The sequence below is a fragment of the Lonchura striata genome, chromosome 13 (genome assembly GCF_046129695.1).
Source record: "Lonchura striata isolate bLonStr1 chromosome 13, bLonStr1.mat, whole genome shotgun sequence".
In the NCBI taxonomy this organism is placed as follows: Eukaryota; Metazoa; Chordata; class Aves; order Passeriformes; family Estrildidae; genus Lonchura; species Lonchura striata.
The window spans coordinates 15360542-15611818 of NC_134615.1; the positions used below are offsets into that span (position 1 = coordinate 15360542).

The 251277-nt window shown below is 45.6% G+C and overlaps 6 protein-coding genes across 9 annotated transcripts; 3 read left to right on the forward strand and 3 right to left on the reverse strand.

Moving 5' to 3' along the window:
- The first annotated feature begins 29865 nt into the window (after window positions 1-29865).
- On the forward strand, window positions 29866-169770 carry GNAO1 (G protein subunit alpha o1). Of its 2 annotated transcripts, none has more exons than XM_021535225.2 (8): window positions 29866-30184; window positions 30264-30306; window positions 78278-78419; window positions 122184-122344; window positions 143872-144000; window positions 144703-144832; window positions 152903-153056; window positions 156951-163210. In XM_021535225.2, the coding sequence occupies exons 1-8, from the start codon at window positions 30067-30069 to the stop codon at window positions 157136-157138; spliced, it is 1065 nt and encodes a 354-aa protein (XP_021390900.1). In that variant the 5' UTR covers window positions 29866-30066; the 3' UTR covers window positions 157139-163210. The 2 variants fall into 2 exon arrangements, with proteins under 2 accessions (XP_021390900.1, XP_021390899.1); XM_021535224.3 differs by lacking the exons at window positions 152903-153056; window positions 156951-163210 and adding exons at window positions 165979-166132; window positions 167815-169770 and having other exon boundaries at window positions 29944-30184.
- Window positions 169771-170892: 1122 nt separating this feature from the next.
- On the reverse strand, window positions 170893-199622 carry AMFR (autocrine motility factor receptor). 2 transcript variants are annotated; one of them, XM_021535222.3, is made up of 14 exons: window positions 199542-199622; window positions 197233-197325; window positions 195402-195566; window positions 193494-193646; window positions 190210-190250; window positions 188373-188505; window positions 187732-187865; window positions 185990-186100; window positions 182954-183144; window positions 181231-181334; window positions 179176-179310; window positions 178442-178525; window positions 173856-174040; window positions 170893-172411 (listed from the first exon to the last, which is right to left on the reverse strand). In XM_021535222.3, exons 1-14 carry the CDS (start codon window positions 199563-199565, stop codon window positions 172267-172269), a joined length of 1698 nt encoding a protein of 565 aa, XP_021390897.2. In that variant the 5' UTR covers window positions 199566-199622; the 3' UTR covers window positions 170893-172266. The 2 variants fall into 2 exon arrangements, with proteins under 2 accessions (XP_021390897.2, XP_021390895.2); XM_021535220.3 differs by lacking the exon at window positions 199542-199622 and adding an exon at window positions 198732-199041.
- A 999-nt stretch (window positions 199623-200621) lies between these two features.
- NUDT21 (nudix hydrolase 21) lies at window positions 200622-207876 on the reverse strand. The gene is made up of 7 exons (XM_021535219.3): window positions 207648-207876; window positions 205318-205518; window positions 204142-204205; window positions 203392-203481; window positions 202657-202732; window positions 202148-202262; window positions 200622-200914 (listed from the first exon to the last, which is right to left on the reverse strand). The coding sequence occupies exons 1-7, from the start codon at window positions 207761-207763 to the stop codon at window positions 200893-200895; spliced, it is 684 nt and encodes a 227-aa protein (XP_021390894.2). The 5' UTR covers window positions 207764-207876; the 3' UTR covers window positions 200622-200892.
- A 907-nt stretch (window positions 207877-208783) lies between these two features.
- Window positions 208784-215764, forward strand: OGFOD1 (2-oxoglutarate and iron dependent oxygenase domain containing 1). 2 transcript variants are annotated; one of them, XR_013340758.1, is made up of 11 exons: window positions 208784-209218; window positions 209614-209730; window positions 210529-210620; window positions 211626-211751; window positions 212088-212201; window positions 212518-212597; window positions 212729-213024; window positions 213802-213924; window positions 214466-214597; window positions 214720-214778; window positions 215291-215314. XR_013340758.1 is itself a non-coding variant. In XM_021535217.3 (10 exons), the coding sequence occupies exons 1-10, from the start codon at window positions 209074-209076 to the stop codon at window positions 215450-215452; spliced, it is 1314 nt and encodes a 437-aa protein (XP_021390892.2). In that variant the 5' UTR covers window positions 208785-209073; the 3' UTR covers window positions 215453-215764. The 2 variants fall into 2 exon arrangements, 1 of the variants encoding a protein (XP_021390892.2); XM_021535217.3 differs by lacking the exon at window positions 214466-214597 and having other exon boundaries at window positions 208785-209218; window positions 215291-215764.
- A 3836-nt stretch (window positions 215765-219600) lies between these two features.
- On the reverse strand, window positions 219601-238601 carry BBS2 (Bardet-Biedl syndrome 2). The gene is made up of 17 exons (XM_021535216.2): window positions 238387-238601; window positions 236838-237065; window positions 236326-236451; window positions 235995-236057; window positions 233430-233507; window positions 231204-231308; window positions 230276-230362; window positions 228371-228506; window positions 226365-226504; window positions 225460-225604; window positions 224721-224892; window positions 223557-223686; window positions 222814-222945; window positions 222153-222290; window positions 221610-221722; window positions 220777-220925; window positions 219601-220083 (listed from the first exon to the last, which is right to left on the reverse strand). Exons 1-17 carry the CDS (start codon window positions 238501-238503, stop codon window positions 219977-219979), a joined length of 2166 nt encoding a protein of 721 aa, XP_021390891.1. The 5' UTR covers window positions 238504-238601; the 3' UTR covers window positions 219601-219976.
- An 8943-nt stretch (window positions 238602-247544) lies between these two features.
- Window positions 247545-248910, forward strand: LOC110473024 (metallothionein-1). The gene is made up of 3 exons (XM_021535255.3): window positions 247545-247677; window positions 248009-248074; window positions 248644-248910. The coding sequence occupies exons 1-3, from the start codon at window positions 247647-247649 to the stop codon at window positions 248736-248738; spliced, it is 192 nt and encodes a 63-aa protein (XP_021390930.1). The 5' UTR covers window positions 247545-247646; the 3' UTR covers window positions 248739-248910.
- Window positions 248911-251277: the final 2367 nt, after the last annotated feature.

A 251277-nucleotide genomic window follows, 5' to 3' on the forward strand; every position in this document is an offset into this window, starting at 1 on the left:
CAATTCATTCCACACTCGGGACATTTTGTTTGGTTTTAATATTTAATTGAGGCAAGGTAATTTTGTGACCAAAGGTCAGTTCAAAGCCAACATTTGCAGTGCTTCACTTGGAAAATGGTGAAACAAAATGCTTTGATACTTAATAAAGTCTTGTTACTGGTTTTGCTGACACTCTGTGCTAAAGCATCAGTGTGAGAATCCCCCACACCAGGGCTGCCTCTTCCTTCTCTTCTGGATGCAGGAGAGGCCAAGGCAGCTCCACTGGAGGTGCCAGCATTGCCTGCATCCAGATGGTGCATTAGGTCTGCAGGAGCAGGTTTACACCATATTAAACCTCCTAAAATGCATCTTTGATCCCCAAAGCCCAGTTGCTGCCATCTGAGCCCTTTAGTAACATCCATGGGGAGAATTAATTTCAAACCACCGGGGGAAAAAATTGTAACACTTACTTTCAATGTAGTCTCCAAAATATTTTCCTCAGTGATTTCTGTATTTTAATTTGACAAGCTGATGATGTGAAGAACATCTCCACTCCGTGCTGGCTATTCCCTGCCTCGGCCTCTTGCTCTGCATGCTGGAATCAGAGGTTCCCCTTCCCAGTTCAGAGCAGAGCATGATGCTTCATGACACTTTTTCTGCACCTTTTCTTATTTAAACACAAGGATTTTCCCCTCAGCAGGTTTTTGTTCTGAACTGAGCTCTCAAGCTGAGTGTGCCCGGCGAGGGACCGAGTCAGACCACAATCATGGCAGAGGGCAGTGTGTGAGGGCAATGTCCTTGGCTGGCTCTGAGGCTTGGTGGGGTGCTCAGTGCTCCATGCAGCACCCAGCCCTCCAGTGGTGTCCAGCTGCCTCCACCGTGTCCGTCCTCCCACTGCCTGACACAGTCTCCTTCCCATCATATATCCAGTTGCCTAAAGTAGCCACTCACCGGAAAAAAGATGACATTTTAGAGGTAATTAATATCCAGGGAATATATATCTCTGCTTCCTATGCTTGTACATTTGTAATCTGAGTCTCTCCACTCTCTTCTCCCTCCTCTGCAATGCCCTCTGGGGAGAGCTGAGCTGAAGAGGGATGTAGGGGTGCCTTGCCCCTCTGAGCCCAGCCCTGTGGCTTAGACCCCATGGACCCTCCTGGGTCCATCTTTGCTGGGAAAGGACTGACCTCGAAATCAGCTGAAGGCCACGGGCAGCATCCTGGGGAGAGCTGCCTTTCACCTCCCTCTGGCTCAGTTTTCCCTGGGAATCCGTGCCCTTGCATTAAATCTGAAAGGCATTGCAAGGACTGGGCCAGGATTGGCTGAGAAACCCCAAAATGGTCAGGAGATTTTGTTTCCATTTAATGAGCCAAGCAGTTCTGCTTTACCTCCAAAGGCAAAACATGGCTCTGCTTTCCTCCACAAGTGATGCCGGGGAGGTGCCCGGGCACCACGTGTCGCTCACACTGCCTTGAACCACGTGCATCTCCCTCCACCCGTTTCACTACTCCTCATCTGCTCAAAAAGGGTGATGTTTTGGGCAGGGGGCCCACCTAACATCACCAGTGCCATGTGCTGTTCATAGCCTAGAATGATTTTTCACCCTGAACTCAAAGAAACTCACCAGGAGGTAGAACAAGCACAGCCAGAAGCATCTGCAATCACCTCTATCCATGTCATATCCCTCAATCCCCTCTCCTATTTAACTGTCAGACACCCAAGTTTGTGTTTACAGCTGGTGGAAACCTGGAGATGGAAACTACAGTCCAGGAGCAATGGTATGCTGGGAATCAGGCCAGCAAAGGCTGAGGTGGTCAAAACCCAAAATGCTCCCAGCATCCCCAGGTGGAGGGCAGAAGGAACACAGAAATTCTGTTGCTCATCTCCATTGAGCATGAGAGCTACACTGTGGTCAGTTTTCACAAAACAAGTAAGGCCCGTTCCAACAAAGCCAACAATGGGCAACGAGGGCACTCAGCTGCTACAGAGGGAAATGGTGTGGAGGTGCTTCTGAAGAAGGAAGCAGAGTGTGAAGATGAGCTCTGTTCTGCAGCTGAATGCATTGCCAAGCTGGGTGCAGTTATTGGTCCTCGCACAGGATGAGGAGATCCCCGGAAAGGCAGCACTGCTGAGCAAAGCAGCTGGACACACACAGCTTCTCCCTCTCCACACAGCCTGGCCAGCCCAGTGGTGTGTGACACGGCTGCTGCCATCACTCACCTGGTGGAAGTGCTGCCTCTGCACCGACAGATAATTTAACACCAGCACAGCCCCTCTGCTCCCCATTGCAACCTTGAAGAGCATCCTCAGCTGGCGCCCTCCTTCCTAGCAGGCACCGGCAGGTGTTGGAGCTGGTACCACTCCCTGCAGGCAGCTTTTCCACTGGGAATCAGCAATCCTGAGCACTAGGAGGATCAAGTTCCAGGAAACAGAGCAAGGGGGATGTCCAGCCTGTGGGGCCAGGAGAAGCCTGGGTTTGGAAGGAAGGCTGGGGAAGCAGAAAGATCCCTGGTCTACGGGTCACAATACCTGGGACCTCCTCCTTGTGATTTGCTTTCTGGCTTTAGGATGTGATGCACCCATTGTAGCGTGTCTGTGTGCTGCTCTCTGGCCATCCAGGACAGTCACAGGCTCACCTCAGGTGACTCACAGTGCTTCAAAGTCAGATTTTGACTCCCAAGCCCTACAGTCCCTTGTAAAGCGTGCAGCCAGAAGGGAGCCCCAGGCAACAAAAGGTACATTAGGCACCCTAGCACACCTCTGCATTTGGATGAGATGATTCACACTGCTTCCCTCCTGGGATGATAAAATAAGCCCAGAGTGACTCATCCCAGCTGTGGCCCCAGCTTTCAGCTGTGGGCATAGAGGGACAGGGTCCCTTTGGACCAAATCCTGCTTCCCTCTCTCCTGCACCAATCCAAGCTGCCTTCTGTGAGAGCTGCTCAGCCACAACACCTCACAGCAGAAACAAAACAGGAAAAATCCTCACCACCCTGCCTGGGGCAGAGCAGTGCATTAGCTGCTACATCTCTTGGGCCACTCTGTCATGGGCAGCTCAAAGTCATAAGAGTTGGGACAATGCATCTCCTAGAGGTGAGTGTCCCACTGCACTGGGGCTGATAGGACCATCCAGGACATGGTTTTTTCTGCCTGCTACACAGAATGAATCTGGCAGTATCTGGCCTGGAGATGCTGTTCTCCATTGGCCACACAGGGAAAGCTAGAATGCAATTTAATGAAATATTAAAACCCAAGCAGAGGTGGATCCTTTGCGTCTTTAGAGGATGGCAAAACAGAGGCACCATAAAAATCCCATTAAGCAGCCTTATTTCTCCTTCTTGATACCCCAGAAAGGCTGTCTCAGCTCCATTCCAATCATAGCCAGGGCCTGAGAACCCTAGGGATGTGTCAGGGTTTCCCTCCACTTCTCACATCATGTCCTGACTTCTCTGCTGGAGCCCCATGGGACAGCCCTGCAATTCCCCGGCAGGGAATCAGCCCCAGGTGAAGAGCACTTTGCAATGACAGCCCTCTCCCTCCAGGGCAGCAGCAAAGGCAGCACAGCACCAGGGCACCCCCACGAGCACGACCCCTGTGCTCCACGGGGGTTCATCCTAAAGCAGGTTCACATGTCCCCTCTGCCCTACGACCCCCACTCTGGCACCCAAGTGGGGACCAGAGGTCACCCTGCAGTCCACTCTGCATCACTGGTGGCTCCTCTCTGGAAGTACATCGTGTGCTGCGTTTCCATGGAAACCAGCATCGCACACATGCCAGCGTGGCTGGGCAGCTCCCAACCCTGGGAGATGCCGCTGTCAATCTCTGTGGGTGTCTTTTCCTCCCTCCCTGGCTCTGGCATCACTCCCTGTGGTATTTCCTGGCCTGTTGTAGCAGTGAGGAGCAGTGGGGCAGGGAGAAATCCCTCTGCTCGGTACTGCTCGGATGGTGGGCACACAGCTCGTGCCCTCAGCATGCCTTACCCTCTGCAGGCTGTGGTTGCAGGTGGCACATGAAAATGTCCAGCTCCTGGCCTGGGAGGAGATGCAGGAGACGCAAGAGATGCAGGAGATGCATTCCTGGCAGAGGAATGAGATGCACACACAAGAATTTTCCTTATTGTAGCTTGCTGCCCCTGGGACTCAAATTTCTGGCAAATAATCACAGCCCTGCTATTCTTACCCCACCCTTCTCTTCCCCATTGACATCTTAAGTACAGCTCCGTGCTGCTTGTCCCAGGCTGCTCTTTAAGCACCGCTGCAGAGTCTCGGCTGCCTGAGGAGGGACGCGTGCTCCCGGCAGCTCAGGGAGAGGCTGTGCCGGCTCTCCTCCATCGAGTACTGCAGGGGGGATTGGATTCCTCCGTGGAGCCAGGCTGCTGGAGGAGCAAAGGTGTGTTCCCATGGTGCCAGGCTTGTGGCAGTGTGCAGAGCTCTTTTCATCACTGTTCAACTTCTTTCCTCCAGGATCTAGAAGCCCTGTTGGTCCCCAGCATTATTAAACCTTTTATGAAGCAGAAATTCTGACAGATATGCAGTTTATCAGAATAATCTTCCCCATGTTTCAAGGCACATTGCTCTGGCCACTCTCCTCCACTATTCACAAATACCTCTGCAAATGCAGCATCTGTCCCCTTCCCTAGGCTATGACACCTGCCAGACAAAAACTACCACTGAAAAGGGAATTCTTGCCCTTGCGCCTTTCTAGCAGTGATGTAAACCCTGCTCACAGCTGTCAGGAGATGCTGATCCAGTTTCCACCAAGGGAGCAACAAGACAAGCACTCTACTGGTAAATACAGCCCCCAAAAGGGAGGAAAGATAACCACAGCCCACAGCCAACAGCCACCAGAGCTGCAGTGATCCTTGGCAGTGATCTGGGGCAGAGTTAGCATCCATATCAATGTTGATAAGGACTTTTAAACCCTCCTGCAAATCACAAAACCACAAAATGTTTGGGGTTGGAAGGAACCTTAAAGCTCATCTCGTTCCAATTCCTTTGCCATGGTCAGGAACAACTTTCCCTGGACCAGGCTGCTCAAAGCCCCATCCAGCCTGGTCTCAGACTTCCAGGGGTGGGGCAGCCACAGCCTGTCCACTACGTATCCTGTGGGTATTCCCTGGGTAAGAGTTATGCATAGGGGAAACATCTGAACTCAAGAAAGGGCATGAAAAAGAAGGCCAGAATGCTTTCAAAAGGAGATATTGTTTCCAGCTAGATTTAACTGTGGACCTGATTTCATCTTCAATTGAAATCACAAGGTGACGGTAGGGTTTGCAGTAAAGTATCGCTTTTAGACAATGTTGAACATATTTACACCTGATACAAGGCAGATAATTTTTATTTGGTTTGCCCATTTCTTGACTGGTGAAAGAATTTGGAGACATCTCTAGTCCTGACACACAGTATTTCATACCCTGGATGTTCCCACATCACATCCTGACTGGCAGACAGCATCACCTGGACTTGCCCTGTTGGGCACGGCTGCCCCATAAACCCCAGCACCCCGCTGGTTAAGCAGGTGCTTATCCCTCGGCATGTGGCTAATTCTATCGACTGGAATAAAACCTGGACAAGTCCCCTTCTTAAGAACACAGCCAAGTGCTAGTTTCCTCCAGCAGGATCTTGAAAATACTCTGTTTACAAAGGCAAAAGTTGACTTTAAATTTTTAAGGCAGCCTTGAACTTTACAAGCTCCTGAAATCCAGCCCTTCCGCATTTCTTCACTGCTGTCTTTGCTTTCTGGTTGCATATGATGCAGCAATGATGCCACGTCCTTGTCCCCACAAACACTGAACCTTGTATTTATTGCCCGAAAATTGCTATGCAATGCAAATAACTCCATTTCCGCATGGATGGAGCTCATTTTCAATGCACGGGGCAGAGGATTAGGAACAGCCTTCAACGTTCGCAACAGCTCTGCGCCAAGTGGGAATAAAAGTTTCGTACCAAATTAGAAACACGGCTCCCATTCCTGCCTGCAGATTTGTGGTCTGTGAATACAGCTAAAATGAATTAAAAAAAAAAAAAAAAGGCAGCTTGGCAAGCACTCAGTCCCTTTGAATGAATTTGCTTTGACCAACCGCACGAGGTTTCCACATTTGTAGCCTCGCCAAAATAATGTTCCATGCATGGTCAGGGAGGCCAAGTCCCAGGGGGCAGCAGGGGAGCCCCTGAGTAGCAGGAATGATACAGCCCCTGGAGAAAAGGTGGATACTGTGATTTGCTAGTGTGTACAAACTACCTGGGCATGCTCAGCTGGCCATGTCAGTGGGGAGCACGCTGCACACTGGTGTTTTCTGGCGTTCCCTGCCGCTCCCTCACGAGTCTATCCATATGTGTCAGCTCTTCTGGTTTATACGTGGATGGCTGACTCCATTTCTGAAGCAGTAGGATGCTAATCTATAATCAATGCTCTGGAAACCCAATGCTCTGGGATCTTATCTTAATGCACTGATTGCAATATACTCCTGAGTGATTCCTCTATTTGAACAGCGCTAGTCAAAACACTTCACATCTTGAATTTCATTGGGTGGATATCACTAATGAACTTACTTCTGCATTTTACATAGTTCACAAATCGTCATCTGAAGGGTGAAGGGAATCAGAATGTCTTCTCTGCAACCTGCAGTGAGAGAAAAGGGAAGAGCTCTGCCAAATAAATGATTAATTTCCCAGTCTAGGTACTTGCGTTAAGATCTGAAGAAGCCACTTCCACATGGAATTCTCCAATTGCTGGATGAGAGCAGTCAGTGATGTCTTGCCAGAGTAAGCAATGTCTTGGGGCTGGCACTGTCCAGGCAAGTTGACCCTCTTGCTGGGGACACCTTAATGCCACTGGTTTTGAGGGAAGCAGCACCTGTCCTTAACCTTAAGTAAAAATCCCCCCTTCCATATATACCCTGAAAGCCAGAAACCCCAATCTCATGCCAAGTTAAAGAGACAGGAAAGAGAAACAAGTGAGCATTATGTCTCTCTGCAGGGTAAATATATATTTTATTGACACCAGCAAAATGCCAAAGTCTACCGATGGGCTACGTGTGTTGTTGAAAGAGTAATTATCCCATTGAGTTTCCAGCTCTTGATGACGCAGAGGATAAACAGAAGTTTCCTGTTTGGAGCTTCATAAACACCCTGAGTAGATAAACACTCATAAGCAAGAGGTTTTGGATGGGGAGGAGATGGGCAGCAATCCTCTTTTATGAGAAATGAGATTGGAAAATGGTAATCTCCTAAAAGGGCATGGCTGGTGGGCTGATAAACAGAGCTCCTGGTTATTACGGTGATGAGCTCTATAGAAAAGTATAATCCCAGCCCAACTGTTCAGGAGATCGCTCTTCCCCCCTCTCCCAAATCATCACATTAGGCTGATAGGAGAAAATAAATGAGATTTCTTTGTGCCAGGTTGTATAACGCCATTGAACAGAAGCATCCAGCTTTGTACTTTTATCTGGGGACATGGGTGACTTCCTGCCCTGGATCAGGGAGAAGATCCTCAATCTCCCTGCATGCAGCTCATGTCCTTTGGTCCCTGCTTTCCCTGAGAGACTGCTCCACCATGCAGCAGCAACCACAGCTCTCTCTTTTTCTGGGGTCCATTTCCAGCAGGAGCTCAGGCTGGGGCAGCTGCACACTCAGGGCTGGGGCACTGCTTCCTTCCTGCCTCCCACCAGCAGCACTGCCACCAGAGCAGCCTCACCAAGAGGAACCACATCCCTGCTCACTGCACTGTGCGGAGGGAGGGGCATCAGGGGAAGCCCAAAACACAGCTCAAGGATGAAAATCCACAGGTTATGGAATGTTTTTTCCACAGGTCTTTTTATAGGGCTGCAGAGGAAGGCTTTGCATGCTGGTTCATACAGAAACCCTCTCCTCACTGCCAAAACTGCAGACTGGGGCCAAATTAAAGACAAAGGACAAAATGCCATTTGATGTATTTTTGTTTTGTTTTAAAATGGGGAGGGGGGGGGGGGGGGGAAGGCCACGTAAAAGCTGTCAGCAGCACGACAGAGACAGGATAATGACTACCCAGAAAGCCATAGGAGCATCACAGACCCACAGCACCAGCCACATCAAAGAAATCTAAACAGTCCCAAGTTACATCAGCCAAGCAGCAAATCAAAGCAAAGGGACAAGCTCCCGGTTCTGGGAACATACTCGCAGTTTTTCCTCCAACCCTTTGCAAACAAAGAGCTTTCTGCCGTTTGTTGGGAAGCTTGTAGGGTTTGTGCTAATGCAAGTGGAGTCAGAGGGATGGCAAGCAAAGGGCAAATGCAGGCACTTCAGGGAAGTGAAGTTTTTAGGAAATAGTTTTAAACGCAGAGAATAACAAACAGACCTCAAGCATTTGTGGCATTTTTTTTTTTAATGTATTTTGCATGAAATGGAAAACTACAACAACAAGCAATATATACAGTAACAATAAACAGTGCGAGGATACAACAAAAAGAGGATTATAATTTCAAATCGGTGTGCCCTGCATACGCAGTGCTTCCAGTGCTGGGGAGCAGAGCTGCCCTTATTTCTGCTGTCTGCAAAGCTGGGGATAAAAGATGTCAAACTACAGATAAAAGTGAGCGTGCAAGGATAATGATAAGGTAAAAAGATGAAAAAGAGGTTTCATACAGCTAAACCCATGATTCACATTCACGCATCAGGCTCTAAAAATAATTCTAAAAATCATGTTTGAAAAAAAAAGTTTTTCCTTTTTTCCCCTGTACCCCACTTGAACAACTTTCTACTTTGGACTGTGGGATGGATGTAGGTATTTAGGTTCCTCATTGACATCCAAGCAGCAGGAAGATGGGATGGTTTTGAGGTTCCCTGTGCCAGAACTGGGTCTGGCTGAGCTCCTGGCTGGGAGAGCATGATGCAGGGCCATCATCTGCTCGGGGGGTAATCAAACACTCAGGAAGGTGGAAAGAGTGGGCAGGACTCACTCTGGACTTCAGAAAGCTTTTGATGCCTCAGCAGATGAAAGCCTTGCTACAGGGGTAGTAAAATAGGATTGGAAAAGAGCAATTCTTGGAAAGATAAAAAAGCTGAAAACAAGAGTGAGGATATCAAAGGCTGTGGGGATCTCACAGCCTTCTGCATGCCAGCAGAAGATCTCTGCCGTGGGTCCTGTGGGCCACAGGACTGTGCTGGCTCCTTTGGAAATCAGCAGGCACAGTAGCAATGAAGTTGGCAGCATGGGTTTGTAACCATGGGAAAAACCTCAACAGGGCTCCAAACCCTGAAAAACAGCATCTGAGGGCTTCAGGGATATTGTGCACCACATAAAGAGCTTCAGCATCCTTTTTCTCCCCTCTCCTACTTTGCTTGGAAGTATCAATCCCTGCTCCCGCTACCTCTAGCAGAGTATGCCAAGGGGCATCAGGAGATATCCCTTGCAGGGAGCCAGGAACAAGGAGTGATCCCCACAGAACCCTGTCCCCCAAAGGACTGCAAGACATTCTTACTAAGAAAGATCAACAAGTTTCAACCCACCAGTTTGATGTAACTCAAACACAGTTTGGCTGGCTAGGGTAGTGGTTGAGAAAAGTAAAATTCCACATTTTCTGCCCTTGCCAAACTTTTCCACAAGTTTTGAGCCTGCCACAAGCCCAGCACCAACACGAGCTGAGGCAGAGCCTGTGCACGCAGCTGCCCCATGGCCAGCACTAGGAAGAGCAGCCACAGTTCCCAAAATAAACCTCCCCCATCCCTCCCCTCTCTGAGGCCATGAAGAGGCCCTGAGGGCTCTGGTTTGCTCTGTCCCATTCCTGCTCTTCCTCTCAGAGTCCATCTGAGGACACAGGAGGTGATGCTCCTGGCTGCTCCTGAGAGCCCTGCAAGGCCCGGCCAGGGCCAGTGCTGGGCCATGGGGTGAGGCAGCCGTGGAGCTCAGCTGCTGCTCCTGCCCTGCTCCTTCAAAAAGCAACAAAGCTTTTAAAAAACATCTAACTTGAGGAGAGTTGTATTTCAAGGATGCTTCATGCAAAAAAAAAAAAAAAAAGTCCTTGAAATCTTGCTCAGTCCATGGCGTTGTGCCGGAGGCTTTCGCACAGATGCTGAAACCTGTCCTCCTGTTTTTGCGGGGATGTGCTGCTGTGAGGACAGCTGGGCAGCCTGGGGTGGGTCTGTGTGTCTGCACCACCCTGCACACTTGGCTGTTTATTGTTCTGTCAAATCTGACATGGGAATCATTCCCTCTTCCACTGTAATATAGCTTGTTCTGGGGAAAACCTCCCAGTTTTAACATATTCTGATTTGGGGGGATTTTGGACTAAGTCCTGGCTGTACACAGTGCTGTATAAAAATGAAGGGAAGAAGCTGATTTTGCCTCTTGCAACTGTGATACAAGATGGAAGCAGAATACAGACAGGGACTGCATGGGACCATATCTCCTAATTTAGAACAAGAAATAGAGTTTTTGCTCCTGCTGGGATCTGGCAGACAGCAAGCCAGGGCTCAAATCCCCTCATATTCCCTCTTGTCATGCAGGAACTCACAGTTTCAGGGACTGAGTAAATCCCAGAACAAGCAACAGTCCTTCCTTGGTGCACAGTGCAGCAATAACAATACCCAGGGCTTCCTTCCCAAGGGAGCTGGGATGCTTCACTAATTGAGAATTTCAAGGATCTCTGAAATCAGCAGCTGGAAGATGCTCTAGAAATACAGAACTGTTTTATTTTTAGAATGGAAATACAATAAAATCTCTCCCCCTGTTTTCTGAAAAGGGCTTTCTTGAAGTATGGAAAGGCCAGCTGGACTACCTTAGTGAAACTGTAGTGCAGCTGGAGGAGAGGGAGGGGTAGGTGAGAAAACACAGAAAAAGAAACCCAAGGTGAGATGAACAAAGGCAGATAATTTTTTTAAGGAAAAAAAAAAAAAACAAAACAGAAGGCCATGAGTCAGCCTGGATTAGTGAAGCGGTTTTTTCCAGGTGAGTGACAGCAGGAGGAGCTGAACCTCCCTGAGTGTCCCTGCACTACACAGCACACACACTGGCATTGCTGCAGCAGGGACAGCCACTGAGCTATGGCCAAGCAGTTTGCCAGCCCTGCCAGAGCCCAGGAGCTTGCTGTGAGCAGCTGAGTTAGGAGGGCTTTGCTGAAGACAGGTCTTGAAAGTCATTTCAAGGTAATGTGGTCAGAACAGGCACCTTTAATAAAATGGGCCTCCAAGAGATGCAGCTCTGTCCTGGATGGAGGGGTTATCCCAAGCCTTGCTCAGACCCAGCCTTCACCCCGTCCTCCACAAGGCCATGTCTTCCCTGGAAGCTCTGCTACCTCCAAAAGCCTCTAGGAATGAATATTTATCCAAATAATCCACTTCTGCTCCTCATTTCCACTGACCAATTGCATTCTCTTTCCAGGATATAATTCAGCTCTGGTTTATTCAAAGAGTGCTGAAAGGAAGCAACACAAAGAAGAAACATAAATGGGCTGAACAAATGAAGCACAAATGAGATCTCTTTGGCCTTGGGAAAGGTACAATTCCTTTTGCATATGGGACTGAATGACTGTCAGGACATATTTTAATGGGACTAAAACTATTTTCTGTAAATCTGAGGTTAAGCAAAGCTTAGGTGCCAAACAATGAGCTAGACTGTGTTCTGCATAAAACCTCTACCAGCTGGACCGAGCCAGATTTCATCCATCATTTATTCAGCATATTTCAAGTAATTTCTGTTTATCTCTCCATTTCCATAACACATAAAAGCCTTTGAAGAACATTTTCTCCTAAACACCCATTTCTACATAATCAGAGCCTAAAACCAGGGAGTTGTCAAGGTGAGACACTTTGGTCAGGACATCCTAACAGGCTTCTCCCAGATGTTGCCACAACTTCATTTGTCATTTGAGGATTAGTTTCAGAAGGTGGTGGTGGATTTTGAGTGCCCAATGGATCTAAGGATTGGAAGAGGAGAGTCAGGGAGAGAGCCTCTCTCCTACAAAGGCAGGAGATCTCTCCCCTCCTCTGTAGCCTTACTTCTCCTTGGAAATGGCTGCTGTGGCATGATGGAGAAGGAGATAAGCTGAAAATGGGGTGAAGTGGCACTTGGGAGCATAATCCTTCATTCCCCAGCCAGGATGGGTCCCTCACCAGTGCTGGACCAGGGAGGAAGGAAGCATGGCCAAACAATGAGCTCCAGGAAGTGGCAGCAGCCAAAAACGAGGCCCTGAATCAGCAAACCAAGAGGCTGAACCCTGAACTCCCCTTGAGCTACTGCCCTGTGCTGAGCTGGGGGAGGGTTCTCATGGGAGATGTGCCCTCTGCATCCAGCATGAGGGGGAAAGGGTCCTGCACATCATTCTGAGGGACCAGGTCCCACCCTCAGTCATAGGGCAAGTGGGGCATGTTGTGACCTCGAGGCTGAGGTTTTAGATCTGAGGCAGATGGGAAGAAAATGGCTTTTCAATACAGTCAGACCTGAGCAAGTTGGTACAGAAATAGGTGTCTTGACTCTAATGTCAGTGTTTACCTCCTGTCCTGGTTTTCCATCCATGCAGCCTTCAGTGGTTCACTGACTTGCACAAACACCATCTCCCTCCAGGACTTTCCCAAAGTTCCCTTTTTTTAATGTTCATTTAGCTGCCAGAGTGTGCAGGAGAGCCCTGTGCTGGGACACAGCACTGGGACCTGGTCCTCTGCCAAATACGGCACACGACACACATCTCACCCTGACCCACGTGCTGATGTGGGAACCAGCTAAAACATAAATAAATAATCATTTACTACTAAACTGTCACTGAATTATTCCTTTTCCCTCTCTTCTTGTACTTGGTATCTGCTCAGTTACTAAGTGATCTGGTAGTTGGCCTCATGTAACAAATAGAGGAGCTTCTGCTCTTTATTAAGTACCTAAACTGTTACTCCATTGCAACATACTGCCCCATGTGCTGGGAGCCCTGTGGTGTTCCCAGGCTGCTGGGTCACAGCTTCCCCTCCTCGAGGGCTGTGGGATGGCCCGAGCACCCCTGGGTGCTGTTGAAGGGGGTTTGGAGTGTGGGATGCTGAGAGAAGATGGGGACAAAGACACTTGACATCACCTGCTGCCATTGATCTGCAGTGCACAAGCACCCACCCTCTGACAGCTTGCCAGGAGAGGAGAAAAGCCAAGCTTCTGTGCTGCCAGCCAACACCCTCTTTCCTCTGTAAGCCACCTTACAAAAGCCATTTGCTATATTAATATGACAGCCCAGTCTCCTTCCAGTGCACCTTTTCTACTCCCCTGCCCCAAAAGGCAGAGGCTGGGTCTAGATGAACGCTGCCTTTGGGGAGCTTCCCCTCCCAGCCCTGGCACTGCAGAGCCCTGCTCATCCAGGGCTGCAGATTATGGGACAGAGCCCATCCTGCTAAGCCCACTCCAGTGCTCACCACTGGGCCCCTGAATTGTTTATCTCCAACAGGCAGAAACAGTATTTTTCTATCCTATGAATTTTCCCAGCAGATTCATGTAACTCATTCTCTGCTTGCCCAGGCTGGATTTCCAGAAGGAAGGAAGTCTCATTCTCAGTGAGAGTAATCAAGCACCTCCCTGGCAGAGGCAAGAAGTGACTGTTCACATGGTGAAGCATCATGCCAGCTCCATGTCAGCAGAGCTGCCTCCCCAGCTCCCTCCAGCCACCCACCCACAATGTTGTTCACATTAAGGCACAAGAGGCCAGAGACAAACCAGCCTTGGTGCCAACCCAGTGGTGACCAGGCCTGGCTGGGACAGTGTGAAGTTACTGCCTCTCCAATGGAGGACTTCCTCACCCCCTTCCAACGTGAAGCCTGTCCCCAGCTTGCCCCCAGCACTGACAGACACAGAGCTGAAATGCAGCATTAATTACAGTGATAAGCAACAAGGTCCTAAAGCAGCTTTTAGGTCCTTGCAGTGATCTAAAAGAGTCAGAGACAGGAGAGGCTGGAAGAAGACAGCGCTAAGGAGATGAGGATTCAGGAGACCTGCAAGCAAAATACAGCTGCAGCTTAGAGGCTGCAAGAGAAAATGTAGGGCAATGATTATAGAGTCAAAGCAACTTGAACATTGATCAAAAGTACAGAGAAAGCAGCAGGGAGATGGGGAAATAATAGAAACTTTAATTCAGGATCCTACCTTCCAGTGCAATAAATATTAATGGAATAAGCTGGAGAAAGGGGAGGCCTCTTTGAGAAAGCAATAGCAGAAACACTGAGATTGATTTCCCATCAAAAAATGTTTGACAAAGTAAAATAATTAAGGGCTGAGAAATGAAACCTAATTTTAGGAGGGTGATAGGCAGGATAAATGGATTTCCAAAGAACCAACAATCAAAGCTTTTGAGCTCACTTCAAGCCCACCAATTCTGGTTTAAATGAAAGTTCCCAGCATGACAGCAGGCAGTGCCCTTCAAGCACTCTCTGTCCCAGGGGTTTCTCCTGCCATTCCAGAACCAAACAAAACATGTTTTTACCCTCAAGGTTTTGTAGGGTAAGGCCATAAAACTTGGACCCATCTACAGAAATCACTTGCACTCCATAAAATGAGCCACTTCCACACATTGACACTACACCACCTCCCTTCCCACAGTGCTCACACAGGCCACTGGAAATTATTCCTGTTCACCACCAGTTCCTCTGGCAGAGGAGGAACCTACAGATGCTGCTTCTTAGCTCAGCACAGATCATACATATATTCTCAATAAAAAAATTGCCCCCATCATACAAGCCTGAGGACTGTCACTCTTCCAATTACTTTGGGCAGTTTGTGTCCAATTTACACAATATGTACAATTTGGTCTTGAAGGCACCACTGAACATGGCACTGGATGTTTCTCTTTCAGAGAAGTTCGTTGCCTGTCAAAAATTTCCTCCTGTTGATTCTCTGTGAGGCTGAGAGGGGAAACTGGGAGGTTTCTGCCTAGTTGTGTGGTTGATGATGTATCCTGTGAGGGACTTCAGGGGAATTTTACTGTCATCAATAACACTGAAGTGGTGAGTTCATGCAGGGCCTCAGGCCGATATTTTACTCCAATAAAGACTAGCTATTGCTTGGTATCTTCAGCTTCCCAAGGTCTGGAGATCACCAGTCTTCCACTGCCAGGAGCAGACCCCTCCTCTCAGTAGCCCTGATGGTCCTTCAATGAGCCAGAAAGCAAATCTCCTTCATCACTCCACTGCCCACCCCATCCAAACCTTGCTGAGCAGTCATTGCTGCACCACACACTGTGAGAGGAACTCATCAAAGCAGCCTTTTAATTGGTAGAGTAACAACTTGGATGTACAAAAATGCCAGAGAAATTTGCATGACTAATTAAATAATTAAACACAGCCTGACAACTGAGGAACACAATCACACATCCGAAAATCAAAACCACCTCTTAAGCTTTGGAAGAAATAAGGGATTCACTGCCCTGCATGTCCTGTTAACAAGAGTTGGTGATGGGTTGTGCCTTTTTGATTACAGACCAAGCAGAAGCAACAGCATCCCCGTTCTCTGATGAAGCCTTTGATCCCTGTCTAAAGAATTGCTGAATCCTGGGCTCAAGCAAGTGGCTGCAGTGGAAAAGCAGCACTGAATCTGACCATGCTGCTGATGCTGCTGTAGCAGAGACTGAATGCTGCAGGCAGCTCTGTGAAGACTCTGGGTAGGGTCTGCTAGCCCAGCCTTCCAGCACTGGAGAGGCTGCAAACCACAATGCTGGTCAGCCTTGGAGTGCTGGAAACCTGGTCAGGGAAAGGTCATACTTCTGTCTCAGCTCACACGTGCTTCTCAAATTTAACTCCAGCCTTCAGCAAAAGCCAATCCCTCTCCCTCTAGCCACACCTATCAGACCTAAAGGGTTAAACAATGTTGTTTTCCAGCAAGGAGAATGCAAACTATCCCTTGCTTTTCCCCAGTTACAATATGAATATGGAGATAGTCAGAATTGCATGGGCTAAAGGAGAATTTGAAAATATTATTTCTCCATTACAATTCAAGCCTTGATTTTGTAACCTTAGAGAGCAGAGTCCCTGAGATTCTACTGGGCTGTGGCAGGATGCCTGAGCTGACAACACTGTGACCTGACAGAAGCCAGAATCTGACATGCTTTAATTCTTCAAGAAAAAACAGCATCAACATGGGTTTGAGGAAGGAGGGAGATGAGATGGGAAATCCAGCCCTAATGGAAAGGCCTGGGATGTTGCCAATATTTTACATTCTTCATGACACAGTTTGCTTCTGGCTCCATTGCCTGATGTGATTAGTCCAACAAAAAATTGGCCACTGCCTCCCCAGCCCAGTGCTGTCCAGATGCTTCTTGCCTCATTCTCTGCCCACAGCCAGAATCCCTGCAGTCACCAGAAGCCCTGCAAGTCCCCAGGGACCCATCCAGGAAGTACATTATTCCTTTCCCCTGCATTTGGTGATATTATCTGGAACAGCACTGGCACGATTTCAGTCCAGATCTTACTGACACAGATACCAAGGGGAAAAAAGGAAAAAACATTCTTAGAGGAAATGAAAAGGTCTAACATGTAGTTTAGTCCCAGACTAGATCTGCAAAATGCTTGTACATTACAGCATAGCCTCTCTGGCCACTTAAAGAGCAAAGAAATTCCTCCCCACCCTCAGCTCCTCACAAACCTGGCACCAGGTTCATAGAAACTTTTTCTGAGTCACCATGGGACAACAAGTGCAAAACCTCTATACAACCAACCTTGCATATGTTTCCACCTTGTTTATGTAAAGTGATTAGTGATAAACTCATAAAATCTGGGGTGTGAACCAAAATAACTGGATGAGACCATCCCAGGGATCCACTGGAGCAGCTGTACTGTGCATACCAAAGGTAGAGCAGCTCCTTTCCACTGAAAGCTGAGAATCAAGCCACAGAACCACACTGATTTCTCCCAAACCATCTTCCCTGGGCTGGTTGAGGAATGCCAAGTGCCAAGACTGAGCCCACTGCGCTGCTCTGGGAGCTGAGGTTTGCATGGCCAGGGTGATCCAAAGCAAGAATAGATCCTCCAAATGGCAGTGCTGCTATAAGCAGGGATGCTGTCCTGGCTTGCCTCTTCGTTAGCTGTGCAAATAATTTCTGAGCAGCAGAAGTGTAAGGAAATAGATGAGAAGCATATGAGAGGATATATTTCTCTAATTTACTCAAGTCACTGAGAAGCACCAGGGCAATTTTTAAAAACTGCTCACTGCTTGGGAGGTTAAACTCTGTTAGTTTCTAAAAAAATTTATTATTTCTGGCTGTAATTACAAATCTGAGTAAGAGACTATCTAGAAAAGCAGATCCATTTAGCCTCTGTAGTAGAAGTGTATTGGGGACTCAGAGCACATACTGGGGACCCAGAGGAACAGCGTTACTGTGCTATCCATAATTCAGACCTTTCCCAGATATCCAAGCCCACAAGTCAAAAAATGCAAAAAACTATCCAGAATCTGGCCCAGAGAAACAAGTTTCCTTCATATGCACAGCACTGGCACAAGAAGAATTCTTGTTTGCGGAATACTTGTGAAAAACACTGCTCATTTTTCATGTCTCTGAGCAATTTCATAAAGTTGGCCTCAGAAGCCCATGTTGCAAAAAGCAGGACCCTTTCAGGCAGGCAGAATTCCCTGATGCAGGCTCAAGCAATACCCTGCCTTCAGCCTTTATTGCATCATTTTGTTGATTTGCAAAGCTGATAAACACAGACCCATCCTCAGGCTCCTGCGTAGTTTAACCATTTGTCACATCAGTGCTGTCAGAGCTGGGATGGGCTAAGGATACAGGGACGTGTAAAGAAGAGTTACAGCCACATAAGGTGATGATTGCTACGTTAATAATTAGCACCTGTTGCCATCAGAGCTTGTAAGCAAGAGAGGAAAATGCTGTGCCAGCATCTCCATTGGGTTTGTGGCTGATCATTGGATCCAGCTTCCCACCACCTGGAGGGACTAGTGAAGGCTCTTGGAGCCATTGAAAATTGGGAGCTCAGAGCAGGGCTTGCACATCTGGCAATAGGAACTCCATCATTTTCCTTGTCAAATGAATCCTAGAGAATTTGCTTAGACCTAATCCACAAACCTATTTTGAAAAACAGAGAAAAAGACCGCAACACAATGAAACCTCATGTCTCTTGTACTGGAAAAGCACTTTACTCCCAAAACGTAGATCTAAACATAGCCTGCACTGGCTCCTGAAGAAAACCTCCCTCAGCTGATTCACCAACTGATGTGCACATTTGCTTGTATGAGAAAAAGCATTTTTCAGACTGTCACACACTTGTGAGGGATTTTCAGCACTGGAAGTTACCCTGCCTAAGAGATGGACTCCAGGACACAGTTATGCTCCTGCCACTTCAGGGGATGATGTTTTTCCCCAGCTCCTTGATAAACTCTGTTCTGCCACCACATGACACAGCTCGGATGCTGAGCTGGGCAGACTTTTCCAGGGGCCCAGGCACACGCTGGCCACATCCCCCTGCTGCCTGACTAAAGAGAGGAGATGAATAGCAACACTCCTGTCATGGCCCTCTCTGGCATTTCAACAAGCACCTAATTAATATCTCACTGAATCTTGGAAAAAATGCTCTGCAGTTGCCTTCACTAACTGCAATCCTCTTCTATCTTGGTGGTCTCCTGACCAGATCCAGCTGTGAAGGTGCTGCTCCCCTGCAGCCAGCCCTGTCCTCAGCACCTCTTCCCTCTGCCAACGGAGCAGCGCCAGGCAGGAGGTTTGCAGAGAAACCAGGAGTTCCAAAGCGTAATCCTGAACAGATGGCAGCTGTAGCCATGCAGCCTCAGAAGGGCACTTTTAAAAGTAAATAGCAACAAATGTTTTGGTGTGTAATGCGTTGAAATCTTGATCTCACACAGAGCTTATTTTCTTTTTTTTTTTTTTTTTCCTCTCCCAGCAGTGGCAAATGGCTGAGGACAAATGCTGTTGAAAAGAATGGAGAAAGAAAAACCTCAATCAATTAAATGTTTTAGAAACAATTGTGTTTCAAAATCAACAAGAAGAATTCATGAAAATCAATCCTAATTCAAGAGGGCTGTACTGATTTGTTCATCTTTCCCTTTCCCTGCCTAAGCAACCAAAGCAATAAAAATGATAGCTCCATCTCGGGCAAGGAAGCAATTGAAACTTCAAAAACATTCAGCATCAGCTGATGAAGCTTGATGCAGTCTCCATGGCCTGAAAGCTAAATATTCTGCAAGAGAAGCAATGTACCAGGCAGATGAGTGGGAGTTTCAGATAACTCCTACCCCTTCAGCTTGTTTCTCTCAATAAAGCCAAGCAAACCAAGGTAAGATTGTCCTGTCACAGGGGAAAAGCAAAAGTGTTTGTATCAGCAAAGGCACTGCACAGACTGAAGCTGCCTCAGTTGCTCTTTGCCAGTAGGAAACAGCAGCTCCACTCTCACATTGTGCCCACCCAGGGCAGCCACCACAGGGACATCAACAGGGAAAATACCCTGGCAAGAAAAAATAGAACTTGAAAAGCAGATCCTGATGCACCTTCCTGAAGTGCCACAGCCATGGGAACATGGGCAGCATGCCACAAACCTGCAGCTCTTCATCTCATCATACCAAGTGGTCCCAGAAGAAACACCTCTTGGGAAACCCAGAGAGGAGGCCTTGGGCACCTCCTGCTCTCTAGATCTGTCCCCAAAGCAGTGTCACTTGAGAAAAAGCATTTTTCAGGCTGTCACACTGGCATGGAGGGTGGCTGGGGGATTGCTACAAAGTGTGTTGACATTGCTCCAAATAATGGCTGTTTTTCCAGAATCTCCCACTCAAACATAGGATGGAACAAGACATCCCCCTGTCAGGATCTGCTCTGCTCTAAGTTGAAACCACATAAACGTAATTCTTGCAGCACCCAGCCTTGTGCAAATAAACCGTGTCCAACCACCTTCAGAGAGCTTCCTGGCAGTGCAGAGAGCAAGCAAAGCCTGAGCTGGGCACCCACACCCACAGGCTCACGTCACCTCACCTTGGCATCACCAACAGCAGCTACTGAGTTTTGTCTTGAGACAGGCAAATGCAGACTCGAGTGTGGGTTAAAAGGTATTTGGAAGACAAAACTTCCTCATCAGCAAGGACATGCTCCCAAAGGAGGGTTTCTCTTTAACAGGCACCGACATCACCCTGTGTCATTGCATGGCAAGATCTGAAATAGTTACTCACAGTGGAGACTGTTTATCTGTGACTCACAGATATCTTCCCAGCTACCCCCATGCTCTCTAAAAAGGAGAAGGAACTTGAGCAAGAAAAAAGCCCTGGGAATAGCAGTGTGGAATGAAATGAGGAAAGACAGTTAAGAGAGAGGGAGAAAAAAATCTGGAGACAAAACATCACTGAAAGAAAAGAGGATATTTAAAGCATGGTCTCGAGAAGACTTTCAGACACCTGAGATTTTTACAGATTCAGATTTTCTTCAGTTAAATCTTTTTCACTTCTTTCTATAAAGTAATGAACTTTGTTAGACTTCCATCTGCCCCATACAATCACAAAAATTATTCAGACACACTTCATCATTCCTCCTATGTGTCTAGTGAAACAAGATGGAGATTTTAGGAGGGAGAGAGTAGGGACCTACATGTCCTGCTATGGTCATAAGCCAAGGAACTTAGGTACCACTTGGTAACTCTCTATATACTTAAGGATTCAGTGCCCTGTTCTGTTCCCTGCAATGTTCCCTGTTACTGCAACTTGAGCAAATGCTTGGGGACTTGGGATGTATTTATCCATAGCACTGTAAAAGAAATTGTTAAAAGGATTTTCACAAATCAGCCGCTTTCCAGATGGCACCCAGGATTTGGGGTCCTCTCCTCTTTGTGACCCTCCTGGTAGTAATGCACAGCCTAATTTCCTTTTTGTCTTATATTGCACAGGAAAACACACTGCAGTTTCAGTGTGGCTAAGCAGAGACCAGGACCTGAGAGAAAGGCATGAGGCTGAAGTTCTTACATGGAAAGAGAAAACAGGCAGAGATTTGTGCTTTACCAGCCCCTGCCTTGGACCAGCCCAGCAACACAAGTATGTGTTTGTGCTGCTGTTCAGTGCTGTCATCACCCAGCAACCAGGGAAGCCACTTGCTCATCAGAGAAGGCTCAGAACTGTGACCAAGTACCCCAAGAACCTTTCCTGGGCTCCTCCTGGAATGGTGTGATCAAGGGGTGCACCACTGTGCAGCCTTACCATGATTTGATTATTCCAAAAATCCTCTGGCTCGTCTGGGCACACAGGAATGGAGGGTGAGCCCAGCAACTCACTCACCCAGCAGCCCAGCCACACTGCAAGCAGATTTTTCTTTCCTCAAAAATATCCATTATATATCTTCATTTAGCTGAGATTCAATGAGACTGATTTCCTATTGAGTTGGTTAGGAGATTAAAACTGTATTTATTCCCAAGCCAGCCAGCCAGTATGACCCATTTACTACAATGGATAGAGGAAATAAATTACCTCCCTACTTTTTTTATGTCAAAACTGCCCAGGATATATCCTCATTTCCTTGCTGGACTTTGGTTTGATTATTTTGTAATCACATGCTAAAGTAGACAGTGTGAGGGAGGCAGATTTTATTTGCTTGATAACACTTGTAGTGCTGAGCTGCCAGAGACCCCTCCTGAACCATCCTCCTCCTGCCAGGAGTACAGGTGGCATTCCAAAATGTGCCTCTCATGTTCAGCTTGTGCAGGTCAGGGCTGTCCTGGGACAGAAGAGGTCTACAGCTGTCACATGAACCACCAAACCCTTTACAACCACTGATTAGCATCAGGAAGAAAAAAATAACTGCTAAGAACCTTTCTTTCTTAGCAAAAACACATTTTAATTCTATCTTGGCATCAGCCTGTTGAAGGCAGTAGGCTTATATACAGCCAGAATTTTCTCTCTTCTAAACAACTCCCAGCTCTGCACACAGGGCAAGTCCTACCACATTCATCTTCAGTACTTAAAAACCCTTCTCACTGACCTACTTTGTTCTTCATATCAAGTAAAGAAAAGAAGAGAGGACAGAAAGAAATACCATCCTTATGTGTATGCTAATGTGTCATCTGCTTTTTCCAAAGGTTTAAAAAAAATCAACAAGATATTAAAAACTTATACTTACATATCTGTTCATACCAAAAAAGAACACCAAACTATCAGACTACCTATGTCTCATGTCACCTCCTGCTGAAAGGTGGAGTAGGATGGGTGTTCAAAAATCTAGTGTAATTGTTTCCCAGCAGTAAATGAGGTGAAGAAAAGAAAACAACATTCCACGAATTTGAGAAAGCAAGAGGCAGCCAGCTTAATATTGATGTGAACTATCAATGCAGGTTGCCAGAGATCCCAGCACACAAACCTCCTGGACACTGTTTTGTTAGGAGATCAGGGAACTCAGCAGTACATTTGAAAAACCCTTCTTCAGTCACAGAATAAGCATTTTCAGCCAATTTTTGGATCTTCTGGTCCAGGCAACAATGAAATATATCTGAGACAAGCTGGACTACTACAGAAATTGGATTCTTCATGCTATGACAATGCATTTCTCAACATTTTAGTCATTAATGTAGAAGTCTCTTGAGCTGGCCAGATGCTCAGTTTCTGACATCGCTGAAGTCAAGGGGAGTTTCACTGCTGCCTGGTGAAGCCATGAGAAAGCACCAACAGCAGCTCCCAGGACGATACCCTGCTCTTGGCAATTTTCATGGTATTTGCTGGCCACAGCCAAACTCAGTGGGCAAGGATGGCACACCACAGCAGACTGCCCAGCCCAACCTCCTTGGTTCTCTCCAAGGCCAGTGGAGGCTGCACTAGGAGGGGTAGAGCACTGCAGCCTCTCCTCCTGCACTCATGCTCCTGACAGTCTGTCACCTGGGGACAGCTTTAGCCAGAGGCAGTAATTTTCTGTATTTAATAACCTTTGATGGATCTTTTCTACAGGACTGTTTTCTTCTGCTTTTTGAACCTGGATCAGGTTTAGTATCCAGCCAATATTTTGATATTAAGTGAATGCACTGATCCTCCAAATAGAGAGTTTGCTTCAGGTACTGTTTCATTCTTGCCCGAGATGTCATTTCCTCCAACATGACCTTCTCAGAATACCACTGCCTGTTTTGCAGGTGCAGAATTTGCTCTCCCACATCCCCTCCCTGTGAAAGCAAGTCCTTGTCTTAGGGCATTGTGAGGGATGCTCACGAAGGTTAGCTTCAGCCAAGGACAGCCAGCCTGTAGGCTGTCTTCAAAATCAGAGGTGAGATGATTCCTGTTATTCATCCTCCAGAGGAGTGTCTCTTTTCCCCCACTGATTACAGCCTCTGTCAGCTAAAGCCAGCTTTTTTGAATCACATCATACTTAGAATCAGGAAGCACTACATAACATTGAAACAACATTTGGTAGAGCCGATGCTTCTTCCAATATTTTAACAGATATTTCTGATATAAAAACAATGATAATTCTGTTTAAAAATTTTTGTATTTGGAGCTAGCTTCTGAGAGCTGTGAATCTTATAAGTATACAATGATATTTTCAGAGACTGAATTAGCATTCCTCAATAAGATCACTCATCAGGATTACTTGTGTGCATAAGAGCTGCAAGGTTTCTGGATAGCATTTGTATAAAAACAGGAATGCCCCTGAAGTGCTGTAAATGGAGCTGCTTTAATTTTCTATCCAAGTCTTGCATCTGATGACAGTATCTGAATGAAATGACACTTGTGTGCAATCAGTTGTATGTCTGAGCTTGAATGCTTAATGCAGAAGGTTAAGCTCAGTTTCACCAAGACCAAGCAATGACTGATTTTCCTACATAGAGTAATCAAGACCTTGCCTCTAACCAGCACTCCTGAATTGTGGCTGGAATAATTTGATTCCTACTAAATCATCACCCTTGATGTTGTGAAAATAGGAATAGTAAAGGGCTGACGGATCCTTGTTGTCATCAAAATTCCAAGCCAGGGACAGCTTCTCTGTCTCATTTTTGGCACCATTTCACCCTTGCCTGAAGGACAATAGTGCATAGCTTCAGTTTTGTGGCTTTGTTACTGGTGCACCTGCTGAATTACACATGCTGTTACATGTTTCTTACTGGGGAAAGTGGATAGATGTCTGCTTCTTCCCCGCTTTCAGTCCTGTTCCATTAGATTCTCCCATCACCATCAAAGGATGAATATCTGCACTATCATACAGGCAGAAACTGGATCAGCTGAAGGGGCAGAAAATATCCCATCATTATGTAAACCTGTCCCCAGCAATGAAAATACCCTTGAGGGAATCTGTACTGATTTCCTCTCAATGATCAGCAGCAAAAGAGTTAATAATTTCACTTCTGATTTTTTTTGTAGGCCTACCAGTCTTTTAACCACCATGTGTGCCTGAAACACTAGAAAATGGAAAACATTGACACTGCAAAGATTCCTTAGAGCTGGGAGCTGAAAGTTATTGCAGAAAAAAAGAGAGAAGCTCACACCACATTAAGGGCTATTGACAAGTTCCTTCTCACTTTGGGAAATCATAACTTGGGACCCACTGCAAACTTAGGTAATGTCCTGTTTCAGGCCACACAATACATTTCTTTTAACAATGTGTAGTATAATTCTCTACTTTTATAATTAAAAAAACTTCATCGTGCAGGAACTGATTTGGATCCTCAGGAAATCATTGGTTTGAACCACAGTACTGAGCAGTGCTTTCATTCAGCTGCTGCCTTCTGGGACTGGTAGACAAACCAGCCCCAGGACCTCCTCCAGCCCTGGTACATGCAGTTCTCCTCAGCTTCCCCTGCAGATCTTCCCTCTGGCATTTGTTACTTTCCTCAGAATACATCCCGTTCTTCTCTCTGTGGCATGACAGACCTGAACAGAAAACTTTCTAAGGTTAGTTCCAAGTACTTTGAAGACAAGCTGTTGTATCTCTCTGCCATGCAAATGTGTTAGCCCCATAAGCCCTAGCCCAAAAACTTCCTCCGATTTCAAGACAGGAACTGTCAGTGACTCCCAGGTAGTTATCATTGTTCATCCAGACAGGCATGAAAAACAACAAAAGTAGGTTTTTCTGCATTTCTCTAGACTTCATCAAGCTGTCCAACTTATTTCTTGACACCATATTCTTATCAACAGATAACTTTTTTTTTTTTACTCTTGGTGTCTCATTCTTGTCTTGTAGCCAATTTTCCACACAATAAATCCATTTTAGACCATGTCTTCCCTTAATACTCATCTCTACTTCTCCAAATTGTGAGTCAAATTCTAAGGTGCTTCCTCATTTGATTTGCTGGAGTAGAACATATTTGTGGGGTATGGAGTGAGTAAGAGTGAAGTAAGGATATTTGCAATTTAACCTAGTATCTGTGCATTTCATTAATCCTTCCTCCATCAACCACTTAACCTTTATGGGCGTTCTTATTGCATCTCATTGTATTGATTTCTGTCCATTTCTCCAATTTAGTGAGATCATGCAGTATTTTAAACCTGTCTTCCACTGCATAACTAGGTTTAGCTGGGGGGTAATTGACATCAATTTAAAGAATGAAAAATTAAGCTGAATATCTGGGCAAAACTTCCTAATGGTGAGATCTGCTAGAATGTATCTCTATCTCTCCGTGGGATTGGTGGCTGTTCCATTAGCATGTGCATTAAAACCACACCAAAGGAATACAAGATTATAGATTGGACAGAACAACCCTGAAGTAGGAGGTGAAAGATGAGCTGCAAAGCTTTGCAGCTTTCCTCCTATGGTCACATCATTCTGAGCTTGCCCCACTCCCTCCTCATACCATCCACCAGTTCTCTGAGGATGTGCTGATCCTGCAATATCAACTAATTATGGGGATGGAACCTATGTGGTATTCCCTCCAATACTATTGCAATCTCTGTGGTGGTGGTAGGAGTGTCGTGGTAGCTATGAGACTTTCTCATGGCCCATGGAACAGTTTTCTCACCCCTCTTTACTACCTCCTGGCAAGCTGTGGGAACAAACATTTCAGTAAGATCTGTTGTGATAAGAAAATAAGTCATGTTTTACACTAGAAGAGGGTAGATTTAAATTAGATATAAGGAAGAAATGTTTGATTTTGAGGGGGGTGAAACACTGCAGGTTCCCAGAGAGGTGATGAATGCTCCATTCCTGGAAACATTCAATGCAGGACTGGGGAGGGCTCTGAGAAACATGGCCCAGTTGGATCTTTCCCTGTTCACTGCAGAGGGGTTGGACTAGATGCCTTTGAAAGGTCCCTTCCACCCCAAACTGTTCTGTGATTCCAGGAAGAAAGGCAGAGCACTCTACAAACCCTTGAGCTGGGTAGCAGAGCCCACGATGGTGATGTGTTCTGGAAGGCTCATCCCTCCCCAGTCTGGAAGCAGCCAGGATAAAACAACACACATGAGATCATAAAGTTGTCATCTACCCCACATTACCACTTTGGCACAGTCTTTTTCAATGGCATCCATCAGTTCTGTTACCATCCTTCACTTCTTAAAGAAATGACTATCTGATTAACTTTCCTAGCACAATGTTTGAAAACTGGTTGCAGAAAGAAGCTGGGTTTGGTGAGGCACAGATCAGATACAAGAGAATAAAGACTTTTGCTTAAAATACACTGCTGACTCTTAAGTTTGGGAGAGAGCAGTCTGAGCAGAAACAAGCGAGTTCTTTATGTATCTTGATGAAATACTTTAATTGCAGGGATAGCCAGAAAGAAAGTGCCTCCTCTCCACCTTTAATGGAGAGGTTCTCTCATTTTCAAAGGGGGAAAAAAAGAAGCCTATTTTCATTTGAAGTTGTTACTACCAGCAACCACTTTTTATTAAAAGAGGAGTCCTGTCAGCTCCTGAAAAATGGAAACATCTTTTTCAGCAACAAAACCCAATATATTTATCTCAAAAGCCAAGTAGGCTGGAATGCATTTTGTTTGGTGGAGGAGGCAACCTTTTTTCTTTCATGTTCTTGAAATTCATCTGCCATGAATAAGCAGATTTTTTAAAAAAATTAAATTTCCCTCTAAGAAAATTTTGAAAGAAACATTTCCACCAGCTCTGCTCAGTTAGCAGCAGGAAAAAAAGTGGCTTAGAAATGGCTCAATTTCACAGCTGCTCCCCTGAATTTTTCTGAGAGCTGAGAGAGCAAGGAGAAGACTTGCCAATTTCTGATTTTCCCTTAAGAAAGAAATTAGCAGATTATTGTGTAGCAATGGGGATGATCATGGGACAAAGGGATGACTGCAGACTCCACACTGGTCAAGAAGAAGAGAAATAATTTTCTCCATGGCAGGAGACCCAGGCTACAAATTTGTCAGATAACGAGTAGCCGGAGGCTGATATAAAAGACTAATTCTCTTAGTAAAACCCTTGGAGAGTTTCCCAATATGAGACCAAGGCTGGCAAGCTGCTGGAGGAAATGGGAAGAAAATGCAGCTATCTCATGAGGACGCTGCCTCTGGATTTCTTCGTTGTGTTTTTTCTATACAGGACTTTTTGTAATTCCCTCTAGCTAGAACCATTGAAATGAAACTTATTGATTGAAATTCTGATCCCATTGATTTTACACATGAGATTTGTGCGAATATGAAAGAGCAGGAACTGCTCTGTAACCACACCCATCTCCATTTATTCCCTGCTGAAGACATGCTGTAGGTTTGCTTGTCCATCTCAGTTCCCTGAGCTTCCAGAAATAAATTACCCAAAATTCAAATATATTGTACCTATTAGCTCACAAATGTATAGTAGAATACACTAAATTACCTTTTGCTTTCTTTTATCTGCTTTTCTTTCATACCCCCTCTTTACCTCGTTACCCACATCCTGTTTTTCCCTTTTGTTTCAGAGGTCAGGAGGGAAAATGGGAAGAGCATGTTCTGTGAGGAAGAAGAAATGGGAAACAGCACTGGGAGGAGATGATGGTTGCCTGGAAGGAAAGTGCCTGTGACTTCATGCTTAGAATACTCTAAGTGCTATTAGAAATTACATTTCTACCCCTAAGGAAATAGTCCTGGATATGGGATCTGGTGAACTCAGGACAGCAGGTGAGATGCTCACAGAGGAGGCAGCGATCAGGTCCCAAGTGGAAAACGCACACAGTGTAAGGACATGGTCACCCACACCCAACAGCACAAACAGCAGCCCCCTGCCTTCCCCGAGGCCTGTGGGGCAGCCCTGCATTTCCTTCCCACAGCACAGCGATGTTCCTGTCAAGCCTCCTGTAGCTGGGTGCTTTTTGGCAGAGAGGTGGAGTGGCTTTTGGGGGCAAAATCAGCAGCCTCAGCATTCACATCTACTGAACAACCACACCTCCCTTTGCAGATTTCTTGTGTACTGAAATGGTGGGTGTCCTTTCCATGGATCAGGTAGCAAACCTTGATTATCTTAATTTTAGTTTGATGCATTTTACCTTGCTGTGCTCAACACTTCTTTCCTCTCTATATCTTTTTATAGCTAGATTGTCACATATCAATCAATGTTATGGATTAAAGTTGAGTATATTTTAACTTGTCTGGGCCTGTAGGAAAGCATTTTAAACAAAGTTCTATTTATTTTATTTTCCTTGTCGACAGTTGTTTTCTTCTCTCTTTTCCATCCTTGTGAAATGGCAAAACCTGCCAGGAAAATGGTGGGACTTTAATTCACTAGAATTCTTAAATCACTGTTAGATGTCATGGAATAGATATGAAAAGAAGGCAGGTCATCTGCTGAGGTCTGTGACCACACTGCAACACAAAAAACCCAAACCTTCCGTTAATTACACTGATGGAAAACATAATCCAACATGGTGGTGAAACCTGATGCTTTGCATGGAGCATGTAAACGATTCACATTGCAAGTGTTCACATTGCCTGAGCCGTGAGGAGCTCCCAAAGGGCTCCTTGCAGGTCAGGTCACAAACACAGCACTGTGGGGTGGGGGCAGGCACAGGGTGTGGGTGCAGGAGCTGTGGGGGATGCTCAGGGCACGTGGGGAGCCAGGGTTCCCACAGTGGCCGGGGCAGTGCCCAGGGGAGCCCAGTGCCCCCGTACACACACCGCTGTCACATCCCCAAGCACTCAGCTCTGCGCTGCCGGGCCAGACCACAGAACTGTGGGATGGCCTGAGACACAAGAGACCTGCAAGGATCACCGAGTCCAACTCCTAGCCCTACCTGAACAGGGGCTGATGATGTCCTAGAGCAGGACATTCCCAAGAGTTCCACCTGAGAGCCTTGAGGCTTCTTGAAATCCGTCAGGCTTAGTGCTGTGATCACTGCCCTGGGGAGTTCCAGTGCTCAAGCTCGCTCTGGGTAAGAACCTTTCCCTAATATCCAACCTAATTCCCCCCCCGGCATGACTCCAGCCGCTCCCTCGGCTCCTGTCACAGCAAGAAGAGATCGGTGCTGCCCCTGCACGGCCCCTCCCGAGGAAGCTGCAGCCCACGATGAGCTCTGCCCTCAATCTCCTCTCCAAGTGCCCTCGGCCGCTCCTCGTATGGCTTCCCCTTTAGACCCTCCACCTAGGCAGACCCCAGCTCGGAGTCACCGGGCCGGGGGGCAGCAGCCCAAGCCGCGGAGCGTCCCTCCCGGGGAAAGGCGCGGGAGCCCGGGGCGAGGGGCCGGGCACCGGGGCCGCGCCCCCGCCCGTGCAGAGCGGGCGGCCGCTGCCCGCGGGCCCGGGCGGGGCGGGCCCGAGCATGCGCGAGCCGCGCGCGTCACGGGCGAGGCCGGCGGGAGCGCGCAGCCCGGCGCGCCCCCGCGCTCCCTCCTGCCGCCCGCCCGCCGCCGCTCCCGCGCCTCCATTCGGCTCCGCCGCCGCCCGCCGAGGAGGGGACAGCGACAGTCGGGAGCACGGGAGAGGGACGCGCCCTCCCCCGCCGCCAACCCGCTTCCTCCTCCTTCTCCTCCACCTCCTCCCCCGCCTCCGCCTCCGCCTCCCGGCCGGGAAGAGCTCGCCGTGCCCGCTGCAGCCCCGCTGGATGCACTGAGCGCTCGGGCGCGGGGAGAGAGGGGCAAGAGGGAGCCGGGAGCCCCGCCGCGGAGGCGCTGCGCTACCCGGAGCCTCACGGCCATTTGCTTTAATTCTTTTATTGCCCCCCGGCCGCCGCCTCCTCTCTGTCCGCGGGAGCCAGCCGAGGCGGCGGGGGCTGCATCCCCCCTCCCCCCCCTTTTTTTTTTTTAATTTTTTTTTTTTTTTAATTTTCATCGCCGCCATGGGATGTACCCTGAGTGCTGAGGAAAGAGCCGCCCTGGAGCGGAGCAAGGCCATCGAGAAGAACCTGAAGGAGGACGGGATCAGCGCGGCCAAAGACGTGAAACTACTCCTGCTCGGTGAGAACCCGCCGGTCCCCCCATCGCCCCCCTCCTCCTCTTTCCCCGCGCTTATCCCACCTCATCTCTCTTCCAACAGGAGCCGGAGAGTCGGGGAAAAGCACCATCGTGAAGCAAATGAAGTAAGTCCCGCGGGGGGAGCGAGCGAGCGGCGGTGCGGGGCGGGAGAGCGGGGCGGGGGCTCGCGGAGGTGAGCGAGGGCCGCGGGCGCCATGTTTACCTGAGGGGACCGCGCAGGCAGCGCGGCGGGGCCGCCGCCGCGCCCGGCGCTGTCCAGGGCCCGCTGGTGCTGAAGCGGCGCCCCGCGGCCTCGCCCCCGGCGGCGGTGCGGGGAGGCCGGCAGCCCACCTTCCCCCTCGGCGCAGATGTCCCCGTGCAGCCAACCGCTGTCACTTCTGCTTAATGTCGGGGTGTTATCTGCCGGCTCTGCGGATTGAAACCAAGGCTCTCTGTCGCTGAAAGCCCCTTTTATCGAGCTTGTACCTTCTTCTTTTAATTAATGAACGACGAGCTTGGCCACTCATTCAAATCTCTTCTGCTCTGGGATCCGAGTCTCCCTGTGGTACTCGGCGCTGCTCCTCGCTGGGGCTTCCCACACCCTTTTTCTGTGTTTAATTAGATATAACCGTGTAATAAACAACAGTGAAAAGCCCCACCGCACGGTCCCTTACAAGCATCCCCGTGGCTCGTGTAAATGCACCCCGTAGGAAAGCAGGTGCGGAGAAGGCTGATGGAGGTGGAGGTACACTCGTGGTGCGACTATTCTCCCCCCATCCATTTTTTTTTTTTTTCAAAAATTAAAATACAATTAAATATCCCGTCCTCCCACCGCTACAAACATGACGGGCTGGTTGGAGGCGGGCGCCATCACGGAACGAGCCTGGGCGCTGGTTCAGGGTCTGGATTTCAGCTGGGAGCGGTTGCCGCTTTGCGATGCTGGTGGTTGCGGAGAGATCTGTGGCTGGGAGGGCCCCCCCTCCCGGGACCGGGATTGCTTAGCGAGGGGAAGAGGCTGAGAGATGGGTGTGGATGGGGCGCGGGGAGCGGGGTGCGGGTCCCGGCGCGGGGCTCCGGGGCCGCGCGGGCCGACGGGCGGGTCCCGGCGCGGCGTTCAGCGGCTGGAGCTGGACAGCGCCCGCGGGGCCCCTCGGCACCGCGCTCCGCTGCCTCCGGAGGGGCCGCGGAGAAGCCAAAGGGGCCCCCGAACCAGCAAAGCGGCCCGTGCCCCTCGCAAGCTGCAGCCCTGAGCTCCCGTAGCCGCCCCGCCTGTGCGTGTGTGTGTGAGCGTGTGTGTGAATGCGTGTGTGTGAGTGTGTGCCTGTGTGTGAGAGAGTGAGAGTGTGCGCGTGTGTGTGTGAATGTGGGTGTGCATGTGCGCGTGCATGTGCGTGCACCACTGGGGCAGATCTGGGCCTTCAGCCCAGCTCCTCTCCAGGCAGGGTGGCTTAGCGGGTGACCTGGATATTTCTGTATCAACTCCGTGGCCGCTGTGCCCACCCCTCGGGGGTTCAATGAAACCATCATCCCCGCCTGAGGCAATGCTTTTCCCAAGGCGCTGCGGGGCTGGGAGGTCTCACTGTGAGGAGATTTGCCTCCAGTGCACAGTGGTATCCGTGGCTTTCCCCACTGACGTTTGTGTACCCTACTTCTGTAGAGGCTCTCATTGTCTCCTTTTACTGTTTGAAAGAGGGCTTTTCCCCCATAGTTCGATTTGGATCTGGGGTGGGGTAGGTTTGATTTGCTCTTGTTTGTGTGCAGAACGTGGATGAGGAGACATGTCGCTGCAGATGAACACCAATAAATAATTTAATCTCTAGGAATTGCTTCTGCAGAAGCATGCTGGAATGGCAGGTGATGGGTTTTGGTTAAAGGGAGAGGCTGTGGGAACTACAACAGCACAATGCACATGTAGAGCCCATAGGCAGGAGGGCAGGCAGTGACCACACTGGCTACACAAAAAGCCTACAATCTTGTTTTCCAAAGAGCAGAGCTCTTGTTTTTTGAAGCAAATCATATCAAGATAATAACCTGTTTGTTGGACTAGATTGGTATATTGAGGACTGAATTATACCCGTTTTGTGGATGTATATATATATATATGTATATATATGTATATATATACATGCATTTCATTACAACTACTCAAAGTAAGGCATGCTAGGCTTGCAGCTTTGTACCTAATATGAAAACGTCAAGGAAGCTGCTATGGTGGATGGGCTTCTAGTGTGGGAAATGGGGAGGCATCTGTGAGTGTGGAAACTCCAGTGAAGTGTGTGGAGGCTGGGGTGGGGACAGCGGTGTTGCTATGAGCACGGCAGCAGCATCTGGAGAGAACCGCGCAGCCGCGGGCGCCAGGGAGAGCGATGTGCGGGGAACAACGAGGGGAAACCAACATTGCTAAAAATTAATTCAAATATAATGTAGGCATTAGCATTTCACCTGGTCAAGCTCCATTAGACAGCCTTGCTGAGAACCTAATGAATTCTTAATAAAGATTAAATCGCATGTTCATTAGATTTTGATGAAAGAGTGCTATTTTTTTTTTAATACTGTATTATTGGTGTGCTTCTAGATAATAAATCTCATCCTCATGAATGGCTGAAGCAGCTTTACACTTGGATATTGCCTTGAAAACAAGCACAGGAATCTATAGACAGATTGGGGAATGTTAAGACAAAGGAACAGAGAGCAGACATTGTTACATAGGAATAGAAGAGGTTACACACTGCCCAGTTAATCCTTGAAATGTTAGATAGCAGGAGCAGAAGTAGAAATTACAGTAATTTGAGAGTGTAGCCAGGATGTAGATAAGGATTTGTAAATGTAATTCAGGATTTTTTGAGTGAAATATTTGAAGATACCTTTTAGCTGGTGAGTGGGGGGGTTACCGAGCAAAAAAAGAGGTACTGGTGAATGACAGAGAGATGGAACTGGAGTCTGGAATCTACATCTCAAACAGTGGCAGCACAGGCTAGGAAAGACACTTTTCTTACCACTCATGGTTGTTTTGACACCCTTCAGCCTTGCACTTTGACTACTCCACCTTGGCTGATTAATTTTGCCCTATTTTTTCACAACCAGTTTTTTCACAGCAATCCAGATACTTTTACCCATGCCTCAAAATGAAGGGTCAGAGCCAAGCTAGTCAGAGGAACAATTCTGAAAGGCATGGTTGTGCCATGCAAGCCAATGAGACTCCAGAGTGTGCCACAGCATTCAGAATCAGGCTGCGTCCAGATTCTGTTTTCATTCAGCCAAATCTAAAAACCATCTGTAACCAAGCAAAGCTGGGGCTTTCCATTAAAATCCAAGCTAGAAGGTGAGAGTTACTGGACAAGAGAAATTAATCTGCTCACACCACCCTATCTCAGTAAATTAATGATGTAGGAGTACAGTGGATGTTAACATTTTTTAGATCTTATCTAGTCAAGTAAATGTCGAGCATATGCAGAATTTGGAATTTACAATAGTCTTTTCTGGAATACCTGGATTGTAGCATGAAATCGAGACTGATGTTATTCTAGGATATTTTTGTGGATTCTTAAAACTCTGATGAATATGCTTGTTCATCAAAAGCCCCAGCAGAGCAGGACACTGAGCATATCTCCATCTCTTACTGCTTCGCAGGACACTTAAATCCCTGCAACGATCCAGTGGTGAGCAGGGTTGGATGCTCAGGTGGGGACACCATCCGCTGCCATCAGCACAAGGCTTCCAGGGAATTCAGTGTTTAATCGTGCTTACGCAGAGAGGCTGAGTTAGCTGGCATGGCTTCAAAAACAAGGTCCTGCCACCTACTCAGCAGCCACCGTTCTCGTTGGTGAGCCAGGGCAACATTTCACCTTCCCAAACGAGGGGATAGCAATAGGTGTGGCATTCCAGAGGAGATGTGGCTTTCTCTGGTAACAGGAAAAATCTTGTGGCGTGGGTTTTGGTTTTGGATTTTGCTTTTGCAGAAGCAGCAGCTTCTGTCCCCTGCTGAGCTGGGCGCAGAGAACTGGGTCCAGCTAGCTTTCACAAGATGCCAGAGCTTCCAGCCCTGCATGTCCTCGAGAGCAGCTATGTGCCTCTTCACCAGAAGTGTTGGCAGTAACTCAGTTGACAGGTTTCTCTGCTGTGCCAGTCATTTTTACAAAATGTTTTTTATGTTAAATATGAGAAGGATGGAAATATACAATCAGGAGAAAAATACACTAGTGTACAGTGTTTATCTTCAAATATCTATATCTTCTCCCCAACAGCCATCAGTCCCAACAGCCGACTGATATATTGTTCTAACCTTTTTCAAAAAGCCCCTCAAAACAGCCTCAGGTTCTACTTGCTCTCTATGTAACCAAATTACTTATAATCTAATGAACTTCTTCAGTGAGAAGCAATCCCCACCCACTGGTTTTACAGCAATTTGATGCCAAATGCCATTGAAATGAAATGATGTGTTGTGAACACCCACTTCAGTGCTCTTTGCTGCGTGTCTGTGTCTCAAATCCATAGTGATTTCACACTTGCAGCCCCTTCCCCCAGGAATACTTCACCCCACAGGGGCTAACAGCGCAGAGTTGTTTTGCCTCTGCAGCATCTTCCCAGGGACAGGGCTGCAAACTGTGTCTTCATGGTCTGTCCCACTCCCCAGCACAGCTCTTCTGCCCTCTGGCACTGGGTGCACAGCCCCACTTGGCTCTGCTTCCATCTGGGAACTGTTTGATCGTGGTGTGAGCTGGCATCCCAGAGGCACGAATCTCACTAGAGCACCAGGTCAGGCTGAGCCATCCTCATTCTTGTCTCCTGCTATTTTCCAGGATTTCTGTGATTTAAAGCCCAAAGTAGGGCAGTGGCAGGCTGCACCTGGGCAGCATTTGAGCTGGGTTTCAATAAGCAGAGGAAAGAGCTGCAGCCTTCCTGATGAAGTTGTGTCATTCTCCCAAGACCTGCCCCAGCACACTCTGCCATGGGTGTGGATTTGGCACCGTGCCTGTGGCACATGGACCCTGACAGGAAGGAGGCTCTGGTTGGGCTGTTTTGGCAGTGGAACCTGCAGTGAAAGCAGTACCAATCTGCCTGCTGGGGCAGCTCTGGGATGTTGGGATGGCAGCTGGGCAGTGCACTGCTCACCGTAGCAAGGCAGGATCTCCTGCCGGGGTATCAGAGATCATCCCAGTGGAGGCTACTGTAGGAGGGGGCTCTCCCCTCACAGCAACTTCTTTCCCCACCTCCACAGATGCTTTCTTGCATCTCTGGGTGCTGTTGGTGTCATGTTCTACATTTTGCAGTGGCACAACACAGAGAGATTGCCCCTGAAACAGGCAAGAAGAAGAGCTTGGAACAAAGGAGAGTAAGGCTGTTCATTGCGGCTTGTAGTTGCAAATGGTAATCATGTTTTCAGCATTTATTTCCTTCCTCTTGGATTTTTAATTGTGCCAAAACATTAACAACCATAGTTCCTTCTTTTATATTTAAGGTTCTTGTTATTAGACTGAGAGAGATTTCGGAGAAAAGCAGTAACAATGTTAGGAGGCAAGATGGAATACATTTAGGATTTGTGTTTTTTCTTTTTCCTTGACAGTTTTTAATTTGTTTCTTGTTTTAGGGACTCATAAAAGTAAAAATATCTTTCAGTGACAACAGTGAACTGCATAGCTTCTCCTCTTCCAACCCAGTTTTAAAACGTTAAAAGAAATTTGCCTGTCATATTCTGACATGACACATCTAGTCCTGTTGGAAATGTTTTAGCAATCTAATGAGATGAAAGCAGTTGTTTTAATGAGCTCAGAAGAAAGAGACAAATCTGCTGCACAAATGTAACCAGGGATCTGTTTTGTTTTATGGCTTGGCTAACCCAGAGGTTGCAAGAGACATTAGACTGACAAATGAATTAGGTAACAAATTAAAGAAGGTTGTGGTTTTCCTCTTCAGTCTGTCCTTTCCCATTTGTCTGGAATACAACTTCATACCTGATGTGAGTTCTCCAGAGTGCTTACCTGAGGAATATGGGGATGATAATCAAAATGGGTGAAGAATGAAAAAGAGACAAATAATGGAGGTCAGGGCACGGTGTTGACTCTTCTGTTTGGTCTGGTCAAGAGAAAAGTGAAATTAAAAAGGGCTTCACTGATGGCCAAGGCAGAAGCAGGTTGTTGGAGAGTAAGAGCAGTCAGGAGTGTCTCACATACTCATAATGATCTCGTTTTCTTCAGTCCCCTTTCAGAGTCACAGCCTGCTTCTGCAAGGATCAAGCTCCCATGGTTTCTCCTGGATCTGCAGGATACAAAATCACAAATGAGTGTTGAAGCCAGAAAGCATGATGCAAGTGCAGGGTCCAAGAGTTCAGTTTTACAAACTCTTGCTCAGATAGTGAGGAAGGCAAAAATCTTTTCCAGTGAGGCAGCAGCCATACACAGTGCACAGACAGCCCCATCCTCTACACTCTGAAGTCCATGGTTACACCCTGACTGCAGCTGAGTGTGAAAGATGGGATTTGGTCCTTTATTTATTACATTGGTTTAAAGACGAGTTCCAGCAGGTGAGAATTGCCAAAACCTCAAATTCAAGTGGCCAGGATGTTTAGGAGTCTAGTTCCTTTTCCTGGTGCTATTGCAAATCTGGTATTTGGGGATTTGTGTAGAGCCTGAAATTATTTCTGTGGAGCCTGGACTCACTTGATGACTGGATCAGTTCTGGTTTCAGGTGGTCTTTGCTTGAATGTGTATTTTGTTTTTGAAAGAAAACTTCCAGCTCTCCTCACTTCAGAGAAAAGTTAAAAAATAAATTACCTTATTCTAGCCTGAGTACTCAAAAACTGAGTATTCCCAAAATGAAGGTGAGGAAACCAAATACATCTCAATTGCTTGATTACTTTTGAAGCCTGATACCTTTTAGCATTGGTGATATTGAAACCAGCAGCCTCACTTATTTCAAGTCAATTTGAGTGCTACTGACCCCAAATCCTCTCTTTGAGCTCACTGGACTTTGGGCCAAGTTCTTCCTACACTGAAGATGATAATCTGTTCAATCTGTAGGTTTTATGAGATGTGATGAATTTCAGATGTTGGTGGGATACTAGATGTTGCTAAGTTTCATTCACAAAACCAAAGCCAGGAAATAAAAGTATCTGGAAGGCATTGTCACATTAAACCTACAGCCCTTTTTCTTGCCTTGATTTTTTTTTTCTTTTATTCATAGAGGGAAATACTAATGATTTTCTAATGCTGAAGAAATGCTCTGCCTAATGTAAAAATCCCCCATAACCATTAATTTACTCATTCTCATTTTATTTTTAAGACCATTCAGGAAAATGACAGATGTAAGGGAGGTTGGAGGATTACAGTCCTGATTATAAGATCTCTTAAGAATCTGCCTGAAATCAGAAAAGGCAAAAGACTGAAAAATGTTACTGAGTAACACAAAGCAAAGGAACTGATGGTTTTCTAGTGCTGGGAAAAGAAGAAGAAAAAAAAAATTTAATCCAAGACTCAATTATTGTGTACTTACTGTGATATTAGAATAAAACTCTTGATGGAGGCATTTCTTAACTTACAAACAAATTTCTTTCTGTCCCCAGCTTTCACATTGAGAAAGAACTGAGGAATGCCCTCAGAAGGGAGCTCAGGAAACTGTGTAGTAAGCTGACATCACACCTATTTTCTAATTGCTAATCAATAAAGTTTTTAACATTGAAAGGGAAGGACTGGCAGAGATGGAATTACTTTGTTTTTCTTTATTCTTGGGCATGTTCTGCTTTACTTGGTCACCAAAAATTATTTCAGTTCATCAGCAAGCCTTTCATCTGAGTATAAAATCTGTAAACTTAAAGGAGCTGGAATACACCAGCTTTCAAGGGAGACAAGAGGGATGGGTAACACAGGGTCCTCTTGCAATTAGTCCTGAGTGTGGACCATAGCTGTTAATAATCCCCCTCTCCCCATCAGGCCCATCTGTGGGGTCTTGTGTCCTCAGGAGCCAAAGACAATTTCTCATCTGTTCTATTTGTTACAGGATAATTTGTGCAGTCTTTCAGCAAAAGTTCTGCTGGTTCATTGCAAGAGTTGCTTATGGGAAAAGGTTGGGAGATGCTGATCCTAGTAAGTGCTTTGAGGTGTGATCTCTGACAGAGCCCAGAACTCTTGACTGACTGTTTAGGATTGAGGTGTTCCAGGAAAACTGGGAGCAGGTTTCAGCAGAAGCAGGATCCAATACAGGTAGGAAATATAGGATTTGATAACAAGGAAAGGGATTGTATTTTCTTTGGCATGTGTCAGGCTACATAGTGTAGAAATGGGGAGATCCATGTTTCCACTGGGAGGCCATGAGGGATGTGTTCAGTTGAGTGGTTCAGCAGCCTTTCACTTGTCCAAGAGAAATATTCCTCTTTAGAGAATTCGTTACCCCAGTCTTACACCTTGGCAGGGAGGATGGCAATGGACATTTTGTCTCTGTGCACGTCCCTCCTCTGAAACATAATCCCCCAAGTGTTTAAAACAGTCTGAAAGACAGAGCAGTGACTCATGCTTTGAGATTCCAGCAACTTCAGACTTGTATTAAATTCTCTTGTCTACAAGAGCATAATCAACAGCAACTTGTACACACCATAACAGTCTGGTAGAAGACTTGGAGTATTTCTGCATCAGCTGGAAATCATTACAGAAGGGAATAAGATGAAAATGGCCTCTATTGAGGAAAATATCACTTAAACGATAAAAATGTGTACTACCTCCTAGCAGAATTGGGTGGTTTATTCTCACTCTCTTAGAGCTGATTGGAGTTAGTAGCTCCAGTTTTAAGTCATTAAGTAAAAGTGTATAGGAAAGGCTAAGTGCAAAAAATGGACATTAAGCAGAATTATATAGATACCAAATGAGAAGTTTTGTAGGTGGATTTCTAGAGCTGTTGTGTGTGCTATCTAAGAGTGATATGGAGATGTTTCCCCACTGCCAGTACACTTCTCCTTATTTATTACAGCTGGACCTTGCTATAATCCAGATCCCGCCTTTAAAGCAGAGGGAGAATATCTCATTTTGATGTCTTGCAATGAAATAGTCCCATGCATACATTTCTGGAGGAATTTTGTGTGGAACTGGTGCAGACCAGCTCTGGGTCTCTCCAAAATCCATGTTGAGATCTTAAAATTACTTCCAGGGCACCACAATGTGGATCTGCATGCCCTAATTTCAGACTGCAATAGCTAAGGCTATGTTAATTTGTCATCCTCTCCTGTGCTTCTAAATGGTTGGCATGGCAGGGCACGTGCTCCTCCACAGCATGAAGGTTTCTGCTCAGCTTCATCCACAGGAGAGAAATACCATCCTCATAATGAGTTTTAAATGTAACACAATCAGCTTGGCTTCTTAAGTAGTGCAGAACTGAGTATTTGATTCAGTGCATTTTGAGAATCTGTTTTTATTTACTCACAGCCTCTTTACATCCATAAGCAATGTGAAAGGGTGTTACAGCAGGGGTGGTTATAGAGTGGTTTAGCTTGTTGAAAATAAACCAGCTCTCTCCACTGGCCAAGGAGAGCTCTCACTACAGTGCCCTTGGGAGAATGAGAAATCAATCAGTCATTGCCAAGCTGGTGCACTGATGCCCAGGTGATAGATGCTCCTTCCCAAGGTTAGGTGGGGACCCCGTCTCAAATCTTGTAAGTTCTAAAATGGGCAGATTTGTATCATTGGAATATCTGTATCACCACAGACACTGCAGAGCCTTTATCATCACATTTTGTCAGGAACACCAGCACAAATCACTGGGATTAAAGAAAATTGTCAGGATGAACATACACCTTAGAAAGTCATCATAGTGTTCATTAATCAGCAGTCACTCTTTAGTAATTAATTATTTAGCCAAATTGGAAAAAATTTTCCACATGAATGAGGAGATGTTTACTTAATAAAGCAGAAAGCTCCTAGAAGCATGCCCTTGTTTTCCTCAATTTAGCGGATGATAAATTTATATCCTCCTGCTTTTACAGCTCAGGAAAAAAGCCACGGTGCTCTATCAACTTGTTGCTGTTGGTTTCTGTCCAGCCAGTTCTTCAACTGGAAACCTGATGCTGCTCAGTGTGTGCATTTAAGATGTTTGAATGGTAGATACATGAGCTGATGGTCATGGTCTGTTATCTCTCTGCGTGCCCTGAGCCCTTGTGAAACACTGAACAGGAGAGTGTGGTGCCAAATCCCAGCTCCAGGGTTGGCGTTTCTCCAGCACTGACTGATGGCATCACGGTCACATTAGAAAAGAGGAAGGGCCCCCAATACCTCCATCCTGGCAAAAGCCTTGTGCTCAATAAGAATTCCCTTGGAAGCGTGTTGCTGGGACCAGGCAGATCTTATCTCTGCAGTGAGCTGGGATGTGCAGGACAGAAGAAAGCCAGTGTTGGCACTGGGGAATCCAGGTTCTGATAGCAAATCAAAATCTTGGTATCTTCTGTGGTGATTGTGTTGTCTGTTCAGTGTCTTTCAGCACAGCTAATTATTAAAAGCATTCAACAACAACAAATGTGAAGAGGAAAGAAACACTAAGAGAGCTCATAAATGGTAAAAAGACAGTGATTAGTAATTTTAATATGGTTCAGTAAATAATTCAGAATCCAGCCTTTATTTTTCTATGTAAGTTTTTATTTATGTACTACTTATGTTTACTGATACTTTCAATAAATCTCTTTATTTTAAATTCATATTTAGCTGAACAAATTATAGATCTTTTTCCTACATGACAGAGCATGAAAATTATTACACGGGTATTTTTAGTTCTGATCAGTGAGATCAAATAGTACTAATTTCCCCATCTGTGATCAAACAAATAGGTGAGGCCTTCTGGCATAAATAGGTACACAGTATACAGGATTAAATTTAAATTCTGATTTTATTTACTACTACTTCATGGTCTTTAAAATAGGTTTTTGGAGTTTCCAGTAAAAAATTGGAAAAAAAGTTCTTACAAAGTGTCTAGAACAATGATACAAACCCAGCTGAAGTGGTGTATTTAAATTCTGAAGTCACTGGATAAATATACTGAGATTTTTAAAATAACCAGGATCATCACATTTTTAGTGGCTCCCTCACTAACTTAGGTGCACACTGGTGCAGCACAGAGCCTGTCTGAAGCTCTCAGACACATCCTGCTCAGTCTGTTCTCCAGGAGAATCCTCCTCACTCAGCAGATCCTCCTGAAGACTCACTCTGTGCTTAACTCTCCGCTGTGGGTTTCCAGCAGCCCCGCAGCTGTGTGAGGACTGTACAGCTCAGCACTGCTGCACTGAGGCCACAGGATTTACAGGGCTTCCAAATTAGAGCTGCACCTAATCTGCATGTGATTAAGTTTAGGAGGTAGCTCACGTTTCATTCATGCTCAGACCCCAAACCCCAGAACAAGTGAGTTTTCCAATACTGTGCACATCAACATCAACGGGGTTGAACAGAATTGGGTTAACACCTGAGCCTTGCTGAAGACCACATCATTTCTGCTTGTGCTGATTGCCACCCACTTTTAATCCCACTCTGTGTATCTAACCATTGTCCAAATATCATTCTGTTTCTTACTCCTTTTGGAAAACAAAAGATCAGGGGAAAAAATTATTCTTGTGTTGTGGGCTTTTTCCTGGCACATGCATTTCTCTTTTGCCACAGGAGCTCTCAGGTACCAGCTTTCAAATTTATTTCAGTTACAGTTCTTTGCCATATTACTTGTATAAGGAGAAGGAAAATAACACTGGTTTTAGGAAGAGCAGGTTTAATTGTAGCTCTAGACAGGGACCTCTACCCCAAGTTATTCAATGATTTTATGATGAGAAAATCCAAATTATTCTTCTTACTCAGTGTTCCTAATGGCAATGTTGACTAAAGATTTACCTCTCCAAGTGGAAACCAGAAGAACAGTGTTGCACTTAGCAGAATTTACCCTGCAAGTGCATAAAAAGCCAGGCTTCGCTGGGACTGTTTGGTTATCATTCCTAAATGCCCTTCACACCACTTTGGTTTGTTTCTTTGCTTCTGCGTGTTGTCTTCTTAGATTTATTCCATACTGCATTTTACTTGCAGCCTTCTGAAATCCTAAGCTAGGGTTTGACTAACATCTTGTTTTGTTGGCGATGTCTGTCCCTGCCAGCTGTGGTGATATTGTAGCACTTGTATGGTGATATATGGCAGTGCAGTGAACCAGACTGGGGTACTGATATGAGTTAACGTAACTCAAAAAAATATCCCAAAAACCCAGAAAGAAATGTCTGTCAAATGCTCCCTTAAGGCAGCCATGTACTGAAGGTTGAGATGTGGGCTTGTATTAAAGGATTCAGTCACTCCTGACTAGTTCTGTGTGCCAGGGCTTAATTTTTGAGGGTAAATCGGTCACATTCAAGATTGAAAAGCAGTTTCTAAGTTCTTCTGTACCTTTAGGCATTTAAATGATGGGTGGTTTTTTTTTCCCAAACCAGCCTTATTTGCTCTATGAGTTCTTGTAAAAGAAATGCAAATCTCTTACTGGCTTGAAATTTCTGTGTTGTTTAAATTTCCTGTGATGCATAACACAATGAAAAGGCAAGTGCAGCCATTTGTTGCTGTTTCACTGTATTTAGACCATCTTTCATGCTTCTAGAGGTCAAATCCATTTAATCTGGTTATGCTATTTCAATCACATTTACATTTTTAATGCAAAGCTCAAGTTCGCTTCACACTAGAATGATCGCTCTGGTTTTGTAACAAGCTTTAGTCGTCCTGGGCTTTGGAGATTTCTCTCTTCTATTTTCCCTCAGCCTTAGACACAGTCTTTGTAATTTATAAGGTAACTTTCCCTCTTGAGGTGCCAAAATGTTACAGAATCCTGATTACAGGAGTGCTGGACAACAGTTTCAAATTGTATGTTACTGGGAGCAAATTTTGAAGCCTGCATTAAAAGCCTGTCATTGATGTGTTTACCCTAACCGTGGTATTCAGGGTGGTTTTCATAGATCACTGCTGCCTTTTAAAAGGAGATACAGAATTGCATCTTCACCCATCTCCCATTTAGACAGCGAGCTACCCCAGTGCTCTTCCGGCCTCACAAGGGCTCACCAATTCACAGCTTCATTAGGACACCCTTTGTGCTCTTACTGTAAATAAACCAGGCTAGAAAGTCTTCCTTGTGAAAGATATTTGTGACATTCATAGCTTCTCAAAAGCTCCAGAAAGAAGCTGCCCTATCCCTTCCCTCTGTAAGTTTTGTATTTCCTCTTTTCCTTATGAGAAGGCTTTTCACTTAAACACCTTTTTCCCCAATAGAAGATGCTATATGTTAAGGAACTTAGGAAAAACTAAGAAAGTACACCAGGCTGTTTAGCATTCTTTGAAGCCCCACTTGCTTCTGAATTTGAACAATTCACTGCTCCCATTGCCTTTTGCAGTAGTAACATGCTGGCTTCAACCGTGTTCCTGCATTATCCCCTAAGGACATAGAAAATAAGGCCCTAAATGCTTGCTTTGTTTACTTGCTACATCACTTACAAACATGCAGGAGAGAAATGGCCAGCCTGGCAGATGTTTAACACCACCAGGCAAGACAAGAACTTAGTGCAGATAGTGAAAAAGAGGCTGAGAGGGACAGAGCTTAATCTTTTGAAGAAAGAGTCAAACAAGCAATCATGATCACATTCAGGCTCTGGATAACAAAACAAGGTTGTTTGCTAAGCAGTCATCCAGAAGACTGACAGCAGCTTGATACAACAATGCCTGGACTGGACACCAACATCTTTATGTGAACCTTGCTCAAAGCAAGTGCCAAGAGTAAGAGGATCAGAGCTGTCAGAGCTATTAAGAAGGGCAAAAGCTGGCAGCAAAAATGGCAACCCCCCCATTCACATTGTAGGATGTGACCATAAGAGATTGTCAACAAGAAACATTCTAGCAAGCTCTCTTTTCATGGTAAGACTCAAAGACTAACTTCCTAAATGAGGCTGAAGAAGCAGGACTCAAAACTCTACAAGCTAAAAGATATAATGATAGAATGTGCTTTTCCTTTTTAAAATACATCCTTCCATAACCAACATCAAAACACAGGGGAAAAGGAGAGAAACTGTTTCAAGTTCAGTTACAAGCAAGCTTTCTTTAATTTCTGATTTATTCTCTCCTAGAAGACCTCCTTAATACATATTACTGTGAGTAGTGCTCCTCACTGTAAGTGGAGAGACACTGAACCATTTGCCCAAAGCCCCTGCAGTAAATATCCACCAGCAGTGTGACGAGTGTAAAAATAAATGCAAGCGTACAGAGGTACAGAAGCAGATCTTATATCCAGTTGCAAACTCACACTTAATTATTAATGACCGAAGTGCTGTAGTTTTGCACTAAGTAGCAAAACATACCCTGAATATCTCTCAGGTTATGTCAGATTGACAGAGCATCAGTGCCAAAGACAATGTCAACTTTTCAGTGATGGATCAAGTACCGTGAGAGCAAGAAAGGTGAATATTCAAATGAGAATCTCGGTTTCCTCTGATAATGAGCCAGGAATTCCACATTCAAGAACTCATTGATGGAAGTTGTCCTTGTCATAGACAAAACAGTAAACAACTTCAGAATAATGAATTACAAGCAGAAATTATACTAGTGAGTGATGGAGTAGATCATGGAAAGGTCATTTTGTCCATCTCTGTCCTAATGCAGATTTCTGTTGGATTATATATTCCTCAGTGTTCTGCATGGTTTACTCGTAAACGACTTAAAAACACGAGTATTTAAATTGTTATATGAATTGTGTATCACTCAACTGCAGATAGTTTTTGCATTAAAGAACTTTCTCCAATGGACTGATAATTTTGTCTGAAATTTTCTTTTGCTTCTTTTAATCACTTCTCTGCACAGAAGAGCTTTTATCACTTTCAGCTGGAGTAGTAAGTATGACTGGTGAATCTCTGTGAGGAACTGTATCTTTTCTAGCCTTTGTACCCGAGTTTGGATGGAGAAGTTGGTATGTTTTCCTGTACTGAAGATTTCCAGTGTGAGAGAGACCATCCTCAACCACAGACAGGAACTGTTTAGTCTCCTCAATGAAAGGAAGTGGTTGGAGGAAGCGATACCAGTTCAAGTGGGAGATTTCACAGGTTACATCTCAGATCCCTCCTAGTGAATTTGTCTACTAAAGCAGGCTCAAAGCTGAAAGAAAGATTATGCTGATGGCAAACAAATCAGAAATGGAGAGGTTGTGGCTAGACTGTGTTTGGAATGCTGGCCTGCCAAGAGCTGAGGGCAATTTTTGGGGAATCTAGAGGAAAAATCTTGAAATAACTTTTTAATGCTACTGCAAAGTCCTGTTTAGCTATGCTGACCCAGCAAAACAGAGGCTGTAAACCCAGACACAGCTTTTTGTCCACTGCAGTGACACCTGCATCGCTCTGCAGCCTCCATGTCTTATCATATGTCTTTGAGAGGGCAGTGGATTTAATAAAGAGACTGGTCTTTCTGAAAAGCAGACTTCAGCTTCACAGAACAAGCACTGGTGTCATTTGGGCATCTTGGTGCCATTCTAAAAGTAGAAGATGCCCAAGAACTCATATCTGCAGCTGGTGCTTGCCAGAAATGCTTGTAGGATCTATATGGATGAGTGGAGAAAAGGGGGGAAAGGGGGGGGAAAGGCCTTGCAGGGGAAACAACTGAAGAGATACAAATGAAAATTCAATTAAACAGAAGAGAAGGAAAATTCAAAGTAGCATTGACACCCTGCTCAAGGCTGCTGATGCATCTTGATTTCATCTCTAAACCTAGTGACTGAAGGCGACAGTGAAGAAAATAAATTACCTCCCTGAAAGGAGCTGAATTAGATGACCAGAAAGATGAAAACCTTCAAATACAGATACTCCTTTATGATATGCCCAGGGCTTGTAACAAATTCAGCCATCACAATAGATCTTGGCCTTGTAACCACTCCAAAGCTTGTCCAATGTATGAGGGTTTTTGTGTGGGTTTTTTGTTTGTTATTTGGTTTGGTTTTTGGAATTTTTTAGATTTTTTTTAAGGTCGTAGTTTATTTGCCTAGTGGAAGACTTGAAATAGACAATAAATGTAATCCCCTGTTGCCTTCCATCTTTTGTAACCATCAGAATGATGTTAATTGAACATATTAAATCCAGAATTGTGGCATTTTGCACTCATTTTACTTTCTGTGCTCAGTTATGCTGGTGTGGGATATAGAAAGTGCTCAATTGTGGTTGTTCTGGTTGCTACTGGTTTCCTGGTTTGTGGGAGAAGTGTCCAAATGCTCAGTGTCATAAGCTGTTTCAGCAGAGCAGCTGAATGTTCTTTTCTCTTTTAACATAAACTGCCATTCCTTCAGAATGTGGTCGTCATCAATTTATTTCAGCTTTATTTTGCTCTTTGCCAGCTGTGTGAGGAGCATGTTCAATATAACCAGTCATTCCAATATCTTAATTTCTCCCCTAAGTATTTGCTTCTTTCGGGTTGTCACCACAATCCTATTTAAAAGCCTGCTAATAGTAATTGAAAGCCATTTTAAGCTTGCATGTAGTATCAGAGTTTGAGAAATAATAGTTAGCTATGACAGATACTAGGAAGCTAAACAACAGCCAAGGCTACCACGCTTTTGGAAACCTATATTGCTAAAAGAAACTCATGGATCTAGAATCCACCGAAATGAACATGAATCTTCCCAAGGACTTCAGTGGGATTCTGATCAGTTCTGAGAGCAAAGTGTGACCAGCAGTGGCCAGATGGAGGTTAGGCACAAAATATCCAGGAGCTCTGCCTTTGCAAAGAGGGCTCCTGGGACTTCAGCCTGTCTTTAAGATGATAGTTACCGATCCTTCTACAGAAAGCAAAGGGCAATCGAAGTGAAAGGGTGCTAGCTGGGTTGGACTAAGCAGCGTTTAAACCAAGTAGTCCTCTCCACTACTTGGAAAAGGGTACCAGCTTTGTTGGGAAGGAGGAGTCAGCTGATCCTATCTGTTCAATTCCTCGTTCTTAATTATTTTGGCTCATACCATCTATGTGCTAAGTCAGTCTCAATGAATGGCATTTGAAACATCCCAATCAAAGTCATTACATTATCACATTCAGGCCAGGCTTTAAGTAAAAGAGATTTGGCTTGTTCTTTACATTGCTTGGCCCCTTTCCCAAATCTACAGCCATTATAACAGAGGATTATCTGCACTGGAGGTTTTCTTCATTTCCATTAGGAGAAAAATTTCATTCAGTGAAGCAAGGGCAGCCTGAGATGGCAGGAGGAGATTGGCTCCATGCTGACGCCTTTGTTATCTGCTGAGCAGAGCCTGACACCCCCTGATACTGCCGGGGCCTTGGTGAGGGGCTGTTATTTATTTCAGTGTGTAGAACACATTGTTTTCTGAAAGGGAGGAGAATCAGCCCTTTATGAGCAGGAGTCACTGGACAGCATAGTCACCAAGCTGTAGGAGCTGGGGTTTGTTGATATAGTTGGTTTTCAGCAAGCGCCTTTGTTGGGCTTATCTTTTCTTTTAGTCTTCATCTCTTTGGTGGTGTTTAAGGTGGATCTAGACTCCCGCTGTCTTTCCCAACCTCTCTGCCTTTTCTAACACAAAAAAACAGGGATAGGGACAGACTCAAATTTTTCAAGCTTACAGATCTCCACAAGGCCCCTTCCCTGAGATTCATATCTTCTTATCTAGAGACCATCTGTCCTGCCATGGGTTGCCTTAGTTCAAGAGGTTCCTCCAGTCAGTTTGCAGACCATGAATGACCCTACTGCACTGATAGGCATTGCTTGCTGGTTTTCAAGACTGCACTACACCCTTACAAAAAGGGCTGCTGCTTGCTGGTTGACAGCAAAGCAGTTTGACCTCTGCATCACAAGTCCTTGTGACAACCCCTGTGACATGTTTGCATTCAGGTGGAAGCCAGCTGGTGTAGTGTCCTCACGTCTTCCTACAGTTAGACACTGCACACATAGGGTGTGATCTCCATCTGAGAGATGCCATATGAATAAAAGACAAACTTCTGGAACCCTTTGGGGCAGTGACCAGTCTCCACTGAATTCACTTAAGAGTCAAGAAAACTAGGCATTTGGTTTTGGCATTAAACACTGGACCAGCAGCAGTGTAGGTATGGGAACCAGGAGGGTTTTTCTCAGAGGTGTCACGGAAGAATTAACCTAGCTTTGCATGACACATTCATCATGCAATCATCCCAACCTGGGCCACAAGGAGTGTTCTTCAGGGGCTTGATCTTCCCAGAAAAGTCTTGGAAATATAAATCAAGAAGTGAATGAAGAGACATAAGTATCAGACTCTGCTCTGGACCAGTGGCTTGTAGGGCAGTTCCTCCAAGACACAAGGCCATAAGGGAAGAACTTTCTTTCTTGACAGATAAACAGACAGCTGGTTCCAAGAGCAGTAGCCCTCTACGTGCAACCACTGCCATTCTCCATGCTGCCTCATATCCTTGCTGCAAGGCTCTAGGTGCAGCTGGTCTGCAGATCAGCCCTCAGGACCAATGTGCCCTGCAAGCCTGCACCACACTTCAGCATAGGGTCTGGCATGTGCGCAAGACTAAATTCAGGTTGCTATCTTGTTAGGGTGGCTGCTAAGGTAGAGTCAGAGGGCCAGGAGTCACCAACCAGTTCACCAAGTATTCTGAGGTCTTCAGCTAGGAATAAATTTTAGCATGAAGAGAAGAATGCATAAGCATGAGATGACTTTTAATTATCTTTTTTTATCCTAGAAACACATCAACAGTAAAGCTGAAGGGGCAGTTGCCATAAGGAACAGCAGCAAAATGCCACTTGCTGCCCAAGATGGAAGTGTGACTTCAAACCCAAAATGAGAGAACTTACAACTGTAGATTTGTGTTAAGATAACTGATTCAGAGCTTGATGTCTTTGGGAACCTAGTAGATAAATATTTTGTGTCAGAGATAGCCAAACCAATTTAATCTGATATTGAACTTTCCATTTCCAGTTGATTTCTTACATTATGAATCTTTGAAGTAAATCTGTTTGTGGGTGCTGCAAAATGTGGAGAAACAGCTCTTATCAGCTGGTTTTTCAATGCCTGCACAGAACAAACTGGTAATGGCCTGGTCTGCTCCCACCTAGCTGACATGTGGGGGTTCTGGACTTTGGTCAGTCCAGGAACAGGAAGGGAAGTCTGTCCCAAAGGGTAGAAGTGCACAGTCCTGCATGCAGGAGTCTGCTGCACACCTGCAAATGCAATCAGGCTGTGCAAGAACATATTCCACAGTCTAGGAAGCCCAGGTTGGAGTGCAGTAGCTCAGCAAATTCATGAAGTACCAAGGCAGATTTTATCCAATGGTGATGTTTGATTATTTGTTGGTTTTGCTCTGATCAAATTTGCTTTGTTGCTGTAATAGTAAACATGGTACATGTGAAGCTCAGGGCCATGAGCCTGTATAAAGGGATAAGATAATGGCTGTTGCTTGAGCCTTTTACTGTCTTTGTAGTTAGAACAGTTATTGGAAGGCACTAATCCCTTTCTGCTGATTATTGACTTTTGAATGAATCCTCATACACTCTCCAGCAGCAAAACTTGTGGGTTTTCAGGCTCACTAAAGCTCAATAGAACCAAGACCTTGTCATTTATTTTCACTGTTACTATTATTTTTCTATTTCAAAGCAGAGTTTTCTGCTGCGAATTTCCTACTGTTTCATCACAAAAGCAAGCAAGGGAAATTGTTATTTTTCATCCCGAAGCTTTTGTCCTTTTTACTTTTATAATCCACGTGAGGCGACTTTGCTGGTCATTAGCCGAGTCAGTAAAGCGAGCTTTCTTTGTTGGGCGATAGCAGGGAAACATCAAGTGTCTGGTTCCATGGTAGCAATTTGCTCTTGAAATAAAGCAAGCGTTGATAAGTTGCTACCCTCAGCTATATTTGTCCTAGTAAATAAACATCATTAGGATTTGAGCACAAATACAAGTTGTTTTGCTGTGTTTAACTATTCTGAGATTGTGTTGGGCTAACAAAATTTCCTCTGCATCAGACAGACTTGTTCCATCGCACGCTTGTTTTGCTGATGATGTGTTTCTGCACACCTAGACAGGGATGTATTTTTTAACATATTGATCAGCAGAGCAAATATGCCTGGAATGCATCCCATTAATATAAAGCAGGCAGTACATGCTTTTGATGGGCTTGCTTTTTAGAGGCTAAAGGTTTCTAGCAGTGGAATAATTTGCCTTTGCAATGCCTGGGAATGGTGGATTTGCTTAGAGGGTGCTGTGGTGTGCCAGCACTGGTCACACAGGGGACATCACACCCTCAGTGCCTGCACTGCCAAGCCAGCTGAAGGGCAGCAATTGATACGTGCTGGCTTACGCTGGCCAGAAAAAGCTCTTTAGGATTTGTTATTGGGATAAAATTAGGTTTTTCAGGCTACTGATAAAAATGGTCATTAACCCTTTGTCAATGGCCTGTTCAGCTTCAAAGTGAAATTGCTCACTTGAACCTCACAAAATCAGGATTGTGCTTCTTCCCTGACAGGCAGCAGGACCCAAAACAAAACAAAGCAGCAGCAGGAGACCAAGTGAAACACAACACTGACATTTGTTCCACTTGGAGCAGTGGAGCCACCGCTAATTTGGGCTGGAAGATTGGAGCACGTGGCAAGAGATGGTTTGATGGTTTCAGTAAATAAACATATTGGGTCAGTCTGTAGTTGCAGGTGCCACACATTCTACAGTGAGGTGAATCACAGCAGAAATAGGCCAATTCCACCGCTTTGCTATCACAAAATTTTCCATAGTCTTTTCTAGAAAATTCAAAGGGGTTGCACAGTTTCCAGGCCCAATCCTAACATTTCATGGGGCTTCCAGCTGCTTTGACATGCTGCAGGATTTGCAGTGTCCATCACTTTCTCTGCCCACTTAAACAAACACATATCCATACTCCACAAGTTGGCTGCCCCACCTGCTGCACACCTGAGACCTGGAGAAAATCCTTTTCTTCACACTTCTGATTAGTAGTAATTAGATTAGGGAAGTTCACAGTGACGGAGGAAGGCTCTCGTCCATGAAGAACCACCCAGTAGAAGTTAGTAAGGGATCAATCAGCTCTATTACATTGATTTGCCAGAGCTGTAACCTGAGCAAGATCCTATCATGCTAGGAAGTCTACATCAGAGGTGATGCCTGATGCAGAGAGGTGTGCTCTCACTGATTCTCCCTGCTCTTTTGAAACCTCTCAATCAGTCAAATCATGCCTTGAGCATTGGAAATGGTGAGTTTCTTCTTCAGTGAGTTCTGCCTCAAAAGTGAGCACCAGTTTGGTTCCTCAGGGATGCCTGTCCCCAAGAGATGGAACAGGGACGGTTTTTCTCCTCCACCACACCTTGTATAATTAGTCTAGCAGCTCAGTTCCTTTGAGGCTCCACCAGATTTGCTAAAATTGGCCAAGAAACTGAAACATTACTGAAACAGAAGCAGCAGAATCATGCAGGAGTACATGGGTTACCATGCAGCAGGTGGTGCATGGAGAAAGAGCAGACTGAGAATGCTTCAGCAGGGCTATCACCCAGGTTTCCTAAACCACTGGACAGACATTAAACCTAATTATTCTTAGGCAAGTAGACATACTAAAGCCACTCTGAAATCATTCTTCACTGAAGCTTTCTTTTTTTACAAGGAAAACTAATTCTGGGCTTATTAACAAGTTTCAATAAATAGAATCACACTGATGAACAGACACTGCTAATTGCCTTCTGTAAGATAGCTGGGGAAGTAGAAACCAGGAGCTGAATCTCCAGGCACACAGCCCCCTTCTTAGCGCCTCCCCCTCCGTCTCCCTGAAAAACAACAGAAAAGCTCATATCCCTCTTCTGGCAGGGATCAATTATGTACTGCTTTTAGCAGAGTTTCAGTATATTATTCTCCAATTGAGGCCAAATTCATAAGTGAAGGTGAAGATGCATGTCAGAAGGAAATTGGTCAGAAAATGGCTGTTGGGTAGGCGTGAGTAGCACAGCACAGTGTAACTCACAACACTTTGGTACTCAGTGGCAAGGCAAAATTGGTTTAAGTGAGAATAACTTACACAGATTTGGGGTGGGGGTGGATGTAAAAGTACAAACTCTGAAAACGGCCTTTTTCTGAGAGGAGAAAAAAAGGAGAGGCCAGGAAGGGATCTGCTTGTGGTGAGAAGTGGGTACCAGCCACCAGGAACAAAGGGCCCTGTTTGCAGGATGTGCCCTGAGGAAAATGCAAATTTCTTCTAGTCTCCCAGAGCTTCCTCTTTTTCCCTGTGTCCTGGGAGCCACCCACCCTGCCAGCCCTGTGCCCAAGCAGAGTGCAGAAGGATTCTTGAGGTTTGTTGATTAAAACAAAGCCACCAGCGAAGCTGGAGGTGACTGGCAGCCCCCAGCCCATGCAATTTGGGTTTGTAGTTTCCTAAGAAAGGAAGGGTTCTGTTCAGTGATGATTGCTTTGGGGTAAAGGAAAAAGAATTGCTGTAGTGACAGGAAAACGCAGAGCTTATGTTTTGCGTAGATGACTTATTAGGTCAGAGCTGGAACATGCTTTGATTTGTATTCCTGATGATTGTACACGGGCTCTAATTGGCCAAAGAAGCAAGGGATCTTTGTAGTTTAATGAGGAAAATACTGTGTAATGTGATGATTATTTTCTAATCAAAAAGCAGAGGAAGAGAATGGGAAAGAAAACCTGTGTGTGAATACAGACTGTAATTTTAATTAATATTTGCTTGTGCTAATCAGTTTCTCTGTTCTGCAACCAGCTGTTAGCCCTAAATGTGGCCTAATGTTATATAAATATTATAGAAATTAATATTTAATATTATTTTATGCTTAATATTATAGAAATATTTCCTTTCTATGCTAAGCATTTTGTCTATGCATACTTTTTACTCACATGTATGAGCTCATTTAAGCCAACAGGACTGGCAATATTCTATGGATAAATGAGAATAACCCATCCAGAGCATTTTTCTTAGTGAATCTCAAAGCATGTCCCTGATGAAGCAAGTGCCATTGCTTCCTTTTACAAGTGGAAAAACTGGGGTAGGAAAAAGTTGAGGGACTGGCTTGTGCACCTGGCAGCGTGTTGGCCAAGCCAGAGTTCAAACCCAGAGGGTCTCTCATCCCCTCCTTCTTCCACATCCTAATCACTACTCCAAAATATGTCACCTCTCAACAGGCTCAAGGTACATGCTTATGTCTTCCCACTCAGTGCCTCTGGGAGAGGGGTTGTGTAACTCTCCACCAGTGGCCCTTTTGCCCCACAGAAAAGCAGAGCTGATTGCAAAGGTGAGTCTATGGAGGAGGGAGTAAGATGCCTGTCACACCACTCTATTTTAAACAAAGCAGTAGTAAAAAGCCAGTGATCCCTGTAGCATTTGATAGAACAGGTTGGTGCTTCTCTGAGTTGGAAGGATTGTTTGTCATGGCCACTTATGTTCACACTTATGTTCTTTGCTACCTTTGAGTCTTGGTGGAAATGGTTCTGATTCACTGAGTTTCCACGCTGCATAGTGCTGTGACACTGTGCTGGCCTGAGATCCTCCTAGCTGGTTACCTGCTGGATTTTGAGTAACAAAAACATCCCAGTCCCTCTTTAAAGCATACTCTAAGTAAATATTATTTTAAATGAAGAATAAATAGGGTTGGTCATCTTTAAAAAATAAAGGATTATTCATTTCAATTTGACAGCCAACATTTTGGAGCAGTTAGGGAACATAACTGGACTTCTAGTGCAATAAATAATTGTGGATAATTATCAATTTTAACTCAGTGATTTGTTTCTTTAAAAAAATGCTAATGCAAAGCTTCTGTAGCTCTGCTCTCATAATTTCAGTTGACTATGCTCAAAAGTCACAGCAAGGTTCCCACTCCTTCTTGCAAGCCTTATGATACCTCCTGAATTTTCCTTAAAAACCCCTGGAGGCAAATGAATTTGTGAAACATCAATTCTAGAGCTTGGGGTTTTTTTTAAATCTCATCCTCCGTAGCAGCATAGAAGTTGACAGTGGACCCGAAAACCTTAAAAAGAAAGAATTATGTGTGTTCATCATACTTTAATATAAGAGATTTGAGAAATGAAATTCTTATATGCTTTAGAGCAGCAATTTCATATGAGTCATCTCTTTAAACACCTGAAAATCTGAAAAACATCTCATAATCAAGATTTTTTTCTGACTTGTGTACATACCATAGCCAGTGACCATGGTGGTCTGGTTGTTATGTGTCATCCTGCTCTGAAAGTATTTTGCCTGGCACTGCTATGTGTCCTGGGAAGAAGGGCTCTGGTTATCCTGCTCAAGGCAAGAGATCTCTCTTTCTGACACTTCACCCTCTTGGTGTGGAAGGTGCAGAATTAATTTTTGACCCTAAAAATCAGTGGCCCAGAGTCTTCACCCCCTCCAGGAACAGAGCTGCTGTATAAACATGCACCATTTGCAGGGGATGTTTTTTGAAATTGCTCTTTCAGAGTATGACTTCTTCCATGTAGCCCTTAAATTGCTAAAGTGGGAGTCATGCTTGCCAAATAAACCCTGTTTTAAAAATGAAAGGAGGGGAAGGGGAGAAACTTCATCCCCTTTGCTGTTATTTCAAAGAGAGCATTCCCTCTGTGAGGCAGAGCCAGGGCCGGGATCGCTCCGCTGACAGAACGGGGCCAAGGGCCCCCTGCGTTCTGTGCAACAACGAGGCATTTTCCATCTGAAACTGCAGAAGTGTTAATTATCCGGATTGGGCAATAGCAGGAGCTGTTTATTGAGGCTCGCTGCTTTCCCTCCCGAGCAGGCTCTGGATCCCCAGTGGAACCATTCATCAGCACTCTGACAATGACAGTCCGCTGCAGGGCTTTCAGAGCACAACAAGGATTTCCTCACAGCTCCGAGCGACCGGAGCTGGCTCCCGGTATAGTACGGATCTGACAAAGGCAAAAGGAAAGAGAGTCACTTGCTAACACGTCTTTCTCTTTCTGTACTGTATTTCTTTCTCTCTCCTTCTCATAGCACTTCACACAAGATAGAGAAGTGGTGTTGTTTGCATTTTACAGAGGGGAAAACAAGGCCCAGAAGGGGAAAGCAAATTGTACAAACTTTTTCAGCCAGTGATGGTCAGAACAAGGAGCAGGAGCACTAGCCAAGTCCTAATTCCTTGGCAGAGCCATGCATTCATCCAGCTGTACTGAAAGCCACTGTATTTCCATGCACTTGCACTGTGAGATATAGGCTCTAAAGGAAATACAGGGGGTAATGCAAATTTTTACACCCCTGTGTCATCATCTGTCAAGCTTCTACTTTCCACTTCCTTCACTATGTCATGTACTGTAGGAACAGGCTGCACATGCCAGTACAGTGTACTTTGGGCACCATGCATATTCATACCAACCAGGCTCCAGTTTCACTTTGCACAGGCTTTTCTCCAAGCAATTTTTGCTGATATTGTTACAAAATATTTTAATTAATCAGGAATTTTAATTAATTGTACCCTGCTGAAAATGCCAAGACAAAGGCAGCAATACATGGAGACAGTTGCTCAGGTCAGAGTGGCCCATCTTTGGTTAGCTGTGTTTTCTCTGAGATCATGCAGCGTGATTACAGACACAGGCACAGGGAAAACTGGATTCTGAATGGCATTTTAAAGGCTTAGAGAAATAGCGTGGTGCTTTTACCAAGTCAGGAAGCCTGTATTGAAGCTCTGACAGTGACACTGAGCTGGCATACTGCAAACGGGAAAGCTGCATCCCAAAAGGATTACAATGGCCTTTTTTCTAGTCCTCTAACTGTTTCAAACAATCATTTCATCGAAGCACTTCAAATGTTCTGTGTTTTTATAAAGCTGAAAATCAGGTCGTTTCTACACCGATTTCACATGCAGGGAATGAATTAGCACAGCTGCTTATTTCCACCTTTTGCTGAGCCCCTTCCTGGGAACATGTACACCTTGCAATGTTACTGCTGACAGAGACCCCCTTCTTGTTCAAAATGTTTAGAAAAGCAAATAATCACATTCTGGTCTTGTTACTTGTCATTTTGCTACAATGCCCAGTGAATTGCAGCACATTTTGTACTGAGATAATTGGAGTTCATTTGTCCAGTGATATGCAGGCCTGGACTGGCACTCAGTACACAAACCGATTCACCTTTCTGAGCCTAAATGTAATTTTTTACCCTCTTAAGATGGTTTCATACCTTGGTACATGGTCTAGACTACCCCCAGCATGCCATGAATAATAGATCTCAAAAATCTGTAAAAGCTTTATTTATTTAAACCACTAAATATTTAGAATTTGTTCATATCATTGGCATATTTACCTTCCTTCCCCTGCAATAAAAGGTCTCCAAAGGATTTCCATGTTGTAAACCCTCCCTGAGCAGTATTTACACCATGTTGTTTGTTTAAGGCCCACAAGTGAAGCAAACAGGATTTCACCCTTGGTGACTGCAGCCTTACCTCTTTCTGGAGAACCAGTGGGATAGGTTGCATTTTTCATCATAGAAGCTCCTCTTTAGAAAGCTAATGACAAAGCCATGTGGTGAAAACCCCTGGAAATGTGTCTTTGCTCACAAAACCATTTAATTCCCCCATTTTCTTCTAAATGCTGCCATGGGTCTCATGTGAACTAGTGCAGAGCATGGAGATTGGGGCTCTGCTCATGTCTTTTCCACAGACTCTCTGCTGCTTTCACCATTTCCCCTCAGCACATGCTGGAGAGCAAGTCCACCTGCACAGGGAGCTGTGCCCTCTGCAATGTGGCAGCCTTTGCAGGCTGGTCTCAGGCCTAGGGATAAGCTATTCGACAGTGTAGCCATAAGCAGGTGTGAGACTCGCTGTAGAGCAGAGGGAACCAGTGAGAGGGGAGGAACCCCATCTCAGGGATTTCTTCTCTTCCTCTACAATAATTTTGTTTTCTCCTGAGCTCTGTGTTTGCTCATGGAGCTGGCCGGGTCAACTTTATCCCTGGCTATGTCTGAGAGCTTTGAGATGGACTTCAACAGGAGCAGGACCACAACCATTTTATTGCACTGAGATTATTCCTTCTCTGCTGTTACTGATGTAAATCCACAGAGCTCCACGGATCTCAGCAGCTCTGCTTTGGAGGGTGAAAGCAAGGATGGCCACGTGCTATAGCCTGGGGCTGATGGCTTACTCAAATTGATGAGCTCTTTGTGAAGATAGCTCTAAGTGACTCAGCTTTCAGTCTGTTTAGACCAACTTCATGGACTGAGGTGGAAATCGAGCCTCAGTTACTTCTCATCCCGCAGGTTATGCCTGGAAAGGTACACCTTGCCTGTGCACATTTATTGTCATAAGTGGTACCTTAGTGTCCAACCCCCCCTGGCTCGGGACTGCTCAGTTAATAATTTCTATCATCTGAAGGCAAAGCTGGGCACCTCAGGGTTTTACTGTGCTGACAGATTATTGTCCCGTTTCTGCAGACCACAGTTACTGCCTGGTACGCTTAGCTGAGCCCATTCCTCCCAACACAGCCCAGGTGACAGGTTCTACACCACGGGAGGAGAGGAACCTTTGTGTGTTACGCAGGCACAGGCAGCGGCTGAGGCTGAGCTCACTCAGCCTCCTCCTCCACCGTGTGCCACCGATCCAGGCAGAGAGGGAGCCGATTGTGTGTCAGCAACGGGATCCCTAGGAAAAGGTGTCTAACTGCAGGATTACGAGAGAAATTGCTGTGCTAAGCACTGAATATCTCTTGGCTCTGCAGATTTTTAACTTGGTGGTGGAGACGTAGGGGTGAGGCTGGGGCTGGGACTGTGATGAGAAAGCGAGCAGGCAATTTGCCCAGGACAATGGGCACACGGAACAACCCTTAGCAGGTTCCTGCTCCCCTTTCCAAGCAGGTACTTTAAATGACAATCGTGTTTAACATGCTGTTAGACCACAGGACTCTTACCTTCCGCGGGGAGCACCAAGGGGAAATGCAAAGGATTTCCTTTGAAAAAGGAATGTCGTCGACACTAGGAGCTCAGTCCTGAAGAGCTGAGGAGAGGAAAGGAGACACCATGTTCTTGTTACAGGATCTGTCAGAGGTGCAGAGGAGGGAGACAAGAGGCTGGTTTAGGGTAGTGCAGACTGCAGATGTTCATGCACTGGCTGTGGGAGATAAGGAGAAGCATAAGCAGGAAACCAATTTCCCTGTGATCACCTCTTCTACCCGGCAGCCGAGCAAGCTGCAAGAACAGACTGCAAGGCTGGTGCTCAAGGTACCCCTTAGTCTTATACTTCTGGGGTTCCTGAGGCACAGAGCTCTTTTTTCTAAGGGAAATGTTTTATATGTCCTGGGAATTCATGCTGTGTGAACACAGTTCTTGCATTACACAAGGAAAAGATGATAACTTGATTTTTCTATGGTCACTTTTCCCCAGTGGACTCTCCAGTCATTGTCTCTTATTTTATTTTCTCAATTTTCTTGGATTTTTGTAAACAATTGGTTTTGTTATTTTTTCCCTGTACTTGATTTTTTTTCTCCTTTAAAACCATTTTTCTAGACATTTTGGGGCTTCTAGTATGTTTCCTTCTGAAGAGATTTTTTTTTTTTCCTCCTTTCTTCCCCCCATCCTGTTTTCTTTAGCCCCAGGTTTTTGCAGCTCTTACAGTTTTGTTATCCTCTCCCAGCCTTCCAGCCTTCCCGGGAGGGGGCTGGAGCATACATCCCACTTGCTTTCCAAATGTTGACAAGAGTGTTTTGGAGGATGAGTGACTGACAGACAAACACCAGCCCCAAATACTCTGAATGCTCTGTTACTAATAGCTTTATTCTTGTCAACACCGTAAGCAAAATAACCCTTGAAAGGGATAGGCCATATTTTTAGCCAACCTTAAACTCAGCTTCTAAAAAATAACTTTATGTTCAGCTGTCTGTCTCATTTCTTGGCTCTGTGTTCCCCAATCAGATATTTAGAGGATGGCTTTTCATGTTGGGGATGCATAATTATACTCTTGCAAATTAGACTCTTAGTTTTCTTCAGGCACATGGCAGTGCCACAGAAGTGGGGCTCTGAGGCTGACCCACAGCTTGTAGCTGAGTAGGATGTAGAAGGCAGGAGATGCTCATCTGGGACTTTGCTTCATATTTGGTCCCATGGCTTGAACTTGCACAAAGGGACCAAACTGGGTGAAGTTTGAACCCAACCAAAACTAGTTGCTAACAGAGTGTCCGGGTTTCTCCACCACCTGCAGTCACCACCAAATTTAAAGCTTGACTGTTAAAGTATATCTTGAAGGAGTTAACATTTAAAACAGCTTAGGGAAGATAAATAAGGACGTTTCTGTGCTGGCCTTGGATATGCCTGACCTTGCCTTCCTCCTCTCCTATTGGTTTTAGGACAAGCCAGATTAAGGAGTGATCTCTTTCAAACAGTCTTCAGTTTGTTAAGCTTGTAAACAACAGCAAGGGTGGAAACCATTGCAAGATGGATAAAGCTTAGAAACGCTGGATTTCCTTGTGACGTGCTGTAAGGAATGTGTGCTAGTTAACAAGGCTAATTCATTTTGCGGGAGCTCCTTTCCTGATGCTCCATGCATTTCCTTTTCCAGGCAGGTGCCTGAGATCCCCTGTTGTTTGCCAAGGCCACCACAGCCTTCAAAACATGGGCCTCTGTGGGACATTACTGGAAGCAAGGAGGGGAACCTACCTCTGGGAGAAGAGACAGGGACTTGGTCTCTGTGGTCTGAGCCTGGCTGTGAAAGCTCAGCATTGTTCCCCCAGCCAGGCACCCCACACTACCTGCCCTTGGATGAGCTGAGCTCCAAGCAGTGCTTTGACACCCAGCCAAGCTGAGAGCATTTTAGTTTGGCTCTAGTCTGTCTTCGTGCAGCACTTGGTGTCAACACATCCCTTGCTGAAGCGGGGCAGGATCAGAGGCAGCGCGCTCAGCAAGGGTTTTGTTCTCACTACTCTTTTAGGCTGGAAAGAAGCCAGGGATCATCTGGGTAGGAGAGGCTGGTTTGTTGCTGATCAGTTCAGGATTTCTTTTTTTTCTCTGCTCCCTCACAAGGGATACAAACCAAAGAGACTTTTGCAGTGGCAGCATTAGAGGCTGCTGTGTTTGAAGTGCTCTCATTCATTTGTAAGGGATGACTTGTTTAAGGCAAAACAGCTCAGAAGCAATCATTGGGATAGAAGTGGAAAGGTACACCTTTTTCTTTTATGGATTATCCATGAAGAGTACAGGGGGAGAAAGCAAGACCACTAATTTGGAAAAACCAAGAGGGATTATGGAACTGAGTGTTGCTGAACCTGAACTTGGTAGTGAGATATGCCATCAAAAATTATCAAGCAGCCTAGAAACAATACCTTGTAAGGCATGGAGTTGAGCATAGAGTGAGTGTACAGTGGATTTGTAAGTACCCACACTGTTTTTATGTGCTTTCAAACAGTGCTATTTAGTGTTCCCATTCATGTTTGGTGTGGTAGTATAAAAAGAGTCCAACTCAGAATAAGATATAGCTCAGAAATACTGGAGAAGTGCTGCAAGTGTTTCTGTGGACAGCAGGAGAAACAGTGCTGCTGAAACAGCACAGGAAAATCAATGAAATAAAACTCAGAAGCAAATATAAAGGTGCTGCATTTAAGAGGGAGAGACTACATTGTTCCAGACTGCAACTGTACTTCATCCAAGTTAAGCCAAGTTCTTATGTGAGAACAGTCTGTACCGAGCAGGTGCCATGTGAAAATAGACTCAACGCTTCGGAGCCAAGAGCTCAAATCTAGGTGAATATAGCAAAGGAAACCCACCCTCATTAATTATGGGAACTATACCATTCCCTCTCTGTGAAATACCCCTGAGCCACAGTTCTGTACAGGCATGGAACAGAGCAGACACCCTTTCCCAAGCATACTCTGCTTTAAGATGCCACAGCTGCACATCCACTCAGGAGGAGAATGGCAAGCCATGTCTACTGCTTATAGACAGACTGCTGGGAAGGCTTTGCTCTACAACCTAAGAGGCATCTTTTCTGCTAGCAAGGCTTTTGCTGTTCTTTTGACAGTTTCAGCTGGATATGGAAAATCCAGCCCAGCTGCAGACTTTAAGACATTGTTTTAGGACAAGACCTGTCAGGAGGAATGAGGCATTTTGATGGCGAGTCACTTAGGCGGTGACTGTCACATGTGCACAGGAGAGGCTATGTTTGCCTTTGTGCCTGCTGTCCTTTCTGTATCTGAAAAAAACAGGAGCCAGTGCAGTGTTTTCCTTTGGCCATTCAGCATTGAGTGTACCAATAATAGCACAGTCACATAGTCAGAGTTTAGGGGAAGGGACTGTGTCCTCTTCCCAAGGGACGTGGCCCTAGGACACCGGGGATGGTGCTGCTACTCACATAATGAACAGAATGTGATTGTCCTTAGCACTTTTCCCCAGTTCCCTTTGCTCTTGGCATAAAGCTTTGGTGCCCCTGGTACCTCTGTGTGGCATGGGAATGTAAATGTAAAAGGCAGATCAGAATTCATATGCAAAACTTCTTCTAGTTTAAAAGGAAAGGTCAGAACAAGTTTCTTTAACCTTCAAGAGAGCTATGGGGTGAGGGACAGCCAGGTTCTTCTCCTGTTTATTTCTATTTCAGCCCTAGCCCCTGATAGTCACTGTGCCTAGTTGGAATCCAGCCCTGCAGAATTAAGACAACTTTCTTCCCACAAATCAAGGAGAGGCTGAAGAAACGCACTTGGAGGACAGTGTGAGATGCTTTTGGGCTTCGCAGGTTATATAGGTTATGTGATGTAATTGATTGCATTGCAAGGAGTGCCTTAGGAAGCCCCATCACTCTTAAATTTTGCAGTGAACAAACCCCACATATGGCCACAAAAATACACATTGTCCTGTTTCATGGGACACCTGTCCTGTTTGTAGCACATGCCTGAGAACAGACATGTTTCCCTGACCAATAAAGAAAAGGAAGTTATATTGGAGGATGGTAGGGCAAATTTCTGTGCTAAAACTTAACTGACATCCATGCTGCAGACCCCCAGCCAAATTCTTGGCTAAAGAACTGCCAGGTTGAGCAAATGTATGGAACCAAGTTTGTATGCAGGTGTGAATGAGCATGAGACCTCAGAAGCCAAATGATGAAAGTTTACCCAATCAGAGACTTTGGCCACGGCATTTCTTCAGTGGATTTTAACTCACCACAGTTTTTGTTTTGTTTTTGTTTGTTTTTTTTAATTTTTCTGACCACTTTCATGTTTAGGCCCTATTTTCTGTATATCTTGCATCTGCTCCCTCGCCGTGTTTTTTTCTTGAGCATTTTTTAAGCCTGCTGCAAATCCAACAGCCCTCAAGTTCATGCTGAACTTCTGAACCTACCCTGTTAAAGTGGGTGCTTAATCAGGGAGGACAAGTCAAGCCAGCTCTAATTCTGATGATAGCAATTGTGCTTTTGGAAAATAATTGACAAATATTCTGCATTTAGACAAAGCTTGTCTAAGGGAGAGAGAACGTTTGTATTCTGCAACCCTGGTCTGCAGAGAGCCTGTGTTCAAGTAGGACATTTTAATAACATCCTTCATAGACAAGTGTTTTGCTTGGAAGCCTTTTTTCCTCCCTCCACTCAGACAATTGTCAGAGAAGGGACTCACAGGGAACAAAATGGAATTACATCTATTCAGAAAATTAGAACAGCCTGCATTTCTTTCTTTCTGTGCTGAATTCATTACTAGGGGGCTATAATCTGCATTTTTTTGCCTGAAGCACACTCCCACTCTTACCTCTTCACAGCAATGCTGCTATTCTCACAGATAAACAGGTCCTCCCTGAATGGATTATAGCTTTCAGGCAAAGGCAGGCAGATGACAAGGGAAAAACAAACAAATGCATTCCCAGGGCCTGATCCAACTCTTCAGAAAGAAACTAGAGACCTCGCAGATTTCAGGAGAGTTTCTATCCAGCACTTACCAACCCCTTTGCTGATGACTAATTGCACAGGGCCCAGGAAACGTGTGTAGTGAGGGCTCGGCGTTAAGTACGTTGTGTCTTTCCATCATCTGGCAGGTAGCTCCGGGGATGGAGCCCATGGTGCCCCCACAGCTGCGCTGCCGGCCGGGTCCCATGGAGCTTTCCATGTGACACGATTCCTTCTGCAGCCGCAGGTTTGCCAGGTTTTATGAAGCTGTGAGTTCCTGGGTGACTGATAAAATGAAGGATCCAAATTGCCGAAGGCAGTTCCTGAAGGGAGTGGGGTGGCAAGAGGCGACGCTAAATGAGCCGAGATTGACATTAATATTCACGCTTCGAGAAAAGGAGAGCGAGTAAAATAAGGAAATGAGGGGCAATTGAAAGAAAAATAAGCCAGAAATGTGTGTGTTGAGTTAGGAAGACACTAGGGATGGGGACAAGAGAGATCTGAATTGAACGATCAGGAAACCTAGTTGGTTTTGAGGTGGAAATAGTCCTCTGAGATGACTGTGTTCCCCCAGCCCTGGTGGGGGGCCTGTCTGCCTTCTGCTCCCGCTCCAATGGAGCTGCTGTGTCACTCCTGTGCTGTTGGGACATCCTTCCATCCTGGCTGTTTAGCCAGCCAGGTTCTTTTTATTTCTCCCACTCAATTCTTGTGTGCTGCTGCAGCCGAGGACCAGTGCTTTCAGTAGTAATAGGCTCACTATTGCTTTGAATTAGGAGGTCTTTTATCAGCCCACTGTTCCTGTAATTTACCGTGGTTTAGAGTGATAATGAGGATTTGGGTATGTAAAGAAACCCTAAAGTACACATGGAAAGCAACACAAGGGAGTGCTACTCTGAGCCTTGGGCATTAGTGACTATGAATGGGTGAGTGAGTGCTTAGCACAGGAAACCAAAACAGGAGAGACAAAAGGCACACATAATCTTCCTGGGCTGGGAAATGCTGTTTATCTTATTTGTTTAAATGACTGGAGAACAGAAAGCTATTCTTTCCTTTTGTTGCTCAGTAGCTGTGTTACAGTTTGGCCTTAGCTGTGCACAGTTGCTTGCAAGATTTTGGCAAGGAAGCCTTCCTGGGCTGGTCCTGTGGGACTGTGAGGTGGTCCCGGGAGTCCTGGAACCGTGGGCATGAGTCCAACGCCCCACCACAGAAACCAAAAGAATGGAAAGACTCATTTCAGTCTTATGTCTGTAAGAACCACAACTGAAAAACAAGGGGAGGGGAAGTTCTTTAAGATTGATGTTATTTTTGGGTAAAAAATCTGAAATGCTTTCTTGTCAGGGATGGTTTGCAGCAGCAAATGTAAACTGTGGTCACAGATACTCCTGCCAGTGGATACGCACCCTTTGAACGGGCAGTGGCATAAAAAATTGCACGTGCAAGTGGGGTTGGAAGCACACTGGTTTGCTACCAGATTCCACAGCAGTGCAAATCGTTTGTAACATTCTTGGTACTCAATTAGTGCTCCCATCTATAATTTCAGAAGCCTCATTCTAAGCCGGGGGGAGGAAACACATCAGGCCTGTTATTTCTGCTGGCAACACTGGTACTAAAAATAACTGTGTGAATGACATTGTGGAAGCTGTTTTTTGAGATTGTCAATACATACATTTTGACTGGACAGCAAGAATTATTTCTAAGGTATTAATTGTGTTATGATATGGATTATTATTCCTGGAGAATAGGCGAAAGCCTCATTGCCCAGAATCCTCTAAAGGAAGGATTTAGGAATGAAGAGGAGGGAACAATCTCGTATCATGCCCTGATATTCTGAGGGATTTGGGGGTCCCTGACAGCTCTCAGTGAAGAAGAGCAAGAGAAGTTTCACTTCCATCAGCTGGATGAAATAGCCTCAAGGCCAGTCTGTTTCCTGGGGCTTTCTCAGGAGACCTTTGACCCCGTCTCAGGCTCTTGTTTGGGCATTAGTTGGAATAAATGTGATTTACAGCTCTCCAGTTCCCAAGTGTGACAATCCTTCCCAAAGTGGGGATGGACGCGTCCCTGCCTTCCCCAGCCGTGCCAGGGCAGCAGCAGCATTCAGCGTGAGTTATTCCATTTAACGTTGTCAATTGATTGGTTAATGAGCCACTTGTGTGCCGAAGGTTACTCAGCACTATTGCCTCTGCTCATAGATTAGGTGCTGCTTTTTATCATGCATATTTCCCCATATTCTGTAGGTTGTTAATCTATTATATGGATATTAGTAAGCCACAATCACCCTGTTTAAAGGGAACACTGTCAGGGCTATTAGATACTAAATCATCACTTCCTTACCTATGTTTCCTAAGTTTAGATCATTGTCGTGTTTGTTTTCTTTTCTTCCTGCCTACATCCCCCAAAGGGTAGAGGTGCTCCCAGCTCATCTCCCCAAACCAACAGTAGTAAAGCTGGGAGCAGTTCCTTTTTATGGGGTAATGGGTGAGAGGAGGAAAACCTGGTCAGAGAGGGAAGGGAAGGTCTATGCTGTTTGGAAAACTTGAAAGCTTTGAGAAACAAATGAGTTGTCCAAGCTTTCCTAGATGGATTTTGGAAAAACAGAAGTGTACACCATCAAAATGGCTCATCATCCAAATACCAGCAGTGCGCCTACTACGTGGGTGGGAAGAGAGAGTCAAAGAAATCCATGCTCATTAAACCTCAGCCTCTCTGAATCTAATCAAACCTCTCCAGAAGGCAGTAATCTTTTACACTGGAGACATTAAAATAATACTAGAGATAAGCTTAACTCTGATGATCAGATGTGGAATAAATTTATTACGATGCAGATTTACCATATCTAGCTGGATGCTTTATAAGACGGTTCAAACAGTCACTTTGAACTGCCTTGCATCTTCTCAGGTACTCTTGGGAGAGACTTACAGGCAAATTTGCAAATTGAATCAATAAGGAATTTTTCAATTGAAGATGAGGACACGGGGGATGACAAAGACTGATGAAAGCAGTAGGAGGAATATTCTCATGTTCTGAGGTGTTTGCAGCAACGGTCGCTTCCCAGCATAATGGGCAAACACATTTACACATCTGTTTAAACGTGTCTCCGCTCTCAGTTATGGTGTCTCCTGGAAAGCCAGTGGGGGCTGAAGCAGAATGAGTCTGTACACCCAGGGGCAGTGCTTGCCCCGTGGCATCTGCTGCCTCTGCGGGGTCTGGAGGCCAGCAGGCAGTGCGGCCACAGGAGGGACTGGGGAAGAGGTGCTGGCTCTGATGGTTGGATGGTGTCCCCAGAGGATCACTTGCCGGCAGCCTCTGCCTTGGTTCTTGGTAGTGCAGTGCTCCTGGGGCTCCCATTAACAAAGAATGAGCCTGGGAAGGAGAGCTTAAGTGCTGGCCTGGCTCTAAGCCAGGCTTTCAGATGCAAGAGTGTCTGGCCAGGGTACCCCAGTTATTTGATTCTTGATCACTCCTTTCTCTGCTGGCAGGAGCTGCTGTGCCAAGAGCTGACATGAAACTCTAGGAAAGTGCAGGGACCCATGTCTTACCCAGAGAGGGTGTGAGAAGTGTGCCTGGGGCACAAGGAGTTCCGTAGATCCCACCAAGGGTGGCTGATCACACAGGGATGCAGGGGAACTGGTGTGCTCTGTGCCAGTGGCCAGCCCTTGCTCTGCTGATTTTATAGGAATTCTCCTGGTTAGAGCTCTGTCCTTCTCACTGGGAGGTCACAGGACAGCACTTGGATCTGGTTACAAACTGCCAGCTCACTCTGCAGAGCAAGGACAAATAATTATTTGTGGTCCTTTGGCAGTGGGTACATTCATTGTGGCATATGTCTGTGTTCTTCTACTGAGGAAGAACCAGAGCAGGTGCTCTGTGCCAGGAAATGCCATGAGACACTGAGGATGCCCAAGGTCTTAAAATTCTCTTTCAAACAGTATTGTGTTGGAATAGGTTGGCTGAAAAGCCTGGAAAAACACTGGAAAAAACTGTTCCTTCATCTTTCTCACAGCAGTTTTAGGTGGGAGACTCAGAGCTGAGGTGGGGCCTTCCCTCATTGCTACAGGTAAGGTGTGTCTGGAGGCATGTGCTGAGTGAGAGCAGCCAAGGCTTTGTCCCCCCACCAGTATTTTCTGAACATCAGCTGCATCTGAGAATCACTGAAGGGTTATTTGAAGCCTTGAGGCAGGTGTCAGGGAAAAGCTGTAAAAGCTGTGCTTTTGTCTTCCTTTCAGATAACCTGTTCTCTGAGTACAAGTGTAGAAGTTATGATTCAAATATATCCAAATGCATGTAATTAACCACAAGTGCAACATATCTTCCTGCTGTGAAATCTTATTAGCAGTGTGGGCAGAATCCTAAAATACTGTATCTGCCAGGTTTCAGCTCAAAGTCTTCAGCTTGGAAAGCCTCAGTGAGCAGACCTGAGCAGGCAGGCTGGGAAAGCTCAGTGCCATGACCTGGCATTACTGAGCACAGGAGCCCAAAGCAAGATCTCACCACCTCTGTTTGGGGAGGTGCCTACCCCTGCTGTATCAGAGCCATGCTTCAGCTGCAGGCAGATTTCCATGGGGCTCCAGTAAACACAGATAGCAGAAACTTTGCAGCCCCAAGAAATAGCATGGTTAAACAGGCAAGACTTGGGTTTCTGCTGCCTGCAGCAGCCAGAGTGACAGAGGCCAAACTGCTATTCCTCCACCCAGGACTTGTATCTCATCTACACCAGATATCCTCATTTTGACTGCAAAAGTTTCCATTGATGGAGGATCCATTGCAGTCGTCAGGGATTTTTCCCAGCAGACAGATACTCTCCCTCAGCCTGTGCTCTGTGGGGTGTGGTGTGGTGCTTGATTACATCCTCCAACAGAAAGACAGCACATTGCAGAGCTGGGAACACCATGACTCAAAAATCTCTGAGCTGAGATTAGTGGAGGCTAATGTCAGCTTGGCAGCACACCCAGGGGCTTGTGGCAAGCACACGCTCAGAGATGGAGCCCCTGAGCTGTAATCGTGCCAGAGAAGATGGACAGGATACAAGGAATGGCATAATCACTCTTTCCAGAATTGATTCCTTCTCAGCTTAACATGTTGAAACATCAAAAGTACTGAAAAACCCCCATCTGCCACCAGATCTAATCAAACACATCAATTATTGCTTCAGAAAGACGGTTGCTGCTAGATTTGATATCCCAAAAAAGCAAAGCTGCTTTAAAGCATCTTTTTATTTTAGCTGAGTGTTTTCATGACAGCACACAATTCCTAATGAGCACTAATACAACTAGGACACACAGAAAAATATGTCAGCTGTGCAAAGATCGGCTCTAGACACAGAAGAGGAATTCTGAATCCCAGTGGATTTCAGTGGAACGAGGGGCTTTGGAAGCCAGGCTTTGCATTAGGACAGGTACCAGGTACATTCTACCAAAGCTTTCCTTTGTATTCATTCCTAATGTCTGGGTAAAATACACAGGGTTGGTCTTCTTATGGTGGGTTTTGGCAGTGGTAGGGGATTGTGAGGATGAAACAAACACATAGGGCAATGAAGAGAATGTGCATGCCTCTTGTTTCCTCTGTTGTCCACTGAATATTTGGTTATGGAGAGCAACATCTGAAAAGGTTTTGAAAGGCAAAGTCACCTTGCAGCTATCAAAACACTTCAGATGAGGCAGATGGGAAACCAAAAATATTATTTAGGTTTGGGCAGTAAAACTGACATTGAACCCATTTGCTTCGTTTTTCAGGCTTTGATGATAGTTAATGACAGCTTACAGAAGTTGTAAGTGATCTAAAAAAGCCATAAAAAGCTGCTTTGTGTCCTTGTTCAGGGGATGAATTTAACAAAACCATTATGGGGCTTTAAAACACTATTTTGACTTTCTAGAACCAGCTGTGGGATGATCCAGCTGCAGTTGGATCTCCCTTGCATCTAAGAGAACATTTAAGAGGATTAATCCAAATAATTTTAATTCAACAAAATGACCTTATGTAACATTACCGAGGAATTAATGAGAATTCCCTCATGTGGGTCATCACCAGCCCGGTGGATTTTTTTCCCTGGGGGATCTCATTGGTCTCAGGCAGAGAGTGGGCAAAGTAGATTGACTATGTAGCACATTGCATGGGATGAGATGATAAGTCACTTGGAGTAGGAACACTTTTTCCTTCACTGAATTAATATTTGGGAATGCACAACAAAGAATGCAGCTGTCAGCCTCCTCTGGTGCTATCTGAAACCCTTTTGGCTCCAAGGCTTTTTCCACAGAAAAATGCAATATCATCTAATGCAAATGCTGCTGCAGGAATCCATGTAGTCCAGCTGTCTTTTTTTAATCGAAAAAAGTCCTGATCTAATTGTTTTTGACTGTGTTTCTTTGCTGTTCTTACTGAGCTGAGCAGGATGCATATTAAAACTAATTAGGTGCATGTAGGGTATTCAATATTTGATCTTAATATTAAAGGCCCCAGGAGAGGGTACATTATCAAAGTTAACCGACTGCAAATTCTAGTAAAACCAAACTATGCCAGTGGCCTGACATTGCATAAAACCCAAGTCTGCGCTGCTCCCAGCATTGTGCAGGACATGGGGGTTGGGGCCAGCCTCTGCCTGCACCCTGCTTCCATCCTTTGCTTCCCATCTGGGCAGATCTGCTTCTCAGGAGCAGAAAAAACTGATTTGGAGCAGGAAAAAGAGGGTCTATGTGTGGTTTCTGTTTTAGCTGGTATGATGGGTTTTTCTTCTCCTGACCACAGCCCTACAGTGCCATCCCCTATCTGTGCTGTAGGGGAAGGGTCTGAGGTTTGGACTGGGGACTGAGCCAGGCCCTGAATCCCTGCAGTTCCTGCTGGGAGTCAGATCCTGTGCCTGGTACATCAGCGTACCTTCCCCAGCTAGCCCATAGCCTAGCCCTCACCAGAACCAGCAGCTCCCAAGAAAGGAGGAGCTCATTTATGGCCATTAAAACCTGGGAGCAGGATAGTGTGCATCTGGGTACCAGAAGTCCTCTGGGGATCAGTGGCCAGAAATCTCTGCAGGAAAAAACTTGTTAGGTTCCTCAGGTGGGTTAAAGCACTGGTATGGTTGATTGTGCACAATTAGGCTTGGTGTGGGCAATGCTTACTGTGCAGGGTAACCATGGGACAAGAGGAAATGGCCTCAAGTTGAACCTGGAGAGGTTTAGATTGGATATTCAGAGGAATTGAAGGGGTTGTCAAGCACTGGAACAGGCTGCCCAGGGAAGTGGCAGTCTCCATCCCTGGATGCATTTAAATGATGTGTAGATGTAGATGTGACACTTAGGGACCTGGTTTATTGGTGGAGTTGGCAGTGCTAGGGTAAGGGTTGAATTTGATGGTCTTTGAGGTATTTTCCAACCTAAATAATTCTGATTTTCCTGACTTTGTAATGTTACATTTCAAAGGATGACTACATCCCTATTGTGTTGGGTGGAGTACTAGCACAGTAACTGGCTTTGCTCTGCCTGCCCAGCTTTGCCATCTTTTGAAATATCAGAACTGGTGTCTTTCATTCATCAACACTAATTAATTACTTTCAAGTTGCAGGAGACTGTTTACACTCTTGAAATTGTTTTACACACACACTTAAAAACAAAATATTTCACTCCACTGCTTCCTGTTGAAAATGTAAATGCTGAAACAATCCTCACACTGCAGAGATGGGAAGGTCATTGGTGCATCCCAAATGTGGGGTGCCAAAGTCAAGCCAACACCCCAGTCCAGTGAATGACACTTAGCAGGAACCTCAGCATGCAGTCCAAGGAATCATCTCTCATCTCAGCTGCAGCATTCAAGCAAAGCAGGGATCACCACTCAAGATAGCCCAAAGCCAAAATTAGGCATTGATGTAGAACTCAATTAAAAATAATAATAATAATAATAATAATTAAAAGAAAACTAAGAGCTAACTTCCAAACAGCCACAGGGCTGCAGGGACATGGCACCATGTTGAGAGTGCTGTACATGTTCCTAGTTTAGGGCTATACTAAACTGAAAGTGATGAGTATTCTGCAAATATTTTATGCACCTGAAAACAATCTGAAATCAAAAGTTTTGGGGAAGATGCAATATCTGACTCTTGTGTGTCTGGAAGCTAATATTGTTGGCTCAATAGCCACTTGTCTACAGACAAAAATAAGATGGTAGCAGTGTTGATTCTGAGCAGACACAAGAAAGTTTTTTACAGCATCATCTTCAAGCTTTTTGGCCAGCAGTTAAGGTGCAGCAGCACATGGTTAACTTTCAAGAGCTGCCATGAAGGCATCAGAGGGACTTACAGGCATTAGGCACAAACTGAATGCCTTAGAGGAGCAAGAGTGCTCCTGCCTTGTACAGGTCTGTGAAACTTCTGCAATTGATTTGGCTAAGCTCAGCCATTTCCAGGGCTGTAGATTTTGGCAGCATTTCAATCGCCTGATGGATTTGCTTATTTTTTAACATGAACCATCTGGTTAGTTAGAATAATATCTTTGCATGCAAGAAATACTTTGGTGGTAAGAATTCAGTTTTGAGTGACCCAAAAGTATTTCCTCCAGAAAGGAGATTTTCCCCAGCTGGGTGTCTATCACAGGGCTTCATCAGTATTTCTTGGACCAGTGGTAAAAGTCCAGGTTGAAAAAATTATGCTTTTTTAAAATGAGTTCCATTTGCAGTTTTTAGATGACCCTGGCTAAGGAAGTTGTTTTTCTTTTTTTTTAAAAAAGGCATGTAGGCAAACAGTCATCTTAATTTCATCTTGGAGAATTTCTTGTGGGAATAGGATGTACAACATGGCATTCTAGCACAGCTGGGGGGAAGAAGAATGAGAGTTTAGAGAGATTTGCACCCTGTCACGGAGGTCTGAGCTGTGCCTTTGCAGTCTTTGAACACAAGGTCATGGGCATCTGCGTTGATTTAGTTTAACATAATCCAGGAGTTTTTAATCGCATTTCAGGCTATTAAATGAGTGAGAAGAGAATCACTGGAATTTAGCTTCATAACTCCCCTGTAAACAAAGTTTTTAACCTCATATCAAGATAAAAATAAATTTAAAGTAGCTGATTAGCAGGAGATTTTCCATCAGAATTTGATCATCCTCCTCTCTACATATTAAAGTCAGATTTTTGTGCTGTTTTTCCCCATTTGAAAACAAAGATTGCAGAGTTTTCTTCAGAATTAGATTTTTTCTTTTGACTCAAGCTCTTCCCAGCCCCTCCAGAATAATCTGCCTGATTCTGGGTAGGAGACAGGGAAGATTATTTTTGGAAGAAAAAAGGGTGAAGAAGGGAGCGGATAAAAATCAGAAAAGTTTGCTGAGCAAAAAATATATTTTGTGATGTGTGTTTGTTCCAAGATTCCCCATCTAAAATCCACCTTGGATCAGCCTATACCCGAAACATGAACGTACTGATGGGACTCAATAGCCTGAGCAAAAATGTGTCTGTGGACAAATTCTCTGTAATTCTGTCGTGCCACGTCCCTTCTGCCATGGCACTCCCTTTTACACCAGCATCATCTCACACGTTTTGCATTGTCCCACAGTGTCCTGTGGACCTGGAACACTGCACAGACCTGAGCTTTCCTGCAGGGAAGGAGATGCTGCTGAGTTGCTCAGAGCACCCAGGCTGGGGGGAAGCTGCGGGTGCCACACAGGGTGGTGCCACTGCCAGCCCAACCAGCTCGGTGCCCCAGAGCCCTGGGAGCTGGAATTCATTGCCAAGGCAAAGGACTCTGTAGGAAAGTTGTGCAATGACTTTTCAATGCCTTAATTTGTCCAGGTGAAGGTGAGGAACATGTCTGCTTTTATAGGAACTGGACCATTCATTTGTAAGGTGTTTGCTTGCGATACACTTTGAGTGTAATAATCTCCTGGTGATTTCTTGCCTGGTTTTATTCAAACAAATCACTGTAATTGTAGGGATGTGCATCGATATGGGAAAACTTCATTCAGCTGGAAACATCTTGCTGATTGAAAGTAAATCATCTTAGGTAAAACAGAAACAGTATGGGTTTTATTTTCTCTGGTAGGCAGTTGGAAGTTTATAAGTATGTCTTTCACAGTGATGCACTCAGTTTGAAGCCACACAAAGGTCTCTGAATTTTTCAGGAAATATTTCAGAGGCATTGGCTTGAGGTTTTGGAGTGATGACAAAAGGCAGGAGATGAGACAAGGCTGTGTCAGTTGAGGCATGAGAACCTGCATGTGAAGCTGTGAAAAGGATGAAGGCTGCTGAGCACTGGAAGCAAGAGGGGGTGTCCACAAATCTCCACTGCTAAGCATGCCATTCCCTCCTTCTGGCACAGAAAGGACAAGTTTAGGAAGGCTAAATGCCTTCAGGCCAGCCATGTTTAAGGAAATTCTTTGTACATACTTATAGGCGCCATCTCAGAAATACAAACACTTCTCTTGAGAGCTCTTAGGGGGCAGGTGAGGCACCAGAAGACAGAGAAAAAATGTAAACATGGTGCCTCTCTCTAAATATAGAGGAAGAAAAGAGGAGTAAGAATTATAGACCAGTCAACTTCTAGAAGCTTTCAAGAGAATTGAACTATCAATCATGTAATTTGCAACCACCTAGGAGATAAAAAGGGAGATGAGTGACATACAGCATGGATCATACAAAATTAGGCATGTTAAACTAGTCTAATTTGATTTCTCAGCAGAAGTAGGAGAGCAATAGTTGGTGCCATATCTAGATTTTGGGAAGGATTTGTCAGAGTCTCACTGGATTTTTAAAAAGTGACCTGGAAAAATAGTGCAGATAAACCAACTACAGGTCTTACACAAAAATGGGTGAGTAGCACAACTCATTCCCAAAGTAAACAGTTATCAGTGGCTTATGGTCAGAGCAGAGGACTCTGTCAGCCAGGAATCCGCTGGGGTCTGTGTCAATTTCCTTCTAAATTTTCATCAGTGAAAAATGGATGGAAATATATCATTACTTACCCCTGGCAATGCTATGGAGCTGGGAGATGTGCTTCAGCACATCAGAGGATAAACTTTACAGCTTCAAATGATCTTGGCAGACTTGAGATGTGAGGACTGGGTCTAGTCTGGGACATTGTGCCTCAAAGAAGAAGAGGAGGACCTGCTTGAGAAGGTGTAGGGAAGTGTCAGTGTGTTGACTAAAGCTGGCTCAGGTTGGAAGGGCTGGAAGGAAAGCACCAGAATAGCTTGGCTGGGACTGATGTATGGGAATGATGATGACTGTAGCTTCTGCTCCAGGAAGCTTTCAGGGTGACAGACAGGGATTTCCCTCAGGAGTGACCTGGGCAAAGTGGCTCCCTGGTGGATCAGCCCCCAGCTGAGCTCCAGCCCCGGAGCTGCCGTGGGCTTTGTTCAGAGCCGCTGCTCCACAGCCGCGCGTCCGCAGGGACGGGCGGCAGAATCATCTCTGCCTTTGCCTTCTTTGCAGTTGTTGCGTAGTGAAAGGCTGAAGGCACGTAAGTGCTTTGTTGAACGGAAGCCAAAGCAAGCTGCTACGCAGAATGCACCCCCTGTTTCCAAGTATTTCATTTATTTTGTAATTAAGCAATAATTGCTGAGGCACTGGGCACTTCTTCAGGATTAACGACTTGCTGGGGGATGGCAGAAGATCTGATCTGCGGTGCAACCATTTTCTCCAGCAAATACCTGCTTGTTGCTGCCGTTCTGAAATGAGAACAACAACACGACCTGCCAATATATGGGTTTTGCTGTTAGCAGCTGAGGGATGAGGAGCAGGCATTAATGGGTACCTTAAGCAATCAGGCTGCTTCAGTTGTCTCTCACCATTCCATTCAGAGCACAGAGTTTTATTAGTCACTTGGTGAATGAAATGGCTTTTTAATTGCTCAGAATCACTTTTTAAACTTACAGCACTTTCTCCCCCCCTCTACAGCCCCTAGGGATCCTCTTAAATCCCTTTTCTTCCTTTGCCCTGGAGAGAACCAGTTCTAGTGTGGCAAGGTGGAACCTGCCTGCAGCAGTTTCCTTTGTAATTCAGACACTGGGAAAAATATATGCCATTTAGAAAACTAAGGATTCACATTTTTGGCGCTGAAAACCCTCTGCTCCCATAATTTGGAGGTCAATTAAGGAGTAGCCTACCCTGCCTAAACCTGTAAAGATTTTACAGTCTTGGCATGCTGCTCACTTCTGTTAGTTCCTACACCTGTGTGTTTTTAATGGTCGAGCTCACCACAGCACACAAACCTCGCTGCTTCTTGTGTTCTGTAGCATCAGGAGCTGGCTCAAGCCATGTCCTATAGCAAGGTACCTCCCAGGAGTAGTGTTAGAGCTTTAAATATCCTCTAGACAGTAAAGCACAACAGCAGGCGAGAAGAAAGGTGTATCCCAAACAGGCGAGTGGCAGCATGAACGTTTCCAAGGGACTATGGAAAAAGCTGCTACAGGATTGGAGCCATCAGATTGCCAAGGCAAGCAAATGGAGAAACATTTGTGAAAAGCATATAGGACAATAAACCAGTTCACAGTGTCCTAGCAGGCTTTGGAACAGGAGTCAGGGGGGATTGGCTCACTCAAATATTAGATAATGTGCTCACTGCACAATTTATTAATCCATAGGTACTTCTGACAGCAAAACTTCCATACTGGCATCCACAGTGCTGCTTTCAGTGTCCATGGCTGCCTTCTAGAAAGATTTCACACAGGAACAGTTGGGGTGTTTTTTCTCTGCCCCCTCTCAAAGTACCAGTTTTACTTCTGTTTGAATGACAGCAGTGTTGTTGCCCAGCCTCAGTGTGTTCACTGAGGGATCCCAGAGCCACTGCCCATCCCTCAATTCTGCTCCTTTGGCACAAGGAGCCCTGTTACTCCATAGGGAACTTACTGCCTTGGAGTATTTAGAAGTGAAAATGTCAGTAACCAACTTCATGGCACAAAGCTAAAAATGGTTTAAACTGTGAGGAAGACCAGAAACCAAAGCTCACCTCTTTTCCCATGCAGCTGTTCAGCTCTCTTTGTGCCTTATGAATTCGAGTTGAGGCATGTCAGTACAAGCCAGAAACAAATCCAGCCCAAGCTGTAGGCATCACTCCCATCTCCTCCATCCTGACCAACAGCTGGACTAAACAAATTTCAGCAGCATCCTCTTGAGGCCATTACACTGTCCCTTGTGCCTGTCCTCACCCTTTCTTTTCCCCCTCTTATGTTGCCTTTCCTTAGTTGCCCAAAACCCAGCATTTAATTTTGCTTGCCCCAAAATCCAGCCATGAGCCAACCATCCAGAAAAAAAATGAATTATTCTTGGCAATGCTTTCATGAACTGCCTGCCTGCCCCCCAGGGACCCCTGCTCTGCTGTGCTTTGTGCTGTCATGCCCAGAGCTGGGAGGAAGTGCTGCTGTACAGTCTCTCTTTAATTCAAACAGAATTGATGCAGATCCTTTTGCCTTGTGCCACCCATAACTCTTTGTGTTCACTGCTCCTTTTGACAAAGAAACACATTTCCCAGAAGTTCAGCAACTTGTCTGAGTAACAGTAAATGATCCATGAGATCCAGTGCTGATACATGCATGGCTCTGCTGCCCCACCTCCTTCCCATCATTCCAATGCTTCTGTTCCAAACCTCACCACAATCACTGGATTCAAAGGAAATAAACGTACAAGATCTGCTGATGCCCATAGCTCCATCAAAATCAAAACAAGCTATCAAAAATTTTTGGGCAAATTGTCAAGTCTGGATTTACTAGGTCAGAAAGGTTTTCATCCACCCCTGTTCTCCTCAGCTTAGGTGAGGGGAACCAGCAGCCCCCTTTCCAGCACACCAGCACCACTTGCCTTTGCCAGAGGGTACCCAAGCAAGGGGCTCTGCCCAGTTTTTCAGATCAGTAGCTTAAAATTATCCTGTTCACAAATTGATTTGAATTATTGTCCATCTGAGGTTGTCTTTGCTTGTAGTCATGTTTTCCCAGGACTCAGGGGTTGTTGAGCAGCTCCTCCCAAGAGCCAAGTGTTCAGTGTTGAGTAAGCAAAGGTTGAGGTGGGGACAGCAGAGACTCAGTCACTTGTGTTAGAAAACCTTTCTGTGAGCTTCCCATCCAGGGAAGGAGATCTCTGTTTTGGTCAGCATGTTTCGACCAGCCTTGTTCTTTGTGTAGTCATGTGTTAATAACACTGGGCTGGCATCCAGCCCCATTCTCCATCTCAGCACTGTATCTATTGCAAGCTCACAGTGTGATCTAGTGCTCCCTCTCTCCCAGGGGATGCCAGCACTTATCAGGACTTTTGATGTTGTGTATATGATTTAGAAAAAAAAAAAAAGGAATCAAAAATCCTGTTACAGAAAGGGTACTAGGTTTTATTAGAGACCAGATTTGCTACTGAAGGACCCTCTGTTGTCCAGTGACATCTGAGGATGAACAAACAAGGATTTCATTTTAGCTAAGCAGATCATCCTCTCTTCCAACATTTAAGACATAACTTAGGTCTTCAGTGGGAAGAATTATTGTCAAACACAATTAGTTCTGCAAATCCTAGTTGTTTTTTGAGACACATCCAGATGTAGTTCTGGAGTTACTTAGAGATGAATAAATTATAGGGGCCAGTCTTCTGACCTAAGCAAGGGACTGCAATAACTTGCTTCCTCAAATAGTTCCTTTGCATAGTTTAATAGAGACCAATGCACAGAGCATCCAGTGCACAGAGCCGATAGGGTTGTGGGTCACATTCCTGTCTTGCTTGGGAAGGGATAACATAACATGCCTTGAAGCAAAAAAAAATCTCAGCAATTATTCTAAAGGAGAGAGAAGGAGGGAGGAGGAAGTGTGGAGGGTATTGAAGTGCTTCATAACTAAGACGCTTTCCCTCTGTGCCTGAGTCCCCATGTGTACAGGGGTATTTCAACTCTGGTTCCTTTTGTAAGGTACCCCAGAAGTTAGTACTACTAAAATGACTAGACAAGAACTAGAGGGTTTCTATCACTTGTTCCAGTGGTTAAGATCTGATCTGAGTGTCATTTGTCCACATTGAACATATTTCCATAGACCTTCACTAGGAAGGTAATGTAGGACCTGGAAATCTCCCCCCTGTGACTGCTGAGCATGCGAACACAAGGTGCTCCAGGCTTCAGCATTTGCAGTTCATTCGGGAAGGAGGTACCATGTGCTCCAACTGTGCACAAAACCTTCTTGATAGAGAGCAAAAGGGATGCTAATTCCAGCACTGGGCTCAGACACACTACTGGTGAACAATCAGAAAGGTTTAAAAAGAAATGCTGACTATATTAAGTGAATCAAGCTAGCAGATGTGCTCTTCAGAAGAGCACAGCTGTCTTTTAAATGTCTCTCCCACTGAAATTACATTCTTAAGAGTTTTTTATCCTTTGCATTTTCTTCAGGATCATCCATGAGGATGGCTTCTCGGGAGAAGATGTGAAGCAGTACAAGCCAGTGGTCTACAGCAACACCATACAGTCACTGGCAGCTATTGTCCGTGCCATGGATACCTTGGGCATTGAGTACGGCGATAAGGAACGACGGGTAAGTTCAAACCAGCACTGCAGACTCCAGGCCATGACCAGGAGGCATTTGCACAACCTCAATGCCTTGGAGGGATAAGGAGGGAGGGGAGATTTACATCACTGTTGTATGCCTCCTGCACATGCATTTTGTACAACAGACACACAATTGCATGCGATGTGCCATTTGTACACTTACGCTGGGAAGTGTAGCCCTGGGGACCACTGTGTCACAAAAGCCACAATCTCTCATGCCCTGGCTCTAGTCAGGCCAGGGAAGAAAAATAATCTGTTATCTAGGGACAGCCTAGACAGATCTACTGATAGATTTGAGAAAACAGTGAGAACATGTGTCCTGTCTCCTGTGCATGTGCTGGACACAGAGTCTTCATGGACTGATGAATCAGGGAGAAGTCTTGCTGCCATTGAAAGCCCTTCCACCAGCCTGCTAATGTAGGAAAGCTTTTAGGATTGACTTCACTGGGGCTTGACTGGCTTCTGCTCACACATCCCCCATTTCAGTGTACCCAAACAGCAATTGTGCTTGCAAAGAAGGGGATGTATTACTTCAGCGAGGTTGGTATGGACAGGCTCTTAGGCAGCAGCACTGGCATCTGTCTTATCAGAACAACTATGTGATCCTTGGCAGCCTTCTTGTACCACACACCTAGGCCAGCCTGTCCTTTTACAGTTGCTAGTCTGTGATTACTTTCACCAGCTCCCTATTTTTAAACAGTGGCTCCTCTGTGAGGTGCCTCTGCCAGCCTCTGCCTTGCATTTCTGGTTCAGACCAAGCCCACACAGAGGAACTCAGAACCCTAGAGTGGAGTCAAACCACCCTTTTTGCATGCTGCAATCCCAGAGAAGGTAAAACTAATTGATTTCACTGGAAATAAAATAATTTCAAATTAAAGATCTGGTAAAGGCAAAGTCCTATATATCAGTGAGTTTGTCATGACTATTTTTGGGTCGCTATCAAATGACAGATGTACAACATACTCCAAACTCCTTATCTGAGTGTTGATAATAAAAGCATTCACTAGAAGGCATGCCAAAATCCTGCTGTGGTATTACTGTATGAGAAGGTACCTTATTTCTCCCAATCACAAAGAGGTACTTTGATTTCTTTGCATCTAGGGATTTTCCCGTAGAACTCTAAATCCTGGAGACATTTCCATCCCAAACGTGGAGATGATACCATAATGGAGTTCTTGTGAGCTTGCCGAGAACTAATGCTGATGGCTTTCAAACAGAATACATTAATCTGTTGATTACTCAGTGACTCAGCTCTCAGCAAGGCAACGAATCTCGCTCAGCTAAAACCTATGCCTAGGAAAACAGAAACAAGTCATTCTCCATGTCTGATAAATAGTCTGTGGCTGACAGCTTTAAAATGTAAATTTTTTTTTTAAACACCTGAAGTCCTAATTTGAGGAGGTAAAACTCATCACTGCTTTAGTGCCAGGCCTGGCACAGTACAGGGCGTGGAGGAGGAGAGCTGTTATCAGGACTGCCAGGAACGAGAGGTGGAGTATTGAGCTGAACAAAATGTTGTGTCCATTCATATTCCCATGGAAAAGATGCCAAATGTTCCTAGGGTTGTACAATAACTCAGGCCTGAGAGGAGCTCAGGAGATGTTGAGCCCAACCCCTGCTCAGGTAAAGTCTAAGGTCAAACCAGGTTGCTCAGGGCTCTACCCAGCTGAGTCTGAAATCATTCAAGGATGGAGACTTCACACCCTCTTTGGGCAGCCTGCTCCACTGCTCTTAAAGTCCCCGTGATGAAAAAGTTTCTCTTGTGTCTAGCGTGAACCACTGTTGTTTCAATTTATGCTTTATGGCAGTAGAGATCTGGTATTATGCTTTGCAAAGTAAAAAGTAAGTTTGATTAAGTTCTCCCCAGCCTTATTTCCCCTAAGATGTAGTTCTGGAGGAATTACTCCTGTCTTACAATGGTGTCATGCTGAATGTGTGAGACAAGCCTGCTACAAACAACTATTAACCAAACCACTGTCTGGGAGGGTGGTTCAGTGTATCTGTTCCCTTCACAGATGGCAGAAATATTCCTTCATCCAGCAGCAGACAAAGGAAAAGGAAACCAAGGGGAAAAGGGAAACTAAGGGAAGGAAACCAAGTCTCTCAGGCTGTGATCTTCCACATGCTCCTTTCTCTTAGGCTCAGAAAGTTGCTGGTATTAGTATGAAATAGTATTTATTTTAATCTTACAAAGAAGCACATGGCTTCTGCTGCCCTGCTTTTGTTATTAATGCACAGCTGCTAAAAAAGAGGCCATTAAACAGACGATTTGTTGAGTATTATGCTACATAGTTCATCCCTTTTCAGGCAAAGCTTTTCTATTTTAAAAGTCATTCCTTAGCCAAGGGTTTCCAATGTAAATCTTTTAGTGGGGGATTTTCCCCTACTCATCAGTTAAGCCCCCAAGAGAAAGGAGCTCAGGAAGGGGAGCCAAGGCTGTGGCTGCTCCAGCCTGATTCAGCAGTAGGGAAGGAGGGGGCTTGGGCTTAGGACAGATTTTCCCCAGAGACCACTTGGCTATTACTGCTTCCCCCATCCCACTTTCCGGGAGATGGATCTGCACCTGTATCCCTTACAAATGGTACCTCGACCATGATCAACGCAAAAAAAAAACCCTCCCCTACTTAATAAATGCATGTTGTTATGCAGAACAGAAAATAACTAAATCTTCTCACTGTTCTTATTTTTCTCCTGGCCATAATTGTACCACCAGTATTTAGTCTAATAGAATGAAAAGAATGAGGGAAGACTAAACCCCTTTGCTTTTAGCAGTCAAAGTAAGATCAGTGTAGGAAATAGGACCTAAAAAGAGAAATCACAAAATGCATATGCTCCAGGTCTCACTGACCCTCTCTGCTGATAAGGACTTGTCCTAGGTTGGGAACAAAACAGCCTATGTGTCAGATTTCACTTTTATGTGTGCTCCTTGTCCAGGGCAGCAGGTTTTCTTGCAGTTTTGCCCAGCTCTCAAAAGGTTCATGGCCTGTGGGCAGCACCCAGGTTTCATAACCTTCAGCACGGGAGGCAGGAGCACATCCTGCCAGCTCACAGCACATTGTCACTGTGCACAGCATGGAAGGCCAGGCTGAAACTCCAGAAAAGCTGTGCAAGTGCAAAGTCACCAAGCCTTCACGTGTTACGAGAGGGCGGGCAGAAAAGGAGGCAGGAGCCAGCTGCAGGAGAAGTGACATCTGTGGGTGTTTCTCATCTCCAGAGCTACCACTGCCCTGGGTCTGGATCCCTGACAGGACAAGGGGTTACACACAGGAAGAGAGGCAGAAGATTAGCCTTGCCTGCCTACTCAGGACTCTCCAGCTGGTCTGTAGGGCACTACTCAGTCCTTACCTTGATAATCAGATTAACAGGCAGGAAAGAGTCAGTCTGTAATATGTAGCATGTGGATTAAATGGTCCTCTAAAGTGCAAATGTATTAATAAAACAAGCTCCTCACTGATTCCATTTCAGTGTACTCAGGCAGAGGAAATGGGAAATGGAGGTTTGAAACCAGGAATCTAGAAGTCAGTCCAAGTGTTTGGAAAGGATCAAGCAGGAAGGGCAGGGTAAGGATGGATTTTCATATCTCTGTTTGAAAATCTAGTTCTGAAGTCTGGCTTCAGAAACCCCAGCCAGAAGAAGCATAAGGTCTCTTCCTCTGTGGGTTAATGCTGACCCCAGAACCTGCTTGGAAATGCAGACTTGCAATCCCACTTTGGTGAAATGCCAGAGCTGCAGCCAGGATCAGGGGCCTGGGGAGGTGTCTTCAGGTTGGATTGGTCTCAGGCTGCAATGGACATCCTGGCCTGTGCAGGCTGGTATGAAAGCAGCTGTAGAACATACTCATATTTTCATAAATCAAACAGAAACAGGCTGGAATTGTTCAGAAAGTACTCAACAGAGAATGCAAATATCACTTGCATGGCCCCGATCCAAGTGTCTGAGGCGAGAGGTCACAGGTTTAGCACTTTAGGGGTCCAGAGGTGCCAGGCAGTGATCTTCACATCAAACTTTTTCCCAATGTGAGTCTGGACATGTCTCTGCTTCAGCTATGAAAGGAAAAACTAAAAAGCTGCTGAAGTGTTAAAATATTTTGATTGGTATGTTTTTTCTTTCGGACTTTGTAGCAAAATGTGTCTGTGGTGACCTTCTGCTGTGTACGGTCTGCAACTCCTGAACTGTGAGCCACACAAAGATGTGCTAGGACATTTTAAAATACTGGCTAGTAGCCTTGACAAAAACCTTTCTGTAGTGTAATTGAAGAGCTTGAATTCTTGGGCTTGTGCTGCTTGACTGAGGATGTAGCCAGTCCTTGCTGGTCTGCTGTTGTAAGTGGTGGGAATTTAGGGCTGCTTTGTAGAAGAGCAGGATGGAGTGGAAGAAAAGGGAAAATAGAATAAAGAGGTGGCACTAGATGTGCCATTTTTCATCTGGTGTCAGCATTTGTCCAGATATGCAGCTGCAGACAATGTCTTCTTGCAATAGTCACAGCTCACATATAATCGTATTTGCTGTACCATATCAGACCCAGTACAAATCCCAAGTAACAGTCCAGGACAAATATTTCAGCCTGCCCTTCATAAAGGTCTGTCACTTTTCCATTAAGACTGCAGCCATCTTTCTCACTCATCTCCCTCTTGGTCCTTCTACAAGGCACATTTTTTGTGTTTCTGAGGGGTGGGGAACAAATAAAGGGCAGGGCATTTCTTGAGAGGTGGGAAACAAGAAACAGAGAGGAAAACACTTGTTATTGTCACAGCCTGCCTTGTTGCCAGGGAGATGGTTGGCTCATTCAAGAAATGCTTGTGGTTGCTGGCCAAGATGGCCAATGTATTTGGAATCTTTGCTGCAAAATGAGGGTGTGGGAGAAAGAGGGAGACAGTAAAGAACAAGGGAAAGCCCAGAGTAAGCTCTGCCTGCGTGGTCACAGGGCATGACCCACATGCTTCACAGCACCACCTCTGGAGTCTCTCTAAACAAAGCAGCAGTTTCTACATTCTACTAATATATTTTCTTCCTTTGAAAACCCTTTGAGCCCCTGAAAATACAAGATCTTTCCTAATAAATGATAGCACTAAATTAACAGCAGAGCACAAAGGTAGTTTATGATAGCACTTTGTGCCAGCTGAAAGAGTTTGGAATGGTCTACTTCCATGCCTTTGCTCTGCCTCTTAGGGAGAGTCAAACTCTGTCATAATCAGAAGGGATCCAGCCAAGTCAGCTGAGACCTGTGGCTGGACCTGGGAGACCTTACTTTGCAGCAGCAGCAGCAGTAGCACAGCCTGGCTCTGTGCTCCTGCAGACCTGAAGTCGTGACCATCAAGTCTATAACCTACAGTGATCTTCACATGGCAAAAAAGGTCCCCCAGAATCAGGGTCTGCTTTGCTGTACTCATGCTGCTAATAAAGATAGTGATCAGAAATGAGAAAAAACTACTGGAGTCATGGCTACAAACACATCATGGCCAGAAAATGTAGTAGTAATAGTAGAAACAGCTGGATGCTTTAGGCAAGCAACTGAACTGCATGGCCAGTGCTGCACCAGAGGCTGCACCAGTAACCTTTCTTTCAGCAGAAGACTGTTAATCACTCACAAGAGCTCTAAGATGCCAAACTTCCCCAGGGTGGCCCAATGTACCAGTTTTAGTTAAACTCCCTAAAGAATGAAAGAGACCTCTTGAAATGGATCCAAAGGGAGGCAGGGGAGAGTGGGCGGCAGTCGCGTAGCACGTTGGAAACGCGTGTCGTGTGGAAGGCGGCTCGCTGGAAGGTGCCACCTTGCTGAGCATTGATGTGCCAGCTTGATGTTTTTCACATTGGTCCTGTTTCAGGATGATATCCATGGTGTTGGCATGGCAACCCTCACTCCAAAGTAAACACTGGATCTGCTTTTTGGGTTCTCCTGGACACAGATGGTGAATGGGCAGCAGTCAGGATGGAATAGAAGTTCACCTGGTCTTCCAGTTCCTCTGTGCAGTCAGAAATCTTTTCCTAAGAAACTCATTTCTGGGGGAAAAAAGTATTGTGAAGCACTTCAGCGTCATTTCTCAGGGAGCCAGATGAGAATAAGAGATGTGGTCATACCTTAAAATGCCACCAGATTTGTTTCTTTGGTGAACACTTGGCATCAGCCAGCCCTGTAGGTTGGTGATACTTGCTGTCCATACTGCCTTCCTAATTCTGAGATGAGTCTCATAGCTAAATGTCCTACAAAAGCACTGACCAGATTCTATCAATCAAAACTAGCCTTTTAATTTTCTTTTGAAGAAAATCAGAAGATAAAGAGATGTCTCAGGGGATCCTTGATAAGAGAGAGACCACAGTCACCTCTTTCCAACTCCAAGCTCCAGGCTGTCTAATCACATCTTTCACCACCTAAAGAAGGCTTTAAAGAAGATGGTGTCAGAGAATTCCCAGAGAAACAGTGAGAGGTCAAGGCAGCAGTCACTGGTGCTGGGAGGGGGAATTAAAGTCAGGGATGAGCTTGGGCTCATAGTGCTTTCCCTCTTCTCTCCATGGTATCAGGAGAGATCTGGGCAGTCTGCACTTGAAGGACTACCATCCCTTTGGGTATTATATGAGTCTGTAGTGATAAAAGAGGTCTGGGGATGTTTGCATATGGGAGGATCAGTGAAAATAGAAAATACCCAAGAGGTAATTTTAAAATTATGGGTATTGCCTTCCTCTTCAGCCAACCACCAGCAGAAAAGCATCTGTGATGAGTTCTCCTGGCATTGTCTGTTCCCTGGGTGGTGGAAGACAGCCTCTTCAGGTGCAAATCGATCTCCAGAGATGTTAGTCTTTTCATGGTGCTTCTGCCATCAACTGCCATTTCAGGCTTTATTTCTGAGGAATTAACAACCCTAGTCCTCCAAAGCATCCTTGAAAAGGATCCTCACCTCCCCTAAAACTGTCCAACAACCCCGTTCACCTGTGAAAATGCAGACCCCATGCCATAGGGAGATGAGGCTTTCTTCCTCCTTGTGTGCAAGCTCTTTCTTTTCACTGAGGGATGTATTTTTCCTCCATGAGCTTTATGTGTTTGATACTGATTTTTTGGATAATGCAGGGAATATTTTTAGTTTGAAAATAAGAAAGAAACCCCACCCATTCCTGTTTCTTGGATGAAGGGCTGCTTGCCTTCCCCTGTATTTGTTATACCTGAGATTTGTTATTCAAATTCAGCCACAGTTAGGGCTGTCAGGGCCATGGTGTGACAGGGAAAAGGCACAGAGGGGAGAGTAAAGCAGACATGAGACTGTAACATTTGTGGCAAATTAATGAGAGGTGGAGTCCTGCTTTCCATTCCCACAAAATACTGATGGAAGATGACTTCTCTGGAAGCTGCTGGAAAGCGCCAGAGTGGGACAGCACAAAAGACAAACTGTTCAAAAATATTTGGCAGATGGAGCAGAGCCCTGAGAAGGGGAAAACTTGTTCCTTGAAAAGGGGCTTCCTGGCAGTTCCTGGGTCTAGGGTCAGGAGAGAGTTGGCTGCACATCCCATTCGCTCCTTCTTCGTGGATGGCACAGCCAGGCCAAGGCAGAATCCATCTTATCGGAAGGAGCTCAGCACAGCCACTCCCCACGGAGCAGGTGGCAGTGACCTTGCCCTGGGTGGCATCTGGTGCTGGTGAACACAGGCAGACACTGTCTGTCCTTCACTAGAGCCTTTCTGTCCATAAAGGGATTGAAGGGCTTGTAAGCCAGGACAAAAAAATGCATCCAGGTATTTGAGGTACTCACAACAGAGGCACTGAAGTTAAATACTGGCATGGCAGAGGCTTCAAAATTGTGTTTCTGCCCGCATCAGATCAGGCACTTGCTGAAGTCCTTCCAGAAAGTCACCACCATGTTTGAGACTGAAGTTCAGGTTTCATCTGACCTTGCATGGGCAGGATGCTGCCTTCAGGTATGATTGCAAGTCAGCTCTCCAAGCAGCAATTGCAGATAGCTAACTACTCAGCACATCTCAAATACATGTCAGTTATTAAGTAGATTTATTTCCATATCTTCTGGGAAATGTTGGGAAGCACTGCTGAGTCATGCTGCTTACTCACCAGTTTTAGGAATGCTATTAAAAATATTTATTTTCCACATGCTTACTATGATATTTCTATTATTTGAATGTTTCCAGATGTAAAATGAAAACATTTATGTAGGGTATTCCTGGCCTTAAACAGATCTCTGATGCATAACTCACAAAAAGGCACAAAACAAGGGATCTATCCCTTGGCTTTGTTGTATCATGCTTACTCAGGGATGTTGATGAGGGGCAGTCTGCTCCAAAATGGCAGGACCACAGGCAGGCTGGGCTTGACACAGCTTGGGCTGGAGGAAGAAGAGTGTGAGCAGCTGCTTTGTTGTGCCCAAACACATGGGAGAGGAGGGACACAGAACATGGAACATGTTCCTTGCTTACAGCAGATGCTCACAAACTCAGGGCTTTTTTTATTCTGCCATGGTCTGCTCTGGCCAGAGACCCCAAAACAATTCAGCCCCCAAGGGACATGATGTCAGGTGTCCTCGCAGGAGCACCAGGTCCAAGGGCACACTGAACCCGGGTGCTTGGCCACCTCACTCTGAGAGCAGGTTTCACTGTCAGCTTCAGCAGGGAGGTGTGTGAAAGCCTTGCTGACAGCCCACTCCCTTCACACCCTGGAATGAACCCAGACAAGGGAACACACTGGAGCAGAGGAGCCATTTCATGGCCTGTGGCTGTGAAGTTCCATTCTTGCAAAAGGGGAATTTTGCTGAGCTGGTGAGGCAGGGACACAGAGCTGCCAGCTGATTGCTGCCCTTAAGGAAGGTAAAATGTGCCCATGCTGTGTCCAAGCCCCACACCATGAAGGGGAACCCTGTCCCCCCAAAGTGAGCAGCTGCTTCTCATAGGCTGGATCAGCAGCTGAGAGTGGGACAGCTGCCTTCCCTCACAGAGAGGCACAGTGGCATGGTGGTACCTCAAACATGTCCCTTGCACTGCATCAATCATAGGGATGGCAGAATGTCTGCCACACATGAAGACTTTATTACCCAAATACAGGCTTTACTGAGGCTATTAATCAGTATTGTGTACCTTGGTAATATCTGATTAAAGATACCACAAGGGAACTCATTTAACAGCTGCAATTACTGCTTTGACCTCAGTCTCATTCACTGACTCTGATGTGAGGGTGCCTGGCAGTGCAGCAGGGACCAGTCTCACCCAGGGCTGCAGGAGCTCAAAGATGCCATTCACCCAGGTCAGAATTGCTGTGGCAGGTGACTGGGCAGAAGCTCTTGGTGTTCCATTGAAAGGAAGGAAAGAATCAAACTCCAAATGAAGGTTAGAAACAACAAAGTCTCAAGATCTGCTGTGAAACAGTATCATTTTGCACCTTGTGGTCAAAGTCAGAGTGAAAATGTGGAGGGAAAAAGTGCAGGATATGTGAATGAGCCTGTGTCTGGTTTAGGGTTTTTGATAGATAGTCATTGTGGGCCCCAGGACAGCTCATCCTTCCCCAGCAGAGACCCACATCTGCGTCACATCATCCCGGAATCGCTCCAGGCAGCACAGCACATCCCTTCCGAGTGTCAAAACCCACTCAGGAGCCAAAGAAAATCTCACCCACAGGCTTTGAACACATTTCTTCATTTTTGCTGTGCTACTCGTTTTCCAGGGCTGTAGGAGTTTCTGGTTTGCCACACACTGTATCTATGTTGATGGTGAGACTGTTGCTAGATACTTTTCTCTTACTAAGAAATAATTCCCTTAGGTTGGCTATGTATAATTAAGTCCTCATTTGCCTACAGATTGGTTTAAGACTAGATTAACTCCAATGATTAGAGGGGAATTACTCTTGATTTACACTGAGATTATGGGAATGGAGACTCAAGTGACATACAGGAGTAATCCTACAGTAAATGCTCAGGGTAGCTACATGGTTGTCGCCCACCTTTCTGTATTTGGAGCCTCCCTGGGCAGATGTTTGTTCCTTTATGTGCAGTGGGGAACTAAGTCAATCTTATGTGCTGAATACACCTTTCAGATGTTCAGTTGGGTATTCAGGTTGTGTGGTCATGTGCTGAATACAACCAGTTACTCCTTAGTTAGCCTGACAGTAAAACTGGAGCAAGATTGTCCTTCAGAGAAATTGCATCCAGTAGGGATGGGAGGGGACTGTACTCCGCAGAGGAAAAGAAGCATCCAGCAACCAGAGAGGATACAAACAGAATTACATCTCCAAAATAACCCCTTACACATCTGGGAAGGAAAAAGGGTCCCATCCTGCTCCCTTCTAACTGCCAGCATCTGCTGCGCTCCAGAGGAGAAACCTCATTGCCCCATCCTCCTGAGGAAGGGCACAGCAGGACACAGCCATGCTCACTCCTTCTGGATCACAGCTCAGCCCTGCTCCCACCCGTGTCTCTGTCCGTGCCATCAAAGCCAAGCAAAAGGAGGCAATGGCAGGGAAGTAGAGTTTTCTGGGTCCAGGCTTGCCAATTTTACTGTGTTTTTATTAAAAATGGTGAGAGCTTTTAGTGCTGGTAGATGATATTACAGGCAATAAAAGATTTTTTTTTTCTGAGAAGAAAGATGTGCCAATAGACACTATCCAGTGAGTTTGAGTTGGTTCTGTACAGTTAGAAATTAATTTCTTCCAAGTGAGGAGCAGGTCTCATATCTGTTTCTCCCTTCCACATGTCATCCCATTTGTGGAATTTTTTTTCTTTTCTGCAGGGCAGGTTTGCAACACAGCCTATCTGGAGGTGCAGTGCGACATTGTGGATTTCAAAGATGGGAATTTTAAGCTCATTTTTCCTCACCACATCACCAGCACCTAGCCAAAGGTCTCACAGCCATTTTTCTTCCAGCTTTTATTCTTTGTAATTGCTGTTATTGGTATTATAAGCTTTAGAAAGCTTTTCTCTTGCCAAGTTCCTCTGCCATGGGCATATTTCTAACTGGTGATATCTGTGCTGTCCTCATTTGAGTTCCTTGGTTTTAAATAGGCTTTTGTCTTACTTCAGCTGCCCTCAATACACATTGCAGGCAGTTTCCACCAAGATGAACACCTTTTGCTAATGAGTTCAAGTTCTGCATCTCATAGCTGCTGTGGCTTTTGAGTCTTCCCACACTCACTTTCACTCATGAGATCCTTCACCCAGCAAATGGCACAAGGTTAAATCTGCTGTCTGCAGTTGGGGTGTGCATGCTGCTGTTGCAGCCTTCTTCATTTAATTTGCTCCAGAGGCAAAAGTCGTACCAAGGCTGAAAAGACCATATTCAGCATTACAGTGGATTGTGAGCCAAGTCCAGGCAGGTCCTGTGACCAGTGAGTAGGCAAAAATCCTTATTTATTCAGTTTTCTCTTCAAGAACAGAACCTCGGGGAAGACTCTAGGACGATTTGTAGCAGGGCTGAGCTTTTGGATCAGATAATCTTTATGTTGTTGCAGATCAAGGGTTGAGTATCTTCTATTTCTTGTTGGTGATGCAAGCAAAAAAATTACACCTTTGAAACAATCTCAACCCTAAAGCCCTGCACAGCATACCAGCAGGAGGAAGCCTGTCCTCCAGCTTGAGGACTCTGAGCAATTTCAGCATCAAGGCTCCCCAGGCCATGAGGTTTCAGAAACCAAGACGCACCAGATACAAACCACAGCTGTGTTTATTTCAGTCATGTATGCACAGACATTGAATCAGCTTAAAAGCCTCCTCTTGGGGTGACACTCCTTTTCTGGCTCTCCTCTTCCCATTCCTGAAAGAGCTGCGGGGTGCAAAGCCTGGCCCACTGATGCAGTGTCTGGGCTCAGTGTCCCCAGTTGCCTTTAACCACGCCACAAGCCACACCACCACCCTTCTGACTGTCCTTCCCTGGGCACTGCTGCACAGCGTGGCCAAGGAGCGAGCCATGCCCACCACATTTCAAATTACCAGAAAGCATGATCAACTGATACATTTGTAAAAAGAAGAAATATGATGAGGAGAGAGCTGCCAATGGTAATCCACACAGGCGGCAGCAGCTCTGAGCTGCCTTTTCACCACCAATCATCTGTCCCCTAAAATCCTGAGGGTCGGTTCTGGGGTCAGTCTGCTTGCCAGCACACATTTTCAGTTTCATATCTCCAGGCCAATCCAAGAGCACGAAGGATGGAGAGAGTGAGCAGGCTATTGCACTGTGTCCCTTTCTCCTTTGCCATCAACTTTGCAAAGAAAGAATGCACAGCAAATAAACAGTAAAGGCTGATGGGAAGGGGAAGCCTATCAGTCCACACTATCATTATCTGACTTGCCTTGAAATCCTTCAGGAGATTACCAGAAATTAGTTCCAGTGCTCAAGAGTCTTCAGTGACCCTTTAGGAAGAACACTGATCTCAGGAGCCAACTCCACCACAAAACACCGGCTTTCTGCAAGCTAAAATCCAGATGTAAACAGATGTTCTCCCCAGCAGGCCGTGCAAACCCTATTACACGCATCCAGCAGCACCAGCACACCGTGCAGTTCTAAGCCCTTTCTGTAAGAAGCTGGAGGGAATTGCCTGGAATAGGAAAGAATGAGTCCAGCAAGTTCCTCAAGCCAGAAAAATCAGATTTTGCTTCATACTAATTATGCAGCTCCTAGTTCAGACCACAAGTTACTGATCAGTTTGCTACACTCAAACCACAAAGGAGGTTTAGTAGTGCCAGGGTAGTTTCCAGTTCATCCCTAATCTCCACCACCAACACTGAACTGTATTCTTTTCTTGACTGTTCTGGAGAGGAGGGATCATCTGTGGGCTAAAGAGTGGGGCCTCATCAGGTGAGCAGAGGCAAAGCTGACTTCACTCTGATCTTCCTCGCTGAACCAGACAGCTCCTCTCCTTTGGGACAGGAGCTGGGGTAAGTATCACTCCTTCCTCTCAAGGCAAGTGGCAGAATTCAGGGGAGCTTTCCTCAGGTATCCTCTGCAAATGGCAGCCCAAGCCCAGGCATGCCACAGGGAGACACCAGCTTCATTTCTGTTTCCTCTCAGTTGGCCTGGAAAGGGAGACTGCTAATGAAAAGTGCCCATTAATGCCTGTGATAAAGTTGGTAGCACTGAGATGAAATTCTTACGGAGACAAAGAGACCTGAGGGTTACCATAGTTCTGGGCTTGAACCAGACATCACAGTGTTGTGTGAAACAATTTGCTGAACCACCAGCATCTTTATGCAGACACAGAAAATTACAGGTGTAAATCCAGGGCAGGTGAAGCAGTGACCAGCACCTAAATCTGAATGGACATATTCTAGGAGCAGTCAGAAATAAAGGGCTTGATGTGTGGAAGGAAAGGAGATCCAATTTCATGTGCAAGACCACCAGCAAAGATCCTTAGATGGTTGTTTGCAGCTCTTACAGGAAAGAAAGGGGCAGTAGATTCTAGCTGAATGCTAAATAGAATAGCAAGTAGTAGAGTGATAAACGTAGCATCTCTGTAACTGCAAAAGGCTGTTCTAAAGGTCAGATCTGCATGTACTCTCCTAGCTCTGTGAACAGCTATTCCTTTCATCCACAAGTTGAGCTTTTGGCTGGGACAAGCTGAAATAAACAGGGCTAAAGCTGTCCCATCCGTTATCGCGGGGAATGGCTTGGCTCCAAGAGCAGGCTCTGCCTCTGCAGATACAACACACAACATGGCAGGGAGCAACCTAAGAGGCCAGATGGCTCACGTGGACCATCCTCACCACCAAGCCTTCATCCCTGGGCTTCAAAATGCTGCAGTGCCCCTCGGCGGAGAGAGGATAACCCTGAGCACAGACCTGCTGGTCAGCACCCCTGTGAAAACACAGGCAGAAACAGAAGCCTTTCATTCTGTACACACTGCCCAAGGCTGTTCATCTGGGGTCAGGCTTCTTTTTCCACCCTCTAAGGTGAGATGTCAGAAAAGAAACACTGGCAGGACTGCCTGCATGTTTTCTCTCTCTCATACCAAGCCAAAACCAAAGTTCCCCACAGTCCTGGCAGCACACACAAACGGATTGACAGCCACTCCGCACACAATAGCCACACAAGGCTAGGGGTAATCCAGCCCTGCTTTTGCCATGCTTTTATCAATGTCCTTCTATTGTGGCAGGCAATAAGGTACATTATTGGCAGCTACGAAACAAAACTAAACCCAGATCAGTTTGTTAAATGTCAAACTGAGTTGGTGTGTCTCACAGAAATGATGCCAGGATACCGAGATGTCAGCTCAGGGAATCCCTGGGCATTCACTCAGGAATAGAGGTTCTGTAGCAAACACACAGTGCCACAGGGAGGGGGACAATTCCTTTGGGTCTGCATGCTGCCACTATCTCGGAAGCAGCCATCCTGCCTTCTTCACACATCAGTCCAGGGATGCTGGAGCCAGCCAGCTCTGAGACTCGTGTTTCAGCAAAGCCATTTCCATCTTAATGTGTAAATGGAGGAAGGCAGATACTTTTTCAGGCTGTGCTGAACTTCAGCAGCCTACACAGTGAGGTTCTGCTGCCACCACCATGTCCAGGTGCTCCAGAGAGAAAGTCCTCAAACAGGTAACAGAGACATACCCACTATGACCAGAGCATTAGGTCCAAGAACCCTCTGTTTCAACAGCCCTCTGTATCTGCTAGGCTGATACGGTGCAGTAGGTTGAGAGATGACTCCTCAGTGAAAGCAGCTCATCTTCAAGCAAAATCTTTAAAAATGTTGTCAGTGTTGTCAATAACCCTTTAGTCTCTACCCAGAAGAAAACATAAGTTGAAACACTTAATTTGTGAGTGTGGAACCAGAGAAACTAATCTTTGCTATCCAGCGCTAACCAGAGCCATAAAGTGCTCTGGTTTCTGGTGAAAGACCTGATCCTATAATACTACTTTGCATTGCAGGTTTCAAAAAGCAAGTTTTTGTTGGTCTATTTTGCTGTTCTATTTATAACCAGCTTACATAGAATAAAAAATGTATAATGCACAGTGCTTTCTAATTAGATGTTGTAACTACAATCCTATTTCACGCCACTCTAATTTGTTCCATCACAGTATTTTCAAGTTTTGTATTAACCATATCATGCAGGGCAAACTCTTCAAGGGTCTGAAGCCAGCAGTTATGCTCCACATTGATTTGCACATAAAGCTGGTGTGAGTCCACATGGCAACATCCCATCACGACATCTGAAATACCAGGATGAAAAGACACTGTTGAAGCTATGTCCAAAGCCCGGACTCAGTCCAAAGCATGGCAACTCAGAGCAAGCTTGCCAGGCCAGAGGAGATTTTGCAATCCCAGTCACTTCTGACCTTTCTGAAAGGACTGAATTTTGAAGAGTCCATATTTGGTAGATCTCCAGACCAATCTACATCTAAGTCTGTGGCTGACATTTAAATCTCTAAAAATGGAAATAGGCCTTTGCCACTTGAGCTTCAAGATTATTCATAGTAGAGGGAAAGACCTTGGGAGTAACTGGACTAATGTAGTTAAGCAAGCATGATGGGATTAGCACAAGGCAGGATTAGACATTCCCCTCTAACACACTGGCATCTGGAATAGCAGAAGAGGTGTGGGCTGATTCTCTATGTATTGTAAGTGACTGTATGACTGTTCCCCCTGTCTGTGCAGATCTGATAACAACTTTGGATCATTAGGAAACTCCGTAGTAGACTTGTTAAATGCAGTGGTAAAATCAGCCACAGAAAGCTTTTCCATGCATGTTTTCACCTTAGATCTCCGCTTTGCTCTTTGCAAGTGTTTATTTAAAAAAAAAAAAACAACAAACCCTTGGTATTTTCAGATGTTCTCAGCTATCTGTTTAGCTTAAGAGTTCCAACTTCAGAAAAACAACCATTTCTAAAAATGCTCTCTATCTGCCTTCGCCTCCACCTCTTTCTTAGAGACTGAAAACTTTGAAATCCTGCAGATGTGTGTTAATACAGCAAAACTGGTCTTATCAAGCTTCTACATTAAAGAGCAGCAGCTCCGAGTTAGGACTTTCCTTAGCTGAACTACTGGAAGAAAACAGCCACAAGGTGCCAAAGGAGTATCTCTCCTTTTCCTCCCTCTTCTCCCAGCTCCCCCTGCCCCAGCCACACCAGGCACAAGCATCCCCATGCACAGGGCCAATCCTCAGCCTGAGCACATCCAGCTCCCTTGGAGTCAATCTGGCCCCAGGGCTTGTTTTGGTATTTTACAACAGAACAAATAGAGCAACATTTCATAACGTTCTAATGAGGCACATTGAGGAAAGCCCAGGAGACAGAGACAATATCAGTGTTCCTTGGCACACAGAGAAAATCAAAGGCATTTGTTTGTTATCTGAAATGTCGATCTGTGTTCCTTTCAGTGGTGGGCAGACATTTTTATAGTGTAGGTTCCTGGAAATACTCAGATGTCACTGTCAGTGTGTTCGAAGAGCAGTATTTATTTTCAGATGTACCTATAAAAACTGAGACTGAAGGAAGGAAATATTTAAAGCCATTACTGGATTATTAGGTTTTGAGTAGTGGTTTGCACTCTGTATGACCCCAAAAACCCTAACATTTGTGGATTGGTTCTTCTTTCATTGAATAGGAATTTTATCACTGACTTGAGAAGCCCTAGTAAGTGAGGAGTCTTTGCTCAAGAAATTGCCCAGGTTAGAGCCACACAGCAGAGATCAAACTGAAAAGACACCAACTACATCTGGCCAGGGCATTGAGGAAACACCAGCTCTCCTGTTGGAGTGAACATTTGGGAGCAACTGGTTTGGGTCTCTGCTTGGTATGTCAGAATTTAAGCCAGTGCCATTAAGAGGCATCACTGCTGCACATGCCACTGTGTTACAATACAGCCCAGCTCATGGGTATGGGATCTACCAGTGTATCCCAGTATGTCCCAGTATCAGCCCCTTCCTGGGAGCTGGCAGGGTCCACATCTGACAGCTAAGGACAGCTCTCTGAGCACTATCATCACCCTTCTGCCTGTCTTCTGCGTCATGACAGTTGCAAAAGTTTCATCTACAATCCTAACAGTGCCTTTAGAGGATCAGAGAATAACAGAATATCAGCTGGAAGGGATCCATAAGGCTCATCACATCCAACATCCTGCTCCTCACAGGACCACCTGAAACTAAACTATATTATTAAGACTGTGCTGTTCATTTCCCAACTTTTCCTCTTAGGAGTCTATCTCAGGCCCATGCTGGGACAGGAACTGGGACTAGTACTGGATGCATTTGCTGGGAGGATGTGACAGCAGGTGACCTCAGCTGTGTCACTTCAGCTTTAGGCTCAGAAGGCTCTTGAGATCTGCCCCTCAAGAAAGTGGCAGAGACAGCCTGGGCTCCATGTCCTCACCCTCCTGGCAGAGGGGTATTTGCCAGTCTGGGGTAGCTGCTGCTGTTATGGGTGAAATGGGAGCATTTGCTGCCATCTGAGTCTCAAAGGGATGGGCATATCCAGGCTGGATGATCAGAGAGACGGAAGATTCGAAGCCCAAGGAGGCTGAGCTGAGCTGATCTATTCTTCATAATGACCAAAACCATCATCTTAAAACCCTTGGACTGCAAATGCTGCTGTTTTATTAAGAAGCCAGGCAAGTGGACGGTATTATCCCATTAAAGGAAGTACATCTCCTGCAAAAAACATTATTCCTGAGCAAGTAATGCCATTCTTCTAAGGCTGACCTTCTCATTTGGATCTGGGAAGCAAGTGTGTTTATAAAGTCACTGCTGAGAAACTTAATATTATCCTGTCCATTCTACTCACTCTGGAAGCCTGATTAAGCATAAGAAAACAAGGATGATTCTTTTTTTTAATAACAGTTTTTCTGATTGTCATTATTTAAGAAAAAACAGAGATTAAATAGCCCCCCATCCTTGTCCCCTCCACCACCAAAGCCAACACAAGCTCACTTAGGTCAGATAGGTTCATTGTGCTTTCTCCAGTTAAAAAGCTATCATCTATCAAAGCTCTATCAGCCAAAAAGCTTGTAAAAATGAACATTCTTCTGTTATTTTTGAGGACACGCAGGCTGTTCCACAAGATCACCTCATGCCCACTATTTCAGAATGCCTCTGCAAGAGATTGAAAAAAAGGAAAAAAGTGGTTAAAAAAAGCAATTCAGACATTAACAATGTCATGGCAACAGCAAATTAGAGCCTCAAAAGCAGAGCTCAGCTTGAGAAGGTTTAGGGAGTCACTGCACTGCAGGACTGAATGAAATATTCAGCACATAAAAGAGGTCCCCAAATGTTTATTGTATTTGGGATAATGACACCAAGCTGACTGCTATTTATGTATACTTTCACTTCACCATCGATTTTTTTTGCCACATGAGATCTTAAACTAGTATACTTCTCAGGTAATCGTGGGTCTGTTCTGATTCTTGGGGAACTTTGGCCTTTGGAAGTGTAATCATAAACATCAGCTTTTCCTCAAGCAGAAAGTTACTGTTGTAGGAAAAATTTATAGGAGAAAAATTGAGCATTTGGAGAAATGTTACCCAGCAAGAGATTTTGCTTGTTGAGTGAGATGATTTAATGTGAGGTGACAGCTTGACCCATAACCAATAGTGAGGTATGCAGTCTCACTTTTCGTGTTTTCACCTAAAGCTGTGTATGTGTGCAAGGAGACAATAAATCTCTTCTGCTGTTTCTTTTCCCTCAACACCCTATGGCTTCTCTTCTAGGTTTTTTTCCCCATGAGGTCAATCATGTCAAGCTGTCCAAGTATCCAGTGACCATTCCCACCTCCCATAACCTTTGCTTTCCGGATCTTTACTTCAAGCTTCACTCTAGTGCTTACTTTCTTGATTATATTAGCTACCCATGTCCAATACCAGGAACAGGATGAGATATGGGGAAAAAAACTGCATTGTGAAAAATGTGCTTTAGTTTTAATTTGGGCTTATATCAGGCTGGCAGGGAAAGAAAAAGTCCATCAGAGTATGCTCTGTACACTGAAGAAAACTCAGAAGTGAGATAGTACTCAGTATTTATTTGTCTTGGGTTTGTATTTTTCTTTTTGCCTTTTGTCCTCCACATCTCTCAATTTTATCCTCCCTTTTGCCTTTGATGTACTCCTTTGGGAACTTGAAATGAGGTTTGAAGATCCTCAGGGATTTCTGTCCCTGTGAGTGGTCTCTCACAGAACACTCCATTTTGGTGGTCTACAGGTTGAATGCTGATGTTTCCAAACTCATCTGCCCGGTGGTGGGTGAGAAAATCTCTGAGTATCTGAGACTGTTGCAATATTTGCCCATTCAGTTACCACACCCTAAGAATTCTGCCTTCAAAGATGCTGGGTATCTTTTAGCTAAGTCTCTACTTCCTATTAGTCTTCTAAACTCTTGCAAGCTAGGCCTCCAAACTCTTTCAAGTTATTTCTCACAGTGCTGGAATCTTAGGTTTTGAACCTGACCTTAATGTTACATTCCATATAGTGCTTACACAGGCATCCCGAGTCGTAGTGGTGCCTTATGAAGGCTGACCTAGAACAGAGGCTAGATGGAGTTAAAGAATAAAATAGGTATTTATTAAAAGGCCTCATTGGATACACCTTGGGCAATACAAGAGCCCAGCCAGGACTACATGCAAAATGGTCACAGAATTGATGACTGATAACAAGGTCTTTCACTTTTATAAGTTCTGGTCCATTTGCATATTGGAGTCAATTGTCCAGATATAGCTTTAGGTTATGAAGTCCCATCCTTCTTGTTTTTCTCTCTTCAATCCACATTTTTTATGCTCTTGGGCCTGAAATTTGGATCAGTTGTCCTTAGTCCCAAGCTAGAAAAGGAATTGTTTTGTCTAACTACTCTGTGAAGAGAGCTTACCATCCCTTAATACGAAGCTCAGAACTACACACTAAAGCAGTACAGAATCTGAAAAATATAAAAGCTAAAACCTAAGGCATCAGTAGGGGTCAGGTCACTTTGGAGCTGTGAACTTTCCCAGTGTTTCAGTCCAAGTTCTGCATCCCAGTGACTCAGTACCAATAAGTAGCAAGCCTCACACCATTCATGCACAGGCATTGAAAGAGAGCAGCCTACTAGACTTCAAAAGTTACAAGCTTTTATGTCTTTCCAGCTGGGAACTTCCGATACCTGAATCCAAATCCACTGTCATTTGTATCACTGGAAGGGTTGGGAAGCACTTAGGGTTTGGATCAGTCAATTCCAGAGCTGGGTGGTAGCTTTAATTGTTTGTGCAATTAAGCTTAAGTGAGTGAAGAAGGCTTTCAGACTGTACAACACCTGCAGCTAGGACACAGCAGATTGAAATTTGCTGTTCCTGCACTCTCCTTTTGGCACTTACCACTGGCACACTGGGCACCACCATGGGGCTGTCTGATGGAGAGGTTCTGTGGCTGGATCTGACCTGTGGGTTGCTGAACAGCTTTAGGGCGGCAAGTCAGCTTCACATTTACAGAAGGTGAGCAGGGAAACAGCACATATACAAAGCAGAATCTGAGTAGGATAATTAAGAGCAAAAACAAACATCAAAGAGGTAAAAAATATGTTTAGAAGTCAAAGTTAGAGGAGTTCCCAAGGGTCAAACTTCCAAGTTTATGGTACAGTTTGCTGGTTTCCACTTCTTTAGGAACTTTTTGAAAAAAACAATACAATGTCTTAGATTCCACATTTCTTGGGTTTCCCTTTCCTCTGTGGCTGAGCTCCTGACTGCTCTCAGTTGTAGGAACCCTAAAACCAGAAGTTCCTCCTACACTGCTGCAACACTCAAGCAGTTGAGCCAGAGCCTAGAAAAGCCTTTATTGTGAAGGTGATTGAGCTTATTTCTCTCCCAAAGAAAAGTATCTAAAATTTAGATTCTTAGTCTCAAAGTCATGTCTTGGGTCCTTCTGTGCTCAGAGGACACACAGCTGCCTCCAGACAAATAGGTGGCTGGAGATGAGCAGTCAGATTCCAGACAGAATTGAACAGGGGCAGATAACTTGGGTAACCGTTAAAAAATTAGCAGTTTTTCCTCTCCAGATTTAGAGAGGTAAATGTTTTAGAGCATCTATTGCATGCAGTTAGAAGCTAAAATGGTTAGCAGAGAAGGATGAGAGTGAATGGAAAGAGAAGATATCATCTGTATCTTGACAACTTTTAACTTGGTTGCCTATCAACAGCTTCATCTTAAAGAGCATAACTCTGCTGTTGGGAGCTTCAGAGCCTCTCTGTACTCTGCTAATCTCCTGTTATTGCTTGTCAGAAGTCCCTTAAAGCAGAGTATGGATTTTCTAACAGAAGCCCTAAAGTCCTCTCCAGTGCATAGTGCTTTTGACTTATGGCAGACAACTACAGAGGTTCTTTCCTTGCATCTGCTCAGCCCTTCAGAATCCTGCACTCAGTCCCTCAGAGCAAGAGCCCCTTTGGTACAGCAGTCTGTCCATTTATGTGGCTCTGCTAACCATCATTAGCAGATGAGAAGTAACAGCTGTGTAATCACCTGACAAAAAATTTCTCCACAGACTGGGCCCAAAACATTTGACAGACCATCTTTAGGCTGAGACTTGCTGTAGCTGTTACTGGCTGTGAGAACAGGGTCTGCTCCCCAGCCCACCTGACTGTGATGTGCGCTCACCCACAAACACGATTCCAGGATCCCACACCTCTCTGTCCAACTTGCTGCTACTGGAAACATCTGTCAGTCTGTTAACACTTGTTCATCTGCCTTTCCCACTGCTGTTCCTTCAGTGAGCCTGCAGGGTTCTGGAAAGTGGGTTCAGTGTTTTGGCTCCGTGTGAGGTGTGTTTGCGTGGCAGCGGCTGAGCCTGGCTGTGTGTGCCCCGTGGAAATGCAGCAGTGCTCCCCTGTGTATGTGCTGCCCACTGACCCAGGAGGGCTTATTTCTGCCAGGCTCCCCAGGAATGCATGAGGAATGAATGCTACTGAGGCCATCACAGCAGTATGTTCCCCTGACATTTTCCTGGAAAAGCATGGTTGCTGTGTGAGCTGCATGGGGGAAGAGCTGGCTCTGGGTAAAGACACATCCCTGGTGCTGCCCGGAGTGTGATCATACACACATGACTCTGGAAAGTAATTTGCTGTTGAGAGCATCCTTTCCCTCCAGCACTTCTTCGTCATTGCTTGCAAACCACCTACTTCTCCATAGCTTTACATACCTTTTGAAAATTCCTCTCAGGCTAGATTTTCATCAGCATATTTGAGAAGAAGGGGCTGCCAATCTCACACTCACCCCATGTGTATCTCAGAGCTACAAAACCAGCCTTTCTTTTCCTCCCACAATGCCTGGTACCAGCAGTGACCAGGGAACCTGAGCAGCCCAGGAGCTCTCCTCGCCCTACAGTATGTCATTCTTGGAGGATGCTGTGAACTGTTAAACCACTACAGAGCCCCTTCTCTTTGCCCATCTCACACTTGAAATGTAGTAGATGGACCATGTTTTCTTCCCAGTGACATGTAGTTAACATCATCCATGTAATGCTGCAGGATGAAGCCAGGGATTGTTTCCTATCCCCACAGCAAAACCACACAGTGTTACTTGGGGGTGCTCACCATCAGATTGACAGTACTTTTGCTACTTAAATGCTGCCAGCAAAACCTGCCTGATGGATCAGTTAGCACAGAATTCCTGGTCTTTGGATCAGTAGGAGCTATTAATAAGGAATTACCTTTAGATTTCTGTGTCTGCAGATGAATGTGTCCACAACTCTGTAAGCCTTTACCCTCGACACAGTGCTTGGCACTAATGTGGAAATGACTACCAAGGCCTGCAGTAGCAAGTGGCCCTTGGCAGCTGGAGGTAGCCAGTCTCTTGGTCTTCTGTTACTGTTCAAGGATAAACTTTCCTTCATCTTGCTGTCTGACATAAACACACTCTGAATGATGGACAGGAAACTGATATTTTTGGACATTTTAATCATCAAAACAAATCAGAGCCATTTTTTCCTGTACATCCAAGTGATTGAATTTTAAAACAACTCCCCTTCCCTGAGATGGAAGGAGCTGAGCTAATGCCAGAACATGTACTCTATCCAATTTTATTTATTTCCCTGGAAGTAATTTTCTGTCTAAAAATGCAGTTTTTCAAAATCCACCATTTTCAAGGAAGGTGGTTCTGCAGGAGTATTTGACAATGAAAAGCTGAGCAGAACAGTTTGAATATTTTACTTTTTCATACATATCAATATCAATGCTTAGCTGATAAATAAAAGTGAGAGGAAAATTAAAATTTAAGGAAAAAACCATAAGAGGATATTTTGCCATTACTGTAGTGCAAAGATTTGATACTACTGAAGTTGAATACTATATAAACAGGGCATGGGGAGAAACACCTGCCAAAATCTGTTGGCATGTTTGTTTTGTAAAAACCAGTGTAAGTTCTTGTCATGGCACTGAGAAGAAACCCCAGCATCCAGCTGGCTCTGATGGACATAGGATTGGCAAAGCCATATAATACATCTCATGTCAAAAAAAAAAAAAAAAAGAAAAAAAGGATTAAGCCTGAATTAGTGTGAACATCATCTCTCCCTCCACACCTAAGATGATGAGAACGATGAGTGATCACCTTCTTTGCAAGTGTTGACTGCAGCTCCCTGAAGAGGCTGGTGGCACCCACGTAGGCAGCGTGAGAACAGCCCCTGCTCCCCTCCTCTGCAGGGGAGAGTCCTGGATGCAGCATGTGCTTGGCACTGCCTGTTCCTCCCAGGAAAGCAGATCCTTCATCTGGCACCTGAGCCTCTCGGAGCGGGCTGCAGCCGTGCTTCCCACCCAGCATCTGTCTCCTACCCCTGCGATGGGCACGCTCCAGCCTTCCTCTCACACATCCCTGTAGCCTTGATTTGATGGAAGAAGGTAGAACACAGACCCAGCAGGAGTGGGCTCACAGGCTCTCATTCTCCTCTCCTGTATGTGAATGTGAGCAGAAGCAATATCATCAACGCCACTGAAGGCACAAACTGGGAGAGAGAGGAAACAGGACCCCTCCATCATTTTCAGGGTTGGAGATGGTCACCTTGAATTTGGGAGATAGTGAACTAGATGAGAAGTTGGAAACTATCAGTGAATAGATAAGAAACATGCTTGGGAGAAAAGAAAGAATAATTAAACATGGGCTGAAAGCAAGCATTTATTGTACTTCTGGAAATGCTTCCAAGCTTGAGAGGATCTGAAGTACAGGAAAAATTAAGTGTTGCTATCATGGTCCCAGGAGAGAGGGACACAGTTCTTAAAGTATTTGAACTTCAGAGAAATGCAGGCATCTGTTATGGCCTGTATTTTATTTTATTTTTAATTGAAAGGATGTTTTGAATTTTTTTACTAGCTATTTAATTTATCCTCCAACCTAGTTAGAAGTCAGCTCCTACTAAGGAATGGACTTCAAGAAGAACTCAATGGGAAAACACTAATGAACCGCTGAAATTAACTTCTCCATCAGAAACATGGGACACAATGCAGCACACAGGGACTTCAGAGCAGGGCAGATAACACCTGGTGGGGCACAAGGCACCCCTGCCCTGGGCACATTAGTGCCCACACTCTGCCGAGGTACTTGGAAGATACCCTGAGTGTGTCTTCCAGGAAGGAAAAGCCTGGCATTTCTCTTCTGCATGAAATGCTGGCTGGTGCACGGCCCTGTGGGAGCGGTGTGCCTGTGCTGAGACGTCAGGAACTTTCGCGTCAGCGCCATGAGCACAATTCCTGTGCATAACTGTCGGACCGTCGTTAGTCTCTGAAGATCTCTGTGATTTCTGCTGCTTCCTTTGACGATATAAATAATATGGTCTATTCTTAGCTCTACAGCAGTATTTTCAAATCTTTATCTAAATTCTGCAGAATTTTCCATTTCAGATGTTTGGGCTTACAGATGCAGACTGCTACTTATCCCATGCATTCCATTATTCCTTTGACACATGATCTGAAAATTCAATTATCAGACCAATTACTGATTTTACTGAAATTTAAAAGGAAAACATTAAAGTTTGAGTAAAGTGAGAATTCCCACTGGACTGATCAGCAGAGAGACCAAAATTAAATTGTATTTTTAATAGCTTCATTCTGTTGCAATGCATGAGGAGTACCTGACTGTGAAAGCCCGTTGCCTGAAAACAAAATTCTGAACCCTGAGCAGCTCAGCAGAACTTTCAACAGAACTCTGAAAAACATCTTTCATTCATCATAAAAATGAGTACATACTGTTCAAGGGCCAGAGTGGGGCCAGGCCAGTGATGCCAGAGGTGCTTTTCCAGCCAGCAGCACTGGGAGTGAGCACTTCATATGAATTATCCATGCAGCTGAACCAAAGTATAAACAAGATGGGGTCCTAACCTTTGCTGTTAGAAAGGGCTGAACAGCATCACATGGAGGAGCAAAGCAATGACAAAATAAGTACGTCTTATCTGGAGCTGGATCGACAGCAAAATGGTATGGCATTGTCATCCCATGAAAACTCAAGAGACCTGGGCTGCTCCAGGCATTAGTCTTAGACACCTTGCACCAGAACCAGAAGAACAATGGCCATGATGGATGTCTCTGAAATGCTACTGGGAGTTCTTGTTTGTAAGGTACATGCTCCCAAAGGACACTTTTGCAGGCTAAAAAGGCTTTTATCCCTTACAGCTACGTGTGATATACATCCAGCTTGTTATGGGCAGATAAACATGTGCCCTCCAAAAGATGGGACTGACATCTTACAATACAACACTTGCAACTTGCAGATGCGAAAAAGCAAATTAATTTTAAACTTTTGCTTGAGGAACAGATGAATCAGTAAAAAGTAAAGGACAGAGATGTAGCTATCTACAGTCGCATCATCAATTAAATGACTGAAATCAGCTTAGAAGCTCTGAGGTCTGCCAGCTGCTGGTTTACAAACTTAGGAAGGTGCAGTGACTGAACAAGGTCTCTGTTTGGACCTTGTGCCTTCTCCAAGTGCTTGCAGTACCTAGAACTATGTTTCTTAACAGGTCTGAAGGTGAGGATTTGGGTGGGTTTGTGTGCTGATGACACAAAACTGTTCAAGGAAAGTAGAGAATTTACTAAAGCGGGTGGAAATGTTTGAATTCAGTAGGAGACATTAACGTCAGGGGAACACATGTCCTTCCACAACAGTGAAGCTTTTCCCATCTGCACTGTGGCACTCAGTGTCAGGGTACAGGGGCTCTCACTCCCCCAGTTTTCCCCACCTCCATGATATCTCTCCATCTTCCAGCATGACAATGAGCAAGGAAAAGCACAGAAATGCCTTTTAACCTTCAGTCTCCATTAAATCAGAATTTCCTGATGATGCATAATGCATAAGCACTTAGTGTGTTCCTTGTGAGGAGGGGTTAATGAGTGAAATGAATTGTGTCATGCCAGGGCCTGATTCCTTTGGAAAGCTCCTCTCCCCTTCCAGAGCCTCTGGATTTATCTTTCTTAAATAAACACACTTCAGAAATCTTTTGGAGTGTAAATAAGTCAGGGCAGCAGCAAGAAAGCAATTGCCAGTGAATAATTTGTAGAGCTGCTTGTAGCTGGCCCATCCTCCTTAGGCCAGACCTGCTGGTTGGCAATGCCCTGTTTATACCTTGATAATCTTGGTACATAAACTCCCATTTAAAGAGGTTTCCATGAACCCCTCATTCTTTTCCTCCACCCTCCCTCCCTTTTTGGGCTGTAATCGCTAAGACATCGTTGACTGCAAGTACTTCAAACAATAACCTTCTGAATGATTTAGCAATGCAGCTCCTTCAATAAAAGGTTCCTCTTGGATGAAATGCATTCATATTTATCTAGGACAGAGGTTTTGGAATGCTATTAAATTTACATGGTAGGCTGGCAGAACAGCTATCTTTATCTGATACGAAGAATGGCAAAAACAGCCTCTTCACAGTAGCAGGGAAATATTTACGAACACAGAAAATTCCTGCCAGTGGTCATTACCCCAGCTGGAGGATGAGGACCATTCACATTAAAATGGAAAAGCTTGTGAGGTTATGAGTCCATCAGGCTGGCCTGGAGCCTGGATGGGAAGTTTGGTGGGGTGTTACTTGTTTGGCCCTAATGGTGGAGCAGGCTTTGTACAGCTTCTCATAGAAATGAAGTAGAGAAAGAAAACTTGCTGGAGTGCAGTGAAAGCAGGTGAGATACCACACCACACAGACTCTGGTTTGGTTTTGGATGGGCAGGTGAAGGTAGCATGGCTAAAGGTGAGGACACAACACTCCCATGGAGCAAGCAAAGCTTTTTCCAGGATACAGATGTCAGACAGAGAAGGGCACCAGCACCAGACACTGCAGCTCAGAAGGATATTCCCTTCAAAACACCATTCCTTAGGAGTTTGTTATCCCTAATTCAGCAACTTGCAGAGCTCACATGTGAGTGTTGAAGGCAAGACTCACCACAACCATAACAATAAACAGAAACTGGGTTGACAAAATATTGCCTTCTGTAGACCATGATCCCTTCAGCTAAGACTCTAGAGGAAGGCCACAGGCTCATGTCTTGAGCCCTCAGTAGGCATTAACTGCAGATGCAGCCAGATCATGCCTGGCCCAGCCAGACAGCAGAAGAGGTTTTCCTGGAGCCAAAGAATGAACCAAAATACAAGTGATGAGGTGAATGAGCCAAAACACAGGTGAGGTTTGCAGTGTGAAGATCATGGGCTGCGATGGCTGGGAGTGTGGGCCCAAAAGTGGCATTTCTCAAACTTCACCTTCCATGTTGAGGCTGGGAGCAGAGCTGCTAGAAAGCTCCTGTGCCACCTTCATATCACAGCAGGGCAAGGTCATTAAAACCCAGCACCACAGTGCTGTGGATGAGTGATGTAGAGGGTAGCCATGAGACAGGGCTCAGCATGAGCAGTCAAAGGTCCATCAGGAGTGGCTTTGCTGACCCCTCTGTGATATGGCACCAGCACCATTGCTGACACTGAGCAACCCACGTGTATTTGCAGTGTCTGGGTTTGGGGAGCACTGTGCTGCTCTCCAGCTCAGCCCCATGACACTGCTCCCTGTCTCGTGAGTGCTGTGTCAGCAACATCACCAGCCTGGGACGGTTTGCAATGGCCATACTAAGGCTGCCCCCTCCTCCAGCAACGCTGGCCAAGCCAGGATCACTGCTCAGGCAGGCTTTCCAGTGAGGGAGAGAGCATCAGAGGAGGGATGCAGGCCTGCTGAGCATACTGCATCCTTCTCCACCTGAGAGCTCTCCTGCTTCTCCCTTCAATGTGAGGGCCCCTGTGTTGGCAGGAGAGATGCAACCCCGGGCAGCTGAGCACCCATGACCTTTGAAGGGCTTGTGGCATCTTTTACAAGAGCAGGGAGGCATTTACAGCGACGCTGTGGCCAACCTCCAAAGCGTTCAGATTACTTTTTGTCTCCTTAAATATTCCTTGCAGTGTCCATGAACCCTAGAAATGCCAAAAGCACTGGAGCAGCTCCAGCTGAAACAGATAACTTGGTGTTACTCATTTGGCAAAGCAGCATTTTCACCTCCCATCCTAAACTGTTGTGCGTAGTAAGCAGGCTGTTCAATAATCTCTACGTTTAACCTCAGCAGAGGCTGCCCCCCAGTCATTGTCACAGTGGTGGCTCTGTGGTAAATAAGCAGTTGGAAGGAAGAAGTAGTATGGAAATGTATGATGCCTTTATAAAACTCACTGGGCTGTAGGTGGCAAATAACTTCAGCGATTCCCAAATGGCCTCAAAACATAGTGGCTGCAGAGGCAAATTAGTCATTTTATGCTCTAAATACTTAATGTCAGTGCTAAAAATGAAGAGATGGAAGAATGTTGTGGAGAAGCAGATCGGGATGCAGCCAAAAACAAACCCCATCCTCATGTGGCGTGGAGCAGCAGCAGAACCAAGGGTCTGACGGCCCTGCCCAGACAGTTCTGTGAGCGTCACCAGCGGAGCAGCACTGCAGGAGAACAACCCAAATGTTTCAAATATTGATACTGAAAACCAACAGTCTCCTCCCATTTTTTACATAGAAAATGTTTGAGTTGCAGAGTTTGAAACAGAGGTCAAAAAGATGACTTCAAAGGTGCTGTCCACTGGCAGGACAAGGGTAATGAAAGGCACAGCATGAGGCTTTTCTCCTTGTGTGTGGGAAATAAGGAGGGGAGAGATAGGAAGCTGGCATTGCAGAACAGAATTTAAGAAAAAATAAAGGACTAACAAGTACAGGCTGTGGTGTGCTTGAGAGGGATCAATGCAGCAGCTTTCCAACTCAGGCTAACTGAGGCAGCAGTAATGTGGACCGGGAGCAGCAGAGCCCACAGCTCTCACCCCAGGACGGGCAGAACAGGAGCTGCTCAGAGCCGACCAGGCCAGCTGGTGGGTATTGTATCCACAGGCTTTGAGATGGGAATGGAGCCTGGTACTTGGGCTCTTTTCCTCGTTTGATTAGCTCCTTTCCCTTTGGCAGCTGAAAAGACACTTGGCAGCACCAGGGCTTCACATCTTGTTGATTTGAATAGGAGGGAGCAGGGTTTTGGCAGGGACAAAAGAACATACCACTGCTCCATCAATGGCCTCATTACTGAGTGCTGTGGCTCACAAGGAGTGGCAAGGAGCAAAGGAGAGCTTGCTTCTGGTAGGCAGACAAGGGTTGGAAATGCATTTCCAGCCTGACCTATTACTCTGAAGATATCGGCTCAAAGGCAGGCTGAAAGCTCAACAGTTTTTATCTGTGGAAGAAATGTAAGCATGTATTGTCTATCCTTAGCTGAGGGTCTGGAAGCCAGCCTCAAAGTGTGTGTGTCTGTCGAGCCCAAGTCAGTGAGCTAAGCCACCTGAAGCAGAAGGGTGGCACAGAAAATGAAGGGGCAGGCAGATTTTTACGTGTGGGTTGGAGTGCCCTGACTGCTCAACAGATGCTTATCACCTGGTCATGTTAGGACCAAGGGTAACAGGTGTATTGTCCCCTGTTCAGTCCTCTTGAAAAATCAAAATATCAGACATTTCACCGCAAATACACCAAATAAGTGTAATCCAGCCACCCAGCTGGCTGTATTTTAGCTCTTATTCTATAAATTTACTATAGTATAAATCAATACTATTTATTCATTCAGACATAATGACAAAACTGTCTGTGCAAATGCCATTAACAACCTGAGCAGATGCATTTTTAAACACAGCTGGGTGAGAAGTTTTTACAAGCCAATAATAATGTATCCTGCAAAATCTATTTTCTCTATCATTATGTCCAAGCGATGGGATTTTCAGGAACATTAATTGTTCCCTGTTGCTAACAATTTACAGTCAAGCCCAGCGTGAATCAGGTTAGGTCAATACCGAGTACCTCGGAAAATCCCAGCTCCTGTATTAATATTTTGAACTATTTTGACAACCAGTTGTACAAAGAGTACTACACAACTTTTGTCATGGTTAAGTGGGGGTGAGTGCCTTGAAAGTGGTCCAAGAGTATTTGCAAGTGAAAACTCAATGTGATCTGTAGGAATCATTTTGTGTAGAGGTAAAGTTCAGCCATGTAGGGATGAAAGTATGGCAGTGGAAGGTGATCCAGAAACACAGCAAAGGTGTTTAGGATAGAAGATTTGTAAATGCACAATACTCTCAGTGGGTACTTGCAAAAAAGATGAAATGGGGATAAGAAGGTAAAATGGCTGTGGTGGTTTTGATACAAACATCCAAGTCCCATGCTTTCCCCTTTCTTAAATCAAGTCTCATCCCCACTGGTCCATCCACAAGCCCCAGGAGCTCCCTGTTGCCTGGGTTTTTCCCTACTGAATGTCTCCTGGGAGGAGGGGGAACAGAATGACTGGTCAGACTGGTCTCCCACTTTTCCAGTAGCCTGTGCCTCCTGGCCCTGTACTGCATGTACCAAACTGCTCTCCAGGAGTCAGGGAGGGTGACACCAGCACGGCCGTCGGGATCGCTGGTGACAGCAGCCCAGCTCTATTGCCCTGCAGGCAGGCTTGCCAAGGCAGCCCTCCAGCTCTGGGCAGATCTATAGGGACCAAATTCCAGCCTTGCTTCTCCAGGGCAATTTCACAGGAATTCCCTGAAGTTAAGCTAAATTTAAAAGCATTTCAAGGAGGAGGAGTGAAAAGCAAACCTCATCATCTCAAAACTTGCTCAGACAGAGGCTCTGCTCCACATACCAAGATGAAAAATAAATAGCAGTCATCCATCCATCCATGTGGATGGATTGGCTCTGCCCACAGCAGACAGTGTGAAAAAAAAGTGTGAGGTGAGCATTTCCCATCAGCTCTCCCTCTGGGAACCTCTTGCCCACATGGTATTGATTGAGAGATGGTACAAAGAAAAATCATTAATTAAATAAAATGTTTTAACATCAGGCAGGACATCAATGGCTGAGTTGTTCATCATCCCAAAGAGTCTCTGAGGAAGGGAAAGTGAGAGCTTGAGCCCAAGGCTGACCCCAGCCCAGGACAGAGACCAGCACCAACAAACCCTAATGTCCTCAATCCCTCCTGGCCACCCCAGGGAAATGCCCAGCCTCCCTCCTCCCCTCGCTGTGTCAGGAGCCTGCTTCAGGCATGGTGGAGCTCCATGTAGGTTGTGCTGCTGAGGAGCAGAGACCCAGCTCAGAGGAGCTCCTGACCCAGTGCCTGCCATGTTCCCAGGGCACCTGTGCCACCTCCTGGGACACAGAGGGAAAGCTCTGGCAGCTTCCTTGGCATCATGATGCTGAGCTTTTAGCACTCCCATGACACACGAGGGAGAGGGAAGACAGGAGCAGTGCATCTGCAGGCACTGGGGAGCCTCCCCCTCCCTGCCTGATACCAATCCCATAAATGATCCCGCGGGCATTTGACTGCAGCAGTGACTTACGTAAGGGCAGCTTGCACATTAGAGGCACCACGGCGGAGCCCCAGACCTGCCTGCCTGCCCTCATCAGGGGGGTGCTGTCAAACAGGAGCCACGGCTGTCATGGGTGGGACATGGGGGGCAGAGGGGTCTGTGTTTTCCCTGTGCTTGATGCTCCAAGTCTGCTCTCTGGGCAGTTGGCTCAAAAGGCTGTTAGAGCAAAGCCATCCTTGCAGCCATAGTGAAAGAACTGACTGCAGCTTGGACTGCACACAGATATGAACACATTGCATGGCTCTGGAAACCTTGGAAAATGGGTGAAAACATGCTTCTTTCCTGGAAGAGCTGAAGGGATGCTCTGGCACCTCCCGCCTGTCTCACTGCCCTGGACTGTGGAGGGAGGAGGCTGCTCTGGCAGTGGGAAACTGAGGTGACCAAAATCAATAGTGAGCTGCAGCCCTGGCTGGGGAGCTCCTGGGACCGGGGAAGTCTCTGCCTTGGACAATAGATTATTTTTAACTAGCTCCAGTCTTCAAACACTGTAGCTTAAAAAAGGGGGGGAAGAAAAGAATAGCTGATTTGTGCAAGCTCCCCTGCTCCCATTAAGTCTGTGGAAGTGGTGCTCTGCATTTCAATGGGGGTAGGACTGAGCTTCTCATGAGATAAATTGCACCCTGTCCCTTTGCATGCTCTGTGCAGCTACTCCTGGCTTGTTTAGCTTACTCTTTCCTGGCCCCCCTACGAACACCCCTCCCTCTCTGAAACGCTCCCCAGCAGATTTTTTTTGTTGTTGTTGTCATTTAGCTATTCATTTTCCATAGGCTGCCTTCATTCCCGTGGCCTTTTGCAGCTAGGAGACAAGATGTTGCCTTGGAAACAAAGCCCCTTAGATGTTTGGAGTCTCTGGGATTGCTCTGTCTGCTCCTGAGTACTTTTAGGTTATTTTTATTAACCACACAAAGATGCAGCAGGCTCATAGCCAAGGCAGAAAGTAGCCCTGGGAGGTGGAGGGAAGGCAAGAGTCTTACTGGCATCATTCACTCCACTGGGGATATTTTTTTGCGATGCACCATGGGCTGAATGCCTGCAAGAGAAATGGCATCTCCAGAGAGTGCTGCACAGGCAGGGCTGTTCCTGGGGCTGGGATGGCTGCAGGCAGGCAGAGCTGCAGCAGTGCTGGGGAGAGGGGCTTGCCAGGAGAGAAAAAGCCAAAGCAACCGGGAAGGGAAAATAGAGAGGAGTTAGGAATTACAGAATTTTGATTTCTTGGGGCTTCTCACTTTCCAACTAACTGGCTGTGCCACGGAGGGACCCACTGTGCACTCTGCTGCCGAGATGGACATGGTGACTACAGGCCTGGGCTGCTTATTTTAGAAGAAATCAGATTTCTAAACCCATTAGGCATCTGTGAAAATCTCCACTCCAGGGTTTTATTGGCAGTTCTGCTCTGTGCTGCTGGGGCGAGTCCAGGGCAGCACAGACCCTAAACCTGTGCTTTGCTCCCAGCTGGATGGCTGGAGAATACTGGTTACTTCTGCCCCAAATCTGTCAGTGGGAGCAGTCTGACCCATTCTGCAAAGGGGCTCTGAGAGGCAGTCAGACTGTACTGTGATCACATCCCATTATCCACTGGCATCACTGCATGACACTGCCAAATCCCAGTCCCTCCATGGAGGACATTTTGGAGCAGACCTTTACTCCTTTTTCTGTGAAGATGTAAAACAAAGAAACAGAACAAAAGCAGATTAAAAGAAGCTCCCTAATCCCCGGATGGTAGCTGAAATATTTCCAATACAGCCAAAGTATTCCAGAAAAAAGTGAATATATATAATTTTCCAAGAAATACTCTGTACAGCATTAAGCTCGTGCCTTGCTGCTCATGTCAGCACAGTCCTCTGCTCTGTACAGCTACCAGGGAGGGCTTCCCACTGCAGCAGCTGCAGGACTTGCAGACCCAGGGAGGGTGGCACAAAGAGAGAGGGAACACAGAGGGGAAGGAAGGAGTGCACTGAAACAGGATGAACATGAGAGACAGAGGCTGAGGACTGGCAGTGCCACACCCCCAGAGCCTCGACCATGGTGCTGAGATGGTGCAGCCATTTCCATTCTTGGCTACAGGCAGGCACTGGGGCCATCCCCACTGTTCTGTGGGGTTTGAGGTGACCTGCAATGGCAGCAAAGGGTTTTAGGGGGGGATCCAGCCTCTATCCTCTATTTGTATCACACAGGCTTACACACCAGGGAGCAATTCCACTGTTTTGTGGCATTTTCCACCATAGCTGAGCTTCACAGATGCCCAGGCTAGTAAGATGCTCTCATATTTTCTTATCCTTTCTGGTGCATCCTCACCAAAGCAAGGAAGTCTGCCTCACCCTCACAAGTGTTGTAAATGCTGGGTGTTTTTTTCCCATTGTTGCTGATTTTTCTTGTCATTACTATATGATGCCATGGTTACAGAGATGTAGGACTAATCCAGTGACAGCAGTTTATGGTCTTTTTTTGGTTTTGATATTTTTGATGCTATATTTATGCCATAATAATAAATAATACATATACACAACAGTATCAAAGATTTCTTCCAGCCACCCAGCCTATTTCTGCTTTCCTTGTTAAGCTGCTAGAAAGGTAGTTGTCTGCCAGCCATTTATCTTATGAACTATCCTATCATCTAATGATGTACCTGAAGTCCCATTTGTCCATTTTCTCTGAAAAGAGCAGTTAATAAAAATAAAGTTCCTCTTAATATCCCTAAGAACAGCTTCCCCAGAACAGCAACACTCACACTCAACCCAACAGGTTCCTTCCCCTCCATCTTCTTTTCCTTTCCCTCTTCTTCCTCTCCCACCCTCCCCCTATCAAAGGGTTGGGGAAATTTCTTGATGCTCTTGTAAGGAAAATATAGGGCATTTTTTTCTCTGCAGCAACCTGAAACAATGTGTAAGCAAATCTGTTCGTGTGTGACGTGCCTCAGCTCCGGTAAGGAGGAACTTGCTGGAGGTTAGTCTCTGTAATCCCTGCTGATCAAAGGAAGAACTCCTCCAAGCCTGTTACAAGCACCCAAGTCTTGATTTTGGTGCAACACAGGGGAGATTTAACTAAAAATCTGTCTTTCATCTGCTCTGAACTCTGAGACTCCTTTTAAGCAGCTACTCCTCGACCAGTCACTGCTCAACCTCAGCCCCATCAGAGGCAGCTTCCACGCACAGCAGAACCCCAGACAAATGCTCCTCTGCTCTTCCTGGCAGAGAAGGGTTCACAGTCACCTGGACATTAAGAGGGAGAGAAGCTAAACAAGGATTATAGTAGTAAGAAGTCATAGGCAAAATTTTGCTAACCAGTCACTCAGTGAATAACATCTTGTTTCTGTCTATCCCCTTCACAATGTTAATATCATAGAATCCTAGAATGGTTTAGGTTGGAAGAGACCTTGAAGATCATCTTATTCCAACCTCCCTGACATGGGCAGGGACACCTCTCACTAGACCATGTTGCCTAAAGTCCCAGCCAACCTGCCTTGTACACTTTCAGGGATCCACAGCTTCTCTGGGCAATCTGCTGGTGCCTCATCACCCTCACAGGGAAGAATTTCTTCCTAATTTCTAATCTAAACCTGCCATGTGGCTATGTGAAGTCCTTCTCCCTTGTCTGGGGTCACTCCATCACTGGTTGTGTTGCAGCCAGAGACCAAAAAGCAGAAGTTTCCACACCAGCAGAGGCAAAGACAGGAAGCACATGCTTTAATCAGGACCTCGCTTGGGTATTTGCTCTGGGAACTGCTGCAAACCCCTTCATTGCAAGGAAAACCCAGCAGTAGTCATCTTGTAGGACATTTAGTGAAAGAGCACAGGACCAAAAACCAGAAAATTTGAGATGGTGACAATTAAAACAGAAAATAAGCTGTGAATGAAGGACTCCTGATGAGAAAATTCTTGTTCTACTTATTAATAGACCTGGACAGAAATGCTTGATGAAATGGTTAAAAAAATAGTCTGAAATAAATCAAAATAATTTGTAAAATCTACAAATCTGGTTAAAATCTATGACTCCAGTTAAAATCTACATGTAGTCATGAACACAAGGAAATTATGTGAGAATTTTTCAAGAGGATTTTACATTCCTGAAAGGACAAAGTACTTTGTTTTAATTTTCCCAACTTCCATTCAAACCCCAAATTTTTGTTTTAAATTTGACATACGTCTAAAAAATAATACTAAGCATCTAAATAACTCAAAATATTTTGATAGGACTTAAAGCGAGTGCTTTGGCTGGATGTGAAATTAAAATTTTCAGAGGATTTTGGGTTCGCAGGAGAATCCATGTTTCATCCAAGCTGATTTTTAACACCACCTAATTTTTCAGTTCTGCTGCCAAGTGGAAGAATCTGTATTCTTTGGCTGCTGTGATGGATAATGTCACATCAGCAATGCAAGCAATAATTTTGAGACCCCCCCCACATCAGGCACAAAGCTTGAATATACACAGCAAATCCACTGACTGCTCTGTCAGTGGAGGGCAGTACGAAATCCCTACCCAGATATCTCAGATATGGGTTACAGAAGAATTATGGGTTATGAGAAGAAAAGAGGCAACAGGGAGATGAAATTTAACAGGGTTGGAGCAAAGGGAGGGATTTTCCCTGTCCCTGTTTTCCTTTAGGTTTATATCTTCAACAGAGTAAAAAAGGACCATAAAATGAAACAGTGCTCTTTCTGGTTGAAACACCATCTCTTTCTTCAGGGACAGATAAATGTAACCCACAGGCTTAGTCCCTCATCACAGAGGCACTGATAAATCTGTGAGATTAATTGTAGAGTGGAGATTAGCACCCACCGTTCAGCATCAAACTCTGAGCATTAAACTAATTACTAGGTTCCAGCACTGCACGACTTCCCAGCAGGAAGGCACTGCCCTATAAACCATCATACACAAGTGGCATTTAGCCAGAGATGTTAAAAAATCTTTCTTCTGGGAATGCACCCACCACAGGAGCTGGTTTCCCTTTCTGTTCCAAAGACAAAACCTGTTTTCCCCCTTTGTGGTGGGAAAGCTTGGAATGAAACTGCGTCCCCTCTGCCCTGCCACTTTTAACACAGTCACCCAGAGGGAGGTTGGTGTGGAAAATCTTAAAGACATTTCAGGAGTGGAGGATGTAGAGGCTAAACCCATCAGGAATTCTCAAACCCAGAGTGGGTTCCCAGAGAATCACCACCCACTCTGTTCATCCTCAGCCGTCCACGTTGCAATGAATGGAAAATATCCATTTATTTCACAAATGCCAGGAGCCAATTCAGCTCCCCCACCTGTGTTCTCACTGTGGCATCTCAGGCATTTCCCTGCCATTTACTGCAGCACAAATACTCCAGTGCCTTGTTACATTTTATGGACTTCTACCCAGCAGAGGATATTAGAGAGAGGAGAAGGGCAGTGAGCTGCAAGGATTTTGCTCTCTCATCTTTACATGTTTCCAGCCTGCTCCCCAGCACTGCGGCAGAGCACTTCCCTGCAGAGCATGAAGCCATGCGGCTAATGTCCCCCATCTGTGACTCTCTCTCTCATCCCCTCCCTGGTGGGCAGTGCTGTCTGTGCCTGCCTGGCCTGGAAGTCCTCAGCAAGGGATGACGTTTGAGCTTCCAGCTCCTGTACCCAGACACTTTGCTCAGTGCTTGTAGGGCAGAGGACCCAACAGAGGCATCCTGTTCTTGCAGCGATGCTGGGGGAGCATGCAGTGGCTCTTGGTCTCTTGGGGATGCCCTCTTCTTGAAATAGAGGGGACTGGCATGGACAGAATGCTGTTTTCTTTCCTACCTTTGCAGCTAGTGGGTCAGGACCTGTTTTGAGACCATTTAACACATGCTTTCTGGCTTTCCCATTCTTGCTTGCAAAAATCAGGTCAGCTATCCACCGTGTTTGTCTCATCCAGATCTGGAGCTTCTCTGAGCTCCTCAAGAAGAGGGGAGGACCCTGCATTTCCTAGAAAAAAGCAAATTTGGGAAATAACTCATCCTTGCAGGTTGAGTTCTGTGTTGTTTGCTCATGAGTTTTTCCCCCAGTAGTGCATGAAGCACTATTTTCTACAGGATGTGGAGCTATAGAAATTCTTACTATGGTGGTGTCCAGCTGGCAGACCAAGAGCTTAGTCTAGTCCATGCATTATCCAGTCTCTGGACTGTCAGATAGTCATCAGTCCAAGCAAACCAGGAATATTATTTTGTATGTGTTGAAGGAGGGGAAAAGAGGGTTATATCCACATAAGCGCTGGCAAATTTTATTTGATCAACTGCAGTATCATACAGAATGGGAATGAAAGCAGTACTGAACACAGAGCAGTTGGCCAGCTGTAAGAAACATCATCATCTGCAGTATCAGTCCTGCTCAATGTGTGTCCAAACAGGAAGCAGCAGACAGAAAAAACAGCTATAACAAGGTTTCAGGCCGTGTCTATCCTAGACCACTTCCCAGACACACAGAACTGTTTGGCCAAGATAGTCAGAGGTGATGGTGCCATCTTGGATCCAGAAGGACATGAAAACCAGGGCTGTACCAATTGCCAGCTGGACAGCACAAGCTCACAAGAAGATCTGCATGTCACTGTGGCTGTCTGGTTATGTTTTCTGTACACAAGAGTCTGTCTGCTCCCCGACAGACAGCAGCCCTTCAGCACTGTATATCCAAGTCAGCCAAGCTTTTTGTGAGAGGTGTACACGAGAGTAGATGGCTACGGTGACTCTGTGGAAAGCCAGTCATCTCAAACTTAAAGTTTTAGGCTTAGCTTTGCTGTGTAATGCAAACTGTTGGAGAGCACTACACTGAGCTTTTGTTTAAACCCCTTTCTCAGACCACTGGGATTTGTGTCCAGAGTTTTGCATTTCCACCTCCAGCTAATGAGAGTGAAGAGGGGAAGTTTGGGTGCCCACCTTAAGGTAATCTTCAAAGAGATAGATATTAATAGGCCACTGGATAGATTTTTACCTGCTCAGTGCCTTCCAGCATCTCTCAGCAAGCCAAATGCCAAGCTGATGTGGGAGGCCTCAATTAAATGTTCTGAGGGGAGATGGAAGGGTGCAGGAGGAAAGTTGTCTCTCCCACGATGCACTATTAAGCAGCTGCTTAATGCCAGACAGACTTCCACAGATTGAGAGGTCAGCTCTACAACACAGATGTGTGAGAACGAGAGGGAGAGTGAGGGGGAGAGTCATACGTGTAGCTATTTATTCAGTGTCTACAAAAACTTCTATGGACTTGGAGCTGGGGCCTGGATGTGTCTGGAAAAGACATATTCACCAGCCATGCTTTGTTTCCAGGATTTATTCAGGCTGAAACACTGTGCTGGGAAGTGGAGTCCATATTTCTGAGACAGTCTTTAAGGAGAAGGGGGAGGTTTTTGGGTTTTCAGTTTATGAGACACGTTCTCCATGAAGTTACAGGACATCATTTCTCCCTGGAGCAGCAGAGGCACATACTGCTGTGCACTGAGGTCAGGATCTGGTCCTTCCTGTCCTTTTTGGATGCTGGATGGTCTCTAGACATCAGTTTGATTACCTCCAGGTTCATGACTCATGATGGCCACTACTATTTTCACGAGATTGCTTGCTGATGACTGGTACTGTGCTGATTTGCCTTGTACCACCAGCCAAATTGAAGTGCTTATCTTTTCCCCCACTGCATGGATTTTCTGAAATGTTCTGAGAAGCAGCTCCTGGTACAACCAGCCACCACACAAAATTGCCCCGGGATTTACCTTTGAGATAGGCTAAGTGACAAGTATCATTAATCAAAGTAAATAATAGCAAAAACTATTGATATTTACTGGGATTTAGTTCACCAAAAGCAAAGGACAGTACAGTGTGGCACACCAGCTCATGCCTCCATTGGCTGTAACACAGCACAACTCTGTAAGGTTTAGCAGATTTGTACCACACAGCTTCACGCAAGATTTTGCCTCTCCCTTATATTTCCCCTTCCAGAAAACTATTCCTTTTGGAAAAAAAAAAAAAAAAATTAAAAAAACTCTCCTAGTCAGTCTCCAGGCAACTTCAAAGGATCAGAGCCAGGATTTGCCCTGGGATAATCAGAGATGGGCACCTGGGTCCTACTCTACAGCAGCCAGGGCAGCAGTAGCTTTGCTGGTACCTTTGTAGTGCAGCTTTTGCTGGTATCTTCGTGGGTACCAGTCATGGATGGTGGTGAGGAGCAAGTAATTAGGGGTGGTCTGTATCAGTGTGATGGAAAATAGCTTGCTTGCATAGACAAAGGCAACTGCCAGTAGTGTCAGACTGCAGGGAGGGGCCCCTCTCCCTTCCAGCCAGGTAACACACTAATTGGGTTGTGTGGCTGCTGCAAGGGAAGTCACAATTTTGTATGCTGAGCACAGGCTGTGAGCTTGGTGACAGTGACATATGGGAGCCAATTAAGAAACTGCAGTTATATCCAGGTTAGGGATATAACTTTTGAACTGGATTTATACCAGAAGTCTGGTGCACAGGTAGGCCCTGTGGGGTTAGGAATGACATATGCCAACTTCCCACTGTGTTTACAAGCTTCTTGCTCACATCTGCCTGTGGATTTCAGACCCTGCCCTAGCCTTAGAGAGTCTTCAGCATTCCCCAGCCAGAGCGGAGGTCTGTTCTTTAGTAAAGGCTATTTTGGTGTCTTGGCTCGATGTCTAAAGCCTGGATGTGTAATTTCACCTTACCACAGTCTCTAAGCTCAGCTGTCTCCCCAGGCCATGGCCAGCCAGCTTTAATTCTGCTGTAGGTGGATGGAATCAGCATTCAGGAATGACAAAGTGTCAAATCCCATTCTCCATAATGAGCAGCCCGAAGGCATTCAGCTCAGGTGTTAGGGTTTCGCCTGCTACCGTGGGGAGTGGCAGCAGGACCTGTCGGAATGCTGCAGAGATAAGCTAGGATGCTCGTGCTGGGTAAGAACCAGCATGAAGGAGACCAGCCTGACCTCTTACCCTCCCAGATGTCTTGTTCTGAGGAGACAGAAGACAGAGCAGCTGGGAATGGCAGAGGCAGCAGTGATGGAATGAGCCCTGCACCATTTTGTAGCTCCTTCCAGCAATCCCAGGGGCTAAGCACTGCCTATTTTTAGCTCCCGAGGTAGCTGAAATACCACCGTGATGTTCATTAACAACAGCCCTGTCGGATGGGAACTGCAAGGCAGGGGAGTGGGGGGCTGGTTGGCCTGTTTTGTTTTCCTTTATTTAATTGCTGGCTGCAGTACAGAGGCAGAGCGTGGCAGGAGGCTCAGCTCCTCTCACCTCGGGAAAAGCAGGAGCAGCAGACCCAGGGGAGGCAGGCAGGGAAAAGTCAATCAGGCAGTATTTAAAAATCTACCTGCTGGGCCCAGGGGGAGTTGGAGATTTTAATGTCATTCCCAGCTTGAGACACAGCTTGGAGAGTGAGAAAAGAAAGGGGTATCTTCTCTTCTTGGATCCTTAATTGCTCATTAAATCATCTAACAAATGCCTGAACTCCTGGATGGCCCCATGCTCCTTGACAGAGGGACTTCAACCTTGGCAGGGGGAAGGGGTATTTTTAAAAGTGCTCATTGCACATGCTTTTTCTGGATCTGTAAAACCAAGAGTTCAGCGGTTCACTCAGCAGATAAAACTAAGTCTGTAACATTGTTATTACTGTTCAGCAGAAGCAATAAACTTTCCTTCGAGTTCTTCCCCTATTTCAGCCTGCTGACTCTCAGTCTGCCCTGAAGCAGGTGTCCATGCTGTGGGAGGACAGCTTCTCCTGTCCCCAGAAGGGACCTCCAGTTACTGCAGAGGAGCATGTACCAAAATAATTTCCTGCCCTAGGTGCTCAGCCCCACTTCTGGCCCAAAAGACTCACAGATAACCACAGCCAGAAATGTCTGTGCCTGGTCACTCCCATTCTGCCTTGTCATTGCTGTTCATCTGTCTTCTGCTCAAAACCCCCCTGTGCTGGGGCTTACAGGGAACTGCCACAAGTCTCAGTCTTTGAAAAGGTGATGCAGCTATTTCCCAGCACAGAAAATATGATGACTGTGCTATTGCCTCTGATGTTTTACCAAGGGAAGCCTGCAGTTAAGTCCACAAAACTCAGAAGAAGCTCAGACCATTTCCATGACAGCTGAAGAGCTTCAAATGTGCTTTGCCATTGCAGGCAGATGGACAGATCTGTGACTTATACCTATAACCCATTCCAGCAGTCAAGATAACATACAAAGACATCCTTCTACCTGAAAGGAAGCATGGATGCTTTTCCTGCATCACACATACACAAGTACTGGGGCCAAGGCAGATCACAGCCATTAGCTGGTTTTATGTCATTTAGAGTCTGTGAAAAGAGCAGAACTGCAGCTCCAGCAGGGCAGGCAAACCATACGGATGATTTATGAATATTCACTCAGCTCACAAAGCACTCCAGGGCAGAAAACAAGCTTTTGAAATTAACTGAACTCTTCAAGGTTCTTCGTTTGTCTTGGCTTTGAGGTGTGAGTCACCAATACTTTTTCTCCAAAATGAGCAGTCTGTACAGAGGACTGGGAGGATTCCTGGGCATGGAAATATGAAGTTAAGTGCTCTGTGAGAAAGATTTTATGTTCATAAAGGCTTCAAAGCATAGAGCCCACCCCATTAAGTTTTATGGGATACAAACTGAGACATACAGTACTGAGATTTCTTCACCCCATAAAGGCTGGATCTTCAGGGCACTTGAGGCTCTTTCATTGAGCACTGAAATCTCCAGCAGCTTCAGTCTCCAGTGCTTTCAGTTTGGTGCCCTGCAATTTTTCCACAGTTTCGGTGTTCAACAAAGAGGCTACAGAGTTTTGATCCTGACCATGCAGACCCTGTCATACATTTGTCATTCCCATCCGTACAATAAGGTTATTGTGGTGCTCCTCAATGATGGCACTTCTAATTGTTCTCAGCAAAGCATGAGCAGAGCCTGCATTCCCCTCTTGAGATTTGTTTTTGGTCTGCACTTGCTGGCTTAACACCCTGGAAGGCAAAGATTTCCACCTGCATTTGGCCAAGAATGGGTTCAGTCTAGCACACAAGAGACAAGAGAGTAAAACAAGAAGGTTGTCTTTACGAGTTTGCTGCACACACACAAGGAACAGGAGCTCCTCCTTTCCAGTTAATTATAGCAATAATAATTGGGTTTGTTTCAGCTAGTAGAAATATGAGATTTTCAAAGCAATGAAAGAAAAACTCTGCAGATTAGTCAACATGCCAAGGGTTTCAGGAGTCTGTGGGTGCTGTGGGACATTTACTTCTTACAAAGCAAGTAGAGGGTTTCATGAATTTGAGTGTCCTGCTTCACAAACAAGTGAAGTATCAGCCAGTGTGGACTGTTACAGGAAGGCTGAACTCAGCTATTCCAGGGCTGTCTAGACGTTCCCATCCTAAATCTGAGACATCTTCCGGACCCAAGTTGTGTCAGAGCACTATCCTCCAGGAAAAATTGCTGTCCCAGTGAATCTCACCAAAAAAGACTCCACCTGAACATGGCCAGCTGGCTCTGCCCTCACTGCCATGCTCTGTTGTGGGAGATTCCTCTCCCTCTGAGTCACAGAGCACCGCAGCCAGCCAAGGTGGTCTGCATTAATGTGAATTAGCCCTTGTAGCAGGGGCTTACAGCAAAGAACAAGAATTTAGGGAAAGCAATAAACCAGCATCTGGAAAAAATTGTTTCTGGAGTCTTTCTGCTGTTCTTTCTGATACAAAGCCCCCACTTCATCAAGTTTCCACTTTCAGTTAAAGCAAGGCACTAACAATTTTAAATAGCCTTGTACATGTATGAATTCCTATTTGTTCCTATGAAATTCCACACATGTGCAGTGCAGACTGCTTTGTCTGTTGAATAGGAATACTTGTTGGTATGAGGTGGATTGCACAAAAAATCTTTTTCCTTGTGATTTCCTTCCTCCATACTCCTTTTGCCCTTTCAGCTGGATCACATAGTGTGGATGCTAAAGCCCCATCCCAAGAAACACAGCCTGCTTACTCCTGATGGTTTGGGGAATGGTTTCTGAAATCTCTGGCTCCAAATTCTGCCTTAAGCATCTGTGTGAGCTGTTGTTTCTTTCCTCTGCAGGCTGATGCCAAGATGGTTTGCGATGTTGTAAGTCGGATGGAGGACACAGAGCCCTTCTCTCCAGAGCTTCTGTCAGCTATGATGAGGCTCTGGGCAGACTCTGGGATCCAAGAATGCTTCAACCGGTCCCGGGAATATCAACTTAACGACTCAGCCCAATAGTGAGTATCCCTGTCCTTAGCCTTGCATGTTAAGAAGCTGCATTTGGATTTGTTGAAGTTTTAACTGAAGTGAATGACCTCATAGCAGTGGAATTGAACATGTCTCTGCTTGCAGTTTTGGATGTGTGTTGTGTCACAGGCCACTGCAAGGCACAAAGGATCAGGCAGGACATTCATGTCCCCTTTTGGCCAGTCTGGGGTCAGGTCTGTGACCCCAAGGGCAGGTTCCCAAATTGCTCCCAAATGTCTCAAGGTAGATTTTTGCAAACATGGATCTAGCGAATATAGGCAGATCAACCTGTGGGCACAGCAGATGGCTCCTTTGTCTATCTGATTGAGAAGAGGAGGGTGTGATCACCTGCTTTGGTTTTCATCCCATCATTTCAATCACAGCATCTGTTGCAGACAGGCAAAATGTCCCTGGCCCTGGACTGTATCTTGGGAAAGAGTCATTCAAAGGTGGTTAAGTATAAACATAAGGACCAGACAGAGAGCGTTCACTTCCCTAGTGGTACCCTTGGACTTTTGGTAATCAGGGAAACAGAAGCTTCCCAATGGTGTCAGGCAATGCTATGTCCATGCTCTTGACTGTCACAATATCCCGTATCAACAAGTTCACATGCACTTCTGGAGTTGTTATTGTGTTTGGATTGTTTGGCATCTCCGCTTGGGGTGTTCTGGATATCTATCAAAACACAACCCAGGCACTGGTGTGGCTGCTGGTTTTGTTCTGTGTGGTGGGCCTGCTGCTCCCAGCTGTACCAGCTGCTCCCATCCAAGCTGGCAGGGCAGCTGGGGAGAGCAGCTCTTGAGGTGCTGCAGCAGAAGGCAAATGATGACACATCATTTGGCATTGATGGAAAACTGAATGGGAAACCTGCAGATGTGTGGTTGGTGACATAGCATCTTACCCAGCCATGATCACACCTCAGAGATGATCCTGGCATTCTGCTGCCTTTTAATCAGTACTAGGTGGATGCTGGTTTGATCTGTATTTCATTGCGTGTAATAGCAAAATAAGCTTTCTCCTGCCAACAGCTTTTTCTTTTTCTTTTTTTCTTTTTTTTTTCCCACAAAATAAGGGTATGATGGCATAAAGATACCTTTAGAGACATAAATTACCTAAAATGCCGGTCCTAATTGCATTACAACTTTGTTGAAAAACCTTCAATTGTTTTAGAGCCAATTACCTTAAGGAAAGTATTTTGATTTTCCTTCCATGCAAGATAGCAGTTGAAAATAATAAGCAGAGCCTTCCCAGTATGACCAGCTGCTGTGCAATTCATCAGCAAGAGCTCAGAAACCAAAAGCAGTTTCTAGACATCAGCTGAAGAGTCTCTGTGCTGTAGTGTTCACAGCAATTGCAATCTAGGGGTTGCAGCCCCGCCAAATGAATTCTGGTATCTCTGACAAAATCTCTTGCATCCAGATGAGGATGGATGACCCTCCATGCCAGGGCAGTGCTGTGATGCCTCTCTCCTTAGCTGCTCTGTGAGTTGTGCTGTGGCTGGACACATTTTTTCTCTGGGCTAGGTTGGATGGGGAAGCTGGAGATAACAAAGTCCTTCTCATTTACAGCCCTGCTGGCATTCAGGAGCCTCTGGTGGTTCCCCCGCTGGGAGTGAAGATGCAGTCACATGGCAGGGTGCCAAAACATCCTTCCACCTCTAGGCCCTGATGCCATCACAGGAGATGGTGGTGCAAGTGAGAGCTCAGTTGGCACTTATTCACGCCCAGTAGACCCCCAATGAAAAGAGGCATATATTTTATTTAATTCAATGCTTTGGGGTTGTTTACTTTTGCATGAGTGGAAGATTTGAGACAGTTTTATATTTTTTTCTCCACCCTGGGAAAAGGCGTGTTTTTATTGACACTGATACTCAATTTCAAACACTAACAACTACAAAAAGTGTTTTCATTAGGGCTGAGAAAAATAAATTCCAGACAAGAACTGAATTCTAAGTTCCCCAAAGTCTGAAAAACAGTGACAATCAGTGAGCTGCACTAGCATTGCATTTCAGGCTTCTCTTGGTGTTAAGCCTTAGGGACTGGCATTTTGCTGGCAGAAGGGATGTTTCCTGCAGGAGTTGGAGATTGTGCCCCATGGCTGTTCAGCACATGCCACAAAAACTGAAGGCACCAAGTGACCAGGTCGTGTTGTGGCCAGCACAGGTGAGACCTTCAGGAGTGTTCCAGGCACTTCCCTTCACCCCAGAAACCACCTGCCAAGTGCCCTGAATGCTTTCAGAATGACGCTCCCCCTGCTGCTTGGCTATTTCTAAGGAACCACCACCTGGATTTCTCTGAGTTAGTGCTGCTGTTGTCTTTAATTGTTCTTCCAGTGCTTTACCTTGAGGTTTTTTTAAATGGCTGGAACAACAGGCCTTCTGTTGCAGCCCCTGGGAGACCAAGTCACAGGCTAATCAATAGCCTGCAAGGGTCAAAAGCATGGCTCTTACCAGTCTGTCACCAATTTCACTGAAAATAAGTTTACTTTTTTGTGTTAGACTAAACAAGAAGTGAATATTAGCTCCCTTGTGGAGCCAGATGGGCCAGAGCACATTGCTTTCTAGCCTCTGATACATGCAGACAGTATGGATTTCCTGCAAAGCTTTGTTTCTTTTTGGCCTCTAAAGTCAGCCAGTCCTTAGCAAGGATTTCATAGCTGCTGCAAAGGAGCAGTAGAAAACAGCACTTTTGCAAAGAAAATACATGACTGAGGAAGAGGGAAGGCTCTGTAATGGACCCCCTCTGTCTTGGACTGCATAAAGCAAAACCATAAGGAAGGCAAGACAAGGGAAGAGAGTAAGACGTAGAAATTGGTTTCATCTTTTTTTTGTTAGTGCATTTTTTTGTAGTTCCCTAAGGCAAATTTACGGGTGGGTTGAGTTCCACATTCCTAATATCTTGATTATGTTTTTATTCCTACTTAGTCTCCTCTTCCTTTCTTGTCTCTATGCCTAGGAGCTAAACCTACCTCTGATCATCAAAGAGTCTGGGCAATGCTGATGTCTTTTTCTTCTCCAGCCAGTTTCTGTCTATAGACGCACATCTGTGACCCACATTTTGCTTTCAAAATCAGCAAAACAGAGGTTTCCAGCTGGTTTCCTTAATCTCGTACTTTTGTTCAGATTTTAAAATTGCCTTGTGTTTCCTAGCCTCGAGTTCCTAACCAGGCTGGTCAGTGGAGTGCACATAGGGCAAGTCTGATCTTAAACACCCAGTGATGGGGACCAGCTTTGAACAGCCTCCAAACTTCAGGGGGGAAATGGAGCAGACAGAGCATCCACACGAGCACTAATTTTCCTTGTGCATCTCCAAACAGGAACAGGCCCTGCAAGATGTGTAGGCAGAGACAGTTTGCAAGTACACAGACACAAAAAGCCAGAACCTATCTCAAGTTCTTCTCTTCCTGCTTCCAAGTACTTTGAAAGATCATTTGATAATGCCAGGGCTGTGAAACTACCGTGAAAATGTAAAATATTTTAGGCCTGCATTCAACCCATCCATCTTCACACATATCAGAGGTGTCAGGGCTAGGAAGCTTGTTGCCTTTGGCTCCCTCCATCAGGAGCCAAGGGGGAGAGAGATGCCTCTGAAGAGGGATACAGACCTCACTTCTCAGTGGAGAAAGAGATGCAATTGTGTTTGTTGCTCTAGCACAGCTAACCACAGCACTGACATCTCAAGTCTGTGCCAAATACCAAACCCAAACTGGACAACATTTTGGTTTTTTCATCTTCAAGAATTGGTCTGTCAGTGCCTTACAGAAAAACGGCACCAGACTCAGAATAAAATACTGCAATGCCTTCCTTCTCACCCCATCTTGTGTGGGACTGTTTTCTGATCTATTTTCCTTGCAAAAGAATTGTCTTTGCACGATGCTATCACCTTCCCTACTGATTCTTACTGCATCCCACGTGCCAACACACACTTTGCATCAAAAAAGCAGTTAGGAAAGTAGAGCCAGATGTTGTTGTGATGTGGTGAATGGCTTCCAGATTGAGCTCTGACAAAGCAGCATTGGAACAGACTGCCCAGAGAGGCTGTAAAATCTCCATCCTTGGAAGTTCTCAACACTGAGCCACCTGAGCTAACTTTCAAACTGAATTTAACTTTGAAGTTGGTCCTGCTTTGAATGGGGGGATGGACCAAATGGACTCCAGAGGTCCAACCCACACTGGCACTCTTGGGTTTGTTCTTTTTCCCTTCACTATTTCTCTGATGACACTGGGTTTAAAAGAGAAAGGGTCTTCGAGATTTGCTGCAGTTTCCTATGTCTAGTAATGCAAGACCATGGAGCTCTATGATAATGTCCATGTCCCACAAGTCCCATGATCTAAACATTTACCTTGCTGGCTTCACCAGCAAGGCAAACATTTAAACCATGGGACTTGTGGGACTTGGTCATTATGCATGACTGTCAGGACATGATCCATTTTAATGAGCTGCAATTGTTTCTGGCACGCTCAGACTGAAGAAAGAAAAATTATAGGTCATGGTTTTGGATTAATATTCCTATTCCTAATATTCCATTTCCTCATCACAGCTTTTGCATTAGAATATGGTTTTCTGTACACCCATTTTACTCGTGCCTGTCACTTGCGCTCCCTTGCATTTAATTGGAGGCAGTAGCAGCATAAATGGAACAATCCAATTAATTGGGATGACTTGCATTGCACTGCTTATTGAACAATGCACCTTTGTGTCTTGGAGCCCAATAAAGCAAAAAAGGAAAAATACATCACAAGTGTAGAGGTAGGTACATTTGTCTGAATTTATGATTTAATTTACCCCAGTAAGTAAATATGCCCACCAGCTCTGAATAATCAGGTTCCCCCTTAAACAAGAAAAGCAAAACAGTCCATAAAGACCAGAGCTGGTTGACTGGAATCACCAACCTTGCTCCATTCCCACAAATGAGATGCAAATCTACTTCTAGGGAGGAGCAGCTCTGCAATGTCTGGGGGTGCTGGTGCTGGTTCTGGCTCTGGAGTGGGGCTGTTTCTTGTCAGTGCAAGGTGAGGGAGACACGGGCAATCTGATCTTCAGCCTTGTTACAGTCTTGCAGGGCTTGGGCTTGGTAGAGGTCTTAGGTTTCGTAATTATCCTGATAAATTAAGGAATTGCTGTCATTATATGGCTTCACCTAGGGCTGAGTGTGAGGTGGAGGAAGAGCACAATAGGAAAGGCATTGTGTTTTAAATCAGCTGGATGTTTTCCAGCATCTCCCCTCCGTCTTCATCCATCTGGAACACCCAATTTCACCAAAATTGGGTACAAACTCTCCAGGGGCTGCCTCTGTTGGCCCAAAGCAGAGTGGAGAGCACATCAAATTATCTTGACAGAATGTGTTAAGTCACCTTCCTATCCCACCAAACTCTGACAGGAAAGCAGAAGGATTGAACTTCTTTGGCAGAAAATTCACAGGCAGAGGTCTGCAGGACTCTGCATAACACAGCCCCCTCAAAAGACACTGGATCTCATTATAGTGCCCATCCCACTTGAGCCCTCTCAGACCCCAGGGCAGAGGCAGAGCTCCACCAGACCCACCCTCTTTTGGGGTACAGCTCTGAAGAGACACAGGAGATACAGACTGCCCTGCAAGGAGGAGCAGAGAAGCTACACCAGTAGTCATTCCTCAAGCACAAAGCCACAGCAGTACCTGCCACCTCCCTGCCATTTTTCATTCTGTGTTGCATCGTAACTGTGTTGTGTTTGGTCTGGGATTAGTAAAATCTTGACACCTTGAGTAAGTAAATTGGTATTTAATGAGACACAATTAAATGGGCTCATCAGATGAGTACTGTCCCCATTTTGGCAAAGCTCACGCCAAAAGGGTAGGAGCTGAGGTAGTTCATGCAGCCTGGAGGAGGAGACACTGCAAGAACTTGGAAATGATCTCTTCTCTTTTCACATTTTGCTTAGTGGTGAGGAGCAGGCAGCACCATCTATAAACACAGCACAGGGCATCCCCCCAAGGAAACCTGCTGAACCACAGTCCTGAACCCCGGATAATCTGTTCTCATCTCCAACTGACAGACCCAACAGGAATTTCTTCCTGCCTTGTGAAGGGCTGTGGGTGACAGATTTGGCGCAGAAAGATTTGACTTTTTTTGGCTGAGTATTTGTGTATTTTTAGGCTGAAATGTCCTTATGAAACCAGCTGGAGCTGGCAGGCTGCCACCAAGGGTTGAGGTTGGGTTTTTTTGTTCCGTTCATTTTGTTTTTTCACTGCTGCCCCTATTGATGGCTGCAGCCTCCCTCTCCCACCAGCTCTGCCCTTCCACAGGCAGCACTCACACCCTAAAGTGAGCCCCTCACTGTCTCCTACCTTTCACCCCAACCTCCTCATCACACCAGGGCGTGGCAATGCTGGGATGCAGCTTCACAGCCAGGGAGTCCAGATTCTCCTGGGAACTCGAAGCCCCTGCTCCTCCTCCCCTGCAAAGCCAAGGAATCCAAGCTTCCCTCTCCCTTTCTGCACCCTGAGGTTTGACGTACCCCCAGCTCCACCATCACACCCTGCCCTGCAAGACAAACAGCATCACTCACACAGGCTGAGAGTAGGAGATGGGGCACCCCCTGAGGGGTGCACCAGAGAGGTTCTCAAGGTAACTATTGCTCCTAGAAGCTCCTTAGGGAATTGGATAGCTCTAGGGAGGCATTTGTCCCCCCATGTGCGTGATTCCTGCTTTATGCCAGCTAGTCAGCACCCGGCTCTGCACACCAGGGGCTCTGAGCCCTGTCCCCCAGCAACGTGTGTGACCACGTGGGGACCATCCTGCTGCTCTCAGCCTCCTGATTCTGCAGTGTGTCTGCAGGAAAATCTGTCAGGAGACCACCATGCCGAGGCTCTTCACACGGCTGGCGTCAGGTCTGGCACCATCTGTGAGGCTGGGAGGTGAGCGTGGCGGTGGCATGTGGTTTCCCGATGTATTTGCTATCCTTTTGAAATCCTTAAATGGCAAAGCATGGCAGGAATGCAGGGATTTCTTTGTAGCCAGGCTCCACGATGGAGCAAGCTGCCTTCCACACAGGTCTGCAGCCAGCAGTGGTGAGATGCTGCACATCTGCCTGTGTGCCCCCCCTTCCCATGTCCTTTCCCAGAAATCATCCTAGTTTGTAAGGAATAGTTGAAAAAGGACTTTGCTGCAGCACATTGGGAACTCTGGGGCAGAGCTGCCTGCACCAGCCATGGGGGGAACAGCCCAGGAGGAGCCACTTGAGCCTAGGACAAGCCCTGTGCCAAGCAGGATCAACCCTGTGTGCTCAAGATGCAGTTATCTTCCTTCACAGTTTCTGATTCCTCCTTGGATCATCCCATTCCCCATCCCATGCCCTGCTCAGGGCTCTGACACCACTGTGTCAGAGTGGTGCAATTCATCAGGCCCCACGGTGCAGTAGCTTTTGGAGCTTTTGAGTGACTGCTAGAGTTGTGCAGCTGCTGCCACTCACTCTCCCCACCTCCTCCTGGGGACCAGACAGTGCACACACACTCACCCTTCCCGCTAGAAGAATGCAGCATCCCCATCCTCAGGTTAGGAGTTTTATCCAAAATCCAACTTTAAGGTTAGGAGTTAAATCCAAAATCAATCACAAGCTTAGCTAAAACTTCCTGTTTTTCAAAATATATTAAGAGAACCATTGGAAAATTGTTTTTATGTTATGCTTCCTAAACCCTCTGGCTTGTACTTTAAAGCCTTTTGTCTGTGAACAGGAGAGCTGGAAAGCCCTTTTTTATTTCCTTAAGCAAATAGCCCATCTAATATCCAGCCTTGAGGGGCTTCAGAGAGCAAGAATGAAGGGGAAAAAACCAAGCATGTAGCAAACCTTGTGAGGAGCCGGCGGGGCCGGGCGGGCACAGCGGGGCAGGGCGGCTGCGGGGCCCCGGGGGAGCAGCGTCCCAGCACCGGGCCGGGACGGTTCTGTGGGCTCTGGAACTAAGGGCACTGATTCGTTCACAGACTAATGGATACAAGAGCTCTAATTAGCCCTGGAGCAAACAGCACTTTGTGTTCTTGCTTATCCAGGCCATTTTGGGTGGGAAGAGGGGAAATATGGGGTCCTTTCTCCAGGTCTGAGCAGCATGGACTCGTGCTTGGCCATGGCCAGTGCCCTGTGTGTGGTGTGTAAAGGGAGTGTCTTGGGAGAAGCCTTAACCAGGGGCATTTAGGCACAAGCTGTGCGGGCGGCAGGGGGGCTGTGCTTTTCCTTTGGGATTTCATACAGCCCTGTGGACCCCGGCACTCCCAGGCTGGGTCAGTGCCAGGGGTGGCCTGCCTGCCTCCTCCCTCTCTTGGAAACCTGAAGGGGTTTGTTTGTACCTGGTTTTCCCCACAGCACTCAGAGATGAGGCTCTTGTTGATTTGGGCAGCAGAACCGAAGGCAGACAAATGTGATGCTGCCAGGGCACTGCTCACATGCCACTCTACCATACAGGCTGGGCATGAGCCCCATCAGTACAGAGGGCCTAACACACTGCAGACAGATTTTGGACCTTTTCCTGTATTTTCGTCTTCTTGCCCATGCCACACACTAGTTGGGACTAGCTAGTGCTAGGTTCATATTAGTCTGTTCATCCACACCTTTTACACAATTGCAGTAAAAATAACAGAGATGGTCTATGAACTATTGCTTCATCTTCCCCATCTATGTTCCTTGCCTTCAGACCACTGGCATATCGCACAGATCCAAACCCAAAACTTCTGTATTCTCAGTCCCCCCAGAAAGCCCTGGAACCCCCCCAACCTGCCTCTCCCCCTGCCCATCTCAGGCTCTCAGGGCACTCCTGCAGGGTCTGCTCTGCTTGGGAGCACAGGCTCAGGGCAGGGTTTCTTAGCTTGTTCATGACAGCAGAAGGAGGCTGGAGAACAGCAAAGCGAACACCCATCCTTGTGCCAAAGTCCACATGTTTACAACTTCCCCACCTTCAATACCTTTAATGCATTTGAAAGTTTGAGTGCCTTGAGAAGGGACCTCCTCAAAGGTTCCTGGGCACCCTGAGACTCTGGAGATTGAATTAATTAGGGAAAAAAGAGAAGAAATTATTCTGAGCCTAGATTTTAGGCAGCACCTACTCCATGCTGCTGGGAGGGGAAGGAGGAGATACAGGGGAGAGGGAAGCCAGGCACAAACTGCTCCATGGACACCAAGGAAGTGTCAGCTCTGGTTTTGGTGGTTAGTCCAAGTCATTTGCTGAGGATTTACAATGCACTTTGTGTCATTATAACCTCTTCCTTGGTGGGCTACACTGTCACCCCAGTGCTGAGCAGCAGGTTTGCTGGGAACACCAGGACTGAAAAGAAATTTAGTGCTTTAGAACTGCAAGCCTGGTCTATGAAACACCATGTGAGTCGTCACTGTAGCTCTGAGACTTTTACAGCACTTTTAGTGATATAGATCAGAATTTCCCAGTCCCTCAGTATTGCTGTTGGTATGTAAGGTTTGGCAATAGCATAAGAACCATTTCCAAATCCTCCTTCAGGAAAACACCAGCCAGTACATCCTACTGAGCATCATTAATGTCAGTTTAAACATTTGCAGTTAAACAGATCCATGGTCTTGCAGTCCCCAACATGAGAAATACTGCACCAGTGCACTACACAGTGATGCCAAATATGCTAAGGGCAGGAATAGGAGAAAGAAAGAGACAGAGGTAGCTGATGCTAGTTAGCAGATGCTGAGAGCTGGGAATTGATAATGGAGTCCAGGCAAAAACCTTTGCTCAAATTAAACTAATTTTAAAGCAGCAATTTCACGTGAAGAAATCCCCAGAGGACCTTCTTGTTGAACAAAAATGCATAAACAAAGAAATTACACAAATGCAGAAGTTACAAACAAATGCAGGAAAAAAGGCTGCACATTTTTCTGCCCAAGAGCTCAACTATCTATACCCTGCCCAGGGGACCACACATGGGGATGGAAGAGTCTCTTCCCCCACACATGATAAAGAGCTGAATCTCCTGATCCACAGTCTCCATCCAGTCCCAGCTGCACCCAGGGCTGGCAGTGCAAGGTATAGGATTAGCACCCTCTCTGGAGTCTCAGCAAAGGTCACCACAGTGTGGGACTCCCTGGCTTGCCAGGGCATCCCATGGTGACAGTGGGGAGCAAGCAGCTTTGCTGCATGGAAGGCAAACCTCCTGTATAAACAGATAACTCACATCAACAGGGAAAGCCTGAAGAAAAATTGGACAAAATCCAGTTTCTTTCTTTACACATGCTACCCTGCCTCCCCGACACGTGTTCCCAAAACAGCAGGGCCACATTATGCTCCTCTGGTTTAGGCTGTGGTCCCCCAGGTGTTCCCCTCGTACCACAGTGAGACAAATCACAGTGCGTCCCTGCCTGTGCATGCCAGGCCTGGGCACATGGGGCATGCCTGCTCCATGGCCCTTTTCTCTGCAATGCTGCTTCTTCTTCTTCCTTACTTATGCCTTAAATCTCATCAGTCCAGTCTTCAGCCCTAAAGACAAGTGGGTCATGCAGTGAGCATGTGAAGAAGACCCCACAAGAAAAATATTTATGGGGATGCAGAGGCAAGGGACAAGCAACAGTGCAGATATGACCCAGATCAATCCTGCAGTCTTACCCTGTATGGACCTAAGGAGGCATTCGTGTGATCCAGGAGGTTATTTCTATTTTCACTTGGCAGTAGGAGCCAAAAAAACCTCTGTATTTTGAGAAGCTTCAAACATTGATTGGATACGGCTGATCCTTCCATCAGCTGGTCCAGTGCCACCAGATGAATAAATCTTGCATGCATCTGTAATTACTGCTTAGCTTGTGTTTAAGTGCTGTGTCATTGATCTACAGAACTCATCAAAATCCATAAGGGAATGCATGAAATTATATTGGATAGAGCAGAAAGGTACATGACAACATACATTTTCAGCCTTGTTTGTTCGCCAAAAAAAAAAAAAAGAAGAAAGCATTTATTTATCTCCATTCAAATTCTTGGGTTAAGTTGTGATTTAATCATCAATTGTAACACCATTTTATCAGCTGCTCTTTATGTTGGGAATATATTTATTTCTTGTAGTGGGCCTTAGTAAAATACATTCAGTTTCTACTGGCCTTGCAGTACCTGCTCCTAAGTGGGCAAAATCTCTATTAAAATCATGGAAGAATATTGATTGAGGTTTATAAAACTCCATATGGAAAGTTCTGGTGGTCAAAGCTTCTGACTGCATTTTAGGGAACCCAAAGTGATTTTCAAGTGCCACCACAGCCTTTCCATCATATCCTCAGACAAATCATCTATTCCCTTAATACTTCTATTCCTCCTAAAGCAAGTGTGATTAACAGCATTTCCCTGCTCCAGTGGGAGGCTGGGAGGACACATCAATCCTGCTCAGCAAGAGCTGAGGTGCAGCAGGGAGCAGGGGCGATGCTTTGCTCACCAGCCATCTGCTCGAGGTGCTCTCCTCCCCTCCTGCAGCCAAGAGGAAGTACACCAAAGGCATTTATTGGGAATAAAGCCCACCATGTCTGGAAGAACTGATGTTTTCCAGACCTAATGTTTCTCTGGCCCAACTCCATCCTCCCACTGGAAGGGAAGTGCTCCTGGGTCAATTCAAACTTCTCCCACAAGCAGGGAGGAACTCCTGCTCCGCCCAGCTGGCTTACTGCAGCACCTTGGCCCATGGCTTGCTCCCAAGAGATGTGGTCACTGACAGGTCCGTGGGCAGGCAGCAGAGGTTGCTTCTGGTGGGGACAGGTCCCCAGAGCACAGACAAAAGTCTGCACAAGCTCAAGTGCAGACAGCTTTTCCCAGCCCTGTGGAGGGACATGCCTCTGAGATGGTGTCCTCAGCTCATCTCCCACAAAACCACAGCAACTTTGTGGCTAGGCTGTCCCATACAGAGTATCCCAAATCTGTTTTGTCATGCAAATGCCCCTGATGCATCTTGAGCTGAGCACAGGGATCAGCCTACTCCTACAGAGGCCTGGGAGCAACCCAAACCCTTGTCTGGAGGACTGCAGGGGCCTAATCCCAGGAGTGGGTGTGTGGTGACAGAAGACTGTAGTAATAGACATCTGAGGTTGCTTGTGCCAATAAGAGAGGGAGAAAGGAAAAATGAGGGGCCAGCAGGTGACAGCCGTTCCTGGTGAGAACAATCGAGCTGTTTTGATATATATCAAAGATATAAACAATCTTCTGACAACAATTCAGTTGAACATTTTCTAAAGGGATGAGAAACTCCATGAATTTTCCCTTACGTGTCTCTGCTTCTGGATCCGGCCTGGATTGAAACCAAAATGCTGCAATACCACAAGCAAAGCTGTTCTCGAAGGAGCCTCAGCCTGACAGCTGCTGAGAAGGACCAGAAAGTCCATTTGCGTAGCACAGATTTTACACGCCCGAGAGATCTACCTATGTCTGGGATAACTAAGATATTTTTAGCGTGCAGCCAGGGGTAAAATTTCCAGGTTTTGCTTTTGCTACCTATGAGTCACATCTGCTCATGGCAAAGCACTGGCTAATTTTGGTACCCATGGTTTTTGGCAGGGATGCTTAAATGTCATTTGAAAGCAGAAATCCCCATAGCTTGCTAATAGATCAGGAAAATGGACAGATGAGAAAATCCAGAGATATGATTCCCACTCCATCACCAGCAATGCATCTTCCTCAGCAGGGTGAGTGGATAAATGGAGCCCCTGATTGAAGTCAGCTCCTGACAGACCTACCCCACTCCTTGTAACTGCACCATCATACAGCCAAGGGCATCCTCCAGCTACCTGATATGAGAACACAGATGTCATTAAGTGATGCTTTCCTTTGCAGCATTAGATCTAAATCCCTCACCAGTGCTATCCCTGCTGCAGACAGTCACCAAGCACTACAAAACACTGCAGCTATATCTAATTCTTTTCTTCCCGCTTAGAAATGGCCATGCTAATGCTACTTCACCAACAAGTGTGTAAATAGATGTCCCAGGCTTTGTGCACACCCCGATGAATATCTCTGGCCAGCGGCTGATCAAAAGGTTAAAGTCTGTGGGACTGGTTTCATCTGTGGTCCCAGCTGTCTGCTTTCCAGGGCTGGAGTAATTCTGAGTAATTAGCTCGTTTGGCCTTGGGGCCAAATTGAATGTTTGCTATCTAATGCAAGGAGCACTGGGACAAGCAATCCTTCTTGCCTGTGCTGGTGTGCTCACTGGAGCCTGTGCATGCAGCAAACTGGGTTAGTTGATGTCTCTCCCCTGTTTGGGCTCAGCAGATGCTTGCGAATGCACAAGGAGCCCTGCTGCAGCACAGGGCCTGCATTCTCTGAGCAAGACTCCTTTTCAGAACAAGCCCTTCATTATCCCAAACTCCCTGGGGCTTATTTTTAGGCCCTCCTTTTCTTTCCTTTCTTCTTTTTACAGTATAGAAAACCATCAGCTCCACTGTCAGCCAGCTTATAACAGCAGTCCTGGAGCAAATTAAGAAAGCTTCAAACCCACTGACTCTGTTGCATAAAGGTTTAGGCACAGATCCTGCTCACTTCCAGGGTTCCAAATCCCACCATTCCTCATCCCTTTTCCAGCTCAGCTACTGTCCTTCAGAGCTGGATGTCAGAAGGAAGCAGAGCCTTACGTAAAGCAGGAGCAAGGCTGGAGCTTTGAGCTTTCCTCTGCTTCAGCCGAAGTTCGATCAGTGCCTGCGGCTGCCCTGCTGCGAGAGGACACCTGTGTGCAGGGCCACCAGGAGAGAAGACCTGGCACAGCCTGAGCCATGCGTCATCCTGGGCTTACACAGGGCCCCTGCACAGACACAGCCAGCCCCTGTCAAAATCCTCTGCTTATAAAACAAAGGTGCCTTGTGGTCAGCAGCTCCATGCTAAACAACAGTTTGAATCACAGATTTTATATAAAACAGTATCATTGCCCAGATGAGGACACTGCTAAAAGGCACCACAGCACTGCTGGTGGACTGTGGTCACCATATCTGCCCTGTGTAGCAGCCCAGGGGCCTGGTGTTACACAGCCTGGTTCTCCAAATAGCATCAGGTGGAGTGACCATAAAACAGATGGTCACTTGTAGAACAAGGCAGCTATGGCTCCCTCCTTTCTCCATCTCAGAAAGGATGTGGGACGTGAGGAAAACCCCTTTCTATGTGACAAAGGGCTCCAAAGTTGCTGCACAGTGGATGTTGTGGAGGTCTCAGAGATGTCTACAGAGAAACAAGTGGGAAATAGGGAGAAGAGAGAGGACAGCTGTTCCCATTCAAAAATTAACAAAGTTAAACTCTGACATGGCAGTTTAAAAACCGGAAAAAGGCAGTTTGTTCACAGACAGGGTAGCTGAGCTTGGAAATTCCTTGCTGCAGATGTGGTTGTTATTTGCTGCAAAAAGTGCCTAGGCAAATTTCTGGAAGAAAAGTCATTGAGGGGTAATAAATATAAAGATATCACACTTCTCTTTGAAACTCTGTTCTCCATATGAACTCCTGGAGGCTGGGAAAGCTGAATACTGCATGCTTGCCCTCTATTCGTACTTTTCTCTTAACATCTGCTCTTGGACACTAGCTAAGCTAGGTGAGTCATTGATCTGACCCAGACATTGTTTTTCTCTTTTCTAAGGGTTCTGATATGTCAAAAAATATCTTTTTCATTCCCTCTTACATCCCATCCAATTTTCAAACTTCAATGCAGAAAGATAAGCCCACATCTCCTTTCCCAGGGCCCCTCAAAAATCCTTTCTGTGGAAGTTTCTCATGCTTGCTTTTCCTCCAAAACCCACCTCACCCCCAGCTCTGTGATCACAAACTCAAATTATAACACAGTGACCTTTAATTCTAGCAGTAAGGAGCAGAGACCTGGCCAGAGCCAACCACCTGTGAGCAAAGCCAGCCAGCACTTGCACCTGAAGCCCCCTCATGTCCTCAAGTACCTTTGTTACACAGCTGCTATTTAGTGACTCTGCTCATCCACATGTGATGCTAAAAATTATTCTGGATCCAGTCATGCCTTGGAAAACTGCAAGTCTAACTAGGACAGCTAAACGCCAACCTGCTTTTATTCATTCCTCCTGCCTATCATTAGTATTAATATCAACTTGTCAAGTTGATCTTGATGTACAAGCCCTGTACAGCCTTGCTTCAGTGCAGGGCCAAAACCATTAAAAATGCATCACAGCGCAGCATCTTTTTTGTCAAGATTTGGCACCTTCCTTTAATAGCAGGGATCATCCTCCTCACTCCCCAGAGATGAGTAATGAAAACCCATAGCATCCAGCAAGGTTCTTTCAGGAAAGTAACCCCAGTAATCCCTGAGCCTGGTGACCAGCACTCCAGCTGCTAGCAGCCTGCAAGAAGCAGGACCAGAAGTGACATCTCACTGGTTGGATTAAGTTAGGGGAAGGAAGTTGGGGAGTTTTCATGCTGGTGTCTCATTTGGTTGGATGTGAGATGAGATTTATCATTAGGAGCAGCAGCAAGATAGCAGGGCTTGCCATGTAATTCATATGATTGCCATGGAGGCAGGACTGGCTGATGGAGGAGCACAGCCAGAAACACTAAACACATTACCCAAAGTTCAGGAGCAAATTCCCAAGACCTTCCTTCTCTAGGCTGGACTGACAAAGCACCAATGTTCTTGCTCTCAGATGAGTTACTCATTCCCTAAGGTCTTTTCCCTGCCTGCCATAACCCACATGGAAACACCTCAGGAACAGTGTGTACCACACTTCTGGCTTTTGCTAGGGGGAGAGGAGGGCTCTGCAAAGTCTCTGCCCTCAGACAGGATTGATTCTTGAAGGGATACCATGCCTCTTCTTGGCAACATTTCAAGCTTTTCCTAATTGACGATTATTTAAGACACCTGTGACATCACCTCTATGTGTGCTGGATTGGTGCTGGATTCTGAGAGTGGGCTATGCTTGATTTTCCCCTTTCTCTCAAATATAGCAGCAGATCTGACTGGATATAGGGTCTTCTGAAAAAACATTGTGGTTCCATGACCTCTGGGCACTTGCCCAGCACCAGCTGCTCTGGGCAGCCAAACCAAACTGTGTTACACCTTCAGGCAGCAGTGCCCATATGGTTTTGCTCTCTGTTAGGAGATAACTACAGGAGTTTCTTGCTACAGAGTTTATTTTGCTGTTGTAGAGCCACTACTGACACTCCCTAAATCCAGTGCTTATCCTCTATACCCTTATTCTACAGCCACTAAATATTACATGGTTTTAATGCTAAATACACATTGAATTGTGTGTGCATCATTGAAAGAAGAAGATAAGGTGGAAGATAAGATCAGGTACAGGCAGCCTTCCATCCATGAGCGAGGAAGGAGTGCTCAGATAGAGCCATCTTTACATAATCATTTAGATTTAGATGAGATGGAGCTTGCTCATGACAACCTTGATTAAAAACTCAGCATTTGCCAGGACACAGTGTTGGAGCTGCCCCTTGAGTGCCTCAGTACACAGAGTCCAAAATAGCCCAGCAGTGACTCAGCTGCATGTGTTGACAAATGGGGATCTGCTTCCTCATCAAATACAACACAAGCCAACAAATCGAGGCTGGGGTATCCCACACACACATGGCCTTTCCTTCACAGAGGAGACATGGCCAGAACTCAGGACAGCTGGGATAGAGGAACCACTGGGAAGATGCTGCTGTCTCCAGGCTTGCTCCTGGAGCTGAAGCTCCAACTCCTACTCCCTGCAGATCTGCCCCAGACCAGGACCCAGCTGTGGCTGCAGCTGTACCACAGCTCGTTGAGCACTGAGGATGTGAGCATGGCATCAGCATGGTGTGAGCACCTTGGGTGTGCACAGGGACAGCTGGATGATGCAAAAAGACTGCCAAGGTGTCACCCTCAAGGCAAGAAAAACCCAACAGTTATTTAACCATCTATTGAGCCAACAGACATTTAACTGTCTATTGAGCCATTAAGCTCAATAGACATGAATGTCCATCTGTGTAAGTTTTGCCGCAGATATCCAGCCTTGACCGCAGCCTGCACCTCAGCTGCACTTCTTCATCCAAGAAAGCAGCCAGTGGAGCTTGGCATAGGCCAAGTCCTGGGAGAAGGTTCCCGTGGTAGCCAAGAGCCTGAGGAGGTGGTCCCTGTGCATGTGCTGCACGTAGGCTGCTGCCACTGAGCCACACCCGTGGGACATCTGGACAAAAGTTCCTTTCCTCCATGCAGTGTCTCTGGCTCCAACAGTGCTGCTACCAGATGCTTTTGGAGACAGCAAATGAAAGGGCAACACTACTCTGTATAGCTATTCACTGTCAACTAGCCTGTATAGAGCTCCTGCCTTTCTTAGCCTCCGTTCAATGATCAACTCTCCCTGTATTTGGGAATTGCCATTTCCTCTGCATCTTGCTTTTAACAGCATAAAATAGTTGGGTTTCGCCTCCCTGAGCATGGTATACAGAGTGACTCAGGAACCTGCAATCTGCTTCAAAACAAAGCATTTAAAATAAAAGATATAAGCAGTAATGGAGCCACTCAGCTCAGGAACAGAAATGCTAGAGGGTTTCTCACATACTCACAAACCTTCTAACCTTCCTTCAGCTTTTTTTAACCCCTGCAAACCTGGGTCAAGGCAGACTGCAAGTAAGAGCTGATGTGTCATTTCAGATATGCTTCAACTCCAGCATGCAAACCCTGGAGCTGGGAAATGGAAGAGCTCTGATGCCAGCACCGATGACGTGGAAGGGGGAGCTGAGCTCTCACTCCACAGCCTCCAAAGTACTCTCATTTCTGCTGGTTAAACAGATGCCAGCTTCTGAGGGGATTATGTGTCATAGAGCCTGTTGGCTGTGACAACTAATTATCTCTCACAACAGTTTGGCCTTGAGATTTTTAGCTCAAAGGGCATACCAGCAGTGCTGCCATCCAGCACCATGTGTAGCAATTTGCCCCCACTTGGGTTTCCCTGTTCCCAAAGAGGTGGCACCCCCAAAGTACACTGTTCTCCCCCAGCTCAAGCTCACACCAGCAGTTCCTTCCAAGCAGCATGGGCAGGGAGCACCAGCACTCCAGTGAAACCTCAGAGGTGCTTCCTGCAGGAGCTGCGGAGAACAAGCAGCAGCTAAAATCAGCTCAGCATCCAAACAGCAGCCTGGCTGATCCTCCCATTTCCACAGCTGGGTGTCAGTGTGGCAGCCATGCCATGGCACCCTCCTCCAGCTGAGCTTCACAGGCTGCACACACCAACAGGGTCCAGCTCAGATGCAGACAAGTGCAGGGGGGAAAATATCTGCCACAGCCTGAGTCTTTTTCTAGAGGAGAGCAGGAAAAGATATAAACAGTTTGGGAATGCAGCCTCAAAACCAGCACTGAAAATGTTTTATAACTTCATATAAATTGATGGCTGACCCCCATCGAAACTCCCGGGAACAGATGAAAAGCAGATCCAGACAACTGAAAGAATTTAAGTCATTGAGAAACAGAGTGCTGGAAAAGAATAGAGATGAGGAAAAAAGATGGACAGAGGAGTTAACAGAAAAGGCAAAGGGTGCATTGGCAAGCTGAGGTGCCCAGCAGCCAGGCTGGAGGCATTGGTGTGGGATTGACATCAAGGTTCTAGACTTTGCAGAGCTCAGCTCCCCTGCAGCCAGAAAAGGTTGAGTACTGGGGGTACTGAGTATTCTGTCAAGCACCAGTTAAGCACTGGGAGGCAGGTGCTAGAAGGCCCTCAGCCAATGTTCCTATGGAGATATCCCACTGGGACCACAAACTGGATGTTGTCAGGTAGGAGAGGGTAGATGGGATGGATCCTGCTTGGCTTTCCCCTCTCTCTATCACTATCATCTTGCCCTCTTGAGAGCCTGGAAGGATGCACCAGCTTCCCTAAACTCCTGATTCCCAGAAAACTCAGCTGGAGCCAGACACAAAGCTGCATCACAAGGGAAGGGAGGCAAGGCTTTCCAAGCCTCAGAGCCAGGCTGAATGCAGGACCCAATCAAATCTGGAGCTGACTTGCTGTCAGCATCCAAAGGTAATGCTGTGTGGAAGAGCCATGGACCGGGTATGCTCTAGTGTGAGTGAGAATACTCTGAAATCCCAGCACACAGCCCAGAGCTTAGGTGATGCTGCTATTCACCAGCAAATCATGGCAGGTTGAAAGCAACAATTACAGTAAAGAGCTTCTCCATCACTGCGCTGCTGAAGACCTGAGTCCTTTGGCCAGTTTGATGTAAATTTCATTTGCTGCACTCCCAGCATAAAAGGAGGATCTCAAAAGCAAGAATAATTAATGGAGAACATTAAATTGAAGAGAGTTGGGTCATCAGAGAATGCAGAAAATTAAGATGGAGGAAGTGATAAAGGACTTCAGGATACTGCCAAGAGCTGCAAGAGAAAAAGAAAACCCCCCTCTTACACCTCAGCTTTTTAATATCACCTTGAAGTTCCTAAGGACAGAGGAGAGCCTGAATCTCTGAATACCAGCACTGCAGAGCTGCCTCGGTCTGCAGGGCCCTGTGAAGAGATGCAGCTGTCTCTTAAATAACAGCAGTTGACACCAGTTGTGAATAGATGAGTGATCGTGGCTTCAGCCGTCACAGCCGAGGATCTGATTTCAAATGAAGCCCCATTCATCCATCCAGTGCCCATCATAGGGTTATTAAAGGAGCATCTGTCACCAAACCACAATGCCTTTAAATGCCTGAAAAAGGGCACAACAAAAATAAGCTAAGCCTGCTTAGTTTATATGCTTTCCTCTGGGTGATGTGATTCTTGGAATTGTTTAGCAAAAATAAATTATAAATATGATGGGTAGGGAAAATACATGATACGAACAGGGTGAGGTTTGTATTCGACCTTAGTGTAGAATTTGGCTGCCTGTTTGTTGTTCCAGGCTTGTAGGGTAGGTGTGAGAGACAGTAGCAGGGAGTTTTGTTGGGTTTGAAAGCCCCAGCTCTCCAGGTGTCCTGCTCCAGAGCCCTGGCTCAGTGGACTCCCTCCAGGACACAAATGGAAAGCCATTCCTGGTTTGGATGCAGCAGGGTTGTCATCTCCAGCAGCAGGTCAGGGCCAAGTTCAGGCCAAATGGGATGTGCTATGGCAAGGCAAATGAGGGGGGTTTGTTTGGTTACTCATCAGGACTAAATCCATGTTCGGTGTGGGGGGTTTGTTTGGTTACTCATCAGGACTAAATCCATGTTCGGTGTTTTAAAAAAAATGCATTTAGCTAAACTGAAAGTCAAGCATAGACATCATGGCTATCTTGAGTGAATGGTTCCAGCACATACCATCTCACACTCGCCAGCAAACTCTTACCTGAGGCAACAGAGTCTTTTCCTTCTCTGCAACTGTGCAGCTCCTTTTACTCTTTTTTATTCTCTTCCTGTTGCATTGGTCAAAACTGCTATCTTCTGGTACCTGTGGCAGGTCACCTCCTGCCCCACTGCCTCTCTGGGTGACATCCAGGCACAAGGATCAAAGGAAAACATCACTGCTCATGCACAGACATGCTCTACTATATTCACAATATACTGAAAGCATCTCAGAGCATTTGATTGATGCTCCTGGGGCCAGAGGTGGACATTTATGCCCTGTAATGCACATCAAACCTCTTTTAAGAGAAACTGGAGTGTCTGCGTGCAGGCTTAATGGTGGTGAGAAAGACTGTGCTGTGTGATGCAAGTCTGTGTCTATAATTCATATTAAATGGTAATCCAAATTCCTCTTTTCTTTATAAATTGTTTTTAAAATTGTCTTGAATGTGGATGGAAAACTGGATTGTGGTTACATGTGGAAAGATGTTGGGTTGCTCTATATAAACGTTTCATGCCAAAAGACAGGACTTCCTACCCCAGGTTTCAGCCCAGGGGGACATTACCTGTCTTCATAGATTTTAAGTATAAAGCAGAACAAAGTTACATGTTTTAAACTGTCCAAGCATTTTAGAAAGCTAAATCTCTTCTCTGTTCCCCCAAAGCCCCAGTTTGTACTCCCAGATTATTACCATTTAAGTGGAGTCCTGGATTCTTTCCAAGAGCTGCATCTCGTGCAGCCCCAGCCTTATGCTGGATTTCAAACTGAAGCAGTGACTCACCTGTGCAGATTCATCTCCCTTCACTTGAGCTGACTGAAAGCAAGGCATGGCATGACCCTCCCTCCCTTCCCAGCACAGAGAGCCATGTCCAAATGGGACTCGACCCGTGTGTTCTGGGAGCAAGACCTGTATGCTGCAGCCTCTTATCTGAATAAACCCTGGCAGAAGAAGGTTTTGTGTACAGAATCCAGCACAATGGACTGATTTGGACCCTTGTTCCTCAGGGAATAAAAATAGCAAGTTAATATTAAAACTGTATATTTTCACAGACTGCAGGCTGTACTCACAACACACCATGCTTAATTTCCTGCTTTCAGTTCCCTATCAGATTTTATGCTTAGCTTATTGAGGTTTGTTTTTCCCAAGAATAGGATATTTTTTTCCTTTAGCTACAATACATTCAGCCATAAAAAATGAGATTGGAAAAGATTAATAGGAAGCTGAAGGATTCATCTGAGATTGACAAAGATTAATGTGTGTCTTATTCTTAGCTGTTTTCTGTTTCTTTTCCCTTCTTCTCTCAGCTACCTAGACAGCTTAGATCGAATTGGAGCTGCAGACTACCAGCCCACGGAGCAGGATATCCTCCGAACCAGGGTCAAAACAACTGGCATCGTAGAAACCCATTTCACATTCAAAAACCTCCACTTCAGGTTAGTCTAAAACTGAACAGTACATTTTCAGATTAACTATTTATCACAGGGTTTCCCCATAGTTCCTAAAGGAGAAGTTGTTAAATTGCTGCTAAATGCATGGACAGCTCTCACTGCAGAAGACACAGCATTTTGGAGGGTCAACAAAATGAAAAGTTTGGCAATCCTGTCTTGAAAGTCACTGCCTGTAAGACAGAAGCTCATGGCAGCTTCTTCTAACCCAAACAACACCTCTTTGTTGGAATGTATAATACAAGCTTGAACCCCAAATCTGATCAAACCTCATAAATGTAAAAATATTTGGCCAGATCTTTTCTCTTAAGTGGGTCAGTGACATGTAATTAACACAATACATTGACCCTCATGATGCCATCCCATAGAGAGAAGAGGGCACAACGACAGAAAGCCACACACAGACAGTATTTAGAGCATATAAAAGTTAAGAGTGTGTGGTTTCAACCTCTACTGACCCTTTGGGACCCAGCTGCTTAGGCTCTCCCACAGATCCCACATCCCTGTCTGTAGCTGCTCCTCCTGCTCTCCTCAGCTGCAGGCTCTGGAGGAGAAGACCAAGCTAGCAGTGAAAGACTGGTTTGTGTTTGGAGCCTCCCAGCACCCATGTGGTCAGAGAATGCTCAGAATGCTCAAATCCCCTGGTAGCTAGGGAGGAGTGGGTGGTGACAGTGCTCCCCTGTGCTGCAGGCTCTTCGATGTCGGGGGCCAGCGGTCAGAGCGCAAGAAGTGGATTCACTGCTTTGAGGATGTCACAGCGATCATCTTCTGTGTCGCGCTGAGTGGCTACGACCAGGTGCTCCATGAAGACGAAACCACGGTGAGTCTAACTGGGTCTTGGAGGCCCCAGCAGCTCTGTATGGGATACTGCATAGCCAGCAACTCCTCAGAGGTCACTGAATGCTCCCTGGGGTGCCACAGTAATGTGCCTTTGTCCATCGCTCCCCCTTGGCTCTGAAATCCTGGGGAGATCTCTCCTCCTTCACGTTCTTTGGTACGAAGTCTGCATACCCAGGTAATGCTTCCTTACACTGGTAAAGGCATAGTGTTTGATTCTCCTTTCTAGCCAGCCTGTGTTTTCAAAATGCATTACAGGAACCTATAACTAGCAAGAGGATACAGCTGGGTGGGCTTTAAAACAGGGAAGCAGTCAGCCCATGGTGCAGAGGTGCAGAACAGCAGTGCACGCCCGGGGCTCAGCCCAGGAATATAACCTATTTCTTCAGGCTACAGAAATTCGTTTTCCTTAGTGAGAATGGAACTCTTTGAGTCCTCAAGTAATTTGCTCTAGGAGGGATTTTATGACTTCCCACTGTGACATTAGGCTCAAAATACCATCTGGAAATAAAGCTGGTGAGGACCTGTGTGCTCCCTGATATTAGAGTGCAATTAATACAAGTGAACTGAATATACAAAAAAGGATTCAGTCATTACTGTATTCTGACCATTCATTCAGTATGACAGGGATGCATGTTTTTGGGACTAATGACAACTGCTGTGGACACCCAGTTACATTTGTCTAATGAAAAGGAATTGGAGGCCATACTCAGACTCAGTAATGATTTCATCGGTGCCCAATCTGCAGCAACAGCATGGAGTGCTCACTCCTGCCAGCTCTGTCTCTCTGAGGATTTTTATTCTCCTGCTGGTAAAGATGTCAGGCTTGCAGAAAGCTCTGGATGGGGATGGAATTGAGGGAAATACTGCTGTTAGGTTTTATTTGTCTTGTCCCAAAAAGACTAAGGGGACTGTAGTTTCTAGCCTCTTGAGCCAGGTTTATGAGTTTTAGCAAACTCTTTGATGAAATCACCTGGTTGTTTGAATCATATGGATGCCAGAATTCCGGGTGATATTAACACTACCAATCACAGGACTGGTAACAGCATAAAGCAGTGTCAAAGAGAAGTTTAGGATGGAAATCAGGAAAAGATTCTTCACCCAGAGTGTGATCAGGCACTGGAACAGGCTTACCAGGGAAGTGGTCATAGCACCAAGCCTGACAGAGTTCAAGAAGCATTTTGACAATGCTTTCAGGCACATGATGTGACTCTTGGGGTTGTTCTGTGCAGGACCAGGAGCTGGATTGGATGGTCCTTGTGATTCTGTGATCATGACTGTGTCTCCCTCCAGACTGAGACACTCTACATGCTGTCATGTCCACTTATTTATAATCCCCAGTTGTCTCCTCCCTCTGACCCTGGCCCTAATCAGGATGCTCAGCCCTGTAGGATTTACTGGGAAGGAACCAAAATCTCCTGATGTGATTTGAAAAAAACAGCCATTAGCTCAACCCTATAGAGCTCTGCAGCTGGGCAGCAAAATCAGACAGGAGACACAGAAGAACACAGAGGGAAGGTCCAGGAGCAGGGAGCAAAGCTGTGATATGAGTGGAGAGCAAGGTGCTCTATAGGTATAACTTGGATTGTGACATCCAAACTGTGAAGCCAAAGGCAGCTTTTAATACAGGTCACCTTTGGGTGCCCATCTACACAAGTCAGAGCCTGTGATTCAAAGCCATGGAGCACAAAATGGAGTGGTCTGAATGCCAATGCCATTTTTAAAATGTCAGCCTTTACTCTGCTCCTCTGAACTGGAGGTTAGAGCATCTCTCCTGGGGAGAGCCCTGCCAGTGATTGTTCCTCACCCAGCACCACCCTGGAGCCAGCTCAGCCGCCCCCCTGAAGTGCTGCGCTGCAGAAACTGGGATTTATGCATCTCCACCTTTCCCTTTGCAGCAGGAGAGCAGCCTGGTGCAGCTCTGGCACAGCACTGACATTTGCCTGCTATTTCAGTCCCTGTTCACAACACATTTTGGGGGATGCTGAGCAACAGGAGGGCAGAGGCAGCTGCTGCTCATTTACACATTCGGCGTAAACGGGGAAAGCATTCGGCATCGCCACCACCATGGCAGGACGCCCCTGCCTAACCCAGATAAACAGCCCTGAGCGAGGCCAATGCACTCAGGAGAAAACAGTGGTGCTGGATCTTGCTTGCCCTGTTACATCCCCATCACAAATGGCAGGTGGAAAACGTGGCACCCACAGACCCTGGCCCCTCCCAGGTGAAGCCCCAAGCATTTGGCCACCTCCTTGGTAATGTGGTGCCTCCCCAAAAACCCAGCAGTAAACCAGCATCTCCTCAGTCAGCTGATTTGCTGTCTGCATCCGTCACATCTGCTGGCTTTAATGACGTCAATCAGCTTTTATTGCTTCTCACTTGGAAAACACAAAGAGGAGGCAGCTGAGAAAGTGAGCTGGATGCTGCTCCTCCAGCTTCATTTTTTAGAGACACTTACTACAGTCCAGGCACTTGCAGCTGTGTTGAGCCACTGAAGGTTTGGGGGCTGTACATTTGTCTCCATGAGTATGAAAGGACTTGCAGAGAGCTTTTATTGCTGGCATGGAACCATGAGAAGGAAAGAACCCAACTGCATACCAGAGTCCAAAAAAACCCTTCCAAAGCTGGGTGCATGTAGAGAATGTCTTTTCCTCCTGTGCTCAGCACCCAGTTGTCAACAAGCACAAGATTCCACAGGTGCTTTTTGCACTTCTGTAAGTCATACCACACTTCGGCGGGGGGGAAACTGCAGTTCAGATGCAGTCAGCATCACATGGACCAGGGACAGGCTCACCTTGGAAAGCTCCAGGTGGGACAAGTGTAGGGTCAGCTTGCGTCACTGAAAAAAGCTCACAAACAGGTTTATTGTGAATCCTTTCCAAAGAGCTGGTTAAACAAGGCTGGGTGAAACACTCTCTGACCTGTCCCTGCCCTTAAAATTCAAACACAGCTCTATGCTTGTAAAGTTGTTTTGTGGGTTATTGTGCTCTTTGTTTTAAAAGACTAAGCACCCATCCTCCAGCAGCAGCTAAAACAAGACTGTTGTGTTTGAAGCTGTCCCTGTTCCTTAAGGGCAGGCAGTCTTTTATAAGGGATGTATTTTCTCTCTAATTCCCTGTCACAAAGAGCCGCACAGCAGGAGTCGAGGAAAGCAAGTATTCTCCTATGTCCAGATCAGAAAGACATAAAGAAAATAAAGAAAACTTTCTGCATCTGTGATTTTTAGTCCCATACACCCATAAAGATCACACTTTTCGCAGAGACTCCCAGTACTGCTGAATCCAACTTCTCCCGTTGCTTCCAACACCTTATGCTGCTGTTGGCAAATCTAAACTGTGTCCCTGTGTGCCCAGCTCCCAGGGGAGTGGCACAAGGCATGAGAGAGATTCAAGCAATGCCTTCATCAGCCCCATTGCTGCCAGCCACAGGCCAAGCCAGAGCTCATGTGGCAAAATGGTACCCTCTGCCCAGCCCATCCAACACACAGGGCACTGCCCTCAAGGTATTAAACCTGCCTGTGCCTTTACCAAGTCCTTCACAAGGACCTGCCAGGCTCTCTGCCATAGTTGCACACAGTGGGGACATCCTGCTTTAACTGGCAGAACACCTCCCTGGATTATGTTTTTGCATAACGAGGCTGTTTTGTCTCATTTGTGACTGATCTTTTTGTTTCATAAATTAAAGTTACAGAAGGAAAAGCCTCAGCTCTGTAATCTGGGAAGAGAGAGGGACAGTCATATCACTCAGTAAAACTAGAGAAGATGATTCACAAAGGTAGATTTCCATTGTTCTTTCTAAATAGAATTCCTAATGGATTTTTTTAAAAAAACAGCAATGGAATGGGATCTGCAGTGGGAACTGAGACTATCCTCTGTTTTTTTACCTTGCAATTTCAAAGGAGTCATGGCAAGAGAGGGAGATATTGATGCTGCACATTGTTGCCTCTGAAGCTAAGAAATTTAGGTCAACCTTATCTAGGGAAGACATGCAAGTATTGTTTGTGTCCCTGTTGCTGAGGATGGGATGGGTGGAAGGCTCTGTGCTGGTAACCCTTGGTGCATTAGTGTTGGCCTGTTGGTTTGTATCATACTGCATGACCTGGTTAGCGTGCTCTCTCTGCTGTCATTGGGCAAGGGAAATGGAATTGCAGTGCTCAGAAATTGCCATAAGAGTGACAAAGCAGGCCAAAGTGGCTTGGACATCTTAAGGAAATATAAGCAAGAGGGGGAATATGGAGTTGCTGTGCTTAGGATAACCATCAGTGTTCTTACAGTTCACGTGACAGGTAGCACTTAATCACCAAGGAAAACAGAAAATATTGAATTAACTGAGTGTTGCAAAAAACACCAGGTCTCCTCCCATACTCTGGTAAAAAAATATGGTTTTTGTAAGTGTGTTTCTGCCTGGAAAGAGTCTTGACCACAGCATCCTTTCTCCCTCATGCTGAGTGAAAAGCTGTTTGCTCTTCACATCAGTGACAGCTGTGCAATGACATCTGAACTCAGCTATGAGCAATTCTGTCTCTTGTCCTGTGCAGGAAAAGTTAACTGGACTTTGAATATGCATGCATGAGTGGTGATTCCTGTGTAACACAGCTGTTGGGGCTTCTTTTCTTGTTGGGGTACAAAATATTTGCCAGTGTAAGGATTTAAAATACCAATTTTGAAATAGGAAGTGACATTAAGAAATTAATGTCTGGAGAACTCTTCCCTTAATAAGAGACCCAACATAAAGTGAGAAAAAGCAGCATGATGGGTCCAAAAGCAGGTGAAATAATTTGTGTCACCTCATCTAAAAGTATGAGGAGCGTAATCTTTAGTGCCTCCTAGCAGAATAGGCACATCTGCTCCATCACAGCAGAAAGAGGCCCCAGCCAAGTTCTAAGGGACAAAACTGGTCTTCCACTGTGGATTTACTGGGAGGAGGGGAATTATAGAGGGGATTTAACTTCTCACTCCTCCTTTAGCAGCAGTCTGTCCTTTCACATACGGTACCCAGACACTGCTTCCTCATCCTTGCCTCTGCACCTAGGTCTGCCTGAGCTGTTGCAGGGCTCCTACAAGCATATATTGAACTAGTAACAGTTGGGAAGGGAAAGAAAAGGGAGATAGTGAGGATTCCTGATGCTAGCCAGCACCAGGACAGCTTGTGCCCATGCATGAGCTCCCAGAAGCCCTCCTGGCAACAACATTTCCCATATGGCATCCAGGTATGACAACAGAAGCATCTGTGCCTGCTCACCAGAATATTGCTCTGCACCTTTGCTACACACAGAAAGCAATTCAAGGCTTTTGAATAATGTCATCTTCTCTTTAGTGGTGGGGAAGGAAAAGGTAGATTTTAAGACCAAAACATTTCCCACGTAAATAAGGATGAGTGGGCAGAGTAGTTCATTATATTTACTTGTCTGACTGACAAAGCTGGAGAGAAAATCAACATATAGCAATCTGACAGCCTTAGGAAGCTTTGAACATTGTTTCTGGAATCTGGAAAGAATAGAGGTCATTTAGTGTAACCCCCATGTTGCAGTGGGATGTATTGTGTCTATATGATTCTGTGATTCTATATTCTGGTTACCACTGAACACTAATAGTCACTATTTCTTGGGAAAACAGTCTCATTTCCTAGCATGCACTAATACAAATTGATCAAACTGGATAAGAGAAGTAGGAGGACTTCTGTAGGATCCTTACATAGTCGTACGACTGTTGAAGAGTTGGCTTCACCTAACTTTGAAGCCCAGCTCAGAAGTCCTCAGCTTCTGTTTCTTAGACAAACTTGATGTCACCCGTGGTGCTCCCCATGCCGTGAAGAGCAGTTCCACCCTTCTGCTCTCCACCAGGGCTGTGCCGTGGCACAAGGTTGCCCAGGTGGCTGATGGCTGCTGCAGATGAGCTGTGGGCTTAGCCCACAAGCAGCATTCATGTGTTTCTCCACACTTTTAGTTTAAATCAGCAAGGATGATAAAAATGTCATTTAAAATGTTCTGTGAAGGACCTTGCTTAAAAAAATGGTTAATTGTATTTGCTTTCTGTTCACCTGACCACCTTCCACTTCATTCTCTCCTCCCAAAGGCTTTGGGTATCCAAGGATCTCTTGCACAAAACCTTTGTACCAGGTTTCTATGTATGTGGTTACAATTTTGGCACCACAAGTAGCAGAGGGGAGCGTTGCTTCAGGGGCTCCCACACCAAATGGGTTAGCAAAAAACAGCCCACAGGCACAGGATGATCCAGATAAGCAACGTGGTGCAACTGAGACCCAATGAGCAAATGCATTTTTATGTTTGTATGTGATGGCGTCGTCCCCGTGTGTCGATGGGGAAATGTGTGGTCATTCAAGACAGGGCACAGCAAATCACACGTGTCCTGTTTCACTCTGGGCTGGATCAGATGTTTCTTTCATCCATGGAGCTTCTTCTGTCTATATAAAACATTCAGTAGACACTAAAGCATATCAATGAAAAAGAATGTGTTAATCAGTGAGGTGCTGGGCTCAACTTTACGCCAGCACAGGTGTGAAATGGAGTGGGAGAGGGGTAAAGGCCCCTGGCTGTCTCATGTACCACTCCAATTCCCAAATCCAGGGCTGGGGGGAACAGAACATGCTGCACCCCCCCAAAAAACCCTCCAGTAAAAGGCCGTGCAGCCCTGTTCTCTCCAGTGTCTCTGTGGTGATGGCTGTAACTGGTTTCTTACACGCACTGGCGGGTTTGGGGAGTGCAGTCCCAAGGAGATCCCGCTGGAAAAGCCGAGGAGCCGGTCTGTACCATGCTTTGCCTTTGATAACCCCCTGACTCTTGGGTGTGCTTCATCCTCACCGCGCCTGCTCTCTGCACAACCCGGCTCCCGGCTGAGAGACGGCCACGCGACCGGCGTGCGCGCTCCGGCGTCGGCCTCGGCGCCAAACGTCGCCAGCCTCGGCACCTCCACAGCTTTTCCTCGGCCGTCTGACCTTATCTAGCCAAACAAAGGCCAAAAAATGAGCATTTGAGAGACCAACCAAATTTGGCAGGTATGAAGCTTCTCTTGAACCAAGAAAAAAAAAAAAAAGAAAAACCAAATTGGGAGTTGAAAGCAGCGGGGAACATGACACTTGGTAGACTTTGCCGTGAGCTCTTTCCACCACCATAAACCCATGTGGCAGACTTTGCAACTCTCTGGCTGGTCTGGTTTTTCCATTCCTCTTATCTCTCTCTTTTTCCATGTTCTTTTTTTGCATGACCTATAACCAAAAAGCTGACTTCACGCTGTGCGTACATTTGGATGTATGGCTCTTCTGCTAATCTTCTTCTAGAGGCATGAGCTAACACCTGTGATAGCTGCCTGACTTCTAGTCTGGTTGTTCTTAGATGTTCTTTGTTATGTTTTGCCTTTTTACACTATTTTCTCTTCCTTTTTCACTTTTTTCCTCTTTGTGAGACACGTTCTGTTGAGCCATCTTCCAAGAGAACTAAAACCAAAAAGTTTAAAAATTAAAAGTGCAACAACAACAGAAAACACTAAACAAAATAACAAAACTAGTCAAAGGTCACGGCAAGGTCATTTCCAAAATTATGTCACCTTGATGTCTGCTTCCAACTCTAGATTAATTCAAGGATCTACCAGTCCTTGGTTAATGTAACCAGCTGTGTGCCGCACACATTCGAGAAATTGGAAAAAACATTTTAGAAAAATATTAAAAACGTTTTAGAAAATCTGCATGAGCTACACAAACACATAAATCTGATCAAAGGGCAAATGTAATTCTCCATCCATGCATGGTGCATGATGATTTCTATGAGCTGGGATCCTGTAAATTAATGTTATGCAAAATCAAAACAGCTCTGTATTGTTAAATGCCCTTAAGTTACTAATTGTATGTCAAATGTAATAGGGATTGCATCTGTGTATGTATATGTTCAGCTGTATGTATACATAAATTTATTATGTATATTGTAGATTTTCTTTTTTGTTGCTTTCCTCCTTAATTTAGTTATTTTAGATTTCCCTACATGTTGAACATCCCTGGGTTGCTGGCTTTGGCCTGATGAGATCTTTCCTTTCTATTGCAGAACCGCATGCACGAATCTCTGAAGCTTTTTGACAGCATCTGCAACAACAAATGGTTCACAGATACATCTATCATCCTGTTTCTAAACAAGAAGGACATATTTGAGGAGAAAATTAAGAAATCTCCACTGAGTATCTGCTTTCCTGAGTACACAGGTAATGAGAAATGTGGCTGTACAGGAGTGCTTAGCAAAGGCACCACAGAGCTCTCCCCAGCCAAGGTGATGCTGTAGTATATCAAAGGCAATGAGGCTAAAGATGCAGAGCTAGAGCCCCATTGGCTTCACTACAGGTTTTATTTCAGTAAGTGCCAAAGGATCACCCCCACCATGGTCCAGTTAAAGCAGGAGAATTATTTGACCACCACCAGGATGGGCCACCACCATTGATTCGGGTGTGTGATCTGCACCTCACCGTGGCTTTGATGCCAAGCCAGCATCTGCAGGTGTGGGGCCACTGTGCACTCCCCAAACCCGTGTGCACTGGTTCCCTGTGTCACACAGGATCATGAACCTTCTTGCAGGTCTCTCAGGAAGGTGCAGTGAGTGTAGCCATTATAAATGGATGAGAGGAGACCAACACACGGGGTTTGTCAGGCTGTTCTCAGCTGGAGTACAGCTTTGTTCTTTCATTCCCAACCATGTTCTCTTATGGCCACAGCAAGAATTCCTCTGCAGTTCCTGGCCACTTTCTCCACTTCCAGGCACTGCAGGGCTGTAGAATCATCATGATCCTGGAAACATTCATGTCCAGGCTGGATAGGACTCTCAGCAACCTGACAACCTTGGTTGAAGATGTTCCTGCCCAATGCAGGGGGGTTAGATTAGATGATCTTTAAAGATCCTTTCCAACCCAAACCATTCTATGATTCCATAGCTCTCCAGTATGCAGACAGGAGGTCTCACAGCTTGGCTGCTTCAGCTCAAGCAATACATTTTCATCACATCAGCTGAAGAGCTACAGTTTTGTTTGTAGGTGTGCCTACATCAAGCATCTGGACATGAAAATGCTTCCAGTTAAATGCAGGTAGAAAACAAGGTGTTTCATATTTGCCCACACCTCTTAACCAACAGTGCAGACAGAGGAGAGCCACAGTGAGCAATGCCCTGAGCTTGGCTGGGGAGAAGGAGGCCTTGGTGATCCTGGTGGAGCTGAGAGCAGGAGCTCTGGGATGGGCAGTGTGCAAGAAGCCCCAGCTCCTGCTGCCTGCCTGCATCTGACCTGCTAATGATGGGAATACATCACCCATGCAAAGGCTGCAGCTGCACCCCCTGCTTCCCTCTGCATCTCTCCAGCTTCCACAAACCCTCATTACCATTCCGAGATGGCACAAAAATAAACTTTTATCGGCATGAATTATTTAAACTCACCAGAGACATCCAGATGAATCAAGCTGACAGACAGAGAAGCCAATCTCTTTGTCAGGAAACACAGTTGTGAACCAGGAACACCAGGAGTGTCACAGTTCTGGGCAGGCCAACAAATTATTAACCAGAGCTTCTTATCTCTGAGCACTTGATTTTTCACTGTGAATAGACAAAAGTGATCCCTCATTGCTGCTTTGGGCTAAATGGTCTGTGGCCATGGAGCTGAACAACTCCAGCTGAATTCAGAACATCTGCAGGCTTCCTTTCCAGGGAAGATTTTGGTGTTTGTCACTACCAGCACATTTCAGCGTCTCATCATCTGCTTGGTCCAGACAGAACCAACATATTCCAAACATATTTGTCAGAAAAGATCTAATCATGGAAATTTCAGTCTTTACAGCTGAGCTCACAATAATGCCTACCCCAAATTTTCCTGGTTGCAAATTAGATTGCTGCTTTTGGATGGCTTGTAGAGCAGCTCATCACCATCTCTTTATAGCAGTGCTTGTCTATACTGGATGGTTTCTGTCATGTCCTCTTCCCTTCCCTTTTCTCAGTGAAGCAAACCTTCATCTCTCTCTCCTTCCTGATCACATTTTGTGCACCTGGTTTTGTAGATCTTCACTGCTGTCTCCCGGAAACCTCAGTCTGAAATAACATTCTCACAGAACCCCTGATGTCAGAGAGACCAGAACAAGAAGGAATGTCATTTTATATATTCCTTCCCAAGCTATCCCAGCCTAGGAGGGAAGTTCAGTGGGAGAGGCAGACATTCATACACATGGAGCTTAGCTCTTGTGTAAAAGACAAACAGAGCTCCTCTTTCTGGAGCACTTCAGCCACAGTGAACCAAACCAATCTTCCCCAAGTCTCAGGGGACCCTCAAAGTTGCTCTAAATTCCTTCAGGATGCTTTGGAAGCTGGGAGTTCTCACAGTGCCAGCTGAAAGTCCTTTTACTGATCCAGCAGGGATCTGAGGTAAGGTGTTCAGCAATGCTGTTACGAGTTAGCTGTGCTAACATTGAGCCCAGGCTTTAGACCCAAGCACACACTTCAGTCTGCTTGCCCCTGCTTTGCTGGCCACAGCCCACAGGATGAAACTCTCATGGCCTCATGAAAAAGCAACATTATTAGAATGTTGCCCTGGAGTTAAAAAGAATTATTTGATAAAAGCCTATAAACTGAACAAGCAGACTTTCAACATCACAAGTAGGTTCCACAAAATGCTTTTAATGAAATGAAATTTCTGATGTCCATTAGTTCTGCTGACAGGGAATTATTAGAAGACTGCATCCACAAATTTGCCTGCTGTTTTCTGGAGCACTATTTCCATCCCCTTAATTCACCCATGCTTTTAACTAATCCTCAATACTTAGTAAAGCAGCAGCAGAATCCACAGCTTGATTTAAACCAAGCTAGCATTAGTGTTTCCCTGCTCTCCTAGACAGAATCAAGCATCTAAATCCTCATGTGTTTGAACAACCAACTTCCTGTTGATAAAATAACCTCCTGATTGTGCTCAGCATGTGGAACTGATTCTTTACACAGCTCTCCATGCAAAAATCTGCTTCCAGAAAAAACTTTGCTCCTCTTATGCCACACTTATTCTCAAGTCCTATGGTCTTCATGAATTTGTGCCTTCCACTAGCAGTGCATGTGTGTGCAAGTGGGATTTCCACAGCAGCTGCCTTCCACCACAGCACATCTCCAGCCCCAGAAAGCTTGTCTCTAGCAAATAACAGCATTTCCCATCAGTAAAGCATCATGGAGCAAAAGGGACCAAAAAGCAGTAGCATTTTTATTGTTCTGGAGTCTTTTGGGGGTCAGACAGGCCTGGCAGTGCTGGGAGCTGCACTCCAGGCCAGCCAGAGCCTTCCTCAGCCTTAAGGAGGTGCCCAAAAAGAGCCATGTGTGTGAGCAGGGTCAGAGCTGGCCAGAGGAGAAAGGATCTACTAATTTGCATGACTCTTTCTAAACTTTTTTTTTTAACACAAAATGTGAGGCTTAATCAGGTTTGGTGCAGATATCTCTATCTATCAAAACAAGAAACTCCTCACAGTGTGATTTTAGTCTTGGCTGCAGCAGAGAGTACTGCAATCCTAATTCCTAAAAAAAGGGACATTGTGTATCAGTCTTTTTATTGGGTTTTGGGGTTTTTTTTTGAAACAAGCCCATTTTGCTCTGTAACAGGATGGATCTTTTCATGTCCCTTTCTCTTAATGATTTAGGGAAAGGAGGGCATAGCTACCAATACTGCCCTCAATTCATGTTAACTCTTCCATCAAAAACTGAAGTTTTAATAAAAAAATAAAAAAAAAAAAAAGGAGAAAAGCTAAGCCTATTCCCTAGGTCAAGCACTTACTGCATTTCTTCTCTTTTTTGTCACCATGATGTGGAATCTCTTCCATCATAGCCTGTTTAACACTCACCTCCCTCATCTATTTCAAATCTATAAACAGCAACTCAGAATAAAAATACAGCTGAGCTGACAGTCAGGGAGCATCTCCTGCCTGGCAGCAATCCTGGCTGGTAGCGGTGCCCATCCCTGAGAAGGAGAGAGGGCACCTGGGCTGCAGCAGCCCCGCACAAGCTCCCCACATCCCCCAGGGGGGTGTTTGCAGGCGTTCCAGGCCACGGGGTTGCTTTAACCCGCTGTTTTTCCTCTCCCCTGGCTCTCCTGCAGGCCCCAACGCTTTCACGGAGGCGGTGGCGTACATCCAGACTCAGTACGAGAGCAAGAACAAGTCGGCCAACAAGGAGATCTACACTCACATCACCTGCGCCACCGACACCAACAACATCCAGTTCGTCTTCGACGCTGTCACGGATGTCATCATCGCCAACAACCTGCGGGGCTGCGGACTCTACTAAAGCTCCCTCCTCCCTCCTCTCCCGGCACCCGCCCGGAGAATCCTCCGCTCCCGCGGACAGGTCCTCCCTTCCCTTGTTTTTTCCTCCTCAGAAGATGACAAGGATGAAATACATAATTCCCTCCTGCTGTCCCAGAAAAACTCTGCCGCAAGTTCTGCTTTCCCCAGAACCATTTTATTTTATTTTGGTCCATTTTTGGTTCATTCCCTTGCTGCCCCGTTCTACTCCTCCGTTCTAATTCACAGTGTTGTGCAGGGAGCTAACGCATTTCCCACGAAGTGCATTTCAACTGCCAAAAGACAAAAATACTTCAGTTTTAAAGAGAGAAAAAAATCAAAGCCTTAAAATACTGGTCAGGAACAGTGTAGTTTGGAACCAAAACTTTTATTTTGCCTTGAAAATTAAGGGATATTGTTCATTCTCCTGGTTATTTGCCTTTTATAAAAAACACTATTCCTTTGGCAAGTGCTAAATATAACCTGATCATTTTGAGGGTACCTTACAGCTCCAGTTCTGACCCCAAAGCTGGAGGTTTGGTGTTGAATGCAGCCACCATAGCTTGGATTTGTACAGTCTCCTTTTTCCAGACAGCTATTTGAACAAGTAAAACAGCCATATCAAGTTCTGCTGGTGTCTGAATAACAGGGACACAGTAACAAAGCCTACTAAGCCTTGTCTAAAAGCATCCATTACTGGTAGCAGTTTTACCTCAAGTTTTTCAAAATTAATGATAAAACCTATCTAGTGGTTGCTGTAACCCATTTCTGAGGCACTTCCATGGAGGCCATGGAGGCACTGGGCTGGGACCCCTGGAGTGCAGGCAGTGAAAATGCCCTGGGAATGGTGTCCTGATGGACACTCCACACTCAGTGGCATCCTGACAAGGAATCCAGCTTGGGGACCTTTCCCACAGCACCTCCCAGCCTTAGTGATTCAGCAGAGCTGATGCTCCTGCAAACACTCAGCATCACTTTCTAAACTTCAGCCTTGAAATGCTGGGTAGCACAAAAACGTTCAGCCCTGGCTTCTTGTAGGCAGAGTCTGATCTTCAAGTGCCTGAGATGGGGAAAGGTGCTTTGGGAAACCTCCCTGTGCTTGGGCAGCAGAGAAGTGTGCAAGAACCTCATGGTCCTTCACTGCCCCTTGGGCATCTAAACCCCTTGAGAAGCCCAGCCTTGTGCTCTGAGCCTCCGTGGCTGAGCACAAGCCAGTGGCTTTCCTGTGTCACCTCCTGCCTGGGCATCCCAGAGACACAGCTCCAGGGCTGTTGTCCCCAGCCAGGACATCTCTTTACCAGTACTGAGATGGATGGTTAACAGAGGCAAAGGAGAGCTCAGGGAGCTGATTTGAGTCAAGTGATGGAGTAGGAAGGAAAAGTGTAAGGAAAGGAAGAAAGAAGGGCAGAGGAGAGGAGTGGGAAGGGCGAGGGTAGCACCCAGCACAGCAAATCTGAGAGCTCAAAGAGGACAAATGCATGTGGGCTGAGGTACTTGTGGCCACCACCAAGACCTCTGGATGCTGCTGAGTCAAAGGCAGAAGGGAATGTGAGAGGTGGGGTGTCACCTCTGAGGACATGGAGGGATTTCTTAAAAGTCCACCCCAAAAGCTTGTTTGTTGTCTGCGTGAGACAAGCACCTCTGAGGTCCCACTCAGGGCCCACCTCACCTGGGAGCAGGTGAGTAATGTTGATCCCTGCCTCTTCTCTGCCTCCCTTAGAAGTCAATTATCTTGAAAAACATGAATCTTTGCAGGCTGGCCAAAAGTTCAACTGTCCTTCCTTGGGAGCCTGACCTAGGAGTGGCTCCCAGGTCTCAGGAAGTCTCTTCAGGGCTGTGGTTGAGAGGGACAATATCTCTTCTCACTGTGCCCATTGAGGAGATGGTGTGAGAGCAGCCCAGAGCAGCACAGCCCAAAGGGAAGGGGCCAGGTCAGCATTCAGGAGACAGTGACAGGAGCACATAGGGTGGCACAGGAGGGAGAGGAGTGTGGGAGAAGCTTAGGGAATGTTTTGGGAAGCAAGCTGCAGAAGGGAGATGAGGCAGATGGAGACAGCAGGAAAGATGGGAAGAGAAGGGCATCTGGGAGCCAGAGGAGAGTCCCCATCAGGGACTGTGCTCTGCCATGACAGTATTTGTGGGACATTTGTGCAAACCCCCAGCTAGGGATGTGAGCACCCTGAGGCAAACAGAGGAAAACGAGGTGTCTGTCACCCATCCAACCAGCTACAGCCCAGCATGGCTGGTAACTGTCAGTAACCCCTAGAGAGCATTAAATGATGCATTTACTATTGTGCAGCAAGGACCTGCTGCTGCTCTGCTGGGCACTAACAGCAATAACACAACTCTCTGCCTCCCCTGCTCTGGCACAAGCCAGCACCCACCTTTCTCTTCACCATCTCAGCCTTAAAATGCCTCCAATGACATCAGCTCCTGCAAAGAGCTGGCCAGCAAAACCAGGAGCCCCTCTCTGCTCCTCATGCCACAGCCTCCCCACATCTGTCTGAGCCCCAGCAGTAACACCCGGCATCCACGTGGGTGTTGTGTCAAGCCCAGGGCAAGAAAAACACACTTTGGTTACATTTGGTATGTCACCTGTGTAACCACTGGGCCCAGAGTGATGATGGCTGGTGCTGACAGGAATGCAGGTCTTTTATTAAGCTCTATAAGAAGAGTTTGATCAGAAGCACTGGAGTTTTGGAGATGTTCTGTTCCCACCCCTTGCTGTAAATAATGTTTTATCCAAGCAAATAAGTAACAGAAGCTGTTCCCAGGGAAGGCAACACCACACCAAGGCTTTGTGAGCTCCCAGCATAAAGCACACAGGAATATTTTGGTAAAGACAATTTAAATTAACTCCACACTCTGCCTCATGCAGTTGAGCTGGCTCAGTGTGCTTTTACCGCTCTCCAGGCTGGATTCAGGTAACCCATTCCCAGCTTTGCCAGCTGGGAGGTCCAAGCCCCCTCTGCAGCTCCAGCAGGTCCCTGGCACATTGATGACCATCAACAGCTGGTGCCCCATGGGGAGAAAAGGGAGAAAAAGCAGAGGAAATGTTGCCACAAAGAGCCTCTTCTTTCATTTTCTTTGGCATATTGTGCGTCTAAAGCTTCATCTCAGCTGCTGCTGCTGACATTCCCTCCCTCACACGAGTGTCATGAGGATGCACTGACAAATGCTGGAAGCAGCCTTGGGAAGATGAAATGCTTCCAGTGTTAAACACTGCTATTTCTCCTGCTTGATGGCCGTGTATAGATTTGTGTCTGCAGAGCTCCTGCCAAATCATTACTCAGTGTTGGCTTCTGCACCCTCCAAAGCCCTTCCTGACAGATGTGCCTTCTGCAGGCAATCTTCTGCCCCATGCTTTTTATAGACACCAGCAATTCTTGCAGCAGTTGCCCAAAAAGTACCTCGAAATACATCTCCTGCTTTGAAAAGCCTTTTCTTAACAGCCCCTTGTGCTTTGCAATTGCCGTGCTCTGAATCCAGATCCTTGGAGAGCCAGAGCCGTGTTTCGTTTGCAGTCTCCACATAGCAGGGGTGTTGCAACTGGTACAGCTGCATCAGAAATCCTACCAGGGCATGAAGGATAGATTTTAAAAGCACAAGATGGAAACAGCTATGTATACACCCTGCTGTCCTTCAAAGCTAATGTGGGAATTTGCAAAAAAAAAAAAAAAAAAAGTCCTTTGTGGGATGCAGAATGTTTTTAACAACTCAGATCTCTGTTCCAGCAGCAGAAGCATCCAAGGGGTGTCAGCACTGAAAGTAGCATTAGCAACTCACGATGAGCTTCAGACAGCAGCAAAAAGAAAGAAGGAAGCTCCCTGTTGGCTTGCTCCATAGTCAATGAGAGGGTCAGTTCTGGAGCCATGAGACCACAAAAATGCAAATAGCTTCTTTATTTAAGCAACAATTTCAATGAAACGGAGAAACCCATACAAGAAAAGCCTTGCAGCACTGCTGGGCTGAGCTGCAGAGCTCCTTGGGAGGATGCAGTAGCTGGGCTGGTTGGGAGAAGGAGCAGTAGCTCTGAGAAAGCACACACTAAAACACAGTGCCAGACTGCCAAAGGCAGTTTTTAATCTTGCATGTAGAAGATGCACACAGTCTGGTTTTCACGGGGCCGGAGGAGCCCGGCGGAGCAGCAGGACCGCGGGAGCGCTTGGCACCATCTGGCCCTGCCGCCCGCGGGCGCCGAGCGTCCCCCTGCCCTGCCCTCCCGCGGGCCTGGATGGTCACACTCCCACTGCCTGACCACCAGCACTTCCAGCTACATCTCTCTCAGGAGTTTCATACCAGAATTAGCTTCCTGCCTTCAGCCAGCTTTCCTGGATGGCCAGCCAGCCTGTCCCTCCTTGGAGGGGAGAGCGGCCTCAGGAGGAGCCTGCCGTGCCTCTATCGATGTGATTTTGTTTCACAGGACACTAAAAGTATTAATGAGGCGGTCTTTAATGTATATTAAAACATATCTGGTGGGTCTAATCTATCCTGGCATGAGCCCAGTGCTTGCCTGCAAGGGAACAGACCTTGTTCTCAGTACAGGAGTGCAATCTCCAAGAGGTCAGGATGTGACATAGAAGATGTCCTTTTGCCAGAAGGTCCCCATGTGCCCAGCCTCACTGTGAAGCTCAACAAGGCAGACATCGCCCCTGAGGGATTTGCAGTCAGTGCTGGGAAAGGGACCAACTCTGCACTGTTAGTTTGTGTGACATGTCCCAAGCTTTTTGTGGTCACAAAGTCTCCTGGAGCCAGGGAGAGTTGCTGAGTTCCTGGAAGAAGGCTGAACATCTGTCAAGTCAATTAGAGAAGCTTAGTTCCAGTGTGTTTGGGTGTTTCCATGGTTTGTCTTCAGGCTTACCACCAAAAACTCCACAACCATTTTCAACAAGACTAAAACACTCATTAGTGATCTGACGCTGGACATGTCAAGGTCAGTTTTAGAAAGAGTGTTACTGAGCATCCCCCTGGGCACCCAGACCCATCACTAACTTCCATCCCCAGTACACCCATGAGAAAGCAGAGGTGTGGTCCAAGTGGCACAAAATTGCAGACCACGGTCTTGCCTCACCTCCCTGCAGGAGAGAGCAGGCAAACAGACCCCGAGGCTGCCTGAGACTTGAGGGTACCGAGTCATTTCTGAGCTCCAGCACTGACACGAGGTAATTGATGCTGACAGATATAGGTACGTGACCTATATATTTATACTGAGAATGTGGCTATGGGAAGGGACTTTGCACAGAACCACTCATGCCCCAAAAAGCAGCCTGTGAGATCTTTATTTGTGTGCAAACACAAGCAAGTGCAGCCCTTAAACACCAATGCCTTAGTGAGAGGAGGACCAAAGCCTCCAGCTGGCATCCTGCAGGCAGAGGGAAAGGGAGCTGGATTCAAGAAGCAGCCCATTCTCCCCAGGAGGGCAGCTCTGTTCATGGACACTGGGTGCAGTAGGAAGACCAGGAGAAGAGGTAGAGGGGCTGGGAGCTGGCTGGATGCTCACTACCCCAGGCCCTCTTCCACCCAGTGGCTTGGAAATTAAGACCCAGTCCTGACTGTCATGCAGGCAAGCAGCTCCAGAGCTAAAGCCACTGCTCCAGCTGGTGAGAAGAGATCATGGCAGGTAAAACCATTTCCAGCAGTGCCTGAGTCTCACCAGCTTTTCCAGTGCTGGACCAACCTGGTGATGCTGGGCAAGCAAATAGGATTGTTTAAGCACCAGCCATGGCCCTGTTAATTAGCCCAGTCCCTAATTTGTGCTCCTCAGCCCTATTCCCCCACCTCCTTTTTCCCACTTCAGCTCGACAAGGGAAGAGTGACCATCACCCTGCCTCTGGGCTCCCGCTCCCCATCACATTTCCCAGAGGATCGCCGGAGGCCGTCACCGTTTTCCTTTTGCTGGTTTCCACTGAATCATTTCTCCTGCATGTTTGATGGCCCAAACTGTATTAACTGTAATTTTGTACGAAGAGTGACTGTCCATTGGTTTAATAGAGCATTAGTTATTGTAATAATTTATTGGCTGTTGGTAATGTATTTATTAGTTACAAAATGTTAATAAAGTGCCAGCTCTTTTCTAGTGTGAGAGTGGTTTTATTGTGTCTCCCTTGAGCGCGTCCAGCTTCTCAAACTTGTTATTTAACCTTATGGCTGCTCCACAAACACTTGCACAACACACAGCACCAGCTGTCTGCCAGAGCCTCATCCACCTGGAAATAAAGGCTTTGAAAAGGGTATAACCAAAAGATACTTCATTTTATGTAAGTATTTGGCAGGAATTTTTTTCCTTTGCTCAGCAGAGGCAGCAGCAGGGCAGAGCATCCATGCTGCCCCACTGTTTCCTCCACCACAGCAGTTACAAATCCTTCACAAGTCACAAGCTTTGCTTTTCCACTGTCTCTTCGTGTGAGCACAGAATCAGAAGACCCACTGCTGGTTCAACTCAGTAAATGGTGTTTTCTCCTCCTTCCAGTAGCACAAAACAAGGAGTATCCCTCCCTCCGTTTAAAACAATGTTTGAGCCAGTTCGTTCTTTTATATTTAAACTATTCCATTATTTGTGGCATAATACAGAAGTAAGGAACTTGAAGAAACCACGGGAAAAATTTCTATAAACCTCAGCAAAGGAAAATGAACCATTGCTCCTGCTGACTTCACCAACTTCCAGTGATGTGGCTTCAACTGGACCCATCCTCAGACAGGAATTCCCACATGGCCCATCCTACGAATCAGACACAACTACAGGCCAGCCTTGAGAAAAGAAAACGGCTGAGAGGGAAAGGATTTTGCTTTGTATATTGATACTGGGGATTTTTAGAACTTTCTCCAGGACACCATCCTGCTCAGATTTTGCCTGGGTGTTCAGAACCATGAAATCATCAGGGTTATTCTGCCTGAATGGGAATTCTCATTTCCATGGGTAGAAGCTTTATTTCAGTTGCTCTTCCACCAACACGATCACTTCTTTATTTAAATATAATAAATGTATAGGACAACACTAGAGATGAACAAGGAAAAGCCCATCCTGATACTCTCCATGAAAATCTCAAGACCCAGCAATTTTGCAACAACTACAAGTCAAGAAGAACCACATCCTTTGGTGGCAGCTTCTGTTTTCCCTATGAATAAAGCCCTTTTTTTATTTCAAGATAAGGATCAAATTGAAGTCCCAAGGCTTTGGAAAGCGCCTGCTTGGCATCCCCAGCTACTCTTTGTCAAGGAACCGACAGTGCAATCGCGAAGCCTTTCAAGATGAAATCAGACAGCTGCTAAATTTTGCATGCAAAAGCTACCGTTGAAGTGGAGCTAATAAAATGACTCACTAATAAAACATTCATGGAAAACTCCGAAATGTGTAATTGGGTCATCATTTCATTAGCAAACACGTGTGTTCTCACAAATCTGCGGTGAGTCCAGAGCCCCCTTTGCTGATCCTCCAAAAAAAGGGGCTGTGGGGGGACGCTGTGGGGGGGTGTTTACTGCAGGAGGGATCCCCACCCACTGCAGAGCCTTTCCATGAGATTTCCACGAGGCTTTTGTGAGCAGCTGTGTCCCCACGAGAGCTTGAGGCAGTCGAGCCAGAACTGGGCTCAGCCCCCAGCAGGGGTTACAGGGAGGGGCAGCAACTCCAGACTTCACCAAGGGCTGGGTTTGCAGCAGAAGCTCTGCAAGTTCAAGTAGAAACGAGCCGGGTACAAACAAGGAAAGGGATGCAGGGACTTCTAAAATATCCCCCAAAGCTGTCAGAGGACCAGCAGGGAATGGCTTTCTGGTCATTCTAAGAGCAAGTTAATGATGGAGAAAGTGCTTGGGGGCTCTTGGAGGGGCAGATCTGTCCTGTCCAGTGGCACCTTCACACCATCAGTCAGTGCATGCACCTGCATGGGACCACCCTGCTCTGTGGGGCCCTGTGGCAGCCACGCAGCACAGGACAACCTCACCTCACCTCCTCCTGCTCTGCTGTCTGCTCTCCACTTCTTAAGAAACTTTGGTAGCATAGAGGAAAGATGACTGTTTATGGGTTTTGTCCACATGTAAATGGAAAAAAAAAAAGGAAAAAAAACCCAACAAAACTACAACTTTTATAAATTTATCCTTATGCTCCTAACAAAGTGTTTACAAGCTTAAAGTCTACTTAAAGCATCCTGCAAGCCCAGAACTCTTAGGAGAGCTGGGAAGTGGAGGCACCTGTACTTTTTACCACTATGCAGGTTACCTGCTTGGGCCACCCAGCCACCACAGGTATTTTCAAAGCTGACCTGAAGATTTTTCCAGGGACAGGACCTGCCCCAACTCTGGACATTACCTTGGCACTGGTCTCACTACAATGACACCACTCAGTGCCAAGTACCCTTCCAGGCAGGCCCATAGGGCCACCCTGGGATGGCCAAAGCCCCTTCCATCCCAGTCTCCATGTGTGTCCAAGCTGTTGGCTGATCTGTCTGAGCATCCTTTATTTGGGCCCTCCAAAGGATGCTTCAGGGGTACCCAATCCCTAAAGAGAGACAGGGCCCCTTCCCTATTCCTTTGGTGAGGCAGAGGAGGAGCAAATTACTTTTTTTTCCCTGCTCTTCCTTGAGGTTTCAAGTGTCTGCCCTGCTAGAGTGGCCCCACAGGGATGTGGGGGAGGATCAGCTGCAGCCCCACACCTGCCCTGGCCTCCAGCCCAAGAGGAGCACAATACCCCATTTCCTCCACCTTTGTAATAAGCTCGAATTTACCATGTCTTATTATAGAGATTTTTTTTTGCTTTCTAACCGTTTCAATTCACAAAAATGTTCTCCTCTCCTCTAACTCTGTCTTTGCCTTCCTCTCTCCCTTCTCCTCCCTCTGTGCTCCCCTTTGCAGAACCGCATGCACGAATCTCTCATGCTCTTCGACTCCATCTGTAACAACAAATTCTTCATCGATACCTCCATCATTCTCTTCCTCAACAAGAAAGACCTATTTGCTGAGAAGATCAAGAAGTCACCTCTGACCATCTGCTTCCCTGAGTACACAGGTAGGTCCTGGGGCTGACGCAGCACAGCCGCTGTGACGCCCACCCTGGGCCACCGGGGCCGGGGGACAGAGGGGACAGGGCGCCTTTGGGGGTGCAAAAGCGACTTCGTGAGCTGTGACGCAGCTCCAGCACCCACCCATGGGCTGGGGCTGTGTCCTGGGTGGGGCAGTTCTTGTGGCACAGGTGCCCAAGCAGCTGGTGGGACAGAGAGGGGGTCAAGACAAATGGAGAGGAGATGAAATGAGCCTGGGCACAGGGAGCTGTGGAAAGAAGACTTGGCAGGAGCTGAGTGGAACCACCACTGGAACCATCCTGTTTGCTGGTGGTTCCTGGGAATCTCCTGTGACAGGAGGAGCTAAAACTTATGGTCCTTCAGGCTGCATCCTCCCAGGAGTGCCTTCAAGCTGGGTGTGGCTGGGGGAGGAAAGAGCCCCTTTACAGCAGGAATCTGTGGAACCACAAGAGAATCATCCATTTTGTAGTGAAACCAACATGGCCTGGGGAAAAGGATAAATAACCAAGAAGATGGGCAAGAATAGATACTTTGGAATTCTCTAAGGGAAAGAAAAAAGTTTAAATTCAGACTCCAGCATCTCCTGCAGATACTGAGAGGTCTCTGAACTGTTCCACCCAGAGCACATCCGTGCTGGATGCCAAACCCTGGGGACAAGGATGTCCCCCAGCGAGATGGCACCCATTCCCCTGCAGCATAAGTACTCCAGCATTTCCACCAGAGGCATTCAGGCTTCTCCATCCCGAAGGCACCAGCACTTTCCTCACGGCCACCTGGCAGCACAAACCAGACCATCCCACATGCAGCTGTATGGCACAGCCAGGCTGCCCCATGGAGGGGCACAGCCCCGTGGCTCCGGCCCAGCCTCCCTCTCCTTCGGCCGCCCCCTGCATCAGGAACGAGGGGAACCAGCGAGCTGGGAAAGGAAAATAAATCTCCAGATAATAGCAGCTCTTGCAAAGGCGATTTCAGGGGCGTAACTCAGCTTTGTGGCTTCCCACAAGGGGCCAGCGCAGCCTCTCCCGCTGCCCTAAGCAGATTAATGCAATAATGCACATTTTTAGGCTCAAACATCTGGCGCCTCTCCAGCCCACCTCCCCAGAGCAAACCTCCCAGTCACGGAGCCAGCAGGCAACACGTGTGTCCCCACAGGCTCCTGGGGACAGTGCTGGGCTGAGACCCCCACCCAGCCCAGGCGGGGCACGCAGGGCTCAGCCCCACCAGGGGGGTACAGCCGGGTCCATGGGGGATCCTGGCGTGGCCACCAGCTCTCCTGGCCATCCCTCCCCCTGCCAGGCCGAGGGGTCACCAGGCCTTGCCCCAGGTGAGGAGCACTGTTGGGGTGCACCACGGGGACATCCCTCGGGCCCAGCCCGGCTGGGGGATCCTGCCCTTCCTGCGGGGAAAGGGGAGAGAGTGGGGAAACAACACCTGGGGAAGGAGGAGCCCTCCACAGGGCTTAGGTGTGATGAGTTTTCAGGGAAAACGGGGCAGAGGGGGAGCAGAGGGTAATGGGGGTGGAAAGGAGGGAGACGGGAGGAAAATGGACCCTGCTAAGGGGTGAAGAGGAGGGCGGGAGAACAGAAATAGTTTTGGCAGGTTCTGTCACAGTGCAAGCGCTCCGCAAGCAGCACGGGGCCCTCAGCCCTGACCCCCGCTCTGCCCGCAGGTCCCAACACCTACGAGGACGCGGCCGCCTACATCCAAGCACAATTCGAGAGCAAAAACCGCTCCCCCAACAAGGAGATTTACTGCCACATGACGTGTGCCACAGACACGAACAACATCCAGGTGGTTTTTGACGCCGTCACCGACATCATCATTGCCAACAACCTGCGGGGCTGCGGCTTGTACTGAGCCCCGCGGCGCACAGCGACTGCTTGGGTGGCGATCCCGGCGCCAGGAGAGAAAAGAAACATCAAAATAACAGGAAAAAAAAAAAAAAAACCCAAAGCAACCACACACAGACACACACACACACACACACACACACACACACACACGTGCGCGGGGAAAAGGAAAAAAAAAAAGAAAAAAGAAAAAAAAAAGAAACGAAAAAAACAGATTGAAGGAGAGAAAAAAAAATGTCATCATAATCATGCGAGTTGGTAAATAAAAAGGCATAAGGAAAAATTATATATATACGTATATATATATATAAAAAAATCCACACCCACCTATTTAGTTTGTTTTTTTGAACCACCTTCTCCCACCAGGCTCCTCCCTCCAGCCCCCAGTGTCCCAACCTGGGGGCACCCCATGGGCCGGGGGGCTCTGCCCGGCCCCACCGTCCCAACAACTCCCCCGGCACCAGGCAGGGAAAGGGGGCAAAGGGCAGCGCCCGGGGTCACTCTGGTTCTCCTCCCAGCAGTTATTTGACCATGGGCTGCTATTTTTAAATTATGATTATTATAATGCATTATTGTGGGTTGGCTTTTTAAAATTATAATTATTTTTATTTTCTTTTTCCAGCATGGGCACGGCCGGGCTCTCCCTGCCTGTCGCGGGCCCTGCTGCCACCTTCAGAAACAAAAAGATTTTTCTTTTATTTTTTTTTTTTAAAGAAGGAGGGAAAAAATTGAGAACTGCCCCCGACCACATGTACATGTCACAGCTGAAAAGGAAAACAACAAGCGGATCTTCTCCCGTTTCCCACCCTGACTGTTCAAGGGAAGGCTGCAGTGGGGGCATCCTCCGCCTGCTCCCTTCCCAGGGTTTCAGGGGGGTTAGGTCAGATTTTTTCAATTTCCACACCAATTCAGGCCAAAGCCCCCACCAGCCAGAGCCGGCAGGTTTTTTCCATTTTTTCCCTCCTGGTCTAACAGCTCCCTGCTCCCAGTCACTGCTCACTCTCCAGGTCCGTATCCAAAAGCACAGCTTGGCTCCCCCAACCACAGTCCCCCCTCATCCCTCCTTCAGGGCCGACCAGGGACATCAGGGAGGGCTATACAAATATATATATATATATTTTGTTTAATTTTATTTTTTGTTTAGAGTATTTTTTTGTTTTCGTTTTGTTATTATTTTTAACTCTTTCCGGTGAATGCTTTTTTGTGCTGCTTTTCTCTCCCCCTCTCCTGTCCCAGTCCTCTTTCCCTTTTAGTGAATGGTGTTTTCTCTCTCATGTGGGGATGTTTGTGCTGCAAAATAAGAAAAAAAGGGGAAAAAAAAAGCAAAAAAACTTTAAAAAGCAAACTTAAAAAAAGCAAGAATGAAAATAATTTAAAAATTTTAAAAAATACACACAAAACCACAAAAAATAATTAAAAAATAATAAAAAAACAACAAAAATCGAATGTAGTGTTTACATTGAAGCCACTGTTTTCATGACCAATCCCTCGTCATTTCTACTTTGATTAGTAACCAGACGTCTTCACAGTTTCACTTTTACGAGTTACCTTTGCTGAAGAAGAGCAGTCACACCTGTTCAAAAGAAAATTAATAAATAAAGAGGAAACTTAAAAAAAGATATTATATATATATATATATAAAAAGCGCCAGGTCTTTCTAAGCCTTTCTATTACCAATCAGTGAGGTTTCTGTGATATATTACACACTGCCAATCTCTTTCTCTGACTAATGGAAAAATTCATGTGTAGCTCAATAAAGAGAATGTTTGTCTGTACCCTGGGCTCTCCCTCCCACGCCTCCGCCTCCTTCTTTCCCCCACGCCTGCCTGCCTCCTTCCAAAGGGAGGAGGAAGAAATACCAAAAATCACATTTTGGGGGGTTTTGCTGCTAGCAGAGGGAGAAGGGAACTACAAATTAGTGTAAGTATAGAATGGGTGTAAATCTTAAGAATGCCATTCATGGAAGCTCTCTAGTGCTTCCAAAGCAAAGATCCCCCCCAAAAGATCCCCCAGGCAAGAAAAGATTTTTCTTTAGGGAATGCAAAGCTAATCACCCTGGTGAGTCCTTAATTTATGGCAACATCACAAATCCCACAATATTCAAGTTTTTCCCCCTAACATATAGAGGAGGGTTTTCCAAGGAACTTAAGATTTTTCTCCCTGCTGCTCAGGGAGATTCAGGATTTGTCTGGATTTTGTGGGGGGTTGGGGTTTTTCCCTACGGTTTGGGTTTTTCTTGCATTTAACTTCATCCTCCTGTGCACGCCAGCACTGGGCACCGTGACCACAGGTGGGACACTTGGAGATCCACTGGGCACAGCACTGGCAGTGCCTGGCACGGGGCTGGCTCTGGGCACCACGCCCGGCATCCCCTCCTGTACCATGGAACGCCTCCGAACCCCACGGCAGCACCAGGGACGGAGCCGTGGCAGGGTGCCCCGGGCATCCCGAGCCCCCCGTGCCACCCGGCGTGCCCCTGCCCAGCCCCGAGCAGGGAGGATGCTTGGCAGGATCCTGCACGCAGCAGCAGCTCCTCACCAACGCGGCTGTTCCAAGGCTCCTGCTGTTTACAGCCTCCAGAAGCCAACGCTGGCACTGGGAAAGTCGATCGGGGCTCTCCTCGGATGACCTCCCTTTCCAGGGAGGCAGAGCCAGCCAAGAGGCCACCGCTGGTCCTGGCTCCTGAGCACAAACCAGCCTTTCACGGCTCAAGTAGGTCACTGTGCAGCGGGGCCGCAGGCAAAGCTGCCATCCAGTGGCTGCCCAGGGTCCACTCCTCAGGGAGCTGCGGGAAAAGTCTGGAGCACAACAGAAGCCCAGGAAGAACAGCCCGAGTCTCTGAAACACCCCCACCACGAGAAAACATGAGAAATCACACTACAGGAATTTACAAACTATTTCCAACACTGATCAAGGTTTTATTTTTGTTTCGTTGGGGTTTTTTTAACAGTAAAAACAAAACAGCTGTGTTCAAAGCAAAACCAAAGATCTCAAAAAAAATTTTTGAGGTTTACTAATAGCATTGCAAGATAAGGCTTCCCAAAGAGTTTTATTGAAATAAATTATTTTCACCTAAACATCAATTCAATTCCTCTCATTAAATTCACCTTCACCTAAAAACCAACAGTAGAAAAATTACCAACAATTCTAGATAATACTGGGCTCCTTCTAAAGGACGGTGAAACTAGAACTCACTCTTCAGAAGTTTAAAAATTAAGTCACTGCCATGTAAAATTCAACTATGTAAGCTAGCGGCAGCGGTGCCAAAGGGATCTCAAAAGTTCTTAAGAAAATCCAGGTTAGCAGGTTGGGCTGCAGCCAGCAAAGGTCCAGCTGCTCCCATTCCTCCAGTCTTTCTGAATAAACTCAGGGTGAGGTTGGGGGGTTAAAAATGAAATAAAAAGCAGGATAACAGAGCAATCTCCACACCGTCCCGTCCGTGTTGCACTGGAGTCCAGGACAGGCAGGTTTTACTTTTGACTCCCTTGGCTCACAGCAACCCTGTAACCTTGCCTTAAGTCCCTCTTCTTCACTGGATCCCCCTCTGTTCCTCGCTTCTTCCTGGACATAAAAGGCAAAGGAAAAGCACAGCCCTGGGGATGAACAGAGCCAAACCTCTGCCAGTGCAGAAGAGCCCAGCAACAGTGAACTATTCTATGCGGGAATCGGCGCTTTGCTGCACAATTCATGAATTCAGGTTTTTCTGTGCTGTGTAGCCAGACAACTTCATCCAGTGTAAGAATCTCCCAACGAGGCTCCCCCAGCCCTTCAAGCTGCCCTACATAACACCCTCAGTTGCTGAAGAAACAGGGACTGAGGAGCCTGCTCGTCTAACACAGGGCTTGCTGCAAGCTTCTAAGCTTCCTTCCCTCGGAGGAAGTGCCCTGATCTCGAGCAGAACATGCCCGTGCACTCTGTGACCTGCACCCACAGCTACCTCAGAACACACTTCCCCAGTCTCTGCTGTGCCGTCAGCCCCATAGCTCATGCCAGCTGCAGAAGTCATGCCCGTGGTTTAGAAATTGCCTTTTGTTGTGTAGAGGATCAACGTCACATAGAAAATATTACAAAAAAGGTTAATTTGTCAGCTGTCCAAACATTATTAGACCACATGCTTTATACAGCAGAGAGGCAGCCAGCTCACTCGGCAGCACAGCCAGCTGAACTCTGAAGAGACACTTTCTTGCTGGTATAGAAAGCGCAGGGTTTTTCGTAATTAATTTATTTATTCAACGTTGTTCACGAGGAGGAGGAAGGAGGGGCAGCGGGCGCTAAGAGTTTTGCTGCATCTGAAGTCTCCGTTCGGCGGCGGCAGCGAGGGTCCTGCGGCGCAGGGTGGCGGCGTCGGCCGTCGCTCCCTCGGGCAAAGGCTTCTCTGTGCTCAGCTCCTCATCGGAGGTTTTGTTTAAGTAACGCCTGAGGGAAGAAAGGAAAAGATGAGCGAGCAGCACCCAGTTCGTTCTGGCTCTGAAAAATGCATTGCGGCAGTGGGGAGGGCTGGAAGGCAAACTAGGAGGAAAATGCCTCAATAAAAGTGCACACAAGTTATGTGCTCCTAAAAAAAGCCTATGTCACCTAGAACAGACTCTGCAGAGTTGGCAGAAGCTCTTAGGTTTTGTGCAAGATCCTTGTGCCTGTGGGAAGGAGCCAGTTCTAAAGGTCAGGGCTGTCCTCAACTCGGAGCCATTCACAGCAGGTGAGTTACTGACACCCTCTGTTCCTGCTACTCCACTCCTCAGCCTCTGGCACTGCCTACAAGGTACTCCCTGATGACAGCAGCTAAGTCAGTGACAGAAGGAACACTGGGGGCTGCACAGCATAAGGTAAGGCCAGAGGGCAAGGAAGTTGCTGCCAGAGTTAACATCCCAGTAAATTTTTACACTTTAATGGCAAAAAAACAGTAGTTTGAAATTCAACAGCTCTTCAAACCAGTAAACCAGAAAGTCAACAATACTCTGTCTTCCTAAAAGACATTTTTTCAAACATCAAGGAAAAATTAAGTCTAGGAGCAAGTCTGTTTATAGACCTATAAATGGTGTCACACCCCCAGGTATTTATAAGGCATTTCAGTGTGGAAAAGAAAAAAAGCAGCTGTAGCCTGACAACACCAAAGGACCCAGAACTCAGTGGGGTTGTTGTAGACCCTCTCAGCAGTGTCCCTGCAATACAAAGGAAGGGAAAATACTTGTTAAGAACACTACAAAGTTTTTTCTACATCACTGAAGTGCTCTTCCTTTTCTGCTTAATCAGCAACTGGATGCTAGTAAAGTCCACCAATATAACTGGAATATCAGAAAAGTTGAAATCTACCTGTAACAGCTATTACTGCTTGGGCTAAAAGGAACAGTTCAAGTTGGCCCCTCTCTGCTCAGCGGTGCTGACTGGCTGGTGCTGAGCTCCTCTGGTGAGGTCTAGTAAAGGTCACCTAAAGATCTGCACTGCTCTGGGCTCTGTATCTGGAAAAAGTGGTGCCTGACAGGAATTTCAGTTGTAATAGCACAGGCCATGAGAGCTGACACTGTGCCAGATGCCAAACTGAAGACTGCTAAAGGACTCAGCTCAAGTAACTTGTTTTCAGCTCATTCTTAGACTAAAGCCCACTGAAGCTGGAAAAACCAGCCTTTGATTTCAAAGAGCTTTGGATGAACTGCACAGGAAGCTGTGTGCATGCTGGAACACATTATGCCATTTCTGAGTTGGGTTTAGCAGTACAGCATCCTGAGCCTGCTGTGGCAGATGTATTAATTCCTCTCACTGGTTTTCACATGAGCCCAGGCTCTCAGTGGTCCAATTCCATTTGAAACCCATTCTGGGGGACTCCACCGAAGTGGCCAGGCTGGAGTTTTAGGAAGGAACATACTTTCGAGCTTGTTGCAACAAGTCCTCCTTCCGCTGAACCAACATACGCTGCCTTTCATCGGCTGACTTGGAAAAGCGACTTCCCCTGGCCTCAAAATCTTCTGCTTCATTAGGTTCTGCTTCCATTTCATTTAATTCCACCATTTCTTCCAGTCTGGAGTTCAGTTCAAGTGGCACTCTCTCAGTCTAAAAGAAAAGGAAATAAAGCATACATCTTTGCAAAATTTGGGCTTCTTTGCATCAAAAGAACAAGCTACAAAGAATTGTCACTTTCTGAGGCACTGGAATAAACCAGAATCTCACCTGCTATACCAAATTCCTTGGGGTTCCTTTGAAAAGCCCAGCCAAAAAACAGAACAAAGCTATTTCAAACCACGCTCAAAGATCCTGTATCTTATAATGCTTTATCTTTCATGCCATGTTTGAAAGTAATGTCAAAGACAAACATTAATTACTCATAATTAATGCTCTCCGAAAATGGGGCATTTGAAAGTCAGATTCTGCAGCTGACTTGACAAGTGATGCAACAGTAAATAGTTGAAAAAGCAGAAATCCACATACTAAGGAAAGAATAACAAATGTATTTGTAAAGATAATTTGTGCTCAAGAAGGGAATTCATGAAGCTTCGGTTCACTGGGTTCTGCAGCACCCAAATCATTCTGGATTAGGCTGCTGGAGCAAGGCTGACAACCATCCCAAGCACGGTGTGCCAAGAGAGGAGCTGGCAGCCCCCACATGGCACCTCTCCCCCCTGACAGCCAGCTGGTAACACGAACCCAAAACTGGGCTGATGGCTGATGGTGTGGGCTCGGCAGCAGAGGTGAAACGGCACATCCTGATCGCACCCTGCCACACACGATCACGTCAGCCCCGCGCTGCAGAACCACGCGGAGAGCCAAGAGTGTGGCAGCAAGAAACAAACCATCTCAGGCAAGCACTGAAGAGTGCAGCCATCACTTCATATCCCAGAGGACACCCCAAGCCAGTGGGATGCTCCAAGGGAGTACTGGCCAAGGCAGCTCCCAGTGTCTGGTTTGGGGCCTTTGGCAGAGGAGCCGAGGAGCCGCGATTCCCTGGGATTGCTGCTCCAGCCCCAGCGCCCGGACGTGGCAGCATCGCACAGGCTTAGGCAGCTGATGTGCAAAACAAGTTGAGTCATCCCAAAGCCCTAGAGACAGGCCAGTAACACCATCTCCTCGACACAACACCTTCAGAGAGCAAACACCAAGACAAATGTCACTTCCCATTAGGTCGGTGAGCCAAGCAGGAATCCCAGAGACCAAGTCAGTACAGTCACTGCAACCTCAAACACAAGCGTGGGTGTTCAGCCTCTCTCAGCAAAACCACCAGTGCTGCAATTTACCAGAGGGCTCCAGTACACACACAAATGCACTGGGATAACATGGAACAACCACTGGACTGCCTCCAAGCACTGCCAGACCCCTGAGGAGGGCGGGAGGGCCCCATAGGATGGTCCAATGGATTATACTGGGGGCCAAGATGACCTTGGCAGACCCAGTGGAACAGGTACAGAGCAACTCAATTTCTGCTTCCAATTTCCACACAGGTAGGCAGAGAAAAGGGAAGCTTGCTGGGGAAAGCAGTGAGGAGGCCACTCACTGCAGTCAATGTTCAGACAAGGCTACTCCTTTTTCCCCATAGGCCATTTGTATCAGAAAATGCAAGGTGGCATACCTAAAGTTTGGGGGTTTTTCATAAGGTTACAAAGATTCAAAAATCAATACTCAGAGCCCAGTCCTCTATTCGAGCACAGGAACAGTTACCAAGGAGGTTTTAGAGAGAAAACTATCACAGCTAATTGCAGTAAAGGTTATGACAAACCTCAGTAATGCAGCAGAACACAGATGCAGAAGCATGTACACTACAGAAACTATTCTTCTTTCAAGCTCCAAGAGAAAGTTTCATGAAAGCCATGGGATGCCTTAGAAGTGTATCTAAATAACCACCAAGTACTTAAGCAAGGGAGGACATATAGCATAGGAATGGAAAGGAGGCAGAGCATTATGCATATCACTGGAAGTATCAGCATTCCAATGCACAGCTGGAGAGAAGCACATGCATAGTGTCTCACTAAGGGTACAGGCCAGAACTGACAGAGGCTGTCAGTATTTAGAGCATTATCTCACAAACCTGTAACCTGATTTTATACCATGATGGTGCTCAGAGATGCCTCTCAACTACCATTAGATTGTATCAGCTCTTACTCCCCAAAACCACACGGTACAATTGGGGAAAAAGGCCCCAGTCATTAGCTCTATCTTAAGACCTTTGAATTCTAAGTAGAATGAAGTCATAATATGACATAAGGCACTAGGAAAACAAACACTATGCATGAGGAGTTATTTTATTTGAGAGTCTTGGGTGCCCTAAAAAGTGCTGTTTCCAACAAGCAGAACTGATGGGTTGTTGTTGATCTCCACTTGCTGTTGGAGATCTACAAAGATTCCCAGTGGGTATGATGATTAAAAAAAAAAAAACAGAATGCTTGTAAAACTTACTCTAAGGCTGAAGTACAAAAGAACTGGAGTTTCCACAGCCTCTCTCAGAGACTGTGTCATAAGGCGTCAAGGTCTATCTACCCACAAATTGGAAATTCAAGTCATACTCAGAGGAGATTATGGCAGCTTCTAATGTCCCTTCCCACTTGCCTTTAAAAAGCTTCTCAAAACTCCAGTGAGCCCTGCTGAAGTAGCTTGTTTGCTCCTTGCCCTTTTCTCACAGACAAGCCTTTGATTGACTACAGCAACAGATTCTTCTGGCAAGTAGAAAGAAATACATCAGGTATTTGGTTACAAATTAAAATCAAAATCAAGGGGACACCAAACACCAAAGTGACAGGAGTTTCCTAGAGCCAGAGGCTCCCAAGGCTCCTCTCCACTACAGAAATACTCTCAACAGCAAGGAGTTAAGTAAGACTCCTTGGTAGAACTCCGAGTTCTGTAAGAAGAGTGAGCAGCTTGTCCAAAGGCAGCCTAAGCTAACACTAAATGCACAAAGCATTTCTGAGGCAGGAGGAGGACAGCAGCCCCTTCCAGCCTCCACAGCACTACCCAGCAGCACGTGTCTCTCTATGCATGGCAGTCCCAGTCTCCCACTTCAGCTCTTGCCTATGATTCCCTCCTTTGGCACAGTGCATATCCATCCAGGAAAACCCTCACAGAGGCAACCAGTTCATCCCCCACAAGAAGCCACCAGCAGCCCACCTAAACTGTGGGATATTCACAACTGTTCCACTCTCTCCAGGTCATCTCTGTGCTATCCTACATGATAAAAACAGGTTCTCCATCCAAACCACCATTTGCTCCAGCCAGAACACATCATCTGAGCAGAGCTCAGCAGCACTGCAAAGCAAAAAGGCATCTCTGTTAGAGAGCATGTGCTCAGTGCTGTAATGTATGGACACCACTCCCAGGTTTTTCAGGTTCTGTAAAAGGAAGGACAGAAATCCAGGCAGTTCCAGGCAAAGGGAAGAAAGATGAACACAACACAATCATTCCAAGTGGGATTTGAAGCCAGAATCAAGCTAAGGATAACTAGTTAGATATCATTTGTACCAAGAGAGGTTTGTCTCATTAAAGAGCAGAGCAAATGCCTCCAAAACCTTCAAAGAAACCAAAAAATGCTTGATCCAGACCAAGATTTTCATTCCTGCAGTTCTGTAGCTGCTGCCTCAGGCTCTTATCAAATATCTGTACCATCACTACCACTTCTTCGTCAACCTCAACTGCAGAATCAGACCAAATCAAAAGGGCTTTTGTCTTGCAATCTGCTAACAAGGGAACTGCCACAGTTGAATTCCAGGTAGTAACAAGTTAGCTATTCAGGTCACTAAAGGCTGCAGTGAAAGTCACACACCTCACAAATTCACTCAGCCAGCAGAAAGGGAGATTTACAAAACAGAAACCCTCAGGATGTCACTATTACAGTCAGGGAAAACAAAAGTGAAATGAGATCTTACTTTACTCACAGGGTAATTTTCTTTCCCTGCCACATTTTAGATAGCACATACTGCTTAGTAAAGGCCTTAGCAAAGAACAGCAAAACCCATTATTGTGCTTTGTATACAGAAGGGCTGTTATCTCTTGGTTCAGTTCATGTCTCACTCCATTCCCACCAAAGATCTCCATGTCCTAAAGTGCTTCCTCCAGAACACAAAAGAATTCTTATACTCAAAAAAGAAATACTCCTCCTTTTAATGGAAGTGTTTGGAGATGCATAGAATGGGAATGAGAATAAAAAGGGGAAGAGCAAAGCAACCTGCTCTTCATATTCCACAGACAGGCATGGGCTGACCAGACATGAAAAGAGACATGATGATCTTCTGTTCTTTGTACCATTTGAGAGCACTTTCCCTCAAGGAAGAAAAAGAAAAGTGCACAGATAATTCTCTACAGGGGCACTATATTCATATCTGATTTACCTGCCTGACTGTGTTAGCTCTGATGTGAAATGCAAGGAAAGGCTGCCACCAGCCTGACCTGCTTTACAGAACCAAAGCCACCTACCAGTCCATGCAGCTTCTAATTGTGCTTTCTGCCCATTTTTATGCCAATTTACCTATTTACCTGTGTGACAGTTCCAGTATCCTCCTGATCAGTACTGTGCCTTTCCACAGGGTTGTTCAGTGCAGGTCTAATGCTATCTGCACGCTGAAATGCAAACATCACAGGTTTAACACAGTGTGGGAAATAGCAAAAAAACCCTGAGTTCTTTGAACACATTCAAACTCTGCCCTCTGCAATGTCAGGCATTGTGTTCAATTTAGAAGCAGATAAGTTAGCAATAAACAGAAAGCTCTGTATTGAGGGAGAATTGTCTCTGCTTCCCCACACGCAGACTCCAGATAACAGTATTATCTGATGTGCACAGAAGCAGAATTCAATATTGTTATTAACAGAAACACTGTCCCCAGACTGCTTTACGAAATCTACTGGCACTAATTAAGAACAAGGCATCATTTTGCCAACATTCTTTGCAAAAAAATCTTCCTAAGTGGTACAATTCAATTATCTGTCAGCAGAGAAATCAACTGGAAATGTTCTAAAAGCTCTGCACAAGAGAGACTGGGAAGAGCTGCTTTAACTGAGCAAATATTTGTCTCTTTTCTAGCTAGGACATTTTCAATGTATTTTTGGTACATGACTGAATACACAGCATTTACAGAGATTTAAACAAAGGGAAAAACAAATCCCAGATTCACCAGTGCTTCAACTCATTTCATTCCCCTCACTCATTATTAAGAGGCTCAGTGCTGTGATAAGAAAGAAGGTAATTTTAGGTGCACAGTTTTATGACTCACCTGTGTGGGGAAAGGCACCTGGATGCGCCCTTCTAGGATGTTGTCAGTGGTGATCTCTACAGAACGAGTGAGCTGCAGATCCTGCAGGACTAAATGATAAGGAACCTGAGGGAACATCTCCTGAATCTGATGGGCCTGGAGAAAGCAATACAGTCAATATCAGCAGTAAATAGAAGTTAGTTGATAAGTATGTCAACAGAAAGAGATTAAAAATATTACCAGCTCGAAGATGCTGCTTATGATATGCAAGAAAAGAGAAAGAAAACCCATGCTGGCTGTGACTTACAATATGCTGCCTCCACTAAAGTCAACACCCAAACTGCAGCTCCCAGGGAGACACCACATGGCCCTGAACAGTGTCTGTAAATGCACAAAGCTTTCAAAAGCTTCCCAACCTTCTTCTTAGGACAGCCTTTTTAATAAAGGGTGACTGAAAGTTAGATCAACACTGGGAAGAAAAAAACTATTTTTCTTTCTGCCATATTGGTTCCAAAATGGTACTGACAAGGACAAGTGGAGTAAGTTTTAATAAGCCACTCCCTCCAGCCACCCTCCCTACAAACCAGTTTAATAGGGTCTGAAAATTCAATTACATTAAACTGAGTTGTCAGGGAACTGTTATTATTGAATATATAGTTAGTTAAATAATATCCCAATTAAGTTTAGTAAAAGTAAGAAGGAAGACAAATAATACGGTTTTGGAGTCCAACAATCAGATTACATTTTATACTTAAATGTCTAGTTTCACTAATGCCGAAAGTCATGTGGGGGCAGAGGGGAATGAGAATGGCAATAAGAAAAGAAAGGTGGAAGGAATTTTGAGAACAAAGCAAAAACTATGCACCAACTGACAGTGAATTCCAACACAAGAAACTACTGTAAACCTAACCCTCCACTCTACTAACTTGTGACCAAACCAACTGATTCAGCATTTCAGCCTCTGGCTTTCCTCTCAAAATACTTCCCTAGGTTTTTATTCAGTAACACAAAGGAAAATGTCACTTATTTTCTATTAAAAATGTGTATCATTTTAATAATTTGCTAACCTTTAACCAGCTTTCCATTGAAGTAGACATTTTAATAAAAGTTGCTATTGTACTTTTGATAATACACAATCCTAAAAATATAATTATTCATCTTTAACAAAAGCCCATTTGTGTCACTGTGTCCAGTAAAAGAAAAATTAAACTGACCTCAGATGGAGAGTTCCTGAATATTTAACTAATAAATCATCTGCCAACATCTTTTTGATCCCTCCCTGCCTCAAACAGCATATAAATAGTGGCTTTACCCTGCTGATGTTTAAACAGAAGTATAGACTATGGGTGGGAAAGACCTAATATTCAGAAAATTCCATCACTTTCACAAGACACCTCACTGAATATTTATTACCATGGTATAGAACACAGTAGCTTGAAGAACTCAAAGGAAACAGCACTTCTCAAAAAAATGAAGTGTTTCATGAGGACACATCCTCTTCTTTTTGTACTACATTAGTTTTTATGGATGAATTCAATAAATATGGAATTTCTCATCTATACCTCTATCATCATCATGAATCAGCAAAAGCTGAGGGTGCTAAAGAGCCCACCTTACAGTGATAAGACACTGAAATTGCTATCTTGAAGCTTAGTGCTATTAAAGATTAAAAAAACAAATCAAAACCTATAGAAGGTTTGACCAGTTACTACTTGACCAACAGCTAAATTCTCTTGATACAGACTTACACCCTTTGGGGCTGCAAGTTGTCACAGAAATACTGAAAAAGAGCTGAAGTTGTACTAAGCAAGCTGAGAAAAAGTCTACTCATCTACCCAGGAAGTACATGCCATTCTTCTACCTCATTCACTTACCTCCAGACCTGTTCTTTTATGCTGACACATTTGAACCCAAATACAGATCTAACTTCACTGAAGTAAACCATCTCTCACTCAGAAAAACAGCTTTCATTTACTGTCCTACCACTGGTTTGACTTCCTTCCCCTTTATGGTCTCCATTTGCTTGTAACCTTTCCCCTGCACAACACAAACAGGAAGGCTGAGGTGCAGTCTCACCATAACATTGAGCTGGGAGTTGCTGGCTTGTGCAATTCCAAGGATGTTGGTGGTGTGCATCACTTCCACAGAAAAACTGGGCAGCCAGCTGGCAATTCGGGAGCCTGGGAGTAAGAAGTCACCAAGAAAGAGCATGAGAATCTCAGCAGGCCAAGTACTTCTACATGTATTTAACATAAATCTTTATATTCCACAAGGTATATGCAGGGAGTTCTGCAGTGCAATCTATCCCTAAGGTCTCTCAGACATGGAGAAGGCTGGAGTGAATCAGTAACTGCCCAAACTCTCTTCAAACACACTGTCAGAACGGTGCAACAATCTGGGGGCTGGAAAAGAATCAAGGAAGTAACATATCCTTGTTTTCTTTTTTTATGTTCCTATTAAAGTGAAAATTAAAATAATCCATAGTCAAATCCAGTTCTGGAATATATGAATAAATCCAGAAATTTTACAAAAACAGGACAGCTTCTAAGCAATCTAAATCCAGGCCCAAAATGGGTCATCACTGAAAAATACTGCTTCAAAGGGACACAGAGTAACTGAACAAAGTGACTGCTGCAATTGTGTGCTTCAGCTCAACAGAGTAGGGCACATGGGTGCCTCCTTCCTCCTTCTGTGCTGCCAATTAAATAAACACAGGCTTTGCTCTATGCCACTTCTTCTATCTCCATGGTAATTCTGCAGGTCTCCAAGACACTGGAGAGCACTGGGGAGGATAGCCATCAAAAATACTGTGTTATTCTAAATAAATAAGTCCTTTGGAGACCTAAAGCACCCCAGAAGTGGAAGCCATGCAGAAGCTATCAGCCAGTTTCCATGTACCTAGAAATTGTCTGACCCTTCTCTGACCATTATTCTCCCCCTACAATCTCAAAAGCACAGATGAGGAACAGGTCACTGTGTAAGTTTGCAGTGAGCATTTCAACTGCCTCATGGGAGCTCCACAGGGGCAGAGCCCAGAGCTGAATATTTGCAGTACTGAAATCATCTGAGAAACACCAAGAGTGCCATCAAAATCTGGGAGAAGACCAGCATGCACCAATACCAAAACTCTAATAAAATCTGAAGACAAACAACATAAATTGCCTTTTTCAAAACAAGTTGTCTCCATACACAGAACTTATTGTGGCCTGGAATCACATCTGCTTTGAGAGCATTTGTAACACACTACTAAAAAACCCCAAACATTTTAAACCGTTGTGGCTGTATGATTCCTTCTGAGACTGATCTTCTGCATCTAACCAAGCATTGCAAGTATCTTGTAAACTGAGTAGCAAATGGACTTTTGACAACTACACATTATCTAGGTGATAGGGGAAAGACTGACTTTTAGACTGCACAACAGAGGGCTTTTTTCCCCCCTCTTTGACTGTTGATTAACCATCACATGATAGCAAAAAAAGACACAGGAATTTCCCATTCTGCTTGTCAACATGTCACACAACGAATAAATGGCAGCAACTGAAGCTGCTGACCACAACAGATCCAGAAAAAGAGAGCACTTGTACAAAATCTTTAAAGAAATCTCCAGAGCTCTGGAAAACCCCAGAGACACATCTGAACTCTTGCAAAAGAACTATCAGAAACACAGTGGTGTTCAACAAACACAAGCAGAGCATGATTTGAGTTTCAGCTGAAGCACAGACAGAACTCCCTTCTAGAGAAGGCTGCTGCCCCTGTTTGTTTGGGCAACAGCAGTGGATGTCAAACGTGCTCAGCTCACCGTCAAAGTGGAAGAAGTGATTGTGCTGGTTCAGGCGTGGTCTGCCTTCTGCTGCTGCCACAGGCACCAGGTTCTCATCCAGATTCTCCCTCTGGTGATCCTCCCTCACGTGGTGGCTGTCAGTGATATTAAGAGACATTCTGCAGGTGGGGCAAGATGTGTCTTGTTCCAGCCAGGACCGCAGGCACGAGCTGACAGGAAAACAGTAACACTGTGGTGAGCTTCCAGTGTTTTTCCATAACACCACTGTCACCAGTACATCAAACAGCTGTAGCATATTCTATACACAACATCAACACATGGACTGCTCAGAGACACCCTTAATGAGCTCCTGATGACTCTGAAATAGGTTTCTTATTACTTTCAGCTGAAAATACTCAAGTGTTCACTTTTTATAAACATACATGAAGATTTATCACAAGCTTAAAACATTCTCCAAGCTTGCTGTCCTTGTAGCTCAGAACAAGCAAGTTTTGCCTAGAAGGGAAAAGAAACCAGTTCTTTTCTCTCACCATTCCCAAGTGAAAAAGGCAAAAACCAACTGGACACATAGTTAATGTATCCTGACACAATTTCATAGCAGTTCTGCCTGTGGTGAGGCAATAGCATCTCCAATGTTTTTGAATAGCTTTTCAAAATACTAATACCCAAACCACAAAAGTCAGTACCACTCCAAGAACCCTCTGCACAGATATTTCTTAATACTAACAATTCTATGCCATTACAATCCTTCCTTAATTCTGAAATTTTCTGTCCTGCAGAAAGTGAGAAGTGTTTGAAATGCAGGTTGAAATACTCAAAGCAGTGCATGCTTTTTGATTCATGCTGACATACCCAGCTGCAGCATTTGTTCAAGTTATACCTAATTTTCTGTGTGGAAGAATTTCACAGGGCTGAATGCGTCTCAGTATTATAATGCGTACTTCACATTTTGCAGGATGGGTTTTTTTCCCAGAAGTTCTCAAAACACTTTAAAAAGGCAAAGACATACAAAAAGATCAAATAAACCTGTTCCCAAAATTGTGTATTTGTAAGCAAAATGAAGGCACAGATCACAGATTTGGGTTGACAGAGCAAGGGAAAAGCTCTAATTGCAGGACTATATTGAAGTCAAGGACAGCATTCTGTCCAATTCCTGAAAATCTGCCAAGTGCTTTCCATCATATTGCAATGGAGGGATACACAGTGATGGGTTTCCAAAAAACAATCAAAGCACCACAGTAAAAAAACTGCCACCTTCCACCACCTTGGTCATCAGCACAACCAACATGCTGGCACTGGCAGTGCTGTCCAACATCACCTCGCTGACCACAGCAAGCTCAAACCTCTGCCTGAGCTGTACTCCAAAGGTCACTTGGGAACACCCAGAGTGCCACCACACTGCTGCTCCTCAACAGTTCAACAGCTGAGAAGCTGGAATGGACACAACACCATGTCAGCTGCATCAGCACCAGACCCAAAAAGCCAGCTGTGGTCACACCCACTGTGTACCACACAGGCAGAAGGGCTTGGTCACCCACAGCACCTCAGGAGGAGAAGGGCAAACAGCAAGTCAAGGCTGGCAACCTTTCAGAGCAACATCTCTTGAAATTGCCTGCTTCCTAGAAGGTAAAGGAGATTTTCAACATGCCTAAAAGATTTCGACACCTACTCCCATTAAATTTCCTTAATATTTGGGCACAGGGTTGATCTCAGCAACATGAATCTTCACTATCACCTTCTTTTCCAGTCCAAATAACCCATGGGGAAAAAAAATCCCACATAATTGAGAATGGACACAGTGTTCAGGCTGTTGACAAAATCACCAGACTTTTATGAGGAGAGAAACCACTCTCAGGTTGTAAATAGGGTTATTAGTTACATCTGGTTTTATATGCAAGCCATTCACTGTAACATGTTCCCTTCCTAAAAGCACCAAGGAGTGTAACTTGATTCAGAACTGTAATTGCTTCAGAACAAAATACAAAAAGATCTTTTTAAATACAGAGAAAATGTCTTTCTGAAGAGAAGACCCTGGGCTTCTCAAGTGCTCAGCAGGTGATTAAATATTCACATGATTCAGTAGCATTGGAAAAGGAGTTTCTGCTATGGAGGCACATTATCTCATTAGAGACTTCTTGGAACACAGATAAATATTTATGGCAAGGTTTGTCATAAATGACAACAAATTAGCACACAGATTACAACCTCTGGTTTGACAGTTACCAGAAAAGCAAAAAGCTATTTACAGAAAGTAACACCACAGGGACAATTTAACTGACCTGCATATTCATCACATGGCCCTCCAGAAACACCTGCTTCAATCCCTGTTTCTCATTTCATATTTAAGCACAGGCATGGAAGTGTAAGCACTGCTACAAAAGACCCAAGGAAAGTCACATCCAGCTCAGCATACTATGTCCACAAGCATATGCTACTATTCACTACTGAGTAAGTGTAAGCAGCAGTGTATAGAGAGGCTCTTTGGCCAAAAGTCTCCCAGTTCTACCTACCAGCTGCTTAGGGACCATTTCTGCTGATTTTGTTAACCTCTTTTATAGCCCTGATGGACTCATTACCCCTTGAAATCACCGATTCGGACCTGGCCTCCAGAGGTGTCCTGGGGGACTCACCACCATGTGAGGATGTACTATATAAAAATACTCCATTTTCTCCTTAAAGCTGATATCTGCAAAGTATTTAAGGATCCAGCTCCAATTTTTCTTCTTTACCTGAAAATTAACACAAACTCCACACAACAAATCTACTGACCTGTGTTTGAGAAACTCAACACTAGTTATCCATTAGCTGACAAGGTGCACACTCTTAGTTTGGGGAAAAGAAGTGCACTAGGTGGAACAACTCAAACATGAAAATGACTGGGGTGAAAAAGATTTGTAGTTTGTTGTCAGAAGCAGACCAAGACAACCCAGGCAGCTAGCACTCAACAGCTCTGCTGGTAGTGTGTTACTTGTCATCCCACTGTAAATTTCAGCCCATGCCCACCTATCCCTTCCCTTCTCAGCTGGGTGCACCCTCTCCAGCCTAGACACGTACTTGTGGAAGAGGTGGCCACAAGGGAGTTTACGTGCAGATTGCATGGAGTCCCAGCAAATGGCACAGTCATCATTGTTCACTGCCAGCTCCTCTGGTGTTGCAACTGCAAACCTACAAAGAAGAAACAGAAGGAATGACTACACAAGCTCAGCATAGCCTGCTCTCTAGAGAATCCAGCACTGAGAAACCTTATCCTCCAAGTTAACTTTTCATTACAAGACCTATGCCAACAGATTTGTTATTTTTCAGACTGCGCTGCAAAGGAACACACACATACACATGCCTCTGATGCCTTTTGCAGGCACTTTTCTGCACACCTCCTCATACATCGTAAGTGCAAAAAGCTTTGACTTAGTACCTTCCAAGAGACAATTATATGATCATTTTCTTGAGATCCTTAAATCTGTATAGATTTGGTTTTTGTCATTTTTCTAAATTAGTTTTAATAGCTGTACCCATCAAGCCGTCTCTTTGGGATCATAAGCATTTATGGTGACTAATTTTGGCCTCAGATTTTGCCACTCCCATTTGTCTTGACTTTTCTCCCTTTTTTTTTAAGCTACAGTGCCATGTAAGCAGTATCCAAACACAACAATATAGAAATGAGTGGTGTAACAACATTTCAAAGCACTGCTGGTGTGGAATGTATCTGAAGAGCAAGCACATAAAGGCAGCTGCCAACTGCAGCTTCAGAAGGAAGTTTGAACGTGGCTCTTCCAGCACAATCAGAATGACCAAAACACATCAAGTTGTTCAGATAAGAAGTCTGTGATACATGCAACTCAAACACCTTTTTAAGCAGCTCAAAGGGGTTCAGTGGCTGCAACCTCCTGGAAAGAAACAATGCATTATGGATGAACTTTATTATGCAGCTCTTAATGTAATATCACAGCCATTAAACAACTTTTCAAAAAAAGCCTCAGGAATTTCTAGACAAGCCAGCATTTTCCACCTGGACTATAACAGCAGGAATAGAATTATTCAAATGCACAGAGGCTCAAAATTAAAACAGTACAGTGATGTAAAGAAAGAGTATCATTCCCTGTGGCTCTTAAAATTTTTAAGAACACAGCCGAGTTTTTAAAACACTGGATCAGAAATGCAGTACTATTGGGTATAATATTATGTTTTAGCAGGCCTCCCAGTTTCTCTATATTACCTCACTAAAAGGGAGTGGACTGAAGTACTGGCAATGTGCTCTCGGCTCCACTTTAGGCAGAGTCTTAGAGTTGGTGTCAGGTTTAGTAAATACATAGGTAAAGCTAGGCAGGACTTAATTAATATTTTGATTTCATTTCAGTCAGTAAGTGAATGGTATAGCCTAATGAAATTAAGAGTGTTGATTTCTATCACAGGCAAAGCCAGTATTTGACAGCTAAAACAGGCAGAGCTCTTCAGAGCTTCTGTCACCTCACTAAGGTAGTATGCAAAAGAATACAGAAGAAATGCTGCACAGAGGAGTTCACTTTTTTGCCATTTTATACATTACCAGTAATACTCCCATTATACAAGTCAATCCTACAAATCTGTTAAAACCAGAAAGAGTCTCCCCATTAACACACCAAATGGGTAAAAACACCACTCTAAGTGTAGAGACTCAAGGGTCAGGTTTGGGACATTGTATCTGTCCAGCTTACACCATGCCACCGTGTATCAAAGGAACACAAAAGAATCCCAGCTTCTTTCTCAGGATCCTCTCTACCAGATCTACATCAAGATTGCAGAGCAAGTCAGGGGCTCACCTGGCTTCCATGTTTCCAACCACACGCAGGTAGTTCTTGTGCCGCCGAATTCGCCGCTGCACCTCGTGGAACAGGTAGCGCAGCTGCATGAAAATCACCAGGCTCGCCATGGATAACCAGATATTGCCAAAGAGCTTGGGAAAACAACCAAGAGTGATTAGAAACAAGCACCATGAGAAACAAGAAGCTGCATCGGGTCTCAAAGAGACAAAGATATCAGAAACCAGCCCTGAAGAATTTCTCTTTTGTTGGGTCCATTTAGACCAACCACGCATGTTCAAAGGTACCACTCATTATCTCTTCACATACAACTTTGGCAGCACAGCATTTATAAAGTAAATAAACTGAATTTAGTCCTGTCCAACTTAGCATCCCCTGCTGCCAATGAAAATAATTCAGTCTGGTATTACTCAATAAAATAAGCTAATTAAACACCTACTAAACAGATAATTACACACAGTAGTTAATACTCCTTAACAAAGTTATTTGTGATGACTTCAACTACACAGGAGGAACTAACTTCTCTGTAATATCTGGTTTCTAAAATAAGCAAATTTTTTAAAAATGTAAAATATGTATACCCAATACCCTTTATTTTAAGGACGGTCTATTTGTTCAGCATTATGTCCAGTATTTCATACCAGCATATGAATATGATGCATCAAGTCTAGGGAAAGCAGGGTTAGCTCCATGACAAAATCTGTGTAGTAGACATAAGTGCCTTTGCCCTCCCATGTTCCTTCATGGTTGAGATCCCAGAGATGAACTACGTATCTGCAAGAGGAAGGAAATTAACATTATTCTACTTTTTGTTGTTGTGAAATAGCATCTCTAAAATTCAAACTATTTCATCCATTTTTCAAAAAACTTCTGGATATGGATTCTTTGCCTTTCTGAGGCTCTGTGCCCACAGTCTCTATGCTCACTCAAGGAGGACTTCTTTTAATGTTACTGGTTTCAAACAGCAACATTTTAAAAAAACAAAAAGCAGTCAATGTTTGGCCCACACTGGTACTACAGACACTGCCAGCTGACAGAAAAGATGCAGCGTTTTTTAAAAACTACTTCAGGTACTGAAAGTCATTCTTAGGATTATAGCAACCACAGAAGCACATTTTTCAGCATGTGAGGTGTTTCTTAGGTGAGTCACTACAGCTCAGTGTCAGACCTGAAATGCTGACAGTGACCTGCACAAAGAGGCTCCTGCATTACACACCATGTCCTACATATGCACACACAGGTGTGTTACAGGTACACATGCATATGACATTTTTCAAAGCAAACCTCTGAGAGACCAGGGTCTTAAAACAAACCTTGTAGAATGACATTAAGCATCTATTAACCCTCATCCAGCAGCACCATCCACTTTAATCCATGCCTCAAGCTATCACCACCCACTAAAGCTACCCATGCATTTCAACCCAAATCTGGAAAAAGCACTCCTAAAATGCATTTCCATCTGCAAAAATCATTCTTAAAATGTGTCTACACGTGTTTAATCCTTTGTACTATCCAACATATCTGCCAACTGTTTACTATCTGGCTTTAAAACAAGTGTTTCCTGTAATTACTTAAACACCAGTATAATGTTTCACTCAAATAAAGGCTTCAGGGTAAGACACATACATCACTCAGATAAAACAAAAAAAAAAAATCAATTGCAAAATTTGTGCTTAAAAACAACACATGCTAAAGCTAACCACCTTTGCTCATCTCACAGAATCCTGCAATGGTTTGGGTTTAAAGGGATCTTGAAGATCATCTCTGCAATCCCTTTGGCTGCCTCATGCAATCAGGCCATGACCGCTTCCAGGATGGGGCATCCACTTCTCTGGGCAACCACTCACTGTGCCAGTGACTCACTCATCTCACAGGGAAGAATTTTTTTCCTAGTATCTAATCCTACCCTGTCTTCTGTCAGTTTGAAGTCATTCCCTCACGCCATGGCCTTGTCCAAAGTCCCTCCCCACCTCTCTTGGTGCCCCTTTAGGTACAGGATGGGGCTCTAATGTTTCACCAGAGCCTTCTCCTCTTCAGGCTGAACAACCCCAGCTCTCTCAGCCTGTCTCCACAGCAGCTGCTCCACTCCTCTGAAAATCCCTAAGGCCTCTTCTAGACTCACTCCAGCAGGTCCACATCCTTGTCATGTTGGGAGCCCCAGAGCTGGATGCAGCACTCCAGATGGAGTCTCAACAGAACAGAGCAGAGGGGCAGAATCCCCTCCCTGGATCTGCTGCTCACACTGTGGGGATGCAGACCAGGATGTGGTTGAGCTTTCTGGACTGCAAGCACACATTACTGCACTATGTCAAGCTTCTCATCTACCAACACCCCCAAGCCTCTCCTCAGGGCTGCTCTCAATCTCCAAACATGCACTTGCAATTCAATGGGGTAATTACATACACCTCTTGTATAAACATGCTATATACACTACCATCCTGAACACACATCCTGTAAAACATAACTTACAAAACTTACCGTAAAATCACATGAGCAGTTCTGACTGTCACCAGCAGAGACTGCAAAAGAGGAAGAAAAAGCCATAGATATTAACAACATTCTGGCAGGGACAGTGATTCAGGTGCAGGAGCTCAAGGACTGAAACGCAAAATTCATTTATTGCAGCTTAACCAGTCCTGTGAGCCAATGGTCACTATGGATGACTGTGTGCACAATATACCTGAGACAACCATGAAGCTTATAAATAAATATGGAAGAAACTGCTCCCAAAGACATGATGCTTTTAAAGCAGGCACTAGTGTTGCTGTTAAGTGTCATTTTTTCCCAGTTACACATGATGTATTGCCTTTTTCAATAATTATCACTCAGCAAGTGTTGAGACCACAATCCCACCAACTACCTCTCCTCATCCCACTTCTAAAAAAAAAACAACTGGAAGAACTGAATAATAACAGAAATTTGAGAACGATAATTTCAAATAATTCCCCCCTTTGCAGAGATGTAACTGCTGCTAAAATTACTTCTCTCTTTAATCATACTTATGTTTCTAGGCTAAGTACAGAGAAAAAAACCTGAATATATCAGAAAGTGTAAGATCAGAAGTGTAAAGACAAGTCACCAAAAAGGTTAACTATATTTCCACGGGCTCTTATCATCTAAGAGATGATGGCCCCATCACCTCTCTGTAATCCATCAAGCCCACAGCACTCCATCTCTTCATTCTATCCTCACAGTGAAAAACAACAGACATGCTTCCCCCAGAGACTGCCCACACCACCCTATAGTTAGCAGGGGCCAAGTGACACTGAGATGCAGGGGATTTACAATGAGCAATTGAAACCACTTCTGTGAAACTGGTCTGATGGCATGCCTTCAGCATAAACACTATGAGCAGGACAGAAGAACTACCAAAACCACTAGCTTCCCAAAGTAGCAATAAGCCAGTTCGTTTGAATCTTTTTTTCCATTTGTAAAAAGCATTCTTAAAGTGCTTCTATGCATATTTAAACCTTTGCAACACCCAACATATCTGCCAACTGTTTACTAGCTGGCTTAAAAAAAAATATGCACTGCTTGCTATACTATAGCTCTTGAACACCATATATTAAGGCAAAAAATATTAAAGTTTGCTCAAAAATACAGACAAGTCCCTCCTCAGCTTTCTCTGGGCATTTGCATATTTCACATCCACCCTCTGCAGCAAAAAAAAAAAAAAAAAAAATGCTGCAAGCATCAGAGAACAAGAGGAAGTTACCTAAAACACAAGAAAAACATCTATATTGCTTTACTGAAAACCCTGAGCTAAATCAATGTTTGCAGAAGAGAGATTAATAGCTTAATGTAACTTAATGTAATTCATTCACACTAATGGAATACACTTGGCAAGGTCCCTCTCAAGGAGCATCACAGAAGCCATCACCAGAAAAACATTTCAGTCTCAAAGATTTATTGTTTTTTACTAAGAGCTTGAAGTCTGCTATGAGGTGTCATTGCCAGTACCCATACAGAAAGAAACATAAATATTTTATTCCACTCAGATATGTGCTGGGTAGTAAAATCAAGGAAATTACTCATGGCTGCCCAATCCATACAGGGAATATTTAAAGTGTTCAAAAATGGCAATCTCCTATGAGAAAAAATTAAAAACACTAGAATTCTTTTGCTTAGAAAGAAAGGCAGTAAAGGAACAGGCAAAAGGATGATTAAATCACAAATTCTATGAAAAAGATTAAACAGGGAATGATTCTTAGCTTATTTTCACCATAAATGTATTGGATGATAGCTAAGGACATTATTCCCTGCCCATGGCAGGGGAGTTGGAACTAGATTATTTTTAAGATCCCTTCCAACACCTGTGATTATCAAACACAAGGTTCAGAACAACTCAAACAGGACATCTTTCATGTACATAAAGCCAAGTAAACGTTGAATTTGTTGCCCTTGGATATTAATACAAACAAGCTCAATGAATGATCAGACAACTTTCCAGTGTACATCTGGGACTATCAAACCCAATGGGTTTGTACAGCCCTCAGCTCAGGAATGTTCTCAAACACCAGTGGCTGCAAGCAAAGCTAGGAGACCCTTACTTCTGCATTCCCCACAAAGTTCCTCACTGCCTACCAGCAGCACAGCAGGGGATCCAGGGCTTGGATGGATACCCCACACTTCCACTGACTGAGCCACTCCTTCTTTAGTCAGCACACAGAACAGCTCCACTGAAATGAATAACTGGGCCCCAGCCTGCAACCCTAAACACTCACACTACCACACAGCACAGCACTGAGGAGGCAACACAGGCACCAAACACTCCCTGATTAACCCACCGCAAGCTGGTGTAACGCTGATAATCCTCCTGCCAAGCCAAGATAAGAGACATGACACCAAAGAGACCCCACCTTTCAGAGACACTTAAATCTTCCAAAACCTTTCCACTGTTTTATTACAAATCTGGTCTTGCACATTCTCATATTTATGGAAAAAAAAAGTGACATATTGATAACTGAACTGTAGTATGACAAGTATCATATTCTCCTACTATCAGTTGTTTTCCTTCCTACTCCCTAAGTCCAAGTATGAACTCAAGATAGGAGAAGAAAAATAAATTGTATGTATTATTTGTTGTCTGAACTAATGATGTGCTAACACAACATACTTAGATTAGATTCTTCCCTTTTGTTAAAGATTATCACTTCCTCAGGCAGAGTGCAACAACCCACCACAACATCAAAAACATGTTCACGCCACAAACATACTGATGTTTAGTCCGCAGTGCAAAGTGTTCAGGAGTGCAAAAATATGCCTTGCTTATCTCAGCTGGGACACAAATTGTTACACAAACATAAGCAAAAGCCATGAGAATGCCTTAAGGAAAGCATGTCTCACTCCTTTTGGGGAGAAATGAAATAGAAAATACAACCTCAAAGAAAGAGGCTCAAGTGCAAATTACACTTTCATACACACTCTATCCATCTCTCAAGTGCTGTTTCACCAATCGTTCTTGCAATGCTCATGAAGCACAATCATTACATTTTTTCATAAGCTGTCATTTGATTTCAGCATCATTTTACAGGTCTACCCTCTCATTCTCTTCTTCAGACTAAGATTGTTTTCAGGGTTAAAGGCTAAAGGGAGAAAGCATGCTAATCTGGCAACTTCTGGAAAACAGTGGAGCATTTGTCTGTGTCTTCAAAGTTTCTTTCTTATGGGAATTAAAAGCAAATCCATTGTGTACCAGGATACCACAAAGTGAGGGGTCAAAGGCAAAGTAGAAACCACAACACATATGAAGAAAGTCTCACCTCTGCTGCCATGAAAGCCAATGTGTGCATGCCATGGGTGTAGCCAACAACTCCACAGACAACTGCTAATCCACAGCAGGACAGGAGCATGGCTATGAGCAGGGCCAGCACTCTGACGTGGCTGCTCATAGGTGTGGTAGGAGAAAAGGAAAGCTGCAACACAAATACAAAAATACATGACAGTTTAAATGAGTACTTCATCCACCCTGCCTTCCATTGTCATCTCACCAAACAAGACCTCACTCAGGAAAATCTTTTGCTTTCTAGAATAAAACAAATTTCACAATGGTGAAATTATGTAGTAATAAATTATGAAGAATAAAGCTAAACCCACACACTATCCCAAAGCCCCATTCATGTTACTATAATTTACAGTCACATTTTAACAGTTACAATTTTTTTATTTACAATTACTACAAGTATTTGAGCTGTTTAAATCACCTGTACAAGAAAACCAGAGACACAGTAGTCTGAGCACCAAATCCACAGCATCTCCTTAGGATTAATATGCATTTTACTAACACACAGTCTTCAAACAACGTTTTGCCAGTTTTTCACCAAACAGCTGATCTGAATTTGTCCAGCTTGGTCTTCCATCTTTTAGTTCTTCCATTGTCATTTTCTTATAGAAGAAAGAGATATCTACCCAAAAAATCATTTAAGCTGCAGCTAGGGACTACTGAACAGACTCTGCTCAAAAACAGTTGTCTTATTCAATAGCATGCAAAGTGTGTTGGATCTCTAAACTACCTTAACAGAGGGCTACACCTGGTCTGTCTAAACCAAAAGCAACCCAAGATGTTGGTCCATCCTCTTTTTTGCAGGGCAGGATGAGAAAGAACAGGACAAGGAAAGGAGTTGCCCAAAGCTTCACTTTGATCTGATTTACAAAGTTGATTCCCATGTTTTGTTTTAAATGGGCTTTTTCTTAATTCTTTGTATCTGGTTCAGCTCCACATGCCCCATCTTCACAAGGCAAATCATACAAGTATCATTTGTCCAAGCAAAAATTGACTATGCATGCTTTGAATGCAAAAAAGAATATAAGGATTTCTTCCCACGTGACTCGTATTCTTTCCAAGCTTTAAAAAGACTAAAAATACCAGATGACTGACTTGTTCAGTGCTGTCTTAATTTTCTTAATCCTAGCCAATTCAGTTTCAAATTTAAGTGCTTAGCTACCTGTGAATTAACAGGCCTTACTGGAACATTACTATATAAAAAATACCTGCAAAGCTCAGATCTACCAAAAACAGATCCATGGATTCAATTCAGGTCAAACTTCAATGCCAGAGGAGAGGAGCCTAGGAAAATGTAGGCCTGTTATAGTTTAAAGGCCAAGATTTACTGTTCAAATTACAGTTTCTTCTTCCTTGTCTAGCCTTCAATTTTTTGCATCTCTACCTAATTTATTCCTGGTATTAGCACAAAGTTGAATGTAGCTTAGAGAGAAAATTGCACAGTATATTGTAAAGACACTGGCAGTCAAAACTCAGTATATCTAAGTGAGTGTGAAACCTGAGTACAGAATCTGCAGAAACAGGCTCCATAGGCCAGTCCTAAAGGGCACCAATCTAAGGGATGCTCTGTTGTTAAGATGTCTTTACTAAGGAGAGCTATGAAGCCATCTCATCCAGTTATGTAATAGTAATTACAGGGGACATATAAGGAGCCATTTATTACAGAAAATAAGTATCTTCAGCTCCATTTGTCTCATGGGAAAACTGAAGGAGTAAGATTGACATTGTACTTTAAAGCAAGTATTTGAAGCAAATGGGAAGTGCACATGTTCAGTACCACAGGGTGTGGAAAAGGTCTAAAGGATCTGTTTGTACCTTATCTGAGCCAGTGCCTGGGCCAGAAACACAATTTGCATGCCCCAAAAGACAGCCCTTAATCAAAACTTACATATTCAAAGCGATCCTTGCAGAGCTGAACCATCAGATGGAGAAACACAAGTCCAGAGAACCAGAGGCACCACATCACTACTTCTTCTACTGTCTGAACATTCAGCACACCAAAAATGAAGATAAACTTGTAGAAAATGAAATTCCAGAATTTATCTTTGAGATGCTGTAATGGAAGAGATTCAAGTAAGAAACATATTAAAAATACCAGCAGGCCTTACTGCCTATCTAGTTTCTTGTACCATGGCAGCATAACTGCTACACAGCACACAGTGCAGTTTCCTGCAATATTCCTGAAACAGTGCTCAGCACAAAGCAAGTCTGATCTCAGATTGATTCCTCATGCCCAAGCAACTCAGCTACCAGGCTGCAAATACACAGTCCTCTCTGCTGGAATAGCTGTCACAGTTAGTTATTCAAAATGCCCAAACTGCCTAACACCTTGCTTCCAAAAACCTGCCAAAAAGTACAGATGATTAAGAAAAGATTATGAAGTCTGTTCTTAAGAATCACAATGCCTACAGTGGAGAATGAGATGGATGAGCAATGAAAATAAAACCATTCCCACACACAAAAAGTATGAAAGATATAATATGATGTTCTCAAGCAGCAGACAGCAAGCCAGCTTGAAAGGGATTAAGAAATTTATGAAACAAAATGTTTTGTTAAAGTATATGATGAAATCACCAGGAGTTTAGTTAAAACAGGCCCTGAGTTCCTTAAAGATGCTGCTGTTTCGGGCTCGCCAGTATTAATAAGCAGCTTTCCTTTACATGACAACTGAGGCAAACTCCCACTGTCTAAACACAAATGGACCCACACTGCTACTGCTTCTCACTTCAGTTTTTAAGAGGGTAAAGAACATCCTGGAAACCATCACCAGTTAAAATTCCACATCCTTACAGTCAACATGGACTGCAGAAAAAGTCGGGCCCATTGCAGTTTGATAGTGTCTTGGTTTTAATACACCACTCAGAGCCTCTACAAGGTATGAATTACAAATGCAATAGGCTTTGAGGGATTCACAGTTATTAATGAGGCTTTGTGTGCCTCAGTTCTGCATGCCAAAAATCATCATGGACTGATTCCTCCTATGGAACTCTTTTTACAGACTTTTTTTTTAATATGTGAACACACTCCAAACCACTGCTCCTGCATTTACATGAGCAACTTATGCATTTGCCTTGCTTTAAAAATATATATATAGAGATACTATTCAAGGTCTTGCTGCTGCTTTCATCTTCTGCAGGATCCTGTTTTTAAAAACTCTGCTTTCACAGTTCCTTTGCTGAATTTTTACAAACATTCTCACATAGACAAGAGCAGGACTAAACATCCTCTGTTTTCTGTCCTGCTCACCTCCTTTCTCTGGGGATTTTCTTGCCTACTGCCTCTTAAACCTGCAGGCTGATAAACCATCTACTCAGTGTATGAGGCTGGAAAGCACTTCTCCAGCAGTTATGGTACAAAAGAGGGAACTCAAAACTGCCAGTGCTGACAGCTACAAAATGCAACGGAGAAGTGCTGCCAGGTACAGGCAGAATAGAGAAGAACACATTACAAGTGTTTTGAAGTGAGGTGTGCTTGTAAGAAATCTAACAGAGCTCATTAAAGACACAGGATTTTTCAAGCTGACTGGGGGCTTATAAAATACAACAGGAAAAATTCCCTTCAAAATAAACCGGAAGCATGTGGCTGTGGATATGCTAGCTAACCAAATGGTAAGACATCCATTGTAAAATTTATTTTTCTTGTGCAGTTTCAGCAATTCCATATAGAAAATCACACCATGTGACTTTGTTATGTTTCAGTTTCCTTGTTTGCTGTCTCACCTGCCTCTCACTGACACGAAGAGGACCAAACACCATATACTGGATTAGCTTAGCAACCAGCATCAGAAAACAGCAGGCAGTGTTCACTAATACCTGGAAAGAAATAAAGCAGTCAGTGACAAATACTTTTGCCCTATTTAGAAGAAGTGAGAGAAGGGGAATGAACAAGTCTAACAAAACCTGTCATTGTTCACAGAACAGTATTAGTTGCCTTTTCTTTTGATGAAATTTAAGCCTGGCCTCTTCCAAGACACATGAAGTAGCTGATAAGTCTTAGCTTTTTTTTTCTAGAAATACTAACACATTCAGTTTGATACAGCAGTAAAGCCAACAAACTGCTCTACCACTTCACAACAAATTATTTCATACAGATTAGAAAATTTCATAAAAGAACATGGGGACAAAGCTTAGAGATCACCAAGATGCTCCTTTTGTTTAACATAAGGCAGATGAGAAAAATCCAGTTTGAATCTGTTGTTACAGTAAGAGGATTCAGAGGTTGCCTCAAAATATGCTGAATAGCACATATCCCTTCCGTAATAACACGGCTTGAGGCTTTCTTAGGAAACTTCTTTACAGCAAAGTAGCAAGAAGCAGAGCACATGGGCCTGGGAAAACTGCTATCTCATATTTGACAAAAGGATTTGTAATTAACTTTTGACCTAAGCAGGACACTAAAAAGGCTAGAAGGTAGATGATGAAGAAGCTTCACCCTGTCATTTCCAAAGGACATCACTTGTCCAGGATTCTTAAGGCTGCAAGACGAATTTTCAACAGGATGAATATATATGGCATATTAAAAACCAGCACCTCGGTCAAGTAAGTATGCTGTGAAGTGGATGTCCAACTACTGCCACCTTTGAGTGACAGACAGATGAAAAGTTCAACAGCAACAACTCAGCAAGGTATCCAATATCGCCTTGTTGAGCCTTTATTTCAACTGCAAATCAGTGAGCCAAAAATCATGAGCCATTATGAGGTCTGGGTTTTAAAAAGTACAGAAAATTATTTTCTCTTTTTTCTTTTCCTTAAACGGTGAGAATGTTTCCTCTTACCTACCAAACGTTCAGTGCTATTTAAAAGGAAATAAACAAAGGCAGCAAGGCTCGAGTACCTGACAGCCCCTTACTCTGATTTCTGGCAGAGCAGGTCGGGCAGCGCTTGGCGAAGCTGAGCGCTTGGGACCGCGGCAAACGCTCCCGACAGCTTCTCCCAGCCCCCCGGGCAGGACGAGCGGAGGCGCTCGGGGAGAGCAGCACAAGCCGCGGGCTGAACTCGGCTCTAACGCTGCCCACCGCAGCCAGGCAGGAAGGGAAGCGGCTGCGGAGGCGGCCCGGGGAAAGCCAGCCGAGCCCCCTTCTCTATTCCGCGAGCAGTTTTCAAACAACAATAACGAAACTCCCCCCGGGCCCGCCCACCTGCCCCCGGCCGCGGGGAGGTGCCCAGAGGCCGCCGCCAGCCCCGCAGGCCCGCAGGCCCCGCCGCCGCCCCGGGCTCACCCAGACGCAGAGGCTGTCGGAGAGCAGGTAGTAGGCGACGTCCAGGGCCCGCGGCCCGGCGCAGCGCTGCGGCTCGGCCAGCTCGGTGCCCGCCGCCCCGCCGGGCGCCTGGCTGAGGGCGCGGTAGGCGCTGAGGCCGGCGGCCAGCAGCGCCAGGGCGCTGAGCGCCGTGTAGGTGCGGAGGCTGGGCCAGGGGAAGCGCTCCAGGAACAGCAGCGGCATCGCGGAGCCCTCGCGAACGCCCGGCCCCGGCTCGGCGCGCTCCCCCGGCTTAACGCCCGCCCCGCCGCCCCTCCCCGGGGCCGGGCGAGACGCCCCCACTGGATAAAGGAAACAGACCGGGCCCGAGCCCTCCGCCCCGGCTCCGGGCGCCGCGTCCGCCCGTCACCCCGCGCGCTGAGTCACGGCCGGGGCGGCGCTTCCACCGGCCCGGCCCTGCCCCGCGCCGCCCGCGCCCGGGACAGCGGCCGCACCGCCGGAGCCGCGCCGGGGGGAAGCAGAGGGGCCTTCGGGAGCCCCCAAACCTACAGGCAGGGTGGCAGAGAGAGCGTAGAGACTGCAGGAGCAGCGCCCTTCCACTGACAGCCTGGAACAAGAATTAGTCTCGCAAACTACCGTGTGGTAAGGTGAAAGGTGCTCTTAAGTGCCAAGGCTCAAAAGCTGCACTCTGCTCCTTGTTCTTGCAGCATCTGACTTCCAAACTTCCACCTGCCTTTTCTTACTTCCACAGGCAAAAAGATTCTGTTTTCCACTCTCCTGCTACCTGTATTTCCCCTAGCTGGTAGCTGAGAAACCATATATTCTACTCACCATCTGTCTGGGCCTTCCTTCCATAGGACCAAAGTGAACAGCCCTTGCACTCTCCCAGCATTTTGCAGTACATTTGCCATACTGCACAGCTTCAATTTGACCACCAAGCTGTCAGGATTGTTCTGTACGTTGCTTACCAGTGCAGATGGCAGCAGAAGCAAGCACTTTGGCAAGATTTGGTTCTCTTGGCAGCAGGTGCTCTCCAACCCTGCCTTCATAAAAGAGGACAGTGCACAAGCAACAGTGCATCTTCTGATCACAGGCAGAACTTGGAAACAAATCTTTCAAAGACTCATTCATTAAGCAAAATTATGGAAGACTAAAAGCACTGTGAAGTGTCACATCCAAATGGACTTTATGTTTAGCCAAGCATGTAAAATCCCCAGAAGTAGAAAGATTGATATTTACTGCCTACAAGAAACTGAAATGTTGAGAAAAAGCAAAAGTGGGTATCTTTTGCAGGATGAGACGGCACAGGACAGCATAACATGGAACCACTTGCATGTGGCATTGGTTAAGTGTTTCAGCATGACCCTAATTCTGTCCCATAGCTAAGAAAAAATATACAAAATTAACCTCACTTTCCCAATTTTAACTGCAGCTCAGACCAGTCCAACAGAATTTTTGGGGTTGTTACTGTCTCAAGGGGGCACTGAAGGAACAGATGCATGCTGCATCTCCTCCAAGCCCTGTTACAAACCGATCGGTTCTGGTAAAAAAGGTAAAGGCTACGCTTGCCTTTAAGTACTCATTCTCCCTCAAAAAAGCAGTTCTGGTCTCCAAGTTAGACTTAAAACAATATTGAATCCACTTAAGCTATTTCATTTCTCCCTGATCCTAGGGATATTCCCTTCTCACGGATAAAGATCCCAGCATCTGAATGGGCCCTGAATGGCTTAGCTCCTCCTCATTCCAAGATCATCTGTATTCCTGAAGAAAATAATAAAGCTTAAAATATGCATCTAAGAGACAATAAGGAAAAATAAAAGAACTAATAAACAGAAGGAAAAACAAACCAAACAAACAAACAAAAAACCTAAAAAAAAACACAACAAAAAGCAAACCAAACCCAAGACAAACTGAATCTTAACCATATTGTTTAATGTTGTACAAAACAAAAAATTGGTGAGTATTACAATGATAAGGGATTATAACACTGGTAGCCCATTGCCATCTCTCTAGCTAAACAGTTGAAATTCACTTCTCTGTTCATACCCTAGAATGTTTAGTGGTCTTCAGGAACAGAAAGACTTCAAAAAATCCTTGTGTCACACATATTCGTTTCTCTACAGTTCAAAGCTGTGCTCACAGAGACGGCTTCTTCTACTGGAGTCTTCAGGTATATAGGAACTCAGTTGTAAATAAAGTTGAACCTAAAATTAAAAGGATTATACCAAGTGAGGAATTTTGATTCTTTTTTTTAAGGGCATTTTTGAATGAATAAGCAAATGTTTTGTTTTTGCTCTGGATAAGCCTCCACCTGACAGGACAAAAGTACATTTTTTCATAAGACAGCTTTACAGTATAGCAGTATATATATCATTTTTAACAGCCAATCCTACACTAGCATTGCACAACTGTCTCTTATGGTTTGAGAAGAACTAACTATTAACATTTCATGTCCTAAAACAAGGTCACAGATACATAAATCACAGTGAGAGTTACATTCCTCCATCAGCAACTCTTTTGCAGCACTTCTGCTACTAGACCAACCTTACATGTTCCAAGGGGAACACACAAACATACTGAAGAGAGAATTTTTCCCAGCTAAGTTTCATAAATAACTGTGGAAGCAAGCAATCCATCTCAGCTTCCAGGTGCCCAGCCTTTGCATGTGTCTGTTGCACCACTACCCAACCTGCATGACAGTTTGGCTGGTACTCAAGAGGAAATACCTGCTGTCTTTAGAGGAGGGGAAGCCAAAATTTGGGCTAGAGAGAAAAATACTCAGCAGGAAATAAGATTATGTGCAAGACCAGTGCTAACATACTTTTTTCATCATAGTAGGTAGGTGACAGAACTACTTCCCTGAGGAAGAGCTGGCAGGCTGTGGGACTCCTAGTATGCCTGAACATGCTCTCAAGTAAGAGACCAGTGAGCTCTGGAGAGACAAGCCACAGCCATTCCCAGGTAATAAAGTCAAAGCATGGTATACATTCCAAGAGAAAGGAAAAAATACAGCTGTCCCTACAGATATTTGTGTCATAAAGATGCTACACTTCATTAGCTCTACTAAAGAGTGTAAAAAAACCCACCACATTTAACCAGCACAAAGCTGTGATAATATGCATACCTAACTCAGTGCTTCAAATTTACATCCTGGCTTTAACTCTCCAGCTGTCTCCAACAACTACAAGAAGCTGCTCCTCAGTCTGTGCACAGCCTCATCCTCACATCTTCCATGTGTTCCTTAACTACAGCTGCTAGGTAGGACTTTGGTGCTAGCCAGTTGTGATCAGTGCCTCAAAAGTGTCCATGCAGTTCATCTGAAGCAGAATCTTTGGGATAGATGCCACCTTTTCAAGTTGGTTTCTGTAGCACCTTGCTTTGCTCTGGTGTCCCACAGGAAACCATGTTCCCAGAGCCACTATACAAATACAACATACCTGCTCAAAAGTTGAGGAAGGCTGGAAATAATAGGTCCATATCCTGGTGCGTTGTCATAGAGCTCAAACAGTGGTGCAGCAACCAGCTTGTAATTTTTGGGGACTGCAAACAAAGCTAAAAACAAATACAAGTTGATGAATCAAAAAAACCAGCACACATTCAGCCAAGGGATCATCATTCCCCACAGACCTCAAAACAAGTTCACTACATAGAGCACTCAACCAGGTTTATTGCTTTTTTAGTTAAATATGGGATTCACATCCTGTACACAGACTGATGCAAGCAGGAATAAAAATTTACTAGGAAGTCATGTTCAAAGGATCATCTACCTTCAAAACAAATACCAGCATTTAACTTTGTTAGTGATCAACCACAAACAACTGCAAGCATACACATCTTGGTATAACATACCACAACATACACAATCACAACTTTGTGTTCCTTGAGTGAAATGCAGGCATTTAAATATTGTTACAAATACAACCCTTTGATCCAAACAAACACTTACCCTTTTCTTGAAGCTGGACCAAAAATAGCTTTTTGTGTTCTTTTGGCTTTGTAATATGAGCTGGGATATATGGATACTAGAAGAAAAATGGTAAAAAACAGTTGTACAGAGCTTTGAAAATACTATGTAATCTTAAATGCTACTTTATAAATTATCAAGCCCTGTACAAGTTTTCAGTGTGTCATATATTATTCTTTCATGGCATCAAATAAAACCATTTTCATAAGAAAGTACTTAGGAAAGGAATGCTGTTGCTGTCACAACTATTGACAGGCTCTAAAGTGGCATCAATATCATAAGCAGTTAAAACAACCCAATAAAACAGAAATGCATAAAAGCAAACTAAGCAAACTAAACAAAGATTTTCAATATTAAAGCCCTTAGAAATAGGGTAGTGAGACTAGGGCATGTTCCACAAGCAGCAGTACAAGAATCTCCATTGTGGCTACAAAAGGAATATAAATGGTGCATATGTCTCAATGTAGAACTGGAAGCTACTACATCTAGTGGTTTCTCATCCATCAGGACAGGTGTGAGAAGGAAGACAGGAATTTCCATTAAAAAAAAAGGCTGTAGTTTCTCTTCAGTCATAGAAAGGAGATGAAATAGACAAAACCCAGAAAAACAAATTGCTCATGCAGCAGGTACTCAAGAAGCCCATCTGGAAGGTTGAAGGCTTTTAGAAGTACAGACAGAACTTGACCAAAGAAGATGGAAGCCCACGGGAGTACTCACCTGTGGAGGTTCAAAGTTTGGTCTCCACCAGTTGCCAATGCAGTCATCAATCACCCAGTCTTGCTGAACACCATCCTGACGACCCAGTATCTATCAAAAATCTAGTACTAATCAGACCTCAAACTACCTCAAGGAAATTCTTTTATTAAACACATACTAGAAACAGAAAGACTTACTGCAATATATGTCTGATGTAGTTCATAACTGCTCTGAGACAGCTTTCAATAGAACTGTAGAGTATTTTTATATAAAGTGAGATTTTTCAGTAAAAGCTTCACCTGGTAAGACCAGGACACTCTAGAAAGCTTTTCAAAAATCTATGCTGTACTCAGCTGGACTGAGTCCTATCAGACCAATTGGAAGAATGCAATACATTGTTACATTAGCTAGCAGAATTAATTTAGCTACTTGGAGAAAATGGTGCATTGAGAGGACTATCTCAAAGGCAAGTCCCCAACAGCTGTCCTCCACAATATATTTTATTGCTCATCTCTACACTCACTTGCCTGAAGCCAGTCAGAAAGCAAAGCTGCAAATGAACACAGGACTTGAGCAGCAGGTAGGAGTCAGCCACACTCATGATGCAGATAAATGAAAACTTGACTGCTTTATTTGTTAACTACCTGAGAACATCACAAAAGCAACAAAATAACAACAATGGTAAGAAGACTACTCTAATCTTTATCTTATTCTGGTAATTCTAAAATAATGCAACATTCTCCTACAGCAATATAATGACAGAAAACAGACCTCTGTCATTAAGCGTTTGAGCCCTTCCACCTCATCTTCTCCTGGATTGAGTTCACCACCAGGTCTGTTAAAATAATCAATGATGAAAGTCAAAGTTATTTTATTGCATTTACCAATCTTCACAGCCAAGTTCCAGTGTGCTTCCAGGCTTATGGCTCTTAAGTTAGGAGTTAGAGATCTAGTTTTGCTGAATTGAAAGACAGCAGCATAGCTTTCACCTCAACTGAAATTAAAATGGCTATTTACATCCCATAAAAAATAACCATTACATAAAATACTTTCAGTTCAGCAGGACAAACTATAACAATACACATGATAAAAACTCAGTCCCTTATAGGGTAAAGTTTTAATAATAATAACCAGAAGCTGAAGGGCTGTAAATACTGCCTGTATTTGTTCTTATCACAAAGCCAGCACTAACTGAAGCATAGAGAAAGCAGAAAATAAAACTCATGTGGGAAAATTATGCAGGATTATTAATTTTCATCATTACAGCATTTTGCAAATTGTTTACATTCTTGTCTAGTCTGCAACAGCCCTTCAAATCAAGATGCCAAAAACTAATCTAGATTAGTTAAATTACTTAACATACACACAAAATTGAGAACAATCTAAAATGTTAAAACAGAAGAACAAGAACACAAGCATGGTAACATGAGACAAGTCAAGGCCATCTAGTATAAAAAATAAAATCACCACCATCACTACATCTGTATGCAATCACTAGAACTTCAGTCTGGCTGTGATAACTATGAGATGAACTGAAGCAATTTTCTCAGATTTAGATGCCTACCTTTCTTGCTATCCCAGCTCAGCTATTAGTTTGTAAGCAGGTATCATTCTGCATTTACAGGGGGTTAGTCCTTGGCCTCCACTTGCCCATTTTTACAGGCACAGCATAAGCGACTGAAGCATTGCAGCTTTCACAATGCAAGTACAACACATCAAGTGCTGGTAATGATTTTTAAACAAGATTTTACTGTAGTGATGCACTGTAACTAAGATTCCCAGTCAGTTCCAAACTAAATCATCCCCCTCACAAGCAGAGTCAAACACACTTTAGATTGAAACCACACCATTCAAAAAATACTTTCCAACTATGTCTTTTAACCTCTAGCCCACATTTACTGGTTTGTGACAATAAACTGCAGTTACACTTAGGAAACAGACACTTACAGCTTGAAAAAAGTTGTACCCAGCTGCAGTAACAGCACATGGGGCAGCCTGTGCTCATGCACAATCAGAACTCCTTCCACTGTCCGCCTCATGCCAATCTTGTCAAACTCTTCTCTCATGCGCTGAAACCGAGCTGCCACGGAACTGTCCTTCTCATACAGAGGCTCCTTTGTACCAAACGTGTAATTCGTCAGAGGATACCTGTAAGGAGAAAAAATGTTACTGCGTAACAAGAAATCTAACTTTAAATCACCATGACACAGCATCTACCCTGAGACAGATCCTTCACTGCTTGATGGGTAAAGTCATAGTGCAGGGCTAAAAATCTTTGTTGGTGGCTTATGAGGCCCCTGTCCCAGGGAGATCTGCACTATAGAACAAATAAGCACAGACAGTCCTGTTGAGCTGCACTCTAGCCTGGTGTAGGCTCAAAAGAAGGAAAAGAAGCACAGAACCAACTGTTGTTCAACAGCCACCCTCTTTGATCTCCATGCTGCAGGGAAAAGGCAGGTGAAACTCTGCTAGGAGCTGGAAAAGAGACTGGAGAAAAAGCTCTCCTGGGAAGGAAGGAAGCTGCACAGGACTGCAGGTTTTCTTCTGCAGATATAATGAAGCCTGAGAACTAAACTGTTAGAAGTGGTTTTGTTTTGAAGTGGGAAATCAGACATGTGGATCACAGAAGAGGAGACATGCTGAGTTTCTGAGTACAGGGTTGGGAACCTAGGGTAGGATCAAGAGTGTGAGCAGATCCCTCTGTTGGGCTGGTGCTGGGTGCCTGCACTCCTGTAACAGTGCAGTGGAAACTTGTCGATTTCTGAAAACAAAGAAAGGAAAGGTTAGGCAAGAAATGGGTCAGCCCAAGACAGCAAGAGGGCAACAGGGGAGTGCTATTGTACAATTAAATCCATTTAACAGAGAGGTCTGGTGGCAGGAGGCCTGGAGGAAAGACAGAATCACCCAGCTAAGTCAAAAGGGAGAAGAAAATGGTTCTGGGCAGAGCAGCGATGAGTTATCACCATGGTTTTACTGACTTGTGGCACACAGCAATGGAATTAACAGAATGAATGACTGTCTTATGTTTTCCTTGAGATGCTTCTTGGCATGGATTCCTTCCCCAGACATGTCAAACTTTAGTAGCATACGCTCTTCTCTCCTCAAATTCCAGCCCTCCTCTTCCTCCAATTTTCCTAATGTTTTACAGTGGTTAAAATAACAAGCCAGTTACCATTGTTGGAGCCTTTTCTCATGTAGACAAAACAACTAGCTTCCAAACCACAGGTTCATTTACTAACAAGCTCCCCCACTTTTACTTATAGTCTAAAACCATCTACATTTCTTTCTCTCTTCATTTCCATTCTTAGATACACAAATTACTTTAATAATAACCTATTAAGCTAACCCATACTATACTAATGTGGATGCATTAGTCTGTACATCAAAACCCTCAGCTTCAACTTAAAAAAAATGCTGCTGGTAACACAGCTTCATTATGAGTCTTTGCTTCAGAAACCCGATAGAAATATTGCAGTTTCTGAAGTTCATATTTGAACTTCCACATGACTCTGTGAATAAACTCAGCTACACAAAAAAACACAAAAGTGTCAGTGATTAATAGCTAAAATTAAATATTGACTGTTACAGCTACCATTTGCTGGTTTTTGCAATTTGATATATGCACATAGCAAAGAACACGTCCCAAATCCACCAGATTTACTGGAAGAAGCAAAAATATATGACTTCTCATAAAAAATACATTAATACTTATTAGTAAGTAGTTTGTCTCTATTACAAATTTCTGTGGTAGGAAACACTCCGAATTTTATCTCCAACACCTGTGCCAGATAATCCACAATCACCAGGCACATCCAGCCACATCCCACTGACTGCCCAGGATCAGCTCAAACCCCAGCGAGGCTAAGACCCTGTCTCTCTCTGCCGTCTTTCCGGATGCCTGTGAGAGCAAGAAAACGTCTGTGATGCTCACCACACCTAGACCTTTCCTGTGTTACTTGGGGTTCACAACTCCCGAGCCAGACGCTACTTCTAAGCACTAAAACATTTACACCAAATCCTCCACATTCCCACGAAGGCCGGCAAGCCCTCGGTACCCTCAGCGCGGCTCAGCAGCCCCTGTGAGGGGGGCGGGCCCCATCGGCACTCGGGCTCTGCCACCGCTGTGCCCCAGCCCTCCGAAGGGCCAGGACCCTCCGGACCTCGCACGGCGGAATCGGAAGGAAAATCCCGCCGAGCCTGCCGAGGGAGCGGGGATGAGCTCGCCAGCGGGGCGGGACGGCGGGGGCAGAGCCGGACAGGCCCGAGGCGGCGCTCACAGGTTGATGGTCCTTTCCAGCGTGAGCGGCTTCGTCTGCTGGATGTACTTGTTCCCGAACTGGTTCACCCCGCGGGGCCAGCCGGTCTGAGAGCGGTTGGGCGGCACCACGGACATGGCGAGAAGCGACGGGAACAGGCGGCGGGAGCGCTCAATCACTTCTGGGCGGCGGGAGCGCCGTCCGCCATTAACGCCCGCCCAGCCCTCAGCGCCGCGCCGCCTGCTGGGACCCGCCGCGCCGGCCCCGCCCCTCCCGCTCATTGGCCAACGGCTCCCCGCACGATACGATTGGCCATCGCTGGCGAAGCGCGGGGGCCGCAGGGAGTTGTAGTCCGGCCGGACGGTACCATGGCCGCCAAGCGTCACGGAGCGGCGGCGCCGGCGGCGGCCAAGCGCGGGAGGCGCGAGGCGCGCGCGGAGCTGAGCGCGGCCCTCGGGGACGCGGCGCTGCGGGAGCGCGCGGGGGCGGCCTGGGCCCGCGGGGAGCGGCTCCGGCACGGTACGGTACAGCACGGCACGGTCCGGCCGGGCCGCGGGGAGCGGCTCCGGCACGGTACGGTACAGCACGGCACGGTCCGGCCGGGCCCGCGGGGAGCGGCTCCGGCACGGTCCGGCCGGGCCCGCGGGGAGCCGCTCCGGCACGGTACGGTACAGCACGGCACGGTCCGGCCGGGCCCGCGGGGAGCGGCTCCGGCACGGTACAGCCCGGCCCGGCTCCCCGCCCCTCACCGACGGCCTTTCCCTTGCAGAAGCGGTGGTGCTGGAGCCGGCCCCGTTCCGGCACGGTGTCATTCCCGGTTTCCTGGCGGACCCGGCTTTCGCGGAGGCGCTGCGGGATGAACTGCTGGGCCTCGGCTTCCGCGGGCGGCGGAACGACCTCCTGTCGCTGCGGCAGGTGGGCCCGGGGCCGGGCTGAGCCGGGCCGGGCTGGGCCGGGCCGAGCCACGCTAACCCCGTCCCTTCTCTTCCATGGGCCGCGCAGTCCGAGGAGCTGGGGGCAAGCCCGGAGCCCCACGTCGCTGCCCTGAGGTGAAGCGCGGGCTCGGGGCTTTGCCCGCTCAGGGTGGGGGGAGAGCCGTGCTGGCTCCACAGCGAAAGCGGGGTGGGCCGCCTTCTGCCCCCATACTCGGGCCAAAAACCGGCTGTGGAGAGCTGGATCTGCTCTGTGCTTGTCATGGGCAATGAAGTCTATTCAGCTTTCATCCATATTCAGCTCTCCTGCAGCTGTCACCTCTGACAAGCTTCACAGTGCACCTTCCCACTGGTTGCATGTTTGCTGCTGATTATTGCCAGCAGTGCTGTGAGCACGGGGCTGTTTTCTTGGCCAGTGTGATCCTACAGAAACACACTGTCACTCACAGCAACAGCACCTGTAACCATTTAAACAGTTAGCAGGGAGGCAATACATTAATTTAGTCTATGATTATATGTTTTATAACATAGGACACTTACTGTGTGCTTATTTTCTCAGGCATGCACTGTGTGAAGAATTCCAAGTGTGGCTTTCTGATGTGACCCAGATAGTGCTGGAGCCAACTATTGACATATCCTGTGCTAAATATGAATATACTGGTCAGTCTCTAAGTGATCCTTTCCCTAGAGCTTCTGTGTATGTGTAGGGAACAAAACGTCTATAGAACACCTACTTGTATGCTAGTTCCAGAGGGTCCTAGAGGCTGTCAACAGCAAAACTGTGAAAATGAAGTACAAATGATGAAACAACTGTTGCTGGTGTATAACTGCCTGTACCTTCAGAGTGGCCTGATCTGTCAATTGCAGTGCAGTCCCACAGAAGTGAATCTTGCAGATTTCAGGCTGCTGATGCCAATGAGTGAAAATGTAGTTCTTAGAAAGAACATGTTTTTTCTTGTCGTATCCTTGCGGGGACAAAGCTGGGAAGCAGTTGTTGGCATGAATGATGCATGTACTGGAAAGATGCTACAGCAGCAAAACATGTGTAATTGCAGATGTCTTGCTGTGCCACGATGATGAACTGGAAGGTCGGAGAATCGCTTTCATCCTATACCTCGTCCCACCCTGGGAGAAAAGTGACGGGGGAACATTGGATCTGTACAGCACAGATGGTAAAAGCTCCAAGCTCAGCCTCAGATAGATGAAGGAGATGAAGCTTATGTGCCCCTTGCAGCAACTCTCACCCCAAACAGTAGAAGGGAAATAAGGAGTTTCTCCTTTGTTCGGAGAAGCTGATGTAAAGTGTGCCCCTTAGGGATAGGCTTTGCAGACAGGCAACAGCAGACAAACTTTTGGAGGGGTCAGGAGTAGAGGCAAGATGGAAGTGATGCCAGTAAATGTGCTTGGAACTCCAGACTGATGACAAAAACTTCCCTTTCCAGCAGCAGAACCGCAGAATGGTTTGGGTTGGAAGAGATCTTAAAGCTCATCTTGTTCCAGCCCGCCTGCTGTAGGCAGGGACATGGTCTGCTAGACCAGGATGCTACAAACCCCACTGAGCATTTATAGGATGGGGCATCCACACTTTCTCTGGGCAACCTGTGCCAGTGCCTCACTGCTCACAGTGAAGAATTTCTTTCTAATAGCTGATCTAAACACACCCTTTGTTTCAAGCCATTCTCCCTTGTTCTGTTATTCCATGCCATGTCTGTCCTAACTCCTTCTACAGCACTCTTGGTAGCTCCTTTTGGTACTGGAAGAGGCTTTAGGTTACCCTAGAACCTTCTCTTCTCCAAGCTGAACAGCCCCAACTCTGTCTTCCTGTCTCCATGCAGAGATGCACTGATTCCTCACCAAGCCCTTGCTCTGAGCTCCATGCCTTATACCCAGGTGTCCCACCAGTCACAGAATCATGTTGTCAGAGAGAAGTCCCAGTTCCTTTCTTAACCAGAGTATGTTTTCTTCTTCAGAACACTTTCAGCCACAGCAAATCACCAAGTCATTAGTGCCTTCATGGAACACACTGGTTTTCTTTGAAGTGTCTCCAGTCTCTTTCCATCAGGCAAGGAGCGTTCTCTTGTTAACTTTTTAATCCTCATTGTTGTGGTTATTCATTCTGTGTGTTATTACTGTCCTGATGGGGAGAGAGAAGAATGGTGGGTAGAGTGGATACTTGTGCTAAGTGCTGTGTGCTAAAGAAGGGCTTCAAGGACTTGAAGGAGGACAAGAACCAACAAAGCCAACTTTAAACCATCAGTCTAGCTGCATCATCCTGTGAAAGAAAAATTTCCATTTCTATTTTGTGTTACTATCGTGGCAAGCCACTGCTTTGAATTTAGCTCTCGCTTGTTTGTTAGCTTGTTTTAAACTAGCTCACATTTTTGATGTAGTGGTCATGACTTTGCTCCAGAAGAGCTCCTCAGGCCATTCATCACCTTGCCAACAGTGCAAGGGCACTTTGCAGATCTGGCTGTACACCCTCAGTGGCACAGACATGGTGCAGTACCCTGCAGCAGAAATGCTGATACAGTTAAGGAATACTCTGTGACACTTGTCGGGAAGAAGCCTGGGAACAGGATGAATAATTTGGGGAGCTGCATGACACAAACACCTGACTGAAATCTGACACTCCTGTGTACCTGAGAGTACCAGGGACATCAAACAAGGCCAGAGAGCAGAAGGCTGGGGAGGAAGATGATCAGTGATATAGGTTGGGCATGTCCTGACATAGGCCACTTAGGGGTCTGTTTTTGTGTCATTTATGTCTTACAGTTGTTAATTAAGAGCAGCATCTACTTGGGTTTAATTTTGTCTTAAAAATCCATTACTCAAATCTCCCAGAGTAAGAGAGAGAATGCATTCTCTGTGAACTTGGAGTAAAAGCTTAGACTGGAATTCTGGAAACCTGCAATGGACTTCAGGACAATAGGCCTCTCTCTGATAATCTGTCTGACATACCTGTGTGTGCAGTGGGCTCTCTGGAGCAGAGTCCATCTCCTGTTATGAATTTGCTTGGCACTGGTTACGCCTGGTCTGACCCGTGACGTGCTGCCCGCCGTTGTTGCAGGTGTCAGAAGTTGTGTCGCAGAAGTGCCGCCTGTCAGTGAGTGGTTGGTTCCACGGCTCGCCTGTGGCCAGACCTGCACGGCACATTGAAGCCCCCTTGGCCAGAAGCCCACACATCCCCTATGATGTGAGTAACAGTATATCTGCATTTCTGTCTCTGTCCTGTTCCTGTAATACCTGTTGGGGAATGCATCAATGCACTGGGGATGCTTTAATCTTTATCCCATTCTCCTTTTCATTTCCTGTTGATAAATTTGTATCCAGTTTCTTTCTTAGGCATCTTTGTATGTTTTGCATACCTACAGTAGTTCAGAGAATGTGGTGAATACCTGTGGTGCAAGGAAATAAAGCAATGGAGTGTGTTTGTGTGTAGGAATCCAGCTCTGTGGCCAGCTCAGTAGGAGGAATTAGGGAATCTTCTTCACTTCTGAAAATTCAGTGTTCTAATCCATTTCCCTTCCAGCATGAAATATTGTATGAGTGGATCAATCAAGTTTATTTGGACCTGGACTCCCAAGCTCAAATCCAGGAGGAATTTGAGGAGCGATCAGAAATTCTCCTGAAAGACTTTCTTAAGGTGAGCCCAGTGGTTGAATTTGATGTGATCTGCCAGAACTGGTCAGAGGGCTGGCAGGTACTACATGGCACGAAGGCTGGGAGAGGACTTCCTTGCACATCCATTAAAACAAAACACCTTCTAAGTTTCACACCTAAAAATGGACAGGTGACCTCCAGAGGCTCTTTCCAACCAAAAACCACTCTGATTCTGTGGAATTATCCCCTCTGACTGCCTGTAAACCACTGCATCAGGACTCAGCAAAAATAGATCACTTGTCTTCAACCTTGTTTTCTTAGGAGCTAAATGTTAACATTTCTGCATCTCTTTCTCCTAGAAAGAGAAGTACCAACTACTATGTGAAGCATTGGAGAACAAAGAGATCCACTGGAGTAGTCGAGGGCCAGCCAATAAAAGGTGGGGAATGACAGCACGCTGCACCAGTGTGCTGAGCAGGAGCTGCCAGGAGGCTGCACTGGTCAGTGCTATTGTTATAGATGTGGTCCTTGTTGGCTCTCCCACAAGGAGATACATCTGCTGTCTTTCAGACTCTATGAGGCAGCAGAGGAACACAGCCTCCCTGACACCCTGAAGAAATTCCTGCAGCTACTTCGCTCTGAGGCCTTATTTTTATTGCTTTCCAACTTCACTGGCCTAAAACTGCACTTCCTGGCTCCCTCTGATGAGGATGAAGATGCTGGGGAGGGACAAGCAGCAGACACCAGTGGGCAAAGCAGTCCCAAATCTGAGCAGGAAGAGACTGAACAACGAGCCAATGGCAATCCCCATCAGCCACACCAGCCTGAGAACACCCCTGAAGCACAGGATGGCGAGACTCAGAGCAGTGAGTAGAGCAGCAGCAGTGAAAAAGGATTCAAACAAAATTCCCAGTGATTTTCATGGAACTAGTGCTTCACCTAGTTTGTTTCACCTTGTTTGTGCAACCAGCACAAACATAGGACTTGAAGCTTTTTAGACTGATTATCTGAAATCAGTGACCATTGCAAAAGAATTTGGAGTAAATCAATGATAATTTGAAGATGCCATTTTGAACAGACCTAAGTCCTAAGGGTGGGACTTTTGGGGGGACTGCTCATCTTCTGTCAATAGTTACATGGTTTCTACATCCATGTACCCCTACGTCATATAAAGCATATTCTTGTATGAGATAATAAATCCAAAAGAGACAGGTGAACAGGTCAGAAGTAAAACCATTTTAGAATTAGAAAATTGATACCTAAAACTAGGATTCAACCTTTCAGAAAACACCATCAGCCTAAACAACCTTAGTTGAATTTAGTTGTCAGCAGTGACAACTATGAAAGATTAGATTAATTTTGGGTTTTGATTGATGATGTTTATTTAAAAGAGTGGCTCTGAAGTTTAAAGGTAGAGTTTTTGAAAATGCTCATCTTGCACTAAGACAAGTTAGTGGACACTGGAATAAAAGGTAATATAAAAACAAGTCCTACTTAAAAAATCCCATCAGAGCAGTTACCAGGACCAAAGGATGTATGGAGCAAATCTCACAGTGGTGTGAGATCACTGAGCTCCTCACACGCTTTGAGCTCAGCTGATGTGCCTTCATGGCTCTCCCTTGGGTGTTTGTGCCCTCTCCTAGGCTCAGGAACTCCTGTGTGTGCGGGGGAGCTGCGACGCTGGACCCACGGGCACTACACTCTTGTCCATGATTCTCAAGCCACAGAATTTGCTCTTGATCTGCTCTTCTTTTGTGGCTGTGAAGGTAAGTGGATGAGAGAGAGATGTCAGACTCTCCTTTCACAAGACTTGCATAAAGGAATGACTTCTGAGTGGTCAGCAGTTCTAAAACACACAAAATTTCCCTGCTTTTTCCTGCATAGAAGGTTTCTGTAGACTTTGTCTTAGTCCTCACTTCGGCATAAACCCTGTTTCCAGTAGTCCTCATGGAAAAGTTTGGGATTGTGGCCTTGGAATCATCTCTGGCCTTTCCGCTTGCGCCAGGAGGTGGCGCTTGGACAGGGGGAAAGGCTGAGCAATGGCTCTGGGTGCGCTGCAGGCTCAGGTGGCCACAGTACCCACCAGGAGTGTTCTACCCTTTTCTCATCAGAATTATTACTACACGTCCAGTTCACAAAGGTCAACGTTTTCAAAAGTTACTTTAGGCATACCTAGGCATTTTGGGTTGATTGCTAGTTAGATAGTGGTAAAACAAAAAAAAAAAAAAAAAAAATTAACCACAAGCATTTTAGACCAGATGAGGCCAAAATGTACAGCTGACTGAAATCCTTTGGTATATCTGCTAGGGTAGAACTGTTCTACAGGTGAGGAGCGGTGCACCAAGCAACTTTAAATAGCTCATCTACCATAAAAGGCAAATCCAGTACACTTGCTTCAAGTTGTTTCTGAACAGAAGAAAACAAATAGACTGGCAGGAGGTAAATACTTACCCTGTATCCAGTAACTTTGGAGAGCAAGGTGAAAAATGGCATCTCCTGGAAGGCTGTGTGGAGCATGAACAGCACTGTGGTTTCTAAGAATGTTTCTTTTCTATTTTAAGAGTGGGATCCTGAATATGGTGGCTTTACTTCCTACATTGCTAAAGGTGAAGATGAAGAGGTAAGGACCTCAGTAGCTAGCTGCAAATCAGATGAAACTGTATAGGGTGGAGAGACATAATTACACTTTGTCTTAATGCCAGCATAGTGCTGAGGGCGCTCAGTTGCGCACTGGAGCCTCCCTGCCCCAGTCGCTGCTCGTGGGCAAAGCTCTGGCCTCAGAGCTTTGTTAACACAAAGCATGAGACCTGGGCCCTGAGAGAGCCTCATGGTACCTGCACCTGGGGCTGTTTGGGAAGCCTGCCTGGAAGGGACACAAGGCTGTAGCAGGGATAACACTTGCCCAGGGAAGTGCTGTTCACTGGGATCCCATTCAGCATCAGTACTAGAAGCCCTTAATGTATAACAATGCTTCAGGTAAAGGGTATTAAAATGAAAATAGTGTCACAGTGCATTTTCTAACACCAACCCTTTGTTCTAACTAACTTTTGAAACAGTTTTGTTTTTTCTGAAGAATTTTATTAAAGCTATTTTTGTGAAATTGATTTACTTCCTTATCTTTGTATTCCCTAGCTGTTGACAGTGAATCCAGAGGAGAACTGCTTGGCCTTAGTTTATAGAGACAAAGAAACTATGAAGTTTGTGAAATACATCAACCATCGAAGCTTGGCACGCCTGAACAAGCATCCAAACAGAACAGGATTTTGGGATTTTTCCTTCGTCTATTATGAGTGATGGTGTAGTATGACCACTGTCACAGAGAAGAGTAGTGGGTGGTGGACAGGTTCCTACCCAGACATTAAGCTGACAAACTTTGCTCATGCAATTCAATCACACTGCTTAATGGAGGGGGGGGGGGGGGGGCAGGTGGTTTTTTTAACTGCAAAAAAGGAAAATCAGACTTATCCTGTGTCCATTGTAACACACTCTCAACGGCTTTTAAGGCTCTGTGGTTGTCACACAACTTGCCAGCTGTTTTCTCATGGGAGCAGCACAGTGGCATCTCTGACCCATCAGAGTGAGAATTACAACTGTCCATTGCCCCAAGCTGCTGACTGATTTTATTAAAAAAAAAAAAAGGAAACGTGTCAGTTTTTTCATACACTGGTCAGACAAGTTTTGTTAGAAAATGCCCAAGACATTTTCTGGGGCTTAACTGTGTTCCTAAGACAAAAATAAAGGAGCCACCATGGGAAATATGAGGTTTTTCCAGCTGCACAACTCTGTGGAATTGGGAAGGAAGACAGTGAGGCTATAAAGGCATTGGGTAGCACTTGGCACCATAACAAGGAGCAGGACTTTATTATGCTAAATGCTGTGCAGACAGACCTAGATGGGGCCCTTTTTCCAAAGAATTTACAAGCTAAACAGCCAAGAAGAAGCCTGCTCCTGCACACTCTCCTTGGGTGGGTGTGCAGACAGCTTTGAGCTCCAGCCTCACAACAGTGGCCAGGGACTGGAAGCAGGAATGAGGCAACTTACCTTTTACTGGCTTGGTGTCCACAGGTAATAGGGAGGTCATCCAACAGCATGGCCTTGTGTCCTTTTTGTTATGTCCTGGGATCTGCGTTTTAGGGTGGTTTATGTCACTGGAGATCATCTCAAATGTTTTGAGGCAGCAGCCAGCCAAGTCCTGTGGTAAACACTGCAGGAAAGGCAGTGAGTGTGGCCTTGGTGCAACACTTTCCTCCCTGCATGTTTTCAACACTGCACCGCCCCACAGTCACTGCAAACAGGACTGTGCCAGACTCACCTCTGAGGTGTCCAGACCACCAAGAGGTGCAGCAGAGCTGTACCAATGCTTCAAGAGACAGCCAGAGTGCAGAACACTGCTGGAGGCTCGGCCCTGGTCTGCACCTGCTTGCCTGAAACTTTTTTCTGTCACTGAGAGACAGGTGTTCTTGCAGCTCGTGCAAGCCAGACACTGCAGGCCATGGGCTTGCAGTAAGCTGGGGAGTGTGCATGTCTTTCCTGGGTAGCTTTGGATTAAAGTCTGCTCCTTCTCCCATTCCAGGCCTGTTGGAGGCCACCACAGTGGGGTAAGACTGCAGCTGACAGTACAGGAGCAGTAAACTCAAAGCAAGGCTCACTGTTGACATGAGTACTCTGGATCTTTTCCCGAGCAGGTGGGATGTCCTGTGGGCATGTCTGCATGAAGACACAGGAGCAACAGCCTTCAGTGTCGATCCCAACACACAAAGTTCAAAAAAGGAATCCCTGAGGCAGGTGGCAGGAACCCCTACCATTGCTTCCAAAGGGGAAGGTATCTCAGCCCCCACAGGTGCCAGAGCAAGGGGCCAGCACTGCTGTTAAGAGAGTGCTGTGCAGGTCTCTCTAGTTCCAGTGTCGGTTCCATCCCAGGTGATGAGCAGCTGCTCAGTTCTAGCTGCTCCCTCACACTCTGTTGGGCAGGAAGGATGGCTGGGAGGTGGTTGCCCCGAACAGCTGTTGTAAGATCTTGCTCATATTCTGACTCATTTCCCAAAGCCAGCATCTCTGCGTGCTGCCAAAACTCTCTTGCTCAATTTTAATCTTCCTTTGCCACTTACAAAGGTAAGGGGATGAAGCTAGAAACATGCTGAATTGAGGACAGAACCCTTTGAATCATGGTTTCTGATGTACCTTTCTGCCTACTGGAGCAGCAGCTCTTCCTGGGAAGAAGGCTGTTCTTATAGAAACAAGTTCTTACTCTGAGCTCTCCCCTAGAACAAAACAAGTAATGGAGGCTTCAAAAAAAAAGAAACCAAAATTATTTGGGTAGTTTGGAACAAAACTGATAGACACCACAACTATTCATAGTCTGTTAGGCAAAGTTGGGAGTAAATTCATTAACAAAACAAAGTTATTTCTTTGACTGCATTGTGAGCCTAACAATGTGCTTGATAGATCTTGGAACATCCTTCCAGGAGATTGGGAAGTCAGGCTCTTTAGAGCTTGCTGCTTTTTAATAAGTATTACACTAGAGGGCATACCAGCCTCTGCTTGAGCAAGGCCCTATCTACCTGATCACATAAGGAACCACCCTTCTTCCTCTGGTGACTCAGATGAAGTAATTTAAGAAGCCAAATTTGCAGTTAGCTTTCAAAGGTTTAGAAATGAACATGTCTGCTCTCCCGCCCTTCTTGTTAAGTCCTAAACCCACAGGCAGTGCCAGGCATGACTGGTGCTGCAGGTACAGACGAAAGACTTCACTCACTAAAATTCCAAATTACATGAGCTACTGGAGGAAGAGGGGCCTTAATTTATACAGTGTCAGTAATGGGAGCTTTCTCTATAGATGCTCTTCCTGGATACCAATCTGTATTTACAATTGGGTGCAGCCACTTGCAAAGTACATGCATATTTCATTTGGCAAAGGTAAAAGTTGGTTTTACAGGAAAATAAATTACAAATTTGTCAAAAACTTAGATAAGGGAAATCAGCCTTACCAAAGGTCTGCACAGCAAGTGAAAGATTGACCTCACTGCCAGGAGCAGAACACAGCTGGGATTGGCAGTGCCTGGTGCGTAGTCCTGAAAATCAGACTGATGGGAAAGCTGCTTTCTGATCAGAGCTGCTCTCTTGCTCTCTTATCATTAAATGGAGTACATAAATATAAGAAAGCAAGCATTAGGATTTTGAACATAAAGAACAAGAGCTTGCAACAGTGGGAACAGGTACAGCAAGTGGCAGAAAGCCCATAACTTATGCCAGGAGACTGTTCCATAATAAGTCTCTGAGCTGACTTGCTTAGAACAGCATGGGTGGCTCACCACCCTTCTACCAAGCAGCTGGATTTGACTAACAACCTGTTTCTTGAAAGGATTCAAATGAGCTCCTGCAGATTCTGACACTAGTCTGTGCTTTCAGAAGCATAGCTCTCTATAGGGAAGGAGCCAAGGCAGTGGTGAGGGGCAGTTTTGGGAATAAAACATGTTAAGAGAATTACATTCCCCATTCAACTGGTCACATCATGCTCACTAGTGGCTCTGTAACAAAGGGTAGGTTGCTGTTTTTAATTCAGGTGGCTTGTAAAAGAGACCAGTTAGAGGCCATGACCCCTTCTGACAGCCCCAAGAAAGCACCCAAGAAATGTGAGATGGACCAACTCTTCTCTGCCTACGTTGCAGACACCATTGTATGGTGGCAAGGGCGATGCTGATGCAGGAGCACTAGGGCCCAACCTCCATCCTGTGCAGGTTATTTTTAGCTTCAAAAAGAAATTTGCTTTGGCAAAGGTTCTAAAATACCTTTAGATCTTAGATAGAGCCTTACTGTAATATTTTAATCCAATTCTAAGAGATCACATAATTAAACAGGTTTGAGCCAGGAGCCAAGTAATTTTCCAATACCTTCTTCTTTTGATCCCATTAAGTACTACCAGCTCTTCATAATTATGCACCAAGCTTGGGTGTGTAATTTGTTTTTGTTGTTCCTGAAATGCACCCTTGCCCATCTCAGTATGTGCAGTTTTTCCAGCAGTAGCACAGAACCAGTAGGTGGAAGCAAAACTTTCTGCAATCCAGGTGTGGGGAGAATGCTGGATATGAAACAGACCATGTCCTACCTGCACAAATCATGGAACTGGATACCTGTCAAAGATCTTCTGGCTTAAGAGCCAGTGGTTTTCATGCACTGCTCTGCAGTTTACCTAGAGAGCCATGCATCCCTGTGTAAAACCCCGGACTCTCCAGCACAGGAAGTTCAAGGATAAAGGAACTGGATACCTGTCAAAGATCTTCTGGCTTAAGAGCCAGTGAGATGTTATCTTTTGGTGGTTTTCATGCACTGCTCTGCAGTTTACCTAGAAAGCCACACATCCCTGTGTAAAACCCCGGACTCTCCAGCACAGGAAGTTCAAGGATAAAGGAACTATACAGCAGAAATCAGAAAAGTTGTCTGGGTTGGGTTTTTTCAACAAATAAATTTAGCAGTACACATCTCCCCAACTAAATCAGAACAAAATTAGTCAAACCAGTCTATGTTTTAATGGAAAAGACCAATGCCTGAACTACAAAATATATTTAAATACATAAATAAATTAGTGTAATAAAAAATAACTGTTTGAACTTCTGTCTTGCATAAATACCACATCTGCACTTAAACTCTCTTCATGGAGTTTTGGTCTGTGTAACATTTCTTGCCTAACAAGTAAACTACAGCACTATCATTGTATTTACTTCACCCTACAGTGGAGTAAGGATCTGAATTAACTGCTTGTCATCCATTATCTGCTCAGTGCATGGAATCACTGGCTCTGCACAGCTGCTGCTCCTCTGCCTAAGATGAAGCTGTTCCCACACGCATTATCCTGAACAGTGTGTTGAAGTTGTTGCTCCTTATTGCATCCCGACAAGCACTGATCACTTGTGTTTTAGGTTTGCCAACTACAAGGAGGAAAAAAAAAAAAAGAAAGGAAAGGAAAAAAAAAATCTCAGTTACAGAGTAAGAAACTGTTAAAAATACTTGATCCAGGCTGAAAATTTAGGGATTTCTTTCAAATACTTTTTAAACACATGATGAATCACCACCTTTTTTCTAGTACACAAATAAAATCCTTTCTTTAAAGAAGAATCCGCTGTAGCTTCTGTTTTATGTTGGAAGGGGAATGCTATAAACATACCAAAAAGTACCTCTCTCCCCAAAGACCTAGAGGACTAATAATGCAGATAAACCAGTCCTGCTTAAGTTAGTAGTTGCTTTTTTTAAAAGCAGAATTAAAAAACTAAGAACTGAAGTAATTCTAAAAACAATTCTAAAATCAGAAGACCATTTTTAAAGTAGTATGCCCAACAAAACTATAAATTTCTGCCTCATTCAGAAATCTGGAAATTATTTCAAATTGTTCTTTATAGAATTGTGATCCCAGATTATATGACACACTCACAGTTGACTGTCACACATAATTGGCTATGACTAAAGAATGAAAGATTACTTCTACTAACTCAGTTTCAAGCTAAAAAGTCTGAAGTCACTTAACTGACCCAGGTGACCTCAGGGTCACTTAACTAACCCAGGGACACATCTTACGTGCTTCTCTGAGGGTCTGAGAAAATTTTTTTTCAAAAATAAAGACTTACCACGTAACCGCCCAGCCCTTTGGATTGCCTGATTCACAGCTTTCAGATTATTCAACAGCTCTGTGTGATTGTTGCAACGAATTTTGTATTGATTTATTAAATCTCTGTTCAGGTCATACAACTCGCTGTACCGTGCCTTCATGTTTTTCCTGGGGAACAATCAGTCCAGTTATTTGCATCTCTAAGGACAAGAGAGTCGTTCCATTTGTCAATATAAAGGTGTAGCAATACATGGTTTTGTTGGCTACCACAGTCACCTGCCTGTCTGCCAGCTACAAGACAACAGACTTGTCTAGACATGTTGGTTATACTCATTATTTTACTAAAAAAAACCTGAACTGTCTATTTTTGCAGTTACTTTATCCAGCAAGACAAAGTGGAGGCACCACTTTCCCCAGTGAAAGTACCACTGCCCTGCAGTAGCTTGGGCCTCTTTACTGCTGCTCTTCAGAGTAAAGCTTGGAATTAGCAGAAAACAGCAAATCAGAGTGAAAGCCTGACACCAAAAGTTTATTTCCTGGTGTTCTCAAAATTTCACACACCACAGGTAGCTTTTCCTGCCTTCTTCCCTTAATATATGTTTTCTAACTTATCTCATCATCTTGAAGTAGATTTACCTCAGCTGCTATACACTAAGCTCCTACCCTTGCCCTGTTGCCTTCCTGCGACTGGTTTCCTACCTAAAGGACATGACAAGGTTCAAGGAGAGCTCATGGTGAAACCATCAAAGGTACACTTCTACATGAAAAATTGTAACTAAGCAACTCTTGCATCACACCAGTGTTTTTCTGTGTCTAAACCCCAAACACACAAACCAGGAAGCAATTGCTCACATGTCTCCCAGGAGCCGGGCATCTTCCGCCTGAACCAACATGCTGCGGATGTGGTTGGAGAGTTCGGCCATGTCAGCAGTGATCCGCTGATTCACTGTGTGATGCTCATCCACCTGCCCAAGGCAAACAAGTCATGAGCAAGGGTCCTTGGCACCCTGGGCTTACAGGGCTCAGGTTAAACCTCAGCCCAGTGCAATAGGAAGTAACATCCCAACCTGAACAATTAGCATTCCCTGACACTGTTCTCTTTCCCCTCCCTACTGCCCCCAGAAATGATGAGTAGACTGAGATACACATCTCACATGCTGACCCAAAAACAGAGCTCAATCTCCCAGACAACATATTTACTTTATCCTAAGCAACCAACTGATGGGACCAAGGGCCTGTTCTACAGAAAAAAAACAAGACAGAAAGATGAGTGTCCCATGGAATATACAGCAAGCCATTGTGGGCTGGTTTCCACAAAAAAAGATAAAATAGTTTAGAGATTGCCTCATAAAAAAAAACCCAGTGACTGCTTAGAAATGTCCAAAGCCTCCTCACCTTCACCAATACTTTCCGCAGCTCCTCAAAGTACGCAGGAAAATCTGCTTCCACCTGCAAATCTTCAATGGCCAGGAAAGAGGCCATTGACTGGATAATGTCACCAGCTAGATCAATATCATCTGTGTTGATGGAAATCTGTCAGAAAGGAAAGAAAGCACTTTAGCACTCTTCCATGCCAGAACACGTGAAACTGCACAGCAGTATTGCCTCTCCAACAGTTACCCATGCTCAAAGCAGGTCCTTTTATCAGGAGGGCATGTGCAAGCTCTACAGCTTTCAGTAGACAAGAACACACTGATTTCAACGGGGCTTTTATTCAAGTTTAGGATAGAGAGGCATCTGTGCATACAGGACCAGCTACAGACAGAAGTTACAGGCAGCCTTTGTGCCTCACATTATGGCTCCCTGAAACCATTCTGTGAGGAAATAATTTATCTCCTTCCTATAGATCTGCAGGCTAAGCAGTTTACTTCACTAACAGGCCCTGGAATTTTACCCACCAACAGTAAACAGACACAGACATTTCCAAAAGCCTGAGTGCCTTCTCTGCCTGTTTAGTCATCCTTCACTTTTACTGCCTTTAACTGGCAGCATGGGTACACTGGTTTTACTGGAGTATCACTGAAGGGCTGTTCCACCTGTCCAGGGAGGTACTCACCTCTCCACCAGGCTTGATTTTGATGCAGAGTTGACCTGCATTACGAAGAGAAGTGAAGCAAACCTGAAAGGGAGCACTCTGAAACTCTGCATCTTCTGGCAGCAAGAAGCTCTGATTCAGCCACATAACAATCTTGAAAAATAAAATTAAGAGCATCAGCCATCCCTTGTGTGTAAAGCCTGGGAACCACACAATGTCCCTGCAAATAACATACATCAGAACACATTATTCAGGGTACCACGGAAATTTCATTTACTAAATTTATCCCATAACCCCATGTTATGAACTTCTTAGAATGAGGACCATTGAATTCTTACACCAAAGCTGACTATTCCTTTTAAAGAATAGTCAATAATCAAATCCAACAATCAAAGACTGCTACGAAACTGAGCCAGTACCTGAGCACTGTGTTGCCTTTTTCCTGTTCTCTGCTTATTTAAAAAATTCAACATTCACTAGAGGTTTCCTGCTATCATCAAGCACACAGCAAATAAGATAATATCTGAAACACCTTCTGATCTCAGGCCTTTAGTTCTTGCAGGAATTCCTGACGCTTGGAATGCCTCAACTGAGTCATCTTTTAAAGACAGAAAAAAAGCAGGGTTGACTTGAAATACACAGACTCCAAAGGCCAGTAATGCAGTTAACTGCATAATTTCTCCTTTGCTATTGGAAATCTCAAGCTGATTGCAAACCCTTCACCTATGCAAGACTTGAAGCCAGAAAGAAGAGCAGAAACTCACCCTTTGTGGCCTCTCATTCATGGTACAGTTAACAAAGCTCAGGGGCTCTGTGGCCAAGTCTGGGCTGCTCAGGGCATACATGGAAAAGCGAGGAAGCTGTCTTGTCAACTCAAATACATGGAACTGTGTGCTGGAAGCAATCCAATGGAAAAACAGAGAGTAAATAACATAGCACAGATTCACCTATTGCAATGGTTCCTGGTTCTTTTTTAGCTGGAGACTGACACCCATAGTTTCCAATTACATAATCAGCTGCTTACTGCTTCCCTGGAAGAAACACTGAAACTTGGAAATTCCAGGCTTATCATAAGGTTGTATGATTCTTCTCCATTGATGTAATTTTCAATAATCCTTCTACTGAAATATACTCTCTAGGCTAATACATTTACAATTTTACTGTATGATTGGGTGTTTTCTTCACGAGTTCAGTGAAGCAATAATATTAAAAGCAATACTAAAGGCAAATAGAGAAAACAGAAAGGGAATTCAGTTCCATACAGTCTTTCTGCAGTGGATGCCTAGCTCTCAAAATATGCCTCCCTGTTCAGGGAAAGAATGCTGCTTCCTAAGGCACCAACAGCTCTGGCAGATGTGAGCAGGAAGAAAGCTGTTTCCAAGGGTATATAAAAAGACATTTTATTTTCTCTGGAGAGGTTTCTATGGGAGACTGGAAAAATGTCTCAAAATCAAGCATGTGTTACTTTCAATTTACCCTGAAGCCAAATGGGTTCAGGGTTACTTTATAGCTTGAGAAACACAGCTGTGTCTCCAGGCTTGCTCAAGTAGTCCACCCAAGCAGCCACGATCCAGGGCCCAGCTCCTTAGGGATGTCAGGACAGAGTCTCTGCATCTGTTGATTCCCTCCACACACCCACAGTAAGATATCTCCTGGAAAAATGCGCATTCCTTCCCTAAAAGCAGAACCAAAACACAACAAATCACAGTGATTCCAGAGCATTTAGACTTTGTCTGGAAAGAACTCAGTGCCACAGGTGCATCAATATTTTTAAGAAAGCATCGTAGCTCTCCTTTCATTAAGACAGAGAAATGGAGCACCTGGGAACTAACGGTGCACCTCCCATGGGAGAAGCATGAAACCACATTATTGCTGTTTCCTGGTCCCACAGTTCTGGAGACCAGCAGAGATCATACCACAAAACTCACCTGTTTCGGTAACCCACAAAGGCTTTGATGTGCAAATCCACAGGGACATCTTTGGGTGGAGTAAGGGGAACACGAACACAGCCTGAGAGGTTCTGGAGACTGGGGTGGACCACATGGCTCTCTCCTTCAAATATGCCCTCAGCAAAGATCAGCACAGCACGGATGATTGTGTCTTAGCAACAGGAAGAAAAAGCAGTTCCCAAATTAAAAGCTGTCCTCTGGCAACAAACCAACACTGTTTTCTGAATTAAGCATGTTCAACTCCTTACATCACTCCTCTGAATTGTTAAAATATCCCAAGTGACCAGGACTATCTGGACTTGACTGCATCCTCAGCATGCCCGGTGCAAGGTTAATTTGCTGTTTTGGGGTATTTCCAGCTTTGCATGTAAAGCCAGCTGAGATCCAGCTGCATTCATGCAACACCCTCACTAATGCAGCTGTGGGTTGATGTTTACAGTCAACACAAGAAGTGCTGCAGGGATCACCAAGGCTGGTTTCATCCAAGTTAAATGTTAATTGCCTCAGAAAATAACACATAGTAAGAAACAAATTCCATCAAACTCCTCTCCCCTAAGACGCATCCAAGGAACACAGCTTGATTCAAAACTCTGTGAAAGGAAAGAAGCCACAAAAGGGACATTACAGACAATAACGGGGAGACATTCAGCTAAATATAACTAAAATTTTGCATGATTTTACATGAAGTAAATATCAGTGGTTGAAGGTTATCACTCACCATTTGTGGTGGAAATACACAGTTCCACATGGGCAGACTGGCTGTCAGAGCCCAGATTAACTGAGAGGGCTGTCTGGAGTTGGGTGTTTGCTGGAATCAGACCTCTCTGCCCATTAGCTTCCTTCAACTGAGTGTTCAATTCAGCCTGTTACAGAACACATACCCATCAGCATCAGAATTTCAAGATTTTCATTCAAAAAAACCTAGAAAACACATACACAAGTCAGCAGTCTTTTCTTTCAAAGGAAGATTGTATTACAGCAATTCCCAGATGCTTCCAACTAGCTATGAGTGATGGCTGCTTTAGGCATGGAGTTGTGGACACTTGGGCTACAGTATGTTTGAGTGCTTCATTATGGATGAACCTCAGCTCTGTATGCAAACTTTTACTCAAAGAACACTTCACATATGTCAATTTTAAACACAGTCTTATAGAATTGCAAGTTTCTGCTATGGTGGTCAATTGCCGTTTAAAGATTGAGTTTGCTCTTTCCTCAGACTATTTTTTGAAATGCTCACCATCAGTGTGATTCCTACATCCTGACAGTGCTCCCCACCCTCACGCAGTGACCTGATCCTCTCACACAATCCCCTCTCATGCACTGAAAACTACAATTTTCAATCATAAGCCAAAGCACAAGGCTGAAGGGAATCCAGTTCTAAACATAACTGCTCTGGCAAGAGGAAGAAGCAAAGAAGGCGTTATTAAAATACAAAAAGCAAGTTCTGAACTTGCACAAGATGCTAGCCAAATGCAGAGGCAGGAGCCCCCAGCAGACAATCTCACTGCATCCTGACAAGCAGTTCTGACTTGTCTGGACTGCCCCACAACCGCTTTCCAGATTACTCTGGATTTTTACCAACACAAAGGTGTGTTTTCGCCCTACACATTGTTAAAGCAGTACCTTTGTATTTTCCTCATAATTTTTCAATTCCAGCAGCAGATTTTGTTTCTTTTGACTAAGTTCTCGGATAAGATCCTGCTCAGCACTTGTATCCATTAGGTTCCCTTTCATTTCCTCACCTCCTGGCAGATAGCCTCGGACTGTACAAAAACAAAACATAGCCCATTTCAGCAAAGACTTCAACAGCCTGCCCAGAATTTCAGTTTGTTACATGACTCTCTTGAAAACCTCTGCAGTTCTCATCTTCAGCTAGTACTATTCAGTTGAAAACTTGAGCATTGATTTAGACACACAGTCTCTCACTTTCTTGGTGACTGAGGCAAGAGAACTGCATTAAAAAAAAAAAAGGTGAATTTCCAACCTGTCTTTAAGCCGTACTCACCTGACCAAACAAGTGCAGCATGCAGTCCTTTTGCAAGAGAATTCCCACTGCAATCATTCTTTAAGGTGCTTAGGCAAGTTTACAATTATGTAGAATTAATAAAATGTGTACCTGGATTTCTAGAGCTGGTCAGAGGAGTTGTGGCTGTCTGGAAGTGGCTGTAAGTCACTGTTAATCAGCCAGTAAACAAGATTTACCCACATTAGCTTTTCCCCAAATCCAGGGATACTTCACTTCAAGGGTTAAGACTTGTTTCCCAGTAGTTCAGAGAGGCACAGAGTTATGGAAATACCTCTAACTGTCAGCGGAGACAGAGGACCTGAACAGGTGATGAGACAACTTTCATTTTGCTCTACAGCTGTGCACCCTGACTGCAGCTCTAAAAATGAAAGCCAGGGACAAAAATCTTTTACTTGGGAAGAATATGCTGCCTTGACTGCAAATGTCTGCTGCCCTGTAAAAAGCTGCATGGAACTTGAAATCATTAAGCTTGCACACTGTCCTCTGATGAAAGGACACACTTTATTATTTCTGAGTGAATCATTCATTTAAAATGAGAGCAAGACAAAAACCACTGCAACACAAGAGAACACCTCATGTGAAAGGATGCTGGTCCCAAATAGAACTCTAATAATACTCTCTATATAACCCCAGCCACACTTATTACTAAGGCCTAAAGGGATTCACATTGTGCAAGGCTTGTCTACAATGGACCCATCAGAAAAGGATGATCATGTTCAGTGATACCAACCTACACAACTCTGCTAGGACAAGGTTCTCCAGAACTGCTTACAATGTTCCCCTTCCATAAGCTTGGGAAAAAGTTTTATAAGCTGAAGCCCAAATGCAGCAAATCCCCACAGCCTGTGATTAAGACAGTCAGCAAAACACACTGCTATTTAACAAGGACAGGCTTTTGTTTCAAATGGGTTGTGCCAGACCTGCTTGTCTCAGGCCACTGACGCCAAGGAGTCGGATAATCACACCAGTGTCTTTCCTGGAGCCATCCCTGTAAATTCATACTGAGCTTATTTAAATCATCTGTGATCATATTTATTTCCACTCATAATAACAAGGCCTGACTTCTTGAATGCATGGTGGGATAAATCCACCACTTCTCCAGTCTCAGGATAGCATTTTCCAGGAAACAAAGTGCTGTTAACATCTGAAATTTCTAATATAAAAACTCTTAATCTGCAGAAGAAAACCAAAACACACACACCCTCAGCTCTTTAAACACCTTTACCTACCGTAAAGCAGCCAAAGAAGTAAAACATAGAAAAAAATATTTCCTACACATTCATCTATTATAATGTAGCCTGAAGAACCAGAGTCTGTACTGAATATCATTATCTTTGCATTAGGATGGGGTTTCTTCCATTAGACAAATGAATTTTGATGGTTTCTTGGATCATAATGAAACACATGCTGATTCTCACAGAAAAGGCAATATTCAAAATCCTGTTTGCAGATAGCATAACTCAAAATTCCCTTAACTGCACATAAAGCAAAGGGCATTTGGCACACAAAACGCTGGAACAAAACAATGTTTAGCTAATCTGAGATGATGTGATGTGCCTGATATTACTGTGTATTACATAAATATCATTAACAATGCTTTTACCTTCACCATCAACTGAGCAGCAGATTAACTGGGTGGTCCCATCCATTCTGTAATCCCCCTCCACCAGTCCTGCAATTGAGGAAGCAAAGTTGTCCTTAAAGATGACCTCCCCAGTCCGGTCACTGCGTGCATCAACCTGGAAAAACAAAAAGTTCCAAGCCTCAGCATGAAGAGAAAAGCCAACTCCAAAACACGTGTCATGCCATACCCTGAGTTGTTAACTGAAAGCCAGCTCTGCTCACAGAACTGCAGGGGAAGCTGCAGCTCTGCTCATCCAAACACCACACATGAAAAAAGTACTCTCAAGAAATGACCTCTAGGCAGACTCTAGAAGGAGCTAGAAGGAACTTCTCTTCAGAGATGCTTCCCTAAGTTACAAAACTAAAAAAGGAAGGAAATAAAAGGAACTGCAAATCTGCACTGGAAATACTATGCACATATGATGCAGCAATGATGGGACTAAACCAGAAATAACTTTAATGCAGTATTTACAACCTCTCCTCTCAGCTGCAGTCCTTGTGTGGTGAATTATTTTTATACACAAATACCACAACCTTCAATTACCTTTCAGTTGATAAGAAGGGTGAGGTGGGCTCAGTTCCATGCACTGTGTAATTTCCATAGCACAGGTCACACCATTACTCTTTCTGGGAGCTATGGACTGTTTCAGACCAACATATTGAGTAGAGACTACCAGTGCAAAAGAACAGGAGCAAAGCAAGGAGATATTCTCTGTCACTGTGGAGCTCAGTAAAGAAAGATGCAGGTACATGTTTATGGAGCAAAGAGGAAAGATCCCAGTTTATTCATGCATCTCTTTTATACAGTTTTCAAAGAGCATCCCCTGTCTATCTCCAATTGGGAAGTAACAAGTTGTTACCCTTTATTGATTGGTCGCTCAATCTGGTGTGGACATGCAGAATGAGTTGCTTGTGATATACAATCTTCATTTTCCTACCTAACACTGTAAAAACAGTTTATACAGGTGGCTAGAATTTTTCACAGTCCTAGAGTTCTTTCTCAGGGAAAGCAGGTTGTTTAGTTCTACAGTCCTAGAGTTCTTTCTCAAGCAAAATAAGTTGTTTTTCACTGCTGCAGGACTCTGCTCTCATGAAGAGCTGTCAGCTTTCTCACGGCTTCTGTCAGCTCAAGTCAGGATTCAGTTTGTAAGGCCTCTGGCCTGCTGTTTCACCACCACAGTTCTTTCTTTAACAATGTCACACACCTAATCCAATGTAAGTTACAACACATCTGGGCTCAGGACTGCCAGCTTGATATGAAGTTATTAAAGTGCCGCAGGCTAATGAGAGTAATAAGAGGTGTGTAGAAAAAAGCACAGCTTTACAGAAAAACCTGGCAAGCTGCATCCAGGAGAGATGTAGCAGTTGAAACAGTCATTTCTGGCAAAGGGGAATACCAAGGAACAGGTTTAAAAGACCAAAACTGAACTGTATAGAATGCCTCTACATAAAATGAAATAATACTTGATTAATCCTGCCACAGTCAAGACAGACGCTGCTCTCCTGTTACATAACTGCTTTGTCCTCTCTGCAGTTTGGGAACATTAAGAACACACTGCAGAGGATTATTCACGTGTCCTCAAGACACACCTGAATAGAGACACTCAAGAACTCTAGGATGTGGCATATGATCTCTGCTGCCATGGAAACAACTTGCCACACCTTAGCAATTGACTCTGAGCTAAGCAGGGGAAGCAGCTTTTCTCTGATCTTGCATTTGGCACAAGACTCACAAGCCAAACTAGGTTTACTGCAATAGATCTGCAGCGCTCAGGTTTCTAAGTCTTTTTCATTTTTTGGTTGTTGTTCATCAGATAACTTAACAGCCTTGTTCAAACACAGCCCCCGTATCTACAGTTCCTCATTTTCCCCTGTATAAACTCACCTTCCCGTTAGACCAGCCAGTGATCAACTCACACACTCCATCAGAGTTCAGGTCAAACGCATGTATGCTCATTGCTTGGTTTTTTGACTGAGGGCAGAAAAGAAAGAACAAATTAAGCTTGGGTATGTTCTCTAAACTTCACATGCTTGCCACTTGCAAACCACTGGACTATGAGACTACAGAGAGTACAGAAAGGAGTATAACTATGCCTCTTAACAGGAAGTTTCAGCATCACTAAGGTCACAGACACATGTGACATCTTAGCCCTTGCACTACTAATTTAGTACACTGCTTTTAAAGGACCTGATAGTTCCTTTAAATACATTTTCATCCAAGTACATTATCAGAACTCACATAAACGAAGTGTAAAAATCAAATCCTCTAGGAAAAAAAGTATCAGGGCCTCAACACGGTCATAAAATTAGACTACTGAGGACAACCATGAGCATCTTCCTGCCAACTCTCAAGAAATCATCTTATTGCTATTAAATATACTGTTCTGTGTTATATTAAGAATATCAAAATGAGCATCAGAAAAGAATCTTGTCAAACTGATTTGCTGGAGCAGGAAATTGCTATTGATGAGAAAAATTAACCTTGAACATAGATAATGCAAGATTTCGGCTTCTGAAAAAGTTTATTGATTCAGCCAGAGGATATTCTAACACAAACTCAAATGTCTCCTGTTAGCTGAAGAATCCCTAGTTCTATGGTTGTATCCCTGTTGTTTAAACCATCACCAACAGCCTAAAATACTGCAGGAACTGACCTGGTATTTTACAGAACCTACAAAAACAGGTAGATTTTGTAAGAACAAAATTACATTAAGTTCTCTGCTCAGCAAAGCTCACCTAAGGGTAACATCAGAATGACCTGAAATTAGATACCAAGTTTCCAGGCAGCCTTCAAGCTCCAACAATGGACTGACCTTAATCCTCCAGTAGCGCGCTGCCTTGTTGTAAACTCCGACGGTGCCATTGGCAAGAGCGTAGCCAAAGCGGCTGCCATACATGGGGCTAAGTGCAGTGATTGTCTGGTGGGGAAAGGAGGGAGAGAGAGGACACAGGAGTGAGAACTTGTGCAACTTCAACTAACAGAGAACAGGCTACAGACCTATCATATGAGTCCTACATTTCTTAAGTGGTAAGTAAGTCTGTTGTAGGAAGTATTGAATACTGAAGTAACTACTTTTAAGAATCACTGAAATCACTGAAGGCCTTGCAGGATTTCCTCACACAAGCTGTATTACCAGTGTTAGCACACACTTCAGCAAAGATTGCAAAACTGCCCTCAAACAACTATTTCCTACCACAGACAGCAAAACAACTGCTCATAGGATTCCTGTGGTCATCAGGGCTTACACACTAGCATTGAGAAATTACACACAATATTCCTTAAGCTTAAGGAGCTGACAATGCCAAAGGTTCAACTTGCCTTGGGTTAGGAAAGCCCCGGAGATATTACTGGTAGAAAATCTTTGCCCAGTACTAGTAAGATAAAAATTAAAAACTGCCACAGTTGGACTTCTTTGGAACACCAGACTAGGTGTCCTACCTGAATAAGTTCTGGAGAAAGTCCTGAGAGTCATAACTTGGCCTGTTTCTCACTCCTTTAAAACCCATTCCTCATTGAGCTAAGGTTATCAGGGCTTGGAAATGCAGGTTCTTCACACACTGAGACTAGAGATTTTAAAGTCAGGAGGAACAATTGCAATCATCTGTCTGGTCTTCTGTACAACATAGCACAGGAGACTTCCTTCAATTAAATTCTTCCCCAACATTTCATTTGAACTTATCTGACTGTGCCCCTTGGATGTTTTACCATAAAAATTTGTTTCCAAACACTTTATCCTTTCCTCTCGCAATCTTCTGCTGAGTCTTTCATAAGTATAAGCTAAATTACAAGTACCCAGTAAGGACAGAAGACTACAGCAACAGTCAGAAACTCAAACATAACAATACATCCAACTTTATTCTCCATTTATAAGAACCACAACAGTCTACAGCTTCAGCTTCACCAGAGTAAGTGATTAAACATAGAAAATTAAAACTATCCAAGACTTACAAACTAAGCATAATGTACAAAGACACTGTTCCCTGATTTTACCTTCCTAAAAAGAAAGGTTTCGCTTCAGCTTTATCTTTTTATGTTAGAATAGTAGTATTGTAACAGGCTTCCTATGACTGCAGGTGTGAACTTAAAACAATACTACTGAGGATCTGGAAATAAGTCACACTTAAAAGTGACAGACCTTTAGCATACCTTTAACTAGAAATATCTAATGACCAGACTAGCCACTGCACAGAGAGCAAGACATATTACAGGCCCAGTTCTAATTGCAGTGATAGCAACAACCTCCTTTTCTGGAACAGTGCCTGGCTTTGTCTTTTATAGCTCTTCATAAGTGGTTTATTAGCTAAGCCTTTTAGTCCCATCTTGGGCAGCTGGGAGGTCTCAGATCTTAAAGGACAAAGGTCTGCGACGTAACTCTACGTTGGGTCCAGAAGGGCTGTGAGAAGACTGAGAACACTTCTAAATGCAGTGATAAGGATATTTTACTCCCTCCTAGAAACCAAAATCAGTGGGCTTTCTCTCAGTTCTTAAGCTAAACAGCTACTCCTATCCTTCTGTAAACATATCTGCCCCCATACCTTACTTTAGTCACCACAGCTCTTTTTATACAGCCAGTTTTTAACTCCAATTGCAATATAATCTTCCCGTTTTGCCTGGGCATCCCCCTTCTGCCCTGCCATGCACTGCCTGGATACACACACAGGGACAAGTTACACCATCATGACTGCATCTAAAACATTTGAGGAAAACTGCAGAAGGCATCCTTTTACTCAGAGGACACTAAGAGCTTCAATCACAATCCAGCAACCTTAATTACCCTTGCACAGGCTCCTGACTGTCAGCCAAGAATAGTCACTTTTCTCAGTGGGGTGAAAGGTTTATAAATAAACAAAGCAAAAAGCCCCCTGCATAATGAAAGACATTATTAAACTCAAACTTTTGCAGTTCTAGCAGAATAGATACTGTTCCAAATAGTTAAGTAACTACTTAACTACACAATAAATCTGAACCAGAGAAGCTTTAGATACACAACACTTTCAGCTCTGTCAGCAACTATAAACATTACCCAGAAATAATTTACCTCTGTCTCTGACATTTCTGCCACAATCTCATCTTCTTTAAACACACGGATGTCAAAATCTTCAGAGCCAACAAGAAGCTGAAAATAAATAATGCTCTTTAAAAATAATTATTCAAGCTAAGGAAGCAAGCACCAGAATCCAGAGGACAAATGAGTATTTCAAGTCCAGCAATGAAGACGTTTTAACAGATCTGTGAAATGTTGCAATGTTGGACTGATCTCTCATTAAAAAAAAAACAACTAAACAAACACACACAAAAAAACCCAAGACAAACAAACCAACCAACCTCAAGGAATCCAAGTATCAACTATCTCTGCTTCTCTAAACTAAGTGGTGGCTGCCACTACTGCCAAGTAGAAGTAAAATCAGCTTTATTTTGATGTAAATTATTATACCAATAGGCACTGAATTGGGTCTTCTGCCTCCTCACTCCTTAATATTTCCTACATTTCAGTTCTTTTCCTGTTTCCTAGTTCACCAGGTAGAAGGCATTAACTGGAAAGAAGCCCAATGGAAAAGTTCATACTGAAGATCGTGACAATTGTCAGATTCTCTTTTGCAAACTGAGAAACCAAGAAACAGATCTGCTCAGTGCCTCATCCATAAAGTCATCCATCAAATCAAAGTCTACAACTGGTAGTACTTTTCCCCACTGGAACCCATGAGCCTTTCATCTTTACATGGCAAAAGAGATACAAATCCATAACAAAGCTGGATTTTTAAAAAGATTAAAAGCTTTTATTTTCACAAGTAAAGATGCTTCAGATTATGTCAAACTAAATCACATCAAACTAAGTCTACTGCACCTACTGAAATTATTTGCAACAACTAACATATTTAAGAAGTACAGATCTCTTGACCAAGTTGCAACCACCAGCAAAAGGCAACCAGATAAAAGCACACAATCCTGAAACAATTACTGGTGATGCTGTGTTTTCCAGAAATGCCTAGACTTTTTTGGTTAGTTTGATTCACCCCATCCACCTCAGTGATTTTCATCCCACTGGACAGAAATTTGAAAGAGCGAGTCTAAGTTCTGCTCCACAAGTCTTCTGCCAGATGGCAGAAGAGTAACCTTCATCCATCCAAAAATCCTGAGGAAGGCAGTGACAAGTTAGTTCTGTTAGCTACTAAAAGTATATTTAAAATCAGTAAATTCTCAATCAGTTTTTTAAAATCAGTAAATTCTAAATGTAAAATTGTTTTTACTGGGGCAGAAAGAACAGAAATTAAGCTAACATAGTCATTTACCAGCTAAGACACAAAGTGGTAATTTAGGAAGCTTCTTCTTGCATTTTCTCAGAACTTCAGCTTTAAACCAGAGGCAGTTTCACAAAAGCCACAAATAAAAGTAAATAAATAGGTAAAAACCCTTTAAAATCACCCAGATAATTAAGATCAAAAAGAACCCTGGAAACATCTTGGTAAATGCACTTTGGGGTAACTGGCCCAACAAGTTAGTCAGATATTGTATCCAGCTCTACTCAGCCCAAAGTAGCACCAGATTACACCAACTGCCAAGAATGAACTTCCATCAAACAGAAAAATATAGCAAAACCCACTTAAAAGCACAAGTCCAAAACATTTGCAATTAGTGCCATAGATCACTTTCCTGGTTTCTGAATCTCTAGACACTGTCTCCACTTTCTATAAACACTTCTCAGCACACTAAAAAATTGCAAAGCGGAGCTGTGCAGAAATTTATTTGAAAACTTGAAACTGTTTCATTTCCTAAAGATCCCAATCAAGCAGGGCCTGTACCAGTTTAGTGCTTATAAAAAACACATGAATATTGTCAAGGCCCTTTACACACCACTATTACATAGTCAAATTGGATGTTCCAAAGGAGGATTTTTCAGGAACTAAACAAAGAAGTTGAAGTAATTATGTTTAAAGTCTTAAGACAAATTACAAAAGTAAGTATTTTTAGCATAATGATTTAACTTCATATTGATTTGCATCTGATGTATACTAGGAAGCCATTACTCTTCTTAAAGATTCATATTTAGAAGCACAGTTGTTCATTTGGGATGAAGAAATGTTTCCAAAAGAGAATGCCATACAAATTCACAATTTCACCAAACTCTTGCAGCCTGCACAATCAGAATATCAGCTTTTTCCTATTGTTTGTGTTGCATCATTATCAGCAAGATGTGTGTTACAAGTCATTGTCATTTTAAATCAGCAAAGCAAAGAGTATTTCATTTGCCTATGTCCCTGTAAGGGAACAGAAGAGCTGGACATGAAGACAGATTTCTCAATTTTACCAAGCATAAGTGAAGCTTTTCAAAAGAATAGCTTTTTAAAAGTTCACTTTTAAGCTTGCAAGTTGTTTCTCTGAAATTTAAAAAACTTCATAACCATATTCAAGAAATACCACCAAAATAGATGCCTTGCCACCTGATGATCACAGGCATTTCACTGTATAGTTCCTGGTGTAAAGAAAAATGAGAAACTTTAACTCATGATGTAAGTCAGTTGTATTTGATAATCTAAGTTTTTCTATTATCATTTCACTACAAGACCACGAGAACAACTGAATTAATGTGTAAATGATTACAAACCTCAGTTTTTCCATCATCATCGAAGTCACACAGTGCTAATGAACGAACGTTGTCTCCAGTAACCTGCAATGAGAAGGACAGTACTCAGTGATGGTCACAGCTGTCAGAAGCTGAATTATTTTTATTATCTCAACTAGAGAATAACAATTGACACAATCAGTGTTCAAGTAACACCTGAATGCACTGGCTAAAATACAGTTTAAGGCCTGAGATAAATTAAGAACAATCAACAACTAAAATAATAGTTATCATATTAAAAAAAAAATCAGGATGATTTAGTGCCATTGAAAGAATCTTCTAATAACATCAAAACTATTACGCGTGGCCTTACCGTCCAAAAACGGTCATTTCCTTCATAATCAAAGCCCTGCAGGGCACAGTTTCCACCAATAATAGCAAGTGGAGGCGAAATATCTCCCAGCTTCCCAAGAACTATTGCATTGGCTCCATCTGAAACCTGAAGAGAAGCATTAAGGAAAAAAGAAACAGCAGACAATAATACATCAGACCACACAAGTGAAGAAGACAGCTTCCAACAGTATCACTGTCAGTTTAGCTGAGCTCTGTATGCCTAGTATTTTTTTTAAGTTGGTCTTGTTAGGTGATGGAACATATGAATGCAATGTATATCTCTATGTGTGAGTGTAAATTTTCATATATTAATTTTTAAATATTGCAGATATTCTAGAGACAAAACATTCTGAATATAGCAGTAGGAATAATGCATAGCACAGACACATAATTAGTTAACAAAGTAATGTAAAAACTGTAATCTTTACAATTCAAAGAATTCAAAGAAAATTATGGAGATACTAAAAGAAACAGACAGTTAAACCAACTTGCCTCTCTGTAAAACAAATCTGAGTTGTTATACACATCGTAAGCCAATAAATTAGTCTGTGTTCCAACCAGAAGACAGTCATAGCCCAGCTGAGGGTTCAGCACCCCTGAAGTCAAACAAGTAATCCCTTGATTAATGTTCAGAAGAGAAATGTCTGAATCTTGGTTACTTTGCACCATTCGGTTTGTGTTTATTCTCTGTCCTCGGGCATGAGGATTGTGAATAAAAACCTGTAGAAATAAAGACATAAATATTAACACAACACATGTATCTGTTTGTATACAAACAGTAAAGACTATTGTTTGGAAATAACCATGATGGGATAGAAGATAATCATTCAACCTAAATGAGGACAAAAGACTGGGGGTTTTACTGACAATATTTCTCACAGCTATTCCTTAAACTATACCAGAAACAGGGAAATGGCAGGAAAAACAGTGCTCTGACCAGTGGAGTTCCAACATCATTGTTTTGTTTGTTTCTGAAAATGACAACTGACAAGTCTTTGGAGTAAGGCAAAAATAGGAAACAAAAAGGAGCAACAACAAACTAAACAAATTAGCTCCAGTGGTAGCATTATTTGCAAAATATGCCAAACATTTAAGACCATTTACCTGGTACATATCTGTAACCTCCATCTGTAGGTGAACATGGTTAGTTTAAAAAGGATGAATGATAAATATGGTTTTACTCTCACTGACCAATGCTCAGTCACTGTAATTTGCCTGGAGCCAAGTCAGAGGATCACAGGCTCAACAGTTTGCTTTCTAGCTGTGCAGTCTATCCCTTAGACAAGCCCTTGTTCTACGCTGTTCTAAAGGTGCCAAAATAACATTAATAATGCTTGGAAACATCACAGATGAACTCTCTTTGTATTTACAACCTAAGTGCCCCTGTGGGTTTATGCTTCAACTTATGCTTTATTAGTCAGGTTGTACTTAATTCTGTTTTGTTTATGTTTCTAACTTAAACAGAGCACACAGGATGCACTCTGTTCCCGTCAGGCTGTTTGTGCATCACCCACAGAAACCTCAGCCCCGTTATCAGCACAGAGCTTGGTTTGTAACAGTGCCAAGGCTCACTGCTCTAAGAACTGCATGACAAAACCCATGGCTTAAAAAAAAATCCCACTGTCTGCTAGAAAACTTAAGTTTCTTTGGCGACTTGGGTTTGTAAACTGGCTCAGGCTAGAAGCCACAGAAGTCACCCAGTCCAACCTCCCTCTCCAACAGGGTCCCCCAGAGCGTGATACTCCAGATTGCGTCTAGACATCTTTTGAATCTCCCCGGGGCTGGAGACTCCACAGCCTCTCTGGGCACCTCTGCTACTGCTCAATTTCGTCACCTGCTTTTAATGTTTGCGGGCTCCCTGCTGCAGCAGAGCGAGGCTTCGAGCACCCCGTGCTCGAGCGCCCGGGCCGCGGCTCTGCGGAGCCGGGCTGGGCTCGGCCCTGCCGGGGAGCTGCGGGGGCTCAGCGCGGCTTCCGCGGCGGCCGCCGGGGCTGCTCGGCCGGGCCAGGCCGCGCCGCGGCCGCTGCTCCTGCCCCGTTACCTTGCCCGCCTGCGTGGCGGCCGCCAGGCAGGGGTGCGTCCCGTCGTACCGGCCCAGCGCCACCATGCGGGGCAGGATCTTGTGGTTGAGCTTCAGCGTGAACACGGGCACCAACATGACGGGCGAGGGGCCGCGGGGCAGGGCGGGGAACGCCACAGGGAGCCGGCTCTGGCCGGGCCGCGGGGCCGCCGCCGGACGCGGATCCGCCGGCACCGGCACCGGCACCGCGCGCACGCGCAGGCGCCGCGTCAGCGGGAGGGGCGCGGCCCGAGGGGCGGCCGCGGGGGGGCGCTGTGGGGCCGGGCCGCGGGAGGCGGCGGCCCTGAGGGGAGATGGGACCGGGGCAATGGAGAGATGGGACCGGGGCAATGGGGAGATGGGGGCAATGGGGAGATGGGACCGGGGCAATGGGGAGATGGGACCGGGGCAATGGGGAGATGGGACCGGGTCTGAGGGGGAGATGGGACCGGGGCAATGGGGAGATGGGACCGGGGCAATGGGGAGATGGGACCGGGGCAATGGGGAGAGGGGACCGGGGCAATGGGGAGATGGGACCGGGCAATGGGGGAGATGGGACCGGGGCAATGGGGAGAGGGGACCGGGGCAATGGGGAGAGGGGACCGGGGCAATGGGGAGATGGGACCGGGGCAATGGGGAGAGGGGACCGGGGCAATGGGGAGATGGGACCGGGGCAATGGGGAGATGGGACGGGGGCAATGGGGAGATGGGACCGGGGCAATGGGGGAGATGGGGGCAATGGGGAGATGGGACCGGGGCAATGGGGAGAGGGGACCGGGGCAATGGGGAGATGGGACCGGGGCAATGGGGAGATGGGACCGGGGCAATGGGGAGATGGGACCGGGGCAATGGGGAGAGGGGACCGGGGCAATGGGGAGATGGGACCGGGGAAATGGGGAGAGGGGACCGGGGCAATGGGGAGATGGGACCGGGGCAATGGGGAGATGGGACCGGGGCAATGGGGAGATGGGACCGGGTCTGAGGGGGAGATGGGACCGGGGGCAATGGGGGAGATGGGACCAGGGCAATGGGGAGATGGGACCGGGTCTGAGGGGGAGATGGGGCAGGACTGGAGGCCAGTTGCAAAGGACTGGAGGAGGCGGAGGATGCAACTGCAGATACTACTGTGCATCTAGGAGAGCTGGGGTGTGGGATTAGGGGGCCAGGAGGGCAATTGCAGAGGTCAGAAGAGCTGAGAGGCACTTTGAGATACTGGGGGTGGTTAGGGGAGGTGGGGGTGAGTTGGATGTATGGAATTAAGGGATGCATTTGTAGAGGTCAGGAGAACTGAGAGAGTAACTGGAGGTACTGGGGTAACCAGGGACAGGAGGATAGAGGCAATTGCTCCCCTGGGCAGCTGCAGTAGCCTCCAACACCCACATTGCCATCTCAGTTGAGCTTCTCTACAGGGTCAACACCCCCCTGGGGCCAAGGCCTGTCCTCTCTCTGTCCCCAGTACCCTCGCTTCACCTTTTGCTGCCTGCCAGCTGCCACACACACCCTTACTCACACCTTGCCAGTTGGAGATCTCAGTTGGAGATACTGAGATCTCCAAGCCAGTAAAACCCAACCTAGAGTTACAGTGTCCCATGAAGCCAAAAGCACAGCCTCAGAACATCATTACTGCTGCTTTGTGGAATTGTGCCCTGATCCTACAGAATCCAGCCACTGGGGCACTGGGAGGAGGTTGGAGATGAGGGAAACAGAGGGCAAACCCTCACAGAGACACAGTGTAAACACTGATGCTGGTCCCCCTCCTGAAGTGGATTTTGGTATACAGACCCTCATGGATCTCCCTGCAGTGCTCACTCCCTGCCCAGCCACAGGCTGGATAGGGAAAACCTGACTCAAGGTTATGACTTTAGAAATTCTTAAATTATTTTAGGTCTCAGCAATATTTTAACATGATAACCCTCATGTGTGCTGTAAATAGATGGTGCTCTCTGACAGTGCCTGAATCCATCACATGCACTGGGGTATTATCACCTCCATCCCAGCAAGAAACAGGTTTGGAAGAGGATGCACTGCAAAAACGGCTCTTCCTTTCCTGCAAAGGCCACTGGTTTGAGGCACAGATCCATTTATTTCTAGGAGAGCTGGCAGACACATCCCAGTTGGCATTTCCTTGTGCGTTGGCCGAGCCCTGGCCGGCAGCAGCATCCCTGCCCCGCATGCGAAGGAGGGCTCTAAAAAGCAGCACTGAAGCAGGGATCATGCGATTCTGAATGTGACGACCTCCTTTTTCTCTCCTTTAGATTGTTTTTACCAAGGTTCTCTGGCACTTCTATCAATGTGCCATTATACTTGTGGATAACGAGGCAGCAACCACATGCAGCATATTAAGAAGGGTGTTTTTTCCCCTCTGTGGCTGTTTGGGGTGAGCGTGGGTGTCAGTGCCAGCCGTGCTGTGGGTCTCCCTCCCTCATGCTGGTTTGGGTAGCAGAGCACAAAGCCAAAGCGCTGGCGTGAGCTCAGGCACGCAATAGGGTGTTGCTATAGGCCAGCAAACACTGCTGTCCTCACAGAGAAAATCCCAGAATTCTAGAATAGTTTGGCTTGGAAAGGACATTAAAGATCATCCAGTTCCAACCCCTGTGCTCTGGGTGGGCACAAAATCCTCAGCTTCTCTCCTAGAAGTGCTGAGCATTGCTCTGCCAGGCTCTTCAAACACAACCAAGAAAATGGGGGGAAAACTGAGCTTAGAGACCTTTTTAAGCTGGTAAAATTGTAAATAGATGGAAATTTCAACTTCTTGCTAAATATGTATGATTTGAGCTGCAAATATTATTTTGAATCACTAATTATTGGGTTTGGCACGTCTGCAACACAATTAAATTACAGCTGCCACTTTGAATCAGCTGGCTCTGAAATTCTTAATATTGAAATCATGGCTTTTAACACTAATTTCCCTTCGTTTGAAAGCCCATCATCTATAAAATTAAATTTATTTATTTTATAAATAAAATAATAAAACATAATAAAATTTATTTATATCAAAGGTACAGCATCCAGTCCTGAGTCCTGAGCAGTGCTCAGGACAGGAGTCCTTCACTTTTGCAACCTTTACAAGGGGGGAAAGCCCATAAAATCCTCACTAAACCCGTGGGTTTCACTGCTGCACAGACAGGGGCTGCTTTGCAGCCAGGATTAGTGTAACTGTAGTTGAGGGATTATTCAGCTTCTTCACTAGAACACAGGTCTTAAAATCCAGCAAGAAATCATCACCATCCTCCTTCCTGGCTACTCTGCACAGGCTTGACAAGGCAATGCTCTGTGACCAGTGTTTGCTGTTTTCTAGCTCCTACTAACTATAATTGTTATACTATAATCATTTAATATAATATTGTTTGAGCCACTATGATTTAATATAATACATATTATATAATAAAATACCGTATAGTAAATTAGATATAGATATAGATTAGGATTATATAATCAAACATGCTTGGCATGGGTTGCTGGCTTTCCAGGCAGGTTGCATGGAGAAGCTGGACCTGACAGCACAACAGGTATGAATATTGTCACACACCCAGAAGCTGTTTCTTTGAAAAGACTTCAAATGTAACCAAAAATTCACTATGCTTTAATCTGCCTGGCAGAGGAACAGTGAGGAGTGCTCAGATACTGAGTTTGGAAAAATGCTGGCAAAAACAACTACCCCCACCATTTAAAGAGGGGGCTAATATGGCTGGAGGGAGTGGGGAGAGATGAGCAATAATATCTGCACACTTAAGTACTCCTTAAAATGAAGAATGAGATGAAGAATGAGCCTGTCTGCAGGGGCTTTTCTCTTTCACCATCCCAGGTTTGCTGCCCCAGCTGGAGCAGCATTTCTCCCCCCATCCCATACCCATTCCTGGTATGGGAGACACTTTTAGATGGGGATGTAAAGATCTGTTGTGCCAGATCCTGTGTCTACAACTAGGCTGTTCTTGGGGGAGGCAGGATCCGGCACAGCAGCTGTGTGAATAATTCCCAAGATAGACAACAAGGATCTCTGGATCTCAGGAGCCAGGTTTAAAGACATCAAGGAAAATATCACATCCTTTTATTTCACACCTTTATACTGAGGGGGCCGATGTTTTCTTTGCAAGCTCAGGCAAGTGTGTACTTGACATCCCAGGGAATTAGTCATCCCCTCTACTCTTGGCTTCTAATTAGCAACTAAAGGGGAATACAATAATTAAATATGCCCAAGGTAACGATACTTGGAAACTTTGGGTCACGTTTCAGCCAGGGAAGGCGGTGAGTAGTTGAAGCAGGTGAGTTTGAAGTCTGTGGGAACCTGAAAGACACAAAAGGGAAGGAAAGATGTAAGGAAAAAAACAAAACCAAAGAAAAAAAAAGAAAATCCAAAGTGTACACTGGGAAAGCATTAGATTGGTGAATTAAAATGATGCCTAGAGTTAAGGTGATGCTTAAAGCCTGTCATGTGGTTGCCAGCAGTGTTGAGCAAAGTGGGGGGCATCTGGCAAACCCCTTTCCCAGAAGAATATGCAGGGATGCTGGGCAGCCCCTGACCCACTGTTTTTCTGCTTTCACAGGAGGGGGACAAGGTAAATTTAAGCATTTTTATTTCCCAGCCAAAGCTTGGTTGGTCCTCATCCCCTTCCTTCCCTTGGGGACTGCAATTCAACCCTCGTTAGACCTCGAAGTAATTCCCATTAACATTTATGAGAATTTCATGATCAAAAGAAGAATCAGCCCTTTCATCTTCCAGACATGCCCCAACACACATCACCTGGCCCCAAAAGCCTATCCTGCCAGGCAGGAGCTCCCACCTTGTGCTGGGGTCTCTCAGAATGCACGCCCCAAAACTGGTGGGAACTTTGCAAGGTCAGTTTACTCTCCTGGACCCAGTTCATGGCATCAATTCAGCATTTCTTCCTTTCCCTTCTTCCTAAAAATAAGTATTTAGCAAATCCCCACCCTCTCCACACTGCTTTTTCAAGGAGAAGGTAATATTGATAGCTCCACTGCAGATAAGAAATAAGGGCCAAGCCCTTGCCTGGAGCCATAGGATGAGCCGGCAGCTGAGCCCGACTCATAATCCTGGCCTTGGGAGTCCCAGCCCTAGCGCAGCCGGCTGGGTCACAAGGCGGTTCCCAAAGAGCCCACATCAAAGAGTGCTGCCGGCTTGTGAAAGCGTCCCAGGATTGCACGCCGTGCAATTCCTGCTTCATGGAAATCTGCCCGTCCCCTTCCCACTGCCAGCAGGCCCTCGCTGAAGGTGCCTTTCTATGGTTACAGACGTGATGTGGGCCATCAAGTCCCCAAGAAGAGCATTTCCTCAGGAAAATGGGACATGCCACATCTTTGCTGATGGCTGATATTGGAGAAGAACTAGCCGGGATGTATTTTCCCAAAGCTGCCATCAATGTTCAGGCAGGGAAGCAGGCATCTTCCCAGGAAGGTGCAAAGAGGGAGAACAAACAATGAGCTTAGCTAATGTCTGCCACTGAGAGCAGAACAAGTCTTCGCTCCCAATTTTCTGGGAAAAAGAAAGAAGTCTCCACAGCCTGAGGTCACCCCACTGATCCGGTTTCACTCCCAAATGTTTCCAAGGCTTTGCCTGTGAACATGGGGAGTGGTTGAGAATGGCTTCCCAGGGCAGACAAGGGGTGATTCACCTTCCTCCTCTGCCAAAGGGCTGGCAAGCACCAGCAAAATAAAACTACGTCAGCACCTATTTCCCATGTTTCAAACACTTGTTTATCATCACCAAACAATAACCTGAGATTCGGATCAAAGCTGAACTTGCTTTCTAAGCAGCAATCACTCCTAGGGCTTCCTGCTGGCTTTCAGCACTTGCATGTGCTGGATGCTTGCTGGGTGCTAAAATATTTCTTTTTCTCCATTTGGGTTTAAAAGACTGATCCCAGGTGGGCTGTGGTTCCCTGTACCTCTGAGCCCTGAGCCCGCTGAGCCCTGGCTTTTCTGCCCAGAGACCAATACAAAGGGGCAGCTGGAGCAGGCATAGCTGAGCTGCCCTTGCTGCTGCTGCAGGGTCAGGGCCACTCCTGGGTACCCTGCCATCAGCATCCTGCCTGGCAAGCAACAGGCAATGGTGAGGAGCAGGGCACCCCCAGGGACTGTCCCCCAGGGTGTCAGTGCTGTGCCCACACAGGGTTCATAGTTCTGTGCATCCCTGCCCACAGTCTGTACACTGAACCATGGTGCTTTGCCAGCAGAGCCCCCCGGCTGCCTGGGATCTTGTATCTGGGTGAAGGAGGGGTCACTGAACACATCACTGCTCCAGAGGGGATGATGAGTCCAGAGCAAGTGCTTCAGGGGACACGTGCCACGAGAGAGGGACTTGTAGTAGTCTGCAGGGTCCCCAGAAGGCGATGCGCTGGGTGGCTGCACCACGGGCAGCTGGAGGCTGATGCTGACCCATTATGCACCTCGGTGTTCCCACAGGTGACTGGAGCCACACGTCCTTCAGCAGAGAACCAGGACAGACCCATGCCAGCTCATCTCCACGGGAGCTGGCTGCTGTGCCTCCCTCCTCACCTGCCTGGCACCAGCCTTGAGTCACTGCCAGTCACCGGCACCAGCCCTGACACCGTCCTGTGGCTTTCAGCAATCAGCTGGAGACACCCGAGGTGTCACAGGAACAGGCACCTCCGTCACACTGTCCTGAAAGCTGTCAGCTTCCTCCTTTCTAGGGAGCCCTGTCCCTGGCATGCCCATGGTGATGCTCAGCCATCACCATCCTCCCAGTGAGCATCATCTCTGGCTCTGCCTGGAGCACGGGAGCCTCATGCTGACTCACCCGTGTTAATCCACCCGGCAATCTTGGGGTAATTGCCACGGACGTGCCTGGGGACAGAGCCAGGAATCCCACGCAGAGTACATGAGAGCCAAGGGGTACAGCTCTGGTATGGCAAGGGCGGGTGAATAAATTCTGTGCAGGGATACTGCTTGTTTTGTTTGGCTCTGGGGAGCAGCATCAGACCCATTTAAATGATGGAGAACCCCCAGGAAAATGGAGGGCAGGGGCCAGAAGGCAAACTGAAGCTGGCAAGACCTTGTCAAGGGGGTATTTAAACAGCAGGAAGGTGTCTCTAGCTCATCATTTTCACCCCAATCACAGGTTGCTTCTGGAGGTGGTCTGATTGGTGTGTGTCTGCCTGACAACCCACTATTCCAGTCTAATCCCAAATTAATTATAGAATGTAACCGAAATCAATTACAGAATAGACCAAGAGCAATGTAAGATCTGCTAGAGTCCTGACTCTCAGTCCAACATCACCTGGAAGATGATTTTTCTTCCTTTGTGCAGAAAGAGAGGAAAGAAACTAAAAAGGGCTGGGGTCTGACAGATGCTGGAGAGCCTTTCTTGCACCCTGCACTTTTCATGGCAGAGATTGTTCTCTTCCCTTTGTGTGGATTCCACCTTCCTCCCCCTAGGCTAGATGAGAGGGACCATTTTGGAGAAGCCATATGTCCCTGTATCCCTGAGCCACCACCAGCTGGGGATAGGGCCAATTTTTACCTGGGTGGCTTAGGGTCCCAGGCAGTGCAGGGGATGCAACAGTGATATTGCTGTTCACCATTAATCCATCACAACACAGCAGAAAGCATTTCCTTCAGCATATTACTGTACTACAGGAATGCTTGATTACTTCAACTAAGGACCAGAGCAAATGCAAGATCCCAAGGAGATGTTGCCCTTCTGTCATGGCACCAACATAGTACAGGAAGAACATAGCCAGGGTGGCAGGTGACCATTTACACATGTATTTCCCATGTTTGTGCTTCCCTGCTCCCACAGGAGCAATAACATTCTTGGCACGTGCCTGGTGCCTGTCACTGTCCCCTGCCATCACACCCCAGTGCATCAGCAGCAGTGTGACATTGACACAACCACAGGGCTGGCATGTCAGGGCACTGACAAGTTGCTCCAGGGTAGAGGAGTTGAGGAAGGGGCCCATTGGCTCTGCTTTCTTAGGCTCTTCCATACAGATTTCCCACACTGGCCTGGAGAGGCTGGAGGAGACGCTGAGTCGGGGTGCTGGCAATGCTCCCCATCAGGTCACCCAACAAGCTCCCAACAAGTCCAGACAGCTGAGTGGTAAAAATACTCCCCATGCCGCTGTTTCGGCTGGATTAGCATCGACAAACTGCCTCAGCCAGGTACCTCAGGCAAAAGCCCAGCTGGAATAAAACCCCGAGGCAAAGGAATCTCAGAGCAAGGGGCAGCTGGGATGGGGTATCACTGACACCAAGGAGTACATGGAAACAAAGGAATGAGGAGGAAGGACGCTCCATGGCTGACAATGCCTCCTGCACATGAGTAGACTGTCCCCACACCAAAAATCTCAGCAAGCATCTTTTTTTTGTGCCTTCCCCCTGAAATGCTCACTGCGCTTTCGAGTGGGTGGGTAAAACCCGCTGGAGGAGTTGACCAGGGTGATGGCAGCTTGCCTGCCACCCTCCTCCCCTGCACACCCAGTTAATGGCACACGGAAATTAATTCAGAAGAGTGGGATGGAGCACTGCAGCCGGGAAGGAGACAGAGCCCCGAGGTGCCATGCATGGCGCCAAGGGGAGGTGGGTGCCACTGTCCTGGGGCACTGGGAGGGAGGGCATGGCAGGCTCTGGCCAGGCCAGTCCAGCTTGTTGCTGCTCCTGCTTGTAGGAAGGGTGTAGGAACCAGAGGACAGGGTGTCAAGCAGGGACTGAATCCCTGTCACCTCATGGTGCCAGCTCCCCATCACCCCACTGCGCTAGCTCTGAGAAGAGGGGACTGACATTTCCTAGCCAGTGGTGGCACTTCCTGGATTAATGTATACCCCAAATCAGATTAGCAGATTGATTTTGGCATCAATCAATCAATAGCTGGACTGTGGAGGCTCCCTGGGCGCAGCTCCTCAGCCCCCAGCCCCGTCGAGAGCAGCAACACTCCTGAGACAGGTGTAATCTGTGTGATGAGATCTGGCCGTTCTCTGCACCCATTCAGCATCTCAGCAGAGAGGGGTGGTCACCCCGAGAGCCCTCAGCAGCCCGGGGAGGGGGCGCGGGGCGATGCGGAGCCGCAGGTCACGCCGCGCCGCCCGGGCAGTGAATCAGCAGCGCCCGGGGCAGGAGCCGGGCTGAGCCGTGCGCACGCTGCAGGGGCGGAGGTTTTGCACTCGCTCCCGTCTGGCCAAGGATAAATAGGAGGCGGCTGCGAGTCCTGCCAAAGCTTCTTCCCGTCGCCCAACGCGTCCGACAGCAGGCACCCAGCCCAGCCAGGCATGGACTCTCAGGATTGTCCTTGTGCCACAGGTAAGGCAGCGTTTCCTTCCATCCCCGGGGGCAGCGGGAGCCCCAGCATCCCAGCGGGAACATCGACACTCCCGCCCGCCGGCCTCCTCCGCCATTCCCGATGTTCTCTCGTACGGGCTGGGCCAGCAGCTGAAGTCCTCTCCCAGCACTGCAGTGTCACACTGGGAGCATCTCACTGGAAAGCGGCTGGGAATGCCGTGACGCCCCTCTGAGCGAGGCTGAAGCATCAGTGGATGCTCAGAGGGCAGGCAGTGCTGTTCCCCGCGGATCTCTGAGATCTCCTCCCACCACCTCTTCTCAACCTCTCTTTCTCCTTTTCTCCATGTTTTAGGTGGCACCTGCACCTGCGGGGACAACTGTAAATGCAAAAACTGCAAATGCACATCGTGCAAAAAAGGTAAGAGGGATTCCTGAGCCCCCCGGGATGGGGAGTAGAAACACTCGGGGGATTTTCACTACATATCCGTGTATGCACTGAATCAAATCAGTCTTAGCATTGCCCGTGGCAAGTTTTCACATAAGGTTTTCCCCCCCACAAAGGAGCACAGTGTGAATCCCACCCCCTCTCCGGGCAATACAAGTCACTCAGTGCCATCTAAACCTGAGCATTCCCCTCAACAGCACCTCAGGCTCAGCACAAGGGGATGCTGAGGAGGAAACTGGCACTGGGATTTCTTCTGGGTGCTCCTGATGCTGTCACCCACAGCAGAGCCATGTGCCATGAGTTTGCAAAGAGAGGGACTGGGGAATCCTAGTGACCCCCCGGGAGTACCACACTCTCCCCAAAACTCTCCAGTGCCAGTCCTGGCTGCACAAACACCCTGGAAGACATTGCCAAGAATGAAGATGCTTCTAAAAGGAACAACATGAATACATGGGAGGTCTCCAAAACAGCAAAACCCCACCCCAAGCTCCAGCCTGAGGCTTTCCAAGAATGTCCTCAATTTTTTTTTGTCTCTCCCACAGGCTGCTGCTCCTGCTGCCCAGCTGGATGTGCCAAGTGTGCACAGGGCTGTGTCTGCAAGGGGCCCCCCTCCGCCAAGTGCAGCTGCTGCAAATAGGGGACCCCTGGCTGCACATCTGGGGGCGATGCACATCTGGGGGGGCCAAAGAAGAATAACCTTATTGTGTATGTTAGTTGTCTTTTTTTATATTTGTGTTCAGATTTCTTTAGTGTTTGCCACTTTGACATGTAATAAGCTACCTAAATAAAGTGATATGTATATAAAGGTCCATGAGGAACTTGGCCCTTCTGTTGGGTGCAGCAGTTTCCCAGGGGAGTGGGAGGGCAGTGCATGTGGGAGGTCATGGCAAAGAGCCTGTGTCTTATTTTTGCTCCTGTCTTCTAGTCTTGGCTCTGCTCTCCCTACCAGTAGTTCTGACTCTTGTTTTAACACTTTCCCTACACAATAATGGATTTTTCCCCTACCACCACCCTCTTCTTACCCAGGGGCAAATCCCATGCTGTCTCCTCCAACCAGAGATCCTCGGGGCTAATGAGCAGCTCGTTATTACAAGCTTTCACTGTAATAACCACCCCAGCCCTGCCCATTTCCAAGGGGAATATTTCCACGGCAGGTGGGGTGGCAGAGAAACAGGTTTAATTTTCCTCCTGGCAGTTTAGTTGAACTGGCAGGAAGAACCACATTGCTTATGCCCCTGCCACCTCTGCCAGTCTAGCTGGGTGCTCCTGGAGAGCCTCAGGTGACCTGATTCCCCACCATGGGGTGCAGTGCACACTGCACTGGGGTGTGATCCCCACAACAGGGTGCACTGCATGCAGTAGGGTTCAGTGCCTGTGATGGGACGTGATGGCCAAACCAGAGTGTGATGCCCACTGTGGTTTGCAATGCTCATACCAAGATTCCAGTGATGGGATGTGATGGGGTGCAATGCCTGTGATGGGGCAGAATGCCCACAATGGGAGGGGATGCCTATGCCAGGGTGCAAAGCCAGCAATGGGATGTGATGCCCACAATGCCCGTATCAGGGTGTGATGCTCACTCTGCCCGAGCACAGCCATGCTGCTGCCTGTTTGCTGCACCCCAGGTGCCCCGTGCCACCCTGCTGCTTCCCAGGAACATGGCAGGTTCTGTCTGTCCATGCATTCCTCAAATGCAGCTGCTCATAGCCACTTTTTAAATTAAAAACCTTTCCTGACCCACCCAATGACCACCACCAGGACTCAGATAGGGATTTGGCACAGCCTACAGCACAGCATCTGTGCCCACAGGCTGCTCAGGGTGCCAATCCCTAGGGGATATCTCTTTGCTCCAGGAGGGCTCCTCCCTCAGGGTATCCCCTTAGATGTCACCATCACCCCACCCTTCTGACAGATGCAAAGGCTGCTAATGAGATTTATCACCAAACATCTGGTTTAACTAGCTAAGCTCATAGAATTGGTCTGGCTTTGCTGGCCCGTGTGGGTTTGCACTGGTTCTGCCCCATGACTCTGTGTTGTACCCATCCCTGTGCCCCATGGCAGTATGATGGAGAGCAGCTGTCAGATCCTGCCCCTGCCATCAGGGGAAGTGGTGGGGGGAGAGTGGGAGGTGGGCACACAGAGGTTCCAGCATCCCAACTCTGAGCCCTGAGACATGTGCTGGGCAGCTGCAGCTCTGCTGCTCACTTTACGACTGCTATAGAATCAGAGTTGGACATGGCACTCCTCTCACGTGGGAACAGACTTGGGTTTAACTACTCCGTGCCCTGGGAAATTGGAATACCAACCATAATACAGAAGACCCCTCCAAGCTCTCCTCTCACCATTGATGTCTGGCACAGCCTTTCAGCAAGCCCTTGGCTCAGGGGATACTCATTCATTCCTCCCCGTTCTGCTTGCAGGATGACCTCACTGTTTAGTGGAAATGCTCAGATTGGGAAATCAGGCTCTCTTCCCATCACAGCTCCGCATAAAGTTCTGTGGGGGTGCTGTGCTGCCTTTTCCTGCTCATAGCGATGTGGGCCCAGGACAATGTGTCCCAGGATTCAGCACAGCCCCTCCATGTATGATATGCAGGATTCCCAGCAACCTGGGAATTCCCCTGCTTTGGCCCTGCACAGTCATCTTTCACCTTTGGAATGGCTCCGTGCAGGGGTGCGTGATCCCATTTTGGGTGGTCGGGGCTCTCTTTTCCTCGACCACGGGTGCAGCAGAACCCGCCCTGCTGGAGGGGGGCCCGCGGGGGCGGCACATTCCCGAAGCACTGTCCGGGAGGGAGACAAGTTAATTCACAGCCCGTGTTTATGTGCAGTGACACCACACGTGCTCGGTTATTCCACCTCTCCTCCTTCCCGCTCAGCCAGTGGCGTGTGCAATGCCTGCTGGCTTCACCTCACTGCTGCTGGCAAACGCTGCCAGGAAAAAAACAACCCCGTGCTCTTGCAAACAAGCACGAGCCGTTCCCTGGCACAACCACCTGGGTCACTGAACCTCTCCTGGTCCTAGAGCCCGCTGGCTCCACTGGAATGGACCCATCTACAGCACCAGCTCTGAACCCAGGCTTGCCCCATCTGCGACACCACAAAGGGCAGGGGGTGCAGGGATGGGGACAGCCTGGCCCTGGTCCATACACTGTTATCCATGCTGGATGTTGAACT

What these genes read in the sequence shown, in the direction of transcription:
- GNAO1 (XM_021535225.2), top strand. Translation starts at nt 30,067, where the DNA reads ATGGGATGTACCCTGAGTGCTGAGGAAAGAGCCGCCCTGGAGCGGAGC. An exon ending in CGTGAAACTACTCCTGCTCG is followed by an intron (nt 30,185 to 30,263) that starts GTGAGAACCCGC and finishes CTCTTCCAACAG; the next exon opens with GAGCCGGAGAGTCGGGGAAA. An exon ending in ACGGCGATAAGGAACGACGG is followed by an intron (nt 78,420 to 122,183) that starts GTAAGTTCAAAC and finishes TTTCCTCTGCAG; the next exon opens with GCTGATGCCAAGATGGTTTG.
- AMFR (XM_021535220.3), bottom strand. Translation starts at nt 198,953, where the DNA reads ATGCCGCTGCTGTTCCTGGAGCGCTTCCCCTGGCCCAGCCTCCGCACC. An exon ending in AGGTGCCTTTCCCCACACAG is followed by an intron (nt 178,526 to 179,175) that starts GTGAGTCATAAA and finishes TTTGCATTTCAG; the next exon opens with CGTGCAGATAGCATTAGACC. An exon ending in ATACTGGAACTGTCACACAG is followed by an intron (nt 174,041 to 178,441) that starts GTAAATAGGTAA and finishes CTTTTCTTTTAG; the next exon opens with ACTGAGAGAGTGCCACTTGA.
- NUDT21 (XM_021535219.3), bottom strand. Translation starts at nt 207,763, where the DNA reads ATGTCCGTGGTGCCGCCCAACCGCTCTCAGACCGGCTGGCCCCGCGGG. An exon ending in CTGGAAAGGACCATCAACCT is followed by an intron (nt 205,519 to 207,647) that starts GTGAGCGCCGCC and finishes TTCTCCTTACAG; the next exon opens with GTATCCTCTGACGAATTACA. An exon ending in CAAACTTTGAACCTCCACAG is followed by an intron (nt 202,733 to 203,391) that starts GTGAGTACTCCC and finishes TTTTTCTTCTAG; the next exon opens with TATCCATATATCCCAGCTCA.
- OGFOD1 (XM_021535217.3), top strand. Translation starts at nt 209,074, where the DNA reads ATGTTTTATAACATAGGACACTTACTGTGTGCTTATTTTCTCAGGCAT. An exon ending in CTCCAGTCTCTTTCCATCAG is followed by an intron (nt 210,621 to 211,625) that starts GCAAGGAGCGTT and finishes CCGTTGTTGCAG; the next exon opens with GTGTCAGAAGTTGTGTCGCA. An exon ending in CTAAAGGTGAAGATGAAGAG is followed by an intron (nt 214,779 to 215,290) that starts GTAAGGACCTCA and finishes TGTATTCCCTAG; the next exon opens with CTGTTGACAGTGAATCCAGA.
- BBS2 (XM_021535216.2), bottom strand. Translation starts at nt 238,503, where the DNA reads ATGTTGGTGCCCGTGTTCACGCTGAAGCTCAACCACAAGATCCTGCCC. An exon ending in TGAATGAGAGGCCACAAAGG is followed by an intron (nt 222,946 to 223,556) that starts GTGAGTTTCTGC and finishes TTATTTTTCAAG; the next exon opens with ATTGTTATGTGGCTGAATCA. An exon ending in TGCGGAAAGTATTGGTGAAG is followed by an intron (nt 221,723 to 222,152) that starts GTGAGGAGGCTT and finishes TGCCTTGGGCAG; the next exon opens with GTGGATGAGCATCACACAGT.
- LOC110473024 (XM_021535255.3), top strand. Translation starts at nt 247,647, where the DNA reads ATGGACTCTCAGGATTGTCCTTGTGCCACAG. An exon ending in GGATTGTCCTTGTGCCACAG is followed by an intron (nt 247,678 to 248,008) that starts GTAAGGCAGCGT and finishes TCCATGTTTTAG; the next exon opens with GTGGCACCTGCACCTGCGGG. An exon ending in ATGCACATCGTGCAAAAAAG is followed by an intron (nt 248,075 to 248,643) that starts GTAAGAGGGATT and finishes TCTCTCCCACAG; the next exon opens with GCTGCTGCTCCTGCTGCCCA.